Source organism: Microcaecilia unicolor, chromosome 5, assembly GCF_901765095.1.
Source record: "Microcaecilia unicolor chromosome 5, aMicUni1.1, whole genome shotgun sequence".
NCBI lineage: Eukaryota > Metazoa > Chordata > Amphibia > Gymnophiona > Siphonopidae > Microcaecilia > Microcaecilia unicolor.
In genome coordinates, this window is record NC_044035.1 from 103,879,303 (window position 1) to 104,167,660 (window position 288,358).

General features: G+C 42.9%; 4 protein-coding genes across 8 annotated transcripts; 3 read left to right on the forward strand and 1 right to left on the reverse strand.

The window, feature by feature from the left end:
* Positions 1–10,085: 10,085 nt before the first annotated feature.
* On the forward strand, positions 10,086–98,952 carry PKD2L1 (polycystin 2 like 1, transient receptor potential cation channel). The gene is made up of 15 exons (XM_030204969.1): positions 10,086–10,380; positions 27,963–28,076; positions 35,485–35,612; positions 36,631–36,884; positions 49,527–49,751; positions 54,367–54,595; positions 54,915–55,085; positions 60,581–60,762; positions 62,167–62,287; positions 67,223–67,321; positions 71,201–71,322; positions 77,916–78,033; positions 92,596–92,732; positions 93,908–94,055; positions 98,740–98,952. The coding sequence occupies exons 1-15, from the start codon at positions 10,086–10,088 to the stop codon at positions 98,950–98,952; spliced, it is 2,556 nt and encodes an 851-aa protein (XP_030060829.1).
* Positions 98,953–116,411: 17,459 nt separating this feature from the next.
* Positions 116,412–219,375, forward strand: LOC115471149 (ATP-binding cassette sub-family G member 2-like). 3 transcript variants are annotated; one of them, XM_030204845.1, is made up of 16 exons: positions 116,412–116,488; positions 139,678–139,977; positions 152,500–152,559; positions 159,539–159,653; positions 166,767–166,919; positions 168,302–168,459; positions 176,901–177,052; positions 184,166–184,291; positions 189,041–189,306; positions 196,971–197,053; positions 200,296–200,385; positions 203,841–203,965; positions 205,249–205,403; positions 213,451–213,540; positions 216,559–216,677; positions 219,063–219,375. In XM_030204845.1, the coding sequence occupies exons 2-16, from the start codon at positions 139,697–139,699 to the stop codon at positions 219,208–219,210; spliced, it is 2,121 nt and encodes a 706-aa protein (XP_030060705.1). In that variant the 5' UTR covers positions 116,412–116,488; positions 139,678–139,696; the 3' UTR covers positions 219,211–219,375. The 3 variants fall into 3 exon arrangements, with proteins under 3 accessions (XP_030060705.1, XP_030060704.1, XP_030060706.1); XM_030204844.1 differs by lacking the exon at positions 116,412–116,488 and adding an exon at positions 128,882–129,021; XM_030204846.1 differs by lacking the exons at positions 116,412–116,488; positions 166,767–166,919 and adding an exon at positions 128,882–129,021.
* Positions 219,376–226,188: 6,813 nt separating this feature from the next.
* On the reverse strand, positions 226,189–251,997 carry LOC115470181 (protein phosphatase 1K, mitochondrial-like). 3 transcript variants are annotated; one of them, XR_003942138.1, is made up of 8 exons: positions 251,897–251,974; positions 247,365–247,808; positions 241,769–241,866; positions 235,662–235,824; positions 231,964–232,108; positions 231,254–231,388; positions 229,426–229,505; positions 226,411–226,500 (listed from the first exon to the last, which is right to left on the reverse strand). XR_003942138.1 is itself a non-coding variant. In XM_030203140.1 (7 exons), the coding sequence occupies exons 2-7, from the start codon at positions 247,778–247,780 to the stop codon at positions 226,369–226,371; spliced, it is 1,089 nt and encodes a 362-aa protein (XP_030059000.1). In that variant the 5' UTR covers positions 247,781–247,808; positions 251,902–251,997; the 3' UTR covers positions 226,189–226,368. The 3 variants fall into 3 exon arrangements, 2 of the variants coding, with proteins under 2 accessions (XP_030059000.1, XP_030058999.1); XM_030203140.1 differs by lacking the exon at positions 229,426–229,505 and having other exon boundaries at positions 226,189–226,500; positions 251,902–251,997; XM_030203139.1 differs by lacking the exon at positions 229,426–229,505 and having other exon boundaries at positions 226,189–226,500; positions 251,897–251,973.
* A 150-nt stretch (positions 251,998–252,147) lies between these two features.
* On the forward strand, positions 252,148–279,043 carry BLOC1S2 (biogenesis of lysosomal organelles complex 1 subunit 2). The gene is given in 6 exon segments (XM_030203141.1): positions 252,148–252,899; positions 259,764–259,880; positions 270,762–270,881; positions 273,786–273,812; positions 273,815–273,889; positions 278,836–279,043. Coding segments are annotated over 6 exon segments (435 nt in total). The 5' UTR covers positions 252,148–252,835; the 3' UTR covers positions 278,868–279,043.
* Positions 279,044–288,358: the final 9,315 nt, after the last annotated feature.

Consider the following 288,358-nt stretch of genomic DNA (forward strand, 5'->3'; position numbering starts at 1 on the left):
GTTCTGTATCTTGCCTTGTTCTGCCTGGGTTCAGTTCTGTCTTGCTTATTCTGAACCCAGTTTTAACCTAGTTCTGAGTCTTGCTTTATTCTTCCTGGGTTCCAGTTCTGCCCCTTTGCCTTGCTTTCATTGCCTCATCTGGATCCGGTCCTTGTCTTGTTTGTTGAATCTTGTTACTCCTGCCGTGTGCCAACCCAGAGGACTTGTCTGCTGCAGCCCTGGCTGCAGTCCAAGAGGTCACCATCCATGAATCCCATGACTATGACAGATTGCAAAGGCCCCCATGGCCATAACAGATTCCAAAGGCCCCTGTGGCTGTGACAGACCACCACAATGATCCACATGCTCACACACATACGGATGCACTACCACTGGTTCTTGCTCCAGGAAAGCACACCAAGGGTAATGCTTCACTTCAACCACAGACTCTGGCACTACCCAGGGACTGGCTTAGATAAACGTTGAGCAGTTCCACCCAGCAAAATAATCTGTGATTAAGCAAGAGCCACCTGACCAGCTACACTCCATGCCTGACTTCAGACAAACCCCAGCACTCAGCCAGCCACAGGCATCTACTGCCAGCTTGCTAGAAACTTCAGAGAAAGAAGATCTAGCAACATCCATGGCTTACCCATTTCAATGATTGCCCCAAGAAGTATAGAGGGTGGAAGTCTAACTTTAAGATTGTCATTGCAATTATGAAGTTCACTCCAACACATGAGATGAACCTGATGATAAAATGGCTGGAAACTGAGTCAGCCAATTGTATAAAGAGATTACTGGATGCATATTTGCCTGAGCACTCAAGAGGTTTGAAAGAAATGTGGGAGAGACTTGTCCAGCACTATGACAGCCCAGAAGCTATCCAACAGGCACTGATGAAAAGAATAAGGAGTTACCCAAAGGTGATAAATAGAGTTACAAGAATTAGGAGATCTTCTCCAGGCACTGGAAGCACTCAAAGCTGATCCAAACCTTCCTGACCTGTACTACTTGGAAACAGCTTTGGACATACATGAGATTATATCAAAGCCATCATATGACATAAGAGAGAAATGGACATCAGTAGGCACCAAGTGTAAACAAAAGAACCAAGAGAAATTTTCTCCTTTCCCAGTCTTTGTGAAGTTCATTTGGGATTTTGCAAAGAGAAGAAATTATCCCAGCTTCATGTTTGATGTACCTGAAATGAGCAATAAGGGCTACTTCCTGAATGAAAGACTGATCAAGAAGTATGGCAACATCAAGAAATCTATAGCTGTACACATGACAGATGTGTAACCCCAGCAACTGATTGTCATCCTAATTCAAAGAAAGTAGAGGATCCATACAGATAGTGTCCTATACATAAGAAACCTCAACCTCTCAAGAAATGTGGAGAGTTTAGGGAGAAACCCTTTAGAGAATGTAAAGAACTGTTGAAAAAGTACAGAATCTGTTACAAATGTTGCTGTTCATCCAAGCACATGGCTAAACACTGTAAAGCAGCCATCAAATGCATGGAGTGCAATAGTGACCAGCATGTCAGCGCCTTATAACCTGACAAGAGTAAATCTACTTTAACAGGAACCCCAGCCTCAGAGTCAAGCCATGGTGGGGAGAAGGAGGCAGAACAAGTGACACCACCAAACATTCCTAATTTACATGTATAGGCACAGATTTTGGGCACCTATACATCCACCACATATATTTAGGTGATGCACTCCGGGTTTTACTTGTCTTTGGCACATCCAGGCCAACCATATACACTAGACATAGAGATACTCGATGTTGGTACCTATTTGTCTAGAGTAGATGCATAGTGGGCCGTACTGGAGTGCTTCTTCCATGTCCATTTTTCTATGCTTATAAAACGAGGCAGTCTTCAGAGGGTGTACCTAGTTTTATACATGCACCTCCACTGAAAATGAAACTCAACTAGCACTTAGATGTCCAGTATGGTGCCAAATATTTAATGATCATTTGAATATTGACCTCAAATATACTGTATGGGGATAATTCTCTATAGATAACCTGAAGTTAGATGCTAGGATGACTTGCCCTAAGCATAAATTCTATAATAGCAATTGAGTGCACAATTGCTTTTATAAAATACTATCATAAGTCCACGGTTGTGTTCTTACACTAGCTCAAAGATTAGATGCTTGCACCTAACTGTAGGCAGTTAGGTGCATAACTGCTATTATTCTATAACCCGTGCTCGTAAGTTCTAGGCACACCTCTGAGTCACCCTTGCTCTCCCAGATCCACACATGCAATTTGTAGAATACCATCTAATAACAGGCCCGTAACTGCTAATTAGTACTAATTAATATCAATTTTATCCAATAATTGGCAGTTAACACCAATTAGCAACTAATTATTAAATCATATGCCCAACTGACACTAACGTGCATGCACAACTTTGTAAACACACTGTAAAATTGGGTACATAAGTTAACAGAATTAGGGGGTATATGTGGGTATGTATATCTATATAGGTATTTAGATACACACACATTTTCCATTTTCTTCAAGATCTCTTTGATCAGTATAAATCACTTTTACACAAAAGAGGAGCATGTCTTCCATTAACCGGAAGCATATGAACTAGCCACTTTGTGAACTCTGTAAATAGCTACTCTTAATTTTGTGGATATTGATATAAATCAGACTAGCCAACTTTTATGTGAAAGTTCATCTATTGACTTTATAACCTGCTGAAAGGTTAACAGCTATTGCTGAAGGAAGCTATTAATGGGACGGAGGGAGCAAACAGCATTGTTTAGTAGTCTCTGGAAACTACAGCAGCAGATGTTACATCTGTTGATGAAGTGTTCCTTTTTCCTGAGTAGCTTTTGCAATATGATGCAGAAATGTACAGCTTAGAAATGTCGTAGCTAATATTGTTTTCTGCTCAGAATAATTCTCCATCTTCAGAACTAAGGATAAGCTTCCAACAGAATAAAGGAAGTACCATGGGAAAGGCAGCAGTTAAAATAATGCACCATGAAGAATGTTTCCAAGTGATCTTTCTACATTTGTGCATAAAATAATCAAAGTAATATTTGCACACCATGAAGAGTATCATACAACAGGTGATATTTCATTTTGGCAATTAAGCAGCTGAAAATTGTTGCAAGTTTTAAATGATGCATGCCTTCTGATGCTTTACTAATATAATTTATTGATTTTAACTGATTTTGAAAGGAGTTTTAGAATAGAAATGTCTTTGTACAGATTTTCCACTTAATACTTTCCTCGCAGTACCAGTTTTATTTTGATTCTCAGAACCTAGAGTATTCAAAAGTAATAGTTTCCGTCTTGTGGCTGATTGTGATGCAGATATCTCAAGCACAACATTCATTTACTCAATGTTTAGGTTTTTATTATTACGTATTTATTTATTACCATTTTCGTTAGAATTTTCTAGTTCTTTATTAGGAGTACTGATAATAACATCACTTTGCAAACAGCAGATCAAAATCAGAAGGTTCTATTTGAGTGTCTATAATGTCAACCTTTGGGCCGTTTTACTAAGCTGTGATAAGTACCAACACATACTTACCACAGGTTAAAACCACTACATTTCAAGTGACTCCTTTTCCTTCACCTTGTAATCCCAAATTGTCTAAACTAGCTGTTCAAACTAATTTCTTCCTCTACAGAAATGAATGGGGAAACAACTTTCTGTTGGTGTGTTTACTGAATACCAGGAATTCAAGGAGAAAAATAATACTAATCACACATATTTTATAGTTCCTGCAAATGAAGGGGCTTCTTCTGTAGTTACAGATACAAGCATAGTTTGAGGGTAAAAGTGGAGGGCGGAGGAGGTGGCACCTCACAAAATGCTGCATGTGCTAATGCAGAATATGTCCCCCTCCCCCCAACTGCCAATATGATTTCCTTGCCCTTTGCCCTTTTCTCAAACTAAGCAGAGAAACTATATGGATGGTTACAAATATTTACTAGATTGGGGTGGAGGTGATTTTAAGCCATATAAGAGGTAATTCTATAACTGTGCGCCTATAAATAGACACCCAGTTATAGATACAGCTGGTAGAAGCTAGTCTGTAAAGGAACATAGGTAAGTGCTATGAATACGAGCATAACAGTAAAAATACACACCTATGATTTAGTGTGAGCACTTATACAAACCACAGAGCTGGCGTACGAGCTCATACCTAAATGTTAGGGATACATGCATCAGTCGTGGAGGGGCATAATCGAACGAAAACGTCTATCTCCATGGGCGTTTATCTCCGAGAACGGGTCCGTGAAGGGGCGGACCGAACCGTATTTTCGCAAAAAATAGACGTCCATGTTTTATTCGACAATTTGTGAGCTGGGCATTTTTGTTTTTCAGCGATAATGGAAAATGAAAGCGCCTAGCTCAAAAACGAATAAATCCAAGGCATTTGTTCATGGGAGGGGCCAGGATTCGTAGTGCACTGGTCCCCCTCACATGCCAGGACACCAACCGGGCACCCTAAGGGGCACTTTTACAAAAAAAAAAGTTAAAGAGCTCCCAGGTGCATAGCACCCTTCCCTGTGTGTTGAGCCCCCCCTCAAAACCCACTGCCCACAAGTCTACACCATTACTATAGCCCTAAGGGGTGAAGGGGGGCACCTACATGTGGGTACAGTGGGTTTGGGGGGGTTGGACGACTAAGCATTAAGCAGCACAATTGTAACAGGTAGGGGGGGATGGGCCTGGGTCCACCTGCCTGAAGTCCACTGCACCCCCTAACAACTGCTCCAGGGACCTGCATACTGCTGCCAGGGAGGTGGGTATGACATTTGAGGGTAAAAATAAAAAGTTGTGAAACATCATTTTTTGTGGTGGGAGGGGGTTAGTGACCACTGGGGGAGTCAGGGGAGGTCATCCCCGATTCCCTCCGGTGGTAATCTGGTCAGTTAGGGCACTTTTTGGGGCCTTATTCGTGAAAAAACAGGGTCCAGGAAAAGTGCCCTAAATTCTAGCTACAAACGCATACTTTTTTTCTATTATCGGTGAAAGGCGCCCATCTCTGTTTGGGTGATAACCATGCCCCAGTCCCGCCTTCACCACGCCTCCGACACGCCCCCGTCAACTTTGTACGCTTCCGCGATGGAGTGCAGTTGAAAACGTCCAAGTTCTGCTTTCGATTATACCGCGTTAATCGTTTTTGTGTGATAAACGTCCATCTCCCGATTTAGGTCGGAACTTGGGCGTTTTTCTCATTCGATTATAAGCAGGATAGTATTCTATAAGTTGCACATGTAAATGAGAGTCCCGCTCAGACTTTGCTCATGGACATGCCTACCTGATGTACATATTTATATAATAGCACTTAAGTTGAATTTTGGCATTTATGCTCATATGTGCACACACAAACTTGTATATGCCATCATTCTGATGATTTACATGCATAATTGGCATGTAAATATTATCATGTGCATTACAGAATTACCCTCTATAGTGCCAAAACCTGAAGGAGATTTCTTTAATATACAATGTCTTGGTGGCAGTCAAGTGTAATATAGCAAAGCACTGGGATTCTCCTTATAAATCAAACAGAGATTTGTGGCATAAGGTTATTTGGAACATATTCTCAATGGAAAACCATTGCCATGCTAATAGAAGATTCTTCTCATGTGGTGCACAGGTGTCAGCCAGAGGCATAGCTAGGTGGGGTCCAAGGGTAGCAGTTGCTCCCCAAAACGGATTTTGAATGAAATGGTGCCTATGTAGATCGGCCCTTCAGCCTTGCACCGTCGCCTGTTTTACGAAAGGTCTGCTCTCCCTGACATCAAAATCTGGCTACACTTCTGGTGTCAGCTTTTGTACATGGGATAAGCAGGAGCTGTATTAAGTACAGTAGTTATGACTTTATTTCTGTATGTGAATAGCACATTGTTTTATTGAAACTTTAAAATAGGACCTGCTCTGAGTGATACTACCAGCTGTTGAATAATTATGAAGGGTAAGTGTCATTGACTTGATATACCACCTTTCTGTGGTCAACCAAAGCTGTTTACATATTATATACAGGTACTTATTGTAACCTGCTTCTCACCGGCCTCCCTCTTAGCCATCTCTCTCCTCTTCAATCAATCCAAAACTCTGCTGCACGGCTCATTTTCCGCCAAAGTCACTATGCTCACATTAGCCCTCTCCTTAAGTCACTTCACTGGCTCCCTATCCGTTTCCGTATTCAGTTCAAGCTTCTCTTATTGACCTATAAGTGCATTCACTCTGCCGCTCCCCAGTACCTCTCAACTCTCGTCTCTCCCTATGCCCCCCGTTGAGCACTCCGTTCTGTTGAAAAATCTCTCTTATCCATCCCCTTCTCCCCTACTGCTAATTCTAGACTCCGTTCCTTTTATCTTGCTGCACCTCACGCCTGGAATAGACTACCCAAGCCTGTACGTCTAGCCCCGTCTTTGGCCGTTTTCCAGACTTAAAGCCCACCTCTTTACAACTGCTTTTGACTCCTAACCATTACTCACTTGCCCTGTCCTTTATCATCACCTCTTTGCTCCCTTACCCTTAATTGTTCTGTCTGTTTTCCTGTCTTATCTAGATTGTAAGCTCTTTGAGCAGGGACTGTCTCTTTTTGTGTATGATGTACAGCGCTGCGTATGCCTTGTAGCACTATAGAAATGATAAATAGTAGTAGTAGTAGAATCAAACCTAGTTCGCAGCCCACTGCACTAACAGTTAGGCTACTCCTCCACTATTAACTAAGGGGCCCTTTTATTAAGGCAAGTAGGCACCTAGGCGCAGCCAATGCACGTCAGTTTGGAACTACCACATGGATACCACATGCCCCAGGCAGTAATTCCATTTTTTTACACACGTCTGATACGCATAGCAGAAAATATTTTTTATTTTTACCGTGTGGTGCTAACAGGGCGGTAATCAGCAGTGTAAGTGCGCTGACGATTACTGCCCAGTTAATGCACGAGACCTTACCACTAAGTCAAAGGCTGGAGGTAAGGTCTCAGGCCCAAAATGGATGCGTGCCAATTTTATTTTGCCGCACACCCATTTTCGGCCTAAAATAAAAGGCTTTTTTTTTGCAGGCGTGCTGAAAATGGACCTGTATGCAACCAATACACGTGCCAACCACACCACAGGCCTTTTTTCAGTGCACCTTAGTAAAAGGACTTCTATATACTTTATTGTATCTTCGTGTTTTGTGAACTTACCCCCTAATTCTTTAGTCAGTCATGCAAATATGCTAGCTCAATTGGTGGGCATGTATCTGTGATGCATAGAGTTACGCACTGCATGGCACCTATATTTGTAGTTACATGCATAGCCACTTAGGTGCTATTCTATAAGGTAACACGTAAGTGCTATAGCACATAACTACAAGGGGTTGTGCATGGGGGTGGGGCACAGGCAGATTACACACATACTCATAAAGCTGATAGAATACTGAAAATTATGCTCCCAACATTTAGGTGCACGAATTTATGCCTGCCACAGACCAGGGATAAGCGGTCATACCTAAATGTTGGTGTGTAAATGCAGATGTACACTAGTACTCTATAACAGAATCTGATCGTACAGATGCCATTAGAGAATAACGCTTAGCATCCACCATTTTGGTAACCTATACAGCAGGGGTGCTCAATGTCAGTCCTCGTGGTCTGCAACCCAGTCAGGTTTTCAGGATTTCCCCAATGACTATGCTTGACAGATCTTTTTCAGTGGTCTAAATTGGGGCCACTATGGATCCAAGTAAGTTGAAGGAGGACTGCCAAAGATCTTCTCATGTGGGGCTGCAAGACTGCTGACCAGCCTGTGCCTCTAGTCCCCCTTTCAAACTTTTCATTGGAGGTGTTTTCAAGGAGGTGGGTATTTCCAAATGCATTCTCTTTTTCTGTTGAGAAATACCTTGTCCTTCAAGCATACGGTTCTTCTGCCCATCCACTTCCCTCTTTCTATCACAAGCTTGGGTAGAGAGGCTGAGAGTAGCAAACAAATACAAAAAAGAACCAGAATGATGATGGGGGCTGTCCCAGAGGTCTTCCCCGGGCCTTGCATCGAAGATCAGTGATCTATTTGCATGCACTGGCCCCAATGTATGCAAATATATCTCATGCATATTCATTGTGGAAATCCTGAAAACCCAACTGGGTTCTGGACCTCAAGGACTGGCATTGAGCACTCCTGGTATACTGTGAAAAAGCTCAATAAAAAAAATTAAAAAAATTAAAAAAATGAATAGCAATATAGTGAGACAGTGCATCCAGGTACTTTCTCTACTATTCATACTGACCAAAATGAAAAAGGAAAACAAATTTTTCATAAGTTTACCTCCAAAGAGGTGTCATAATACCTAAACATTATTCGTAAAATTCAAATAGCTCTGCTCTTAAAGATGATGTTCTTTGACTCTTGTAAAAAAAGGAATAAAAGAAGTACATTCAAAGTAAAACTATGTCGAGTAAGGTATCAAGTCTCAGACATATCAAACCTGACCTAACTGTGTTAGTGCTAAGTGAAGTTTTTCCATTTAACTTCCTCTGAGAAATACAACAATATTGCAATCTAGAAACCCCACAAGGAGAACTGAAAAGGCACCAGGCAGAAGCAAACAGAGGTCTGTCTTTACTAGGGGTTCACCCAAAAACTGGAAGCAAACAACAAAAAATATTTTTAAAATTAGCATATTTAAATTCTAGCTCCCGGTTTTGAAAAGTACCTGTCCACAAAATTACACTATTTCCCTGTGATTCCAATATTAAACACAAAATCATTGTTTAGTAATAAAACCCAAGATACACATGCATATTAGGGAAGTTAATACTAAATAAACATCTCTATACAAATAATGAAAAAAATACTGACAAAACAATACACATAGACAAAGTTCTCAGAGTCCCTAATTCTTGTAAAATGTGTGTCTGAGCCTGAGGTTCTCCATGCTGAGTGTAAACAGATTTCTCTCAGTTATAGATTAATATTAAGCTATGTTTTATATCTTGTGCTTAATTGTGAAGCAGGTGCCTAGAATTTAAAATTTGTTTACTTTCAATTAGATTTCATACTGAGTGGCCATGGTCAACTAATGGGGGCACCGACCCCTAAGCTAGAGCTCAGGCTCTGATTTTTCTCTGTCAGCGCATCAAGTAGAAGGACACACCAAAACAAAAAATTTTAAAAACCTGAAAATTAAACTTCAAGAATAAAAGTTGTGTCTGACATACATGCTTTACAATCAGTCACAACACAGAAAAAGTTTCTATCCCAGTTTAATGTTGACCTTTGAGATATACCTCAGTTATATAAGGCAGCAAAATGCACAGAACCAGACAAAGACGATAAACTGCCCTCAGGGCTTTTTTGAGGGGGTACTTGGGTGTACTGAGTACTGGCACCTTTTCCATTGTCTGCTAAAATTGACCCATGGACCCCAAGTTTTAATGAAAGAGCTCAGGCTCTACACACCAATTCTGCCTTGCCACAGTTTCTGTGACTGGTTGCAGGGGGCCTGGCTATTGTGGGGTGGGTCCCTCAGTGATCACCTCACCCCTGAAGGGTGGCCTAGCATTTGAGTATGACATCTTTTTTGCTAGAAAAAACACACTGTCCTACACAGAACCTTTCAGAAAGAGCTGCTGTGTTTTGTACATCCACCAAATTCACTGTAGGTGCACAGCTTAGCTAGCACCTATCAGCTCTGGGGCAAGCTTATAATTAAAGCTCAAACTACTGTCTCCCTCCTCTTCAGTTACAAGTGCAACTTGCTAGTCCTTTGTAGTCACGGCTTATAAATGATACCTCCATCATTTGTCAGTCAGTATTTTAATACCTTTTCACTCCATATTCTAAAGAAGGTTATTTTCATTAGTTCCAATCAGAGTTGATGGCTGTTTTCACAATGGCCTGCAACGCCCTGCAGTGTGTCATCATCCCATGGCTGAGCAACCTTTATAAAACCGTGAGCAATGCATCTGCTTCCACAAATCCCTTCAAAGGCTCTGACCTTCCAGCAACAGCTACTACCTGCTTAGCAAGAACTTCTAACTATACTAAGCTCATTCTGTAGGAAAAGAGAGGACGCTGCCTACATTTGGAATTAGTTTCACAGTACTGCTAAATAAGCATGAGCTCCTCCAGGTTAAATAACAGGGCAGACAGCCACTTCAGAGCCCAGGAGGAGCACGAATTAGAAAACCTGGGGAAGAAAGCTTGGGATAATCCCGTTTATGATGGCTCTCCCTCCACCGCTCTGAAAATCAGAGCAATTTACAACCCCAAATCCATCCTGGAGAATCCCTATGAGAATATTGAGAGCTTCGGGGAGCCTCCTCCTTATCAAGATAAGACAAGACAGGAAGATGGGAAGAAGCATAAACCATTCTGTGGATGCTGTTACCATGTCTTCAAAGGGATCCGAGGTAATCACTATTATAGTTGTTGTTTCTCCAAATAATGCAGAAACAGGAGGAACAGTGATCCCCTATGAATTTTACTGCAAGCTGTCTGAGGTCCTAAAGTGTAATGGCTGCATGCATAGTAGATTTGAGGCCAGATTTAAGATTTGGGCAAAAGGAAAGCAAACATAATGAAAAATAATCTTAATTATAAATAATGATAAAGCTTTCCACAGGTCTTCTGCAGTTTTGAAATAACATCTTCTGCCCAAGACAATTTCACAGGGAAAATCATTAAAGCTTAAATTTCCATTAAAAGTATCTCATATTTGGTACAGTGAAGCAACAACCTCTTACAGTTTTTATGGAAGAATTTTTCTATAAATTATTTTCTCTATATAAAAAAAAGTATAGGAAATTAAATTTTTGAGCTAAAGATGACTTTTTAAAACTCTGTAAGCAAAGTAACTTGCAATCTTCTTGCATCACCTTTCCCTAAAACTCTTGCATTACCTTTCCCTAAACCTTAAAGCTGTCTTTTAATGTTTTACTTTTCTTTCTCTTTTTTAGGGGGGGGGGGGTGAGGGGTTAAGTAACTTTCTGATCCTTTATGCTTCCAGTTCAATCCAAATTTTCCCAAGCTGGGACTGCATTTTCATGACACTACTTCAGCAGTGACTCTTTGTCTGGCCCCCATTTCATTCTCTCACTTTCATCCATCTATAAGGCAGTTATCACTAGAGCTCTACTTGACAGGGCTCACAGATTGCAGCTCTCTAGTTTGTGTGCATCCTAAATGATGCCTTTAGGTGTCACTCTTGTGCAGTGGCTGGGATCCATCGCCCCAGGGCTCTGAGTCTGGATGCTACTTCTGCAGCTTCCCTAACCCTGACCAGCAAAATATTACTTTTCAATACAGGCAGTACATCCTACAGAAAATAATACAGGAACTAGCAAAAATATTACAACTTATGTTACTTAGATGCACAGTAATCTTAAAAATCAGCTACTGCTGCAAAATTTAAATTCCTAATTCAAATCAACTCATTTTACAACAACTAAAGAAAGGGAAAGGGAAATGGGACTTGATATACTGCCTTTCTGAGGATTTTACAACTACATTCAAAGTGGTCTACATATATTCAGGTACTTATTTTGTACCAGGGGCAATGGAAGGTTAAGTGACTTGCCCAGAGTCACAAGGAGCTGCAGTGGGAATTAAACTCAGTTCCCCAGAATCAAAGGCCACTGCACTAACCACTAGGCTACTCCTCCACTTAAGTCTTTCACCATATAGTTATACAGTGAAAGAAGGAAAGAAAATACCTTTTTATTGAAGAATAGCAATTCTAGTGTTCACATACAAATTGCTTTGATGTGATTACTTCAAAAACAATGGGGTTCATATTCAGTGTGGTTTAAGCAGGCAGAAAAGGTTTTTGCCCAATTAAACCTTGCTGAGCTGACCAGCCCCCGATATTCACTGGGATATAAGCAGTGCCTCTGATTATAAGCTCTGACCACTACAGCCCTGTCTGGGCAGAGTCAGGGCAGTCCTGAAAGTTATGCAAATACCGATAACATTCTGTGCCCGTGCCTGCATAGCTAACCAGGCAAGCAGGGTGGTGTAAATAGCAATCCTAACCTTGTTCCATTAGCTGGGAGTACAGCACTGAATATTTCCAGTGTTCGCATAACTTCTGAGTATTGCCACACACCCAGATACTCAGTGCCAGTGCCCAGACATGGCACACAGCATTAAATAGCTGGGTCTAATTTGGCCGGTGGAAATGAGTGCATTAGAAATAGTTCATTGTCACCAGCTGAAAATTGACTGGCACCCCATCATTCTTTTATCTTCACTTCCCCAACGCCTAATCTCTCACTTCTCCCCTTATCTCCGCTCCTCCTCCTTTGTGATCCATACCTTCATATGTTGTCTAGACATTTATCCCCAAATTCATAAATACATAAGTATTGCCATACTGGGAAAGACCAAAGGTCCCTCAAGCCCAGCATCCTGTTTCCAACAATGGCCTTTTACAAAGGCACGCACTAAACGCTATAGACACCCATAGGAATATATGGGCATCACTAATATTTAGCACACGTTTATTTTTAGCACGCGCTATTCTGGAGTTTGATATAGCTCTCTAGCTCTCCACTCATCTTTCTCTAAAGTCTAAAGAAACTAGCCTGCTAGCATTAGGGGCGTAGCTACGGGGGACCATGGGAGCCTGGGCCCCCACAAATTTCATCCAGGCCCCTGATTTGGCTGGCGGGGGTCCCCAACCCCCGCCAGCCAAAGCCTTCTTCAGCGCGGTCTCCGGCGCAGCCGCATTCGCTGCCTGCCCCCTGCCAATCCAGATCACAAATACCTGGCAAGATCCCAAAAAAGTACAAAACATTTTATACTGATTATCCCAGAAATAGTGGATTTTCCCTAAGTCCATTTAATAACGGTCTATGGACTTTTCCTTTAGGAAGCTATCCAAACCTTTTTTAAACTCCACTAAGCTAACCGCCTTTACCACATTCTCTGGCAACGAATTCCAGAGTTTAATTACACGTTGAGTGAAGAAACATTTTCTCCGATTCATTTTAAATTTACTACATTCTAGATATAGCACTCAAGATTGCACATAAAAATTTGGGCATGTGCCTAATTTTCATGCGCAATGTAATTACTTAGGACTTCTTTTGCAAAGCCACGCTACAGATTCTCAGTGCTACAAATGAGATGAGGCCCATTCAATTCCTATGGGCTTCCTCTCATTTGCCATGCAGGAATCACTAGCACGGCTTTGTAAATGAAGCCTTTAATGAGCCAATTAGCACCAATTATTGGGCACTAACAATCAATTATTGGCGCTAATTGGCAAAAATTGAGATTTTTGTGTGCATCTTTATAGTCATTATTCTATAAAGATAATTTTTTCTGTCCAAATCCGAAAAGAGGGCTTGGTCATAGGAAAGGCATGGGTAGATCACGTGTTTTTCTAGGATTTGCATCCAATGTTATAGAATTTGGGGAAATGGCACCTAATTTAGGTGGGAGGATTTACACCAGGGTTCAGTTGGTATAAATCCTCGCACCAAGAATTGGGCGCAGATGCTGGCACTAAGCACTATTCTGTAAATAGCACCCAACTTGGAATGCCATTTATAGCACTTAGTGTGAATTTCATTTGTGCCATTTACGGAGCTTAGACCATAATTTCATGCTCTCTGGTGGTCATAGTCCTATTTCCTTTCCTTTCCTATATTGTTTTGCTCTATATTCACAAATAGCCTAGAAAGGCTTTCCAAGGTCATGTAAATGTAATATATGACCATCATTAGCTTATCCATTAGAAAATGTTCCAGATCCTACAGGTATCTTTTTTATTTCCAAGTTATGGGTATTTCACACCTTGCTACCAGTAAGCACTGCATAATCAAGCCATCGTCCTGCCCACATTTTTTTTCCTTCCATTAGCACTTGTATAAATGTTTCTCGCTTTATTTCTTGTAGTTTCTCCTGTATCATTTCCCATATGGGGAAACACTTTTTAAGATGTCTATTGGTCTGTTTCTACTACATGATCATGACTGTTACATTTCTTGAATTTTGTTCTGTTATTTATGGAGCATAATCAAGAATCATCATAGTAATTAAAAAAAAATACACTGAAATAAATATTCCTAGTCTAATTCTTACAGTTTTTATGAAAATGTGATATTATGAAAGGAAACATTTCTTTTCAAACTGAAGTTTTAGCTAGAAGCAGCCATTTTTGCTTATAAAATTGTACATTAATTACTCTCACAAACACCTCAGAGAAAAATACACGTGGGCATACCTATTTGAAAAGGGCTATTTTTGTTTGATGTGGATGAGGTATGACCCCCTCCCACCATTTAATCTGGAAGGGTACCCTTTGCAAAAGACTCCCAGACTTTTAAAGGTTTTCAGGATCACCACAATGACTATGCATGAAATATATTTGCATACAGTGAGTCTCCAGTATATACACATTTATCTCATAAATAGTCATTGTGGTAAACCTGAGAACCTGGCTGGCTAGGTGGGCCTCCAGGAGAGCTTTGAGAAACACTGCTTTTAAGTACCACTACTTTCAATTCTAACAGAAGATCAATGGATGAATGGATCACGTCTCCTCCAATCACCTCTTCCATCTGCTTATACTTATGTTTCTCTCCAGAAAATGAGATAAAACATACAATACAGCTTTGGTAAAATTCTGAAAAGAAGCAAAACCAGCAAAATATGATGCTACAAACAAAAATGAAATCATTTGGCCATTTAACCCTCTTCACCTACCAACATAGCATGACTATGATCGAACAGGACATCACGCAATCTTCATCCATTCCGACCCTCCAATTATACCTCATACGATCACTATACAACTTTGTATTTGTTATCCACCGACTGGGCAAACACCTTTGACGGTACTATGTAAGCCACATTGAGCCTGCAAATAGGTGGGAAAATGTGGGGTACAAATGCAACAAATAAATACATTTTTAAGTTTTGAGATGTGCTTTCTCCTGCATTGAAATAGGGCTAGATGATATGATATCATGATTTTGTGTTAAGCTGAAATTGTATGACAAAATATGTTAAACAAACTGGTGGTAATTGTAGTGGGCATCTTCTTTTAGGTGTTCCTTTGACATGTGGTGAGATCCTGGTGCACAAATTCTGTTGTTGTTATTATTATTATTATTAACATTTGTATAGCGCTACCAGACGCATGCAGCGCTGAACACCTGACACAGAGAGACAGTCCCTGCTCGATAGAGCTTACAATCTAAAAATACAGACAGACAAGACAATTAAGGGTGAGGAAAGTACTGGGTGAGAAGGAACAAGGATAAGGGAATTGAGTAGTGGTTAGGAGCCAAAAGCAGTGGTGAAGTATGGGATGCCAAAATGACTGGGATGATGACAGAAGAATGAACAGAGAGTACAGGAATATTGTTGTCACTTAAAATAGCCCCAGATCAGAAAGTAAGCCATTTGTCTTTTTGCATTTTGTTCATGTGGGAACACACAATTTGTGATTTTTTTCTTAGCTACAAGGCTTACATAATCCTTCCCTCAGTGGTTCATATTAATCATGTGGGTTTCAGTTTGCATTCATAAAGTCACCATACCCATTTATAGACCCTGGCAACTAATTTGTCCATATATTTTCTGGCCCACTAAAGCTTGTGATATTTCAGCTCATTTCCCTTTATAATGTATTGTGTCATTTTGTAGGGAGCTATTACTCTTTCTTCCTATGAGGCTTTCTCCTCATTGCTCTTGATTTTGGAATTATATCCCAGTCAAAATGGGTCTACACTATTCAGATTCTATCAGGTTTCAAGATGGCCTCAAATGTAGATGAATTCTCAATTATTCAGTCCAACTAAAGAAACCAATAGAGCTGACCATAGTATTATTATGAGATGATACTATGAATGTATGTGTCCTCGGAGTGCCATTAACATGGTGTAGGACTTATGTTTACCTCCTGAAGCCTTTCTTCTTCCTAGCCTCCTTTGGGGTCCTGACAAGAATTAGTTCTACTGGGATTTGATGATCAAAGGGCAAGGAAGATTGAAAGGGGGAAGGTCAGGCAGGTAAAAATAAAGAAAGGCAATCAAACCACATTTTACCTGAAGAAGCCAAACCTACCACAGGAATGTTTGCTGCTTGCTAGGAATTTGAGGATGAAGGGATAGTGTAGGGGTATGCAGGGATTGGTGACGAAACAAATCAAAACACTGTTTAAATGGGGAAAGAATGTCAGGCTTGGCCTAAAGGGTGAAATTGCAAGAAACTGAACTCAACAGATGTGCCACAGGGTGTGCAACAGTGATTAGTTTTGAGAAGTGAGGGCTGCAAAGTAATCCTTGAGTGTTGCTGCATGGATACCAAGAAAGAGCACAGTGATTGTTGGTTCTGAGGAATGGCAGCTGCCAGAGGAAGGAAGGAGAGCAGAGGGATTCTGTATACACTAGACACTGCTCAGGATAGCAGGGAGTGCAGGATGATCCCAGAACTCAGCTAGACACATAGATTCATAGGTGTTAATTATATAAGAGAATATGCATGTGAAAAATCCATGAAGGTAGCTATTTCAGCCTATTTTATGATGGCAACAGAGGCATCTATTTGTTTTAATAACAAGGATACCCAGAACCAATCTTTATAGTGCACAAATTCACATGCACAAATTTACATCTGGTCCACATACAGTATAGATTTGTACAGGTATTTTATGTGTGTACTTACATACTTTCCAAAATATACATGTAAATCCCAACTCTGCCCAAGACCCGCTTTAGCATTAGGCAAAGTAGGCAACCACCTGGTGCGGCACAATTTTAGGGGTAGAGATACTGGCATATTAGACAACAAACCGCAAGTAATTCAATTAATGAGAAACAGTCACACGCTTGACTGAGTCATAAATCCATCTCATGGCCACATTTCTCAACTGCTAATGGAACCAGACAGTACATCAAAACAGTGCAGGAGCAGCCCTGCCTCCTCTCCAAACTAATGCCCAGATGATCGAAAGCCCCGTACTGTTCCAAACAGTGCTCTAAAAATAGTGCTTTGCCACCCCTATGATCAGAGATAATAGCATGCAAATTTATGTGCACTATTATCTCTGATCATAGGGTAAAGTGCAGGAGACAATCCTCCCGCACTTGTTTGACAGGTCCGGGCTGTCAAAAGACCCCGAACAGCAAGGCCCTGATGGCCTAGTGCCCCCACCCCAAGCCAGCGATATGGGGGCTGGAGGTCCGGCAGACCTCCAGTTCCCCCCAACCCTCCTCCATATCCCCCCAAATAGCCCTGGTGTAGCCCAGTGGGCCCAAACCAAGCCCCCCACCTGGTGGTATAGTGGCCCTCTTCCTCGTCCCCATACTTTTGTTGGAGGAGGAAGTAGTACACTCTGAGGCATATTTTCAAAGCACTTTGGGAGGCTAAGTTCCATAGGTTTCTATGGAACTTTGGGAGGCTAAGTGCTTTGAAAATAAGCCTCATTGGCTAGGGCTACAGATGATGCTGGGGGTTTGAAGTCAGAGCACAAGTGATAAAGGAAGCACGTACACTCTGATTTCAAAGGCTGTGATGGGACAGGCAGAGTGATGAGAGTAAAACATTTTTTGTTTGATAAATGTTAGTGTATTTATATATATTATATTTTTTTCTTATTGATTACTGATGTAACTCCTCGTTTTTGAGTGAGCTTCTTAAGATATAAACCATCTTGAACCTCTTGCTAGGATTTGTACAGTGTACAAGTCTTAGATTACATTAGAAAGGACAAACTCCCACTGCTCTGGATTTAGAGGTGCTGGGTAGGTGAGAGAAGGGGGCTGGAGTAGGCCTGGATGGGTCTGACTGTCATGCTTGGGCCAGGGATGGGAGAAGGGGAAGATGCTAAGGTGTGGGGATTGAAGAAGGGGTCTGATGCCATGGCTGTGAGGCAGGGGTTAGAATCTAATACAGGAGCTGGGTACTGATGCCGGGGCTGGAAGAAGATGGCTGGGGATGGCCAAAGAGATCAAACCGGCAGATAGTGGCAGTGGCAGAAAGAAGCTGATGCTGGCGGGGGGGGGGGGGGGGGGGGGCAAGTGATTATAGACCCTAGCAACTAATTTGTCCATATATTTTCTGGCCAGAATTTAGGCACAGTGTTATAGAACACCTACATTGGTGCGTCCAACTGCCATCAGTTGGGCACCAGCATTTACACTAGCCTTTGAACATTTGTCAAATATAACAGTAGTAACCATAAAAGTTAACTCTAACAATTCAGAGGCAATCAAAGAAAGAGAAAGAAAGGAATACTTAAGTATGAAAGTAATAAAAAGGGGAGTCAGTGCTGTGTTATTATAAATAGACCCAATTTCTCAGTTATAGCCATTTCAAACTTTGGTGATGAAGTACTGTATGCCACCAAAAATGTACATTTAGAAGGGTGTCATTTTTCTAATTGGAAGTTTTGAGCTATAGTTATAAGAGAGTCAAAGAGCTTTTTGCAATTATCATGTAGATTCATTTGAGGCAAGAAGGATTTTAAAATAATAATGGATGGAGATGTGGTAAATTAAAAATAGCAGTTATTATAGACCATACTTCCATCCAGAAAGTATTAACAATCTCGCATTCATACAACATATGCAATAATGTTCCTGTAGACTTCTGGCAATTCCAACATAATTTGTAGTGGCTAAGCCTGCAACAAGAAGTTTTCAAGAATTCCATAAAGCTTTATGGAATTTAGGATTTTATGGAAAACATAGATTGGAGAGAGCTTGCCAATCGGTTCAAAACTCTGCTGCCCGTCTCGTCTTCCGCCAGGGTCGCTTTACTCATACTACCCCTCTCCTGAAGTCGCTTCACTGGCTCCCTATCCGTTTTTGCATCCTGTTCAAACTTCTTCTACTAACCCATAAATGTACTCACTCTGCTGCTCCCCAGTATCTCTCCACACTCGTCCTTCCCTACACCCCTTCCCGTGCACTCCGCTCCATGGATAAATCCTTCTTATCTGTTCCCTTCTCCACTACTGCCAACTCCAGACTTCGCGCCTTCTGTCTCGCTGCACCCTATACCTGGAATAAACTTCCTGAGCCCCTACGTCTTGCCCCATCCTTGGCCACCTTTAAATCTAGACTGAAAGCCCACCTCTTTAACATTGCTTTTGACTCGTAACCACTTGTAACCACTCGCCTCCACCTACCCTCCTCTCCTCCTTCCTGTACACATTAATTGATTTGATTTGCTTACTTTATTTTTTGTCTATTAGATTGTAAGCTCTTTGAGCAGGGACTGTCTTTCTTCTATGTTTGTGCAGCGCTGCGTACACTTTGTAGCGCTATAGAAATGCTAAATAGTAGTAGTAGTAGTAGTAGTCATTGGATTAGTCCAGAAATAAATTCATTGTTCATCAGAAAGATGAGAGTACACTTCTTGTTGTTTTACTTTGTGAAGATAAGAGCAATTTATAATAAGAGGAGGCCACATGACCCATGAAAAGAAATAACTTAGCTGAAGAGAATACAGATGGTGTTCCAATGGTGACGGAGTCCAACAGTTTTCTGTTTGTTAGACAATGGGTAATTTGAAGCCATCTGAAGAAGTTAGTGAATTTCAATGAGTATCCAGATTGTAACATTAAAAAAGTTAATAAATCATTGTTATCACAAATGTCTTTCAATGTCCATATTCCTTTTTCAGCCAACTCTCTCCAGTATATTGAACTGTTAATCTTAATCATAGGGTTAAACCATAAAGATAAGTGTAAAGAGTTTTTTAATAAGATGATCCAATTTTTCATCTAATTCTAAAAGAGAATTGTAATTAGAGTAATATCAAATTCTAAGAATGTGATAACGCGATGTAGTAAGAACAAGGTGAGGTGGGATAGGGTTAAACAAAGATGTCTTTAAGGTCACCATTGAGGGAAATAAGACAGGTCAGGGAAAAGCCAAAAGAACCTTGCTGGAGAATAAGAGCTTTGTGATATAAGAAGAAATCAGGGAATAGCACCCCTGCTTTTTCTTTGGGCTGCTTAGGTTTTTGCAATGCAATGTTAGGTGGTTTAGAATTCCAGAGAAAAGAGTTTAGGACTTTATCTAATTGTTTGTAAAATGAGAGAGGGGTTGTAATTGGTATCATACTACAAATAAAATTAACTTTAGGGGCAACCATCATTTTAATAGCTTCTAATCTACCCCGCAACAATAGGTGGAGAGGATACCCAGAAAGCAAAAGATTTTTCAGAAATTTAATTATAGATTCACTGTTATATTTGGATAGTATCTAACATGTCAGTGTATAGATCAATTCCTAAGTATCTAATCTTTGAGGGTGCCCACATCAGGCCAAAGGGTTGAATTAGATTAGAGTGAGCATGCATATTTAGTGGGAGGGTTTCTGTTTTCTGTTGATTAAATTTATATCCAGAGAAACTAAGGAATGTTTTAATTAGCTGAAATAAAATGGGTAAAGAGAAGGATGGATTAGAAATGTACAGAACAACATCATCAGCATAAGCAATGACTTTGAATTGTAGGCTATTATAAGAGATGCCAGTGATTTGAGAATTGGAAACTGTCTTATATTCTATTGAAACTTCTTGAGATTAAAATCAAACTAATTTCCAGGAGCACTCTATTGTCATTAAACTAAAACATTACTGGGAAGGATACCCTGGAGGGCATACTATCATGTTAACTCTCCCTGAATTTTAAGAGTGATTTTCAAGACCCCAGAAAAGTTTACAGTGGACAGTGTGTGTACTTCTCCCTGCACTGGAAGAGGGTAAATTTTGTAAAAGACTTTCTTCATGGATAAACACCTGTTGACTTGCAGCAAATTCCTTTGAAAATACCCCGCCTATATGATTGGAGAATGTGTTGGTTCCAAATGAGCACTTGAAGAGGCATTCCGCATTGCCAACAGTTGACAGCACACATGTAAGACCTACTCAAGTGATTTATAAATAGTTTGACCCAAAGATTGAGAGATATACTTCTTATCTGGCAGCCATCACTTTCACTCTTTGATCAGTATAAAATCATTGTGCCAAAGAGGAGCCTGTCATCCATTAACCAGAGGTGTAAAACCTGGCTACCTACTGAATTCTGTAAATAGCTACTTTAAGAATCTAACTCTTTGGTGGATATTGATATAGATCAGGCTAGCCAACTTTCAAGTAAAAAAATCACATATTGGATTTTTAACCAGTCCAGGATAAAAGATTATGGGTTGAAAAGAAGTGCTATTAGCCTGAAAGGTAAAGAAAAATCATTACTATTTAGAAAGTTCCGGGAATGCCATCAGTTAAGTGCTAACTTATGTCTGAAAAATTTTCTTTCACTAATATGGTTTCATAATATGAAAAGATAGGTTAACTAGATTTCAGAGTCTGACAATGGGAGTTTGAATTAAAAGAATTTGCCACTCATAGTTATTATGGCCCTTGTATTTCATTTAAATTAAGGGGAAAAAACTTGGTTTCTTATTTTCTTCTTAAATTGGGTAGTGTTAAAAACAACCTTATGATCATGATACTAAAAGGAACTTCATAACTGTCCAGGAACATAAAAATTAAGTGAAGCACCAAGTATTTTTTGATAATTCACCTCTGTTGAGTGGTTATGTCCTTTGCAACTTGCCCTGGATGTTTTTTCTATGAAAGATAACGCAGCTCAAAATGCAATCTATACATGTTCCTGGGAACGCCTCACCAAAGTATGGCTAAGTGTTCATGCAGTGGGCTGTGGACCACACATACCTTTAGCCATATTGAGAACGGCCATTTTCAGGCAGCCATGAATGACTTTCAGTATAATCATATTTAGTCCTTAACGTCTCACCTTAAAGGGTACAATTTTGAGTAACATAGCTTCAAATATAGAAAAAGTACATATACCACAACAGTACATATCAATTTTCTTCATTCATCCCAGCAATCTTTTGTTATCCAAATTATTAACTGCCAAATACAATAATCTCTTTCCCCCAACAGTAGTTGCCCCTCTAACTGAGAATTCTGCTAATATCCTTTTGCTTATTCCTGCCTTAAACTCTACCCTCCCCCACCATATAAGTTATCTGTGGATATCAATGCTTATCTTTATGTTTAAGATAACAAACTTTATCAAACTCATATCTTCCAGAATTAAACATAATACTTCAGATGACTTGTACAAAGGCATTATCATTACTTTTTTTTCTACTGATGTAAGCCCAACATTCTCCTTCCCTCACCAGCAGATTATTGCTACCTGCTGATGAGTTTTCTCTCTTGCAAGGAGCATGTCACTCTCTCATCTCCCTCGATTCTCACCAAATGCATGATTGTACTCTTTTGCACTGTACTTAATCTTTTTGTTCTCTTAACATAGACATGTTAAGGTATGATCAGAAAAGGACCATTTAGTCAAGTATTCATATCTACCAACTATGCTACTACAGGTCTCTGTGTCCTTGTCCTTCCTTCTACCATTATGTTGGTTCATAAGTACATAAGTATTGCCATATTGGGACAGACCGAAGGTACATCAAGCCCAGCATCCTGTTTCCAACAGTGGCCAATCCAGGTTACACGTACCTAGCAAGATCCAAAAACAGTACAATATATTTTATGCTGCTTATCCTAGAAATAAGCAGTGGATTTTTTCCCCAAATTCATTTTAATAATGGCTTATGGACTTTTCTTTTAGGAAGCTATCCAAACCTTTTTTAAAACCCTGCTAAGCTAACTGCTTTTACTACATTCTCTGGCAACGAATTCCAGAGTTTAATTACACATTGAGTGAAGACACATTTTCTCTGATTTGTTTTAAATTTACTACTTTGTCGCCCTTCTCTGTACCTTTTCTACTTCCAATATATCTTTTTTGAGATGCGGTGGCCAGAATTGCACACAGTATTCAAGGAGCATGGAGCAATACAAAGGCATTATAACATCCTCATTTTGGTTTTCCATTTGTTTCCTAATAACTAACATTCTATTTGCTTTCTTAGCTTCTGCTGCACACTGAGCAGAGGATTTCAACATATCATCAATGATGATGCCTAGCTAGATTCCTTTCCTGGTCGGTGTATCCTAATGAGGAACCTTGCATTACATAGCTATAATTTGGGTTCCTCTTTCCCACATGCATCACTTTGCACTTGCTCACATTAAATTTCATCTGCCATTTGGATGCCCAGTCTCCCAATCTCGTAAAGCCCTCTTGCAATTTTTCACTATCCTCTTCTGATTTAACAACTTTAAATAACTTTGTAACATCAGCAAATGTAATTACCTCACTAGTTATTCCCATCTCTAGATAATTTATAAATATGTTTTAAAAAGCAGCGGTTCCAGCACAGACCCCTGGAGAACCACACATATTTAACCCTACTCCCTGTTTTCTATCTTTTAACCAGTTTTTAATCCACAATAAGACATTACCGTCTATTCCATAACATTCTAACTTCTTCAGGAGTCTTTATCTATTTATTTATGAACATTTATACCCCACTTTCATGAGGTACTTTGTCAAATGCCATTTGAAAATCCAGATACACAATATCAATTGGCTCACCTTTATCCACGTTCATTCACCCCTTCAAAGAAATGTAGTAGATTAGTGAGCTAAGATTTTCCTTGATTAAATCCATGTTGGCTTTGTCTCATTAATCCATGCGTGTATATATATATGCACTGTAATTTTGTTCTTTATAATAGTCTCTACCATTTTGCCTGGCACCAGCGTCAGGCTCACCGGTCTATAATTTCCTGGATCATCTCAAATTGGCGTTTTATTTGTCACCCCCTAATCTACTGGTACCATGCTGGATTTTAAAGATAAATTACATATTACTAACAATAGTTCTGCAAGTTCATTTTTCAATTCTGTCAATACTCTGGGATGTATACCATCCGGTCCAGGCAATTTGCTACTCTTCAATTTGTCAAATTGTACCATTACATCTTCCAGATTTACAGAGATTTGTTTCAGTTTCTCTGACTCATCAGCTTTGAATATCATTTCTAGCACTGGCCGGTTAAGTTTGAACTGACCAAAGATAGGCCTGCTATTTTGTGAACCCGATTTGGCTGCCAAACTTAGCCGGCAACGTGCTGAATATTAGTGGATAGCCGGATTTAACATGCGATATAACCAGTTAGCTGCCAAGCGTTGACTGGGAAAATTCAGCAGGACATAATCAGCTATCTGTTACAAACTGTTCAAGAAGTCCCTTAAGACTTATCTATATAGTAAAGCATACTCCCCAGTCACTTAGACGTTTCTATCTCCTGTTGTTTGCCCTCCACCAAGCTGTTCCTTATTCTCTGTTCCTACCTTGAATTAGAATGATGTACTTTTTTAAAAATGTTGTTAGCCACATAGAGCCTGCCATGGTGGGAATCTATGGGATATAAATGTTCTAAATAAATAAATAAATAAATCTTCCTTGGTGAAGACCGAAGCAAAGAATTAAGTTAATCTCTCTGCTATGGCCTTGTCTTCCCTGAATGCACCTTTTTCCCTTCGGTCATATAGTGGTCCAACTAATTCTTTTACCAGATTCTTGCTTCAAATATACCTTTAAAAGTTTATATTATATGTTTTTGCCTTCAACACAGTCTTTTTTTTCAAAGTCTCTCTTTGCCTTCCTTATCAGCACTTTGCATTTGACTTGCCATTCCTTATGCTGTTTCCTATTATTTTCAGTTGAACCCTTCTTCCATTTTCTGAAGGATTTTCTTTTAGCTTTAATAGCTTCCTTCCCCTCACATTTTAACCATGCCAGCTGCCATTTAGCCTTCCTTCTTCCTTTTTTAATACATGGAATATATCTGGTCTAGGATTCCAGGATGGCATTTTTGAATAGCTTCCATGCCTGATGTAACTTTTTGACCTTTGCAGCTGCTCCTCTAAGTTTTTTTTTAACCATTCTTCTCCTTTTTGAAAGTTAAATGTTAATATATTGGATTTCCTGTGTGTACTTACTCCACAGTTTATATCAAATTTGATCATGTTATGATAACTGTTATAACTGTTGGGGGGCAGTTGAGGATGTCCAAAATGTTTGAAAGAATGACATCCACACCTTTGTTATGCCTCCGCTGACACACACATACCCCCCCAGGGACCTGCATACTGCCCCCACACAGGGACAGCCAAATTTCAAGAGACTGTACTGGAGGGTAGAGTGGCCTAGTGGTTAGAGCACTGCTGCTTGTGCTCCAAAATCCAAATAAATAAGGGGGTGTCAGAGGCATAGCAAAAGGCATGGACGTCCTTCTCACAGAAATATCTACATTTTGGACATCTCAACTGCCATAGCAGGGAAGGAGGCATAACAAAGGACGTCCTTCACCCATACTCAAAAAAAAAAAAAAGACAAAAGTTTTTAAAGTTGTTTTTTCAGGGTGGGAGGTGGTTTGTGACCACTGGGGGAGTCAGGGGAGGTCATCCCCGATTCCCTCCGGTGGTCATCTGGTCATTTAGGGCATAATTTTGTGACTTGGTCGTAAAAAAAAAAGGACCAAGTAAAGTCGGCCAAGTGTTCATCAGGGACGCCCTTCTTTTTTCCATTATCGCTTGGGGACGCCCATCTGTTAGGCATGCCCCAGTCCCGCCTTCGCTAAACCTCTGACATGCCCCCATGGACTTTGGTCATCCCCGTGACGGGAAGCAGATGGGGACGCCCAAAATCGCTTTCGATTATGCTGATTTGGGCGACCCTGAGAGAAGGACACCCATCTCCTGATTTGTGTTGAAAGATGGGCACCCTTCTCTTTCGAAAATAAGCCTGTTTGTGATTTGGACGTTTTTGGTTTTGGTTCATTAAAAAAAAAAAACATCCAAAACAGAGGAGGAGTGGTTTAATGGTTAGTACAGCAGGCTTTGATCCTAGCAACATCGGTTCAATTCCCACTGCTGCTCTTTGTGACTTTGGGCAAGTCAAATGCACGAGGGGCATTTTTGGATATGACATCTAAGTCTGAATTTGGACGTTTTTTTGTAAAACGTCCAAAATCAGAACAGGAAAGATAATTTTCTATAAGAAAAAGTCTATCTTTTCCTTTTGAAAATGTTGTTTGGAAAAATGTTTTGTGATTTGGATGTTTTATTTTTTGGTCCATTTTCAAACAAAAAGACATCCAAATGCAAAACATACAAAATCTACAAGAAAATCCACAATAGAGTGAAACCATTCACATGTTCTAAGTGTGGTAAAAGCTTTGGTTGTAATGTAAATCTCAAAGTGCATCAGAAAGTCCACACGGGAGAGAAACCATTTGCATGTACAGAGTCTGGTAAAAGCTTTGGTCAGAAGTTAAACTTCACAATGCACCAGAGAATACACACAGGAGTGAAACCATTTACATGTCCTGAGTGTGGTAAAAGCTTTGGTTGGAAAGAAAGCCTCACATGGCATCAGAGAATCCACATAGGAATAAAACCATTTATATGCACTGAGGCGGTAAAAGCTTCAGTTGCATTGGGACAGGTAATTAGGGAATGTACACTCTTGCTATGAAGTATGGAAAAATAGCTCTCTGGTATTTAGATATATGTAATGAGACCTCCTTTTCATCTAGAGATCTGAATTCAAAGCTCAAATGTAATGATAAACATAGACACAAGGCTCAGATGTTATAAAAAAAATAGAAAGCTTGGCATCAGGTAGAATACTGGAAAAGTGACATCCCAGGAAAGCAATAGGGCATCCTTGGGGGCACTGCAGTGAACTTTATAAAATGCTCCCAAGTACACATCTCACCATTGCTCCCTTACCTTGTCAGCTGAGCCCCCCAAAACCCACTACCCCCAACTGTATACCACTACCATAGCCCTTACAGGTGAAGGGAGCACCAATATGTGGGTACAGTGGGTTTCTGGTGTGTTTTTGAGGGCTCACAGTTTCCTCCACAAGTGTAACAAGTAGGGGGAGGTAGAAGCCTGGGTCCACCTGTCTGCAGTGCACTGCACCACTACTCCAGGGACCTGCATGCTATTCTAATTGACCTGAGAATAACATCTGAGGCTGGCAAGTAATATTTTTAATCGCAATTTCTTGGGGTGGGAGGAGGATAGTGACCACTGGGGAGAAAAAGGGAGGTGATCCCTGATTCCCTCCAGTGGTCATCTGGTCTTTTGGGGCACCTTTTGTGTGGAGAAGAGGAGTAGCCTAGTGGTTAATGCAGCAGACTTTGATCCTGGGGAAGTGGGTTCAATTCCCACTGCAGCTATGTGTTATAAAAACAGGTTTAGCTCAAAACATCTAAGTTTTAGTCTTGGATGTTTTTGTTTTGTTCCATTATGGCTGAAAGATGTCTAAGTCTTAGAAACGCCCAAGTCCTGCCTTGAATACATCCCTGGCACACCCCTTTGAGATTTAGATGTCCTTCTGACAAACTTCAGAGAAAAACATCTAAAAAGAGGTTTTGAAAATACTGATTTGGACTTTTTTTAGATAAACGTCCAAATGCAGACGTATGTCACTTTTTGGATGTTTTTCTCTTTTGAAAATGAGCCTGATAGTAACCTATGTAACTTTGTAAGTCTATGTGCTTTGAAAATGAACTTCCTGATCTACTATGGTCTCTATTGCAACCTTGCTATTGGGATGTCCTATCTTCTTTATTTTGGTGATATCTTTTAAGATTCTTTGATCTGAACCATGTGCTTCTGAGCAACTGTCGGTCTTCCCCCAATTTCTAGTTTAAAATCTGCTCTATCTCCTCTGTCTCCTTTTTAAATGTTGATGCCAGCAGCCTTGTTCCACCCTGGTTAAGATGGAGCCCATCTTTCTGGAATAGGCTCCACCTTCCCCAGAATGTTGCCCAGTTCCAAACAAATTGAAAACCCTCCTCCCTGAACCATCACCTCATCCACACATTGGGTCTTATTCTATTAAGGTTATGCTCCTAAATTTATGCTCCTAAAATTTATGCTTCTAAATTTAAGCTCCTAAATTATGAGCATACTCTATTCTCCAAAACAGATTATGCTCCTAAATTTAGGAGCATAAATTTTCTAGGTGTAGCATTACACCCTTTTGTGTTCTTTTGTTCCAGGCCTGTGGGGTACCACCCTGACAGAAAACACAGCTGAGAATCGAGAGCTTTATGTCAAGACGACACTGAGAGAGTTGATGGTTTATATACTTTTCTTGGTGGATATCTGTCTTTGTAAGTAATCCTTTTAAGATTACAAACATTTGGGTTAATCAGATTCATTTTAAGGTTGGTCTGTTATACAACTCCTTTTGCTCATTCATTGTGGAGGGTCATGATATGGCTACTTGCTATTTTAAAGTCATAATAGCCACAAGAAAATGTTTAGGAAATAATTAGTGGATGGTTAAAACAAACCAAATCATTGGGTATAACTTTCTAAGTTCTTTTTTATATTTAATTTCTGAGAATGTTATATTTAAAGTTTGTAAAAAGTCTTTGCCCTGAGCAGCCCCTACCACTGGGATTCCAAGTAAACCACAAAACACAAATTAGAATAACCTGATGAGGACTAATAGAGGGAGATTGTTTTTAAAAAATTAGAATGGTCATAGTATAAAGAGAAAAGGCACAAATTATCACATCAATGTGGAAACATTGTCCACTCCATTTTCATTCTTAAGGCACCAATGCCAGCAAGAAGACAGAATATCACTAGCTTATGGACAAACTGATATCGGAAAGAACATGGAAAAGCACAAGATGCTGGGCTCAATGGACCCTTGGTCTTTTCCCAGTATGGCATTACTTATGTACTTATAAGTATATTTATTATCACCTGCATTGGCATATTTAGTACAGTTTTACAATTGGACATCTTAGCAATGCAAAGTAAAGATAGGGACAAAATGATTATTCAAGGAAGTGTAAAATGTGAAAACCTCAGTAATAGGACAGAAATGGGGTTTGAAAGTCAAGCACAATTATATGTATAGGACTAGATTCAGTAAATGGTGGCCAAATTTGGGTACCAAAAAAAGGAGCGCTGAGAGCGCTATTCTATAAACAGTACTCTGAGTTGGGTGCCATTTATAGAATAGCACATAGTGCAGAGATCCAAGCCTAACTTTGCACAACTGAAGACTGGTATAAATCTTCACATGTAAATTAGGTACAGATCCTCCAAATTCTATAATACTGGGCGCATTTTTACTGAATGCCCCTGACCCACCTATGCCCCTCCCATAGCCACATCCCCTTTTCAGCTGTGTGCTAAAAGATTTACACATGCATCCTTATAGAAGAGCGCCTTGCAAGATGCATGCATAAATCAAAATTGTTGCCAATTAACACCAATAATTTATTGTTAGCACCCAATTATTGGCACTAATTGGCTCATTGTTCAATTAAATTGTGTGTGCAAATTGGCGCATGCCCGAATTTACATGTACAATTTTAAGCTCCATTTATAGAACCTGGGGGTTAATATCAATATACACAAAGGGGCTTTTTTACTAACGTGGTAAAATCTGGGTTCAACGCGTTCTAATGCAGGATTTTCCCATGATCTAAGCCCAGATTTAACACAGCACTTTGTAGAGCATTTCTTTCTTTCTTTCTTTTTTTCTTTTTTTACAGGTTGTGCACTAATGTTCTCATTGGCATGAGGAATCTACAAATATTTAACAAGGGAGAACCTACCACCTCCTATTTATGAGGAACTAAGTGCTCCCACATTAACTCTTCATTATTCAGTTAGCGCTTGCTAATCCTAATGAGCTAGCTGGATAACGGAGGAACGTTCACTCTCTGCCCACGACAATCCCCCTCCTAAAATATTTTTTAAAATAATAAGTAACACTCAAGTTAGCATGGTAGCATGTGCTAACCAAAAACACCCTTTAGTAAAAGGGCCCAATAACTGTGTCCACATAGGGGAAAATTCTATAAGGAGCTGCCTAGTTTTAGATACAATGGCATTCTAGTCCTTTGAGGGCTCCTTTTACTAAACAGCGGTAAGCCCAATGTGGGCTTATCGCTTGCTATGCAGGCAGTACCGCCGGGCTACTGCAGCACCTCTAGCACACTCTCATTTCTAGCGCTACAAAAATGTATTTGTGTAGCGCCGGAGTGTACACAGCAGTAATCAGGCAGTGCCACTTGCTGCCTGGTTACTGCCGGGTTAACGCAGGAGAACTTACCGCCTCCTCAATGGGTGGCGGTAAGGGCTCCCCCCCAAAAAAATAAAATGACCACGCGGCAAGTGCTTTACTTGCCACACGGCCATTTCCTGCAGGAAGGTGAGAGTTCCCTTTTACCAGCTGTGGTGAAAGGGGGCCTCAGCGTGTGTGTAAAACACGTGCCAACACCAGCGCTAGCCCCTTTTTGCTGCAACTTGGTAAAAGGGGACCTAAGTGTGTAAGTGGCAACTGACACACATATATGACCGCTATTAGAATGCCAACCAGTGGAAATGATGTGCCATGATTTCAAAAAGGCAGTATATAAATCCTAATAAATAAATTGACAGTGAATACTTTGTCATTAACGCTCAAAAGTCAGCACCAGAAAAAAATCTGTGCTGAACGGTTTTCTATTAAAATAGTAAAAACAACGTACGACCACCTAAAGTTCCAGAAAGCCAGCTGAAGACTTCCAGCATCTCTCCCTCCAGGAGATTGGGGGTCATTTAACTCCACTCCCCCGACTCCCCCTCCCCCCATGGTACCGCTAAATCCTTCACCGGCAACAAGCAGCAACACATTCCCCTTGCTCATGCCGGTCCAAGCCTTTATTCTGACACAGCTTCCTGTTTACAGGACCAGGAACTTGCATCAGAGGGAAGGCACGGAGCTGGCACAAGCAAGGGGAATGAGTTGCTGCTCACTCTCAGCGAACACCTAAAAGATTTAAAGGTACTGGCGGGAGTCGGGGGAGTGGAATTAAATGACTCCCCGATTGCCTGGGAGGAAGGGAGAGATGTTGGGCATGGTGGGGCGGGACTGTTGTGCTCCCCCGCTCTGGGCTCAGGCCCGCCCAAAATTTGGTGTCTGGCTATGCCCCTATCAGAGAAACTAACTTTGGGAATGATGCTAAAAATAAAAAATATATAGGAAGAATCAAAAATTGCACAAATTCTGCCATGACCCCCATCATCTTTCTAAATTCATTTCTGGTTAGGGGAAAGGGAACTTGATATACTGCTTTTCTGAGTTTTTTTCAACTACATTCAAAGTGGTTTACATATATTCAGGTACTTATTTTGTACCAGGGGCAATGGAGAGTTAAGTGACTTGCCCAGAGTCACAAGGAGCTGCAGTGGGAACTGAACTCAGTTCCCCAGGATCAAAGTCCACTGCACTAACCACTAGGCTACTCCTGGTTAATTCAGGTTGGGCATTCAGGTGGTCCAATTTACTTAAAAGGTATGAGGTAAATATTCTGTGGTACATACACTGTATAAATTTAAGCAGATAAATTGTCTAAGATCCTATATATTTTTGGTGACACGTTCACTGAAGATTTACATATAACTTTAAAGAGAAGTTATCCATTTAAAAGACGTGCTAAACAAATTGTGAAGCACATTATGATGCTGAATAACGAAAAGTACTATTTAAATTCAAATTATTATTCTGCTACTGGTATCTGCTGTTTTTCAGTACAAATCCTGTCACAAATCTAGACTTTTATACAAAAACAGAAGTCAGGGATAATGTGAACATTTAGAGAAAACATTTTTCTCTTTCCTAGTTGCTAGTGTACAAAGGTCTGTGTGTATGTATAACTTAATTCTGGGAAAGAACCCGAAAGTTAGCAGCTTTCAGGTATTGTAACTGTGTGAATCTGAGGCTAGTCCATCTTGTAATTAGACATAGCATAAGGATAAACATAATAGTACATTGTATAATTAAGTTATGCTGAATTCACATTGTTGGGCAGAGCAGATGGACCGTACAGATCTTCATCCACCATCATTTACTAGGTTACTGGAAAAACTTCTTCATTCATCCAAACCTGTTTGCATCTACAGTGCAATATGGACGTAAAGATTTCTCAGGTTAGCATAGGATCCACTTCTTATTTTTGGAAAATAATACATACAAACTGCTAGGTTTCCAGTTTCAACTACCAAACTTGTTTAAATACAAAAAGCATTGAGAACGGCATGACAGACTGCTATCTCATGAGCTCCTGTAAAGCATGGAGCTAATGTGATAACATAGATGTCCCTGCACATTGTCTTCATATGCTAGATTTAGTGCTGCTCTCTGTCATGCAGAAGGAAAAAGGCAAAATGACTGTTTGTCTGTAGAACAAATGCTGTTTGCTTTATAAAGAGGTATTGTTATCTCCTGGGAGCACCTGTTGTGTTCTTCCATTTCCTATTATATCTCACCTATCTCGGGAGGGGGGGAGGTTTTCAAAGCAACAGATTCTAAAAATTAGTTCAAACCCAATTATCACTAGAAACACGTTGATGACATTTTCAATCTAAACCTTTCGAAGCATATAAAGGAGTGCTTTTTTGTCTGTAGTACTTGACAAATTAAAGTTTTGAAGCTCTTTGACTCTGCTTGAATTAGAATTATGCTGTTTTGAAAGCAACAATATCCTGCATTTTGGTCTCTCTTTTCATCCAGAATTCTTTACAACAGGTGAACAATTTGTGTTCTTCTCAACCAGCCACACCTTTTTTTTTTCCTTTTCTTTTTGTCTCACAGGTTTCTAGACCTGTCATGGGCTAATACAAATGTTTACAGATGTTCAAATATTTGAAAGGTATTAATCTGCAAATAAACCTTTTCTGGAGATGGGAAGGTGGTAGAACTAGAGGACATGAATTAAGGTTGAAGGGGGGCAGACTCAGGAATAATGTCAGAAAGTATTTTTTCACAGGGAGGGTGGTGGATACGTGGAATGCTTCCCCCCCCCCCCCCCCCCCCGGGAGATGAAAATGGTAATGGAATTCAAACATGCACGGGATAAACACAAAGGAATTCTGTTTAGAAGGAATGGATCCACGGAATCTTAGCGGAGATTGGGTGGTGACGCCGGTAATTGGGAAGCAAAACCGGTGCTAGGCAGACTTCTACAGTCTACGCCCTGATCATGACTGAATAGATAGGGATGGGCTTCAGTGTAAATTTTAATGGCTTCAACATTTTGAGGGGCTTCGACATTAGCTTCAGAACTTTTAGTACAAGAAGAGTGCTGGGCAGACTTATGTGGTCTGTGCCCTGAGAATGGCAAGGACAAATCAAACTCCAGTATACATATAAAGTATCACATACCACATAAAATGAGTTTATCTTGTTGGGCACACTAGATGGACCAAACAGGTATTTATCTGCCGTCATTTACTATGTTACAATGTTACTATGTACTTGCCTATGGATCATAGGTACCAATTAAAGGGGAAAAAAATCATCATTAAAATTCAAACGTTTCTGTGATAGGCACCAACTCAGTGGGTGCTATGGGTGCTCGAGCACCCCCAATATTCTCACCTGCCGTCACCCAACGGAAGTTACGCTTCCCTGCCCTCTTCTCCCACAACAGCCCTCTGTCCTCGCCTTCCTGCCGCCCAGAATAAAAAACTCATTTTACCTCAGGTCGAGGGCAGCAGCAGTGAAAGGCGAGCAGGATCATCTTCAGCCTTCCCTTCTCTCTCAACTCTGGTCCCGCCTTCATTTCCTGTTTCCGCGAGGGCGGGACCAGAGCTGAGAGAGAAGGGAAGGCTGAAGATGATCCTGCTCGCCTTTCACTGCAGCCGCGACCTGAGGTAAAATGAGTTTCAAATTCTGGGCGGCAGGAAGGCGAGGACGGAGGGCTGTTGTGGGAGAAGAGGTCGGGCAGGTCGGGCTGGGGTTGGAAGCGGAATTCGGTGGGGGGGGCAGGTGGTGTTTGGGGCGAGTTACTGGACATGGAGGGGTGGGCAAAGGAGAGAGGAGAAATTGCTGGACATGGATGGGGGAGGGGAAGAGGAGAAATCACTGGACATGGAGGACAGGGCAGGGGAGAGATGAGACTTGTTGGACATTGATGGATGGGGGAGGGGAGGGCAGGGGAGAGAGAAGAAATCACTGGATATGGATGAGAGGGGAGAGAGGAGAAATCGCTGGACATGGAGGGGAGGGCAGGGGAGAGAGGAGAATTGCTGGATATGAATGGAGGAGAGGGCAGGGGAGAGAGGAGACTTGCTGGACATGGATGGATGGAGGGGAGGGCAGGGAAGAGAGGAGAATTCGCTGGACATGGATGAGAGCGGAGGGTAGGGGAGAGAGGAGACTTGCTGGACATGGATCGATGGAGGGGAGAGCAGGGGAGAGAGAAGAAATTGCTGGACATGGAGGGGAGGGGAGAGAGGAGGATTGCTGGATATGGATAGAGAGAGAAGGGAGAGAGGAGAGATGCTGCACATGGATGGATGGAGGGGAGGGCAGGGGAAAGAAGAGAGTTGCTGTACATGGATGGAGGGGAGGGCAGGAGAGATGCTGGACATGTGTGGAGGAGAGGGAAGACAGGAAGGAGATACACATGGATGGAGGGAAGGAGATGCACATGGATGGAGGGCAAGTGAGAAAGGAGAAATGCTGGACTGGACACGGAGTGGAGGAAAGAGAGAGGAAGTAGATGCACATGGAGGGGAGAGGAGAAATGCTGGACATGGATGGAGGGGAGGGAAGACAGAGGAGGAGATGCACATGGATGGAGGGGAGAGAGGAGAAATGCTATACATGGATGGCGGGAAGGGAAGAGAGAGGAGGTGAGATGAACATGGATGGAGGGTTGGAGAGAGAGGAGAAATGCTGGACATGGATGGAGGAGAGGGAAGAGAGAGGAAGGAGATGCATATGGATGGAGGGGAGGGAAGAAAGAAGAAGGAGACGCATACTGACTGTGAAGAGGGAAAGGGAAAAGAGGAGAAAAACTACACATGGATGGAGAAAATAGACACTGGATGGAAAGGAGAGAGAGAGGGGGTAGATGTTGAATGGAAAGGGGGGAGAGTTAAGATTGAGGAAAGAAGAAACAAGAGACTGAGACCAACACAATTAGAAACAGTAAACGGCCAGACAACAAAGGTAGAAAAAAATGAATTTTATTTTTAGTTTAGTATAAAGTAGTGTGGTAGCTGTGTTAATAAATACAGAAAATGGAAATAAGGTAGTATCTTTATTGGACTAATTTTAATACATTTTTGTCTAATGTTTGGAGACCAAACCCTCCTTTCCCATGTCAGAACACAATACCGTAACAGCAGTATACTGTCCTGAGCTGAGGAAGGAGGTTTTGCCCTCTGAAAGCTAACTGAATAATGTATTTAGTCCAATAAAATGATATTATCATATTTTCCATTTTTTGTTTTATTTGTATTTGTTAATCTATAGTATAGTGATTGAAATGGGTGGGACTGTTCAGGGAAGAAATCCTGGTGCAGGTTGCAGGCAGCCTTTGAGTGGCTCTGCCACTGCCCAGATTGCAGCAAACAGGATGTTAAGGTACCGGGGGTGGGGGGGAGAAATTCACTACCTGTAAAAAAAAAAATGTCAGCACCCCCAATCATTTTGAAAAGTTGGCTCCTATGTTTCTGTGTACTGACCCGTTCAAAGGAAAACCCTTCTCTGTTCTCTCCTAGTGACATATGGAATGACCAGTTCTAATACCTATTACTACACAAAAGTGATGTCCAGCTTGTTCTTGGAAAGTGCTGCAGACAATGGAGTCAATTTCCAGTCCATTGGAAGCATGGCAGACTTTTGGGCGGTGAGTACACACCACCATGGGATAAATTGTGGGAATAGAATCCAAGTTAGTAAAAATGTTTGCCATTTGCTCTGCCTCTGTATGTATATCTGACTGTGAGAAATTTGATTCAATGAATTGAACGATGTCTACATGCTTTAATTTTGTCCTGTAGTTTTGTAAATTGGGGATTAATTTTTGAAAGTGCCCCACTACTGCTCTCTGTGGTCATTAAACATTCAGGTATGATATCTAGATCAGTCATACTGTAAATGCTTCAAAATAAACAAGTGTAAATGCTTCAAAATAAACAAGTCAGCCAAAATGATTCCAGTGTCTTGCTCCCAGTAGCAACATCTATGCCTAGTTCTTAAGGATATAAGACACATTTGCAGCCAAGTGGTTAGTGCAGCAGACTTTGATCCTGAGGGGGTTCAATTCCTGCTGCAGCTCCCTGTGACTCTGGGTAAGTCACATAGAAGTCCTACATGTCAGAATTCCCTTACCTCTTTACCAAAAGGTGGAATTCCTTCCTGAAATTCATCAGAGGGGAATTATAATTATTTGAAATTCTGGAAATACCTTGAAGCCTCTCTGTTTAAGCAATTTCACACGGATGATCATAATTAATTTAAACCCTGACTTGTACAATTATTCCAATATCTCAGTTCAATTCTAATTGTTATTATATATGGATGACTTTATATTATTACCTTTTTGCATCTAGCATTTGTTTCCATATTACAGATTGGAATACTCAATCCTCGTTTACTTTGTTTTTACTATTTAATGTATACTATCCCGCATCACTTTTTGTACTGTCAATTACAATGAGTTGTTAGCCATATTGAACATGATCTACTGGGATAATGTGGGATATTAATGAAATAAATGAAATAAAATATAGTCTAATACTTCTCTCATCTAAACAACATAAAATGAACCCTTCTTGTTATTATTCTATCAAATGGCATTATATTCTAGTGATATCAAGAGAGAAGTGCTACAATGGTGACATTCCACTTTTGTTCTTTTTCAGTATGCACAAGGTCCTTTGTTGGATGGCCTCTACTGGACAAAATGGTACAATAATGAATCACTTAATCACAGTCCTCATTCTTTTATCTACTATGAGAATTTACTGCTCGGTGTTGCTCGTATCCGTCAACTGAAGGTGCAAAACAATTCCTGCGTGGTGCACAAGGACTTTAAGGATGATATTTCAGGCTGCTATGATGTATATTCTCAAGAGAAAGAAGATACAAGGTCATTTGGACTTATCAATGGAACTGCGTAAGTACATGCTTAATAATGACAAAGGCTGCCTTAGAGAAGAACAATAGCAAATTAAAACATACTTATAAGAACATAACAATATACTTGATTGATTTACAGTTTAACTTCTGGCAGGTTCTCAATGTTCTTTCATCCTAGCTTTTAAATTAAAACATGATTATTGTATGTTATAGATGTAGAGCTTGAGAAATACAATAGTGCAGTCCACTATATAAATCATAGATAGGAATTCTAGTTTTAAATTTTACTTTTAACTAATAAACAAGGATAAATCAGCCCCAGTGAAAAAAATTAAGACATCAGTGTTGATTGAATAAACACTGGAAAATACTTCCTAGTTGCTTGCCTTACCTTTGGCTCTCTACACTGAGGGATACTTAGCTGCAAAAATTGTCTGAGGTCTCTGTTCTCTTCCTGCTACTGGTCCAGTGCACAGCTGCAGGTAAGGAATGATCCAGAAGTGGAAGAGCTTGAGATACTGATGGGGGCAAGCTGTTGGGAAAGAAAACTTCATAAATACTAATAGTATGTTTTTGTTACATTTGTACCCCACACTTTCCCCACTCATGGCAGGCTCAATGGAGGGTTAAGTGACTTGCCCAGAGTCATAAGGAGCTGCCTGTGCCTGAAGTGGGAATCAAACTCAGTTCCTCAGGACCAAAGTCCACCACCCTAACCACTAGGCCACTCCTCATCTACATAATCCCAAAATAGCTTTAAAAAATAAACATCTTCACCTTATAAACTAGAAACAGAAGCCAGTAACATAAATGTACCTCAGAATATAAAGGGGCATGTTAGATATTAAAGCCCAGGGTGCTTAATATAGAATCATTTTTTTTATTACCTAGGATTTTCCTCATTCTCTTTTGTGCATTTGGACCAAGGGCTGGAAGCTAGTGCCATGAACCATCAGTTGCACCAATCAGGGGTCCCCCCCCCCCCTTTGTGGGGGTAGTCGTTCCTCCAGCTTACTTCAGTCATTGTAGCCACACTCCTTGACCAGGGACATACATCAGTTCTCCTTTTGGAGCCCTGAAAACATGGACCCTAAAGCCATCCAAAAGGTGTTGTTATTCTGCAATAATGTTGACCCACTCTACCCCTTCCTCCCAGGGCTTGTAGCAGCCCCAGCCCTATTCAACCCAGAAAGTAGAATACTTGAGACAGGATTTTCCCTCCATGTGGTAGTGTGCCACATTGATATTGAACCACTGGTCCAACCTAGGGCCCTGTTTACTAAGCACCGTTTTAGGCGCGTTAACATTTTTAATGCGCATTAACCATGTACATGCCTACAATATCCCTATAGGTGTCTACATGGTTAGCGCACATGCTAAGTGTAGGTGCACTAAAAACACTAACCCACCTTAGTAAACAGGGCCCCTAATGTCTACTTTTTTTTGGGGGGGAGGGGGTTAATGAATATTTGAATATTTGAACTTTGATTTTTAAGAGAGAGAGCAATAATTTGATTATGGAACTTATTTTAGATGAAATTTTGCAGTGATTATCTTTATTTATATTTCTCATATTACTGCCTGGCCAGTACCCATTCAACCATTTCTTTTACTCTCATGTTCAAACTCAAACAATATATGGACAGGCATTTAAAGTACAGAAGAAAGGGACAAATAGAAGAAAATTACAGGATGTCACCCCCCCCCCCCCCACCCCCAGCAAAGCATTACAACAGTAGCAAAAATAGAAAAAGATATCTTAACTTATTCATCAACAATAACGGGGGAAAAGGAGACCAATATATTATACAAAACAGCTTAACCGGGCAGGAGAGGCTCTTGCCCGGTTAAATCAGCTGCCAATATGTGGCAGCATAATGAGGCAGTGCCACTGAATAGTGTCTCTGACCTGCATGAGTCCAGGTACAGTCAGGACAGTATAGGGGCAGTGCAGGAAGCTATGTGGGCACCAGAAATAATCAGTGTTGATGCCTATGTGAAGAAACAGTGCGACAAGGTGGTGGCCGTGGCCAGAAGGATACTAGGCTGCATAGAGAGGGGTATATCCAGCAGAAGAAAGGAGGTGTTGATGCCCCTCTACAAGTCGGTGAGACCCCACTTGGAGTATTGTGTTCAGTTTTGGAGGCCGTATCTTGCAAAAGATGTAAAAAGACTGGAAGCGGTGCAAAGACAAGCTATAAATATGGTATGGGATTTGCGTTGCAAACTGTATGGGAGAGACTTGTCGACCTAAACATGTATACCTTGGAGGAAAGGAGAAGCAAGGGTGACATGATACAGGCATTCAAATATTTGAAAGGTATTAATCCAGAGACAAGAAGGCGATAGAACTAGACGACATGAATTGAGGTTGAAGGGGGGCAAACTCAGGAGTAATGTCAAGAAGTATTTTTTCACAGAGAGAGGGTGGTGGATATATGGAATGCCCTCCCATGGGAGATGGAGGAGATGAAAACAGTAATGGAATTCAAACATCTGTGGGATAAACACAAAGGAATCCTATTTAGAAGAAATGGATCCACGGAATCTTAGCGGAGAATGGATGGCAACATTGGTAATTGGGAAGCAAAACCACTGCTAGGCAGACTTCTACAGTCTGTACCCTGATCATGACTGAATAGAAATGGATGGGCTGGAGTTTAAATTTTAAGGGGCTTCGACATTAATTTCAGAAATTTTAGTGCAAGAACAGTGCTGGGCAGATTTCTACAGTCTGTGCACTGAAAATGGCAAAGACAAATCAAACTCAGGTATACATATAAAGTATCACATATCATGGAGTTTATCTTGTTAGGCAAACTGGATGGACCATACAGGTCTTTATCTGCTGTTATTTACTATGTTACTGTGTTATATGTAGCTAACCAGGAGGAGTGGCCTAGTGGTTAGGGTGGTGGACTTTGAGGAACTGAGTTCGATTCCCACTTCAGGCACCGGCAGCTTCTTGTGACTCTGGGCAAGTCACTTAACCCTCCATTGCCCCATCTGAGCTGCATTGAGCCTGCCATGAGTGGGAAAGTGCAGGGTACAAATGTAACAAAAAAAAAATTAGACTGAACAAATATCAGTCCTAACTTTGCCCAGTTAGCTATGGCACTGAATATTGTCCATACCCACATAACTTTTGGCTATCGCTGCTCACCCAGATATTTTAGTGTCACTGCCTAGACATGACCTGGTTGAACATCTGCCTCTAATTTGGCCAACAGTGATATGCATGCTCACCACTGCTGGCTGAATATTAATCAGTAAGACAGCCCAAACGAATAGCAGGTATAACGATAGCCAGATCATTCATCCCATTATCGTTATTCAAATATATTCAGTGATGCAGACAGTTATCCCAGTAAAGTTAACTTGGATAACTTATCTGTATTATTTTAATTGGTTAAGGTGCCATGGAATATTGATCTCTATATATTTTGAGAGAAGTCAAGAAGCAAGTTAAGAACTGGAATTTGGTATTTACGCTTCTGGCCCTACCTAATCTCTCCTTCCCAGCCCACTTAGCACTTTATGTTACTAAATTCTTTTTACAATCCCTAAAACTTATTTGCCCGCGATTTTTACCACCAGAGAGTGAGAAAATCATTTAGGCTGGATCTGCTAACGTGTGCTACCGCATCTGTGCCCTTACCAGGGGCATAGCTAGACCTCGGTGGGAGGGAGGTCCAGAGCCCAAGGTGGGAGGGCACATTTTAGCCTGCCTCCCCCAGCCACCAACCCTCCCCCCCACTTTCGACCCCCCCCCCCCCACTTTCGACCCCCCTCCCGCCGCCGCTGCTGACCCTCCCCCACCACCTTCATGTAGGATGTCAGTCAGGACTCACAGCACAGATCAGCAAACGCGCCGGAGACCAACGCTGAAGAAAACTAAGGCTGGTGGGGGTTGGGGACCCCCTCCAGCAAAGGTACCTGCAGTGGCGGGGTAGGGGAGTCAAAAGTAGAGGGGGCCAGGGCTAAATCTCTGGGGGCCCATGCCCCCATGGCCCTACCTAGCTACGCCCCTGGCCCTTACAACATTAACTTGCATTGCTAATCGAGACCTATTACAAATAATGCACATAAATGAAATTATGTTAATGTTTATTTAACATTTGATATACCGGTGCACAGGTCACAGCTGCTTACATACTAAAACCAAAAAACAAACTTTTTTTGAAAAGAATTCCAGGAATCAGGAATCACTCATACTACATACTGAAGTAGAAATTTAGGGCTTCTTTTTACAAAGCCACACTAGTGATTCCCATGCGGCAAATGAGAGGAAGCCCATTCAGCTCCTATGGGCTTTCTCTCATTTGCTGCGGGAGAATTGCTAGCGTGGCTTTATAAAAGTAGCCCTTAGAGAAGAGGCTACAGTAAGATCAGTAACATCAGTCGATGTGGGCAGTGTCACTGTGAAACATACATTAGCTTGTGTTAATGCAGTAGCATACTTAGGGACCCTTTCACTAAGCCGCGTAGGCACCTATGCGTGCCCAACGTGCGTCAGTTTTGAGTTACCGCCCAGCTACCGCATGGCCCTTGCAGTAATTTCATTTTCGACACGCGTCTGCTATGCGCACCGGAAAATATTTTTATTTTCTGGTGCATGGGCAGTAATCAAGCAGTAATCGGCATTTTATACGTGAAGACCATTACCGCCTGGTTACCGCGTGAGACCTTACCGCTAGGTCAATGGCTGGCAGCAAGGTCTCAGACCCAAAATGGATGTGCGGCAATTTTTATTTTGCTGCATGTCCGTTTTTGGCAAAAATCTTAAGAGGCATTTTTTCTGTGTGCATCCAAAACACACGTCTACACTACCGCAGGCCATTTTTAGTGCGCTTTTGTAAAAGGGCCCCTTAGAAAATGTAGCTAATATTAGTTATATATCAAAAATTATTTTTCACTCTAGATGTTACCATTGCTAACAATAACACCAAGGGGGGCTTTTACAAAGGTGCAGATGCATTTTTAGCGCGTTCTAAATGCTAGAGACGTCCATAGGGATATATAGGCTTCTCTAGCATTTAGTGCATGTGTAACCCGAGGGGTTAATAAATAAAATTACTCAAGTTGTCCCAGAGTTCCGTGGTGACCAGCAGCACAGGTCCTTGGAATTTGCTGAGGGCTGAGCTTATGTTGGCTTGGTAACAGTAGCTGGCAGTTGGGAGAAAGCTGCAGTTTGGATGGAGAGAGGATGTGTTTGATTGAGCTCTGATTGAAAGGGGAAAATAGAAGTAAAATTTATTGGAGAAAATAGGATTTCTGGAGCTGCAGTAAATAATTGGGTTTAGCAAGTGTGGGATTTAGAGGGAGAAATGAGTGAAAGGTCTTTTTGAGTAATGAGTGAGTGAATTTGGTGAGTAGCACAGTAAAGTATGGAAGTGTGAGATTGGATGAGACTGAGGATAGGGTGAAAGGGGTTTAGATGTGGAAAGAGGAAAATTTGGTTAAAATTGAGTGGCTGTTTTAAAACAGAACACTTAAGGAGGAGTGTGGTAGCCGTGTTAGTCCACTCTTAAGGTTATCAATAGAAATCAAACAAAATAAAACATGGAAAAGAAAATAAGATGATACCTTTTTTATTGGACATAACTTAATACATTTCTTGATTAGCTTTCGAAGGTTGCCCTTCTTCGTCAGATTGGAAATAAGCAAATGTGCTAGCTGACAGTGTATATAAGTGAAAACATTCAAGCATTACTATGACAGTCTGACAGGGTGGGAGGATGGGGGTGGGTCGGAGGTATGCTTTAACAATGATATCTACAGTGGGGGAAATAAGTATTTGATCCCTTGCTGATTTTGTAAGTTTGCCCACTGACAAAGACATGAGCAGCCCATAATTGAAGGGTAGGTTATTGGTAACAGTGAGAGATAGCACATCACAAATTAAATCCGGAAAATCACATTGTGGAAAGTATATGAATTTATTTGCATTCTGCAGAGGGAAATAAGTATTTGATCCCCCACCAACCAGTAAGAGATCTGGCCCCTACAGACCAGGTAGATGCTCCAAATCAACTCGTTACCTGCATGACAGACAGCTGTCGGCAATGGTCACCTGTATGAAAGACACCTGTCCACAGACTCAGTGAATCAGTCAGACTCTAACCTCTACAAAATGGCCAAGAGCAAGGAGCTGTCTAAGGATGTCAGGGACAAGATCATACACCTGCACAAGGCTGGAATGGGCTACAAAACCATCAGTAAGACGCTGGGCGAGAAGGAGACAACTGTTGGTGCCATAGTAAGAAAATGAAAGAAGTACAAAATGACTGTCAATCAACAAAGATCTGGGGCTCCACGCAAAATCTCACCTCGTGGGGTATCCTTGATCATGAGGAAGGTTAGAAATCAGCCTACAACTACAAGGGGGGGAACTTGTCAATGATCTCAAGGCAGCTGGGACCACTGTCACCACAAAAACCATTGGTAACACATTACGACATAACGGATTGCAATCCTGCAGTGCCCGCAAGGTCCCCCTGCTCCAGAAGGCACATGTGACGGCCCGTCTGAAGTTTGCCAGTGAACACCTGGATGATGCCGAGAGTGATTGGGAGAAGGTGCTGTGGTCAGATGAGACAAAAATTGAGCTCTTTGGCATGAACTCAACTCGCCGTGTTTGGAGGAAGAGAAATGCTGCCTATGACCCAAAGAACACCGTCCCCACTGTCAAGCATGGAGGTGGAAATGTTATGTTTTGGGGGTGTTTCTCTGCTAAGGGCACAGGACTACTTCACCGCATCAATGGGAGAATGGATGGGGCCATGTACCGTACAATTCTGAGTGACAACCTCCTTCCCTCCGCCAGGGCCTTAAAAATGGGTCGTGGCTGGGTCTTCCAGCACGACAATGACCCAAAACATACAGCCAAGGCAACAAAGGAGTGGCTCAGGAAGAAGCACATTAGGGTCATGGAGTGGCCTAGCCAGTCACCAGACCTTAATCCCATTGAAAACTTATGGAGGGAGCTGAAGCTACGAGTTGCCAAGCGACAGCCCAGAACTCTTAATGATTTAGAGATGATCTGCAAAGAGGAGTGGACCAAAATTCCTCCTGACATGTGTGCAAACCTCATCATCAACTACAGAAGACGTCTGACCGCTGTGCTTGCCAACAAGGGTTTTGCCACCAAGTATTAGGTCTTGTTTGCCAGAGGGATTAAATACTTATTTCCCTCTGCAGAATGCAAATAAATTCATATACTTTCCACAATGTGATTTTCCGGATTTAATTTGTGATGTGCTATCTCTCACTGTTACCAATAACCTACCCTTCAATTATGGGCTGCTCATGTCTTTGTCAGTGGGCAAACTTACAAAATCAGCAAGGGATCAAATACTTATTTCCCCCACTGTATCTACAAATAATGGGCACTGCGATGGGCACCAGGACAGCACCCCAATATGCCAACCTTTTTATGGCTGAGCTGGAAGAGACATTTCTGAATACACACCAGACCAAACCTCTAAAATACTACCGGTACATCGATGACATTTTTATGATTTGGACGGAGGGTGAAGAACCTCTGAAACAATTTTATTCTGCCTTCAATACATACCATCCTACAATCAGATTCAAAATTGACTACTCCCCAGAAAAAATCAATTTTTTGGACACCACGGTCTCAATCAGTGATGGCTGTATACAAACATCTATATACAAGAAACCCACAGACAGATGCAGCTACCTCCACAACTCCAGCTTCCATCCTTCACATACAAAAAGATCCATCATTTACAGCCAAGCCACAAGATACCACCATATCTGCTCTGACCCAGGGGACTGTCTTGTCCACAAGGAGGATGAGCCCTAGGTCCCGTAAGGCACTGAAGGACCTCAAAGGACAGCCGTGCAACCCCAAGTCTTCACCCGTGGCGACCGCCGTTCACCAAGGGTTGAGCCCCCAGCTGCAGGCGGTCAACGGGACTTCAGGAACCGCGGGGTTGACGGACTGACCTGGACTGGAACCGGGAGAGAAGCGGGCAGGTGGAATAGAGATGTCCACAAACTGGCAGCAGATCAGGGCAGGCAGCTAACAGCGTAGTCGGAGTCAGGCAAGAGGTCAAGGTAGGCGGCTAGTAGAGAAGTCAAAGTCAGGCTAGAGGTCTAGGCAGGCAGCTAGCAGAGATAACCAGGAAACAGTCCAAAGTCCAAAATCAGCAACACCAGGAAAACGACGAAACACAGGAACCACGGAGATTGGCCTCGGGAACAGAACCTGAAGCAAAGTTCTAGCTCAGTTCCCTTCCTTAAATACAGTACAACATCAGCCGCCCCGCCCCCGTAGGTACAGCCGACCAATCCGGACCTGGGTATCGGCAGAGCCCCTCTGATTGGCTCTATCCGATTCCCCAGGCGGGACCACCAACTCGGCCTCCCAATCCGGCATCTCAGAGGCGGAGCTCCAGGCCCTCCCGCCCGGGAGGGAAGAAGACGCCGGCCATCGCGCCTCGGCGCCGCCTCCTTCAGCGGCGCAAACATAGCCCCCACAGCCGGCGACCGAGAGACCGGCGGCCGCAGTCGCCGGCCTCCGGCCTCGGTCCCGGACAGAACGGCCATCACTGTGGCAGCCCCCGGCTCCCCGCCGTGGCCTCCAGACCACTACCCCTCGCCGCGGAGGACGCTGGCTCCCGCCCCCCGCGGCGGAGGAGCCGGAAGGAGCGATGGACATGACAGGGACAGAGACAGACACCTTAAAAGCCTGACTGCATCCTTCAAACAGAAAGGCTACAACCCCAAAATAATCTCCAAGAATATTGTCTCCTCCATCAAAACACCCAGGGAGAATCTGCTACAGTACAAGGAGAAAACATCCACAGCCAGAATCCCCCTTGTGGTGACATACAATCCAGAGCTGGAAAAACTGAGGAAAATCATAAGAGATCTACAACCTATACTCCAGGAGGATGAATTACTGAGAGATATTCCCATCCCCACCAGTACTGGCCTTCCGACAGCCACCCAACTTAAAACACAAGCTAATCAGAAGTAAACTTCCATCACAGACTGAAAAGGAACAGAAGGGCACACGTCCCTGTAATTTATCCAGTTGCAAACTATGCCAAAATATTTCATAGGACCCCACAGTTATCCACAAAGGAAAGATATTCAACATAAAGGGATCTTTCACTTGCTCATCTTCCTATGTGGTATATATCATTCAGTGTAAAAAATGTAACGAAGGATGCTATATTGGAGAAACAGGCCAGATGCTTAAGACAAGATTCAATTTACATAGACATCACATGAACAATACAGCCAGTAGGGCCCCCACCCCGGTGGGACAGCACTTCACAGAACCAGGACACTGTACCAGTGATTTCAAATTGAGAATACTGAAAGGTAACTTTAAAACCATACAAGAACGTAAGACCTTTGAAGTCAGAATGATTGAATATTTTAACACCCAACAGAAAGGACTTAACAAGGATCTGGGGTTCCTGGCCCATTATAAACCATAAAGCTGTATGTCTCTGTTGATCACCCCACCCCTCACCTATCCACACCCATCCTGTTAGAATATCAATGACATGCTTTGATGTCCCCATGCATACCTCCAACCCACCCCCATCCTCCTACCCTGTCAGACTGTCATAGTAATGCTTGAATGTTTTCACTTATCTACACTGTCAGCTAGCACATTTGCTTATTTCCGATCTGACGAAGAAGGGCAACCTTCGAAAGCTAATCAAGAAATGTATTAAGTTATGTCCAATAAAAAAGGTATCATCTTATTTTCTTTTCCATGTTTTATTTTGTTTGATTTCTATTGAAAACAGAACACTGAATTAAAAGTCTGAGGGAGAGAGATTGCTAAACAGCATAGTATGAAGCAGGGCAAAGGTTATGCACAGAGAAGAGAGAGCAGGAATAAAATTAAGAATTTTTGAGTAGATTTAGTCAGGTTCTCTTGTTTTTAAACTGATAAAAGAAAAGTTTTATATAATATCATATATGGTCAGGGAATAGAATGTTGATCAACTGGTGCAGGGTGGAATGTTGAGTGAAGTGAGTGACAGCAAAGCAGTGCAGCGCTTTAGTCTAGGGAACTTCAGTGCAAGATAGGATGTTAGAAAGGAGCCTTTACTTAATTTTATTGTAATTAGAAAAGCTGACCACAGTATTAAAAACCTGATTAAAAATACCATTGAGGTTGCGGAGAATTTATAGGAAGAGAAGGTTTTGCTTCCAGTTATTTTTTTAAAAGTGAGAGGTTTAGGAGGAAGATTTCAGAGGAGAAGAGGAAAACCGCTGCGATCCAGGAGATAGAAGTTATGGGCCCCCACGCAAGAAAACTCAGAGCTGCATCAATTCCAGAAGGAGAAGGACAGCTAAGTAAAAGTGAGATGAACTTTGAAGCAATAATTACCTGAGAGAGAGTCCGGGTAACCTAAGGAAACAAAAAGGACACAAAGCATCAAATTCTTACTAATTTCAGGGAAGAAAATAAATAACTGTTGCAACAGGTTGATGATTAAAAAGGGTAAAGGTATAAAAAAGGAACTTATCTGATGGTGGTGTATAGAGTTCAGATTATTCTGTCTGGAAAAGGAAGAATACAAGAAGCATTGTTATGATGTTGAAGCAAAGCAGCTGAAATGTTATTTAAATGTTTATAGCTAAGTTAAATACAAAGTTTTGTTGTTTAAAAGGTAAAGTAATAATTATTAGACATCAATAAAATTAATAATTTTGCAATTATTCCAACTGGTCTCCTTCAAATTCGGAAGCTATCCTAAACTTAGTTTTTATTCCTCTCCCGCCCTTTTGAGGACGGGAGACAAGGTTAGTTGAGTTGTACCTCCTCCCAGTTTTGGCAGAGAGTTCCTGAGTAGGTGCCATGACTGCCGACAACCAACCCTCAGAGAATTCACCGCCAACATCACCTGCCTTACCAGGTAAGGCTGGTAACACATGCTTATTTTTAACATGCGCTAAAAGCGCTAGCGCGCTTTGCAAAAGGCCCACCAAAATGATTTTCTTCCTTTGCATTAGTTAATTCAATCATGATTTCTTTATGGCTTCCTGCAGGTGTCACTATAGACACATACATACATTTTGGTTAGCAATTTTGTAGTGAGGATGAACAGTTCATGTTTCCAAAGTGGCTACTCATTTGCAGCAAGTGTGAAGAAGTGAGGGCGAAACACCTTGTAGAACAGGTTAAAATATTAGGCAATTTATTGGAAACCATGTGAAATCACAACACGCAGGAGGAAATATTTAGAAGCAGTTGCCATGGCCCAAGTCAGAGAAAGACAACCAAATTAAAAAGCAGCCAGCAATAGGCTGAGACAAACACTGAGATACACAGGAAATTGACTTATTTTGCATGGATGAGATGAATGTGTAGTTTATTTCTTAGATTATCAAATAAAAAAGGTTTTTAGTTCTGCAGGCCCCAGCTGAATATTGGCAGGACCCACATAAGCAAGCATGACACAATCTTGGCCAGTTATGCCCTGACATATTGTCAGCATTGAATTTCAGGGTCTAATTCTGACTGCCGGTGGTCAGCACTAAAAAAAAAAAAAAAACATTGACTGTTGCCAGCTGAATATTCACCGGTATAAAAATATTATCATATAAACAAACAAAGTTTAAACACGTTCTTATGTTTCTTGTGGCAGCCCTGAAAACTGTAATCAGCAGGTGGCATTAAGGGATAAACTGGAGCATGCTTAATTGCCCTGTGTGGAAATATGGAAATGCAAAGATATTATAGAAGTCCTTGGATCAGGACTCTCCCACATTCTGGTTCTAGACTGGAATCAAAGAGGAGATAGAAAGGCTTATTGTGATTGTTAACCACTGTGAAGAGCTTTTGCTGCTGGAGTTCAAGAACTACTCTCTCCATGTATTTCTTCTTTTATTAAAATACCTTTACTTTGACAATTAGACGCATACCAATTGTATCTTTATTGTTCTGACAATACTATTTTTCAGAGCATGCATGGTTGGCCATTGAGTATTAATGACTTCCCTATTCAAAGTGGTAAAAGTATCGTATTGATTGTATTATGGCTATGTTTCATTATTTCACTATTATGTCAAGCTGTATCTGCTCTGCACAGCCTCTTCACAAAGGCAGTTAATAAATACCCAATAAATAAGTAAATAAAAGACATTTAATGCAACCCGTCTTTGAAGGCGGTCTGAGCTAATATTAAGGTAGGCCGAGCAGGGCAGTTATCTGGGGTACCATGTGATGAGGGGTACCACCAGCTGAGGGCCACCATTTATTGGTAAGGAAGAGATAGCAACAGCATGACCAAGCTAGATTAAAGAACTTCACCTGCCTATCCAGCCCTAATCTGGGGGAGAGGGGAATAAGACAAGGCCTACTCACACCCTGCTTCCAAATATCAGGGAGGGGACAGTCAATATGCTATCAATGGCTTGCACCCAGGGTGCCATCTGCTCTAGAACTGCCGTGAAGGCATTAACGAGTGTGAGACTATGGATATCTATGGGAATAATAAAACAGAAAAAGGGTGGAATGCCACCTATTAAGGGTGTTGCTTTTAAGATAAGGTTAAGTCAGGAAGTATTACTGGCAAGTGGAGGCATCACAAATATAGGCAGAAAGGTTATACATTATACTTTAAAGTTGCACCTTAACCGAATGTTTGAATTCTCTTGTTTTATCGTTTCCTTCTAGTTGGACATATCATTCAGAAGATGAACTTGGAGGATCTTTTCACTGGGGCAAAATAACAAGTTATAGTGGAGGAGGGTATTACACAGACCTCGATGTAACCAAGCAGCAGAGTGTCAGAGCCCTTCAGACTTTGAAAGATAACCTGTGGCTGGACAGAGGAACTCGGGCAGTCTTTATTGACTTCTCAGTATATAATGCAAACATTAACCTGTTCTGTGTTTTAAGGTACTGTTATCAAAGAGGCAGTGCTAATAGCTCACTGGATAGTAGTATAAATGAAATATTTAAATAATTTAACAATGCAAAACAATGTAATAACAGTTTTCTAGATTTGTACAGTACTGGCATATCGGAGAGGAAGCAATGAAAAGTCAATGCTTTCACGTGAACTCCAGGAGAATCTACAATTATGGAGCCATGCTAGAGGTTCCCAAAATATCCAAAGTTATAAAAAAAACTATAGACTTTAATTCTTATATAAATTATTCAAATGCTGCAGGTGGTTACACAAACAGTAGCATCATAAAACATGGGAAGCAAGCATTTCATAAAAATGAATACACAGATAGGGCTAGATTCAATAAATGGCACCTACATATCGGCACCGATAAAAGATAGAACATAGTGCTATTCTAAAATGGCGCTTAGAGTTAGGCACTGTTTATAGAATAGCGCTTACACCAGGATCCATGACTAACTTTAGGCAAAGCCTTTACACTAACTGAAACCTGGTGTAAATCCTTGCATCTAAATTAGACGCGGATCCCTGTTGTTCTATAACCACACACGTAAATTGGAGGAATGCCTCTGATCCACCCAAGACCCTCCCCTGGCCACACCCCCTTTTTGGACCCACACATAAAAGTTACGCCTAAATTTCAATTAAAGCCAATTAGCATCAATAATTGTTTGGGCCCAATTATTGGTGCTAATTGGCTCATTATTCAATTACATTGCAGGCACATATTGGGCATGCACCCAAATTTGCGCTCACAGTTTAAAGCGCTATATATGAAATTCAGGCGGAATCTAAAACAATGTACTAACACCCTTAAACCACCACAAAACTGATATCACCAAATGGTCTGATCTTGGCGTTTCCAAGGGATTCCTGAAAGTAAACTGGTATGCATATACTGTTCTGTAATGAGTACATCCATGCATTACTCAACAGGAAGCTAAACCAGTTCAACCTGCAAAGACAAGACTCATTTTCTCAATTTTAAAATGGTTTACAGTGGTGGAAATAAGTATTTGATCCCTTGCTGCTTTTGTAAGTTTGCCCACTGACAAAGACATGAGCAGCCCATAATTGAAGGGTAGGTTATTGGTAACAGTGAGAGATAGCACATCACAAATTAAATCCGGAAAATCACATTGTGGAAAGTATATGAATTTATTTGCATTCTGCAGAGGGAAATAAGTATTTGATCCCCCACCAACCAGTAAGAGATCTGGCCCCTACAGACCAGGTAGATGCTCCAAATCAACTCGTTACCTGCATGACAGACAGCTGTCGGCAATGGTCACCTGTATGAAAGACACCTGTCCACAGACTCAGTGAATCAGTCAGACTCTAACCTCTACAAAATGGCCAAGAGCAAGGAGCTGTCTAAGGATGTCAGGGACAAGATCATACACCTGCACAAGGCTGGAATGGGCTACAAAACCATCAGTAAGACGCTGGGCGAGAAGGAGACAACTGTTGGTGCCATAGTAAGAAAATGGAAGAAGTACAAAATGACTGTCAATCGACAAAGATCTGGGGCTCCACGCAAAATCTCACCTCGTGGGGTATCCTTGATCATGAGGAAGGTTAGAAATCAGCCTACAACTACAAGGGGGGAACTTGTCAATGATCTCAAGGCAGCTGGGACCACTGTCACCACGAAAACCATTGGTAACACATTACGACATAACGGATTGCAATCCTGCAGTGCCCGCAAGGTCCCCCTGCTCCGGAAGGCACATGTGACGGCCCGTCTGAAGTTTGCCAGTGAACACCTGGATGATGCCGAGAGTGATTGGGAGAAGGTGCTGTGGTCAGATGAGACAAAAATTGAGCTCTTTGGCATGAACTCAACTCGCCGTGTTTGGAGGAAGAGAAATGCTGCCTATGACCCAAAGAACACCGTCCCCACTGTCAAGCATGGAGGTGGAAATGTTATGTTTTGGGGGTGTTTCTCTGCTAAGGGCACAGGACTACTTCACCGCATCAATGGGAGAATGGATGGGGCCATGTACCGTACAATTCTGAGTGACAACCTCCTTCCCTCCGCCAGGGCCTTAAAAATGGGTCGTGGCTGGGTCTTCCAGCACGACAATGACCCAAAACATACAGCCAAGGCAACAAAGGAGTGGCTCAGGAAGAAGCACATTAGGGTCATGGAGTGGCCTAGCCAGTCACCAGACCTTAATCCCATTGAAAACTTATGGAGGGAGCTGAAGCTGCGAGTTGCCAAGTGACAGCCCAGAACTCTTAATGATTTAGAGATGATCTGCAAAGAGGAGTGGACCAAAATTCCTCCTGACATGTGTGCAAACCTCATCATCAACTACAGAAGACGTCTGACCGCTGTGCTTGCCAACAAGGGTTTTGCCACCAAGTATTAGGTCTTGTTTGCCAGAGGGATTAAATACTTATTTCCCTCTGCAGAATGCAAATAAATTCATATACTTTCCACAATGTGATTTTCCGGATTTAATTTGTGATGTGCTATCTCTCACTGTTACCAATAACCTACCCTTCAATTATGGGCTGCTCATGTCTTTGTCAGTGGGCAAACTTACAAAATCAGCAAGGGATCAAATACTTATTTCCCCCACTGTATTTCAATTAAGTAAACAGGTAATAACTATAGGTCCCTGATGCTCAAAGCTCTAGTGCCGTAGCAAACAACACCCACGCCATACAGCAGGATAGTGTAGAAAATGGCCGTCCAGTGCTCAAAGCTAATGGCATTCAAATTATATCCACACTGTTAGAGCAAAAGTAAGGGGGAGGAATGTGCCTGGCGCATTTGCACAAGAGTTTCACAGTAAGTGCAAGTGAGATGTCTAGTAAGTACTTTCAGGATTATTACATCAATGTTAGCATATTTCTACTACAAGTCATTGAAAATATGCATAAAGAGAGCCTCCCATGGATTTTTCAATGACAGTACAGTATCATCAAAGTTCCTTGCTTTGTAATTGAACTAATGAAGCCTACCCCTGGGGTAAAGGTAACAGAGTACTACGTTAACTCTAAACCCTAAGAAGGTCATGGCTGGGTCTAGATTTACTAATATAACTCTCAAAAACCTGTTTGGTCATTAAGGGGTTGCTATAATTACATTAACTCGTATATAGAATTTAATCTTCTTTGGAACTCGCAAATATGCAGGAAAACAAAGTTGCTCACTTTTAACAGGTGTTTTCCATAGACTGCAGAACTGATAAGGCATGCAAGTAGATGATGTCATCTGATGGCACCAGGACAGAACTGCTCTTCCTATGCACAGCAGTCTCCTCAGCTCCTTAGTTAGTTCCAAAGATCAAACAGTGAGACAACTCTCAGAAAGGTGAGAAGGGTTGTGTGCTTTATCAATCCTGCTGTCTATGGAAAACAGCTGTTTCAGGTGAGTAACATTGTTTTTTCCACTGGCAAGCAGATTTGAGTCAAACACACAAGTGGATGACTTCCAGGCTTGGAGTTAGTTGCTCACTATTGAACTGTCTTATTCTTTTTGGGCAGCTTGTACAGTCAAATGTGAGAGTTTTTAGTTCATAAAGACAAACTTGCTTGACTAAAGGCACTGTACTGTGTTGAAGCATGGTCCAAATAGTAGTGCACAGTGAACCTCTTGGTAGCTGTCTTGCAGATGTATTCAAAGAGGCAAAATCCAGGAGGGCTACTGATGTAGCAGTAGCTCTAATTTAATGAGATTTGACCTTGGAGCTCAGAAGAATATCCACGTGCCCATAGTAGAATTATAAGCAAGGTATTAGCCAGTTTGCCAGAGTTCTTTTCACAATTAACATATCAGTTCTAGTTGGGTTGACTTTCTCAAGAATACAGTTCTATACAAGTAGCATATCACAGCCCATTTAAAATCCAGAGTATGAAAGCTTTTTCTTGAGAACTCGAGTAAGACTTCAGATAGAAGGTAGAAACCTTATTTCCTCATTGAGGTAATCAATAGAAATCAAACAAAATAAAACATGGAAAAGAAAATAAGATGATACCTTTTTTATTGGACATAACGTAATACATTTCTTGATTAGCTTTCGAAGGTTTCTTCGTCAGAAGAAGGGCAACCTTCAAAAGCTAATCAAGGAATGTATTAAGTTATGTCCAATAAAAAAGGTATCATCTTATTTTCTTTACCATGTTTTATTTTGTTTGATTTCTATTGATAACCTTAAAGAGTGGACTAACACGGCTACCACACTCCTCTACTCATTGAGGTAGAAAGGTTACAACTTTAGATCTGTTTGAAAGATGACCCTGACATGATGGAATTGGGTATATGGCTCATACGTTATCAATGCCTGAAGGTCACTCATTTTTCTAGCTGAAGAGAGAGTTATAAGGAGAATCTTGCTTGTCAATGGAAAAGACAAAATCTACCTAGAAGTGTCTGATGATTACTGGCTGTTATAGTTCTCTAAAACTACCACTTAGTGGATCTCAAATTCCTGCAGACAATAGTTTGGAAGAGTTCCTATTCAGTAGTATGGGCTCTGGAGAGCCAGTGTAATTGTGTCCACCTGGCCATATTTATTGTAACACACTTGATCATTTATTTATGACACTAGAACTGAAGATCAAATCATATCTTTCTTTTGTTTTTCTAAGGTTGGTAGTAGAATTTCCAGCAACTGGTGGAGCAATTCCATCCTGGCAGATCCGTACAGTGAAACTCATTCGTTATGTCAGTGGTTGGGACTATTTTATCATTGCCTGTGAAGTCATCTTCTGTGTTTTCATCTTCTATTACATTGTGGAAGAAATTCTAGAACTGAGGATACACAAGTTTAAATATTTTACCAGCATTTGGAACATTCTAGATGTAGTAGTAATACTGGTAATTATTTGTGTATTATATTTTTTATCTTCTCAAATATAGCATCAGTTCTGAGATCCTTGATCTTGTTTGCATTTTACACTATAAGGAATTCCATTACAAAGTATCAACCACATAACCAACTCCTGAAACTCAAGCTTTGTTACAGATTTGATACAGGTGTCTCACTGTGCTGCAATAATGCTGTAGCATATAAGCCACAGCATATAGTACAGACCCTCACAATTTGCAGCCTTATATTGAGCATTAAATTGATTGCAACAACAAAAGTAATGATTCCCTTTCTTGTACTAATAAGCAAATTGGTTTCTTGTGTCAGCTTTCTCTTGTAGCCATTGCATTCCATATTTTCCGCACTATTGAAGTAAACAGACTTATGGGCAAGTTATTGAAGCAACCTAATACCTACGCTGACTTTGAGTTCCTGGCTTTTTGGCAGACCCAGTATAACAACATGAATGCAGTCAACTTATTCTTTGCATGGATCAAGGTAGGTAGGAAGATGTAAGGTAAAGCTGAGACTGTATAATCTTTGTGATACTACATCAAGATATGACCAAGTTATCAGCCATCATTTTCTGTTTCTAAGTTAAAGAAGGAGGTAACACTATGCATATGCATGGGTTATCCAGCACTTTTCTATGTTGTCTTGAGGTCATTTTCAAGATGACAACATAGGATCATTTGGACTCAATCATGGCAGGATTAACACTTTGATATGGACTAGGCAAACAAGCTCATTGTCCCCCCCCCCCCCCCCCCCCCCCCCATTATAATATACAGTTTTTAACTCCCACAGAGGACCCCCCTCATGGTTCTGAATGCAGAGGAGAAGGCAGAAGGCAAAACATGCTGCTCACCAACTCCTCCTGCCAATTGAAGGACAATGCACAACCTGTGGGGAGAACATACAGACTTCTGTGAGTGACAGTGGCTCTGGCTCCCATCTTTGTCCCCTACCCTTGTACCCCCTACCCTGCCAAGTGCTGATTTACTAGGACAAAAATCTGCCTTGGAAGCCATGAACTAGTACCCTTCCTAAACATTTGAGCCTAAGAACTTGCCAACTATATCTATGCCTTGATCCTGCCTTGGGCTGAGTAAATGAAGTTTATTGATTTTGTGGTAGAGGAGTGGCACACTATTTAGTGCAATGGGCTGAGAACCTGGGGAACAGGGTTCAATTCCCACTACAACTCCTTGTGACTGTGGGCAAGTTACTTAACACTCTATTGCCCCAGGTACAAAAAAACACTTTAGACTTTAAGCCCAATGGACAAAGGAAGTACCTGAATTATAATATGTGTAAAACAGAGAACAAAAAAAATAATATATGTAAAACAGAGAATAAAAAAAATAAGAATGAACAGATGGCCTCCCACAAAAATCCGTAACCTCTAGTGGCAGTCTCATAGTACTTCAGTTCTATCGTGAGGCTTTCGCTAGAGGTCATGGCTGCCATTTTGAAGAGACAGCTGAGATGGGCAGGAGCAAGTGGGAATCAGTGTTGACCTTCCCCATTAGACCACAAGGGATCAGGCAGCAAGCCTAAATAGAACTTTGGGGGATGTTGTGAATATTTGTGGGGAGGGACAAGGAGGATCAGAAGGGGATTTCAAGCTGTTAGAGGGATGGAGGGAGGTAAGCTACCAAGCTGTTCAGGGACTGGGAGGGAGAGAAAGAGGATCAGCATACTTCAGCCAGTACCGAGAAGCTATGTGGGTGTTGGTCGATATTCAGTGCCGGCATCCGCATAGCTACATGAGCTATCTTACCTAAAAAATGGCTGGTCAAAACTATTCAGTGGCACCGCCCAGTTAAATGCCACTGATGATCAGTGGCCAACCTACACAGCACAATTTAAGGAGGCTAGAGCTTCTCCAGTCCACTTAAATCATTTTCAATATCGATGTTAGTACATAATTTCTATGGTGCACAATAGCAAGGGGGCATGAACCTGGGAGGGCAGGGCAGGGGCATTTCAAACAATTATGTGCTAAGTTTACAGAATACTGTCAGTTACATGAGTAACCACCAGCATTTAGACACATATTTTCACTGCTCATGACTACAGTTAGGCACTATCCCCCAGATTCTACATATTGTGCTGAGATTTCCGCGCAGAAATAAAAGCGTATTCCATAACAATGTGCATAGCATAATTTGTTAACAAGTTAATCAGCACTGTTAATTGGATTTTAACAAGCAATTATGAGCACTAATTGGCATTTAGATTTACATGCACAACTCGCCATCCTGCTTATTTTCGAATGAGAAGGCCAGCCATCTTCCGACACAAATCGGGAGATGGCCGGCCATCTCCTAAACCCGGCCAAATCGGTATAATCAAAAGCCAATTTTCGCCAGCTTCAACTGCTTTTCGTCGCGGAGCCAGCAAAAGTTCAAGGGGGCATGTCGGCAGTGGCGGGACGGGGCATGGTTAAGAGATGGCCGGCTTCGCCCGATAATGGAAAAAAGAAAGCCGGCCCTGACGAGCATTTGGCCGACTTTACTTGGTCCCTTTTTGTTCACGACCAAGCCTCAAAAGGTGCCCCAACTGACCAGATGTGGTCACCAACCCCCTCCCACCCAAAAAAAAAAATTTAAAAACATTTTTTGCCAGCCTGTATGCCAGCCTCAAATGTCATACCCAGCTCCATCACAGCAGTATGCAGGTCCCTGGAGCAGTTTTTAGTGGGTGCAGTGCACTTCAGGCAGGCGGACCCAGGCCCATCCCCCCCTACCTGTTACACTTGTGGTGGTAAATGTGAGCCCACCAAAACCCACTGTACCCACATGTAGGTGCCCCCCTTCATCCCTAAGGGCTATGGTAGTGGTGTGCAGTTGTGGGCAGTGGGTTTAGGGGGGGGGTTGGTGGGCTCAGCACCCAACATAAAGGAGCTATGCACCTGGGAGCAATTTGTGAAGTCCACTGCAGTGCCCCCTAGGGTGCCCGGTTGGTGTCCTGGCATGTGAGGGGGACCAATGCACTACAAATGCTGGCTCCTCCCACGACCAAGTGCCTTGGATTTGGCCGGATTTGAGATGGCCGTCATGAGTTTCCATTATCGGGGAAAACCAATGGCGGCCATCTCTAACACCGGCGATCTCTAAGGCCGGCCCAAATGTTGAGATTTGGCCGGCCCCAACCGTATTATCGAAACGAAATATAGCCGGCTATCTTTTTCGATAATACGGTCGGAGACGCCACTTTATGGGGCCGTCCCTGGAGATGGCCAGCCTTAGAGATGGCCGGCCCCATTCGATTATAGCCCTCCACATGTATTCTATAACATGGTGCACCTAAATTCTAAATTACATAGTTGAAAAGGGGTGGCCATAGGCGAGACGTGGGCATTTCTACAATCTATGTACATTATTACAGAATACACCCGCTCTGCGCCTAATTTAGGCATCAGGATTTACGCCAAGTAAAATGTGTTCTAAATGGATGTGACTAAATTTGGTCACGTGGAGAGCTGCTCAGTATATTCTATACACAGTATGGAACTTTAAGCTGATTCTATAACATTTAGGTGTACTTTAGAGAATACGCCTAGGTGTATTTCTTTTCTGCATGGATTTTTCAGGCACCATGTATAGAATCTAGCTCTATGGGGTCAATATTTAGCAGTGTTTTGCTGACCACCACTGGCATTATGCCCTGAAATTCAATGCCAGGCCATTTCCGGGCTCCTGCATTGAATTTCTGGGTTTATGAAGCCAGGGCCGTGCCTAGGGTCTCCGGCGCCCCCCTGCAGTTGGCCCCGCGCCCGCCCCCCCCCCCCGAAAACGATCGCTACACTACCTGCCCTCTTCTCCCCAGATCCTTTTCCTTTTTTTTTGTTTAAATTTACCTCTGTCCGGCGGCAGCGTAGCGTTAGTGAGAAGGAGGTGGCGCTCCCCCGCCCCGACGTGTCAGTCTTCCCTTCGCTCAATTCCCACCTTCTTCTGACGTCATTTCTGATGTCAGAAGAAGGTGGAACTGAGCGAAGGGAAGACTGACACGTCGGGGCGGGGAAGCGCCGCCTTCTTCTCACTAACGCTACGCTGCCGCCGGACAGAGGTAAATTTAAACAAAAAAAAAGGAAAAGGATCTGGGGAGAAGAGGGCGAGGTAAGCATGGTGCGGCGGGGCGCCCCCCAGAGGATGGCGCCCTCCTGCCATGCTTACCTCGCTTACCGTGTTGGCACAGCCCTGTATGAAGCCAGCAAACCCATACCCAGGTAAGTGCAATATTCAACACTTAACTGGCTATAAAGATAGGACTGACTTTTATGTGCTCCTATTTATGCAGTGAGCTTGGCTGGTTAAGTGATGAATATCAAGATTTGACCAGCCAAGTGCTGACTCCGTCCCCCCCACCCCCAAATAGCTGATTTTGTGTTAGGAGCTAACCATTCATTTTCAGTGGCACTAACATGTTAAGTACCACTGAAAATGACCAGTTAGCTATGAACAAGTGATTTAACCAGCCAGAAGCCATTTTTGGCCCGTTAAATCGCTTTGAATATCAACTCCTAAAATGTTGACTTACACTTGTATGCTATAACAGAATCTGGGCACCAAGATGCTGTTATAGAATTTGCACTTAACACCCAGAATCAACTTTAGACCTTTATAGAATTACCTCCTCGGGCCCTAGGCACCTGCCTAATTTTCCTTCACCTGAATCCTGCCCTGATTGTTAGATGCAAAACAAAAAGTACCAGGAGCCTTCAAAAAAAGGGAATAAAAACTTCAATCGATTGCTTGGATGAAACAATCCTAGAATGGACCCGACACGGTTTTTATTCCCTTTTTTTGAAGGCTAAAGTTTTTATTCCCTTTTTTTGAAGGCTCCTGGTACTTTTTGTTTGCTGTTTGGACTTTTGTTTATACGTTGCTCCCTCTCTTTGCTATATTACTGCTCATTAGATGCAAAATACACCATGCTTTCATTCATTGGGCCTCCTCTGAATCAGATGCTCTGGAGCTGGTGTGCATGCAACAGCAGTTCTGTAGCAGAGTAGGTCTACAATTCAGTACTTCAGCACTCACCGGTGCGTATAATCTCAAATATGTCATAATGCAGGCAAATTGTACAATAGCCACAAATTTACCTTTTACTTACTATGGTGCACTGAAAAATGACCTGTGCTGTTGTAGGCGTCTGTACTGGACGTACACAGGTCCATGTATCAGCGCGCCTGCAAAAAAAGGCCTTTTTTGGGGCCAAAAATGGATGTGTGGCAAAATACAAATTGGCGCACATCCATTTGAGGCCTGACACCTTACTGCCACCCATTGGTCTCGCGTATTAACCTGGTAGTAATCAGCATAAGTACACTGCCAATTACCACCCAGTTAGCGCCATGTGGTAGAAAATAAAAAATATCAGACACACGTAAAAAAATGAAATTACCACCCAGGGCATGCAGCAGCTGGGTGGTAGTTCCAAATTGATGTGCGTTGGCACCTATGTGCCTTAATAAAAGGGCCCCTTAGTAAAGTATTTAGAGTAGAGCTGTAGCATTTTTTACTATTTGGCCGGATATGAATAATGAAAAATATTATTTGGCCAAATATGAATACGGAATACAAATAAGGGGCATTAAGTTTTAACATAACAAATAATAAAAGAAGCAAAGTGAAATCAGAGATCCAAGTGTTTATTTCAGTAGGATTTAGTAGAGCCCCGGATTATTTGTATTGGAATTTAAATCTCTATTCAGCCAAATACACAGAATGTATTTCAGGCACTATTCTGGGCCAAATTGAATATGAATATTTGGTACTGTTTAGTCCTAGTTTAGAGAAAAAGCACACTTTTCTCATACATTCAGTTTTGTCTTCTTTATCAGTATGTCGTTCTGAGTTTTATTAGAATATTATCTATAGGAAAAATGATGCGCACGCCTACTTTGCTTTCTGTCTGTTAGCTTCTGGTACAGAGGGTTCAAGTTTAATTCCTGACATTTTGCATTGCTCCCTTTCTTTCTTTAGATATTCAAGTACATTAGTTTTAATAAAACTATGACTCAGCTATCATCCACACTTGCCCGCTGTGCAAAGGACATCCTGGGGTTTGCTATCATGTTCTTCATTGTATTTTTTGCCTACGCCCAGCTGGGGTATCTTCTCTTTGGAACTCAAGTAGAGAACTTTAGCACCTTTGTTAAGTGCATGTGAGTAAATCCTGTCTTTAGTGTAATCATAAATTCAGTATTTTAACAAAGAATTGTGGTTGTTGTGTTAGTCCACTTGGATACATCATACTTGGAAATCAGGGTCAACAAACAAGTTGTAGGTGACACCAGGGGCGTAGCCAGACTCCAGCGGGAGGGGGTCCAGAGCCCGAGGTGAGGGGCACATTTTAGCACCCCCCCCCCCGTTCCGGCGACCCCCCGCCACTTTTGACCCCCCCCCCCCCGGCGCTGCTGCCGCCACCACTTTTGACCCTCCCCCCTGCGCCACCCCCCTTCCCACCGCCGCAAACCCTCCCATGCCACCACCACTGTCAGGTACCTGTGCCGGCAGGGGTCCCCAACTCCCACCAGCTGAAGTCCTCTTCAGCGCCGGTCTCCGGGCCGGCGCATTGCAGATCTGGAAGGATTCTGTTTCTGTGTCCTCCTGGTGTTCTGAACGTTCCTACATTCCTACATGCAGGATGCACGTAAGAACGTGCAGGACGTCAGGATGACTCACACAGAAACAGAATCTTTCCAGATGGCGGCGGTGGGGGAGGGATGGCAGCGGCAGGGGTGACACCTTTTTATTGGACTAACTTTTTTTATCTCTGACAATTATCAAGTGAGTAAGGAAGCAATGCAATTACACTGCATTTAAATAGCACAGGCTTATCTAGGTCTTAGACTGTCTAGAGGCTCAATAGAGCAGGCCATAACTGATTTGTGACCATCTCTGAGAAAACATGATTTTGGTATTTGCTGAACAATTGAGAAAATACTTATATTTAGAAAGTTGCAGTATATGATTAGGGGTCCCTTTGACAGAATGGTGGTAAGCCCAATGCAAGCTTACTGCTCGCTCTTCCGGGACTACCACTGGCCCAACCCGCAGAAATGGCTTGTGTGGCGGTAACCCGGCAGTAATCGAGCATCGCTGCGTGCTGCCCAGTTACCGCTGGGTTAGTGCTGGAGCCCTTATCGCCACCTCAGTGAATGGTGGTAAGGGCTCCCCGTCCCATGGCCACGCAGTAAGAGTTTTCTTACCACATGGACAAGTGTGTATGGGGGCTTTTTACCCGCTGTGGTAAAAATGGCCCTGGTGGGCGGGAAAAACAGCTTCTGCCGCTAGCACAACATGGTAAAAGGGCCCCTAGATCAGTGCTAGGTCTAGGATGTTATTTCAATGTGCTTTTTTAACACATCTTTTGGAGGTCTACAATGTTTTGATACATTCATGTGCCTTTTAACAAGGAACTTTAGCTAGAGATAAACAAGCTAATGAAGAATTCCCTGGGGATTTTGCATGGTAAAATTTCTAAGACCTTTATGTCCATCTGTCTCATGACCATTACTGCACATTACAGTGATGTTAATTTCTGTTTCTTGCTTTTTATTTTTCAGTTTTACCCAGTTTAGAATCATTCTTGGTGACTTTGATTACGATGCTATCGACAATGCCAACAGGATCTTAGGACCCATTTATTTTGTCACTTATGTATTCTTTGTTTTCTTTGTACTGCTGGTAAGTGAATTTCTAAACATTTATTTAAGTGATACTACTACAGGGCTCACTAATTCCGTAAATAGGGGGAAAACATTCAGAAGCTGAGCTCCCCATAAAGATAAGCGGAGATATATTTATCTTTATGCTTGATATTCAGTGGAGCTATACTTTTAGGTAGGTCTGCTGAATTTGCACTCCTAAAATTAAAAGGATAGCTTTCACTGTAATGTGTTTAGAGTACAGCTGTACCGAATAGCATATTTTATTATTTGGCTGAATATGAATAATGAAAAATATTATTCAGCCAAATATGATTACAAATAATGGGCATTAAGCTTTAACAAAACAAATAATAAAAGAAACACGTGAAATCAGAGATTTCAGTAGGATTTAGCACGGTAGAGCCCCAGATTATTCAAATTTAAATCACTATTCAGCTGAATACGAATAATGTATTCGGGCACTATTCAGGGCCAAATCAAATTGAATACGAATATTCAGTATAGCCCTAGTTTAGAGAAAAAGCACATTTTTGTCATATGTTCAGTTTTATCACCAGTATATCATTCAGTGAATTTTTTTAGAATACTATCTATATGCATAACATGTGAGGCTTTAATTAGACCTAAAGAATTGTTTAGTGTCTTTGACTCAGGAAGTACAATTGAATAACATAACATAGTAGCATAGTAGATGACGACAGAAAAAGACCTGCACGGTCCATCCAGTCTGCCCAACAAGACAAACCCACATGTGCTACTTTCCGTGTATACCTCACCTTGATTTGTACCTGTCCTTTTCAGGGCACAGACCGTATAAGTCTGCCCAGCACTATCCCCGCCTCCCACCACCGGCTCTGGCACAGACCGTATAAGTCTGCCCAGCACCATCCTCACCTCCCAACCACCAGTCCTGCCTCCCACCACCGGCTCTGGCACAGACCGTATAACGGGCGCTAGCAAGGTTTTCCTCGGAGTGTGTATGTTTGAGAGAGTGTGTGTGAGAGTGACTGTGTGTGAGAGAGAGAGAGAGTGAATGTGCAAGTGTGTGTGTGTGACAGTGAGACTGTCTGTGAGAGAGAGAAGAGTGTATGTGAGATTGAGAGTGTGTGTCAGGGCCCCCCTCCTTCCCTCCCAGTTCCAATGTCCCCCCTCCCTCCGTGTTCCAAGGTCGTCGTCCCCCCTTCCTCCGACTTCCAGGGCCGTCCCCCCTCCCTCCGACTTCCAGGGTCGTCCCCCTCCCAGTTTCAGGGTCCCCCCTTCTTCCCAGTTCTAGGGTCATCGTCCCTCCCTTCCAGTTCCAGGTCCCCTCCCTCCGATTTTTAAAAGTCATCTTCACCCACCAAGGGTTACGGCGGACAGCAGCAGCGGCAAAACGCGTGCAGGCTCGGCCCTTCTCTCTCTTTCTCAGCTGTGGTCTCACCCTTGTGTGATAATTTCAATTTTATAATACCTGATCCATTTGGAGATTTTTTTTTCTTTGGAAAGATTAGGCAAAGTTTTTAGTTCTCATTTACCAGAGGGGTCTCAATTGACCACTGATGAGAGTAGTTGGTCTTGTTTTGAATTATCAAAGGATTTTGAAGTTTGGTCTACTGTTAAAATTCTTAAATCTACTAATTCTACAGGTGATAGTTATTCTCCGGTAGTGCTTAAAGCAGCAGGTGAAAGTTTGGAGGATATAATTTTGGCAGTGTTAAATGCTTCATTAGCTAAGGGGGAGGTTCCAGATGCACTGAAAGTTGTCACAGTTCAACCATTATTAAAAGAGGCCTCTTTGGATCCATCTCTTTTGAACAATTTTAGACCAGTTTCTTCCTTGCCCATGATAGCAAGAATTTTGGAGAAAGTAGTTTTAGAACAACTAGAAAGTTATTTAGAGGAAGCAAAAATTCTGGACCCTTTTCAGTATGAGTTCTGTCCCAAAGTACTGAATCTTTGATTATATCAACATTGGATGTTTTAAGACAGGGTTTGGATCATTTGTCTTGCTACTTTCTTGTTATATTAGATCTGTCAGCAGCTTCCGATACTGTGAACTATGCTATTTTCATAAACAGACTTAAAGTTTGTGGTATTGCAGGATCTGTCCTTACATGGTCTGCCTCGTTTTTGAGTAATTGAAAGCTAAAAGTGTGAATTGGGGACACATTTTCTGAAAAGAGAGAGTTGACAACAGGAGTGCCACAGGGCTCATCACTATCCCCACATCTATTTCCACTTTGTCATTTTTTGAGTTCACTGAATATTCATTATAGAATATATGCATGCGATATCCAAGCAGTTGCACGACTGAAATCAATTTTTGCTGTAATAGCAAAATGGTTAACAGATAATAAGTTAGCCTTGAACATGGGTAAGATGAAATTACATTTATTAGAGAGGTTTATGGAGAACAGATACCAGATACAATGTGATAATAAAGTTTGTTTGGCCCAACAGGTCTGTAATTTAGATGTTTTTTTTAGATGCTCAGTTAAATTTTAATAATCACATATTAGGAAGGTAGTTCAGAGCTAATTTTTAAAATTAAGAATGTTGAATAAACTGAAGGGTAGTATCCTGGTAGAAGATTTTTAATTGATGGTTCATAGACAGACTGGAGAGGAGAGAGATGGCTGAGTGGAAGACCAGTGAGAAGCAAAATGCAATAATCCAAGCGAGAGGTGACAAGGGTTTGGATAAGGGTTCTGGTAGCATATTCAGAAAGGAAGGGGTGAATTTTGCTAATGTTGTAGATAAAGAAACGACATGTTTTGGCGATCTGTTGAATATGCGCAGAGAAGAAGAGAGAGGAATCAAAGATGACTTCAAGGTTACGAGCCGAGGAGACAGGAAGGATGTGAGAACCATTAACAGAGATAGAGAAAGGGGGAAGAGGGGAGGTGGGTTTAGGGGGGAAAATGAGAAGTTCAGTTTTAGTCATGTTTAGCTTCAGATGGCGTTGAGACATCCAAGCAGCAATGTCAGACAAGCAGGATGAAATTTTGTCCTGGATTATGGTTGAGATTTCAGGGGTGGAGATGTAGATCTGAGAGTCATCTGCATAATGATGGTATTGAAAGTCTTGGGTTTACCAAAAAAACAGAATTAGGGCATGGTTTTGTACTTTTGAAACCGAGTATAATGTATTATAAATTGTTTTCCTTATATGCTTGTTTTTACTGTGCTTTCTAAGCCACATTGAACCTGCGGTTGCTTGGGATAATGTGGGCTATAAATGTCATAAATAAATAAATAATTTGGAATATAAATTATTACACTAAACTAGAATGCCTCTAATCATGCTTCCTGTGAAATGGACATCTCACATTAACCATTGGCTGCTAAAGGTCTTCCGTGGTTAGCACCCAGTGCTAACTAACCACATAGGCCTTTCTGAATAGTAACTCTGAAAGCCCAACATTCCTTCCAAAGTGAAAGGATGACTTTCTTAACTTTCTTAGGTGCATTGAGAATAATCTCTCCAGAAATATGTTTGCTCTGCTTAGTAATATTTCCTTAGCATGCATGTTGGGGAGAGAAGAGAAGGGAAGGAGTCGCATTCATGAGGTCAATCAGCATCACTCATTTCCTATGGCTGTGCTGTATGTTGTTGTTGCCATAGGATAAAGTGGGAGGGAAATTGGAAGTTGAGAAGGTATGAATGACTTAGGGGAAAGACTGGGGAAGTGGGAGAGGTAAGAAGAGACAGAGAGGGGAGACAGAGGATGGAAGGATGCAATGCATGAAAAAAGATGAGGAATAGGAGAGTGAGATAGAGAGGTGAAAGATAAAAGATGTGAGGAAAGCTGGAGAGAATTAAGACATGATTAAACATCCAATGGCAGTTTGCCTAATGTGCCCTTTAGCCACCAAAATATTTGTCCCTTTTAAAGAAAGAGACTAACATTTCACAGAGCACTGGGAGCAGAATAAGGTCTCCTCTTTTTCTCATTCCCTTGTTGAAATGATAGAAATGAACACTCACTGAATCACTTTGTACAAATGGTGGGGGTGTGAGGGGAGAGGGACATACAGAAGTCCTTTGTCCAACAGCAGCCTCCCTATAACGGACACTCAGGTATGCTCCGCATGCTTCTGTTGGGAAGGTCCTCTAGACAACAAAGATTTTCTTTCCCCTAAAACCAGCCTCTTTGTAACCAGACCTTTAGGTGCAACTAATTCAGGGACCACTGTAATAAAATGCACTAACCTTTCCACACAGCTCTACTCAGCTTTTGTGACAATTTTGGCTGCTACCATGGGTGCCTTAAATAAAAATGACTTTTACACACAAGCTAATTGTACACAAAGCCTATAATTGAAGCTGATTTTTCAGGCGCAATACATAAAATTTGGCCCTTTCTGCATTAAGGAGCAGATTTTTTTTTTACTTTTGAATTAGAAAGTCGTGTCCTGAGCTGTAGCACATAGCTCTAACACAAGGTTATTGCATCAGTCCCTCAGTTGCTCTGCACTCAAAACTACTGCTGTGAAACCAGAACTAAACTGCAGTGCAGTAGGTAGGGACCCAGCTGGTAGGGCAGGACATCCAGGGTTGTAGCTAGGAGAAGCTAGGCCTGCTGCTGCTTCTACTAACGAGGCAAAAGGGAGCATCTGCCAATGAGCCACAGGTGGTGGGAGGCGGGGATAGTGCTGGGCAGACTTATGCGGTCTGTGCCCTGAAGAGCATACATACAAATCAATGTAGGGTATACACAAAAAGTAGCACACATGAGTTGTCTTGTTGGGCAGACTGGATGGACCGTGCAGGTCTTTTTTTCTGCCGTCATCTACTATGTTACTATGTTATTTAGGCTTTATTATTTAGAGACATGTCCTTTTTTAATGTTTCAGTGAATCACTAAAAGGAAGCACCCAACCATGGTATAAAAAAAAATACTAAACCATGCTCTAAATAAATACTAATGTTTCCAATGAATCGTGATTTGGATGTAATTTTGTTTTGTAGAATATGTTCCTGGCTATCATAAATGATACATACTCAGAAGTGAAAGAAGAACTTTCAAATCAGAAGAACGAATTGCAGTTTTCTGACATTTTAAAACAGGTACTCTCTTAATCTGCTCAAACAATTACAGTGTGATTAGTATGCTCAATGTATCCACTGATTTTTAACAACCAAAAATCAAGTTACAGGAACATACAAACATAATCAAAATATAGGATCACTAATAACCTGGTATAAATGCAAAAGCATAATACCAGTCAGATTGGTAAAATTTCACTTGAAAGCGGACTATTATACAAATGTGGAGGGAAAACAGTCCATGAAATCATCCTATTAAATATAATCATTAATCCTGATTTCTCAATTTTCATCCATTTCATTTTATATGCTGGTTTTCAATCATTTCAAAATAGTACTTAACTTCAACGACCGATTGTCTCTTCACAGACAACCCTTCATCCAACATGACATCATATTTTGATTTCTCTGCCACACAGATGAACAGATTAAAAACCAATTTTCTTCCGGTCTGTAAATGTCCACTGTATATACCTCAAAGAAAAATAGCATCAGCATGTTCTATATACTCTGGAGAACATCACCCCCCCCCCCCCCCCCCACAAAAAAAAAAAAAAAGGATCCAATGTAGACAACAGGATGTGCAACGGACTTTATTGTCTTATAGATGCCAAATGACCAGCATGGCTATGTTTCAAAAAAATTTTCCTCAGGGGCATAACAAATCTGAGTTCACATATAGAACCTCTGTCAATAAGAGTGCATGTTCTCAAAGAAGACTCGTCTGCACTATTTAAAATAGCTTACCTGCAACTTTGCTTTAGCCTTGATACTAGGTTAGCTATTTTATTTAGTGTGGAAGAGTCTATCCTATTGTCTATGTTGGATCCTCTTTTTTGGTGGTGTTCTTCTGGTATGGATCCCTACCTGTTTGTCTTACACATCCATATATTCTGGAAAACACTGATTAGACCTCCTCTTTTAGAGGTTCGTCATTTAATAAATCCTTTGAAGAAGGATCTTTTTCTGATTCCTTGATGTGAACTCCTGTTAGGCCTCTACTAAAAAAAAAAAAAAATTAGACACCAGAATTCCTAGCAATTTCTATCCTATTTCATCATTTCCTTCTTTAGCAAAGGTACTGGAAAAATTGGCAATGATTCAGCTACAAGATTTTGTGGATATAAGTAATGTCTTAGTTATCAGTTCAGTTTCCAGCCAAAATGTGGTACCTACAGCCGTACCTGGCAAGATTCCAAAACAGTACAGTACATTTTATGCTGCTTATGCTACTGAACCCCTGCAACCTATGAGACTTCCCTACTTAAAGTAATACTATGTTGTTTGTATACGTTTATGAGTTCTACTGAGTTTTGTGAGGTATCCTAGAAATAAGCAGTAGATTGTCCCCAAGTCCATTTTAATAATGGTTATGGACTTTTGTTTTAGGAAGCTATCCAAACCTTTTTTAAATCCTGCTAAGATAACTGTTTTTACCACATTGTCTGGCAACAAATTCCAGAGTTTACAGGTTGAGTGAAGATATATTTTCTCCAATTCATTTAAATTTACTACTTTGTAGCTTCATTGTGTGCCCCCTAGTCCTAGTATCTTTGGAAACAGTAAACAAGCAATTCACATCTACCCATTCCACTCCACTCATTATGTATATATCTCTATCATATCTCCCTTCAGCTGTCTTTTCTCCAAGCTGAAGAACACTAGCCGTTCCAGCCTTTCCTCATAGGGAAGTCATCCCATCCCCTTTATCATTTTTGCCGCCCTTCTCTGTACCTTTCCTAATTCCACTACATCTTTTTCAGATGCAGTGACCGGAATTGCACACAGTATTCAAGGTGCAGTCGCACCATTGAGCGATACAAAGGCATTTTAACATTCTCATTTTTTTATTTTCCATTCCTTTCCTAATAATACCTAACATTCTATTTGCTTTCTTTGCTGCCACAGCACACTGAGCAGAGAGTTTCAAAGTATTGTCAACGATGTCTTTTAGATCCTTTTCCTGGTCGGTGACTCCACATTCTTAGGTCTTATAGAGATTATATCTATTGAGCTATCATAGATCTATTTTTGAGCTATTATAATGGCATCATTAGATGCCAATGCTCAAAAGGTGTTGAAATGTGAAAGAAAACTTCCAGAATCCAGTTCCATCTTTAAACTTGGACAAGCATTCTGATAAGTAGAAGGAATGGATGAAAACCGTCGGTACCACGAGGGAAGGAAGCAACAGAATTTTCAAAGGAAGAAAAAAAACTCGTCAAGGAATTGGATCATCAGAGAAGAAACAAGTGGCAACTGCATAAGTACAGTGAGAAATTAAAGTGTTAGTCCAGGAACCATTGTTGATCAAAACCAGACACACGAAGGGTTAAGGAGAGGTGAATTGAAACCTAAGGGTAAGCAGCTCAGGACAGTGGATTACAGACCAGATGGTTTAGAGCAAGCATTGAAAAAAATGGTGCAACAAACTTCAGTAGATTTTGTAAGAAAGAGCTAGAAACAGTTACTCATATTGTGGCTGGCTGCAAAGTGCTGATGGACAATTTTTATACAGAAAGGTACAACAAAGTGGCATGTCTCATTCATTAGAAACTCTGTAAGCATTGCATCAGCATATCAGAAAAGAATTGGGATCAAGACCGTAAGAGAATTGTGAAAAATGAAGAAGTTATGATTACCTGGGACATCCCCATCCCAACTAATAAAAAGCTGGATACAATAAAACTGGATATAGTGATAAAAGAAAAGACACCAGAATAGCATTGATTAAGGAGGTGCCAATCTGAAGCAATTATTCGCATAGAGAGAGATCATTGAGTACTAAGAAATATAGTCAGAGACCAAGAAAATGTGTCAGAAAGATACATAAATATTTCCCACCTGTGGCGTACCTAGCTTGTTCGCCACAGGTGGGAAATATTTTTGTATCTTTCTGGCACATTTTCTTGGTCTCCAACTACATTTCTCACATGAAGCAACATCAGAGGGGGCTGGGGACCACCAGAGCTGACAGCCACGCACCTGCTCCACACACCTGTGTTGGCATTAGCACACGGCAGCCGCTAGCACGGCTTAGTAAACAGGGGGGTTTGTTATCATTGTCTAACTTTACTTCGGCTATAAAGTATAGTGCTGAGATGTCATGATATCATGCGCCAACTGCGGTATAGTAAATATCATATAAATAAAGTAACTAATTTCAGTCAATCAGCAATCTAACTCACAACTAGTAAAACCAATCAAATTAATTATCAAATTAAGATTATCCACTCCAGTTTAGCATCCATACCTTTAGGTACTCTAAGTCTGGAGAGAAAATTTTTAAAAAAATTCTTTATAATTAAAACATTTTTCTTTGTCTCCCCCTCCCAAATTGCATCATTATACCTGGTAATAACTTTCCATCATAATTCATTAAAGCTCTGTGCATGCTCATAAAAGCCCCACTACAATGTTCAGTCAAATGTAACTTTATAGATCTTTTAGTATGTGCAAGAGCAGAGATCAATATATAAATTACCATTTCCAAGTCACATGTTATAAATGCCTTAGCCATAAATTCTCGACCGTCAACAGGGTGCATCAGCCCCAGAATTTTAAGATTAAAAGTGCTCAAGCATCCCTGCTCGAGGGACTGGATTTGACCATCCCAGAGTTAGAGAATAGCTTTAGTTTTTAATAGATGCTGAATTTAAACTATAAAGATATGTTTGGGTTGAATATAGATTGACTAAATAAAATTATTTCAAAACAGGATGTCTCTGATGCTCCTGTTTTGTAAGCATGCAAAATTCTGATAACACCATGAAGGTAAAATGAGCAAATGTACAGATAAAAATATATCAGTTTCTTTGTTCTTGCACTAAATTTATAAAAGTGTCACTCTAATTATCATCCTTTCAATGTTTTAATGTATACTCTTATTTCGCTCTGTAGGGATACAACAGGACATTACTAAAACTGAAACTGAAAAAAGAGCGTATTTCAGATGTGCAGAAAGCATTACAAAGTGGGTCCAAAGAGCTGGAATTTGAGGACTTTAAGAACAGTCTGAAAGAGTAAGTGGTTCATTTCAGTAAAAGCCTACTAGTTATTTATAGCATTTATACCCCGCTCTTTCCCGCTTGATAGCAGGCTCAGTGCGGCTTACAAGCTATGGTACAAAGTATCACAGAGATAACACAAAGTATAGTACAAGGTATGGTACAAAGTATCACATAGATACACAAAGTATGATACAAAGTATCAAGAGATGTTCAAGTTAAAAGAGTAGAAACAATGGGGAGAGATTTGGGGAGAGGATTGGAGTATGGGTAGTGTTGGTGGTGTGGAATTAGGTTCGAGAATTAAGTTGGGTTGTTTGGGTAAGCTTGTTTGAAGAGGTAAGTCTTCAGCAGCTTTCGGAAGGGTAGGTGTTCATTGGTTGTGTGGATGTGTCGTGGTATTGCGTTCCAGAGTTGGCTGCCTATAACGGAGAAGTTGGATGCATAATAGGTTTTGTATTTGAGGCCTTTGCAGTTGGGAAGATGAAGATTGAGATATGTTTGGGAAGATTTGGACCTATTTCTGGCTGGAAGATCGATCAAGTTGGTCATGTAGCTTGGAGATTCACCATGGAGGATCTTGTGGATCATTGTGTGGGCTTTGAAATTTATGCGTTCTTTGATAGGGAGCCAGTATTAAAAACATTACACCTATGTGATCAGATGTGTTTTTACAAATCATTGGATTTTCTTTCTGTTCTCACTGCTATAGGCCCTTAGTTATGTCCAAGCTTGACTACTACAACTCCCTTTATGTGAGACTCAGTCTTTGGGTTCAAGCAAGACTATTGCAACCCCCTTTATGTGAGACTCAGTCTTTACTCCCTCAAATGTTTACAGATAGTACAGACTCCTCCTTGACAGGAAGTTACATCATTGTAAGCAGCTACCACACCAGAGGAAACACAGCTGATGTGTGGCAAAACTTTGTTACCTGTGAGGCAGGTGTTCATGCCAAAACACAGATCTGTGTTGAGTACCTGGATATAATTGAACATCCTCTGGTGTACTTTTATAGTCACTGTTGATTGTATATAGACAATTTATATTGATTTTTTTATTATAATGATTTTTTTTCATGATTGTGTTTACTAATGATTTTGGATTCTTCATCTCCAGTTTGGATTTCCTTGGCTCACTCCTACTTTGTGCTTTGGTGCATAACCTTTGATGTGGGGTGTCTACCCATTTGGGCTTTTGGACCTCTACAGGTAGTCAAATCTACCACCATCAAACTACTCCACAACTCCCACCGCTTCAACCACATCACACCTCTCCTCTGCTACTAGCATTGGCTTCCAATATCTGCACACATCAAATTCAAAATCCTCCTGTTAGTTTATAAGGGCCATCTTCCTTCCCCACCTTCTTACATTAATAATCTCCTTATTCCTTACTCTCCCTCCCGTTGCCTTCTTTCATCTAACAATAACTTCCTTTCCCTCCCTCCTCCAATAGCTCTGCACATGACCATCTCCTGTGATGCTGCTTTCAGTTACATAGGCCCCCAAGCTTTGAAGTTCATTCCCCCAGTACATCAAGAACCAACCCGCTGTTCACACATTCAAGAAACTGCTCAAAACTTTCCTCTTCTCTGAAACTTTCAGTGCCCCTGCTGACTGAGACCTCTTGGCCCATCCCAACCTGCACTCTTTTCCCACTTGTTCCTCTATCCCTTTCCCTTCTCCTCCCAGTGAATTTTGTTGTTGTTGTTAACTGCATAGAAGTCCTCTCAGACCCATTGAGGTATATCAAATACAATAAATAAATAAGGGGATTGTCCACACTTTTCCAGTCAGTGCCTATATGGAATAGTTCTGCACCAAGGGAAAAAGGTCAATGAAGAAATTAAATTCAACTTTATTCTCTGATAAAACATATCCATTTGGCTAGTCATACTGACAAAAGAGGTTTGAATGGCCGCCCTTTTAAACACATGCTAAAGTATAAGTGCAATATTTCAGAGCAGCACTAGATCTGTACATCTGTGTGGTAGTGTGGGTGGCAGCCTAACATGGAGCTTCAACAACCACAGCCACATAAAAGGCTGCAAGTAAAACAAAACACTTTATTCAAAACGGAAAGTTAAACTTGTTCTCTTCAAAAGCAAAATTAACTTGAGAATCAAAGTCTCTGGAAATTCAAACACAATTTTCCTGTAGCCTGACCCGACAAGCTCCACAGTCCCAGTGTACACTAGTCTCCACAAGTAACCAAAAAGGCCTGGTACTAACCAAGCCTCAAGGATTAGTGATTTTCAAGTTTCCAAGGTAAACTATCTGCATGAAGCTTCTGCTATGTAGACATACATGGTGAAGGTGTATGCTGGAGGGTTTCCCTTGTCCTCCATGGGCCTCTGTCTGGGTTCAGAGATTTTATCTCACTGCCCGCGTCTTGCCCTTCCTGCTCTGCTTTGCCTGGGCCACAATCTTTTGGGGTAACTCTGTGAGGGAGTGTTGCTAAGGGAAACCAGTAACTTCCTATACACTCTCTCACAATTTAACACAAATGACTGAAAGCAAGGAAAGATAAAAGATAAAGGGGCCCTTTTACAAAAATGTCATAAAGTTCCCAAATTACTGCACAATAAGTGCAACATCTTTGTGCTGTTTGGGGCATTCCCACCATGTTCCCATACAGTTATCACAAAACCTTAATACATCTTAGTAAATAGGCACCATGTTGATGGCCAAATCTGCAACTTTTGCACTATGGAATGTTAAGCATGGAGCATACAAGTAATCAGCAGGAGTGGATTTTTTTTTTTGCCTTACCAGTGGACTAATTTAAACTATATTGCAAAAAGGGAAATGTTTTAACATAGTACCTAAAACAAATATTTTAAAAGGATACCTATTTTATGCTTATTTTATAAAGGCATCAATGAAAAAAATCCAAAGCTCCATCAATATGTAAGCAAATAATCAACCCCTCATCCAAAAGCTCACATAAATGCACGCCAATATTTCAATATTAATTTAAAAAATTTTAGGTTAGAGAGGCCCTTAGTCATATTTTTAAATATTAAAATGGACAGATGACTAAAACTGAGAGATAATGAGGAACATGTGCATCTGATTCACGTGTAAATTTTGTTCCTTCTCTCTTCTGATGGTCCTGTGTTTTATAAAGGCAATATAGCAGCGTCCTCGGGTAATTTTTCCATGTGCACACACAAACCACACTCTAAAAATTAGGTTTTCTTTTTTTACCACTGGAGTAGTGCAGGAGGCGGAAAGAAGACGTATTCTGCACTAATAAGTTAGCGCAGTTATACTGCCACATGCTAACCAATTCAAGGCCCTGTTTACTAAGCCACGCTGTAGGTGCACTAACTCTTCAGCGTGCCTCCCAGGGGGAAGGGGTGTCTCTAGCATTAGCGTGTGCTCATTTTTAGCGTGCACTAAAATGTTTGAACACCTATAGTGTGGCTTAGTAAAGAGGGCCCTAAATGAAATTGGTGTAGTTAAGTGCTCATGCACTAATGATGCAGACCTGAAAACATTAAAATCACACTGCAGAAGGCTAGAACGAGCCTGGCTGAAAAACAAGAACGAAACCAACAAAACTGCATGGAAGGATGCATGAAACAGATACAAGACCAAAATAAGACAAGCCAAAATGAAGTTCTAAGAAAAAAACAAGTAGACACAGACTACAGAGACATGAAAAAACTATACCAACTGATAAACAACCTACTAAATACCAAACCACTAACAATAACGAACGACGAACCCCTTTAGTAAACGAACTGGCAGATACTTTGAGGAAAAGATCCTCAATCTGAGAAAGATCTTACCACAAGATGACACCAACCTAGACATCTTTATAGATGAAATGGATTACCCCCTTGAAGAAACTCCAGTGGACAGAACATGGACAACCTTCCCCCAGCTCCCCAATGAGGCAGTAGCACAAGCGGTAAGGAAATTCTCCGCTGACCACTGAATTCTAGACACATGTCCCAATTACATTCTGAAAGTACCCTCAGACCGATTCATCGATCACCTCATCCCACCTCAACTTCATGTTTATGGAAGGCTGATTCCCAACAGAAAAAGGCAACATACTGCTCACTCCTATCCCAAAGGATGCCAAGAAGGACATCAAAGATACCTCCAACTACAGGCTGGTAGCATCAATACCTCTAATGACCAAATTAATGGTTGGAATAATGACCAACCAGCTAGTTGACTACATAAACAATTTCTCCATATTACATGACTCACAATCAGGTTTCAGAACTCACTACAGAACAGAAACGGTGCTGATCAATAGTGAAATCCAAAAAAGAAATCTCAATTGGGAAACAAAATCCTCCTATTACAGTTCGACATGTCCAGGGCATTCAACATGGTTGACCACCACATCCTAAAAAGAATATTCACTAGTGCCAAGACCGTTTTTACCACAGCCATAAAAATCACCTTTTTGTATTTTTTGTATTATTGGCCATGCGCTAATGTTACCATTAACCCCCACAGCTACTAAAAAAAATTTGCACATGTGCTCTTACCACCACCCATTTTGTAGATATTAGGGGCTCATGTGCTGTTCCTATGATAACTAGTTAGCGCACAGAAATAAAGCTGCACTAACTGATTAGTGCAGGAATGCCCACTCTCCACCCCAGACATGCCCCTTCAATTTTAATAACTCAACACATAAGAAAACTTAGGGGGTCTTTTACTAAAATGCACTAGCATTTTTAGCTCATACTAAAAATCAATATGTGCTAAACACTGAGTCGCCCATAGGAATATAGGGGTAGATTCTATATATGGCGCCTAAAAACTGGGTGCTAAAATCAGTGCCGACTAAGCGTATTCTATAATCAGTGCCTAGATTTATTTATTTGTTTATTTGTTGCATTTGTTGGCAGAAGATTTAGGCATGGTATATAGCTATCTCAGTGCGCAAAACTACGCACATCCATTTACACCAACAAAAATGTGGTATAAATCCCAGCCTGTAGATTTATGCACACTGGGTCTTATTCAGAAAACCCTCAAAATGCCCATTTCCCTGCCCATAACAGTGTCCCTTTTTGCCTGCGCACATTAGACATTTGGCACACTTGATTACAGAATACGCTTAGCAAGTTGTGCACATAAGTTCTAACTAGTGCCAATTAGTGCTCATCAGGGGCATAGCCAGACTTCAACGGTAGGGGGGGTCCAGAGCCAAGGTGAGGAGGCACATTTTAGCCCCTCCTGGTGCCGCCGACCCCCCCCCCCCCCCCATTGCCGACACCTCCCCCCCGCCCGCCAGCCATTGCTGACACCTCCAACAATTTTGACCCCCCCCGCCGATGACCCTCTTGACCCCCCCGCCCTCCATCACCTACCTTTGCTGGCAGGGGACCCCAACCCCCACCCCCCCCCTCAAAAGAAGTCTTCTTCCTTCGTTCTGTTTTTGTGAGTCTGACGTCCTGCACGTTGTACGTGCAGGACGTCCGAATCAGTCAGAAGAAACCAAACGAAGGAAGAAGACTTTGGCTGGCGGGGGTTGGGGTCCCCCGCCAGCAAAGGTAGCAGGCGGCGGGTTGGCAGCGGGAGGGGGGTTGAGAGAGTTGTTGGCAGTGGGGTCCAGGCCCAAATCTACAGGGGCCCAGGCCCCCATGGCCCCATAGCAGCTACGCCCCTAGTGCTCATTATTGCTTGTTAAGTGCTGTTATCAGTGTTCATTAGCTTGTTATGTACATTATTATAGAATCCACTTGGATTTCAGCACAGATCTCTAGGTGTACTATATAGAATCTGGGGGATAATGGATGTCTCAGCATTTAGCACCAGCTGATTTTTAGCGCAAGCTAAAAACACTAACGCACCTTAGTAAATCCCCTCTTAGTTAATAATTTGTTGATTTACTCTTTTGGTCTAACCTTATGTTGTTTGCATTTGTGCTTCTTTGGGGTTGCCTTTTGGTTTCTGATTGTGGGTTAGTTATGCAAGTTACTGCAGGATGCCTGAGCGCGTCCCATGTTATGCCATTTTATGCTGTGTCAGGCGCACATTAACACCTAACACATCTTAATACTGGGGCCCCTAATTTTGTTAAAGGTAATACAGACTATTGTACAAGTGCTTTAACACTAGCACAGCATTAACATGCATTAATACGAGTTTGTGTTAACTTTGCTTTAGTCGTAATATACAATGACCTTCCAAAAGAAAGAAAAAGATTATTTTCTTAACTTCTCACAACTCACCAACCTCTAAAAACCTTCTTCTAAGTTAACAGTGATAAAGCTGAAAAATAATTCATTTTATAGACTGAATTATGCCAAATGTCTTCTGATTAGATTCTGAATAAAATGGCAGTACTGTATTTGAAGACGTTGTTAATTGTTCCATGTTATCTGCTACATTTTCAGCTGAATGTGTCCAAGTTAGTCCATGTTAACTGTCAAATGCACTTCCTGCCTCTTCCCTACCCCTTACCGCCTATAAGTGTGAAATCCCATTTTATGTGTTTAACACAGGATTTAACGCATGCTTACAGTTTTACCAAGGCACTGGCTGTTATTAATGTGCTCTGAAACCCATGTTAAAATATCTAATGAATAAAAAAAAACCCAGAAATAATAATTATTCTTCCTGCTTTAGGATGGGTCATGCAGAACATGAGATTACTGCAGCCTTTTCAAAATTTGATCAAGATGGAAACCAGATTCTTGATGAAGAAGAGCAGAATAGAATGAGGCATGAACTAGAAGAGAAAAGGGTAAGATCTACTGCCAAAGACATATGTGAGGAAATGGCTTTGAAAATTCTCTTCTAATTGGAAAGCAGTAGAGAATATAACTGAGAATATCATAGTCTCTCTATATCTAAAATCTATGGTGCAAACAGACATTAAAAGGGCAATTCTATAACAGGGTGTCTACAGTTATGAGGCATTTGCATGTAGAATACTAGTACTTTCACAGGTGTGCACTTATGAGCGTTGCTCTGGCAGGACACCTAAGTGCTATTCTATAAGGGCCCGTATACCCTGGGATTCTATATATGACACCTTAATTTCCATGTGGAAATTAAAGCGTATTCTATAACAATACATGTAACTTGATTGTTTAGCTAGCTAATCAGCACTGTTAATTGGATGTTAACAAGCAATTATCAGCACTAATTGGCATTAAGATTTACACGCACAACTCACTAAGCATATTCTCTAATGTGGTGCGCCCAAATTCTAAGTTTTATAGTTGAAAAGTGGGCATGACCACGGGTGGGACATGGGCATTTCTAAAATCTATGCGTGTTGATATACAATACACCCGCTCTATGCCTAATTTAGGCTTCAGGATTTACGCCAAGTGAAACATGGCGTAAAATGGCCGTGATTACATTTGGTCATGTGGAGAGGCGCTCAGTGTTACTCTATATACTGTAAGAAAATGTAAGCCTATTCTATAAAATTTAGGCGGATTTTACAGAATATGCCTAGGCATATTTTTTTCTGGTGGAATTTTCAGGCACCATATGTTTACTATGTTTACTACAACTTGTAAGCCGCATTGAACCTGCTATCTGTGGGAAAGCGCGGGATACAAATGTAATAAATAAATATATAGAATCTAGCCCATAAGGAGCATAGTTTGTAAACACAAGGAAGAATACATGGGCAGGACTCGCACTTACACACATAACTTAGTGCAATTTGCACTTGCCTTTGCCACATTTAGGCATCCACACTTACACCAGTCTATATACACAGATGCCAGGTTTATGCTAGTATTCTGGACATTCAGATGTCATTATAGAATAGGCTTTCAACGCACATCAGTGGGGTGCATAAAAGGAGACACCCACTTATACAATTACCCACTAAGGAATGAATTCTATATATGGTGCCAAAAAAGCACTATTCTATAAGCTATTCTTACACGAGCTGAGCATGCTCGGGGCTATTCTTCCCAATCTGCATCATTCTGCACTTCTCCACATTAAATTTCATCTCCCACTTGGATGCCTAGTCTTCCAGTCTCCCAAGTGGCATTGCTCTGGAGCAGAGACTCAGAATGTTCCTCAGATTACTGCAAGGAAGGAACATTTTGGTGTTCTGTTGTATAAATTATTGGAGAGTGGTTATTTACATTTATGTAAAGTACTATAATACTGCCTAAAACTAATTGGTAGCAGCTTCAGGACAACTTTTCTTTTTTTTCAATCAGTACATAATTTAGCTGTGAAATTTGTTGGCAGAAGATGAGGTCAAAGTTAATAGAGTAGCTGTGTTTTAAGAACAGTTTGACCAAATTTCTGAGGAACGGATCCATTTATAATTAGTCGGGAGACTTGAGAATTGCCATCACCTACATCTGAGAGTGAATGATAAGAAACAGATTTCTTCTGCTTCTAAATGTTCATGTAGCACAATAAAATGTGCACTGCAGTGTAAAGAGACACTTTATTTATTTATTTACTTATTTATTTAATGCATTTTCACACCACATTTTTCCGCATAAGCAGGCACAATGTGGCTTACATTAAGTCAAGAGGATACAATTCAATACAGAGATGGCATAGAAACAGAATGTGACAGGAGGGGAAGGTACATGGGAGGACAAGGGTAAATGACAGATGGTCCCCAATTTGTGGCACTTCTAATTTAATCAAGACAAACCAACACAAAAACAAGTATTTGGCAGAAGCATAGCCATGGGGGAGGGGGCCTCAGAAGCCTGAGCCCCTCCCCCCACTTCAGCCTCAGGCCACCTACAAAATTGTGGCACTGGATGCCTGGCTGGCAGGGATACTCAAGCCCTGCCAGCCAAAAAGATTCACCACCCAAGCCACCTGAGCAGCAGGAAGTTGGCAGGGTGCTCCAGCTGCCGATGCCAGAACCTCCACACGTGCTCAGTTTACACATTGAATTGAGCATACACCAAGTGCCGGCATTGGAGACTGGAGCACCCTGCTGGCTTCCTTGTGCCTAGGGAGGAGCTCTGGCAGAGAATCTCTTTGGCATCCTGCCAGCAAAAGTATGATTCAGCAGCGGTAGCAGAAAAGGAGAACTGAGAGGAAATACTTGGCTATGCTCCTGGTATTTGGGGAGAACCAAGGATATGATTTAAAATCTTAAATGAGGGATAATAAGTGGAGTTTAATGATGCAACTGAAAACAGGGGCCATTTTGGATAAAACTGCAAAAATTGAATGGTGGACTCTTACAAAACAGTTTACACAAGAAATGTACAAAACAAATGGATGTGATTCTGGGTGGGGCATTGTTATTTTCAATTCCTTTTCTGGACAAGTAAGGAGTATTCTGATTGTGAAGTATTCACTTAAGAGGAATGGTTTACTCTTTCCAAAAATACTAGGACTAGGGGGGCAGTCAAAGAAGCTACTATGTAGTAAATTTAAAACAAATTTAGAGAAAATATTTTTTCACTCAATGAAAAATTAAACTCTGCAATTCATTGCCAGAGAATGTGGTAAAAGCAGTTAGCTTAACAGGGTTTTCCCCTCCGAAGGGACACCACCTTGTAAGTGGTGGAGGGGCTTCTGTGTTTCAATGACTCAGAGGGCTATGCTGTAGGGTTACCCATATCAGACAGGCCTCTGAGGAGAAACCAGACAAAGAGTGTCCCAACCTGGAGGATCCAAGATGGCGTTGAGGGAGGACGTATGCTAGTTGAGTTCCCGTTTTACACCAGAATGCCTGAAGAAGAGGGCGCGCTCCCCAGAGAATGGGGAAGAGAAAAGGCAAAGCCATGGTGCTGTCCTCCTCGAACATGACTGAGGTTCACACCACTTCTCAGTCTATTTTGGAGAGATTCGGGATCATAACATCGGGGATATCGGTTCTTGCTTCGGGGAACAGCAATGCTTTATTGCCGAATCTCAGTGGAGGGAGTGACTTTGAGTCCCCCTGTTGGCACGACCCCTCCAAGACCCGGAAATAGTAATACTTCGCTATGGAGGCCAATAATGGAAACGCCCGAAGTGGGTTAGGATTTTCACGTGACCCGAGGAGGTCCTGGCGCAGCATCGACTCGGATAATAAACCAACTGGGGGATTGGAGAGTGAGCTCTTCCCCCCGAAGATATCTGGAGCGGTTTCTGTGGAGAAATTGGACTTGGTGAAGCCAATAATGTCATAATGGAAGTACTATAGGAACTGCAGCAGAATGTGAATAACTCTCTTCTTCAGATGTTTAAAATTTTTCACTATGTGAGTTAAAGAATTTATATTAATACTTATCTAACAAAGTGGAAGTCAAAGATATAAAAATAGAGACTTTGATTACAGAAATGGCTTCTCTATGAAAATCAGACAATTTGGTAATGAAGAATAGTTATTTTTCTTGTAAAAATTGGAATTTCTGGAGAACCAATTAAGGGAAAAAAACTTGAGAATGATAAATTTACCTATAATATCCTATATATCAGCTACTGAATTCTTGAAGAAATATTTCTCTGATAATACCTTTTGATAGCCACCTTTTGGTGACTAAAATTATATTTCCTTTAAAATTATATTTCCTTTAAAATCTTCTTTATCAGAGAAAAGAGATGTAAGTTTAACCGACATTTTGGAAAATTCAGAAGTTATAGAGTTATATTATTAGTGAGACTTTTCATCTTTGATCTAGATAGGAACAATGTTTTGAAATTGTATTTCTTATACATGGTTGATAGTTTTTTGGGTTCAAAGATGCATATATTTCCTGACACATCAAGGGAATCGCAGACTGGGAGGTGTGAAGTCTTGGCTTTTAAGCAAGGAATCATTGCCCTAGGTGGGACCTTCCTAGCGCGATTCCCTTGTAAGTGTTTTATTTCCTTATTACTTATTTGTTTGAACCTAAGAAATTATACAAGTTTGTAGAAACAGATGAAGAATGCTCTGCAGCAACTTCCTTCAGTTACCACTGTACTGGCTGCAATAACCGATTAACCTTCCTCCCTCAGAAAATGTGAAGTGTAAGATTAACCATTTTGAGTTTTTCTTATTTTCTTTAAGATTGTTTTCCTGGGATCTTCCAGTTGTGGACAATTATATAAATATATATTGTTGAGAGAAAATGTTTTCTTTTTTATATTAATTTCTGTATTTCCTTACATTTATGTGATATATGTGACTGTAATTAAGTAAAATGATAAATAAATAAAATAAAATAAAAAAAACAGGGTTTTAAAAATGTTGGATAATTTCCTAATAGAAAAGTCCATAAGCCATTATTAACATCTACTTGGGAAAATCCACTGCATATTCTAGGATAAGCAGCATAAAATCAGTTTTACTGTTCTAGGGTCTTGTTCAGGGTACTTGTGACCTGGATTGGCCACTATTGAAAACAGGATACTGAGCTTGATGGACCTTCGGTCTGTCCCAGTATGGCAATGCTTATGTTCTTAACTGGAAGGTGGTGTGGAACATTGGCATGCAAGTATGTTGTATTTCTGCCTGTTTCCTGATTTAACAGCTTTTACCTGACTCATGGGCTGTAAATGTAAGGGCAAATTGCAATATTTCACTCTGTAGTTCCCTGCTGTTGTTACCATACTGATGGACACTTTTGGAAGCGAATGGAATTCCAACTAGCTTGCTTAGGTGTTCAGGGCAGGAGGAGGCTCCCAGACCCTCTCTTGGCTCAAGGTTACCTTGTCCAGAGTGGTAGATTCCCTAGTTGTGGCCACATGGAATTGAGCCTGAAACTGAAGCATTGATGGTTCCACTCGATGTCTGGCACTGACCTGGAATTACCCCCTCCTGCTCAGCAAGTTGATCCTGTGTGGGATCTGATTACGATTATCACACATTAGAGAAACATCCCACGCACTTACCCCAGCTGACTACAGCTGGAGCGCTCACATCCCTGGATTTCTTACACTAATAAAACAAATAATACTTACTACCCAGAAGTGAAATAAAAAAAAGGTTTATTCTGAAGACAAGTAAAATAGTGGCTCAAGCAAAGGCTTATTGCAAGTCTGAAATACAGAAAAGAAATGATTAGAGAGGCCCTTTTTCCCAAGCCAGTTCACAGCCTCAGGATCAAAGAAGCCCCCTGAACCCTAGTCTGTCACTCATATTTATACTTGTTTTCAAAAAAGCTCCAGTATTAATTCACAAAAATTTTTTTATTTATTCTACTTATATTAAATTAAAACATAACTCTCTGATCTTAATCACTAACTTCTTTCCCTGCACTACTATCTACAATAACAATAGAAGCAGCATTCATATAAAATTTAAATGCTTGTTACAATCACACGGCAATCTTAGATCTCAGATCTCAAACGATATCATGATACTTAGTCTCTGTGAAACAGTGTAACGCCACGTTTTCCGCGTGACCACTGTATTATAGTCAATCAATTGAGTGTGCCCCAAATGTGCCGTTATTCAGTTCAAGCAAAAGCACTTCATAAATTGTTCATATTCACATATCCTGTTGTGCAGCAGTGTACAGGGATTTAAGAAGCCAGTGAAACAGCCCTTAATCAACTTCTGATGTGTTCAACGGTTCAACGGACGTGGGCGGCGAGGTAAAATAGGGGGCCGGCGAGTGCAATTTCATTTATCATCGAGTGAGTCATCGGGGGATGACGACCGACGTAATAATCGATCTAGATCGACTAATACCTCAAAACCAGTCGAGCCAGCCCATGGAATGTCTGATTCTTTTTTAAGGCTCCCAGATCAGGCAATAGATACGGTAACAGAGAAGGAAGGGAGCAAGATTGTCAAAACAAAGAGGGCTCCAAGGAAATAAATAATATTATTAACATCTCTAGGGTGGCGCTGACAGGGGAACAGGAAGGAATTTTGGCCAAGGGCCTATCATTTGTTCCATCAAATAGATATGATGCCTTTGAGACCAGGCGCGGTCTCTATAGATTTTTTAGAGATCTTAGATTGCGGTTACATTTTGGCACCACCAATAATAGAGATCAAGCCAATGTTGCATTGGTCCCTAAGGGCCCTAGATCCCGATGGGTCCCTCCAGGCATAATTGATCCATGTATAGTAGCCTACCAGAGGTTGGTATTGGCTGATATAGCCAAGATTGAGGGTTTAAACACTGTCGATGGCAGTAATATATCCAATATACAGCGTCAGGGTATACAGCGGCTAGCCAATGATCAGCGTATTATTGTCCAAAGAGCGGATAAGGGCGGATCTACTGTGATTATGGATCGTGAAAAATATATGCGGGAGGCTTACAGTCATTTGGGACAAACACAATATTATAGTTTGATAGAGCATGATCCTACTAAATGGTTGCGGGATGTGATTTTGGACTGTGTTAATACGGCCACTATGGATGGAATTCTTACTAGAACGGAACAAAAATTTTTATGTCATCCTTGTCCAAAAATTCCCCGCATCTATTTTGTTCCAAAGATCCACAAGTCACTGGAGAATCCGCCGGGGCGGCCCATAGTATCTACCCGGGACTCTGTGTTGGAGCCAATAGCCAAATTCATTGATATGCTACTTAATCCTCTGGTAAAACAGGCAGAGTCATATGTCAGGGACTCTGTGCATTTTATTAAGCTACTGGAGGAAATGAAACCCCAGTTGGGTGATGATTTTTATATGGTGGGCCTGGATGTTACCGTGCTCTATACAAATATACCTCAGGGTGAGGCCATACAATTGGCCAAAGACCACTTTGTTAAAATCCACATACCGGAGTCTAAGATTAAGGTATTAGTACAGCTTATATCCTTGGTTGTAAGCCAAAATTATTTTGAATTCGATGGCAAATTTTATAGACAGATCAAAGGGGTAGCGATGGGGGCGTTGTAGCGCCCTCACTGGCCTGCCTCTATATGACCCGGTTTGAGGAGAGGTATGTGTATACATCCCCATGGATTAACAAAGTGGTAATGTGGAAGAGATTCATTGACGATGTTATATTATTTTGGCGGGGCTCTTTGCGTGAATTGCGGATCTTCATTGAGTACCTAAATTCGGTGGATATTAACATTAAGTTTACCTTTAGAATCAATGATGCTGAGCTAGAATTTTTGGATATTAAAATCATGAGAACCCAAGAGGGGGAGTTCTCTACTACTATTTTTCGAAAGCCTACCGACCGTAACACCTTGTTACATTATCAAAGTTTTCATCATAGAGCCCTTAGAAATGGTGTTCCGATTGGGCAATTGTTACGGTTACGGCGATTGTGTTCATCTACAATCAAATTTAAGAGACAGGCCAGCATCATGATTGAGAGGTTCTTGAACCGAGGGTACCCCATGGGGATCCTCAAAAGAGCGTATAAAAGGGCCCTATATGCCCATCGTCCATGGTTGTTATCCACGGGGTCTAAATCCCCCTGTAGTCCCCTGGCATGCGTCATTCCTTATTCTTCAAAGGCATCTAGGATTAACGCCATAATTCATAAATATTGGCAGGTACTTGCGGTACATCCCGAGTTTAGCGAGGCCCCTAGAGTAGCGTACAGACGTCAGGCTAACTTGGGTGAATTACTTAAGAGACCTAATAGGAATTTAGTGATTGGTAGACATTCCTCATGTGGTAGGTGTGTATATTGTCCTTATCAATTGGACACCTCGACTATTCCTATTCCCCATTCCAACAGGGTACATACTTTAAGATACAAGACCATGTGCAATACTGATTGTGTGGTTTACTGTATTATTTGCCCATGCAACCTATATTATATAGGACATACCAAGAGACAGTTGAAGATTAGATTGGCAGAGCATATCAGTAACATTAAGCACGATAAGCAAGAAAATCCTTTGGTAGCACATTGGTCGCTATTGGGTCATTCAATAGATCAACTTCGCTGCGTGGCAATAGCGCATCTTCCCTGCTCTGATAGAAGCGGAGACGTTAGTGCTAGGTTGTTAGTTATGGAGCAGCGGTTTATTTTTTCATGGGGTACGGTTACCCCTGATGGCCTTAATTTGGAAGTAGAGTGGGTATGAGGACTGTCTCTTTAATTAATAGGGAGGAGCCCTACATTAAGCCCTTTAAATTATGCAATGTCGTCAGACGCAGTAACTCCTGATGCGGCGTCATGAGGTCCTGGCCTGAGGGAGTTTCTAACCGGCGTGTAGCCGAACAAAGGTATGAGAAAGAGTGTTTATTTAAAGCATATGGAGATATTAGGCTTATAATATAGAGGAAAGTGATGGTTGTAATGAGGTTATTGTTAACTTATTGTAGATATAACGGTGGTTCCTCCTGAGGAAGATCTAATGAAATGCGGATCAGCAAGGGGAACCGTTGAACACATCAGAAGTTGATTAAGGGCTGTTTCACTGGCTTCTTAAATCCCTGTACACTGCTGCACAACAGGATATGTGAATATGAACAATTTATGAAGTGCTTTTGCTTGAACTGAATAACGGCACATTTGGGGCACACTCAATTGATTGACTATAATACAGTGGTCACGCGGAAAACGTGGCGTTACACTGTTTCACAGAGACTAAGTATCATGATATCGTTTGAGATCTGAGATCTAAGATTGCCGTGTGATTGTAACAAGCATTTAAATTTTATATGAATGCTGCTTCTATTGTTATTGTAGATAGTAGTGCAGGGAAAGAAGTTAGTGATTAAGATCAGAGAGTTATGTTTTAATTTAATATAAGTAGAATAAATAAAAAAATTTTTGTGAATTAATACTGGAGCTTTTTTGAAAACAACTGTGAAGTTTGGCTCTGGGAATTTAATTATATCCCCTATTTTGACATATTACTCATATTTATACAACACATATTATACAATAATCTGGAAATTAATTACCATCTTAGCACATCCCACTAACCAATCATCTGATCACACCTGCTTATCCCGCCCAACTACTAGAAACTTCTGTCCCCACCATACCTTAGGCACAAATTCCATGCCCCCCTCCTCATGCTACTTCAGCAGTTTTTTGTATCACATATCCAAACTGTAACTAAGTTATTTTTGCTGTACGAGCTGACCTTGTGGTTGGCTAACAGACTTTTCCAACTTCCCCTTTTCACTATCTAAAATATAATGTAGTTTTAAACTGTATAAAACACAGGAAATCTGACACAAAGATTAATATAAAATCGAAATATCCATTAAAGGTTACCTTAGTTACATTGGACCATTCTATGTGCATGTACTTATCTACTAAAAGCTTATAACAAAAGTTCACAATCAATAAATTCTTAAGCTGTCTTCTACAGTATCTTGCCCTAGACATGACCTTAACATTCGTCAGCAAAAATACAAAAAAAAACCCAGTTTTTTTGTTCCATTCTCATGATCTTAACCAAGCTTCTATAACCGTCTCCACCCCCACAAACATCTGTGTTTCAGTGAAGGGTCTTCTTCCCCTTCTCCCATCGTTTGCCCAACAAATCACATTGAATGCGTAAACATGTTTTTGGGTCCAGTCTAGTCAGGGGGAGTATGGGTCACATGGCTGTCCTTGCACAATTTCACAAGGTCACCCTGCAACCTGATCTAGTTAGCAAGGATTAAATATAGCACACAGATTAATTAGGGAGGGGGTGAAATAAATCTTACAGGTAACCCTTGTTTCATTATTTAGAGAGGTGCTCTGAAAATACATACATTAGGGGTCCAAGCCCCCCTCCCCTTCCAAGTTCCCTACAATCCAGTAGCTCACTGCAAAGTGGAGTGGTCAGGTGAGCACAGACCAGTGCAGCATGGAGACTGTGCAATAACAGTCTTTGAAAGTATATGTGATGTCTGTGGCAGCTCTCCCTAGATCCTTGAGTATTCATCTTCACCTTCCTTGGTGAAACCTAAAACAATGGGAAGGTTTGGAGAAATCCTGTTGGATTCAATGCAAACTGTTGCCCAAAAGCTGGAAGACTTTGCAACAAGAGGTTGTTATACTGGGGTAGATAGTGGAGGTTAAGCAGAGAGTAACCTTATTGGAGGAGAAGATAAAAATATCTCAAGACAAGGAGGATGCTTTCATGAAGGACTCTTGTGATCATAAGAAGATAGAAGCTTTGGAAAATTTTGTAAAACAGCATAATCTTCAACTTATTGATTTTCCTCATATACCTACAGTCTCTGCATCTAAGAATTGTGATTACTGTTTTGAAAGTTCCTCAGGAATAAGTTCCACCCTTTTGTAGGGCATATTATTTACCTCAAGCTAAAAACAGAGAGAATGAAGAACAGGGTCTCTTAGAATTGACAGATTTCCTGGAGAAATTGGGATTCAGAACCTATAAGAATTTCTGCACTGATAACATGAGTACTTGATCCTGACAGGGACTGGTTACTTATGTTTAAAAGTTTGTTAATTATTACTATGCACATTTACCAAAGCTAATATATTCCATTTAAAATATTCAAATTAAAATGCTTTTTTCTATCTTTGAGGCAGTGGTGTTCCTAGGGGGGCTGACACCCAGGGCGGATCGCTGATGCGCCCCGCCCCCTGGGTGCAGCGCCTCCCCCCCCCCCCCCCCCCACCGGATGCAGCGCGACCCCCCCCCCGGTGAAAGGACACCTCCCCGCGAAAGAACCCCCCCCCGTGTGCACGCCGCTGGGGGGGGGGGGGGGTGCCGCGCGTGCCTGTCCTTCGTTCGTTTCATGCTCCCTCTGCCCCGGAACAGGAACTGTTCTGGGGCAGAGGGAGCATGGAACAAACGAAGGACAGGTGTGCACGGCACCCCCCCCAAAGGCGTGCACCCGGGGCGGACCGCACCCACCACCCCCCCCCCTAGGAACGCCACTGCTTTGTGGTCCAGACATTTTATTTTTCCATCATGTTGGTTTTAGTTTCTCTTCTCTGCTTTCTTGTCTGTCGTCTGCTAATTCTTTTTCATGTGGCTGCTGTCTATTTGTCTTTTCTCCTCTCTCCTATCTATTCCCTCACTACACCTGCTTCTGAAATATTGATCAATCATTTCTAGCTCATTCCTCCCTTTTTTTCTTTTCTGCCTCTGTCAGCTCAAATTTCACCCTGTCTCACCCTTCTCCTTGTTTACTTTTCAGCCACCTATCAAATTTCTTTCTTCTCTCACCCATTAGCTCTCCCATTCCCATCTCACGCCTTCCCCAGCCCTCCATTTCCTTTCATATTTAATCTACTCCCCATTGCCATATTTCTACACTCTGTAATCACTATCCTCTTATTCATTTCCTTGACACCCACCTCCTGGCCTATTCCACATGGCTCCACAATTCCCAGCATCTTCCTCCCTCTGCCTTTCTAATCTAGCATCTGCTCCCTCTTCTTCCCCTCCTCGATCTTGTAACCTGACATTTTCCTGTCCCTTCTCTCTTCCCTCCTGCTCTCTCCACCATGGTACAACATTTCTCCCTCTCTCTTCCCTCACTCCCATTGTCTGGCATCTCTCCATCACTCCCTTCTGCTCCTGGATCAAACATCTCCCTCTGTCTCCCCTCTCCACCTCCTCCTCCTCCTACTACTACTACTTAACATTTCTAGAGCACTACTAGGGTTACGCAGCGCTGTACAAATTAACAAGGAAGGACGGTCCCTGCTCAAAGGAGCTTACAATCTAAAGGACGAATTGTCAAGTTGGGGTAGTCTAGATTTCCTGAGTAGAGGTGTAGTGGTTAGGTGCCGAAGGCGACATTGAAGAGGTGGGTTTTGAGCAATGATTTGAAGATGGGCAGGGAGGGGGCCTGGCTTATGGGCTCAGGGAGTTTGTTCCACGCATGGGGTGAGGCGAGGCAGAAAGGGCGGAGCCTGGAGTTGGCGGTGGTGGAGAAGGGTACTGAAAGGAAGGATTTGTCTTGAGAGCGGAGGTTACGTCTCCTCCTGTGTATGTCTCCCTCCCTCTCATCCACCCCCATGTCCAACATCTCTCTCTCCCCAGCCTTGTGCCCCTAGTCCAATGTTATAAATAAAATAAATCTCTCCCTCCCCCCATGCATCATTCTCTCCCTTCCACTGCCATGTTCAACATTTCTGCTTCTCTCCCCATTCAGCATCTCTCCCTTCCAACACCCCCATATGTGAGATTTCTCCCTTTATCGACCCTCTCCACCTCTTTGCTGCATCTCTCCCTTCCTCCCCTCCACCCTTTGTCCAACAATTCTCCCTCTCTCACCCTCCCTCCATGTAGCATCTCTCTTTCCCTCCCCCACCCCACCCACAACTCTCCCTCTCACTTCAATGGATCCCCAGCAGGGTCAGCGATTCCCACACATTGTGTGCCACTAACTCGGCAGCCTCCCCTCTGGAAGTTGAGACAGAGGGGTGTGGGATGCAGCAGAGGGGAGGCTTTTGGGTTAGCAGCAGGCAGCATGTAGGAATCACTGCCCCTGCCAGGGACTCATTGAAGCAAGAGTGACACTTCTTAAGGAAGGGAGATGCAGGACTGCGGGAGCCAAGACTGCTCCCCCACACCAGTGCTGTCAATGGTTCACAACTGCTGGGTGGGCCACCCTTGGCTATGCCCCTGGTATGAAGTCAGATATATTAGAGAGAAAATTCCATAGAAAGGGAACAAGTATATGAAAGGCTAATTCACAGGTGATGCTAACAGAGCACAGGAAGGTGGGGAAACTGTAAGTAGTTTATCATTGCAGGAAAATGCTCTTCAGGATTAAGTATCTTGAAAACATAAGAACAACCCTACTGGGTCAGACCAATGATCCATCTAGCCCAGCATCTTGCTTCCAAAAGAGGCCAATCCAGGTCACAAGTACCTGGCAGAAACCCAATCAGTAGCAACATTCCATTCTACCAACCCCAGGGCAAGCAGTGTTTTTCCCATGTCTATTTCAATAGCAGACTATGGACTTTTCCTCCAGGAACTTATCCAAACCTTTCCTAAACCCACATATGCTAACTGCTGTTACCACATTCTCCAGCAGTGAGTTCCAAAGCTTAACTATTCTTTGATGAAAAAATATTTCCTCCTATTTGTTTTAAAAGTATTTCCATGTAATTTCATTAAGTGTCCCCTGGTCTTTGAACTTTTTGAAGGAGTGAAAAATCGATTCACTTTCATATTTATGAATTGCTGTGTCAGTATATTCCAGATGTTACAAAGGCCACAGAAAAGAAAAAGAGTTTTAGCTATCAAGACCTCATGTGTTAGAGATTGGAGCATTATTCTTTGTATGTTTTCTATGTAAACGCTTAGGGGCCCTTTTACTAAGGCGCACCCAAAAATGGCCTGCACTGGTGTAGGCGTGTGTTTTGGACACACCCTGGTCCATTTCCTGATCATGCCCAAAAAAAGGGGGATTTTTAATGTGCTGGAAAATGGACGTGTGGCAAAGCGAAAACCAGCACACGTCCATTTTCAGCCTGAGACCTTAACGCCACCCATCGACTTAGCGGTAAGGTCTCACGCGCTAACCAGGCAGTAAGTGTGCAATGCGCGCCAACTGCCAATTACATAGTAACATAGTAGATGACGGCAGAAAAAGACCTGCACGGTCCATCCAGTCTGCCCAACAAGACAAACTCATATGTGCTAGTTTTTGTGTATACCTTACCTTGATATGTAACTGTCATTTTCAGGGCACAGACCGTACAAGTCTGCCCAGCACTATCCCCGCCTCCCAACCACCAGCTCCACCTCCCACCACCGGCTCTGGCCGGGTAAGAGCACCACAGTAGAAAATAGAAAATATTTTCTATCGCGTGTTTTGGGCATGCGCCAAAAATTGAATTACCACCCAGGGCACGCGGTAGCTGGGCAGTAGTGCCAATTTGACATGCGTTAGATGCACATAGGTGCCTACGCACTTTTGTAAAAGGGCTCCTTAGTTAGATATCAAGGAGCCAGATATTTTGTTTTTGAGACTATCTGTTTTTAAATGTTAAATGCATAAACATGCAGACCTCCACTCCTACAGCTTTCCCAGTGACTGTGGCTAGTTCTCCTTCTTTAGAGAAGGAGTCTAGCTGATTCATTGTATTAATATACTAGCTTAACTCTTCCTGTTGCCTTGTTTCCTTTTCTTATGACATGAAACTCTCTATTTGTCGAGGACCAGTATGAATAGCTATAATCTCGCCTTAGGTTTTTGTTTTCTTTTTATTTATCTTCCGCTTTTCTGTAACCTTGGAGAAGTAAAAAAATCACTTGAGAAATAAAAATGAAAAAAAAAACCTGGAAGGTGGTTAAATTGATTATTCATCTAATTGGGTAAAGCTCTTTAAAAAAAAAAAATCAAGCCTTGCTGTAGACCCAGCTTCGTCAGTGTCAGAGATGGGATTGTGGGCTCAGTGGACCAGGATTTGCTCTTTCTCAGCATGACGCCTTTATGAGATTATGTTCTTAATTCCAATCTGAACAGCAGCAGTGATCATTTTTCATTGCTATTCAACTACTTCAGGTTGCTTTGAATGCAGAAATTGAAAGCTTGGGAAGATCCTATGGCAGCAACAAATTGGAAGAAGGGGTGAATCTTGCAGATATGAAAAACAACCAGACCAGTAGGGTCAACTCCGTTTCACAGGAGGAATTCCAAACGTGAGTCCTTTTATATTTTGAGTTGTTAATCATAAAGATATGACTCCTCTGCCATGTCTGTAGCCTATCCTTTTTCATCTTTAACATTCTACTGAAAAACGCAGGAGGATTTTTATTAAGGACTGTGCCCATAATAAGGGAACAAAACTTAGTATCAGAGAGACACATGTGATTCTTTAACTGCCACAAATGCACGTTTATAAAAGAGAATAAGTCCAATAAGAAACTAGATTCAGACTCACAGAAAATGGTGTGTTATAAGCAGCTAAAATATCCATTAACTAAAATCTGCAAAGAAGAAGCCCTTACCAATATTTCAGACCATGTATTCAAATGGACCTTGAAGGTAGACACCAGGAATTCCCAATTAATACAGAGCTGTTGAAATCATGCTAGACCTGGAGAAAATTTGATTCTGTGTACATTGTAGTACCATTTATTGGATCAATATGAAAATTATTCAAATATTTTGGCATACAGATTTTTTCAATATTTTAGAAGCACTATTCGCATTTTAGACATGTATAAACTGGCATTTAGAGAGGTATATTGCAAAACACTCTAAAACCAATTTTAAAAAGCTGGGATATACACTATAAAACTCAAAAATGTACATATGGCAAGGGAGCATAGTTTGGCATATTTTGTGTGGGACTAGGGTGGACCAAAAATATACATGTGCATTCCATTTTTGAAATGTTGGCATATCCTGTACTTAAACACTCGCAAAACTTGACACATTCCAACTTGGACATCTGAAATCCAATTTCTGTCCCCCCCCCCCCCCCCCCAAAAAAAAATTTTATTGTTAACCGTCTGCAGAGAATCCGGTAATGCTGGTAGGCTTTAGATTGCCATATCAAAATGTTTTTCTTTGCTCAGATGTATATCATGCAAGATACACACACTTCATCTGTTTCAGCTTTTTCAGGGAAGCTTACATGAGAACTTTTACTCTCGAACCAATGGCAATGCAAGTTTTATAGCCAAACTGCATACCAAAAAACAGAGGGCTCTTTACAAATTTCAGATCTCAGATATTGAATAATAATACTGATTTCAGGTTGTGGCGTGTGGTATGCAGTTAAAAAGATTCATATTTTTCTAACTGTACTTACTGAGTATATGGAAGAAGGAACTTGAAGATGCTTCTAAATGATATCTCTCTTCCACAGGCTTGTAAAACGAGTACAACAGCTAGAACATTCCATTGACAGCACTATGTCAAAAATTGATGCCATGGTGATAAAACTGGAAATGTTGGAAAGAAACAAATTAAAACGGAAAGATCTGATGGGCAAGCTGCTGGACAACATTAACAAAGTATGTATAACCACACTTCAGGGTAAAAGTCCAGACTGATCTTAGGATAATTATGATAAAGTGTAGATGATCAGCTGATGCAGTGGTCCATTAGTGAATGCATTCAGTGAGACCACTCTCTCTGTGGCAGTAGTGTTCTTTAGTGAGGATCTGACATAGTGGCAAACTACCCCCATCTGTGGTTCTGAATTAAGATTTCATTTACAAGAAAAAATTATAAGCAGGTCTCACAAAGCAGGGGTGTAGCTATGGGTGGGCATGGGCCCACTCAGCAGTGGTGTACATTCTTCCACACTGTCTGTGGCTGACCCGGAAGCCTTCTTTCTGCCATGTCCTTCCTCCCTCTGACACAACTTTTTATTTCCATCATGCAGAACGCAGCAGAAGAAAGGCTTTGGGGTCAGCCACAGGCAGCATGTAGGAATCACTGCCACTGCTGCTGCTGCTCTTTTGTGGAGAGACGCTCGTTAAGGTCAACAGTGCGAGGGGGAAAATCTAGACCGGGGATGCTAGGGAAGGAAGAAAGGGAAGAGGGAGAATTGGCCAGAGGGAGGGAGGAAGAGATGGGGGAGAGAGGAGCAAGAGAGAGAAAGATGCTGCATGGGGGAGAGAGGGGCAAGAGAGAGAAAGATGCTGCATGGGGGAGAGAGGCAAGAGAGGGAGAAATGTTGGGGACAGAGGGAGAGAGGTTACATGAGGGGGAAGAGTGATGTTGGACATAGGGTGCAAAGGAGAGGGCTAGAGACACTGAGAGAGAGCAGACAATGGGAGAGGGGGAGGAGGGAAGAAAGAGGAAGAGGTTTGGACATGGCAGTCGAGGGGACAGAGAGAGAGAGAGCTGCATGGGGGGGGAGATGTTGGATCCAGGGTGCAAGAGAGAGAGAGAGAGTGAGAGACAGTGGACAATGTGACAGATGCACAGGAGGGAGAGTGGAGAAAGAGGGAAATGTTGGATCCAGGGGTAGAAGGGATTGAAAGAGAGATGCTGGACAATGGGAGGGCGGGAAGAGAGGAAGAAATGCTGGACCATGGGAGAAAGGGGCAGAAGGGAAGAGAAAAGGTCCAGGAAGATGCTGGGGGGGGGGGGTGGAAGATATCAGGTTACAAGGGTGAGGAGGGGAGAAAGAGGGAGCAGATGCTGAGCTAAAAGGTTGGAGGGAGAAAGATGCTGGGAATGGTGTGAACCATGTGGAAGTAGTGGGGGGGTGGGGAATGAATGAGAGGAGGATAGTGATTATATAGGGTAGAAATATATTAATGAGGAGTAAAGATGAAAGGAAATGGAAGGCTGGGGAAGGAGTGAGATGGGAAATGGGAGAGCTAATGGGCGACAGTAGGAGATAGAATTTGATAGGTAGCTTAAAAGTATAAAGAAGAAGGGTGAAAGAGGGTGAAATCTGAGTGAACAGAGAGGCATTAAAGAAAAAAAAGAGAAAAGAGTTAAAAAGGAAAGGCCAATGTATCAGAGGCAGGTGCAGTTAGGGAATGGAACAAGACAAGAGAGAAAAAACAAATGGCCAGCAACTGCTTGAAGAAGAATTAGCAGAGGACAGACAGGAAAGCAGAAAAGAGGAACTGGAACCAACATGATGGAGTGGAGGAGTGGCCTAGTGGTTAGAGTACCAGTCTTGAAATCCAGAGGTGGCCAGTTCAAATCCCACTGCTGCTCCTTGTGATCATGGGCAAGTCACTTAACCTTCCATTACCTCAGGTACAAACTTAGATTGTGAGCCCTCCTGGGACAGAGAAATATCCAGTGTACCTGAATGTCACTCACCTTGAGCTACTACTGAAAAAGGTATGAGTAAAAAAAAAAATCTAAATAAAATGACCAGACAACAAAGCATTTTATTTTAAATTTATTAACTGAAATATGTTAGCTTTGGGAAATGTGCGTAGCAAATGACTTTGTGCTGTGTTCACTAGAAAAGGACATGCATTTCCCTTTTTATTTCTCCAGTGTTACAGTACATGCTGTTACTTCTTGGGGTTCCCAGTTCAATTTTTTTATCTCTAATTTGTAATCCCTTGTACTGTATTTGCTGAGGGTATGTCGATGGGATAGTACTGGCCGATCAGGAGATCATAGGGAAGGCAGGGAGACTTATCCAGGGGGAGGACCTCTCCTTTATTTTCTGACCTGGGCCCTAGCATATCTAACCATTGCTTTAGTTAGTGAGGATCCCCAAGCATCGCTAGCTGAGGACCTCCTCCAAAGATGGCCAGAACTCTTTTCTACATCCTTGAGCCACTATCAACTAAGCATATGTGAGGAGCTGGCATCAGTGGCTCATGTATATTTTTGCTGTCTGCCAAACTTAGTAAAAGGACATTCTGGCCACCTTCTGAGGAAGTCTTCAGCTGGCATACCTTGGGGATCCTCATTTGCTGAAGTATTTACATTTTGAGTTAGAAAGTGCAGAGGAAGGGGTGGAGGCTGGAAGCTGACAGAAAATTTTGTATCCACCAAGTTTGAGCTCAAACCCACCCAAAATTTGCTGTCTGGCTACGCCACTCTCACTGCTGAACACTTGAACTGAGTATTTCACAGTTTATTTGGGGGCAGTGCCTCCAAATGGGTTCCTTTGCACATCCTATCTCTAATGTTACCTCACCAGATGCCTATGGAGTAAGGTGCTGTAACCATTACCACCGTGAAGTAGATACCACCCTATGTATTAAGCTTGGAAATCTCAGTAAAGGCCCTATTTGCTAAGCTGCAAAAAAAAAAAAAAAAAAAAACCAGCTTGTTACAGTACAAATGTGGTGCCCAAGTAATGACATTTAGTAAATCTCATGAGAATTTTCCACATGGTGCTTCACATTCCTAACCACGGCAGCATGTGATGACATTCCCCATCTTCTAAAGGGACTGAAGGCCCTGTAAAAGCCCCCATCCCTCCTGTCAAAATACTCATTGGTGGATTGTGATCCTGCCCCCCCCCCCCCCCCCCCCCGCCAACCTGGACCATAAATTACAAATAAAAGTACACCTCAGTTAAACACCAGTTTCACCCCATTTTGAAAACATCTGTCACCTTCCAAAAACCCATCACCTACACTCTCACTCTGGGTTCTTTCCAAGCTTCCTGACAAAGTTCTGATGAGATAATGGAGGCAGGAATGATCCTCAACTAATCTTTTCCCTTGCAAGTGAGAGGTTAGAGTAGGAAAAGAAATGATACTCACCCTTCCAAAATGAACCTGCTTATGTGGAGTTGCCTAGTGGTTAGAGCAAGCCCGGGTTTAAATCCTGCTGCTGCTCCTCCTTGTGATCTCAGGCAAGTCACTTAAATCTCCATTGTCTTGGGTACAAATTTAGCAGCCCTTTTACTAAGTTGCATTAGGTTCTAACACACACCTAATGCAGCTTAAAATGGTGTACCGTGGTACACTTTCAGGCATCCTGCTGTATGTGCCAAATGTGCATGCGCTAACTACACCTGAACAATGTATTTACATGTTTTGTTTGAGGAGGTATTTCTGAGGGCAAAGAGTGGGGCTTCCTGTACTAATCAGTTAACGCATCTACATTGCCATGCACTAACTGATTAGTGCAGGAATACCATATCATATAATATCACATACTACTGTTGGTCAATTTTCAGATTAAATCCAATACACATATTTCTGCAGCTATGGAATCCTCAGTGTGAAAAAGGCACAAAACTAGGGTGGAAGATGTAAGTTGAAACAGTGCTTGGGGGAAGTGATGTTATCCATTGGGGATTTTTTTTATTGGCCTTTATCAGTTAAAAACAAAAATCAGACAGTTTAAGAATAATTACAGATATTCAGCCCAAGGTGGTAGGTGGCATCTAAGTTGCTCACAGCCATGGGTTGAACTGAGCCCAGATATTCAATGCCAGGGCATGCATGGTTCAAGGAATTGAATATCTCGGTCACCCGGAAGTTAAACAGCTGCTGGCTGATATTCAGTCTGGCACCTGGTTAACTGCACCGCATAAGTTAGGCCAGCCTTTTTGCTGTCCTAACATTATATGGTTATTTAGCCGGTTAGAGGGCAAAAAATTGATACTAACTGGCTAAGTTCACGCTCTGCCCATGCTCCACCCCTGGCCCACCCTAACCTAGCCAGTTAAGTGCCACTGAATATTCCCAGATAGCCCAGGGCAAGCCAGGGCCGCCGAGAGGGGGGACAGGGGGGAAAGATTCACCAGACCCGGCCTCTAAGGGGGACCTGGCACCAGAAGGTTCTGCTCCCTTGGTCTGTCTCTCTCCTGTTCCTATGTGTCGGGTCCCGGGTGAATGCATTAACGCGATAACCTGGGTTCCGGAACACAGGAGCAGGAGAATGACAGACTGAGAGAGGAGCAGACACAGGAAGGTAAATGGGCAGTGGCCCGAATGGGGGGGGGGGCATGGCAATGGCAGCTCTACCCCAGGCCTGGTTCTGTCTCTCGGCGGCCCCTTGGTAATTCATTTAAACAGCCAGGAGTCTCTCCAAGGGAATGGTATAGTATAGGGTATGATTATATTGGATCCACTGTGATCAATCTGTTGCCTTCTACCTGCAATGGTCAGCTGTGTCTTATCTTGTGCTGGTACACACAGATACTGTCTGATACTGTCTATTGTGACATTTCACAATACCAGAAAAGACAAATCTTTCCCTATAAAAAACTCTAGAATATGCTAATACAATGTTATTATTTGTTGAAAGGAAGAACAGCTCAATCAGGAAGAACTCTTCCATCGAAATCTTGACCAATTGGTAAAAGAAGAGCAAGATGACTACAAGACACCCCAGAAGCTAAAAAATGATCTGACTGGGATATCCTCAGGAAACAGAAATAGCCTGCACCCCATGCAAGGGTTACCAGGCTCTCAGAATGCAGTTATTAACACCAGGCTCCATTCTAACTCCCACTTCTAAACCCAAGAGTAATACAACATGATTTCATTGTGAGATAGTGTGCTGAATCCAAAGGAGGAGGGAAGGCGGATGCCAACAGCGTGATATCCATGAGTGGCACTAACGATGCATCTCATAGGAAGCACCCTACTGGTCTTCAAGGCCTGTGAGGGCTCCGTGTGCCACTTAGGCATATCACCTGATGGGAAATGGGAGTGAGGGGGCAGCCAAGTCTGCCAAACATGAAACAGAGGAAAAAGCAGATAAAACAATTTCAATGTTTGGTCCTTAAATCCAGGAATATTAAGTCTTAATTTACGTAGCATTGGCCCTCTTACGAAAGCCAAATTATACATGAGTACTTTACATCTCCCCAAATGAATGAATAAAATTGCAAGTCAATCCAACAACATACTTATGGGCTGTACCTCCAACAAAAAGGGGACGCACAAACCAGTAGCGATGAATGGCTTTGACATTTCTGGTGTATGAAACTTTTCTATATTGGACCCTGTGAGGTTACATAAGGTTAGGGTCAACCCTTGAAAATTTTTTTATCATTTCAAAGTTATCAATACCAAGGAGAGGCTTTGGAGCTGTTTTGCACTTATTGCACATTAACCCCCCGATTCTGTTTATGGCACCCAAATTTGTGCGTGGATCGCAGATACACATGTAAACTAATTAATTAGTCAATTAGACAGTAACAATCAATTATTGGAGTTAATTGGCAGTAATTAAAGTTACTTATGCATCTGCCCTACACCCTATTCTATAACATGAGCGTCTAAATTTCATAGCGTGCAACACTAAAGGGGGCATGGCCAAGGGAGGGGCATTCCCGGAAATTAGGCATGATGTTATAGAACATGTGGATTTGTGTGCCCAACTGCCATCTGTTAGGAGTGAGCTTCTGCCAGACATTAAGTGTTTGCACCCAACGTTAGACACAAGAAGCATGCCAAGCTACTATTCTGTAAAAACGGCTCTACACAGAGTGCCCTTTACAGAACTTTGGTTGCCATTTGCTGAACCTGACCCAGCATTTTTACATTGAGGACTAGATTCTATATATCATGCCTAAACAATTGGTGCTGAAAAAAAAAATACACCTAGGTGTATTCTATCAAATACACCTAAAATTAGGCATACTTTATAGAATTCACCTAAATTTCTGCACGGTTTATAGAATACGCTGAGTGCCCGTCCACACTACTAAATTTAGTTGCAGGCAGTTACACCAAGTAAAACTTGGTGTAAATGCCAACGCCTAAATTAGGGGTGGACCGGGTGTATTCTATAACATAGATAGAATTTAGAAATGTCCACAACCTGCCCATGGCCACGCCCCCTTTGCAACTAAGTGACTTAGAATTTATGTGCATCACGTTACAGAATACACTTAGACAACTGTTTGTGTAAATTCTAATTAATGCCAATTAGCTGATTGGCTTGTTAACTAATTAAGCTTTTCGCACAAATCCAGAATTCGATCCGGATTTGTGCACACAACCTAAGTCACACTATATAGAATCCAGGGGATAGTGATGCACAGAAAAGTACTTTACCACACTGGAGTCGGTCCAGAGGGTGACTACTAAGGCGCAGTTGACCTAACGCAGGCCTACCATGCGCTAAAAGAGCACTACCGCAGGATGCGCTGAGGCATCCTGCAGTAGTGTTTTCCTTATTGCATGCTATCCTGCACTAAAAAATATTTAGACTCTACTAGTGCGTAACTCAAAAGGAAGCATGTAAGGTGCATTCCAAAAGGTTGCATGCGTAGTTACAGAATACGGCCTCAGCACACCTAACTTTGGTACCAGCATTTACATCAGGTTTCAGCAGGCATAAATCTGGCACCAAGCAAGATTCTATAAAAGGTGTGTGCTTAGCACTGAATTTTAAACACCATTTATAGTGTTCACCTAACTGGGGATTATTTTAGTTATTAATGCGTATATGTGGTACGCATCTAACATAGTAACATAGTAGATGACGGCAGAAAAAGACCTGCATGGTCCATCCAGTCTGCCCAAGAAGATAAATTCATATGTGCTACTTTTTTATTTGTACTGTCCTCTTCAGTGCACAGACCATATAAGTCTGGCCAGCCTAAATGACATCTTCTAAAATTGTGACCACTGTAAAAGTCCACGAATTGCTCAATGGCACATATTTCTTGGGGCCAGAAAAAGGTACCATTTTTCCTGGTCACCTTTTGCCGTTTTTTTTTTTTTAAAGAATTATAGACTTCGTAATCAGAGAGTTCTGAGGCACAAAGAAAAAATTCAAAGAATGTAAACAAAGATTTGAACCTGACAGAGAATAGCAAATTTATACTCACGAACCGTGAAGATCAACTTAACTGGGTTTTTGGTGATCAGCCAAAAGTAAACAACAAAAGTCTCAAGGCATCCCCTGAGTTTACCTCTAACTACCAGCCCTCAATGATAGTTAGAATAACCAGAACATTAAACATACCTGGGAGGGACTTTCAACGTGGGAAATAAAAACAATTAAAAAAACAAATACAAACGTCGGGATTACCAATTATGTAATGCTGTGTGGCTTATGCTATTCTCAGGAAGAAAAAAGTCTGACAGAGACCAAAAGACAGGAAAAAGGGAAGTTTTATTACTCACTACAACAGGAGCAGGTATCTGTAGCAAACATTAGGAATCTCACAAAACCTAACATCAGTAACCTTAGTAGTTATAAAAGAATTAGTCTGAACTCAGAGAAGAGGGAAAAGAGGAAGGAAAGTTTGTTCCTCATCAGGACATATCATATGAAGGACAGAAAGCTGAGAGGAGAGAGAACTAAACAAAAGAAAGAAAGAATGAATGAATGAAAGATTCTTAGCTGCAAAGACCAAGTCCCCACCCATAGTCACGGGTGGAAGGGGACAGCACACACACATCCCCCCACCCCCTGGGGAATATGCCCTACCTACCAGAAGGATATATTCCAGCGTTCCCTAGATGTGAAGTCACTTATATACACCTTCCATGACAGAGCACCACCTCATAAATTACCCAGTGAGGAATCCTGCACATACACAGGGCTCTGTCCATGTGCTTGGTCATTACCTCATGTTTTACCAACAGTTATTCTTATATGTCCAGCTAAAGCTGGTTTGTACTAGTTTGCAGATAAAACCATTATTAGGCCTCTGGCTACAGTGAACAGGATGTGCTGAAGTCTGCAGTGATAGGCCCCAGAACAAACACTCACAAAGCACAAAGAAGTATAGTAGCATGACAAATTCCATAACAATACTTAGATAGTGGGCATGCACATGGGAAGAGTTTGGACAGAGTAGGAGCACAGTGCACAAGTAAGCATGTACAATATAATGTACACATATCCCAGTCAATATTCAGCATGCAGTGCTCAGCATATTTTTTAATGTTGATTGTTGCAGGCAGAATTAGCCACATATATTGAATACTGACCATGCCTGGGCACCAGCATTGAATATCCAGGGCTAATTCATTCTGTGCTAGCCACCGGGTCCCAGCCAATATTCAGCCAGAACCCACATAATGATATAGGGCCATATTCCAACCTCCCTCCCCCCAAGATTCCAATCTCCCCTGCAAACATCACAAAAGCCCTCCTTCTGATACCCCCTCCCTCTCACACCCTCTCAAACATCACAAAAGCCCCCCCCCCCCCACCACCACCACCACTACTACTACCAATATCCCCAGGGCCTACCTGCCCAATCTCTGGTGGTCTAGTGGGGAAACAGGCAGGAGCAATGACCATTCATTGCAGCCCGTCACAGCTGCCCCTTCAAAATGGCTGCCACAACCTCTAGCAGCAGGCTTACAGTAATTGAGTAGTACCGTGAGACTGCCACCATTTTGAAGCTGAGCTGTGATGGGCAGAAGCGAGTGGGCATCACTCCTGCCCGTTTCCCTGCTAGACCACCAGGGATTGGGCAGGTAGGTCAAGAGGGATCCTGGAGGGGGAGGTCAGAAGGTGGGATCAGAAGGAGGGCTTTCATGATGTTCTGAGGGGTTAGGAGAGAAGGAAATGGGATTGGCACACTTCAGGCCAGTGCCCAGAAGCTCTGCAGGTGCCAGGCAATTTTCAATGCCAGTATCTGCATTGCTAAGTTAGGACTGCTATTTATGCAGTCTTATTTGGTTGCTAATCTATGTGGGCACTGGCACTGAATATTGCCAGCATCTGCACTGCTGCCAGCTCCTCCTCAACTCTGCCCTCAAAACGCCTCTCTCCAGCCCACTTCAAATATGGCCGGTCAATCCCGATATTCAGCGGCACTGCAAGTTAAGTGCTACTTATCTCTGCAACCAGCCCACTAAGCGCAATTTCAGCGGGCAGAAGTCTCTCCTGCCCGCTTAAACTGTTTTGAATTTCGACCTCATCCTTCCTAACATCTAGGTGAAGGCATATACACCAGCTATAGGGCTAGTGAAAGTGATTATGCCTTAAATTAAAGCTAATTTTAAGCTACTTGCACCACTATTTTCTAAAGAAAAGTAGACACCTACTTTTCTTTGTAAAATAGGCTTTAAATAGTGTTTTTAGTAGGCTCCCTTTTATAAAATTACCCATTTTGAGTGCATTTTATAGAAAACCAAATAAGAGAATATGGTATTAGACCTTAATACAAAGAGTGAAAAAATGTGTCATGCTCTATTAACTATTATTTAAAACAAAATCACTTCAAAACAAAGTATTTCACTGTATATAATGATCTAAAATCAAAACACTATATACAAATTTGTAGTTATATATTCTTTATCCAACTATATATGTATATAGTATACATGTTTGTTTTATATCTGCTTGATTTCAATAGTACTGTGTTATACTGCAATGTTACCATTTCACAGGTAGAATCATTACATTGTGTTTATTTATATGTAATCTGCAGTATATGAACATGAATACACTTACCTCTTTGAAACAAATAATGAGTAGTTTATCTCAAGTGTTTCAGGAATATACTGTGTGTTTGAAAATAAAAAGATTAAGATTAGAACTGTGAAAACTGGTGAACTGATTTGGATTTAGATGTATTGATTTGGTTTCCTCCTTTATCCTGGCATCAGGCTGGCTTGAGATGCCTTACATTCAGGAAAACTCCTATGACTAATGAAAGTCTGAAGATCAGCAGCCAGTTCTACAACTGCTATTTATAACACTACAAGATGTGCATAGCACTATACTGACTGATCCTGCTCTGAAGAACTTACCAGTCTACTCAACCGACATACACTGAGGACAAACACACACACGGAAGCATGCATGACTCCTGAAGTGTAGTCAGGATGTTAGGCCAACATTTCCTTTCTCTTCTTCCCATACACCCAGTAAGAGATCGGTGCTTCTCAACCCAGTTCTCGTGGCACACCTAGCTAGTCAGGTTTACAGAATATCCACAATGAATATGCATGAGACAGATTTGCATACCAGGGAAGCACTGCATGCAAATCTCTCTCATGCTTATTCACTGTGGATATGCTGAAACCCTGACTGGCCAGGTGTGCCCTGAGGAATGGGTTGCGAAGAACTGGGTTAGATCATAACAGAATGTGGAATAGGAACTTTTATTCAAGATAGAATTGAGAAAAATAGATGCAGACTGAAAATGAATCATAGAAAAATTTTTTCTTCATTCAGTGTATAATTAAGCCATAGAATCGGTTGCCAGAAGATGTGGTCAAAGCAACTAACAACAGGATTCAAAAGAGGTTTGGACAAGTTCTTGGAGGAAAAGTCCATAAAGTAGTATTAGTTTAGTTTATTTATATTTGGTATACCGCCTTTCAAATCCTGAATCAAAGCAGTTTTCAATTCTAAAATCCAAACCCATATGAAAGGAATTACAACAAATCAGACAGAAAAGAAGCAGGCAGGAATGGAGAGGAAGAAAGGGAGAGAGGAGAGCTCAGAGACACTGTAATTCTGCAGACACCACCACCCCCTCCCACGGCTCGGCCTATAGGACATCACTGAAAACTTTAGTTAAAAGGTAAGTCTTAAGTAAAACCTTAAACTGAGAGTGTGACGATTCAGAATGAAGGTCTAGTGGGAGTTTGTTCCAAAGGGAGGGACCAGTAAAGAAAAAAGCTAAGTGACACATAAACAAGTGGAGGAATAATAAATTGATTAGCCAGGTAGACTTGGGAAAACCACTGCTCAACTGTGGAAATGAGCTATGAAAAATAGATCTGCCTTTTGGGATCTGCCGGGTATTCGTGACCTGGACTGGCTGGCCACAGTCGGAGACAGGATGCTGCACTCAATGGATCTGGGTCAGATTCAGCCTGGTTTTTCTTATGTTCTTATTGCAAAACCGTAGATAGCTTTTCACTGCTGACCATCTGATTTGAAGATGGCATTTACCTTGTCAGCTGCAGTTAAGCTTTTATATACCAGTGCCAAGGCCAAAGTTCTGGTCAATGGCTCTGCGACAAGGAATCTCTCTCCAATATGGAATGTTTTTTGGCTATATGACTAAACTGTGGTTTTAGAAGCACTGAAGCTTTATACTTGTTGGGCAGACTGGATGAACCGTACAGATCTTTATCTGCCGTCATTTACTATGTTACTACAGTGGTGGAAATAAGTATTTGATCCCTTGCTGATTTTGTAAGTTTGCCCACTGACAAAGACATGAGCAGCCCATAATTGAAGGGTAGGTTATTGGTAACAGTGAGAGATAGCACATCACAAATTAAATCCGGAAAATCACATTGTGGAAAGTATATGAATTTATTTGCATTCTGCAGAGGGAAATAAGTATTTGATCCCTCACCAACCAGTAAGAGATCTGGCCCCTACAGACCAGGTAGATGCTCCAAATCAACTCGTTACCTGCATGACAGACAGCTGTCGGCAATGGTCACCTGTATGAAAGACACCTGTCCACAGACTCAGTGAATCAGTCAGACTCTAACCTCTACAAAATGGCCAAGAGCAAGGAGCTGTCTAAGGATGTCAGGGACAAGATCATACACCTGCACAAGGCTGGAATGGGCTACAAAACCATCAGTAAGACGCTGGGCGAGAAGGAGACAACTGTTGGTGCCATAGTAAGAAAATGGAAGAAGTACAAAATGACTGTCAATCGACAAAGATCTGGGGCTCCACGCAAAATCTCACCTCGTGGGGTATCCTTGATCATGAGGAAGGTTAGAAATCAGCCTACAACTACAAGGGGGGAACTTGTCAATGATCTCAAGGCAGCTGGGACCACTGTCACCACGAAAACCATTGGTAACACATTACGACATAACGGATTGCAATCCTGCAGTGCCCGCAAGGTCCCCCTGCTCCGGAAGGCACATGTGACGGCCCGTCTGAAGTTTGCCAGTGAACACCTGGATGATGCCGAGAGTGATTGGGAGAAGGTGCTGTGGTCAGATGAGACAAAAATTGAGCTCTTTGGCATGAACTCAACTCGCCGTGTTTGGAGGAAGAGAAATGCTGCCTATGACCCAAAGAACACCGTCCCCACTGTCAAGCATGGAGGTGGAAATGTTATGTTTTGGGGGTGTTTCTCTGCTAAGGGCACAGGACTACTTCACCGCATCAATGGGAGAATGGATGGGGCCATGTACCGTACAATTCTGAGTGACAACCTCCTTCCCTCCGCCAGGGCCTTAAAAATGGGTCGTGGCTGGGTCTTCCAGCACGACAATGACCCAAAACATACAGCCAAGGCAACAAAGGAGTGGCTCAGGAAGAAGCACATTAGAGTCATGGAGTGGCCTAGCCAGTCACCAGACCTTAATCCCATTGAAAACTTATGGAGGGAGCTGAAGCTGCGAGTTGCCAAGCGACAGCCCAGAACTCTTAATGATTTAGAGATGATCTGCAAAGAGGAGTGGACCAAAATTCCTCCTGACATGTGTGCAAACCTCATCATCAACTACAGAAGACGTCTGACCGCTGTGCTTGCCAACAAGGGTTTTGCCACCAAGTATTAGGTCTTGTTTGCCAGAGGGATTAAATACTTATTTCCCTCTGCAGAATGCAAATAAATTCATATACTTTCCACAATGTGATTTTCCGGATTTAATTTGTGATGTGCTATCTCTCACTGTTACCAATAACCTACCCTTCAATTATGGGCTGCTCATGTCTTTGTCAGTGGGCAAACTTACAAAATCAGCAAGGGATCAAATACTTATTTCCACCACTGTATCTAGCTTATTTTCAAAAGGGAAGGACGCCCATCTTCCGACACAAATCGGGAGATGGGCGTCCTTCTCTCAGGGTCGTCCAAATCGGCATAATTGAAAGCCGATTTTGGGCATCTCCAACTGCTTCCCATCACGGGGATGACCAAAGTTCCTGGGAGCATGTCGTAGGTGTAGTGAAGGCGGGACTGGGGTGTACCTAACAGAGGGGCGTCCTCAAGCAATAATGGAAAAAAGAAGGGCGTCCCTGACGAACACTTGGCTGACTATACTTGGTCCTTTTTTTTTTTTTTACAACCAAGCCACAAAAAGGTGCCCTAAATGACCAGATGACCACTGGAGGGAATCGGGGATAACCTCCCATGACTCCCCCAGTGGTCACTAACCACCTCCCACCCTGAAAAAAAAAACTTTAAAAGCTTTTGTCTTTTTTTTTTTTTAGAGTATGGGTGAAGGACCTCATTCGCTATGCCTCTGTCCGTGCGACGGCAGTTGAAGATGTCCAAAATGTAACATAGTAGATGACGGCAGAAAAAGACCTGCACGGTCCATCTAGTCTGCCCACGATAAACTCATATGTGTATACCTTACCTTGATTTGTACCTGTCTTTTTCAGGGCACAGATCGTATAAGTCTGTCCAGCAGTATTTCCCGCCTCCCAACCACCAGTCCCGCCTCCCATCACCGGCTCTGGCACAGACCCCGTATAGGTCTGCCCTCCCCTATCCTAGCCTCTCAACCACCAACCCCTCTTCCCCCCGCCACCCAATTTCAGCTAAGCTTCTGTGGATCCATTCCTTCTGCACAGGATTCCTTTATGCCTATCCCACGCATGTTTGAATTCCGTTACCGTTTTCATGTCCACCACCTCCCGCGGGAGGGCATTCCAAGCGTTCACCACCCTCTCCGTGAAGAAATACTTCCTGACATCTTTCCTGAGTCTGCCCCCCTTCAATCTCATTTCATGTCCTCTCGTTCTACCGCCTTCCCATCTCCGGAAAAGATTCGTTTGCGGATTAATGTGGATGTTTGCGAGAAGGATGTCCATGCCTGGGTGTTTCTGTGGAGTGGAGGAGTGGCCTACTGGTCTTGCAATGCAGCGGTGGCTGGTTCAAATCCCACTGTTGCTACTTGTGATCCAAAATCCAAATAAATAAAAGGGGTGTTAGAGGCATAGCAGGCATGGACATCCTTCTCACAGAAACATCCAGGCATGGACATCCTTCTCACGAACATCCACATTTTGCACATCTTCAACTGCCGTTGCAGGGACGGAGGCATAGAAATATCCACTGTACCTGAATGTAACTCACCTTGAACTACTACTGAAAAAGGTGTGAGGAAAATCTAAATAAATAAATAGTGAAGGCATAGCAAAGGACATCCTTCACCCATACTCTGAAAAAAAAGACAAAAGTTTTAAAGTTGTTTTTTTCGAGGTGGGAGGTGGTTAGTGACCACTGCATGCCTTTTTCCATTCAGCTAGTGCATCAGTTAGTCCACTGCAGTGCCCCCTAGGGTGCCCGGTTGGTGTCCTGGCATGTCAAGGGGACCAGTGCACTACAAATGCTGGCTCCTCCCATGACCAAATGACTTGGATTTGGTCGTTTTTGAGATGGGCGTCCTCGGTTTCCATTATTGCCGAAAACCGGGGATGATCATCTCTGAGGTCGACCTAAATGTTGAGATTTGGGCGTCCCCGACCGTATTATCAAAATGAAAGATGGACGCCCATCTTGTTTCGATAATACGGGTTTCCCCGCCCCTTCACCGGGACGTCCTTAGAGATGGGCGCCCTTAGAGATAGTCATCCCCGTTCGATTATGCCCCTCCATGCTACTATACTTCATTCTTTCAGTGATTCGATTATGCCCCTCCACGCTACTATACTTCATTCTTTCAGTGATCAAGCTTAAGATTAAAGTACACATCTATTGCCCTATACAAACTGGTATTGTATGTGTGCATCTAGGATATGAGAGCAGGCCCCTGATGCAGGCATATGCTCAAACATGGCTGCATCAGGCAGTACATCAATAAAATGTTCTTTATGGTGCTATGTGTTTCTGGTGTCCAGCTCCTGGTGTGGGTACTCTTCTATTTCTCCTATGTCTGGAATCCGAGGAGCCCTTTTACCAAGCAGTGCTAAAACGTGGCCTACATTTTTAGCGTGTGGGTTTGCCATGCTCTGAAGCCACTTTTAGCATGGAAGTAAAATGGCCACCATTTCTATTTCCCCTTAATGGCCACTTGATAATTTCCCAATTAGCATGTGGCCATTAGCATGTAAGCCCTTACTACCACCTATTTACTAGGCGGTAAGGGCTCCCTGATAACCCTGTGCTAATCGGGCAGCGTGCGGTGTTTTACCTACACTACCTGATTAGCGCAGGGCACGCCTACTCTCTGGCTCCAATCACAGCCCCCATGCTACAAAATATTTTTTTATTTTTTAATGCAGGATTGACACAGAACTACTGCGGGATACCTGAGCGTGTCCCATGGTAGTGCCTTTTTAGCTTGTGGTGAGCACGCGTTACTGCTTCCTCCCCCCCCCACACTTTGTAAAAGGGCCCCAAAGTTGGTTGAACTAGAACAAAATGATTCACTCATAGGAGTGTGCATGAATGCACATGAATTTAAACTTGAGGCATTTTCTGATCATATCATCGTTCATCTCATTGACTCTTATAATTCATTAGCACAGTTATGATCGATCTTGTATTTTTTTTACTTTAGATTTATTAGGTTTTGAAAATAATTATAAATAAAAGAAAATTGCATTTATAATAAGTGAGGATGATCAATCAGTATCAATTTTAAAAAGAAGGCAAAATACAGCTTTTCAATTTACCACATCAAGGAAGCCTGACCTGAAAAAGCAGGATGAGACCAAATTACCCATTTACCCATCTAAAGAGATAAATAAAGGAAAAAGGTAACAATTATTTATTCATCAGAAAGGCCTCTAACTGAGAAGGGTCATTGCAAACATATATAGGTATTTATTTTCAAAACACATAAACTTACAAAAGGGCCCTTTTATCAAGCCACACTAAAAAGTGTTATCAGCACACGGCTTTGCCGCACGCTGTGGCCACTTTTAGCAGAGAAGTAAAATGGCCACATTGCCATATTTTTCTTAAATGACCATGCGTTAATTTCCCAATTAGCACATGGCCATTACTTCGGAAGCCCTTACCAACACCTATTTTCTTGGCACTAAGGATTCCCGTGCTAACCCCGTGGTAAATCAGGAAGCACGCAGCAATGTGTCCATGCTACTCGTTTAGCACAGAGCACACCTACTCTCCACCCAGTCATGCCTCCTATGCTGAAAAATAACAAATATTTTTCAGCACGGGATTAGCGTGTGCTGATGGGCACACTATCGTGAGATGCCTCAGCACATCCCATAGCAGTGCTTTTTACAGCACAATAACACACACTAGTGCCTAATGAAGCTTAGTAAAAGGGCCTCAAAGTTACATAGGGGGCATTTTCAACATGACATCTAGGTCGGACTTTGGACATTTTGCGCTAAACATCCAAAATCCGAACAGGAAATATGGCCATTTTTTAAACTGCAAAACATCCATCTTTTTGCAGGGCACCAGAAACAGGAATCTGAAGACTCTGCAGACTCAAGCCACCCCAAGGCTCAACTGGAGACTAGTTGGCCAACTGTACCAGGAGCAAAGCACTCAGAACCAGAGACTGAAACGTGTGTCCATCCACCTGCTGGAAATAGAAAATACCGAGCAGTTGGACAGATGCAAAGAGAGATATGTCTCAGTTCTGTTTTCAGTTCTCCATCTCTACCTGCTGGTTGATGGACACAGCTATCCCCATAGCTTCTGGAATAGTGGTAAGTTACCTAATAGAAGAATGAATTAAACTTGAATAGGATGCAGGGGTCATTAGTAGTCAACCTTAAGTAAACGTTATAGATTTATTTATAAAATTGCCCCAACGAGGTACAATTTTATACCACTTTGAACCCAAATCATCAGGAAATTATAGATTAGTTGAACTGCTACTTAGGGATGATTAAGGAATTGATGACTAGAAAAAAATTAAGAATTAACTGAGACAAAACTGAAGCATACACTTAGAAAAACATCCAATTCTTCCTTGAGGATAGTTCCAGGGACTCAGGGTATGCTGTTTTCGCCAAATAGGTTCGCAGTTTAGAGGTCTCAAAGTTTATATTTTTTGGTGAAGGCACATATTTCCTCTGTAATAAAGACTTTCTGTTCAAGATCTACTGTTCTAGACTAGAATGGCCTTTACTGTCAAATAGTGACCTTGTGACAGAAATTCAAAGCCTTATTACTTCAAGATTTTACTACTGTAATTCCCTAATGGTGGGCCTTCCTCAGAGGAAAGCATTAATGTCAAATAATTCAATATTCAGCTGCCCATCTTATCCCTTGGAATAATCACATCAGGCCTTAGAGATCTTCATTGCCTCTTGTACAATTTAGGGCCCATTATTCCTATTGCTATGTAATCACTGAATGATTCAAACCATTGATACTTGAGAAACATTCAAAGTATGTTTCTACAAGGGTCTTACAGTCTTCTCAGAGGCCTTACATAAGTACATAAGTATTACCATACTGGGAAGACCAAAGGTCCATCAAGCCCAACATCCTGTTTCCAACAGTGGCCAATCCAGGTCACAAATACCTGGCAAGATCCCAAAAAAGTGCAAAACATTTTGTACTGCTTATCCCAGAAATAGCGCATTTTCCCCAAGTCCATTTTAATAATGGTCTATGGACTTCTTTCTACTAAATCCGGTAAGGAAGTTAAATTTGAAAATACCTGAAAGTTGGCCTCTTTAGCATTTGTCCCTTCTATTTGGATTTTATAAACAGCATTCATTTGACTTCTTTTGTTATTATTTTTTTATTTATAGAATTTTAAATTAACAAGCATATAATCTTTTACAGAAAAGCAACATATGCATAAACAACCAAAAGGAAAAATTTCCATTAATAAAATGTAGATAAGGCATATTAATTACTCAAGTCCACAATAATGAGGATCCAAGAACAAAACAGGAAAAAAAAAAGGAAAAAAGACCAGACTAATCTAAGACTTAGGGCTTCTTTTACAAAGCCATGCTAGTGATTCCCATGCTGCAAATGAGAGGAAGCCTACAGGAATTCAATGGGCTTCCTCTCATTTATCGCACAGGAATCGCTAGCACAGCTTTGTAAAAGAGGCCCTTAATATACTACACTAGATAGGTAACAACACTAATACATCCCTCGATAACTAGGAAGGCACTGCAACCTGTCTAGTAGACAAAAAGGCAGCAAGTTGAGTAGATTCAACAAAACACATACTTACAATTTTGAAAACAGACTATACACTTACAAGGATATTTAAGACTGAAAGTAGCTCTAAACTGAATCACACCTGGCTTTAACAAAGAAACTGTTTCTTGCGTCTCTGAGTGTCTCAAGACACATCTGGAAATACTCTAATCTTCATACCATGAAACAGTTCTTCCATATTTGACTTCCGAGTATACAAAAATTAGTACAAAAATATTAGTTATTTACCCTAGCCTTCAATGGCTCCTTATCCATTTTTGCATACAATTCAAACTCCTCTTATTGACTTACAAGTGCATTCACTCTGCAGCTCCTCAGTACCTCCCCACTCTTATCTCTTCCTACAGTCCTCCCTAGGAACTCCATTTATCGGTAAATCTCTCTTATCTGTACACTTCTCCTCCACTGCCAACTCTAGACTTTGTTTCTTTTATCTTGCTGCACCATATGCCTGGTATTGACTTCCTGAATCAGTACGCCAAGATCCAACTCTGGCCATCTTCAAATCTTGCCTAAAAGCCCACCTTTTCGAGGCTGCTTTTAACTCCTAATTTCTATTCACTTGTCAATACCCATGTCTGTTTTATAATTCCCACCTTAAGTAATTCCTTTATCCCTTATTTGTCCTGTTTGTCTGTCTTGATTAGATTGTAAGCTCTGAGGGGTCATGTGACACTATGCCCAGGGGAGAACGCTAACCAGCTCTTTTCTCTAATCAAATATTCCCTGATTATACTTAGTATTTGATCTCCTGTTGCTGATCTTAGCTTTCTAAGAGCCAGATGCAGTAAACTTAACAAGCCATTAACGAGCAAGTAGTAAACCCTGGCATGCACTAAAAGCTTCTCCGATTTTTCGATGACGGTAGCAGCTAACGAAAACGGAATGCAGATGATCCAAAGGCTATTATAATGAGCTGCACAACCGCTGCAGGCTATTATGATGAGATGCACTACCGTTTTCTGATTCCCCTTACCGTGGACAACCTAACGGGAGGTCTGCACCTCTCGTTAGGCTGGGGCTGCTGTGAACGGGACCCTAGAGACCAGTGGGAAAGCGCCTAACAACCATCTAAAAAAAAAAGAACAAGCTGCATGTCCCAAGTGCTCATGAGGGACTTAAAAATTTTTTTTTTAAGTTATGACACCTTCTCTGAGGACGTACTTGCTCATACCGTACTTGCCAACAGGCTATTTGCGCTCCTGCTACAATCCTCCAGAGACAATAAGAGAGAATCAGGTTAAGCTTCAGAACTTCACACGTACACGAGCAGACATAAGCCAGGAATATATGCAGCATCAACAAGGCTCTGCTCAGGAAGAGCGTGGACGATGGACGTCCTCAACTGCAAGAAAAGTGCAGGAGAGTGTAGTTGAGGTCCATCTTCCGCCCCTAGGTCTCTCACAGCCAATCACAGTGCGCTGTGATTGGCTGAGAGAGACCTAGGGGCGGAAGATGGACGGGTATTGAAGAAGTGGATGATGGACGTCCTCAACTGCAAGAAAAATGCAGGAGAGCACAGTTGAGGACGTCTATCATCCACGTCTTCGATACCCATCCATCTTCCGCCCCTAGGTCTCTCTCAGCCAATCACAGCACTTTTAGCTCAGCTGAGAGAGACCTGGAGGTCTCTCAGTCAATCACAGCGCGTTTAGCTCAGCTAAACACACTGTGATTGGCTGAGAGAGACCTAGGGGCAGAAGATGGACCTCAACTGCGCTCTCCTGCACTTTTCTTGCAGTTGAGGATGACCATCGTCCACGCTCTTCCTGAGCAGAGCCTTGTTGATGCTGCATATATTCCTGGCTTTTGTCTGCTTGTGTACGTGTGAAGTTCTGAAGCTTAACCTGATTCTCTCATATTGTCTCTGGAGGATTGTAGCTGGAGCGCAAATAGCCTGTTGGCAAGTACGGTATGAGCAAGTACGTCCTCAGCGAAGGTGCCATAACTTAAAAAAAAAATTTTTAAGTCCCTCACGAGCAGTTGACGTCCTTTTTGGACTTATTTGGCATGCGCAGAGCAGCCAGCATAATGCTTGGCTGCTCTGCGCATGCTCTACCTGCCGACTGTTTACCGATGGAATAGAGAATGCAAGTGAGCTATAACGAGCAGCTCATTTGCATTCCCTTTCCTTAATGCATGCCTGTTCCTTACCGATTCGCTAAGGGAATCGGTAAGGGAAGAGCTCTAACGATTTTTTAGTGCTTCTAGCCCTAAGTGTTTCTTTTCAGTGAGGAATAGAATCCTACCTTTCTTTGTCTTGGCCATGACATTGAAAACTTACGAAAATGAAGGATACAGCACAACTCTTAGAGGACAAGTTGGCGGCGCCCTCAAGTCCTGCTGGTCTGACAATGAGTTCTGCATGGGTCTCTGAAGTGGTGGCGGTGGTGACTACTCATATGGAATTAATGCTGGATAATTGCCTTACGCCCTTAACGGACAAACTTGGAAAAGTCCAGGACACCCTGGAGGAGTTGACCAGGGAAGCTGGTCACTATTAACGTCTTGGCGACCTTGAGGACAGAATGCAAATGGTGGAAGATACTCACTCCCATACACAGACAGAGCTTAAGGATTGCCAGTACAACGTGCAAGACTTAGAAAACCACTCCAGTTGGACTCCCACAATGGCGTAGCTATGGGGGTCTTTGGGGACCCAGGCCTCCCCATTCCAGCCTTAGGCCTCACAACCCTGATGGCCGGTCAAGTGCCTGTGTTTTAGGCACTACTGGCTACCCTCCCACTCTCTGCACCACTGTCCTTCACCGCTCCTTGCACCGCTGTCCTTCAATTTTCTGGGCCACTGGCAGGCCTTCTTTTACCGAATGGCTATGTGTATCGGGGAGCTTTTTTATCCACTGTGCTAAAAAGGGCCCTGGTGCATGGGAAAAACGGCCCCCGCTGCTAGTGCAGGGCCCTTTTTCCCACAGCTTGGTAAAAGGACGCCTATGTAACTTTGTTAGTCTAAGTGCTTTGAAAATACAGCTCACTGTTGTCCCACAAATTTTTAACTTTTCTTGGGTATCCAGATAATTTTTTTGTGGGTTTTTATTTTGGGGTAGAAAATGATCTTGTATTTTGCTCCCTACAGTAGATAATCCCTTTTTATTTTTCCTGTGCTGAACTGCTTACAGAGCAGGGGCGTATCTGCGTGGGGCCAAGGGGGCCTGGGCCCCTGCAAATTTCGCCCTGGACCCCCCTGCCGTGGTCACCTACCTTTGCTGGCGGGGGACCCCAACCCCACCAGCCGAGGTCCTCTTCCTCCTGCCGCTACCTTTAAAAATATTCCTTCGGCTGGCGGGGGATCCCAACCCCCCCAACCCCCGCCAGCAGAGCCGAGGTCTTTTAAAGTTCTTTTTCGTCTTCCAGAGTCCGTGCTGTTCAAAGCTGCTCCGTTCGGCAGGAGGAAGCGGGCCTCGGCTGGCGGGGGTTGGGGTCCCTTGCCAGCAAAGGTAGGTGACAGTAACGGCGGGGCGGGGGGGCTATAATGTGCCCCCTCACTCTGGCCTTGGCCCCTCCTACCGCCGCATTTCAGATACGCCTCTGTTACAGAGAATGTGATTTCTCAGTGTTTCCTATTCTAATTTTGGTCCTTTATTCTGTAATTGGTGAGGATTGCTCCGTGTTCTGTGAGTGACCAAAGTGAGAGATTCAGCTGGCATGTAATTTGTGTGAGGATCCATAGGAGTCTGATTTGTCTGGCTTTTCCAATAGGAAGCATAGTGTCTTTCTGTAGATTCACTGCTACCTTTTTAAAGGTACAGTTACTGATATTTGTGTGTTCAGAACTGGTGCTGTCAAGCTTGCTACATAGGTTGTAAGAAGCATCTTTACAGGATTTAGTCTTACTTCAAAAAGTAATTTCACAGACAATCCTATATTTGTCTGCTCTTTCGTAAGAAGAGGGTGGAAGGAACACTGACAGGAACTTCAGGAACTTGAACTGGTTCATGTCAGCTTCAGAAAAGAGAGAAAGCAGAGGAAGGAACAAGAAGACTTATTTTAATACAGCTTAATAAGGTACTTCATATTTCTTATAAAGTTGAAGGATATGTGCTACTGCAGTAATTATTTTCCAGAATACTGTGATGTATGTTGAGAGGTTGACCAGACTCAAGTCTACTATAATGGTAAAGTTTTAAGTTATGGGATAATGCAACGTCATTTAAAAATGTTAATGCTTCCAAGGTGCATAAATGTATGTGTTGTTTTTGTTGATGCAGCAGGACAGACTTTTTACTTAGAAATCCATTATCACGTGCACTCTACTCACACTTATATGCCTAGTGCACCCTGTGCTAAATCTGGGCCCCCCACAATTTCAGGTCTGGTTATGTCCCTGGGCTCTCAGAATCTATTTCGGAAGGTAAAATCTTGGGCTCACAATCTCTACTGACTTGGGCTTAACTAATCATCTGAGTCCCTTCCGCGTGGAGTGGGCGCTTCGCCTGGGAGCCCAGCAGCTGGTGAACGGGAGACCTAGAGTGGTTATTTTGAAAGTTTTGAACTATTTATTTATTTATTTACAGCATTTATATCCCACAATTTCCCACCCATGTGCAGGCCCAATGTGGCTTACAACAATCTACATAAAAACACAGCATGTCAGGGGTCAAATAATTAATGTCCTAGAAGTATAATGGGGAAAAGGCAAAGCGAGGTAAAGTAAAAGAGAAAGAGCAGCGGTGAGTAATGTGACACTGGGGTAAGACAGATCAGAAGGTAGAGATGCCTGGCGGGAGTGAGGCATACGCTTTGCCAAATAGAAAGGTCTTGAGGCGCTATGAACATAAAGCAGCAGTATTGCAAGTACTTTGCAGTGGGAAATATCTCAGTTATCAAAACCGGAAAATTTTATGCTTCCAGGATTACTCTTCTGAGGTGTGTCTGAAATGTCGAGCTTTCATACCTTTGTGTCCTACCTTGTTTGCTGCCAAAATTCACTTTGCACTGCTTATTCCAGCCAGTCTTAAAGTTCATCACAATGATGAAGTGCATGTGCTTGAATCTGTAGAAGCAACAAAAGGGGGTCAGTCCAAAGTTTGATTTTTGTTTCAGACTTATGCCTTCCACATGTAGCAGTTGTAATTTTGGACCTCTCAGCGGGCCCTCTGGAGCCGGAGAAGTTCTTCGTTTGACATTTGATCTTTTTGGCATTCCCTCAGTCTTTTCACATGGTTTCACTGATGTTTCTATATCCCATAGCTGGTGGATTGTTTTCATTTTATCAAAATACCCAGTGAGCCTGAATATACATCACCTTGAGCTACTACTGAAAAGGTGTGAGCAAAAAAAAATCTAAATAAAAATTTATTGCTATTGACATTTTCTTAGGACCGGGAGTCTGGCTATCTAGCCTTTAGGGCTACTCTTCCATATGTTATAGCAACAGTTCCAACTTTTGACTGTTCAGCTGTCCCAGAATATATAGCAGGGTGTTTTTCCTTCTTTTTGTTATTTTTACTGTTAACCACTATTGGATCTTTTTAAGTTGTACTGTTGTATCCTTATATAGTGTTATGATTATTGTGATAGTCTTGCAAAGTTGCTGAGTGTTCACTCAATATTGCTCCTCAATATTGCTCCTTTGTTATGGTTCTTCAGGAGATGTATTGACTTGGTAGGACTCTCTTGCTCCTTCTGACTCCTTGGTATAGGGAATCTCTTAGGAGGGGGTAAAGCATGATATTTCAATTTACAGGGTGTTTTGGGTGGTGGGGCATTTGGAATGTGACGACTCAGATGGTTGGGCCAATAGTTGGAAGGAGGTTTAAGACTGTGGAAAGGAAACTGGGTGGGTTTGGGTTTGGGTTTGGGTTTTTTTTTTCTTCTTCCCCTCTTTTTGTTGGTTGCTGCACTGGGGTCCTGGATGTCTGTTCTATTGTCTGTTATTGTCTCAGGGTGGGGACCGCCGGCTGAGATAGTTTCCCTCTCTTTCTTTTTGCTTTTTTCCATTTTTCTACGACATGCTCCCATATGTGATTTTATGCTATGTCACCTATTAATAATCTCTTGGAATGTAGATGGGGTCACCAATCAAACAGCAAAAAAATACTCCAAACACTTCACAGTCAGAAGGTTAATGTTGCCCTATTGCAGGAAACTCATCTTTCATCTGTGGAACATAGGAAATTTCAGAAATGGTGGGTAGGCAAAATAGTGAAGTCCCCAGCAGTGAACCGGAAGGCTGGGATCCTCATTCTTTTTAATAAAAAGCTTGATATCCAAGTGCAGTGTCTTATCACTGATTCTGAGGGACACTATCAGGCTTATTTTCGAAAGAGAGGGGCACCCATCTTTCAACACAAATTGGGAGATGGGCGTCCTTCTTCCAGGGTCACCCAAATCGGCATAATCAGAAGCCGATTTTGGGCGTCCTCAACTGCTTTCCGTCACGGGGATGACCAAAGTTCCTGGGGGCATATCGGAAGCATAGCGAAGGTGGGACTGGGGCGTGCTTAACACATGGGCATCCTCGGCCGATAAGGGAAAATTAGGTTCTTGCCTTGGTAATTTTCTTTCCTTTAGTCACAGCAGATGAATCCATTAACTGATGGGTTATGTCCGCCTACCAGCAGGTGGAGATAAAGAACACTGAAAATCATAGTGCTCTAAGGACGGCTAGCTCCATCTGCCTTCAGTATTCAAAACTTCCAAAGCAGAGTGTATCCTCAAAGTAGAATAACATGAACTTTCCTCACAGCGAACGAATGCCCCAGAACAGGAGCAATAATCACACAAAGGAGGGACGATCTCAACCTCCTGTAACCGAACAGAAATCCTGAAGACTGTTTTCCAACTTCTCCCAATGAGGGAACATGTCTGCAGGAAACAACTGAACAAATAAACAGACAGACAGGGAGGGATCATGGATTCATCTGCTGTGACTGAAGGAAAGAAAATTACCAACGTAAGAACCTAATTTTCCCTTCCTTGTCATCAGCAGCAGATGAATCCATTAATTGATGGGATGTACAAAAGCACTCCCTAGTTAGGGCGGGAATCTGTCACTCCCCAAGCAAGTACTTGTGCTCCAAACTGCGCGTCCCGCTTCACTGCAACATCCAGCCTGTAATGCCGGACGAAGGAAAGCTTAGAAGCCCAAGTAGCCGCACTACAGATCTCCTGAAGAGAGAGTGCTCCTGTTTCAACCCACGAAGAGGAAATCGCTCTCATGGAATGCGCTTTAAATGCATCAGGTGGAGACCACCCTGACAGCAGATATGCAGGAAAAAATGACTTCCTTGAGCCAATGGGCCATAGTGGCCTTAGACGCCGGAGACCCTCTTCGAGGACCTGACAACAAGACAAAAAGGTGATCAGAGGTCCTGAAGTCATTAGACATTTTTAGATACTGCAAGAGAGCCCTGCGAACATTCAGAAGATGTAACTGCCCAAAAGATTCCGGAAACTCCTCCCTAGTAAAGGAGGGTAGATAAATAGGCTGGTTTAGGTGAAACGTTGAAACCACCTTAGACAGGAAGGAAGGCACAATACGCACCATAACTCCGGACTCTAAGAATTGCAGAAATGGGTCTCGACAGGACAGAGCCTGGAACTCAGACACGCGTCTCGCCAAGGTTATGGCCACCAAAAAGACTGACTTTAGAGTCACATCCTTCTCTGAAGCTCGCCTCAGCGGCTCGAAGGGCGAACACTGGAGCGCCTTCAACACCAGCCCCAGGTTCCAAACCGGACACGGCAGCCACACTGGAGGGCAAAGCCGGAGCGCCCCTCTTAGAAATCTGGCAACGTCCGAATTTCGGCCAGGGAAAGGCCAGAGACCTTCCCTCAAAAGCATGTCAATGCTGCCACTTGAACTCGCCGGGAATTGTAGGCCAAGCCTTTTTGTAAACCATCCTGCAAAAACTCCAGTATTGGCGAGACTGAAGCCCTCATGGGTGTGATCGCCTTTGAAACACACCACACTTCAAACTGGCGCCAGATCAGAGCATAAGCAACGGAAGTGGACCACTTGCAGGCCTGCAAGAGAGTGGAGATGACTTTGTTAGAATAGCCTTTGTCTCTCAATTGCGCCCTCTCAAGAGCCATGCCGTAAGACCAAAGCGGCAGGGATCCTCCATGGTCACCGGTCCCTGCATCAATAGGTTTGGTACCAGAGGCAAAGGAAGAGGGGCCTCCACCAGCATCCGCGTACCACGGCCACCTGGGCCAATCCGGGACAATGAGGATCACCACTCCTTGATGTAGCCGAATTCACAGGAGGACTCGCCCTATCAAGGGCCAAGGAGGGAACACATACATGAGGCCCGGAGGCCAGGGTTGAGCCAAGGCATCCAACCCCGCCGAGCGAGGATCTCTCCATCTGCTGAAAAAGCACGGGACTTTGGCATTTGCACTTGACGCCATTAGATCCGCTACGGGCGTTCCCCATTTGGCACAGATCTGAAGAAACACATAGTCTGCCAGTTCCCACTCCACTGGGTCGATTTGATGCCTGCTTAGAAAATCAGCTTGCACGTTTCTCTGACCTGCTATATGAGCTGCTGACAGAAGCTGCAGATGTAGCTCGGCCCAGTGGCAAATCTGAGTGGCCTCCGTGGCCAGTGCCCTGCACTGAGTGCCGCCCTGTCAATTTATGTAGGCCACAGCTGTCATATTGTCCGACAGAACTCTGACAGCCAGCCCCTCCAGAGTCTTGTGAAAGGCCAGAAAAGCCTAGAATATCACTCTCAGTTCCAAGTGATTGATGGACCACCCCGATTCCGAGGGTGTCCACAGACCCTGGGCATAGCTTCCCTTGCAATGTGCTCCCCAGCCAACCAGGCAGGCATCGGTTATCACCAGCCACCAAGAGGAAAGTGCCAGCGGCATTCCTCGCCGCAGCATGCTGTCAGAGAGCCACCACTCCATAATGAGCTGGGCCGCAGGGAGCCACGTGAGTCTGCATTGATAATCCTGGGACACTGGAGATCATCATTGAAGCAGGGCAATCTGCAGAGGTCTCAAGTGCGCTCTCGCCCAAGGCACTACCTCCAAAGTGGCCATCATCGACCCCAGCAGCTGGACAAAGTCCCAAGCTCGCGGGCGAGGCATCCACAGGAGCAGACGGACCTGATTCTGAAGATTGCACCGCCTTTGTCGGGTAGAAAGACAAACCCCGAGGCCGTGTCGAACCAGACCCCCAAATATTCGAGAGATTGAGAGGGGATCAGGTGACTTTTGGGTATATTGACGACCCAGCCCAGAGATTGCAGTACTGAGACCACTCAGTGGCCAGATGACTTTCGTCTGCCGAATCTGCTCTGATGAGTCAGTCGTCGAGGTACGGGTGAACCCGGATACCCTGTCACCTGAGAAAAGCAGCTACTACCACCATAACCTTGGAAAAGGTGTGGGGAGCTGTGATGAGGCCAAAAGGCAAGGACCGAAACTGGAAATGTTTTCCCAACATTGATGTGGGGGCCAAATAGGAATGTGCAAGTAAGCTTCTTTTAGGTCCAGAAACGTGAGAAATTCTCCTGGCTGTACCGCCGCAATGACGGAGCGCAGCATTTCCATGTGAAAATGTCGCACTCTTAAAGCCTCGTTGACTGACCTTAAGTCGAGGATCAGTCGGAAAGACCCGCCTTTTTGGAGGCACCACAAAGTAAATGGAGTAGCGACCGCAGCCGCGTTCGGCGGGAGGCACAGGGATCACCGCTCCAAGGTGCAACAAGACTTGTAAGGTCTCCTCTACCGCCACCCGTTTGACGGTAGTACTGCATCGGGACTCCACAAACACGTCTCTCACCGGGGCGCTGAATTCCAATCGGTAACCTTCTCTAATCAGGTCCAGGACCCACTGATCAGAGGTAATCTTGGTCCATTCCTCGAGAAAGACGGAAAGACGTCCTCCTACTGCAGGAATCGAGGAATGGATCGGCGCCCCGTCATTGAGGGGGCCAGCCTTGAACTGGCCGCTGCGGAACGCTTGTCCGAGCGAAAGGAGTTCCTCTGCTGAAAACGGGCACGTTGAGAAACCCCAGCAGAGCGCCCTGGGTGATACCTGTGAGCTTCACGGAAGCGAGGTCTGGAAGAGGAGGGCCACACTGAACCCTTGGAAGAAGGCCTTGGCCTATCCTCGGGTAAGCGCTGGGGTTTAGGGTCCCCCAGGTCTTTCACAATCTTCTCCGGCTCCTCTCCAAATAACAGGTGGCCCCGAAAGGGAAGCTTCACCAGCCTGTGCTTAGAGGCCATGTCAGCCGCCCAATGCCGAAGCCATAGAAGGTGGCGGGCCGCAACCGCCACAGACATCTGTTTAGCCGAAGCTCTGATCAGATCATAGAGGGCGTCAGCCAAAAATGACAGGGCCGACTCCATCCGCGGTGCAACCTCAGCGAGGGACTCTGCACCATCCACGGGCTGTTCCACTGCCTGTTGTAACTAAGAAAGGCAGGCCCGGGCAGCATAGGAACTGCATATGGATGCCCTTAAGGCGAGGCCCGAGACTTCAAATGACCGTTTCAACGCGGATTCAAGCCACCGGTCCTGTACGTCTTTCAGGGCAACCCCTCCCTCCACGGGGAGGGTGGTCCTCTTAGTCACCGCCGTGACCAAGGCGTCCACTTTAGGCATCCCCAAAGGGGCCAAGTGCTCTTTACTTAGAGGGTAAAGCTGACCCATAGCCCTGGCCAATTTCAAGGGCCCTTCGGGTTCAGACCATTGAGCTGAAATAAGCTCTTGGATGGAGTCATGCACAGGAAAGGCTCGAGCAGGCTTCTTAGTACTTGCCATCCTCGGATTACCAGAGGAGGCCTCGCCCTTGGCAGGATCATCAATCGAGAGGGCCTGCAAGGCGTCCGAAATGAGCGCTGGCAGCTCATCGCGGTGGAAAATCCTCACTGCATTGGGATCATCCAGATCCAGTGGCAAACCGGCACTTTCTTCTAGCTCTTCAGACCAAGAGGCCCTGCCAGAACCCTCAGAATCTGCACCGCCCGACCACGGGGGGGGGGGGGGGAATGGAAGTGCGCCACTCTCTGACGGGGAATCTACCCGTCTGTGTTTTGCGTCCTTCCAACGCTCGGGGGAATCAACCGGCCCCGGGCCATCAACACCCGGGGGGAAACCAGGTAGCAGCGCAGTGTCAGACACATGTGGCAGAGCTCTTTTCAGCATGAAAGCTTTATGCATTAAAAACACAAACTCTGGGGAGAAACACTAACCCTGACCTTCCGTCTCCAAATCAGGAGAAACGGGAACAGGAGCTCCTCTGGTAGCCTCTAACCGAGGCGTCCCCCTGCACTCAGACTCCTCTGCAACAGCGAGGGTCGAGGCATGCGGCGCTTCCAAAATGGCGCCCACTGCCAGCTCCATTGAGCGGGAAGAATCATCGCTCGCCATGCTCGTACCATGCTCGTACCAGCTCTAGCATCTAAAGAGCACGTCTTACAGAGCCCCGCTGCTGATCTATGTTTACTACAACGGGAGCAGCGTTTAACTGCTTCAGCAGCCATTGTCCAACCGGACGGAATTATATAAGTAAAATGGCGGCTTCGCACCAAAACTTGCCCCGATCGGAATGGCATCCGTGGGACCTCCCCGGAGGAGCTGGGCACCACTCTCACCTCAACAGACCGAGTCAAATGAGCTCCGGTCAAGCTTCACGTGGAAAATAGCCTCAGAATAGCCACGCAGAACCAATGCGTATTCCTTTTTTTTTTTAATGCTGTAAAGAAAGTTGGCGGAGGCAGCAACAGAGGTACTCCGGTAGGCAGGGAGACGGGTAAGGCAGGGAAAGGGCGAACCTATATGCCTTCAAAGTGGGCACCACCAGCCACAACACCCCTGCTACAACTGGCAAAAGCACAGGAGCCACCCCAGGCAGAATTCTTCCAGGAGCTAATCAAGCTACGTCCACACCTGCTGGGAGATAGAGCAATACTGAAGGCAGATGGAGCTAGCCGTCCTTAGAGCATTATGGTTTTTCAGTGTTCTCTACCTCCACTTGCTGGTAGGCGGACATAACCCATCAGTTAATGGATTCATCTGCTGCTGACAAGGAATGGAAAAAAGAAGGGTGTCCCTGATGAGCACATGGCCGACTTTACTTGGTCCATACTTTTTCTTGTGACCAAGCCTCAAAAAGGTGCCCGAACTGACCAGATGACCACCGGAGGGAATCAGGGATGGCCTCCCCTTACTTCCCCAGTGGTCACTAACCCTCTTCCACCCTCAAAAAAAACCTTTAAAAATCTTTTTTGCCAGCCTCAGATGTCATACTCAGGTCCATGACAGCGCATGGAGGTCCCTGGAGCAGTTTTAGTGGGTACTGCAGTGCACTTCAGACAGGCGGACCCAGGCCCATACCCCCCCCCCTACCTGTTACATTTGTGGAGGAAACAGCAAGCCCTCCCAAACCCACCACAAACCCACTGTACCCAAATGTAGGTGCCCCCCTTCACCCATAAGGGTTATGATAGTGGTGTACAGTTGTAGGTAGTGGGTTTTGGGGGGGCTCAGCACACAAGGTAAGGGAGCTATGTTCCTGGAAGCATTTTATGAAGTCTACTCTAGTGCCCCCTAGGGTGCCCGGTTGGTGACCTGGCATGAGGGGGGGGACCAGTGCACTACGAATGCTGGCTCCTCCCACGACCAAATGGCTTGCATTTGGTTGTTTCTTAGATGGGTGTCCTCGGTTTCCATTATCGCTGAAGGGACGACCATCTCTAAGGTTGTCCTAAATGTTGAGATTTGGGCGTCCCAACCGCATTATCGAAATGAAAGATGGACGCCCATCTTGTTTTGATAATATGAGTTTCCCCGCCTCTTCCCGAGGATGTCCTGCGAGGACGCCCTCAGGAAAACTTGGGCGCCCTGTTCGATTATGCCCCTCCACATTTTTGTTACAATTTTGATAGATCAGCAAAGCATCCTTCTTTGCAATTTTTATGCTCCCAATGTATTTAATAATGAAGTGTTTTGCCATTTAATTACTACACTGTCTCCTCTGTATGCCCATACAGAGGATTGAAGCTGCTGCTCCACTTCTGTGAAGCAACCACTGGTGAAGTCATCTTGGATGATCATTTGTGCTATCCAGGCTAAGCCTTTTTATGTCCCTTTATATTGCTACCCCTGATGCAGCCTTAATTGGCGAAACGAGCCACGTCGGGTCTGTACGAATAAAAGAACTGTTTGGACCTCCAGTGTCTGCTTTCTGTTTTTTCTTTTGCAATTAAAATTATTACACTGGGACCTTTGTTGTTTATCTAAATTATTATCCAAATTTTGTTGGGGTGGGACCAAGCCTAAGATGCCTTTAGATTGCTTCTGGGTTCTTGGAGGGAGGGTGACTTAAGCTTCCCAGATCTCAAAAAATATAATACAGCATGTTTGTAAGGCACCTAGGAGATTGGCTTCTTGATTCACAAGATTTATTAATGGAACAACATTATTTTCATCCTTGGCATCTCTGATACCTCGTTCATGCACCCCTATGAACTCTATCCCTGTTCATATAGTCTAGTGTTCTGCTTCATCCCTTACAAGATATCTGGAGGGAGCTTACCTCTCTTTGGCATATATCAGCAGAAATTTCTGACATGTTGTCTATCCAGGGAAACACTTCCTTTACACTGGGCATGGATAATATTTATTTATTTATTTACTGCATTTGTATCCCACATTTTCCCACCTGTTTGCAGGCTCAATGTGGCTTACACTTTTGACCATTGGGTTACTGACTCTTGGAACTTAAAAACAAAAAGAAAACCCAAATGTTGGAAGCTCCGCTTTGCCACTAATGCTACTAGTATGTGAATAACCTGTTCCATGCCTTTTGAGATTGTCCTCAGATTCAGTCTTTTTGGAATTCAGTCACCTGTTATCTGGAGCCTTTATTGCATTCTATTCCTCTTTCACCGATGGGTATCCTCCTTGACCGTCATGAGATTTTTGTGCTGCAGGTTAAAAATGGAAGTCAGTTAATTCGGAAAGCCAACCTTGTGGGCAAGAAAATTATCTTGGGAGTCTGGATGTCTTCTGACTTCCCCTCTTTTTGGGCCTGGTATAATAGATTTCCTGTTCTGATGCTCTTAAAGCACACTAGGGCTAGGGGTTCACTTAAACGAAAAAAGATTTTTTTTTTTATCTATTTGGGATGTGTACATACAGTCTTTAGTCAGAAAACAACAAGGCAGTTGGTCTGCCAAATCCAATATGGAAAATGAAACAATGGTAGACCTTGTAAAAAAGCAATGTCTTTATTTGTAGATTAAAAGCTCCCAGGTATTCAACATAAAATGCCCGACATGGCCATGCTTTGCCAGAATAAAAATGGCTTTGTCAGGGGAAATAGGTCACTGTAAATTAAAATAAAATCATTCAGTATCTAAAAACAACATATAAAAGACATGATAATTAATAAATAAATAAATAAATAGACTAAAAACACCACAGGAACATTCAGAGGAAGCTCAAGCTGCGAAGGCTCTGGGTACTTATGTAATAAAACAATGCACAACTGTGAATAATACATATCTTTAAAAGCATAATTTAAATAAATAAGCTTTAAGAACTCTTAAATAACACCATGTTATTTAACATGGATGTCTAGGTGCTAAAAATGATGTGCAATGGTGAAACAGTAAAACAGAGAGGCTTACCCAGCTGATATACAACTTCAAAATAAACCAGGCTGGTGTGGCTGTAAAAACATAGAATGCTCTAAAACACAACCCCAAACACCACAGATGATAAAAGTTGCCTAACAGGGCTAAGGAATAAAATAAATCCATAAAAGGTTCTCAATGTACTTACACATATTAGGAACAATCTCTCCAAAAAAAATGCTGTGGATGTAGTGAAAGCAAACTTGCTGCATCAACCAAGCATATATGCATGCTGAGGTCATGCATAAAAAAATCTGTGTAAAAGACAAACCTAAAAATCAGTTAAAAAAAAAAAGTAATCAGTTTAAAAACTGGTCAAAATCATGTGCCTGTGATACAGATTCACTAAAAACAGCTAGAGAGTTTTTTTTGTTTGTTTTTTTTTTTTGGGGGGGGGGGGGTTCTGGTTATATCCAGGAGGTCATAAGAATACAGGCCTATTCATTTTGCTTTGTTTTCCTAGGCTTCATTGTGGGAGTTTATTGTTTAGGTAGTGGGGTGAAGGTGAGGGTGAGTAACTGTTGTAAAAATGTACTGACCATTTGTATTCTATTTGTGTGTTATCCTTCTGTGCCATTTTGATCTTAATACAAATAATTTAAACAGATTGTAAGCTCTGTCGAACAGGGACTGTTTCTTAAGTTTACAGCACTGCATACGTCTAGTAGGACTATAGAAATGATAAGTAGTAGTAGTGGTTTTATTTGGTTCCTCTCTGTCTTATAGCAGAGCATGATATTTTCTGTTTGATTGCAGAATAGAATTTTGTTGTTTTAATTTTTAAGAAATAAGGGGCCCTTTTACAAAGGCACATTAGGTGCTACGTGAGTGCAGCACATGCCAAAATGAGACTACTGCCAGGCTACCACGCCCCCTCCTGGCAGTAATTTCAGATTTGGCACGCACCCATACCGCCTGGATGATTTATTTATTTATTTCCATGTGCATCATTTCCGGCGGTAATCGGCACTTGGCGTGTGCTGACCAATCACCACGTGTGTAGCAATTGAGCCCTTACTACAAGATCAATAGGTGGCGTTAAGGACTCAGGCCTGTTTTGGATGCGTGCTGGTCTCAGTTTTACCACAGGCCCTTTTCCCATCCCATTTTTAAAAAGATCTTTTTTTACAGACGTGGTAAAAACTGGTCTGGCGTGTGCCCAATACACGCGCCTACACTACTGCAGGCCACTTTTTACTGCGGCTTAGTAAAAGGACCCCTCAATCTTTTTAGTTTATTGTTTTTTGAATTTTGTTATTGTTTTTATGATTAATGTTTATTGTCTTACATTATTATGTATGCTATTTGTAATTTCATTGTAATGTATTTTATTTCTGTTGTACTTCACCTTGAACTTCTGTTGAAAAGGTATAATAAAACATAAGCTAAAAAATAATAAAACTTTCACCTAGTACTTTTTGTTTGCTTTAAAAATGTTTCTTATCAATTTTATTTCTTAACAATTTTAAAGCACGCTACAGTAATTTCAACGGCAATAACAGCAGTAAAGTGTTCTTTATAGAACTTGTCACTTTAAACCTGTCCTGTATTCCTGTGCATAAACACCCTCAGCAAACAGGTTCCTCTGGTGCATTCTTCAATCTTATATGGAGCTACCTTTGCTACGAGTGCCCTGACTGACTTGCCATGGCATGAATTATTGTATAAATGGGACCCTCCTTCCAGGTTTCATGAGAAGTAGTTCCTCACAAGTTATGTAACAGTTTATACAACACATGACCTCAAAACTCCGGAAACCAAGGATCTGAGAGTCACTGTTAGAAAACATTGGGCAGAGAAGGAATCATAAGCAGCTTTACTTTATTGAAGTAGCTTGAACAATCCTAAAAAAAAAGATTTGAAGACATCCATTCTGCAAAATATCATCAGAAACATCCCATGCCAGCACCAGATGTCAATAAAATCCATTGTCTAAAGGTAAAACTGCTTAAAATTCTTGTACATCTTGTTACTGAATTTAGGGTGTTCAAGAAGATTTAATGGCTTCTCTTGGGGGGTGTAAAGTCTCTAAATAGGCTATTTTTGCGAATAGAATCCTTCTCTGTATTTTTGCCAGTTGCAGATGCATGCATGCATCAATCATCATCCATCAAGATGGATTAATTTTGTCACTTGTTTGTAATTTAAGCTATTAAACTGAAAGACTGAAAACTGTGTAGAATCCTTGCTATGCATAGATAATACTGTGGTCAGGGTGAAATTATATTGGTGGTATAGTAGCAGCTTAAAAGCATTTACTACTCACTATTTTCACTTGTTGTTCGTTAAGGGGCCCTTTTACCAAGCTGCGGGAAAAAGGGCCATGCGCTAGAAGTGGGGCAATTTTTCCCACGTATCAGGGACCTTTTTACCGCAACAAATAAAAAGCCCCCAGACAAACATAGCCATGCTGTAAGAGAACTCTTACTTAGTGGTCATGCGGCAGGCAGCCCTTACAGCTACCCATTGAGGTGGCGATAAGGGCTCCCACAGTAACCTAGCAGCACGCTGTGATGCCCGATTACCGCTGCACAAGTCATTTCCAGGGGTTTTCTTTTTCCCACGGAAATGGCACGGACTTGGAGAGGAACTACCACCGGTGGCCGCACTGGGCCAGCAGTAGTGCCAATTTAGCATTCAGCAAGCCCACGTTGGACTTACCGATGCTTTGTAAAAGACCCCCTAAATCATTCTCAAGAAACTTACTAGGGAATTTCCTTAAAATAAGTCATCTTCTTTTAAATTTACATTATACATTTGTAACTTCCTTTTTTATTCTAATTTGGTTACTAGATCACTCCAAAATTAGCAGCAGAACTTTTTTCCTATAGCAAGAGGAGGCGTGAAGGGCTAGTCCAACTATTACAATGGCAAAAATAGAACATGAAGGCCCACAAGTCTATGGGATATGGGTTACAAATGTAGGATAGAGCAAATCATGCTCCTGGCTCACGTATGATCACTTCATTCAGTTCTGTCAGCTGTTGCTCTAACCTACTTTCTTTTCAAAATTGTAGTATTACCCCTAATTCTATAATGTTACTGCTTGAATGTAAGCGCCATTTGCATGCTAAAATTATAGCACCTAGGCAGAGCACAGGCAGGTCCCACACTTACGCATGTAATTTGTAGAATACTAGAAGCTATGCACTTGAGTGCAACATTTACATGCTAACTTTCACACCTGCCTTTTACATAGCATAAGGGAAAGCCTAAATGTTGCCATGCAAATGCCATACGCTCTATTCAATAATGGAATAAAGAATTTGTGCTAAGTGCCCTGCATTTTAGCAGCGAAATTTGAGTAACCTATATACAATTGTCCCCTTATAGTATATTTTGTTTAAGAAGGACAGTAGTCTCACCCAAAATGATTTACATCAAACACAATAATAGTGTCATGAAAGGTGTTGGCGAAACATCCTTTGTGAAAAAATTACAGAAGGACCTTACGAGACTGGGAGATTGGGCGGCTAAATGGCAGATGACGTTTAATGTGAACAAGTGCAAGGTGATGCATGTGGGAAAAAAGAACCTGAATTATAGCTACGCCATGCAAGGTTCCATGTTAGGAGTTATGGACCAAGAAAGGGATCTGGGGGTCATCGTTGATAATACACTTAAACCATCTGCTCAGTGTGCTGCTGCGGCTAGAAAAGTGAATAGAATGTTGGGTATTATTAGGAAAGGTATGGAGAACAGGTGTGAGGATGCTATAATGCTGTTATATTGCTCCATGGTGCGACCGCACCTTGAGTATTGTGTTCAATTCTGGTCGCCGCATCTCAAGAAAGATATAGTAGAATTGGAAAAGGTGCAGCGAAGGGCGACAAAAATGATAGCGGGGATGGGACGACTTCCCTATGAAGAAAGACTAAGGAGGCTAGGGCTTTTCAGCTTGGAGAAGAGATGGCTGAGGGGAGACATGATAGAGGTATATGAAATAATGAGTGGAGTGGAGTGGAACAGGTGGAAGTGAAGCATCTGTTCACACTTTTCAAAAATACTAGGACTAGGGGGCATGCGATGAAACTACAGTGTAGTAAATTTGGAACAAATGGGAGAAAATGTTTCTTCACCCAACACGTAATTAAACTCTGGAATTCTTTGCCGGAGAACGTAGTGAAAGCGGTTAGCTTGGCAGAGTTTAAAAAGGGGTTGGACGGTTTCCTAAAGGACAAGTCCATAGACCGCTACTAAATGGACTTGGGTAAAATCCACAATTTCGGGAATAACATGTATAAAATGTTTGTACGTTTGGGTAGCTTGCCAGGTGGCCTTGACCTGGATTGGCCGCTGTTGGGGACAGGATGCTGGGCTCGATGGACCTTTGGTCTTTTCCCAGTATGGCATTACTTATGTACTTATAACCTTACAATGAAATGTAACTTTTAGCTTCTCTGCAATGTGTTATCAACAAGCCTGTTCAGGAGAGAAAGCCTTTAGTTGTCCATGGACATTTCTGGATGTCTCAGGGGTCCTTTTACTAAGGGGGGTAGGCGCCTACACACGTCCAATGCGCGTCAATTTGGAACTAATGCCAGGCTAATGCATGCCCCAGGCGGTAATTCCATTTTTTACTTGCGTCCAATACGCGCAGCAGAAAATATTTTTTATTTTCTACCACATGGCGCTAACCGGGCGGTAATTGGCAGGGTACACACACTGATGATTACCACCCAGTTAACATGTGAGACCTTACCACTAATTCAATGGGTGGCGGTAAGATCTCAGGCCCAAAATTGGCGCACGCCAATTTTTATTTTGCTGCATGTCCATTTTCGGACAAAAAAAAAGATCTTTTTTGCAGGCACGCTAGAAAATGGACCTGTGTGCCCAAAACACGTGCCTACACCAGCGCAGGCCATTTTTCGGTGCGCCTCAGTAAAAGGACCCCACAACTAGGGTGTTAATTTCTAGCACTTGTAACAGTGTGTTACTGATATGTATTGATGCCTACTAAATAATTTCATATAATGGAACAACTCTGGCACACAAACACATCTCGCCTGTCCTTGTCATCTCACTTCAGCTCTCCTCAAATAGCTATGTCACTTCAAGATGGAATAAAACATACCTACAGTTTTATTTACAATAGGTTACATAGCCCAACCAATTAATTTGTAGCCCACTGCCTTCAGGCTCAGCGTGGAATCAAGAAGGCCAGGCCTGAGAATTCATCTTTTGACATATCCATATTTCCCAGCTAATGCCCTTCACCAGATGGCATCCTATCTGCCTACTGAGTTTAATCAGCAAAGTATGACCCTATTGCCAGTCTTCTTCCTACTTACCACTTTCCCTGGGGCACCCATTTTAGGTAGAAGCTCAGCAAGTGAGGCCCAGCTGCTCTTCTAGAAACCTTTTTGCTACACAAATGGCTTTTCCCCAAGCTGTCATAAAAGGACAGGCTGACCCATGACCAATCAAATGGTAACAAATCAAATCCAAGTATATTCTTTTCCACTACTTTTGGGAAGGCCTGACACCCAATTTGTAAATTATATTTCACAGTAGATTTATAATGCTGTAGCCAGAGTCCTTTATAGCATGTCACTCCTATTACATTGGCTCCCTATTAAACAGAGGATTGCTTTTAAAACTATTATTTTGCACTAATAATCTGCTCCCCCAATAATCAGCCAGTGGCGGTCAGCATTTTATTATCGCTGGCTAAATTATCCCCTGATATTCAGTGCCGAGCCATGTCCGGCCACTGGCACTGAACATCGGGGGATAATTTTGTGCGAGCAGGCTGCTGGAGCTTATGTGGGCCCGGACGATATTCAGCCAAGCCTGCATAAGAAAGTTATGTAGGCCCCTGTTGAATATCGGGCCAGGACCTGCATTAAAAAAAAAGTTTCTTTTCCCTTCCGCAGACCTTCACAACAGCTCCCTGGGGCACCCCCCCCCCCCAACACCACCACCCCCAGCAGGAGCCCTATCCCACCTCCATCTCCTAGTCAGGATAGGACCCTCCCCCGAGGCCTACCTGACCTTCCTGGTGGTCCAGTGGGGCATCAGGGACAGGAGTGAATCCCCCTCTCTCCTTCTTGAAAATGACTGCGGCAAACTCCTGTGGCAGCCTTGTGGTACTACAAGTACAGCAAAAGGTCATAGCAGCAATTTTCAAGAAGCTGCCGCTAGGGGCAGGAGTGAGGGGGATTCGCACCTGCCGATGCCCCACTGGACCACCAGGGAGGTCAGGTAGGCACCAGGGGAGGGTCCTATCCTGACCGGGAGGTGGGGCTGGGCTGGGGCTGCTGCTGGGGAAGGATGTTGCTGGGGGGGCTTCTGGGGGACAGAGCGGAGATGTTGTTGGGAAGGAGCGCCCCGGGGGTCTATTGTCGGGAGCCACGGGAGGGGCTGTCGACTCTCCTCCAGAACTGGAAAGTAACGACAAAGGAGTGGGATTGGCAGCCATGGATAGTGTAGACCACGCAATCTTTCTGCTTTTATTTGTTTACCGCCACTGCTGCTAGTCTGCAGGAGGAGGAGAAGCAGCAGTGGTGACAGCTCAGAAGGGGTGGAGGCTGATGGAAGGAAGGCGCAGGACCGGCCAGAGGAGAGGCAGCAGCAGCGGCCAGAATAGAGGGACTGGAGCAACGGGAGCAGAGCCCCTTTTGATTTGCACCTGGGGCAGACCGCCCCCACTGCCCTGACCTTGGTGCACCACTGATGCCTTTTAATTGGATAACAAGCTAATTAGCACCGTTTGACTTTTTAACAAGCAATTATTGGCATTAATTAGATTTAACTGAAATGTACATGGTAAAAATTGGGGGTGTGGAAATGGGAGAGTCATGGGTGGATCACAATCGTTCCTTTAAATGCCGTGAGTAGTTAGAGAATAAGGGCATCCACGCCTAAATGTACACATGGGTATTTGCACCATGTTTTAGTTGGTGCAAAGTTAGGAGCGATTCCCAGGCGTAAGCGCTATTTTACAAACAGCGCCTAACTTTAAGCACATTTTGGAAAATAGAACTTTTTTCAACGCTGATTTTTTTGTCATTATATATAGGATTTACCCCTATGCACATAAATTATATTATTCAATAAGTTATACATGTGTGTGCTCACCCATGCTCCACCCAGACTTTGTCCATGTGAACGTCTCCCAGCAAAGTATGCACTATTGAACATAAGCGTGTACCTACAGAATTGTGCATAGCCAGATTCTTGTTATTTACATGCATATGATTTCACATACATGTGCAAATAACTAGATTCCCCTAGAATACCAGCATTTACACATGTACTTGCCCATCTAACTTGAGGCAGTTTCTTAAGGAATTACCTCAACTCTGTAGCTGGATTTAGAGCCCCTGGCCAAAAATGATCACTGCAAGGCCTGAACTAAAATTGAAAGGGGAGATAAAATAGGTGAAAACAAAAAAAATCTCCACTAAATTGCAAATGAAAGCTCATTGCATCAAATCCCTGTCCCTCCCCCAAAAGCTACAAGACTAAAGGAGCAGGAGGACACTGCCTGCTCAAAAGAAAAATTATAAACACTTGGACAAAGAAACAGAAAATATAATAAAAGTTAGGGAATGCCCAACCTACGTAGGTAACTTACGTCAGAGGAGGGCGGGCCCAGGAAGAACGGAGGGACGTCGGAGGAGGCATCACTGATCGCCGATCAGCTGTTCTTGCCCGTGCAGCGCCTTAACACAGAGGTGAGGCACTGTGCGGGCCCGGTAAGGCAGAGGGGGGGTCTGATGGAGGGGGGGGAGCGGCGGCGATGACCTCAGGGGGCGGAGGATGGCGGGAGGCGGAGCTGTGTGGGAGAAAGAGAAATAGAGAGGAAGGGGGGGGCCGTGGCTGCTACAGTTTGAAGTTTTGTTTTGATTTTTTATTTAATACAGGGGGAAGCGGGGAGCAGCGTCGACCTCGGGCGGGGGGAGGGGGCAAGGGCGTCCATACAGGACGCTCCTGACAAGCGCCTTTGCCCCCTCCTGATCCTTTTTTGCTTTTTGGGTTTTTTTTTTCAATTTTATGCAGAGGGAAGCGGGGAGCCACCTGTTTGTGTGGGGTTTTTTTATTTTCAAACATACCAGCTTGGATTTTTATGCTGCAGGGAGAAGCGGGGAGCAGTGTCTGTATGACAGCTCAGGCCTTAATGACATGATTTGTTGCAATCGTCGGTATGGTTAGTGCATTGCGAATTGTTCACATTTCAATTGGAAGTGACTCGTTTGCATTCCGTTTTCGTTAGCTGCTAGCGTCGTCGGAAAATGGCCTTTAATGCATGCTACGGTTGAAAATTTCTTCATTAAAGGGTCGTTAAAGTTTTGTGCATCTGGGCCTCAGTCCCTAAGGAAAACATAAAGGGACATAAACCACACATTAGAATTTGCAACAATCAAAAACCAGTAGGAGAACATTTCAGATTGGAACTTATGAAAGAGTTTAACACCTTCACACCAGGCCTGAATTGGGGCACTGGATTCATGAGTCACTACATGTGCAAATGGACTTAACTATTCTGAGATCATCCTATCTTTGTTTTCCCTTACTTACCACAGTTGTCAGTTAACTGAAGTGCAGATGATCAAAAGCTCCAAAGCCCCACACTGTTCCAAACAGAGCTCTAAAAATAGCACTGGAGCAGTGGGAAGCTTCACCACCCCTACAATCAGAGATAATAGGAAGCAAATTTAAACCCTGCTATTATCTCTAATCATAGGGTAAAAGTACCGGAGGATACAATTCCTCCCGCACTTGTTTGACAAGCCCAGACCTGTCAAACACAGGGGCTTTACCACCATATAAGAGAGTTTTCCCTTATATGGTAGTGAAGCCCCACCCAGTGCATCCCAGGATGCACTGGGCGGGGCTAGACCACAAGGTTGGGGAGCTTCCAGGGCTTTTTTTTATTGGGGTCAGAGAGACTGGAGGTCCACCAGACCTCCAGCCCCCATGTCACTGGCATGGGGCGGGGATTCTGGGTTCCTGGGGGGGGGGCTTAGGTGCTCCTGCAAGGGAGTTTCCATTGGGAGGGATGGGGGGCCTGCTAGCATGCAAATGCATGCTGGACAGGGCTCACCATTCCTCCCCAATGTTCTGAAAACCAGTGGCATAGCTAGATGGGGCCACTGGGGCCTGGGCCCCCCAAATTTTGTCCGGGCCCCTGGTTTTGCTGGCGGGGGGCTACAACCCCTACCAGCTGAAGCCTTGTCCAGCGCCGGTCTCCGGCACTGCTGCGTTCCCTGCCCTGCTCTCTCTTTTTCCTCACGTCCTGCACGCTCCTTTTAGTGAAATTGAGCATGCTCAGTTTCACTTAAAGGCGCTTGCAGCATGTGAGGAAAAGAGAGCTGGGCAGGGAGCGTGGTGGTGCCAAAGAAGGCTTCAGCTGGCAGGGGTTGGGGTCCCAAACCAGCCAATGTATTTGCTGTTGTGCGGTGCGGTGAGGCGTTGGGGGGAGCAGTGAGGCGGTGGGGGGACAGCAGACTAAAATGTGCCCCCCCTCAGGCTCTGGCCCCTCCCACCGCGAGGGCTGGCTACACCTCTGCTGCAAACCCTAAAGCCAGCTCTGTTTACCATGCATTTGCATGCTACTTGTGATCTGAGCCCACAAGCATGTTGTTTCACGCGCTCGGAGGCTCTGATCATGGGGCGGTAGCAAACACGGGCACAAGTATGGCACTAATGCCCACATTTGCTTCTGATGTTCGGGCCGTCAACTACTGAATTATGCTGCAATTATCACTCCCAGTCCCTTTCCGCAGTATTTTCCCTCCACCATGCATCAAGGCCCAGATGCTCAAAACTCTGGCTTTGCACTGAACAGCGCCGGAGAAATAGTGCTGGAACAGCACGGCAGAACAACTCCCTAATGCTCAATGCTAATGAGATGCAAATATTGGCACACTTAGACCCCAATGCTCAGAAGCGAATGCAGGTGCTAGAGACCATTAGCACCGAACTAGCGCCCTGCATTCACTAGCGCAGGATGATTAGAGGCCCTCACCGCCGAAAACAAGGAGTGTGGGAAGGAACACCGCGAACAGCGTGCAAATATAGGCAGAAACAGGTAAATGATGTAATTTCCTATTCCTGTCCACTGATCAGAGAACAGCGCACTTCACAAGGGCGCTCTTACACCTGTAACCCCAGCACCAGCTCAGAACTGGCATTAGGGTGCCTGGGACAAAGAAATCCTGCTGGAATTTGCACACAGGCCTGTCAATATTTTAAACTTGTGCTGTTTTGGATTGATTGATTCCTCGCAGGGAAATATATTTTTGGCTCCAGGATTGCTAGACTGCACAGTGCCTCGGGGACCTATCTCATCTTGGAAATGTGTCATTTGACCAGTTTTCAGGCCTTTGAAAACCTCTTTGCCCAGATGCAGCTCATATAGTCATATATAGTCTCCTTTTGGCCATGGCTGACACCGACCAGGCTCAAACTAGTTCTGCGTATGAAATTAACAGGGAAAGGGAGGGCGGGAAGGAGGCCAATCGCATCTGCTGGGCACGTCCTCCCCCCCTTACTTCCCAATGCTCAGCGCTAACATCACAAAAATTCTTTTATCGCGCTGTAACTGAGGTATTTTCTGGCACTGTTTTGAGCATTAAGCCCTTATAGCGTTAAGCATTAGGGAGTTCGGAAGGATAGTGTCTGGCACATGTGCTCAAGAGTTGTGCGTTAAGCTCTTAAATGAATGCCCTGAACTTGATTGACACTGCCGAGCTTTTAGCCAGCGGGTCTAAAAGATTTGTGCACAGGCTCTGGCTCGGCTGAAGCACCCTAACGCCTGCTCTGAGCTGGTGTTATTTCTGCGGCGGTAAGGCAGCTTGGGTCTGTACGCTGTTCTTCTGAACATTGGGCGAAAATAGGGACCTTCATGCATCATGGTTCTTGAAAGCTCATAACTCGATAAATCGTTAGTCAAAGGTGCCACCTGCCTCTGCCAATTTTGTTATAGCAGACTAATACAGTTACCCTTTTTAAAGGACTTTAAGGGAGTAATTTTATAAAGTCTTGCGTGTGTGTAAAAGGCCTTTTATAAAATACTGACTGGCTTAAATGTACATACCTTGTAAAGAAGAAGCAGACTTGGACAGAAATCAGATGACTACTAGTTCTACAATCTTAGATCTTGATTCACTAATCTTTCTTTCCCTAGACAAAAAATGGGGAAAAGCCTTCATTTAATCATTCCCTTAACTTCACTGAGATAATATCCCTGAGTTGTTACTTCTTTTAAACCACAGTTTGGAAACACTAGTTCTACCCAGAATAATGACAGAAAAGCATATTTAAGTTTAATTTGAAAGGCGTTGAATAAAATAACGAATTTGGCTTTGTAGTTAAAACTCAAGAAGCTCACGAACATATAGACACCTCCCCCCACCTCAGCCTCCCCTCCCCCAACTTTTCCCTTCTTCCTCTGCAAGTCTGCAGTGAGACTAGAGCTTTTCAGCAGGCATTTTGGGGGATTTGAAACTTGATGCAGTTTGTACAATTAGGCTAAACTACGAGCTAGTTATAAACCAACTAGTAAAAAAGGCCCGTTTCTGACACAAATGAAACGTGCGCTAGCAAGGTTTTCCTCGGAGTGTGTATGTTTGGGAGAGTGTATGTGAGAGTGACTGTTTGAGAGTCAGAGTGAAAGTGTGAGTCCAATCCATGCTCCTCTGTCACCTGGCCCCTCCATTCATCCCTATCCAGCAATTCCCCTCTCTGCCTGAGGCCTGCCCTGCAATCCATATCCATCCATGCCCATCTGTCCCCTCCATTCATCCCTATCCAGCAATTCCCCTCTCCCTGAGTCCTGCCCTTCCAATCCATGCCCATCCCATGCTCCTCTGTCACCTGGCCCCTCCATTTTTCCCTATCCAGCATTTCCCCTCTCTGCCTGAGGCCTGCCCTGCAATCCATATCCATCCATGCCCATCTGTCCCCTCCATTCATCCCTATCCAGCAATTCCCCTCTCCCTGAGTCCTGCCCTTCCAATCCATGCCCATCCATGCTCATCTGTCACCTGGCTCCTCCATTTTTCCCTATCCAGCAATTGCCCTCTCTCCCTGAGGCCTGCCCTCCCAATCCATGGCCATCCATGCTCCTCTGTCCCCTGCCGCCTCCATTCATCCTTTTCCAGCAAGTCCCCTCTCTCCCTTCCATGACCCCCCCCCCTCGCATCCATGCTCCTCTCTCTCCCATGTGCCAGCCTGGGCCGGCCTCTTCCCCCCCCCCCCCCCCCCCCGCTCGCATCCATGCTGTGGTTGGCCACCCTCTTCTCTCCCCCCAACATGCGTTTTTTTTTTCTTCCACCCCCTCCCGCGAACCTGTCGATCCCCCCCCCCCCCCGCCGGAACGCCGAAAACTGCCGCCGCCGTTGTTGTACTACTTCCCCTTGCCTTGCAATCAGCTGTTTTGACGTCAGTGACGTCAGTGCGTGTCTGCCTCACAGACCACCTCCAGCCAAGGAGCCACGGTCCCAAGCACAGAACGTTGGAGGTGAGAATTATTATATAGGATATACAGCAACATTTCGGGCACCTAGGAAATTTATGCCACAGTAGCAGAAGAGAAGGGATCATTTTGTAGATACGAAAAAACATTGTTGTCTATTATTTCAGACTGAAGCCGTTTTAGACAATGGGACCTGAAATGAAAAAGGACCTGTCTGGCAACATCATAGCAGTGGACCTCAAACCTTTCAACAAAAACCCGGGAAACCAGTTCAACAACTCTGTCCTACATATGGAAGAGGAGGAGACAGCAGGCATCTTCCAGCGTGCCATCCCAACTCGCGAGTCCATAAGATGTCCCCGAGGGTCTGTGGTGAGCTTTCACAATATTGAGTACATCATCCAAAGCTCTAGTGGTCTCCCCTGCAAACGACTACACGTGCGAAAGCAGATTCTGCAGGGAGTCAAGTAAGTGCATGCAAACACGTTTTCTTCATTAATGCTGCTGTAACTGTTTGAGCATACACTGCCTTTACTTCAGAAATGTTTTCTGTAGAGCCCGGCAGGGGCGTAGCCAGACAGCAGATTTTGGGTGGGCCTAGACAAGAAGTGGGTGGGCACAAGTGTTCTCCCCCCCTCCCCCACCAACTTAAAAAAATATCTCAGCTGACAGGCATGCTGAAAACTGAGCATGCAGTTGCCAATATTGGCAGCTTAGGAAGCTCAGACTTCTGAAGTGGAGAGCAATGTTTTCAGCACCATCAGGAGGAGGTCTTCAGCTGGGGGAGCTTGGGATCCCCACCAGCTACCACTAAATGTGTACTGCTGATGGGTGGGCCTGAGCCCTAAGTGGGTGGGCCCCAGCCCACCTGTGGCTATGTCACTGGTAAAGCCTACTACTACTACTATTTAGCATTTCTATAGCGCTACAAGGCGTACGCAGCGCTGCACAAACATAGAAGAAAGACAGTCCCTGCTCAAAGAGCTTACAATCTAATAGACAAAAAATAAATAAAGTAAGCAAATCAAATCAATTAATGTGAACGGGAAGGAAGAGAGGAGGGTAGGTGGAGGCGAGTGGTTACAAGTGGTTACTAGTCAAAAGCAATGTTAAAGAGGTGGGCTTTCAGTCTAGATTTAAAGGTGGCCAAGGATGGGGCAAGACGTAGGGGCTCAGGAAGTTTATTCCAGGCGTAGGGTGCAGCGAGACAGAAGGCGCGAAGTCTGGAGTTGGCAGTAGTGGAGAAGGGAACAGATAAGAAGGATTTATCCATGGAGCGGAGTGCACGGGAAGGGGTGTAGGGAAGGACAAGTGTGGAGAGATACTGGGGAGCAGCAGAGTGAATACATTTATAGGTTAGTAGAAGAAGTTTGAACAGGATGCGAAAACGGATAGGGAGCCAGTGAAGGGTCTTGAGGAGAGGGGTAGTATGAGTAAAGCGACCCTGGCGGAAGACGAGACGAGCAGCAGAGTTTTGAACTGACTGGAGAGGGGAGAGGTGACTAAGTGGGAGGCCAGCAAGAAGCAGATTGCAGTAGTCTAAACGAGAGGTGACAAGGGTGTGGATGAGGGTTTTGGTAGAGTGCTCGGAAAGAAAGGGGCGGATTTTACGGATGTTGTAAAGAAAGAAACGACAGGTCTTGGCAATCTGCTGGATATGAGCAGAGAAGGAGAGAGAAGAAAGATGACCCCAAGGTTTCGAGCTGAGGAGACAGGGAGAATGAGAGAGCCATCAACAGAAATAGAAAACGGGGGGAGCGGGGAGGTGGGTTTGGGGGGGGAAATGAGAAGCTCGGTTTTGGTCATATTTAATTTCAGGTAGCGTTGAGACATCCAGACAGCAATGTTAGACAAGCATGCTGAAACTTTGGTTTGGATGCAAGGTGAGATATCAGGGGTAGAAAGGTAGATTTGGGAGTCATCAGCATAGAGATGGTAGGAAAAGCCATGGGATGAGATTAATGAACCAAGGGAAGAAGTGTAGATAGAAAAGAGGAGGGGACCAAGAACAGAACCCTGAGGTACGCCGACAGGCAGAGGGATAGAAGTAGAAGAGAATCCACCAGAGTGAACACTAAAGGTGCGGAGGGAGAGGTAGGAAGAGAACCAGGAAAGGACAGAGCCCTGGAATCCAAGTGAGGACAGGGTATCAAGAAGTATGCTGTGATCGACAGGAAGCGCCTCAATTTTGTTATAAGGTGCAGTTTCTGAACAGAATACAATTTTGCGTGCCATCCCAAATCTGTGGAATAAGTTACGTGTTTGATGGAGAGTACGATGGCTTAAGTGTTTGAATTTTAGGCCACAGGTGTTTTATTTTGATTGCTTTGTATTCTGTCTTATTGCTTGGCCTATAGCAGAGCTTCCCAAAGTGAGGGGGGGGGGTCACAAAACCTGCCTTTGAGGTCACAACCTAGGTGAGCAGTCCATAGGTGATTCGTTATTCTGTACCTCCAGAGGGCGATCACACAATTTTATTTGGCAGCAGTCGTCAGGTTACAGCCACGAAAAGATTGGGAAGCACTGGCAAAGAGTGTTGTGTTACGTAGTTGTGCTAAATTTTAGAAGTTAGAGTCTTAATTTATATTGGTTGTAAGGCTGTTACTGCTTAACCTCTGTAAGTCACTTTGGGGTCCTTTTTACCAAGCGGCAGGAAAAGGGCCCCGCACTAGCAGCGGGGCTATTTTTCCCATGCGGCAGGGCCCTGTTTACCACAGCGGGTAAAAAATGCCCCCAGATACACATGGCCATGCGATAAGAGAACTCGCCCCTCCCTGCTAATACAGTCATTTTCCCTGTCCTCCTCTTCCCTGGGATCTTAATTCATGTGCCCCCCCCCCCCCCAAGCTGCCTCACTCCACTTCTTTAGAACATAGTAACATAGTGAATATCAGTAGGTACAGTCAATCTGGTCTACCCAACAAGGTGTTCAGAGTTGTATCTGGCACCCTGTGCAGGTTGCACTTCTTCTTGATGAAAGTAATTTCTCTCTTTGGTCCAGCAGTTCCCAAAATGTGTGTCGCAACGAATTCACAGGGAAGCCACGGCAATTTTTTTTTTTGTGTGTGTATCTGGCCTAGCATGTTTGACTTCTTGATTGAATGTTTTCTGTCCTTTTAATTATGACATTCCTTTCTTCGATTATTTTTAGTATTTTGTAAACCATGCTGTCTGAGGAAGTCGGAGGCACGCTTAGCTGAAGCATACCGCCAGCTTCCTCAGGCAGCATGGCGCTTGGGGCTCAAGCAGCGACCATCTCAGCTGGCGGAGATTGGGCATCGCCACCAGCAAGGGTAGGGCTCCATGCTGCCGTTGTTGCCGCCACTGGGGAGGAGGGCAGGAAATGTACGGCCTAGGGACACCATGAAAAAAATTACTTAACCATTAAGGAGGGCACCATGAACCAAGAAAGTTTGGGAACTGCTGCCTTGGCCACTAGGATTCAAACACTTAACCCTTGTGAGTGAATGCTAAAGACAGCTGAAGCTATAGGAGCTGCCCAAAGTAGCATACAATGCAGCAGTAGGTTGTGAGGGAGCAAGGAGAATATTTCAAGCAATGGCCAGGTAAGCTGGCCAGGTCATTTGTATCCTCCATTATTTTTGGGACAAACCAAAGATGCTGAGGGTGGGCTGCCCCAAAGAGTGGGATTTACTGATAATATGTCTGAGATATAAATTTAGCAAGTGAAATGTCATGTCAAAAAGGCTGTCAAATGAAAGAAGCGAAATATTTAGTTTTTGCTGGTGCCTTTGAGAGAACATACACAGAGTGAAGGCAGTATTGGAGCAGTTTTCAAATTAATTTTATTAGGCTACAAAGAACCTCGCACACAGGTATATTTTGTCAGGATGTAACCAGCCTAGGTGCTTGGAGTTTCCCTTGTTTCCTGAGATTGGCACCCTTAACAGGCTTCCGACTTCCTTTTAGGGTTTAATACATCATTCCCCTGCAGAACACAGACTGTGCTTTCCCAGATGCAGTCACTCAACAGTATTCCCAGGCTTCATTTTCTCCCGCAACCCCAAATTAGACTGTACTCCTCCAGAGTTCAAAAATTGCCCACATGTTTTTATAGTCCAACAGTCAGTTCTCAGTCTCTTTATAGACGGTTATCTCCACAAACAAACAAACAAAGGAAAAAAACCTTCTAGCACTGGGCTAAATAGTGTGTTGCCCAGGCTAGGACAGTCTCTTCCCATTCAGTGTCTCCTACACACTATCCCTCCCACAGCTGTCAGGGTTTATACCAAAATAAGCCAATGAGTCCACCCCAGTATGCTGGTTAGCTTGCAGGCAGTATCAGGGACTTATTTCTACCTCCATGCTGTCTTCAGCCAGGTCCTGGTATTGTTTTTGGTTCAATAGGGCCCTGGCCTCCATCAGTTCAGCCACCTCCTCAGCCTGGCTCACAACCCCTCCAGTCTCTATGGGCCAGGGTTGCCAGATGGGAAAAAAAGTTCCTAGCCAACCCGCACTCAAAGGGAGCCCCAAAAACAGCTGAGTAGTGGGGGGAGGGGATGAACCAGCAGCTGCCACCCCACAAAAACCAAATGGGTCAAAATGTCACAACCCTTAATTGCTGGAAAGTGCCCGCGGCCCGCAAAAACAAACCTCACCCTATTCGCGAAGTTGGCGACCCTGCCATGGGCTCAGGGTCTTCCTTTCTCCCCCTGGTGGCTCCCGCCCTCCTACTTCCTCCTCACATGCTGCTCTAACCCCTCCCTTGGGGCTTTGCTCTCCTCCCATCAGCTGACACAGGCCTGATTGACCTCAGCGGCTCCCCCTTCTGCTGTGTTTCTGCATTTGTACGGGGTCCAAACCCCACCTTCCCACAATTTAAGAACATAAGCGTTGCCATACTTGGACAGACTGAAGGTCCATCAAGCCCAGTATCCTCAATTGCGGCAGAACTCACAAACATCAAATCCATACTTCAAGATAATGCATAAAATATTGTTTCAATGCAGAATGAGATGCTTAACATGTCAATGCAGCTGAAAACAAGTAGTGAAAGAATGATGCAGTCGGAGATGAGAATTTCGAAATTAGGAGGTGAGGCCTTCCTTTGGAGACATAGCAGAAAACAACTTACTTCAATGCAGCAAGAACTGGAGGACAATGGAAACAGAGCCAGAAAAAACACTTTAGAATTTTGGGCCATCCAGAAACTATTGAAGATCAAAATCCTGTCACATATTTTTAAAGAATTTATACCAAAGCTGATGAATATAACTTTTCCCCGAGCCTTTGAAATCAAATGCACCCATCGCGTTCCAGTGAACAGGAATGAAACAATGTGAGGCCTACGTCCAGCAATCATAAAAGCGTTAAGATATCCACAAGTGCTGGAAATACTTAACTGTGCCAGAAGTATTCAAGATCTACGCTGGAATGGCTCTAAAATACTTGTTCCTGATTTTATAAAGCAAATGATGCCGACATGGGAGCAAGTTCTTGATGCCCCAACTGAAATAACTTGGTGCCAGATACGGAGATTGTTTCATCCTGTGACTTTCAAGGTAACATCTACTATAATAAAACTCACCCTCAACGTTCTGAGGACACTGACGTCAGTGAAGCCAAGCCCTGACTTCCTTCAAAAAGGTTCGAAGGTTCGTGGTGGTGAAGCCACCAAAATCACTCCGGGCCCCGCCCTCGAGGGCGGAGCAATGGCAGAATAACGAAGGGGTTGGCAGGGAGGCGTGGGGGGGTGGGAAATCACTCCGGGCCCCGCCCTCGTGTCAAACATCATGACGTTGGGGGCGGAGCAATGGAAGAATAACGAAGGGGTTGGCCAGGGAGGGAGGGGGGGTGTTGGCGACGAACACCTTGCTAGCGCCCATTTCATTTGATCTGAAACAGGCCTCTTTTACTAGTATCTAAATAATATGCAGTCTTTCAAATCCAGAGGAGCTCAAATAATTTCTACACTCATTTTGCACCCCAAACACCTGACTTTCATCGTTATATGTAGCAGTTCTTTCTTAAGTTCTTTCTTCCCTTCCCTGCCATCCATGTCCAGTGATTCTTCTCTGCCCCGTCCTTCCATGCTATACATGTCCAGCGATTCTCCTCTCTCCCCTGCCCTCCCCTGCCACCCATGTCCAGCGATTCTCCTCTCTCCCCTGCCCTCCCCTGCCACCCATGTCCAGCGATTCTCCTCTCTCCCCTGCCCTCCCCTCCCATCCATGTCCAGCGATTCTCCTCTCTCCCCTCCATGTTCAGCAATTCTCTCTTCCCTGCCCTCCCCTCCCATAATGTCCAGCGATTCTCCTCTCTCCCCTGCCCTCCCATCTCCCATGTCTAGCGATTCTTCTTCCCCCAGCCCATCCTCCTTCTCCACTGCCTGCCAGCGAAGCGATAGAAAAGCTGCCAGCGTCGGACTCAGCAGCGCGAACAGTGCAGCAATTGAGGTTGGCAGCGTCGGAGCTTCCCTCTGAGAGTCCCGCCTATGCAGAAACAGGAAGTTGAAACAACGTAGGCGGGACTCGCAGAGGGAAGCTCCGATGCAGCCAGCCTCTCTGAATCGCTGCCTGCACCGTTCACGCTGCTGAGTCCGACATAGTAGTAAGTAGGGGAGTAAGAGGAAGGGTGCAGGACTCGCCGGGGGGGGGGGGGGGAACGTGCAGGTACGCCGTATCGGTGTGTACCGGCACAAAATAAGCACTGGAATTTACGCACATCACTTTATAGAATATGCTTAGACTGCACATAAATTCAAATGAATGCCAATTAGAGTCAATAATTGCTTGTTAAATTCAATTATCAGTGCTGATTGGATTATTAAGCTAATTAAGTTGTGCGCACAAATCCAGAATACTCCCAGATTTGCACACACAAATCAAGTTGCACTATATAGAATCCAGGGGAATATGTCAAGTCAATCACACTAATATTCCCTTGTTAGCTAGCATATTGGTTGTAGCAATAGGGCCTTATTGTTTTCTTAATCCTTTGTTTTCCTTTGTTACTTTATTTGGATTGGGTAATTATTTCTTTACATATATCATTCTGCAATGTATTATTTAATTATTTAAGATATTACAGTATAAATTGTATCTTTATACTTTTATAAAATTCAATAAAATATTTGAACTTAAAAAAAAAAAAAAGGAACTGCCCCCGGCTCACCACCTCCCTTCTGTGACTAGCGCTTCTTTCCAATTGACTGGATCCTTCATACTGTTCCTCCCTGCTACTATTTAAGACTGGAAACGGACAAGGCAAGATCACTCAAGCTGATAGGGAAGAGGAGGCAGTGAGCTAGAGGTCTTCAGACACTTCACCTGTTCTTCTGGCTTCCAGACAGTAAAGCACAAATCTGTACAGTCCTGAAAAAATCCCAACAGTTGGCAATCCTAGCTCCTGAATACTGAGCGCATCTGACAAGGGGCCCTTTCCCCCTTAGAAATTTTATCTTTAGGCACATGGCTAGTCTATTCCTTAGTCTGGCCTGCAGAGAGCGTGTTGGCTTTCAGATATAGTTTGGTGTCCTAATTATTTTAACTTTTGGCTACAGATATTTTATTCTGGATGCTGGTTTGGATTCTGTTTTATTGACAACAGGTGGGAATTCAGAATCTTAGGTTTGCATTGTTGTTTTTTGAGTTGACTTATGAGGTCACGATTGTTGTGTATTTTTGCTATATGTTTGTAGCTGATGTTTTAATTTATGTTGATCATAATGTTGTTACTGTGTAACTTTTGTAAGTCACCTTGATTTTTTTTTTCAGATGGATGGGGTATAAATATTTATAGTAAATAGATAACCAGGTTCTGCCTGATATCTCAGTGGTAGGGCTCTATAAAACAGTTTTATAGAAGTTAAAGCAATGTTAGAAATGTGGGTTTTGAATGAGGCCAGGGAGGGAGCCAGACACATTGATTCATGAAGGTTGTTTCAAGCATCTGGTGCCGCATAGTGAAAAAGGTATAGAAAAGATAGCATGTTCCAGGAGTTCACTGTTTTATTAGCTCTCATCTTCAACAAATAAAATCACACAGTAAAAAAGAACTTGTAAAACAATAAAAGTTCAAAGATTTTAATGTGTGTACCAAGCAAAGTGTAGGGTAGAACCTCTCAGGTAGAGGTGCAGAGAGTGGAGGATTAACTTAATGGTTAGTGCAGTGACCTGAGAACCAGAGGAACTGGGTTCAATTCCCACTAGAGCTCCTTGTGATTCTGGGCAAGTGACTTAATCCTTCATTGCCCCCAAGTACAAAATAAGTACCTGTATATAATATGTAAACCACTTTGATTATAACCACAGAAAAGCTATATATCAGATCCCACCCCCTTTCCTTTTACAAGTCTTAGTGATCTAAGGAGCACTGTTCTAAAGGTGACTGAACTTCCAGCACTTTACTGCTGCCTGAGCAATATGAAATATAATTTTTAAAGCAAATCTTTCTAAACTCTAGCAGTGCTATACCATCCTTTAGCAAGGTGAGCTAAAAATTAAAAAAATTATTCTTTACTGTGGGATGAGGACATGTAATAAGAAAGTCATTTTATAATGAGTCAAGCAGATACTTACTTGTAGCTTATATGGAGTGGAGGAATAGCTTTGTGCAGCATTTCCCAAACTGTGTGCTATGATGCCCTGGTGCACCGCGGCAAACTCACAGGGGTGCTGTGCAAGGAGATGGGAGATTCTGAATGAAGGCATGTGTGATGCGCACACCACCACCATCCAGCTGACCTGTAGCTTGGGAGAAGGCACAAGGCTGTAAGAGCAGCAAATCCTGCCCCTGCTGCAACTTCCACCACCACCGGTGGCTTCTTGCACTTCTTGCTGCACGACGCACAGTTGACCCAAAGCTGCAGCTGAGAAACAATGCAGCAGTGATTCATAATCACTGCCTGCGCCAGCGGCAGAGGGAAGCCTGCGGAGTTTACGCAGGCAGCGAATCTGAATTGCTGCTGCAGCTGGTGACACCTTGGAATGGGACGGGGTTCAGAGAGAGAGGCAGATGCTATGGAAACGACTCTCCAGCAAGCCCAGGTATTTTTCTCACATTGCAAAGTTGCCAAAGCCACTCACAGACCTCCTGTCACAACTTCCCATGCCCATCTTCTCCCTCAATTCCCCCCAAATCTCCTCCTCTCTTTTTTCCATGCTCACTACTCTTCTCCCTCCTCCTCCTCCTCCTTCCCCACTCACTTGAAAGCCCCTATCCCTCAAATGAGCAGGCTTAGGGCTCAGCCTTGTTACTGGCCCTTTGCCTACTACTCATTTGACCACATAGGGACCCTAATACGTATGATTTTAAGAACAAATGATATTTATGAATATTATCACATTGCACTCATTTTTAATATTAAGATCAATAATATCAAAATTTTGAAGGTAGTACGCATATTGTTTGCCTCTGATGTAGTAGCAAAATGCCAGCGGTGGCGGTGGGAGGGAGGGCTGGGAGGCAACTGTTAGATATTTCTTTTGACTTAGGGGTGTTGTGAAAAAATGACTGACACACTAAGGGTGCCTTGAACTGAGAAAGTTTGGGACAGCAGCCTGAGAACAAGAACTGGGTCAATTCCCACTGCAGCTCCTTGTGAATCTGGGCAAGTCACTGAGGGGCCCTTGTACAGAGCAGCGGTAAACCCAACTCGGGCTTATGGCTCACTCTACCGGGACTACAACCAACCCAACACAGCCGCCGGTGGTAGTACCACCCCGAGCATGCACCAGAAATGGCTTGCATGGCGCTAACCTGGCGGTAATCGAGCATCACGCTGCCTGGGTAGCGCGGGAGCCCTTATCGCCACCTCAGTGGGTGGCGGTAAGGGTTCCCCACCGCGTGGCAACAAAGTAAGAGTTGTCTCAGCACGTGGCCATTTTTTTGGAAGGAGGACTTTTACCGGCTGTGGAAAAAACAGCCCTAGCACACGTGAAAAACGTCCCCCACCGCTAGTGCAGGGCCCTTTTTCCCACAGCTTGGTAAAAGGACCCCTGAACCCTCCATTGCTCCAGGTACAAAATAAGAACCTGTATATAATATGTAAATCACTTTGTAGTTACAGAGAGGTAGTATATCAAACCCATCCCCTTTCCCTTTAAAGGCTCATAGATGGATAACTTGTGGACAAACGGGCTGTAAAGATATATACTTATTATTTTTGTTTCCTAATGTTAAATAATGCCAATTGCATATTCACTTTAAGTGGTGATGTATTGGAAAATTTAAATAAATAATTTTTTTTAAAAAGGGAAAAATCTATAAAATAGGCGCTACTATTTGTGTACGTTACATGTGTAAATGTTTGAAATGCTAGCATATACGTGCATGTGTGCATATACTCGGTTATGTACCTAATTTGCACCTATGCACTTTCTGTAAATACACAGCAATCTTGCACAGTACATATTTGCAAGAGCCTAGGTGGGACACATATACCTTTGGCATTTGGGTGCCTCCAGTTACACCAGGTCTATGGCTGATGTCTGTACTCTGTTAGGCTAGTTTTCTATAATAGGTGCCTATGGTCCTTTATAGAATAGGCTCCTCCCAGGTCATAGAATTGCCCTTAGGGACCTGTTTACTAAATGTTAGAACACACTAGCAGGCATTAGTATGCATTAACTGCCACTGTTCCCATGTTATCCTTATGGGTGTGGCGGTGCACAAAGCATGTGACACAAGATTCAACACAGGGAAGGTCTATCACAGAGTTCTTTATTGCACCAAAGAAAGACCCAACACAGGGTCGTGTTTTGGCAGTGTAAACCACCTACCTCAGGGGTCAAGAATACAATATCTGTAATACAATAAACATAAAAATATTAAAAATTTGGAATTAAAAACAAATAGAAATGTAAACTAATATATGGACTGCATACATATAAAATTAAAGATTTAAGTGTACCATTTAAGACTAAAAATAGAAAGAAAAAGAGAAAGAAAGCATTAACATGTAAAAAGAACTGTGGCAGTAAGAATTGCACTAAAACCATGTTTGATTCAAATGTAAAACATAAATATGCAAAAAAACATTTTTGTATAGTTAAAAACGAGATATGTGAATGAACATGGAGATTAAATGAAAGTCACTAACCTGCTATTAAATGAATTACAGATTGATGGTGACAGACATTAATGATTAAATGAGAGTCACTAACCTGCTGTTGAATGAATTATAAATCAAATGATGCCAGGTATTAATGTAGATATGTAAACTGTAATCACTGTAATGTAATATGTGTTCTGTCCTCCGACAGCCTCACACTAGTTTATAACGTGATCCTAAAATGTGTGTAATGCTTTTACTGTTATTCTCAGTTCTAAGGACTATCATTGCTGCAGTTTCTCACTGCAAAGATACATGAGCAATGCACTGTGGGTAATGTAGTTCACAGGCAGTACAACCACACTTGCTTGACTGTGTAAGAACTGTTACCACTGGTTGTGAGGCTGCCCAGACCTCCTCTCTCTCTCTGCCAAGCTTGGCTCTTTTGTCTTCCTGCTATCATTTCCTGGTCATTCTCAGTATCTCTGTCCTGGGAGGTCAGCCAGGTATGACCTTTCCCTCCAATCGAGAGCCGTCCTGTAGACCACCCTTTGCTACCCGATGGCAGGCTCTGTCCCCATTGGTCTCTATCTGCTCCTCCCTGAGCCTGTGTGAAGCCTCAACACCTCTTTGTCCCTTCAGCCATGAGGCATTCCACCACCATCTAGCCAGAGACATTGAGCATGCATCATCTTATTCCAGACAGCTCTGTCCTGCCTGAAACTCCCTGTAACGAACCTGTTTTTTTTACCTTGAAAATATCTCCTCCCTAATGAGATATCGCACATTCTGGTCACCTAGCTTTGAACCATTTCTACCTGTTCAACTATCCTTCCCCCCCCCCCCCCCTGCAATATAGCTACCTCTCCTCAGATCTCCACCCCCAACAGCTCTCAGATTAAGGAGTCTCTGTGTCCTGGAGCAGCACCTCTGAACATCTGTCTGTGAGTAAATTATCTGTGATTTATTCAATAAAAGAAACTTCATAAAATAATAGAGACTTCGGGTGATTGGTGTGCCAAGGTTATACTCCAAGATATTAAGGCCTCAAGTTAACAAGCCTCAAGAGTCTTGACAATATGAAAAGATGCAAACTTACTGTTGGATAAAATGCTTAAAAATATGTTTGTAAAAAGAAGCAAAAAGTATCGTATTGAAAATGTATCCAATCTGTAAACAGATATCTTAAACATTTTGAAAAAAACAGATATGTGAACTGGATGAACAAATCAACAGCAGCGCTGCCAAATGTAGTGTTCTTTTGAAATAAAATTATGCTGGAGAAACGTATGTGTCGGTTATATAGTTTTGAAAAAAATGTTTGTGTAAATTGTATTTTAAGCATAGAGGTGCTGGAGGCAGTTGGAATTAAAAATTACCAGTTTTTAAATGTAACCGGTTATCTAACCGGTGATAGATCACTAGAGGACTAACAGACTGTACTATGATAAAAGCGATGCAGGTGCAGGCGCAATGCACAACACTATTATCCCCAATGGGTCTAAACTGAGAAACAAAATACGAAGGGTTTAGGAGAACTTCAGTAAAAACTCACCATGTATCTGTCTCTGCCGGTCCCCTGCCCCCTGTGTTGTCAACTTCCTTTTCTGGGGCAGGGGGCTGATGGCCACGTGACTGCTCAGCATGCCCCCTTGCTGCCTGCACCCAAGGCGGACTGCCCCCACTTCCCGGCCCTTAGTATGCTAGAGGTTTTGATGGCTATGACTGACCAAGAGTGAAAAAAATCACAGAGTCAACAGCCACACAATTGCTCAGCACACCTCCTTGCTTGAAGGAGGGAGGGCGGGGGAACACACCTGAAGGAGGGGGTGTTCCGCCCCTGGTGGTACCAACGTACATACGCCACTGATCAAAACACCCAGTTTAAGAAGATATCACATTACTCAGTGGTAACATACCTGCCTAACCTTTTAGCTAGGAGGAATCATGGTGTTTTTTTCCATTTGTTTTACAGTGGCGTTATGAAACCTGGCTTGAATGCTATTCTTGGACCAACAGGAAGTGGTAAATCTTCGTAAGTGATTTTTTTTTCTTACTGAAAACTTAGAGGTAAATTTTTAAACATGTCTTTTCTGATAAGAATGAAAAAAATAAAAATAAATATGAGGCACTAGAAAACATCTAATTATCTTGTAATCATTTTTAGCCTTTTATTACATTTCACCTGTACTTGTGGAGCCACTGAAAACTTCCACAAGGGAGAGCAAGCAGCCCCTCTCCCAAGTGGGCCCAACAGCTGAAACAACTCCTCTTCAATTTCATGCCAGTCTTTGCCACAACTCTACTCCCACCTGGACCATACTGCAGCAGAGGCTCCTTTAGCACTCAGGCTAAGCCACAGTAGTAGTTCCTTTCTTGTCTGAGCCTAGCAACAACAGCGTCTTCTTTCCCTCACACTGGAACCTTGTGGTCGCTGATAGTATTGCAGTCTCTGATTAAACTATTATATTCCTGTCTAGTGGCCACTGCTGGTACAGAAGCCACTAATCTGACAGCTACAGACATGGGCGCCAATTCTGTAAATTGGCACCAAGATTTTGGTGCCCCAATGCTGTGTGCTCAGTGCCAGTTCTATAATGGCATCTGGGTGCCAAGACTCTGTTATAGAATACTAGTAAAAAAGGTCCGTTTCTTAACGCAATGAAACAGGCGCTAGCAATGTAATGAGTTCCTGCCATTAATGTTTCCACGGTTGTATTCTGAATATAATTGTTGTTTACATGTGTAAGATTTCTTTATATACAATAGTTTTTGTGTAAACTGTGTTACAATGTGGTAAAAGTTTTCTTTGTTTAGGCCCTTCAATCAGTTTAACAATCACAGCAGAAGAGCTTACTCGTGAGAATGTAACATACAGTTGCCCGTGTGAGAGACTGAGAGTGACAGTGTGTTTTACAAACAGGGTAAGAGAGAGATACACAGAGTGATTGAGTGTGTGTGTGTGTGTGAGTGACAAAGTGATTAAATGTTTGTCTTCCCTTCCGTTCTGTGCACTTGCCTCCACTGATGTTCATACCTCCCTGTATATGATTGTTTGTTAGAGATTCAATCCACTCCACTTCCCTCCTCCCAAGTTCCATTCTGTCTGATTGGTTCTTCGTTCCTCTGATGTCGCGTTTGTTTGCATGGCAACTATGCAGCGTTCCGTTTCCTCGACGTGAGGGCGGGGACAGTGAGAGGCAATGAAATGCTGAACTACAGACTTACGAACCCTACACTGCCACAATGCCATGGAGTCAGCTTCAGAATGTTGGAGGTGCTTTTTATTATATAGGATAAGTGTAAGTCGGCATTGGTGCGCCTAAATTTTGGCATCAACAGTTGAACCAAGTCAATGGCAGTCATAACTGTTGGCACCTAACTGTGCGCAGAAGTGCATGTAACTTACAATGTATAACTCAGAAACATGCCCATGACTGCTCACTTTCCATCCACATGTTGTCTCCCCCCCCCCCCCCCCCCCGAGCTTATGCACTAAGTAATTTTGGTGCATGTGTTATAGAATAGTGCCTTAAATGCGCATAAATGCAAGTTTGTTGCCCCAGTCAACAACATACGTAAGTGCCATTATTGACGCCTACTTATTGACGCCTACCTTTAGGTAACAATTTATAGAATTACCCTTATGGGGAGTAATTTGATAACTGAGGGGCCAGTGCAGAAAGCTACTGCAGGCTGCAGCATGCAGATAATAAGTTTACCTTCTCCTTAATGCCTGCTGTATGCAAATAAGGTTTCTGCATTGAAGTGTAATCCCATGGAAGACATCGGCACACAGCATATTAAAATGTATGTTAAAGAACTTATTACTTACCCCACAGCAACGCAGGGCTCTGTACTGATGTCTACCATGGGGATACAACCTCAGAAACCTAATGCCATGTCTGAGGTGGTGGCATAGAGTTCGCCCACAAGATCTGAATTGGCTCCATCTCCCTCCTGGATGACCCTCTCCAGACAAGCAGACAGGTCCCTGGTGTCTAATGGCACCCCTCCCCCTTCCTTCCTTCCTTCCTTCCACCCACCCAATTTAACGTGGCAGCAATTTGCAGGCTCATTGCTTACAGCATGCTGTTATTTTTGGGTCAGTAATTTCGCAGTAGAACCAGCTTGCTGAGCTGGCTCTACCATAGGTCTTTCTGCATCAGTCCCGAAGTGCCTATAAAAGTTTCCGAAAAATATGACAATTTTATAAAGGCAGAAAAACATTCTAAAAAATTATAAATCCCAGAACATAAGACTTAAATTCCTTAAAAACAAACCAAAAAATTCCTAGTTTATAAAAATGAGAACTCCTCAGAACAGGAGCTATGGCCAGTTTGTTTGTTTGTTTGTTTGTTTGTTTATTTTGCAGATTTCAACCCCACTCCATCCCGAGTGCTGGACAGGTTTCAGGAAAACATTCACAAAACGTAAAAATAACAAAATATAAAAGCATTTCACAATACAATCAAATGAACACATCTTACATAAATTAATGGTGAACACATGGCTACAAAATGTAGCATATGAAAAAACACTGGCTACACTTCAACAAGCTCCAAAACTGTCAATGGGCAATCCCAGGAGGAGTCATTTACATGCATAATCACACATAAGATGTAACTCTGTCTGCTCCACCCACGTTTCACCCACTGGAATGCCTATACATAGTCTGCATAGAAGCACATGTGCTCTATGCTCTAGTCAGCATTCCTACTCTTTTGTGAATATTCACTAATGTGTAGAATGTTTTACGAGTAGAAAATGCTTTATAGAATTAAACCATACAGATTACAAATGTATAAACAACTATTTGATCCTGCAGCTCTCTCTTACTAATGGGAAATATCTTTTGAGATTTAAGTTTATTACTAATTCATGAGATTTGGGGGTACTATAAAGACTTGTTCAGGATATAAGGGTCTTTGGACATGTTGATTCAAGACAAATAACCAAAATCCATAACATCACTTCTAGGTACAACTAAAGAGTATCTAGTCAGAACTAAATAGGAATAGTACAGCAGGAATTTCTGAAATCAAGTATTTGGAAGTTCTTTTTCCTATGGCGGTGTGTTGTATAGATCAGTGGTTCTCAACCAGTGTATCAGGACAGAAAACACTAGTGTGTCCCCAAGAGGTGGGAGGTGTGTCACAAAAAAATTTGGTGTAGACAGCAATCCTGTTTCCTTTAAACCATCAGTGTCTGCAAGCTGGGAAGATCAGCAATCTTGAGAGTCAGGTTCTTGAAATCCCTGTAACTGGTCCCTATTTCTGCTTCCCCACTACCCCCAATAATAACTGCTGTTTCCAGCTCTAACTGAAAATGTTGCAGGCCTGCTGTCCATAGATTCTGTTTGCTACATAGCTTGAGTAGCATATTTGCAAGTTTTTCTTTGCTTCACAGTATGTAGTAGTGGATGGATTTTGTGTTGCTGTTACCGAGGTGCAGGGCCGTGCTAACCCGGTAAGCGGGGTAAGCACGGCAGGGGGGCGCCTCATGTTCAAGGGCGCCGCCGCCACCACCGCCTGTCGAGTCAGTGTTGTGTTTAATAAAATTAAAAAACAAATTACAAACCTCTCTCGTGTTGGCGCCTATATGCGCATGCGCTGCTGGCTTGCTCTGGCTTCTGCCTTCCCGTGCGCTGCGTCGTTCGTCTGTTTAGGCTGTTAGCACCGCCCCAGCGTGACGCACGGCGTGACATCATTGCGCCTGGAGCCTCGCAGGCAATCCGACTCCGAAGGACGACGACGACGCATTGAGTGCACTGACTGCTGAGAGAGGAGAGCCGGCGCCACTGCTGGATCACTGGATGATTAGCTGCTGCTGCTGCCCGCTCCTGCAGCGCTCCGCAAGTCCGCCGCATCGGCATTAATTTTGCTTTGTTTTTTTTAGAGAGAGTGGTGGACAAGGTCAGGACATCATTGGCATTGGTAAGGACGGTTTCACCTTAACGTTTCATTATGGCTGGCTGGCCTACACTTGTTGTTAATTGTAATATTGATAAAGAAAAAGTTACATTGAGGCTGCAGTTGGGGGAACTGGAACGTGGAACCAACCAGGCCAGCTGGGGAAAAGAAATACAAGGCAAGGAGGAAATTTCTGGGGGGGGGGGGGGGGGGGGATGGGAAGAAAACAAGCTAGACTCGGAGGAACGAAGGAGGGGAGAGTAAGGAAAGGAAAATAAGAGCTGATGAAACAGAAAGGCAAAGAGGAAGATAGGAAAAACATGGCAAGGAAATTTCTGTGTGTTGGGGGGGGGGGGGAATAAAGAAAGTTACATTTGAGGCTGCAGGCTGGGGGAACTGGAACGTGGAACCAACCAGGCCAGCTGGGGAAAAGAAAGACAAGGCAAGGAGGAAATTTCTGTGGGGGGTGGGGGGGGGGGGATGGGAAGAGAACAAGCTAGACTCAGAGGAACGAAGGAGGGGAGAGTAAGGAAAGGAAAATAAGAGCTGATGAAACAGAAAGGCAAAGAGGAATTTGACCCAGCCTCACTCCTACGTTACTCAGGGAGAGAGGGGAATTGCTGGAAAGGGATGAATGGAGGGGGCAGGGGACAGAGGAGCATGGATGGGCATGGATTGGGAGGGCAGGGCTCAGGGAGAGAGGGGAATTGCTGGATAGGGATGAATGGAGGGGGCAGGGGACAGAGGAGCATGGACGGGCATGGATTGGGAGGGCAGGGCTCAGGGAGAGAGGGGAATTGCTGGATAGGGATGAATGGAGGGGATGGATGGATATGGATTGCAGGGCAGGGCTCAGGGAGAGAGGGGAATTGCTGGATAGGGATGAATGGAGGGGGCAGGGGACAGAGGAGCATGGATGGGAGGGCAGGGCTCAGGGAGAGAGGAGAAATTGCTGGACATAGAGGGGAGGGAAGAGAGATGAAGGAGATGAAATGAGGGCAAAGGAAGAGAGGAGAAAAAACTGCACATGGATGAAGAAAATAGGCAGAAGCTGAGGACCAGAAATGAAGAAGAAAGGAGGAAAGGAAAGAAATAAATGGAAAGGAAGCCCTGGAAACGGAGTTAAGAGGACAGATAGCAGCAGAATCAGATACTGGGCTAGCGTGATCAGAAAAAGAAAGTCACCAGACAACAAAGGTAGAAAAAAAATCATTTTATTTTCATTTTAGTGTTTGGAATATGTCCACTTTGAGAATTTACATCTGCTATCTTATTTTGCAATGTATAGCAATTTGTTTCTAAGAATATTGCTGACAATTCCTGTCAGTGTGGCAAGTGGTGAGCGATCATTTTCACGGGGGGGGGGGGGGGCCGCCGCCGCTGCCAACTGATAGTCTGCAGGGGGGGGCGCCAACTGATAGGCTGCAGGGGGGCGCCAGAGACCCTAGGCACGGCCCTGCCGAGATGACACTAGAACTTGAATATATGTTTGATTTGTTGTATGGCAAGTGAACAATCTGGGTTGATTTGTTGTATGGCGTGAGAAATCATGGACTGAAGTGTTGCATACAGCTTTTTGATATAGGATAGGCAAATTCAACAAAACTTACAGTTAAACAATGAAATATTTAGACTTGCTTTGTTCAGCTGTGAATTTTAGTGTTTGGTGTGTCATAGCAGAAGAAAGGTTGAGAACCACTGATTATTTATAAATATAACTAGCCATTGAGCCCGTAAAAACGGGCTAGTAAAGGAAGGGGGTGTTTGAAAGCCCCCCCCCCAGATGGGTCGCCGCCGCCCCCCCCCCCTCCGGAGTCCCCTCCGCCACCCCTCCACCCGGGCCGGGTACCTAGCTTCACTATTCAAACCGCCGGAACGTAGCACACAGCTCATCTGAGCTGCCATCGGCCTTCCTTCTTCTCTGCGTGTGTTCCGCCCTCGTTTGACGTAACGTCGGCGAGGGCGGGACACAGGCAGGTAAGGAAGGCTAACGGCAGCTCAGATGAGCTGTGTGCTGCATTCCAGCAGTTTGAATAGTGAAGCCAGGTACCCGGGCCGGGTGGAGGGTGGGTGGCGGCGGCGGCGACTCCGGGTGAGTGGGGGGGGAGCGGTGGTGACAGCGATTCCCTCACTCACAGGTGCGCAGGTTCCCTCTCTGTCACGCCCCCATCATCACGTATTGATGCGGGGGCGGGACAGAGAGGGTCTCTACTGCGCATTTGCGAGTGAGTACACCTCTTGCCATTTATATGTTTGATTGGAAGGAAGAAAAGAATTCTTTAAAAATATAGAATGAAAAAAAGCATTTAAGAAAAAAGACCTTTGAACTGGAAGAAGTGAAGTCTTTCTGGAGTCAGAAGATGGACTGCCAGTACTGGAATGCTGCAACTGAAGAGTCAGCTGAGCTCCATTAATTTCAACAAGCAAGCAAGTATTTGTAATGACACAGGTGACTCTGGCAGAGAATCTGCATCTGAAGCTTGATATGGAGAAGGGGAGTGTTCAGGGAGGGATGTTCTCCAAGAGGGCCTCAGCTAATGGTTAGAGATAAATAGGTCGCAGTGTGCAAGTGACTTTGTGAGGATTTATGGTTTTCTAAATAGACAGTACCAGGATTAAATGCACAGTTTCAGATTATTCAATTGCATCTAGCTCACCAGCATAGCCAGTTCTGTGGGTGCTGAGCACCCCTCAATATTGAGCAAGCTCCTTAGTAGTAGTAGTTATTGTGTCCAGAAAGGGGTAGTTTGTATTGTGATGGGCAACCCCAGTCATTTTGAAATGTTGGTGCCTAAGCCCCCCCCCCCCCCCCCACCCCCAGTAAAATGATTTATTTTGGAACAGTGTGTTCATTTTGCTGGGAGATGTAAGTCCTAGTGCTTGGAAACATTTTTATGCTATCCCCTGTCAAAAAAAGAACCCTGGGAGTATGGGGTGCACTTTTGCCCCTAACCTACCTGACCAACTATTGTAACTGATCAGAAAATGAGACGGGGGTTTCCCTTGCCAGAAGTATTATTAAAGCATTCTACAGCTCTCACAGCAATAGGAATACCATACGCTCTAGTGCTTATTGACAAGAGGCCATCTCTTTTTTTGCAGGCTTTTGGATGTTCTGGCTGCAAGAAAAGACCCCTCTGGCCTGTCTGGTGAGGTGCTCATTGATGGAATTCCACAGCCTCCAAACTTCAAATGTATTTCAGGCTATGTAGTACAGGTCAGTATGCCATTATTTTACATTTCATTGTGGTCACCATCATTAAACCCATCTCCATATCTTCTAGAGCAGTGATTTTCAACCTTTTTCGTCTTGTGTCACATTTGCAAGGTGCAAAAATTGTCAAGGCACACCACTGGAATCTAACCCATACCCACCTGGCCCTGCTTGGATCCATTCCATCCCCACCCGTACCTGCAACCTTCAGAAGTAGTTTTTCATTTAATTGTGCTACTGAAATGCATTAGAGCACCAATCAGTGGCGTACCAAGGGCAGGGCGATAGGGGCGGTCCTCCCCAGGTGTTTGCATGAGGGGGGGTGCTCCGCTCCTACTGCTCCCGACCCAAAAACCGCTGGCGCCGCAGTCCCCAGTCCCCACCTGCCTACCCTAAGCTCCCTCCTCTCTGCCACTTGGCCCCCTGCATTTTAAAAACCTCGGAATCGGCGGTGCAGTGCCTCACGTCTGCCTGCCTGTGATTGTGAAAGAAGCAGATAGATCACCTTGTTGTCATTGGGGCTTCTCTCACTGTGCCCCGCCCTCCTCTGATGTAACTTCATATTTCCGCGAGGGTGGGACACTGAGGGAAGGCCCGACGACAAGGCAGCCTCTCTGCTTCTTTCCAATCACAGGCAGGCAGACGCGAGGCGCAGCACCGCCGATTCAGAGTTTTTTAAAATGCTGGGGGCGGGGTGGCAGAGAGGAGGGAGCTTAGGATAGTTGGGGAGCTCAGATGGGAGAAGGGGGCTGGAACTAGGGTCTGAGAAGGGGGCAGGAGGGAGAATGGGGGCCATGTCTGGGGCAGGGGCAGGTGGGTCTGGGGCTGAAAAGGGGGGAAGATGAGAGAATGGGCTGGGGCTGAAAAGAGGGGCCATAATGCAAGGCAGGTGGATGAAGGGGACTGGAATAGGGACTGAAAAGAGGGTAGGTGGGATAAGGAGGCTAGTACTGGAACTGGGGGCTGAAAAGGGGCAGGGGCTGAAACTGTGGGGACTAGGGGCTGAAAAGGGGACAGGGATAAAGTGGCTCTGGACTAGTGGGAGAAAAGGGCTGGGGCTGAAACTAGGAGCTGAAACTGGGGACTGGTGGGATAGTGGGGCTGGAACTAGGGGGGCTGAAAAGGGGGGCAGGTGGGAGAAGTGGGCTGGGGCTGGAACTGGAGGCTGAAAAGAGGGGGCAGAGAGGGGGGGACAGATCCTGGATGGAAGGGAGAGGGGGAGGGCAGACTCTGAATGCTGGATGGATGGGAGAGGGGAGGGCAAATGGTGGATGGAAGGGGCAGAGAGAAACGACAGACAGTGGATAGAAGGGAGAGAGAGAGAGCAGGCAGTGGTTGGAAGGGGGAAGTGAGAGAGGGCAGACAGGGGCAGAGATAGAGGCACACGCTAGATGGAAGGGAGAGAGAGGTCAAATAGTGGTTGGGAGGGGCAGAGAGAGAGAGGGCAGACGGTGAATGGAAGGGACAGGAGAGAGAGAGGACAGACACTGGATGGCAGGGACAGAGCGAAGGCAGACACTGGATGGCAAGGAGAGAGTGAAGAGAAGATGAGGAAAGCAGAAACCAGAGACAACAAACTGTAAATAAAATATATATTTTTTTCTTTTTTTGCTTTAGGATAAAGTAGTATTGTAGCTGTATTAAATGTTTATAATAGAACATGGAAATAAGGTAATCTTTTTATTAGACTAATTTTAATACATTTTGACTAACTTTCGGAGAACAAAACCCCCTTCCTCAGGTCAGGATAGGATACTGTAAAAGCAGTATACTATATTGACCTGAGGAAGAAGGTTTTGGCCTCTGAAAGCTAAATGTATTAGTCCAATAAAATGGTATTATTTTATTTTCTATATTTGTTTTATTTCTATTTGTTAATTTGTAAAGTGGTGATTGGTATTTGTTAGTTTTTTTCAAATTTACATCTGCTGTCTTTATATTTTGCACAGTACTAGGTAGGGCACATTTTCTGTTTCTGTGGTGTTGCATTGTATGCAGAATCTGGCACCTTGGGGTTCAGTTTACTTTTTGTCTAAATAGAAAGTTTATGGTTTCTTATTCTGTAGTGGATTAGGGTGTTTCTGTGTTTGTGAAAAGGACAAGGCTTTCAGTTGGCATTGACTGTTCAGGATCAACGATCTGTACTATTCTGTCTGGTTTCGTTTTACAATAGGTGAATTGATGTTCTAGTGCTCACTGCAGTGTTTAAGATGCTTTCCTTTTCCTTGTGTGACTCGTAGAAATTACTGCTTATGGTATGGTAGAATTGCTCTATAGGTCCCGAGTGCTTTGTATTCTAGGTATGTCTAGTACTGGATTTTGGTGGGGGGTGTTAAAAAATGACCGGCCCCGGGTGTCAAATACCCTAGGTACACCACTAACACCAATATACCTGCTACTAGGAAACTGGAACCAGATGAACTGTTGCAGATTCCTACACAGACACCACATGCCACCAGAATCCTTTACCTCAGTTGCAGATGCAGAACATAATTCTCACCTGATACAAAATAGTGAATCACAAAAAAACATGCAGACAAAAACTGAAAGCGGAGATCCAGGACTGCATGTCATGCAACATCAGAGAAACAGAAAGAAGTGCATGTCCTCCTGTAGAGTGCAAAATAAAGTTGGCAGATGTAAATTCTCAACACCGACTTAATTCAGTCACTAAACTGAAAATAAAATCATTTTTCCTACCTTTGTAGTCTGGTGACTTAATCATCTTGCTCTCAATCTTTGGTTCTGCTTTCCTCTGTCTGTGCTGTTAACTGTTTCCAGGGCCTCCTTTCCATTTGCTATTACTTTTCTCACCTCCTGCCCCATGTCTGTTTCGGTACTGATCTTTCATGTTCAGCTTTCGTTAATTTCTCTGCCTCCTTCTCAAATCTATCTTGCTTTTCCTCTCCCTCTTCGCTTTATGTGCAGCCTATCTCCCCTGTCCACATTGGATTCTCCTCCAGACTTTCTCCCTACCCTAAAGGCGGGGTTGTCCTATTTGTCAGATGCTCTTTATGATATTCTCTGAGCGTCAGCTAAGGGTATGGTCTTGACAATTTTGACACAATGCTGGCTATGGTTGAGGCATTGGTCTGCTGATGTGGCATCCAAATCTCGTCTGGCGAAGCTGCCCTTTTGGGGGAAACTACTCTGGTGTTGATTTGGAGAAGATTATTAAAGAACTGGAAGATTCCAAGGTCCAGCAGCTACCTGAGGACAAGTCTAAGCCTCATTTCAAGGCAACTAAATTTTGTTTTCGAGAAGTGTGGAGGTATAGACCAGGGAAGGCTAGTGCTTCCACTCAAAAACCTTGCTTTCCTCAGATTCATTCTTCCTTTCGAGGAGGCAAGAAGCCCTTTTCCGCTTCCTCAAGAACCTCTCCCTCTTCGCAGCCCTCGCAATGATGGGGTCAAGGTTTATTCCTTATACGTAGACATAGGTGGGCGTCTTTCCCGCTTTCATAAGGAGTGGACCACCATTACTGCAAACCGATGAATCCTCGATATAGTTCTCTGTGGCTACAAGCTAGAATATTCAAAGCCACTTGCAGATCTCTTCATGCTGTCCCCTTGCAGCAGCTCTGCAAAGAGTCGGGCAATGCTAACTACCTTAGCCTTTTTAAGGTGACTGGGAGCCATCAACCCATTCCTCCAGCAGAGAGGGGCACGGGTCAATATTCCATCTATTTTGTCATCCCAAAGAAAGAAGACTCTCTTCACCCGGTTCTGGATCACAGAGGGGTGAACAAGTTTATCGGAGTGCTGCACTTCTGCATGGAAGCCAATACATACACATATCATTATGATGCCAAAATTGGTTATTAGTGTTGGTTCTATGGGGCTAAAACCCCTCTACATAGCAGTATTCAGCATTATCCCTATGTTTATATCCATGCTGTGGGTTTGTACAATTAAAAGAACATCAGGTGTACTAACCTTATCTGAATTTAAATGTGTTTTCTGCTATGCTCTGATAAGCCTGCTTAGAATTCATTTTTTGTAGAGTGTTTATTATCTTGTTTAAACCATTGTTTTTGTAACCCCCTAGGGACTTTTGTTTTATCTGCTAAGGATTGGTCACCCTTCTCTGCTATGTATAAAAATAATTAACTTAGTCCCAGGTTCAAACAGAAGGTTTATGGTTATGACCTGGATAAAAATTTAGGTTATACTCCATCATTAATCTGCAAATGAACCTTTTCCGGAGACGGGAAGGCAGTAGAACTAGAGGACATGAATTGAGGTTGAAGGGGGGTAGACTCAGGACTAATGTCAGGAAGTATTTTTTCACGGACAGGGTGGTGGATATGTGGAATGCCCTCCCACAGGAGGTGGTGGAGATGAAAACGGTAATGGAATTCAAACATACGTGGGATAAACACAAAGGAATCCTGTTTAGTAGGAATGGTTCCGTGGAATCTTAGCAGAGATTGGGTGGCAACACCGGTAATTGGGAAACAAAATGGGAGCTAGGCAGACTTCTATGGTCTATGCCCTTATCGTGACTGAATAGATAGGGATGGGCTAGAGTGTATATTTTAAGGGGCTTCGATGTTAGCTTCAGAACTTAGTACAAGAACAGTACTGGGCAGACTTCTACGGTCTGTGTCCTGAGAAAGGCAAGGACAAATCAAACTCGGGTATACATATAAAGGTATCACATACCATGTAAAATCAGTTTATCTTGTTGGGCAGACTGGATGGACCGTACAGGTCTTTATCTGTCGTCATTTACTATGTTACTATGTATCAACATATCAAGCCATCCTTATGCTGCTTTAGATTTTGTTGTTCATATAAATCTGAAATTAAAGCATTCAAAAAACCATTCTATAGATCTCATGTAGGTTAACCATCTTACTGAAGTACTGTCTTTAAACATTTAGGGCCCTGTTTACTAAGCCGTGTTATAGGCATGTTAACATCTTTAATGCATGTTAAACATGTATGCGTGTTAACCGTGTAGGCACCTACAATATCTCTATAGGCACCTACATGGTTAACGCGCGCACTAATTGTAGGCACGTTAAAAATAACGCACCTAAGTAAACAGGGCCCTTACTATGCCCCACAGATTGTTCTCTGAAGCGTGTATGTTGGTACATTTAAAAAAAAAAAAAAAAAGTATGATCTGTATTGCAGGACCACTTCTTAGGCATGCTTTACTTCTAAAGGTAAAGTTTATAAATGATCTGCTTGGTGGAATCTGTATTGCAACTTCATCAATGTGAAGTCTTAGTAATAGATAAGAAAGGTCTTTCTCCATTGGCACTTAGTATGGTCTAGTTTGGACTCCTATATGTCCAGTATTAAAAATACTTAACAGCTTTGACATATGTTTCCGATATTTTCTAGACACTGTACTTGAAAGGTGATGACTTTCTTTATTTTCACATCCAGCAATTCACCTGACAAATTGTTTTTCTTTGTTCTGCTTGGTCTCATTGAATTCTTTATTTCAGTATTTTGTTGTACACATTTGTTTTGTACTTTTCAAAGTTAATAAAGATACTTGGACACAAAAAAAAAAATAAATGATCTGCTTGATTTTAGGAGGTAATTTAGGTCTTCTATTTTAGACAAGCTTTTTAGTTGATTTTATTCAGTTGTATTTATATGTACGTTGCTGTGTTTAATGTATTATGGGTAAAAGCATAGATTAGAAACCACTTCAAAATGCACAAAACCCCTGTGTGGGGAGAGTAAAATATATAACAGTAACAAAAAGAAACTATTCCCAACTTAGAAGTGGAAGTGATCTTTGAATATTTATGGAACCCAAAAAAAGTTGTTAATTTCATGGTTTAATATTTATGAATTTTAGCATTTTATTACTATGGTCAGTGGACATCAAATCTCCCGGTACTTTGCGTATCACTAATAAGGAATTTGAATATAAACTTATTTTACATTTATCACAGTTATAAGGGAGTTGTGGAAGGACCTTTTGATGGTTATTAAAGCCTGAATGATTAGCCAAAATATGGCGTATTCATTCGTTTTGGCTCTTTGAATTGCAACAATGGTTCTTTTCCATTACTGATATTCCTCCCCTTCTTCACTATTAATTTATTTATCTTATTTTTGGCATTGTTGGATACGCTGGGGTCTCTAAGTTGGGAGTAGTTTCTTTTTGTTATTGTATTATGGAGACAATTCTACAACTGGGGATTTGCATTTAGAAGTCCTAAGGACGTGCTCCGGGAGCCTGCTGAGTACCCAGATTTCATTGTAGAACACTAGCGTAACTCGGTAACATCGCCTAACATCGACACATCTGTATTTACTTCAGCCATAGACCTGACATAACTGCGGGCGCATAAATGTGTCGGGAACATGAATAACTTCAGTATTCTGTAAGCTATACATGTTAACTGGGTCCCGCCCGTGAGCATTTATGGATTATGGTGCCCTTTTACTAAGCAGTCATTGCACGCCAATCTGGAACAACCGCCGGATGCATGTGCCATTTCCGGTGCTACAAAAATATGATCTATTTTGTAGCGCCGGAATTAACTGGCGGTAATCGGGCAGCACCCTGTGCTATCCAGTTACCACTGGGTTAGCTCAGGAGCCCTTACCGCAATCTCAATGAGTGGCAGTAAGGGCTTCCCCCTTCAAAATGGCTGCACGGTAAGTGTTTCACTTACCACATGGCCATTTCTTTTCCTCAAACAAAGACAGCCTTTTACCTGCTACGGTAAAAGGGGGCCTCAGCATGCGTCAAAAACACATGCTGATGCTAGTGCAGGCCCCCTTTTACCACAGCTTAGTAAAAGGGCCCCTATATCATTTATGCATGCCATTACAGAACAGTGCCTAGGCGTCCTACTGGCACTTACACAAGTGTATACCTTTATCTGTTTTATTGGAAACCACCTGGAACTATTAGAGACAGGTGGGTTACAAATATTTTTTTTAATAAATATATTCTGTGCACACCACAAAGTCCCTAATTCAATAGTGTTGTACCACTTCATTTCCTCCTAGAAGACATGTATATTGCAGCTTGCATTTCAATAGCTGATTGTCTCAAATGTCTCCAGAAATAACACTAAGTTGCCAATTACATATATGTTTAATAACTATGCAGTGAACTTGTATTTGTTCTTCACAGGATGATGTAGTCATGGGAACACTAACGGTGAAAGAAAATTTGCTCTTTTCAGCTGCCTTGAGACTTCCCACGTCAATAAACTTTAAAGAAAAAGAAGATAGGGTAAACCAAGTTATCACTGAGCTTGGACTGACAAAAGTAGCCAACTCAAGGGTAAGATCTGCGAACAAAACCATAGTAGCATAGTAAATGATGGCTGATAAAGACCTGAATGGTCCATCCAGTCTGCCCAGCAGTCACACTCATTATCAATTCATGATTAAACCAACAATGAATGTGATATAAAATACTTGGGACAAAAGAAAAGAACAGAACTCCACACAGCACGATGCAGCACAAGAAATAGTGGAGATGCTCAAAAACAACAAAAATATCAATGGTGCAGGAATAACTTTAATAATGGTCTGCTATCAGACTCAATACGAACCATGTTTCGACTGAATGGCCACGAGTCTAAAACAGTGCAAAACAATAAATACAAATCAAATACAAGAGTAAACATGAAAACATAAATAGTTTCTAATATAGAATTAATTATCTACTGCATACAATAAAAACAACCATAAATATGCACTAAAATCATATTGAATAACAAAAATGATAATAAAAGTAATAAAATATAAATACATAAATATTCAGCGAAAACATATGTGATAATGTGTTAAGATGCTAATGTATATAAAGTGCAAAAATGAAATACACTAAACCAAACCATTAAAAATATAGGTTAATGATAAACATTAAAAACGTACTTAGAGCATTACAGAGCAACAAACAGTCTTGGTACTTTAAATCATTGAAGAAACAAGACAGGCCTACAAATATAAAATATATTGTTTCTCATTAGTTACAAAACTTATACAGTTCATGTTATAATTTTCTATGCCAGAACTCCTGAAGCAAAGGGGGAGATGAGGGGAAAAAGCAGGGATAGGAGAAAGAGAGAAACAAGGGGAGGAAGAGGGGGAAAGGGAGGGGAAGGAAGGGTTATGGAGGCTAAAGAGGGAAGGGAGAAGGAGTGGGAAGGAATGAAGAAAATAAAATGGAGAAAAAAGACAACAAAAGTGAAAGCAAAACATTTAACTAAAGTTAAATTTAATAAAATTTAAATACTGAACAGTGCCATTTGACTGAGAAATAACAGTCTTGAGTTAGATTGGCAAAAAGGTAACAACCACATTATCGCAAACAATATAGTGAGAAAATGAGCAGAAATGTGAAGCACCCATGAAAAACACTAAACAATAACAAAATAGGGGTGCAAACATATTTTGTGACATTAAAATTGTAAAAACCAGGTAGCAAAGTGTGTGAATGGTAAAGCAAGTGACTAACCATGTACAAGTTGCAACACCAGAACCTCAAATTGAGAACGTACAGAAAAGTCAATGCCTGGAAATCACGAATAAATTTTGTCCATACTTGTCTGCTCTCACTATGTCCTATTCTGCCTTAGGATTTGGTACATAGTACACAATATGACTTGTTGAATTCCTGAACTTTCTGCTAATAACAAAGCAAATTCTTTGCCATAGGTGGGAACTGAGCTAGTAAGAGGGGTGTCAGGTGGAGAGCGAAAGAGAACCAACATTGGAATGGAACTCATTACTGAGCCCCCAGTTCTTTTCCTGGATGAACCCACCACAGGCCTCGATGCCAGCACTGCCAGTGCTGTGTTATTACTCCTGAAAAGGTAAGAACCCACAGCACACTATGAACTGGTTTTTGGTATTATAAGCTACAGTAGTTTGAATAAAGTAGTTCTACTTCGCCTAGAGTCCATGCCAGAGGCTGAATTAGCGGGGGCTAAAGAAAATATTTGTTCTGACACTTTTCCCAAAGCATAGTAGAGTTTCTACAACTCCAAATCATCCTTTCACAAACCATGCACTGATAGGCTTGAATTTTTTTCTTTCTACAATACTAGCCTCAATTTAAAAAAAAAATTATTTTACATGTAGCCATATTTATCTCCGAGACACGTTATCCTATATTTGATCTTCCCAGAGACTATAACAACTCCCCCCTCTCTCCCACCCCCCAATCTCAGTGAGATATAGTGCACCATTAACAGAGTAAGCATCTTGATTTTCATATGATGGCTTTCTGTTTTTCAGAGTGCTTGTTTCTTTGGAGGTAGATTGAGGCACTAAGCTCAATCTTTGCAACATGATCATTACAGTGGGCAGATAAAGCAAAAGTATTTATTAAAGATCCATGTTTATCGGGGTGGTTCGATGACAATGGCACTTTTGACTGAAAATCATCAATGGCACCCCGCTCCTGCCACTCCTTGCTTTGGACTATTGCGGTGGAGGTTCATGTACTTTTTTCACATTGCTAGGTTCAAGAGAGAAGCGACTTTCTCTTTCCCTCAGCTGCAATTATCTTTCATATCATTTCTGTCTTCCTCCACTCTCCCTAAGAAACACACATTCCAAAATCTGAATGTGGGTCCTCTTGTTATCTTAGTTTTATTTAAACAGAAGAATAGCACAATAATCTATGACACAGTTCTCCCATTGCCTGTAAAGTAGCAGTAAGTTACTGCAAGAAAATCCCTACTACTGATCATTTCTGTAGTGCTACTAGATATATGCAGTGCTGTACACTTTATATGCAGGTACCTTTTCTGTCCCTAGAGGGCTCACAATCTAAGTTTTGTACCTGGGGCAATGGAGGGTTAAGTGACTTGTCCAAGGTCACAAGGAGCTGTAGTAGTAATTGAATCCAGGTTGCAGGATCAAAGCCTGCTGCACTAACCATTAGGCTACTCCCCACTCCCAAAGGCCTTCTAGGCATAAGGGAACTGCTGACCAGTTTGAACCACCTAGTAAAATTACCATTAAAATGATTGATTGCATCATTCAACCATTTCTTCTATAAGGGAGTGAAGTCTGGAGTCTGTAGGGAGGAGGAGTCCCTAATTCTGCATGTAGTGTCTAGGGAGTTATTTACCTCTACCTCACTCTCGGATTCACCCTGTTCATTGGCAGTAAGAATGCTGACAGGAGACCTTTTTTTGCAAGTAATTGTTGAACAGCAAGTAAAGCAGAGCTAGGTAATGTTTCTCTTAGCAGAAATGTTGTTACAAGCTTTTACCTTATCACAACTTAATAAATTCTCCCTAAGCAACTAAGACAAAAGTTTCAGATAGCCTCTAACTGACCCCCAAAGCAGATGAAGAATAAAATGGAACAGCCATATAACATTTTATCACAGATAGACACCATCCCAGTCCATTCCAGGAAGGCCACTGCTGCAAGGTGACTGAATCTATTCTTCCAGTGCTGGCTCTAGCCAATTCAATTTTGCAGATGCTGAGCTACATATTTTAATTTAGGCATTTATAATCTGCTTACCCATCAAGTTCAAAGCAGAGGACAATCTCACATTATAAGCAGGTACGATCTCTGTCCTTAGTGAGCTTACAATCTTGGTTATTGTACCTAAGGCAATGAAGGGTTAAGTGACTTGCCCAGGGTCACAAAGAGCTGCAGTGGGAATTGAACCCAGGATGCTGAGATCAAAACCTGCTGCACTAACTTATTAGTCCACTCCTCCATATGTGACTTACAGAGGAATAAGTAAGAAAGTCCATTGTCCAGTAAAGTCTGGACAATGGCAGTACAGATTATGTATGTCCTATGGTGACTTGGGCAAACCCATGGAAACAAATGGGATACACCAATAAAAGGTAATCAATAGAAATAAAACATGGAAATGAAAATAAGATGATACCTTTTTTATTGGAAATAACTTAATACATTTCTTGATTAGCTTTCGAAGGTTGCCCTTCTCCGTCAGATCGGAAATAAGCAAAAATGTTGGTAGATGATAGTATATATCAGTGAAACATCAAAGCATTTCAGTGACAGTCTAACAGGATGGGGGTGGATAGGTGACAGACAAGAAGAGTCGAGTGGATGAGGGACAGGGAGATATGCATGGAAACAGGAGGGTGACAAAGCAGTACAATTTTATGGTTTATAATGGGCTAGAAAACCCAGATCTTTGTTAAGTCCTGTCTGGTGGGTATCAAAATATTTAATCATTCTGACTTCAAAGGTCTTACGTTCCTGTATTGTTCCCTTTCAGGATTCTTACCATGAAATCACTGGTACAGTGTTCTGGGTTTGTAAAGTGCTGCCCCACAGGCGTGACATCCTTATTGGTACTAGCGTTTTTCATATGGTGCCTATTTAAATTAAATCTCTTCTTTAGCATCTGACTCCGATCTGACGAAGAAGGGCAACCTTCGAAAGCTAATCAAGAAATGCATTAAGTTATGTCCAATAAAAAGGTATCATCTTATTTTCATTTCCATGTTTTATTTTGTTTTATTTCTATTGATTACCTTTAAAAGTGGACTAACATGGCTACCACACCTCTCTACCAATAAAAGGAAAAGTGAAAAAGTCAAGTAAGAAAAATGGCAAAAGCAAAGTGTTTCTGATGGCAATAAGTAGTTTTTCATTATTAGTGCTATATGCAGGCATCTACCTGAACTCTGGGAGTGAATTTCCTGGAATCCAATGAGTTACAAGATCCGAAGCAACATGGTTTTACCAAAGGTAAATCGTGCCAGACGACTTTGAATTCTTTGACTGGGTGACCAGAGAATTGGATAGAGGACATGCACTAGATGTAATCTACGGATTTCAGCAAAGCCTTTGACACGGTTCCTTATAGGAGGCTTCTCAATAAACTTAACAGACTGAAGTTAGAACCCAAACTGATGTGTCGGATTAGAAACTGGTTCACAGAGGGTGGTAGTCAGTGGAATTCCCCCTGAGGAAGGAAAGGTGAGTAGCAGAGTGCTTCAAGGATTGGTGCTAGGGCCGATTTATGCTCAATATATTTATTGCTGAAGGGTTAAAAGGTAAGGTTTTGCCTTTCTGCGGATGATACCAAGATTCATGATAGAGTTGACACCCTGGAGGGTTTGGAAAACATGAAAAAGGATCTGAAAAAGTTAGAAGAGTGGTCCTGTGTTTGGCAGCTAAAATTTAATGCAAAGAAGTGCAGAGTGATGCATTTGGAGAGTAGAAATCCAAGGGAACAGTATATTGTAGGAGGTGAGAGGCTAATATGCACAGACAGGGAGAGGAACCTTGGAGTGATGGTGTCCAAGGATCTTAAAGTAACAAAACAGTGTGACAAGGTGGTGGCTGGAACCAGAAGGATGCTAGGCTGCGTCGAGAGAGTAACCAGCAGAAGGAAGGAGGTGTTGATGCCCCTGTGCAAATCATTGGTGAGGCCTCACCTGGAGTATTGTGTTCAGTTTTGGAGGCCGTGTCTTGCTAAGGACATAAAAAGACTGAAGCGGTCCAGAGGAAGGCAACAAAAATGGTATGGGGTTTGCACCAAAAGACTATGAGAAGAAACTGGAAGACCTGAATATGTATACCCTAGAGGAAAGAAGGGGCAGGAGAGATATGATACAGATGTTTAAGTACTTGAATGGTAATAATATAGAAACAAATCTTTTCCAGAGAAGAGGGAACATTAAAACTAAAGGACATGAATTGAGGTTGCGGGATGGTAGACTGAGGAGTAATGTCAGGAAATTCTTTTTCACAGAGAGTGTGCTCGAAGCCTGGAATGTCCTCCGAGGGAGGTTGTAGAGACAAAAACGGTGACAGAATTCAAAATGGTATGGGATAAACACAGAGGATTGCTAATGAGAAAATGAATAGTATAAAAACAACTAAACTTAAATGGTGCATGGGTGTGAATATGTCAAGTGACGCTTAGATGGTGACTCCAACTGTGATGAACTAGGGCTGGTGCCAGGCAGAATTGTACGGTCTGTCCCATATATGGCAATCCAGTTTAGGATGGGCTGGAAAGAGCTTAGACAGCACCTTCAGTGGCCGGAACGTGAGGACATTGCTGGGCAGACTTTTACAGTCTGTGTCCCACAAATGACAAGACAAGCTGGAGTGGGCTTTGACAGCAACTCCACTAGTTGGAATGTAAGGGCAGGGCAGATGTCTATGATCTATGTCCCAGAAAAGCCAAAGAGAGACCGTGGTCAAGTATTTTACATCACATTCATTGTTGATTTAATCATAAATTGATAATGAGTGTGACAGTTGGGCAGACTGGATGGACTGTTCATGTCTTTATCAATTTATGATTAAATCAACAATGAATGTGATGTAAAATACTTGACCACGGTCTCTCTTTGGCTTTTTTGGGACATAGATCATAGACATCTGCCCTGCCCTTACATTCCAACTAGTGGAGTTGCTGTCAAAGCCCACTCCAGCTTGTCTTGTCATTTGTGGGACACAGACTGTAAAAGTCTGCCCAGCAATGTCCTCACGTTCCGGCCACTGAAGGTGCTGTCTAAGCTCTTTCCAGCCCATCCTAAACTGGATTGCCATATACGGGACAGACCGTACAATTCTGCCTGGTACCAGCCCTAGTTCATCACAGTTGGAGTCACCATCTAAGTGTCACTTGACATATTCACACCCATGCACCATTTATTATATAAGAAAGGACAGTATAGCTGGGATGTGTAGGCTGGTACCTAAGACAGTAGGGGTATATAGGGTTGTCTACTGTGGGTGATATGGCTAGGGTGTGGGAATAAAGGCTTCTGTATGTTGGAAGTATGGTGGCAATGTGCTTTGTGTGTGTGTGTATGTGATGTATGTCTTGGGGTACCTGTGAAGAAACAGTGTGTTTAAGCCTGTAAAATGTATTGGATATTTTCCTGCCTTAATTATGTCCTTCAGTGTATTTCTCCTATTTGACTAGCAGGTGGTGTTTCTTTGCTGTAAAGCTGTTACAGAGAAATGAATGTTCTTTCTTTAGTTTTAGCACATAGATAGGAAATAAGGAGCAGTATATTTTTGAATTTTGTTATTCTGTGCTCTGATTGGCCCAGAAGCTCATTTCCTTTAGAGTGTACTGGTTTTATATCCAGCCTTTGCCAGGGATAAAAGAGAGACAGATCTCTTTGCCTAGGCTTGGTGAACAGTTATATGTTCTGATCTTCCTGGGTACTTTTTAGAAAGTAAACAAATTAGTTTTATAATTGATCCATATTTCAATTACCTGTTATTGTTTGCTGATTGCACTTTTTTTTTGTCCACTGTTCAAGTTCTGACAGTAAACATTTTCAGTTTTTTGATGCTGCCTGTTTGGACTGATAAAGAATCCTGGTGGTTTGTGTTTTGGTTTGTGAGTGCTTTCTGGGAACTGTGGGACCACTGGCAGTGTGGCCCCAGTAATCTAGAAATCACGGGGGATAATTTGAGAGCAGGAGACTCACCCAGAGGCAGTTGAGATCCATTCGGGAGGAGGGTGCTAGTGTAGAGCACAAGCTGCAGGTGCAGACAGACTTGAGCTGTGCAGGGGATAGACCCTCTAAGTGGCCGTGGGGTAACCCCCGACGGGTGGCTAGGCATTTTGTGACAGTATCTGAGGCTGTGGTACAGTGGAGGGAGAGGTATATGTGTATAAGAGACCATAAATGGGGTTTTGGATGCACAATGAGGCATGGAGGGACCTGGTTCTGCCTGGGGTGGTGTCTAAGATGGGTCTATAGGAATGTTGTAAGGAATACAGTAGAGGGGGAAGTATCTGAGGTAGGTCTGCAGTGAGGGTGTGTGAGAGGGGATGCAATAGAGGGGAGGTGTCTGGGTCTGCAGGAATGGTGTGGGGTGGTGCAGTGGAGTAAGGTGCTCAAGATGGGCCTGCACTAGAGAGAAAGTGTCCCAAGTCTGCAGGGAAGAGTCGAAGGTTGCTATTGAGGCATGAGGGAAACTTCTTTGCTACTTCTTCCTTCCTGTGAGGCACACAAAATATTTTTTAAGTCTGAGAGGAGGTGAACACACTACAAACTACAATTACCTCTAGTTGTGCTGTTGTACTGCCTCCCGACCAGTCTTGAAATTCTCATGCGACCAATGAAGTACTTCACCTTAGCCTCACAGTATGAGTGCAAGATTGCATGGCTCTTATCATGAGACTTTAGCCCATGGCAGCCTGAGATAATGCTTAAGTACTTTATCAGCTAAATGGGGGAGAATTTGAAGACTGATCATGCAGTTTGTGCCACACCCACCTCCTTCCAGCACTACCACGGCTTCCTCATCTTTTTTTTTTCCAAGTTTGGTTGAACAGCAACTGGCACCTATCCTCGTTTTTTTGTCAGGATGGCTCATTGGTAGCTACAGCCCTGCATCCAACATATAACAATCTCTAAGCAGTTATTTTATTGAATTTACCTATATTCAATCTCACTGCTTGATCTAATGCCATATACAGTTTACACATTATCTGCGAAAACATATAAGTTCATTCCACAATATCTACTGAAAACCTTTAAGAAGTTTCAAGTATACATTAAAGTAATAAAGACAATATGGATCCTTAGGGATTTCCCCAGGAAACCAAACATTGTGTGGATGCACACTGGCCTAAAACCATTTGATGCATACAGCCTTTCAAAAAAGCACAAAACTAAGAAAATATCACCTACTGTAGACCCTGTGTTGTCAGCCAATCCCTTGTGATCCTATGGTCAATCATGTCAAATGCACACTTTTAATAAAGCATTCATTTGCTGCAGTGATTTTAGCAATATTAATAATGGGTCCTAATTTAGAGTGGTTTCTCCCATTTTGGGCTCTTCTGTAATAGATTGCAAAGAACCACTGTTTTCACAAAATGAAATGTTTAAATCTGGAGACTGGGTGGACCAATTCATCTTCATCTGCTTATTTGCTCTGTTACTACATGTTTATATGTTGTATATTAGTTTTTCACATCACATAGATAAATAACACATTTACTGATGCCCATTACCAACCTTTGGAATCACAACTCTATAAACACAGGCATGTTTTTTTTGCTCTGGTAATATATGAAATAGCTATTTGTACATCTCTCTTCCTGTTTGTTGTTTCTGTGGTTCCTACTTAAAGAACCTGTTTGGTTGAAATTAGTACCGTACCATACCATACAAGCTTATATCCCGCTAATACCTTACAGTTCAAAGCAGGTAACAAAGCAAGGCAAACCAGAACAAATAAAAGATTATGTTAAAACAAATTTAAACAGTGAAGTCTTAACCTTTCTTCTAAACATCATATATGAATCAGAAGAAGAAAATATCTGAGCAAGCTCTTTCCAATACTGAGCAGCTTGGAATTCTGAGGTGAATTCTAGCATCCTTAGTCTCTTCTTACCCTTGGGTGAAGAAAAAGAAAACAAATGGCTACAAGTAGTCCTCCTAGATCTAATAGAGGCTGTAAACTGAAAGTGCAGATATACTGTAGGTAATTGGGGCCTCACTAGGCCATGTAAAATTTTGTACAGAAAACAAGCCAATTTAAAAAGATTCTAGCCTCAAAAGACAACCAATAAAGTTTAATATAATAAGGTGAAATATCATATTTTTCTCCCGTTGACAGACTATGTTTACATATGTTTATATGTATGTATGTGTGTGTATGTATATGTATGTGAAGCTGTACAAGTGTATAAAGATACCAGGAAATTTGTAGTGGTCCAGTGCTGTAGTCAATCCCTGCCACAGCCCCACTCCTCTTCTACTTCTCGTCCTCCTCTTAACCCATCACCTACATTTCCAGTCCATCCTTTCCCCTTGCTCCCTTGTCCTAATTTCCCCCCTCTCTACTGGTGGGTGGAAAGTTTACTTAATTGTATCTACTCTCCAACCACATGGTTCAATTTCTGCAATAGGGACCTTGTGCTGCTGGTACGTTCTGCAAGAACAGTGCAAGATCTGAAGGTAACCAATCTGCCCTCTAAAGGAAGAAGGGAAAACGGGGGAATATGGGGACCTGCTTAGAGATCAGAGAACAGGATGGGGAAAAAGAAGATCAAGTGGGATGGAAGGGGTAGATTAAAGATTTGGAGGAAAGGGGAGTGGAGAGAGAGAAGAGATGAGGGTGGGAAGCATATTTTTATTTATGCCTCCATTCTCAATATGGCTACAAAGCAGTTTACAGAAATATATAGATATATAATAGAATGGTAAAATCAGAAAGCATGTTAAAACAACCAGGCTTCAACTTCAGTTAATAGTATGTGAATAATTTAAGAAGTTTCATACAACAAAAATAAAAAAAAAGTTTTGTTTTTTGGAAGGCTTTCCAAAAAAGGAAGAACCATGATTCTCTCCATTCACCAGCCCCGCTATTCTATATTCAAGCTCTTTGATAGTCTGACACTGCTGGCTGCTGGAAAGATGCTATACCATGGTCCTGCTACTGAGGCTATTGAATACTTTAAAACTATTGGTAAGTCTAATTGGTATGTTCAAGCAACTCTAAGATTCACAAACGTACTATGCAGGTAAATGACATCTTTTACAATACCATCCAAAAGAGCGTACAAGTATGCACATTCATTATAAAATGCCGTGATTGACACATGTTCTCTTTAACATCTAGGCACAGCCATTTATACCAGTACACTAGTACTTGTTAAATAAAACTAAATGACTAGTTTTCTTATGAAATAGATTTCCATAATGTAGCTTCCCACTATTCCGGAACCTGTGGGAATAGTTGTGTCCATCAACCAGCAGGTGGAGATAGAGATCTAAAAACTGAGCTGAGACATATCTCTTTCAGCATCCAGTCCAGCTCCTCAGTATTTTCTATCTCCAGCAAGTGGATGGACACACTTTTCAGCCTCTGGTTCTGAGTGATTTGCTCCTGGTATAGTTGGTCAGCTGGTCTCCAGTTGAGCTTTGCGGGTGGCTTGAGTCTGCCGAGTCATATGTGCAAATCCCTGTCTCTGGTGCCCCGTGAATTTACTTCTTCCCTCCCTTCACCTGTTTCCTGTGGAGCTCTCATTTTCCAGCACAACAACCTGAAAAAAAATTTTAACATAAAAATTTTTTTTAAAAGAAAAGAAAGGAGAAGGAAAGAGGTTTACTGGAGAGCACGGGACAGCATATCAGTCCAGATTCTTTCTCATCTTGGGTACGACTAGTGGAGACTATGAGCTTGAGGGGAGCAGCCAGCAGTGGTAAGACTAAAGTTTGACTCAAAACTGCTTGGAGGGCTACAAGTTCTACTTGGTGCAGGAAAGGGATCCTGACTCACCACTTGGGACTGCGTTGTGCTGCATTTGTGCCTGTTAGGGTGAATGGCGACTTCTGTGGGGGCAGTTAGCAGTTCTCCCGCTGTGGGACCCACCGGCAGCAAGGGGACATTGTAGTGTATGCAACCCAGAAATCCAGCAGGATGTGGGAGAAACGGTCAGTGGCAGCACATCTGCAGATTTGGCACAGCATCCAAATATGCTGGGGACTTCGGGCTCTCCAGCAGGGCCAGTGTGCAGTTTGATGTAGGAGAGCACGAGAATGGGCACCATTTTGGGGAGGCTGACTGGCAGTGAGGAACGGCCTCTGATCACACACAGAGCACAGCCACCATTTTACAGACTCAGGGCCCAACGGAGCATTCAGTTGCATTGGGATCTTTGTTGTCCCCGGAGTTCATATTTCTCTTACACCGGATCTATTTGCTGAAGCATGGACAGTCAAGAGTTCAGTTTCTTGCCCCGTTACCCCTCCAGCTCCTAAAAGATCTCATTTAGCCTTATCTGCCCACTCCTGGAGATCTGTCTCTGCTTCTTCCTCCTTATCTGATGTGGCCTCTGTCTATTCAGAGGTGCCATCATTGAAGGAGCCATTAGAAAAGAGAGAGCTCTCCTCTGAGATGGGGGATGACCCAAAAGTACTGAGGTTGTTTCATAAAGAGGAGCTCAGTTTTCTTATTTTTGAAGCATTGGCAGTGCTCTCCATTGAGGAGCCTTGTGCTTTAGCATCAGGAGTGCCATCTTCATCAATCAAGAGTGGACTTAGAGGTCCTTCTAAGGCCTTCTCGATGCATCCAGACATTCAAGACCTGATTACAGCAGAATGGGTCTCACTGGATGCAGGGCTGAGAGTGGGAAGAGTCATGGCTCGCATCTAGGTGTTGGTTCTGGAGGAGAAAGAGAAATTGCAGCTTCCCATGGTGGACTTCCTTGTTACAGTGGTGACTAAGAAGACCACCTTGCTGTTGGAAGGGGGCATTGCACTAAATAACCTACAGGATAGGAAGTAGAGAGTTGCATGGGGACAGAAGTTTCACCCATCCCAAATGCGATTTAACCTATACCCACCCGTACCCACTAAGCTTCATTCCATCCCAACCCATTCCCACAATCTTCTCCATCCTCACCCCTACCCACAGAAGTCAATGCTATTCTTTACTTGCTCACAGCCCTCTGTTTCCTCCCAGCCTCAACAGCATCTCATGATTTTTGGGATGGTATTTTCTATTAAACCAATGAGTATGCCAAGCCTCAGTCTGATGTTCCAGCTGCTTCGCTGGACATTCCAAGTCTTATTCTGGTGCTCCAATTGCCTCTCTCATTGCATTCCAGGCCTCATTCTGGAGTCACCAGAGATTTTGACTACACTCCCACAGGAATCCCATGATAATTTCTCTCATCCCCACAGGAATCCCATGAAACTTCTTCCATATCCATGGGAATCCTGCAATCCCCATTCCTGTGCAATTGTCTACTCAGATGCTAGAAGGCTCACTGAAAAAAGTCTTTGAAGTGGCATCTTCGAGCCTTCAAGCAACAGTGCGCAGCTCGTTCACGGCTAGAGCATGCCTGAAGTGCCACCAGTAGTCTGCAACACAATATGGGCACCATAACACCCAAATGGATGTTGGGTTGGCCTACTTGGTGGATGCTATTTATGACATGTTATGGCTTATGGCCTGCAGTATGTCTTTGGCTATCACAGCACGTCGGCAACTCTGGTTGCAGCATTGGGTAGTGAATGCAGTGAAAAAGTCACATCTACTTGAACTGCCCTTTTGGGGCAAGTGGCTATTTGCAGATCTCAGTAAATTGGTGAAAGAACTGGGGAAACAAAGCCACAGCAGTTACTGGAGGATATGCCGAAAGCCTCTGGTCATCCGTATTCAGGGGGCTCTCAGTCTCGATTTCAGATAGCAGACAGTACCGGTCTGGTTGTTAGCAATATGATCAGAAGTCCCACTTTCAAGCATGCCAGTCTTCCTTTTGTGTGGGCAGGATGTTCGCTTCTTAGTCTGCTAGTGCCCAGTGCTTCCCAAGCTTCACAATGATGCGAGTCTGGTCCACTGTTCTCTTCCTCCGGTGGGAGTATTTCTTCAGGAGTTTCGGGAGGTGTGAGCCTAAATCACATCAGACCGGTGGGCTTGGTATATTGTTACAGAAGGTACAAGTTGGAGTTCTCCTGCCCAGTTGCTCCTCTCTTCTTGAAGTCTCTTTTTCAAAAGTGAGACAAGGTGGTCGAGTTTCAGGCCACCGTAGATTCCTTGCTGGCGCTCTGGGCCATTGTTCAAGTTCCCCGAGCCAAACATGGACAAGGCATAGCTGCCGAGAGGGGGGGCGGGGGGGACGGCGCAGTCCCACCCGCCCTCCGTCGTCGACCGTCTGCCACTGGTTTGGTGTTATGGTACATACCGGCACAAAAAAAGCCATGGACCTTTGAAGTCTAAGACTGGACAAAAGGTACCTTTCTTCTTTGGGACAATGAAGTGGATGGAGCATCTGCCTTGTCCCAGGGCCGCCGAGAGACTGAGCCGGGCCCGGGGCAAGGCTGCCTCCAGGGCCCCGCCCCCACACTGAGGTCACCGCCGCCACTCCCCCCTCCACCTCCCCCGAGGTCGCCGCCACTCCCCCCTCCACCTGTCCCACCGTCCACCACCGGGCCGGGCCCCCTGCATTGAAATCACAGCACCTCTCACCTCCATGTGAAGGCGCTGCAGGCAGCAGGGCAGCAGCTCGCCTCCCTTCGGGCCTCCTTCCCTCCCTGTGTCCCGCCCTCGTCTGACGTAACTTCCACAAGGGCGGGACACAAGGAGGGAAGGAGGACCGAAGGGAGGCAATCTGCTGCCCTGCTGCCTGCAGCGCTTTCACACGGAGGTGAGAGGCACTGTGATTTCAATGCAGGGGGCCCGGCTCGGTGGTGGACGGTGGGACAGGTGGAGGGGGGAGTGGCGGCGACCTCGGGGGAGGTGGAGGGGGGAGTGGCGGCGGTGACCTCAGTGTGGGGGCGGGGCCCTGGAGGCAGCCTTGCCCCGGGCCCGGCTCAGTCTCTCGGCGGCCCTGGGACAAGGCAGATGCTCCATCCACTTCATTGTCCCAAAGAAGAAAGGTACCTTTTGTCCAGTCTTAGACTTCAAAGGTCCATGGCTTTTTTTGTGCCGGTATGTACCATAACACCAAACCACCACCTTTTTTCCCCTTCCGCACCCATCTCCCACTTCTCTCCCCCGGCCACAGCTGCTTGTCTCAATGAGCAGCAGCAGTGCCACAGGCACAGCAAGGAGTAGTAGGCGCGGGGCTAGCAGGCGCGGGGCTGCATGCTCTGTGTTGGCTCTGCCGATCCCCTGCCCCGGAACAGGAAGTTGATGTCAGAAGGACAGGGGATCAAGAGAGCCGACAGCGCGCATCTGAGCACTGTGGTTTCATGCATTTTACTCTCTCTTGATTTGCCTGGCAATGCTGCTGCTTGTTGGGAGAAGCAGCAGTGGCCCTAGGAGAGTTGCTGGAAGAGGACAGAGGAGTTCCCCGAGCCGAAATTCTGGATGGGGAGAGAGGAGGAAGGGGAGAAATACTGGATGCGGAGAGGGGGCAAGGGGAGAAGAGTGAGGGGGAAATGCTGGTTTGGAGTGGGAAGGAGAGAGGAGGCAAATTTTGGATGGATGCGTGGAAGAGAAAGGACAAATGCTGGATGGAAGTGTGGAGGAGAGAGGGGAGAAATGCTGGATGGATACGAGGAGGAGAGAGAGAGGGGCAAGCTGTAGGTAGGCACAGTCAAAAGAGGGAAATTGAAGATTGGATAGTAAGAAAGAACTAAATGTGGATAAAGGCAGAAAATAAAATTGAAGAAAGCTGAAAGGAAAAGGAGAGAAAAATGACAAACAGGAAATCCTGTCAATAAAGTAAAGACAAGGAAAGTAGAAACCAGAGATTGGGACCAACACAAATGAAAAGAAGTATGTGGCCAGACAACAAAGGTAGAAAAAAATAATTTTATTTTTATTTTATGATAAAGTAGTGTGGTAGCTGTGCTAATTTTTTGTTTTATTTGTAGTTGTTAATTTGTAATGTAGTGAATGGAATATTTGAAATTTACGTCTGCTATTTTTATAGCAAGGGGAAAATATTTTTGTTTTTCTGGTGTTTGGGGGGTTTCAGGACTTGTGTACTATTTTCAATTATGCCTTTTTATATGCTCCATGCTGGTAAAATAGGTGTGGCTACTGTAGGAGGCAGCCATAGCTTGTGACCCCGCCCTTAAGGTTGGCACTCTATGAGTACCGGTACGTTTTTTCCTACAAAAAAAGCACTGCAAAGGTCTAAACTGCTGCCTCTGCGTATCCTGCTTTTGTATGAAACACTTAAGAGCAGTGATAGCCTTGGTTCAATTGGGAGATTTTCTCACCGTTCTTGCATATGGCTGCTGCATAAGAGGTTTCTACGTTTTACGGTGCTGAGCTGTCACTTTCAATTCAGGGCTTTGCCCTTTAGTCTCACCATGGCACTAAAAATATTTACCAAGGTTATATTGGTGGTGGCAGCCTTCCTTTGGCACCAAGGAATCAGAGTTCACCTGTATGTCGACAACTAGCTCATTCGTTCATTATCCTATTCAGACAGCATGGCAGTAACAGACAAAGTTGTCCATCTTCTGCAGGTATTGAATGGGTGATCAGTTTTGAGAAGAGCAGATTAACTCCCGTCACAGATGCTGGAGTATCTGGGCATTCTATTTGATGCAGCAAGGGAGAGGATCTTCCTCATAGAACACAGGAGGTCAAAACTGGTTCAATAAATTTGTCTTCTCCTCAGTCAAGGCAGGCCCAGGGTCTAGGACTATGTCCATGTTCTCGAGTCAATGATAGCGGCAATCTGCTTTCTGGTAAGCAGAGGCTTGGCTGGATGCCAAGAGAGATATGTCTCGGCTCAGTTTGTAGTTCTCTATCTCTACCTGCTGGTTGATGGACACAACTATTCCCACAGGTCCTGGAATAGTGGGAAGGACTAATGGAATGAAAATTATCAGGTAAGACCTAATTAGCCCTTAGTAGTCATCTTGTTATAGAATTACCCTCTTAGAAGGTAAATCTGTAAAGAGGGTGTCAACATTTAGGTACAAAGTACACGCATAAATGAACAGAATGCCAGCATATGGACGCACATATGCACATACATGCCAATATTCCTATGCACCTAAATGTGATGGTGTGTGGTTTGAAGGTGAGCATACACAAGGGTGGACTGTAGGTTGGATGCATAGTTATGTATGTAAATAATAGAATACTATAACTTACATGCTTTTTAAAATCAATCTAGGTGCCAGCATGTACACCAGCTCTACGGCTGGTCTAAGTGGTCACATCTATACTACATGCACATATTTGCACTGCTATGGTACAATTCTATAAAGGACAGTAGGCATCTATTTTCTATTATAGAATAGGCTCTAAATTAGTGCCTTTTTATAGAACTGCATTCTTAGGGCTGGATTCAGTAAATGGTGCAGAAAAATAGGTGCTGGGAAAAATCAGCACTGTATAAATGCTGCTCCAGGCTGAGTACCCTTTATAGAACAGCACCTCGTGGGGATTCCCATGCCCAACTTTGGGTACAAGGACTTGTTCCAGCTGAAACCTGGTGTAAATCCTGTCATGCAGGTTGGGCGGGGATTCCCAGAATTCTGTTACACTGTGCACATCATTTGAGAGCGCCCCTGATCCACTCATGTTCCTTCCTCGGAAGTATGAATAGAAGATTAAAGAGTATTACAGTAGAGTGCTCTGGATTCCTAGTGGGATGGATAGAGGAAGAGTAAAACTAAAAATAGCTTGTTTTCTTATGAGTGCGTCACTGTATTCAATGATATTGAGGTGCTGAGAATTTTGCATTGTAATTGATGTCAGTTATGCCTTTCTGCAAGAGTGGACTTTGACTTTTGTCAAGGACAATGATGTTTGTGTATGTTCTATTGTCAGCAAAAAATGAATATAAACAAATAAGTTGCCACGCTGCTTCCCACCAATTTTATTTGCTTAAATTACTTGAGTCCCGCCTCTCAGAAGAGAAATGCTTAAGTGCCTCGTTTTCTGAAGTCTTGCAATAATAGGAGTGAAATCACATGTCTGTTATCACAAGACTTTGGCCTGACAGTGGGAGGTGAGTTACTTAAGCCTTTTCCACTTGCAAAATGTACTGAATGCTGGCTGTGCACGTAATCCTTCAAAATACAAACGGATAAAAAAAAAACCAACACCATAACTGTGTTACAGAATTGCCCCCATAATGTTTCTACCTTTCTTTCTTTGAAGGCTATGAATGTGAACCCTATAATAATCCAGCTGATTTCTTTCTGGATGTCATTAATGGAGAGTCCACGGCTGTGACTGCAAACAAAGATGATGGAGAAATCCTGGACACTGCAAATTCTAACAAAGGTAAAGTTTTGGATAACCTCTGTAACAATGAGGCGCCAGCAAAAAGTGCAGGTTCTGTCTCTAATGTACAATAGCAGTAGCTAGAGATTCAGATATGTTTTGAAAGTAGACAAACCCTATCCATCCAAATTTGAACCTTCTGCTTTTAAAAGTCTCAATGAAGCCTAAGTACGGGCCAGATTTTAGATATAACTTGTAAGGACGGGCAGCCAGAAAATTTTCATTTTGCGGTGTTTACGGGAATTTTTGTTTTATTGGGGGTTTTCTGGCCAGTTTGTCAGTTTACAATAATAGTGCACACTATCCCCTAGATTCTATATATCATGACTGAAATTGCATGCACAAATCCGGTCGTATTCTGGATTTGCATGCATAATTTAGGGCCCTGTTTCCTATGCTATGCTATAGGCGTGCTAGCGTTTATATTGTGCACTAAAAATTAGCACTAGAGACACCCCTAGGAATTTATGGGTGTCTCTAGCATTTGGCGCCCACTAAAGACGCTAGCACACCTTAGAAAACAGGGCCCTTAGTTACTTAACAAGCCAATCAGGGCTGATAATTTCCACTTAGCAAGCAATTATTGATACTGATTGGCATTAATTAGAATTTACGTGCACAACTTGCAAGGTGTATTCTGTAAAGTGGTGCACGTAAATTATGTTTCAATCTTTTTTGTTGCTGAAAGTCATGTCAGATTGTACATGTTGCTCTATTATACACGTTTCAGCCAAGAAATTTTCTTTATTTAACATTGGTTAACTACCCATCTACTCTCTATTCCCCTCCTCCCTCCCATACCCCTTCCCCCTCCCGTCCCCCATCCCAGGAGAGTCTTTCTTGGGTGCACGTAAATTATAATGTATGTTATCAAAAAGGGAGCCGGGCCATGGGCTTTCTGAAAATCTACTTACACAGTTATAGAATACACCTGTTCCACGCCTAACTTATGCGCCAGTATTTACAGCAAGTTTTACTTGGTGTAAACGGATGCACCTAGAATTAGGCGCAGGTGTGACCATTAGGCATATTCTATTAACCGGCAATGGTCTACCTACTGCTCCATCTACTATTTCTTTGAACAATAATGAAGTTCTGACTATTACAAACTCTTCTAAAGCTTGGGTTTCATACTGGATTCAGCCTTGACTTGTAAGGCCCAGATTAATAACTTTATATAAGAAAAGTTTCTTTAAACTAAAAACTGAAGATAGCTCATCCTTATTTTCACGACAGACGGTTTACAGTTTGTGTTCATGCTTTAGTTATTTCCCAATTAGATTATTCTAATTCTTTATACTCAGGGATTTGAGAGACTCTTATGAAAAAATTACAACTTCTTCTGAATTCTGTGATTAGACTGATTTTTAGAAGGAAAAGTTTGATCATGTCTTCCCGTCCATTGGCATCCTGTTAAAGCACGAGGTATGAACCAATTCCAGAAGTGGGAATGACCAATGTGATGAGCTGAATAAAATAAAATAAGTCTTTATTGTGTGACACGGTAATGTTTGCTTGAAGACAGTACATCAGACAAAGGAAATAACAGGCTCCACTGGAGCGAGGACTCAGTACCATCCGTGTTTTGGCCTATGTCTTCATCGGGAGTCCTTACAAAAATAAAGCAATAAATAATAAAAATACATATACAAAATATATAATTATAGATTCATGGGTGTGTATAAAAACAGCATATTGTGGGTTATGAGGGAACAGTGTGAAAAAGTATATAAAAGCCAAAAACAAATATATGAACCAATGAATGTGCAATAATTAAGCACAATGCCAAGTGGGAATATGTGAGCAGAGAAAAAGTGAAATAATTGAATCATGGCTATATACGTGAATAGGAAAAGAGAAATGCCAAAGATGATGGTAAATTATCCAAGTGCAGAGAAATATTTTAAAAAGAGAGATTGTTTCATATTTGATTATGTTAATTCTTCAATCTGTGCACTGCCCTTTACAGTCCGCTCTTTCCATAATTTACTTATAGTACATTTATCTCCTAAAGAACTCATGGTGTTTTATTTTATTTTTAAGTACAGGCAATTTTGTGTCCATGGTTCCAGCTGATCTGATTTTATGCTTTCCTTAACTTGTTATTCAAGTCATAGTTTTAACTGCCTCCTTTTTTTCTCTAAACTTCTCTTGTGTGGCCACTGGTCTTTTACAGCCCTGTGTGTGTAATTTGCTTTATGCTTTGGTACGTAACCCTCATTTTGGGGTTTTTTTTTCATCTTTGGGGTTATTTAACCTTTTCCAGTTCACATATACATATATTCCCATTGTTAGGTACCTGTTCCCATCACATATATCTCTCTTTTTTTTAAACTCTTTTTCTGCACTCAGATAATTTGCCATCATCTTTGGTATTTCTCTTTTCCTAGTCACGGTATATGCTGTTTTGATGCACACCCATGAATCTATTGTTATATATTTTAGCTTGCGCTTAAAAATCAGCTGGTGCTAAATGCTGTGACACCCATAGGAATATAATGGGCGTCTCAGTGTGGAATGCCAGCTGTGTGAGCTAAAAACGCTAGTGCACCTTAGTAAAAGACCCCCTTATTGCTTTATTTCTATAAGGACTCCTGATGATCGTATACTCGTTCCAAAGTACAAAGACTAGGGGACACTCAAGGAAGTTACATGGAAACACTTTTTTTCACTCAACGAATAGTTAAGCTCTGGAACTCTTTGCTGGAGGATGTGGTAACAGCGGTTAGTGCATCTGGGTTTAAAAAAGGTTTGGACAAATTCCTGGAGGAAAAGTCCATAATCTGCTATTGAGACAGACATGGGAAGCAACTGCTTGCCCTGGGATTTGTAGTATGGACTGTTGCCATGATTTGGGTTTCTGCCAGGTACTTGTGACCTGGCTTGGCCACTGTTTGGAAAACAGGATACTGGGCTAGATGGACCATTGGTCTGACCCAGTATGGCTTCTCTTATGTACACAAAATGTTCAAAGGGCTGGAGCACAGGTGTTAATGTGTGCGCTAAACATTACCTCGAATTGTATTTAAATGATGCAAATGAGGTCAGTTAGTATTCCTTTCCACCAATTTAGCACTGACAGGAGTGCTAAATTGGCCAAAGCAAATAATGGCTATAATGCCAACCACTTACTGCCAGCTCAGAGGTAACATAGAGGAGTTTGGGGAGAGGATTTCTTGTCAATTTCTCACTGTAGACTGCTGATTTTGTCAACTTTTGGAAGCAAATGGAAGCTTGTGCAGCTTCTAATCGCAGATACTGAGAAACAAACGTGTGTGAATCTGAGCAAAACCAAAAGAGAGAGCACATATCGGCGCCTGTTTTTCTGCACTTAAATATTCAAAATTTTAGTGCAAAGAATTTTTTAAAAACTCATATTTAAACACGAAGTACAACAATGCCAGTGTGTGCTTGCACTTCCATTTTTGTCTGGACATGCGCACAGGAGCCGCTCTTACCACAAAGTGTTTGTGCGCATGCACCAGGCACATCCCCCCCCCCCCCCCCCCCCCCCCCCCGCTTTCAGTTTAATAGCGCATTTTAACTGTGCATAAAATTTGAATGTCATTTGCTTCAAACATTGGTTATCTATTTTTTTGCACTGTTTCTGGGCTTTAGCACCAGGGCTTTGAGCGTCGGCCTCCGTAACTGCAAAGGCTCTGTGGTAACTGAGGTCCTGTCCAGCATTCCTCCTGCAGTTTCAAACACACCTACCACCACTTACTGAGGTGGCATTAGGTGAACCTTCATTAACTGTACGTTTGACAGCCTGTGCTGCCTACTGCACGGTGACTCCAATATGCAGTCCTAGCCTAATCTCCACCCATACCCCACCCAGTGCCGGCTCCATCCTGTCAGGGCCGCCGAGAGACTGGGCCAGGCCCGGGGCAAGGTCGCCGCCATCGCTCCCCCCCCTCCGTCCGCCACCGGGCCGGGCCCCCTGCATTGAAATCACATCGCCTCTCACCTCCGTGTGAAAGTGCTGCAGGCAGCAGGGCAGCAGATTGCCTCCATTCGGCCCTCCTTCTCTCCTTGTGTCCCACCCTTGTGGAAGTTACGTCAGACGAGGGCAGGACACAAGAAGGGAAGGAGGCCCAGAGGAAGGCGATCTGCTGCAGCGCTTTCACACGGAGGTGAGAGGCGCTGTGATTTCAATGCAGGGGGCCCAGCCCGGTGGCAGACGGTCGAGGACGGAGGGCGGGTCGGACTGCAGCGCCGTGCCCCTCTTGGAGGCCCTGGCCTGGGGAATTTTGTCCCCCCTGCACCCCCTCCCAGTGGCTATGCATTCTGTACCAATAAATGCCAGATGTGGGCTAGTGCTTATTGTTATCGCAGGTTTTAGCATGTGCTAACGGCTTACTGTACCTTACTAAACATGCCTCTATAATCTTTTGATTTCAGGTTTCATTTTGAAGACTCTTACAATTTAGGATTTTCGATGATGATGGAATGCACTCATATATTATGCATTCTGGTTTAAGAATCATAGGTACTCATTTTCAAAGCACAGTTCTTAGAGTAACCTATGTAACTTTGGAAGTCTATGTGCTTTGAAAATGAGCCTCTTTTATGTAGTTCAATTATTTGAATTTTACTTTTTTTGGATAAAGTTTGTAATACTGTTTTTATTGTATTGTGACTGAGACTAGGCCACCTTGTACTGAGTACCTGGCTAAGGCAGTGTAAAATGGCAAATTAAATTCAAATTCAAAACAAAGTGCATTTTGACAGCATCATCCTGTTCTTTAGAGACCAACCCTGTGTCTGAATATGGCCTTGAAAAGCAGGACAGCTCTCTGGTTGACAAGCTGCATGAACAGTACTTGAAATCCAAGCAGTACATGGACATAATGAAGGAACTACAAAAAATCGAGACTGGCAGGAAAAATAAGCAGAAACGGTCGAGATTCATGAATCAAGTTACTTATGCAACTGGCTTCATTAACCAGTTCCACTGGGTGGCCAAAAGATCGTTAACAAATATTATCAGAAGTCCTCAGAGTTCAATCGCACAGGTAACTCTTTATTATAAAATGCAAATCTTTGTGTAGTTCAAAAGTATAGATTGTACGATTGACTCTCAAGTAATGGCAAAATGGAGTTCGTTTCTGTTATTATGGTTTTTTTTTAATCATTTATATGTACTCCGCCCTGATGGATTTGTTTCCTTGGGCAGTTAATCAAATGTGATAAACCTGTCTGTCTGTTTCAAAATGATGCTGTTATTCTTTTCTTGAATGCTAGAAAATGCATCTATTTTGGGATTTTTGTCTTTTTAGCTAACTCTGCCCATTGGAAATGTGTTGGGAAAATTTCCGGAGGAGGAGGGTTTAACTGGGATTTGTTGAGCTCCTCTGCTGTTAACACATGCCCTCAGCAGTCTCTTTAAGCCTGGTAGCAGGCTGTTTGTGTTAATACCTCTCTGGCACCTTCTTTTACATCCATAAACAGAAATCTGTTAAGTGAAGGGAAGATCTCTCTATACAGCCATCCAACTCCACTCAGATGAAGTAGAAATCTAGTCCTGGTTTTGCTGAATTAAAAGAAATGGCCCAGTATTCAAAAGCATTTATGAGGTAGTCGAACATACTGCCCAGATCAGAGCCACTGACTGGGGCCAGCCCTTGGTTTTCAGCAGCATTATCCAGGTAGTGTTGCTGCCAATCATTACATACTGCCCAGGCACTATCCAGATAGTGCCAAAGTAGGTTGCGGGTGGGATTGAGGATGGGTACCAGGAGTTAATTACAGGCTGATTCTCAGAATTCCTACGGTAAAGACAATAGCGCAGTTCCCATACAGCCGGAGCAGCGCAGAAAAATAGCTCTCCAATGCTGAAAGGAAATGATATTCAAATTATATGCTCACTGTAAAAGCGAAAGCGAGGAGGTGGAGGAATGTGCTTTGTGCATGTGCAGAAGAGTTTTGCAGTAAGCACAGCTGTTGTGCACACCACTCTTCTGCACCTTTAAATATAAGCTTTTCAGGTTTGGTTTGGGTTTTTTTTTTTTTAGTTGGAAAGCTTATATTTAAGCACAGAAAACAGGCACCAATGTTTGCTTTCACTTTCGGGTTTGCTTGGACTCGCACACATTTATTGCTCAGTACTGACGTTTACAGGCTTCCACTGGTTTTCTTCAGCTTCCAAAAGAAATCTAAAACTGGCAGATTTCAAACTGAAAATCAAAAGAATTCCTCTCTTCAAACTTTCCACTGCCAGCTCCGAGCTGGCGTTACTTTTCTAGCGGTAAGATCAGGGTTTGTGCGCTTTTCTCTGAGCATTGGGAAAGCATAGCAAACAATGTCATTAACGTACATTTGACTACATTTAAATACAATTTGCAGTCACCTCTGCCATGCACGTTCTCACGCTAATGCCATCTTAGCATTCTGTGCAGATTTATATACGCTCTATTCTCATGCTAATTGGCCTTACCTCCAGTAGTAGGTTTTGAGAATCGGCTTCTTGGTTAGGAGCAATATTCGACTCACTAAGGAGGTAATTCTGTAACATTGTGAGTTAGGTGCTCATTCTATAAAGGAAAGGTGAAATGCTTGAATACACAGTTAGGCGTGAACGCTTCACACCAACCGTAGAGCAGGTGTATTTGCATTTAAATGCTGGAAACACATACAATATTCTATAAAGTTACATGCATTAATATAAGTCTCACCCACTCTTCACCTATGTATACCCAAGGCACATAGCCAGACCTTGAAATTTGAGGGTGCCAGAGCACAAGGTGGTGGCAGGAGCAAGTGGGATTCGCTTGTGCCTCCAGTGCCCCCACTGGATTACCAGGGTTCTTAGGTAGGCCAGGAGAGTCCTCTCTTAACTGGGGGGGGGGGGGGGGTTAGGGGGGGGGGGGGGGGTTAGGGTGCTATCCTTGCTGGGTGGGAGGGGTATCAGAGGGGTTGGGATAATATTAAGTTATGTGGGTCCCAGCTGATATCTCCACCCCCATTACTTCCACTGTTGATAATCCTTAAACTTTTTCAAACTCAGGATTTTGGTTAAGTACTAAGCTGCAGAAAGTTGCTGAGATCTTTATTTCAGTGAAAATTCAGTGCATAAATTTCCTCCAATCAACCCCTGCAGTGTGAGAGGGAGGAGGGACCCAATTTCAGCTATTCATGATCTTCTGAGGTGGATCTCTTTTCCTCCTCTTTCCCTTCCTTCACCCTCTTTCAGGGGTCTTTCTCAAATTTTTCACTTGAGGACCCTTAATTTGAACTTATTCCACTGAATAAAAAGCATAAGAACATATTACAAAAAAAATTGTTGAGCTCTTAAATTGAAGCCACATTTTCAGCCAAATTTATGAGCCTAAATTTTTTTCTTTGAAAATTCATTTTAATTTTGCCTAATAATTTTGCTTAAAAATTTAGGCTTGCCATTCATTTGTCTAAATTTATGAGCCTAATGCTGAAAATCAGTTCTAACCACCTAACTTTTATCCCTGCACAAATTCTGCCTCTGTTGTCGCTCAGTTTTTATGCTCCTAAATTTAGGAGTTTAGTGAAATTTTGAGTACAAATAGCCAATTTTAGAGCATTATTCTTTACTATGCTGCAGTAAAAAGTGGCCTTAGTGCACCCTTTTGCGGATTTTCCCCATGCACTAAGGCCATTTTTACCTCAGCCATTAAATGGCTGATTTTCTATTTTTTTTCCATTAATGGCCATGCGCTAATATTGACATTAGTGCAAATCCACTAAAAAGAATTACCATGGGAGCACTTAACCAACACCTATTTTGTAGGCAGTAAGGGCTCATGCGGTAATCTGTGCTAACCAGTTAGAATGTGGTAATGTAAGCCTCACCCCCTCCTGAGCGTCAAACCTCTGGGAAAGTAAATCGGAGTGCCTTTTGTCTGTAGTCGGGCCAGGTGCTCTGAAGTTTTCTCAGGAGCAGGGTGAGGGATACAAAAAAAAAAACACTACTAAATTCCTTGCTCACCTTAGGAGGATGAATAAGGAAGTTAGACTCAATTTTTTTTCCCAATTGAACTCAGTTCTCTCAAAACTTAAAAGAATCAAACCTACGACTTTGAAAGCTAACACTGTTTTTTTTATTCTTATATTTTCAAATTGAGCTAAATATTCAACTATGTAATGTATAGACAAACTGTTTCTTTACAAATGTAATTCCACATTCAATTTTGGTTTACAGAACCATCTTCAGTTCAAGTAAGTATTTTATTAACTCTCACTCTGGCTTTAAGCAAATTCAGACTGACAAAGTTTTCGTTTAGGATTGGCATTTATCTCCAATAGATCAATCTGTAGCCAATTAGAGCAGATTCTTTCTTGCATGGGGGCCCTTGTAGAAATCTTTGGTGTAGGATGCTCCACGGGTTTCTTCTCCCTAAACCTCACTTTAAAAAAATAACACAAACTGGGAGGCAAAACCCTAAACTCCCTATATTTATTCCAGAATAAACTCCTTCCTGGGTGACATGCAATTAGTGCATAATACTGTGGCCACATACACTAATTAAAATAAAATAAGTCAAAGGGATTTCTCTCTGCAAAACCTATTTCTCACTGTGTGTCCCTATTCTAAAGTGCTGCAGCAGGCTCTGACACTGCACTCAAGCACCTCACACAGTCACTCATTCCATAATCAGTTAGCACTCCAACATTCCAGCCCACAGACCTTACATAAAGTCAGCACATTTCCTCTTATAACAGAGCTGGATTTTCTTTAACTTCATAAACCCCTATTTCAGATTGCTGTCACACCACACTCCTTTCACACAGACCTAGCTTTAAAATTTCCTTTCTCACAGATTAAACTCACCTACAAACTCCCCTCAGACACCCCTTTAACTTCCACACTCTCCCTCAGACCTCCTTATCATTTTTCTCAATTAGTACCTGTGCCAATCAAAAATCACAGTCCCTCTCACTCTCACCAGTCACCCACAGCCAGTGTCTCCACTGTCTTCCCCGCATAGGCGGTCGGTGGCCCAACTGTTTGGGGAGGCTAAAGGGGGCGGGTTAGGGGTGGAGCCAGGGGCGGAGCTTATATCCACAATTGACAACACACAGAAAAAAAAATAAGTCACAATACCTTTTATTAAATTTAGATATTAGATATGTATCATATGTCAAAGAATAAAGTGGATGCTCAAAGCATATACTAACCACAATCGCTCAACTGTAAAACACTGTGCACAAATTTGTGCAAAAACACACTCAGAACCTTACTGTACCATAACACTAGGCAGACCCTAATACACCAATATACCACCCATATGGAAAATGCAGACCGTCAACAATATGAAACAAGGGATCATAATATCACAATTCTCATGTAGAGCCACAAAACACCCTTTTAGGGTGGATAGTGTTCACAATGAGCTCCTTTTATTAACGACCATATGTAGATCCTTCAAGAGGTAGTGTGTCAATGATTTAGGCTCTACACCCTTTCTGATGTTTTGGTGCCACCTCAGTAAGGCCAACACACAATCTCTCCACTGCAAAACACGATACACAAACTTGTGCAAAAACACACTCATAACCTTACCAAACCATAACAGCACTAATTTCAAGGACAGGACGAGCTACAACCTTATGTGTGTGTGGAAAGGCAGCACTATAATTACACCGGGCTCTAAAACACCAGTACACAACCTAGTGAAACAAAAAAACAAAACAAAATGCCGGCAAATACTACACGCTAGCAGAATACTGCATCTTGATCACACATGAAAAACACATGACACAACAGATATGAAGGCAAAACTGGAAAGTTACCTCAAGAAGTCAGACTCAGTATGCAGCAATACTAGAAAAATTGAAACTCACTTGCAAAATATCACAGATGCACATTTCCAAAAGCTGATATTTTCAATTAATAAATTCAGAATAAAATTCTTCTTTCTACCTTGTTGTCTGTGCATTTTATTTTTGTAGTCACGCTGGTCCAGTGTCTATTTTCTGTTTTTCCTGTTTTTGCAGTATCCCCTGTCTGTTTGACATTTCTTCTGTCTTGTCCACCATTGATCTTCTATTTGTGTCCCTACTGGTCCCGTCCAGCATCTCCATTCTGTGTGTCCCTGTCCCTATGTTCCATCTGCCCTCTCAGTGTCTCTGTCCTCCCATTACATTCAGCATCTTCCTCCTGTGTCTCTCTGTGTTGCTCTTTCCTGCATTTCATCCTGTTTGTCCCTCCCCACCCTACCCTACCTCATTGTGTCCAGCATTGCCCCTGTGTGTCCCTTTCCCTATGCTTTCTCCATGCCCTGCATCTCTTCTCGGTCTCCCTGACCTTCCTCTGTCTTTCCTTCCTCCTGCACTCCTACTCTGGGGCCTGAATGCCTTCCTCTTTCCTCCACCCATGGTCCAGTATTGCTCTCTCTTGGGTCTCCAATATATCTCCCACTTTCTTCCACTCTGTCAATCCTCACTCTCTCTCTCTCTCTCTCTCCCTCCCCCCCCCCCCCCCCGGTATCTACCTTCTTATTCTCAGATCTAGCACCTCTCCCTCCCTCCACAAATCCAGCGCTTCTCCCCTTTCCTTTCACCCCAACCTCACGGCCCCAACTCCTGGCGGCTCTGATTCTCACTGTCCTCTCTGTGGTCCGATGGTGCAACTAATTTGTCTTTACTAAGCTGTACCCTCCCCACCCCTTCCAGCTCAACTTCACTCATCGTCAGAACTGGGGGTTCCGTGCCTAGCTGGGGGTGGGGGAAGAAAAAGTTGGGCTCACAGCTTCCTCCTCATCTGCATTCTCAAAATCTCCAGCAGGGGATGACCTGGAGAAGGGATTGTTCACTCTCGCTTTCTTTCTCACACGTTCCCTCCCCCTCCGACTGAGTCGCGCACACACCGTCTCTTTTCACCCTCTGTGCATTGCCAGGCTGCCTGAGCTCAGGCAAGGAGGAGCGGAGGGCTGCTTCCTGCCCTTGGCTGTTTCACACCAGCATCCTGCGCCTTTCATTTCCCAAATCTTCAGAAGCTCTTAACCGGTTGGTCCTGCGGTGGAGAGAGAGAATAAAGAAAAGTTTGATCGCTAAGGGTAGCGACACCGAAGCGATTAAGGCAGGCTGCCTCGGTCTTCCCAGTGATGCCTCCCGCCCACGCGGAACAGGAAGTTGCATCAGAAGAGGGTGGGAGGCATCACTGAGAAGACCGAGGCAGCCTGCCTTAATTGCTTCGGTGTCGCTACCCTCAGCGATCAAGGCAAATTAGCAGCACTATCAATTTGATCGGATGACTGTCAAGACAGATGCCCACACCTGAAGCCTAGTACAGAGTCTGGAGATCGTGAGGGGGGACACACCGATCGCTGCAGTAAGAGCTGGTAGGCTGGGTTTTAGTTGCTGCTGGACATTTGGAGCAAGAGGCAGGCTTGGAAGCTCACAGCTGGGCTGGGGAGGCTTAGTCTCCCCAAGCCTCTTATACGGGGCGCCTATGCTTCCCCGACATTTATATCTTCCCTAAAGAAAACTTCAAATTATTCCTCTCCCTATCACAGATCACCACCATACGTCCTCTCACTTCCAGTGCTCTTCATCTGTTTCTGCCCAACTTCCAACTGACCAGCAAGCTGTCACCAAGGCAACCAGGTCTCAGCTGCTGTCCCAGAGTGATGTCACTTTAGAACCCGTATTTTTTTCTCTGGAGCCCAGTCAAGATTATTTTAACCCCTTGGGTTACAGTAATGCAAACGTTCTGACTGATTACGCCTACCGCCTGCCCCCAGACACCCCTCCTCCAACAAAAATGTATCTAAAATTATTAGCACACAGGTAGCGCTTGCAGATTTGGAACTTACCGTGGGATGCACTCAGACATTCTGTGGTAAGTCCTCTTAAGCACTCTTCCCTCTAAGCTGAGTGGGAGTCCTCCAACTACATTGCTGTCAGTGGGGGGGGGGGGCAGTGCTTCAATATTTTGTCTTCCATCATTAGAGACAAGCAGGATCCCTGGAGTTCTGCAGAGCTTCCTTGTCTCTCATTATTGAAAATGTGATAGTGAAACAGCACACTCTACTGGCAGGACTATAGGTGGAGGACTCTAGCTTAGCTTAGAGGTAACAGTGCTCTTAAGCTGTGGTAAGTGCGCACTAGCACTTACCACAGCTTAATAAAAGGACCCCAAAGTTAGGAACATAAATACTTTGAATATTGGCTTTAAATGTTTCAACGTTCTCTATGTTTGGACTTAAGGCTTCTTTTTCATAGTCGTGCTAGTGATTTCCATGGGCTTCCTCTCATTTGCTGCATAGGAATCGCTAGCGCAGCTTTGTTAAAAGAAGCCCTTAAGGTTTTTTTGCCTCCAAAATCCTGCCACTAACACTACATATCCACTGCTTAAGTTATTTTTTGGGTTTAAACTGGTATTCTCTCTAAAGACTTATTTCTTCAACAAGGCCTACAAAGATAACCCTTAGATGTGCTATCTAAGATCATCATCCCACTCAGCTATGAAAGTCTAACATTTATATCTACCCCTTATCACTTCCCTCTTCCCCTTCTCAAGTTCCACACATCACTAATTGTATCTGTTATCCTGTAATGTTACTGTCATAATAAAACTAGGTAAGCTACATTGAGCCTGCAAATAGGTGGGATAATGTGGGATACAAATGCAATAAATAAATAAATATTCTATGCTGCAAAATATTCATTAGGTAAATGCTCAGAGATTTATTTCCTCTTGCAGGTGGTAGTCTCCATTATACTGGCTTTGATAGTTGGAGCTATCTTTTTTGGTGTACAATTGAATCGCAGTGGTATTCAAAACAGGTAACTATTTGAAACAATGCACGTCATGGGGAGGGGGTAGAGGGGGCAAAGAGCAGCTGCAGTCAAAATAGCAGTGTTGCCAACCTCACTTTTTTTTCTTGCAAGTTTGGGCTTTTTTTTTTTTTTTTTTAGGACTCGCGGGTTTTTTTCTGAACTCACAGGTAGTTTGTTTTTGTGCTTGTTGCCGCTGGCAGCATATGCTGCAGACAAAGTAAAAACTTGACCAAAATACTATGGCATTTTACCATATATTACTTGATGAATAATACTCAAAACTTTATGCTGCACTCAGTATTTCACGGGTAACATATAGTAACGTAGTAAGTGACGGCAGATAAAGACCTGTACGGTCCATCCAGTCTGCCCAAAAAGATAAACTCATTTTACTTGATATGTGATACTTTATATGTATACCCGAGTTTGATTTGTCCTTGTCATTCTCAGGGCACAGACTGTGTAAGTCTGCCCAGCACTCTTCTTGTACTAAACGTTTTGAAGCTAACGTCGAAGCCCCTTAAAATTTACACTCAAGCCCATCCCTATCTATTCAGTCATGATCGGGGCATAAACCGTAGAAGTCAGCCCAGCACCGGTTTTGCTTCCCAATTACCAGCGTCGCCACCCAATGAAGTTGTTTCAAAAATTGGAGTTACATATTTACCAGAGACTAATCTACCTGCATTTTGTACTATTTGTAAAGCTTTGATCCTGTACTCTGGAACACCCAAATAAAGAGAGTTACAGTAGTCAATTTTCGACAAAACCATAGCCTGAATAACGCACCTATAATCTACTGAACATAACATATGTTTTAAATGAAACAACATCCATAGTTGATGAAAAGCTGATTAAACTACATGCATAATTTGTTCTTTCATTGAAAGATGACAATCCAGAATAACACCCAACAAATTTATCTCCTTCTGTACTGGTACATCAGTCATACCCACACGAAGAATCAGAAGCCAAAATTAGTATTATAATGAGCATTCTCTGCAATGCACTGAAAGGAGCACCTACCTTTAACGAGCTAGAGTTTATAGCAGCTCTTGATCTGGCAGAGAGGAACCCAGTTAAAGGGAAACACAGGCAGCTACAAAGGCTGCCAGCTTTTGCTCCCTAAAACTCCACTGGGCACTCCCTCCCCCCCCCCCCCCCCCCCCCCCCCCCCAAATCTCTGGTGGTCTAGTGGAGCCCCTACCCACCACCCCTCCAGAACCAAAAATCCCTGGTGGTGCAGTGGTGGACCCCCTCCTGAATTTATTTTTTAATTTTTTATTTTATTGCATTTGTATCTCACATTCCCCCACCTATTTGCAGGCTCAAAAAAACCCTGGTGGTCCAGTGGAACTCCTCTCGAGCTCCCCTCCCCATTTTAAACAACTCCACATACCTTATTAAAGTGTTGGAGGCAGGAGGGCAGGAGCAATGCCTACTCCCTCCTGCCTCTGGACATGCCCTTCTCAAAATGGCGGCAACCAACCCCTGCCCGGTGCTTCCTGGGATGCATTGGGAGGTGCTTAGCCCCTCCCAGTGCATCTCAGGAAGCACCGGGCAGGAACTGGGCATCACCATTTTGAGAAGGGCAGCCCAGAAACAGGAGGGAGTGGGCATTGCTCCTATCTCCAACGTTTAAAGGTATGTGGAAGGGAGGGGTCACTAGACCACAATGGACTTGTTTTGAGTGAGGGAGGGGCTTGAGAAGGGGTCCACTGGACCACCAAGGATTTTGTGGAAAGGGAGGGGGACTCAAGCTGCCCCCCCCCACCACCACGCAACTCAAAAATCTTTGTGGTGATCTGTGTCACTTGACAGCTTTGAGTCGCAAACAGCAACCGATGCACAAAGGAGGATCCATGCATCTCATTTGCATGCCATCCCCTTTGTGCATCTGTCACTGTTTGCGACTCAGTATTTTCTCCTGCGACTTTGTGCATCGGCCCCTTAATCCAGAGACTGAGCTAGCTAAAGATGAAATCTGTCTTTAGGCAGCACTCCTTACACACTTCAGACTTCCCACCTATTTGACAGGGCCTCCTCTTACTTACACCTTACCACTGGTGAACCTTCCCTAGCCTGGAAGGTTTTTTGTGTTAAACGATAACAGTTGATGTACTTGGTAGAGCCACTAGAGGGCTCTACATAATTATATAAATGTCTTACAGTATATTCCCAGAAGCATTCATGTTTTTGAGCTGCCAGAATTGACTCTCTTTTACTCTCATTGATCCTACAAGCAAGGCCATCCTGAGGGTTGTGTGGGCAGTGTGACTGCACAGGGTGCAAGGAAGACAGGGTGCAAAAAACATTCCCCATTCATTGCTTCTTGGTTGTATTGCAATGGGCAGGGCAGGAGTGTTAGGAGCATGTCACACAGGGCATGATTCTGGCTCGAAACACTCCTGCCTAAAAGCCCCTATGCCTTATGGTTCTTAAAGAGCAGAATCAGGTAGCTGTGTGGAGCCTTTTTTTCCTGAATATTATTTCTCTAATTTTATACCTATGGTCAGGAGCATCGCAAGCCACAAATGTACCATTTGCAACACACCCCCAAGTGCTCCCATGATAAGAACATAAGCATTGTCACACTGGGACAGACTGAAAGTCCATCAAGCCTTCCTGTTTCCAAGTACCTGGCAGAATCCCAAAAGAGTAACAGAGTTGAAGTGGGATTTGAACCTTTGTCTCTTGTTTTACAGTCTACTACACTAACCACTTGGCTACTCCTCAGACCTCATCCTTCTTCCCCCTCACCCATCTTCATGGCATCAACAAGAGAAGCCAATAGAGGAAGCTCAATTTTGGTGCTCTGGCTTCCTTTGTGACCTATGTGGCCTCACATAGGGGTCCTTTTACAAAGCCGCACTAGCATTTTTAGCGTACTATAAAAATTGGCTGTCAGTAAACATTGAGATGCCTGTTATATTCCTATATCACCAGCTGATTTTTACTATGAGCTAAAAGGGCTAGCACAGCTTTGTAAAAGGCCCCCATAGCTAGCTATGGCCGTGCCTATGGTAATAAACTGAGCAATGTCCTTAAGGTACTCTGGTAGACATCATTTTCAAAGCACTTAGCCTTCCAAAGTTCCATAGAAACCTATGGAACTTTGGAAGGCTAAGTGCTTTGAAAATATGACAACAATTAAAAACAAGCTAATAAAACATGAAAAATGGGAAAACAAATGCTTTAGATTTTGAGATGTTTTGTGCTCTAATATGTTGCAATCTCCATCTTTTTAGGACTGGCTCGTTGTTTTTCATATCTACGAACCAATGTTTTTCAAGTGTGTCAGTAATTGAACTGTTCATCAGAAATAAAAAATTATTCATGTAAGTATAGCTTCATCTGAAATATAATTAATGCTTACTAAATGCACTGTAGCATGTTGGAGTTGGTCAGACCTGAACGTGCAGGGCAACTACTGATGTGGCCCCTGCCAATTCATGAACTGTACTGAGACTGTACTTACAGGATGCTTACTTATAGAATACTCCCTTTAAATGGTCAAACTCTAAATGTTTAACGAGTGGGAGCTACAGTACTAATCATACTCAGACGCTCAACACTCATGCAGTAGTTCGAGAATTACATTTAGGTACACTAGGAGGGGCATAATCAAAGGCGAACGCCCATCTCCATGGGCGCCTATATCCGTGGGCACCTATTTCCGTGAACGGGACAACCCGTATTTTTGAAAAAAGATGGGCGCCCATCTTTTTTCCAATAATACGGGTTGTGTGGGGCAAATGCCTTGGAGTTGGCCGTTTTTCAGCTGGGTGCTATCTGTTTAAAGTGATAATGGAAATCGAAGGCGCCCATCTCAAAAATGAACAAATCCAAGGCATTGGATCGTGGGAGGGGCCAGGATTCGTAGTGCACTGGTCCCCGTCACATGCCAGGACACCAACTGGGCACCCTAGGGGGCACTTTTACAAATTAACAAAAAACAGTAAAAGAGCTCCCAGGTGCGTAGCACCCTTCCCTTGTGTGCTGAGCCCCCCAAATCCCCCCAAAACCCACTGCCCACAAGTCTACACCATTACCATAGCCCTAAGGGGTGAAGGGGGGCACCTACATGTGGGTACAGTGGGTTTTGGGGGGTTTTGGAGGGCTCAGCATTAACAAGCACAAGTGTAACAGGTAGGGGGGGATGGGCCTGGGTCCGCCTGGCTGAAGTCCACTGCACCCACTAACAACTGCTCCGGGGACCTGCATACTGCTGTGATGGAACTGGGTATGACATTTGAGGCTGGCATATAGGCTGGGAAAAAAAAGTTGTTTAAGTTCTTTTTTTTGTGGTGGGAGGGGGTTAGTGACCACTGGGAGAGTCAGGGGAGGTCATCCCCGATTCCCTCCGGTGGTCATCTGGTCATTTAGGGCACTTTTTTGGGACTTATTCATGAAAAAAAAAAGGGTCCAAAAAAAGTGACCTAAATTCTCGCTAAAAACAGCTATTTTTTTTCCATTATCGGTGAAAGCCGCCCATTTCTGTTCGGCCGATAACCACACCCCAGTCCTGCCTTCACCACACCTCTGACATGCTCCCATCAACTTGGCCATTTCCGCGACAGAGTGCAGTTGAAGACGCCCAAAATCGGCTTTCGATTATACCGATTTGGCCGCCCACGGGAGAAAGACGCCCATCTCCCGATTTGGGTCGAAATATGGGCGTCTTTCTCTTTCGAAAATAAGCTGGTAGGTATTCCCTGTTCCCAAAAGGCTTACAATCTAAGCTTTTACCTAAGGCAATGAAGAGTTAAGTGACTTGCCCAAGATCACAAGGAGCAGCAGGGGGATTTTAAACCAGGCTTTTCTGCTTATAAGCACGCTGCTGAAACCACTAGGCTGCTTTTCCAATCCATTCTCTTCCCTACTTGTTTGAATATGTCTCGTCTGTACTTGTTTAATCATTAGGCTGCTTCTCTGTGGGTCTCTTCTCTGAAGTTTGCCTTACTTCCTGGTTATTTCTCCCCTGTATTTTTTTTTTTATTTTTATTACATTTGTACCACGCACTTTCCCACTCATAACAGGTTCAATGCGGCTTACATATTATATACAGGTACTTATTTGTACCTAGGGCAATGGAAGTGACTTGCCCAGAGTCACAAGGAGCTGCCTGTGCCTGCAGTGGGAATCAAACCCAGTTCCCCAGGACCAAAGTCCACCACGCTAACCACTAGGCCACTCCTCCACTCAGTGGCCATGTATCTTCTTATGTTTAATTCATTGTTAGGGCATACAACATGTATATAGATAATATATGCTTCATCTACTCATTTTTATGTATTCTGCCCTATGCCTCATCTTTTTTTCCTTATATCTATATGTATTCATCATTCTTATAGCAATATATATCTCCATTTATGTAATCTGCCTTGTGGGTTCCCTTAGGAAAATGAACAAGGAACAAATTGGCTATACAATACATATTGTCCCCCTAATTCTAAAAACGTGTGCGCTAAAATTTCCAACTACTTCGCAAGTTATAGAATAAGGTCGGTTGTGTGTGTCATTTAATAATTGTCTGTTAATTGGCACCAGTTAGCAGTTATGCCCATAACTGCTCTTAGTCACTATGGTATAGCACACAACTTGAAGAGGGGCATGGACCTTGAGGGAGCATGGGCAAGTCAAGGGGGGGGGGGAGTGTCAGTCATTTACCTGCCTTCAGCTGGTATAAGTGATGCTTAAAGTTTGGCACATCCAAATATAAAAGATTCCTACTATAAATGATGCCAAAAATCAAGATTGATATGCTCTGAACAAATGTCCTCATCAGTTCCTTTTAAAAATGCTATTCTCAAACTAATTCCACTTCATGGAACCCGAGCAGAAAAATGTATCGCTTGAAGAATGCAACTGTCTTCCTCAAAGAAAAGGTCATTTTGATGGCTCTCAAACAGAAAGTATATCACCTTATTAGTTCCTTTCAAGTATAATATCTCAGAGGAATTTCACTCCATCTTTGACCCCTTTGAGGATCCAGTGAAAGCTATAGAAGTAACCTAATGGTTAGAGCATGAGCTGAGAACCAGGGAAGCCAAAGAGATAGCAAATCAATTCAAGTGCCCCAGCATACTCCAGGGGATCTCATTCAATCAAGCCCCCCCCCCCCAAAAAAAAAAAAAAAAAAATAAGCATTACATTTGATTCATCTCATACATTTTTAAGGGGATTTCATTAATGAAGTAGCAGGGTTCCCCTTTTGACAAAGTGAGATTCTCTTACGTACACTGGACTTTTGAAGGGATGAGGACATTTGCTGATGGCATATGAGTCCTTTAATCTTTGTCATCATTTTTTTTTTTTGTTACATTTGTGCCCTTTGCTTTCCCACTCATGGCAGGCTCAATGCAGCTTACATGGGGCAATGGAGGGTTAAGTGACTTGCCCAGAGTCACAAGGAGTTACCTGTGCCTGAAGTGGGAATTGAACTCAGTTCCTCAGGACCAAAGTCCACCACCCTAACCACTAGGCCACTCCTCCACTTTATATTTGGGGATCTTTATTGCTTTTATATTTGGATATTTATGTATTGTTTATTTTGTGTTTTTTAAGTGTTATGTATTACTGAATAAAGAATATTTGAAATGTGTAGGGTGAATGCTGTTTTGATTGATTGGGTATTTTGCCATCCAGTATTTATTGTGATTTTCCTTATGAAAAGGCACAGTATGAAATGCAGAGAGAGAGAGAGAGTGTGTGTTTTACTAAGTCATGCCTGCTATGCATTTCACATGATTGTGCTAAACATCAGTATGCCTGTTCTCTTGCTCTGTTTAGCCATGAATATACAAGTGGATATTACAGATTATCTGCCTACTTCTTTGCTCTAATACTGGGTGACTTGGTGATTTTGAGAACAATTCCACCTATTGTGTTTTCATGTATATCTTACTGGATGATAGGTAAGTGGGAAAAATTGTCATTATAAATTCATAAAAACAGATCTGATGCAATCAAATACAAAAATATCTTTTATTAAGAGTGCTTCACCAAATTCATCAATCTTATAAGAGGATAGCTTAGTTATACTGATAAGACTGCATGCATATCCTCGACTATCCATGGAGTTAATTAAGGACACCTGTGCTCTGCCATTGCACTGTAAGTAGCAAATCACCTGGACTGGATGATATACACATCACAGTACTGATAGAACTAAAAAATGAAATTGCAGCAGATCTATTATTAGTCATTTCTAACATCTTTAAAATCAAGTGTAGTATGTAAAGAGTGGAGTGAGGTGAATGTAATGCCAGTTTTTAAAAAGTGCTCCAGAAATGACCCAGGAAATTATAGACCAGTGAGCCTGACATTAGTGCCAGGCAAAATGGGAGATTGCTGTAAAGAACAAAATTAATGAATGTATACATAGGCACAGGTTAATGGAATATAGCCAAGGGAAATCTTGTCTCACCAGTCTGCTACATTTTTTAAGGTGTTGAATAAGCATGTGGATAAATGTGAGTTAGTTAATATTATGCATCTGAATTTTCAGGAAGCATTTGACAAAGCACCTCATGAAAGGCTTCTGAGGAAATTAAAAAGTCATAGAATAGGAAGCAATGTCCTACTATGGATTAAACACTAGTTAAAAGATAGAAAACAGAGTAGGGTTAAACAATCAGTATTCTCAGTAGAGAAGGGTAAATAGTGGGGTTCCCAAGGACTTTTGCTTTTAACATACGCCATCTGGGAGCAGAGAGTGGGCATGACGGTGCAAATCAGCATAGTCACATTACCATGCGCTAACTGATTAGCACAGGATTAGTTTCTGAGCCCTTACTGCCTACAAAATGGTTGGCAGTAAGGACTCCCATGCTCATTTTCATTCTTGGCCATGTGCTAATGGCTTTAGAGCACGGGAAAGACCTGCATGAGGGAGCGCTAAGGCCACTTTTTACCACAGCTTAATAAAAGGACCCTATGATGTCTAAGATCTATGAAAAAAAAACAACTTCAACTGCACAGCATTTTTTTGTAAGCAGAATGCTTTTGATGCAAGCTCTGCTAAAACCCACTGCAAAGAAAAATGGGCTCTAGGAAATGGCCACTGTACTGTACGGCTCACTGTAATGCACCTAGAAAGCCATGATTGTTTTTGAAATCCGCTCTATATAATCTTCTAAAATGTCGTCGTGTGGTGCATGGAAATTCCAAAGCTGAGTTCTTCCTTTTTTTTAAACAGGTTTTCAGAGTCTGGCAGGACATTTCTTCTTCTTCATGCTGACACTAATACTGTTGTCACATACATCTACTGCAATGTCCCTGGCAATCAGTTCTGGGATGGATGTAGTGGCCATTGCCAACTTACTCATTACCATTAGTTTTGTCCTCATGCTTGTAAGTATTTGTGGGAGGTGGGTTTATCTTTCACATTCTTCTACTCGGTCATCTGTGTGCTGGCTTTCATCGGAGAGCCATCACAGTGGAAATAGTGCTTTGCATTCAGTATTGGCACAGAGCACTGAGAGCTGGGTCATCATGGTTTTCCCAGATTCACTTCTCTTAGTTGAACTTCAAATGCTATTTTAGTGGCATTCACACATATATTGTCTATACAAAATAAATCCCTTCAGTGTACAATTCAACTTAACTTCATATAAATCACTATAACGTTTCAAAAAGTGTATATAGCAGTGGTTCCCAAACCTGGTCCTGGAGGCACCCCAGCCAGTCAGGTTTTCAGGATACTCACAATGAATATTCATGAGAGAGATTTACATGCACTGCCTCCACTACATGCAAATCTATCTAATGAATATTCATTATGGATATACTGAAAATCTGATTGGCTGTGGTACCTCCAGGACCGGGTTTGGGAACCACTGGTATATAGGGCTAGATTCTATATAGAAAAATCTTTATGGAAGAAAATTACGCCTAGGCGTATTCTCTAAAGTACACCTAAATTTTATAGAATAGACTTAAATTTCCACACTTTATATAGAATACACCAGGCGGCTCGCCACACAACTAAATTTGGTTGCGTCCATTTAAGCCATGTTTTACTTGGTGTAAATCCCGAAGCCTAAATTAGGCACAGATCGGATGTATTCTATAATAATGCACACAGGGCCCCTTTTACAAAGGGGAGGTAAGCCCAACATGGGTTACCACTCACTAAAAAGGAAGTACCACCGGGCTACCGCAGCAGCCCAACGGTAGTTCCCACCCCCAGCGCACCATCATATCCGGTGTTACAAAAATATATTTATTTTTGTAGCACAGGTGTGTATCCGACGGTAATCGGGTAGTGCCACGTGCTGCTGGGTTAGCGCGAGAGCCCTTACCGCCACCTGAAGGGTGTAAGGGCTCTCCCCCCCCCCCCCCCCCCCCCCGAAATAGCTGGTGCCATTTCCTCAAAAAAGAAGACTTACCTTTTACCCACTGTGGTAAAAGGGGGCCTCGGCGCTTGTCAAAAACAGCCCCCTTTTGCCACAGCTTGGGAAAAGGGGCCCATAAGTTTTAGAAGCATCCATGCACTGCCCTGGCCACACCCCCTTTTCAACTATGCAACTTAGTATTAGGTGCACCACGTTATAGAATACACTTACCAAGTTATGCGCGTAATCTCAATGCCAATTAATTCTGTAATTGCAATTAACAGTGCTGATTAGCTAGTTAACCAATTAAGTTATGCACATTTTTATAGAATGCACTTCGGTTTCCGCGCAGTTTTAGGCACCATATATAGAATCCAGGGGATAGTGTGCTTATAAGTTCTCACAAGACTGTCACAGATCATCTGGTCTTACTATGTCCATTCATTTCAATCATTGCACACAATTCAACCAAAAAAAATTTTTTAATAACTTTTTAGTGCTATTCTCTGTGCTCCAACTTTATAATAAATGTACTTTTTGTAGCGCTATATAAATGCTAAATAGTAGTAGTAGTAGTAGTTAATAGGACTTAGCTTAAAAAAAAATTGTGGGTCCCGACATGGATCATGTTTCAGAATAGTGTGCTGTCTCATGAGACCTAATTGAAAATTGTTTCAATATAGCTGTTCAAGTCTCTGGAAACAAATGAGATTTCAAATGACTTAAAGACCTGCTTAAATATCACTTTCATTAAAATACTATTAAAAAAAAAATTAAATCAAATGCTAACTGGCTAGACATAAAATACATAGGACAATACCTTTGCATTTTCTCTTCAATCTCACAGAGGATGCTGGAGCAACCCTGGAGTGAAGACCTCCCAATTTAAAAGGCTCAAAGGTCACGTGACCACATATACCACCAGAATAGACAGTGAAAGCCGCCATAAATGCTGTCATTGCAACATCTGCCAATATGCTATAGAGACAAATGTAGTGATCCACCCATCTGGGACTAAGAGATTTCACTTAAAAATAAGAACTGTTTGTTCTACAGAACAGGTAAATTATATGATCAGGTGTTTCTGACCAAAACGGCTATATTGGCAATACCAGAAGATCAATCAGAGTATGTCTAACAGAGCATTTGAGCTGAATAAGAACGGGAGTTACCAAGCTCTTCATGTACAGCCCTGGCTCACTCTTAAGCATGATTTTACTCATTTTCAATTGGTAATACTGGCAACTCATGGTAGCGGCAGGATGGAAATATTGCAAAATATCTTTGGAGACGAGAGCAATAATGCATCTACAATTGGAACACATTGGAACCAAGTGGGCTAAACTGGGAAGTGGAGTGGTGGGCGTTTCTTTGAGTCAGAAAAGGTTTTTTTTCTTTTATTTTTAAGTTTCAACGTTTTTATTGAAGACAGTACAAAAGTAGCGAATTCACCATTGAATACATAACAGTCAAACATAAACTGTATCCAGTAAAGCTCAAATATTATAAACCGTCGTCAAACTTTTATCATTTTATCACCCCCCCCCCCTTTCTAATTTATGGTAACATATAAACCCATTCCTACCATAACAGGCGAGTTGCAATTATCATACTGATGAAACTGTAATCTCTCTATATAAAACGCACCTCCAACGTTCTAATGAAGCCTCTCTTAGCAAAGTGAAGGGGGTGAGATCGCATTGTGTCTGCCCCGCCCACGCGTCAAACGTGATGACGTCGAGGGCGGAGCAATGACACAACCAATCGCATCGCTCGCCAGCGAAGCGTCAGGGAAGGAGGCGGCGCTCTCGACGTCTAGCCTTCCCTTCGCTGTGTTCCGCCTTCTTCTGACGTCAACGATGACGTCAAAAGAAGGCGGAACACAGCGAAGGGAAACCTAGACGTCGGGAGCACCGCCTCCTTCCCTGACGCTTCGCTGCCGGAACCGCCACGGAGGTAAATTTAAAAACAAGAAAAAAAAAAACACGCATGTTGGGGGGAGAGAAGAGGGTGGCCAGTAAAGTACAACAATGGGAGCGGGAGGGCAGGGGAGAAACGACAGCATGGATGCGAAGGGGGGGGGGGGGAGAAGAGGGCGGCCCAGGCTGGCACATGGGAGAGAGAGGAGCATAGATGCGAGGGGGGGTCATGGAAGGGAGAGAGGGGACTTGCTGGAAAAGGATGAATGGAGGCAGCAGGGGACAGAGGAGCATAGATGGCCATGGATTGGGAGGGCAGGGCTCAGGGAGAGAGGGCAATTGCTGGAAAGGGATGAATGGAGGGGGCAGGGGACAGAGGAGCATGGATGGGCATGGATTGGGAGGGCAGGACTCAGGAGAGAGGGGAATGGCTGGATAGGGATGAATGGAGGGGACAGATGGGCATGGATGGATATGGATTGCAGGGCAGGCCTCAGGGAGAGAGGGGTATTGCTGGATAGGGATGAATGGAGGGGCCAGGTGACAAAGGAGCATGGATGGGCATGGATTGGAAGGGCAGGACTCAGGGAGAGGGGAATTGCTGGATAGGGATGAATGGAGGGGACAGATGGCCATGGATGCATATGGATTGCAGGGCAGGCCTCAGGGACAGAGCGGAATTGCTGGATAGGGATGAATGGAGGGGCCAGGTGACAGAGGAGCATGGATTGGACTCACACTTTCACTCTGACTCTCAAACAGTCACTCTCACATACACTCTCCCAAACATACACACTCCGAGGAAAACCTTGCTAGCGTCCGTTTCATTTGTGTCAGAAACGGGCCTTTTTTACTAGTATTACATAATTCCCTGTTGCTTGTGTGCTTATTTGTTAGTTCCCAGCATTAATGCCAGCAAGCCTTTTGTAAAATACTCTACAAACTGTGAACACTCAGACTTGGAATGCCCCATGCCAACCAGATCCAGTTTATTTCCGATTATAATCATAGAGTACAAACTTACCCTTAATTCTTTGGTTCCAGACAAGTGAATCACCTGTCACTGACTTTCATGGGACTTGGTGGCAATTTCAAAAGTAGCTAGGTTCCAGAGGGTTAAAATTTAAATAAGCATAGATGTGACAACATGGTTATCTGCACATGAAGAACAATCACCCTCATCTCTAAACTCATGTGTTGGGGTAATTCTATAAGGACCTGTCTAGTTTTATTTATTTATTTATCTATCTTGATATACTGCCCATCAAAGCGGTTCACAATAAATTTTTATTTTTTTATTTTTATTTGTTGCATTTGTATCCCACATTTTCCCACCTTTTTGCAGGCTCAATGTGGCTTACATATTGCAGTTATGGCGTTAGCCGATTCCGGTCTGAACAAATACATGGTACGAATTAATACAAGGTGAAGTTGTGGTAGATAAGGTGCATGTAAGGTAGGTGTAGTTGGGGGAACATAGAGGGGGGGGAGGAAGAGTCAGGTAATGTCCTTTGCATTCTTTGGTTGCATTGTGTCGCAGGTGTCCCATGTATTTTTATGTTGGGTCGATGGGGTATGCTCTTTTGAACAGGACCGTTTCTAGTGATTTCTGGAAATTAAGGTGGTCTGGCATAGTTTTTACTATTTTTGGCACTGTGTTCCATAGTTGTGCGCTTAAATAGGAAAAGCTGAATGCATAGGTGGATTTATATTTGAGTTCTTTGTTGCTTGGGTAGTGGAGGTTTAGGTATGATCGTGTAGATTTAGTGGTATTTCTGGTTGGCAGGTCAATAAGGTCTGTCATGTATCCAGGTGCCTCGCCGTAAATGATTTTATGAACAGTCATGCAGATTTTGAACGTGATTCGTTCTTTGATTGGTAGCCAATGCAGTTTTTCTCTGAGTGGTTTGGCGCTGTTAAAACGCATTTTTCCAAATATAAGCCTGGCTGCTGTGTTTTGGGCGGTTTGAAGTTTTTTTTATGATTTGATCTTTGCATCCCACATAGATTCTATTATAGCAGTCTGCATGGCTTAGTACCATTGTTTGTATCAGGTTTTGAAATATTTCTTTCGGGAAGAATGGTTTCACGCGTTTGAGTTTCCACATTGAGAAAAACATTTTCTTTATGGTGGATTTCGCTTGGGTCTCAAGTGAGAGGTTACGGTCAATTGTTACTCTGAGAATTTTCAGGCTGCCTGAGATAGGGAGGGTGTATCCTGGGGTGTTGATGCTTGTGGGTTTGTATGTATTGTATTGTGATGAAATGATGAGACAGTGTGTTTTTTCTGTATTGAGTTTTAGTTGGAATATGTGAGCCCATGAGTTCATGGCGTTTAAGCTGAGCTTGATTTCGTTGGTGATTTCTGCCAAGTCATGTTTGAAGGGGATATATAATGTAACGTCATCAGCGTAGATAAATGGGTTAAGGCCTTGGGTGGATAAGGTCTTAGCTAGTGGCGTCATCATGAGATTGAAAAGGATCGGTGATAGTGGTGATCCTTGCGGTACTCCGCAGTCTGGTTTCCACGGTGATGATATGTTTGATTTTGATTTCACTTGATATGTTCTTGAGGTTAGAAAGTCCTTGATCCAATTAAGAGTACTGCCACCAATTCCGAAGTGTTCTAGAAGTCTTAGTAGTATGTTGTGGTTGACCATGTCGAATGCATTTGACATGTCAAATTGGAGGAGGAGAATGCTTTTGCCTATTGCTATTTTCTGCTTGAATTTGGTTAGGAGAGTAAGTAGTACTGTTTCGATACTGGGTAGGGGTTGAAATCCTGATTGTGACTCATGTAGTATAGTGAATTTGTTTATGTAGTTGAATTGCTTGGTCACCAGACCTTCCATTAGTTTGACTACTAATGGGATAGATGCTACTGGGCGGTAGTTGGTAATGTTGTCTGTTTCTTTCTTGGTGTCTTTTGGTATTGGGGTGAGCAGGATGTTGCCTTTTTCTTTAGGGTAGGTACCCAGCTGTTGCATGAAGTTTAAGTGGGATGTGAGATCTGTTATGAAGCGATGGGGGGGCAGATTGTATTAGGTACCTGGGACAGGTGTCCAGTTGACAGTGGCTACTGGAGTATTTTTTAATCACCTGGGTAACTGTATCGGCACTGAGGGGGGGGGGCAAAATTTGACCATATTCGGTCAGCAGGGTATTCACCAGGGGTTGGGTCTAGACCATTAATGAAGTTTTCTGTGTCCATGTTGTTCCTAGGTAGGTCTTTGCTTAGATTTACTATTTTTTTCATTGAAATAGTTAGCAAGGTTGTCTGCAGATGGGATGTCAGTGTTGGTTGTGGTGACCGGCGTTGTGTCCAATAGTTTGTTCACAAAATGGTATAGTTTCTTCGTGTTTTTGTAGCCCGGCCCAATTTTAGTTTTGTAGTACGACCTTTTGGTCTGCCTTATTGCGTATTTGTATTTCCTTTGTAGTTGTTTCCAAGCGTTTAGTGTATGTTCGTTTTTTTTTTCCACGCGCGTTCCAGTTTCCTAGATTGTGTTTTTAGTTTTTTCAATTCTTCATTGAACCACGGTATCGAGGTATGTCTCTGTGAGGTTCTAGTTTGTAAGGGTGCTATTTCGTCTAGTATGTGTCTGCATCTTTTGTCCCAATCTGAGAGGTAATATACGGATTCCGTTTTTGCTGTCCAGTTGTTGTTGTATAGTTGGTGCCAGAAAGTCTAAAAATACTGAATCTAATTACAATCACACACCAAATTTACAAACATAAATAGAGATCAGTCTCTAAACTAATCAATCTTTAACTTTCATTTCCCCCTGTTTACAAAGCCATGCTAATGGCTGCCAGTGAAGTAAATCCGACACATCCCATTCACTTTGAATGGGCTGTGTCAGCATTGCTGCGCGGCTTTGTAAGTAGAGGGGTTTGTTAGACCCAAGCTTTAAACCTCAGAAAATGTCAGAGTAAAGAAATAGGTTTTTAATTCTTTCTTGAAAGAGTCCAGCCTGGGTTCTAATCGAATATATGTAGGTAGAGAAGCCCATAAAGTAGGGGCCAGATTTTTAAAAAAAATGCAGATTCACAAGTGGAATTCGATCTTGCTCTAGGAGAAGATGGAATGACTAATCTGTTCTGAGTTTGAGATGTTAGTGTATGGGATGGACAGTAAGGAATCAAGAGGTTAGCTAAATATTGTGGCTACCCAGAGTAAAATACTTGGAGTTAAAACCAAGTGACAAGAATGTGCATAAGTGGGCACTTTGCAGATAAATGACCTCATAAAATACCATATATTTATCTTGTTTGCATGGTATTTGTTTGTTTATTTAGATTTTGCTCACACCTTTTTCAGTAGTAGCTCAAGATGAGTTACATGCAGGTACTCTGGATATTTCTCAGTCCTAGGAGGGTTCACAATCTAAGTTTGTACCTGAGGCAATGGAGGGTTAAGTGACTTGCCCAAGATCACAAGGAGCAGCAATGGGATTTGAACCAGCCACCTCTGGATTGCAGGACCGGTGCTCTAACCACTAGGCCACTCCTCCTGTGCTAACCTGGCAGGAAAAAATAGGGACTTATTTTACCTAGTGCCGGAAATGGTGCATGTTGGGAGTGGAACTACTGCCAGCACCCACGTTGGGCCAGCAGTAGTTCCGGATTGCCACGCAGTAAGCCAACGGTGGGCTTACCACTGCTTAGTAGAAAGGCCTCTAAGTGCATAAATGAAAAGGCATTCACAGGGGAGGCGCATGTGTACGTCCAACATTTGCGCTTATACTATAATTTATGTGCTAAAGTGCCGTGTTTAGGCATTCTCCTTTAAACCTGCTATTGATATGGCGTAAGTCAGCGTGCCTAAATGTTGATGCATAAATGCCAACTTACACTAGTATTCTATAATGGAATCTGGATGCCCAGTTGCCATGATAGAATTTGCGCACAACACGCTGCATCTTGGTACCCATTTGCCCCCTATCTGTTTTGGAATATTGACCTCTTGTCTTGTCTTGTAGATATTGGCAGGTGTGTTCACATCTCTGGTTTAGTTGCACAAAAACCCAGTCTGTCATTGTAGATTGGGCATAGTTTCTGAGTGCTAACTGCAATTCCCTTCCACGTGTACATAGGACAAAACAGGAGTCAGCACCAAATAATGCAGTGTTCTTTCTACTCTAGATTTTCTCTGGTCTTCTGGTAAATCTCCCAAGCGTGATGCCTTGGTTGAACTGGCTGAAATACTTCAGTATTCCCAGATATGGCTTGACGGTTAGTATTATTATTATTATTATTTGCTACATTTGTATCCCACATTTTCCCACCTCTTTGCAGGCTCAATATGGCTTACAATATGTCGTAATGGTGATCACCATTTCCGGAATGAGAATTACAGGATGTTGTTGTATTTCAAGAACAGAAAATATAATACAACTTAGAGAAAATAGATACACAATTCATTTCAGTTATTTAAGAACAAGGGTAGTGTGTAACGTTCAATAATGACAGTGTGATAAAGAAACCAATAAAAAGAGTTCAATGTTAACTTGTTCTAGTAAGAGTTTTGATGTCAGTTCATTTGAGAAGGGTCCTTATGATAAGTATCCTTGAACAGGTTAGTCTTTAGTAGTTTCCGGAAGGCTACCAAATCATGCGTTGTTTTTATGGCCCTTGGTAATGTATTCCATAGTTACGTGCAAATGTAAGAGAAACTTGACTTTGAAGTATGACTTCAAAAACTAACAAACCAGAAAGCACTTGCTTTAACTGTCACATCACTAAATGGATTTATGTTAGATAATTCTAATTTGGATTTGTTTAGTGCTTCTTATCCAAACCAGATCTTAATGCACTTTAAAGCTAAATTAATGCTTTAGAAACACACATACAACTAGCTCTGGGGTGAAACGTCTAGATAAGATTTTTTTTTGTCTGATTTGTAGAAAAGATTTTATTATTTATTAGGATTTATTTACCACCTCTTGAAGAAATTTATTATAATAGTAAAATTATTCAAATAATAGCGCATGTAATGGCATATATTGTAAGATGATAGAATCTCAAAAATGTAGAGCTGGAAGGGACCTCAAGAGGTAATTTAAGTCCTTACTTCTTGTTTACCTAACAAAAAATGGAGAAACACCAATCATCCTTACAGAGTGCCCCAATTATGCATAAAATGTAATGACTGTGGTCAACTTAACTCCCCAGCCTCTTGTTTTCCCACCTAAATAAACACAATTCATCAACCCAACAGAAATCAAATTTCCTAGACCCTATAATCATTTGTTTTTCTCTGGGTTTTCTCCACTTTTTCCACATCTTAATATTTATTTATTATTTTATTTCTTTATTTGTGACATTTATATCCCACATTATCCCGAAAACAAGCTTGTTTAGGATCCATAGCTGGATGCAGTACACCTGCAAAGGCTTTGTCAGCATTGAGTAGATTCGGATAACTACTTCGCTTGTCTTGTATGACATACTTTGTGTTAATACATCCCACTTCCCTTTTCTTCCCTTCTACTGATTTTAATTGATTTGGAAACCACTTAAATAATTTTTGTGGTATATTAATAAAATGTGAAATATAATAGTATTATGTTGCTGACACATGTTCAGCTTGTGTTTAATGCAGTCTAGTCATTCTCTGTTTTGTGGGTAATTTTTGTACTTCTCACATAGCTGAAAAGTCCATGGCACCAAGTTTCAAAGAGGAAGTATGCGTGTACAGTACTTCCACTTTGAGAATTGCCTAAGGAGAAAGTACCCAAACAGACTTACAGTGGTGTGCTGGAGCCGGCTCCCTCCGGCTCGCAGGAACCAGTTGTTAAATTTTACTGATTTTTGCGAGCTGGTTGTTGATTGAGTCAGGCAGCGAGAGCGAGCACACAAGCATCTAGGATTTTTTCTCCTCCTCTCTCTCCTTCCTCCCAGCATACCTCACATCATGTCATTCCATCATCCCCCACTCACCACTGCCTGACCAACCCGGAGCCTTTTCTCTGCCAGATCCCACCCACAGGAAGTTGCATCAGCAGGGCAGAGCAGTACACTCTCGGCACTGAGACAAGGCTCCGGGTCAACCACGCAGCATGTTACCAGCTGCTGGAAGGTTTGAAGAATGAATGGCCAGAGGGAATGGAAGCTGAGTGAGGTAGGACTCGCAGAGGAGTGGGAGGGAGATGAGATGCTGGGTTTGCATGAGGACGGAGACAGCATGAAGGAAAAAAAAAGTTGAAACAATTTAGGTTAGTCACTCGGTTAAACAAAATCAAGCAAACTTATGAGCTGCTGCATCTACGTTGTCATTCTTTATCGTTGATAGCATTTTCATTCAATCTTGCTTATATTTTCAAACATGCCAGCTTTTGTAGCATACAGATGTACACAGAGGTCAGAGGAAGTATAGTAATGGAATAACTTTTCATAGATACAGTAGTAATTTGTTATAAATCATAATGTGTGTCATTTAGAGGGGCTGGTTATTATAGGGACACCCTAGCATGTATTATATTTGTGCAGAGATCTTTTTTCTCCTGGTAAAGGGCCATTAAAACAGATGTCATATTACAAGGATCAGGTGCTCAACATTCAGAGTTTCTATCTATCTATTTATTTATTTAGTTAGTTACTTAGTTACTTATTTATGACATTTAACCCTGTTATTGGTGCAGAGAGTTTTTTTCTCCTGGTAATGGGCTTCTAAAACAGACATCATGTTATGGGTATCAGGTTCTCAACATTCAGAGTTTAAATCTATTTATTTACTTATTTATGGCATTTTATCCCACATTAAACATGAATTAGATTGGAACCTGGGAGCATTAACAAAAAAAAAAATTCCCTGGAGAGAGTAATGCATTACCCCCCTCCCCGGCTCTCTCCCTGAGTATAGCCAGCTCTGCAATTTAGGGGGGCGCAGAAGTGGATGGGGGAGGGGCGCAGAGGTGGATCGGGGAGAGAGCCTGTTGTTAAAAATTTACCAGCACACCACTGGACTTGCACCTCCTTTTCTGTGGGCACTTTTATCCACATTTAGCATGTTTTGGGTTTGAAAAGGTACATACATGTTAGAACAGAACATATGTTTTTACCCACATGTAGAGTATGCAATTTTCAGAAATTGCTTTGAAAACTGCATATTCCACTTTTCCTTCCCATGTGTAATGTTCTGCATATATGGTTATGCTATAAATTATGATCAAAAAGTCTAACTTTGTCACTATATTAAATTTGCTGTATGTTTCATTGTTTCAATTTGACTGTTTTGGATTTTATCTGTAGGCCCTGGAAGTGAATGAGTTCAGAGGGCTCTACTTCTGTGGTGATAAGCCACTTAATAGCACCAACAGTGAAATAATTAATGGGAAATGTGCCAAAGATCCTTCACAGTACATTGAATTGTAAGTACCATTGTATTACTCAAGCTATCTACTCACGCAGGTGTACATGTTACCCTTATAAATTATCACTTACATAATCAACTCTTCTCTCTCTCTATCGTGGACCTCAGCGGTGCCACTCAAAGGCTTAATATTTCATTGCCCTTAAGCCTTACACACCCACCTCATCTCAGGTCCCCTGATTATTCATTATTTGTTATCTCCACTAGAATTTTTCATAGCAAATATAACTTTACTTGATTGTTCTCCTTTATATAAAACAACAAAGAGTACTTATCTTATCATGAAGATTTCTAACATCTTTCTCAGTCGGTCAGGGGAATATATCCGACATGTTTCACCCACCAGGCTGTATCAAGAAAATCCCCTTAAGTGGCCAATTGTACCCTCCCGACTGGATCCCTCGATCACTCTTTGTTGTTTTATATAAAGGAGAAATATGACATAAAAGTTAAATTTGCTATGAAAAATTCTAGTGGAGATAAGAAATAATGAACAATTAAGGAATTTAGGGAGCATGTGATGAGGTGGGTGTGTAAATCTTAAGGACAATGAAGTATTAAACCTTTGAGTGACACCCCTGAGATCCATGATAAAGAAAGAGAGAGAAAAGTTGATTATATAGAGAGAGTGGATATGTTTAGCTCTTCTGGAACTATTATTGCCTTGGTGCCCTTATAAATTAGAATAAGGACAAGGGGAAAGAAAGTTTTCTCCCACAGAGATAATGAACAAAAAAAAGGAAGGTAAATATGAAAAAAAAAATAAAAAAGCAGATCCAGGCAAATGAATAAATGTAGAAAACCAGTACTAACCTAAATGTATACAACAAAAGGTATATAACAAAAGGGACATAACGGCATCAGATAGGTATAAAGCAAGCTATAAGATCTCTTATGGCGCACAGCTATTCCAGATCAAAGCAAATACAGCCTTTGTTTGAATAATTCTAAAACCTTGAATGGGGTAGAATGTTTCAGCAACTACCATCATTTACCCCAGACTCAGGTCACAGACCGAAACGCCAGCAACTGTTTGATGTGGGCTTTGGGTGTTTACTCTGCTCATTTTGCTAGCACGGTAGTGCGAACAGCACTTTCAAGCTAAGAAGTCGCTGGTTTTTAATTCTTTTTCATTTTATGAAGAGATTTGATGAAGATGTATTTTTTGTGATGTTAAATAAAATATTTTCATAACAAGCTTGGACACTGTGGCAACTGATTAAGCTTTGATCTGGAATAGCTGTACATTATAAGAGATCTTATAGCTTGCTTTGTACTTATCCAATGCTGTTGTGTCCCTTTTGTTATATACCTTGTTGTTCTATACATGTAGGTTAGTACTGGTTTTCTACATGTATTCATTTGCCAGGGTCTGCCTTGTTATATTTTTATCTTTTCATTTTTGCCCTTATAAATTAAGCACATATGTTCTGTCTAGGGGGGTGTCTTGTATCCCCCATGTAGGTCAGCTATCTGAAAATTACATTTCCTAATGCAGTTATATTCTGCACATCACTCCCAGCTTTTCATGGTGGATATCTAGTAGCACTATAGAAATGATTAGTAGTAGGATCAGTAACAGGAATTCCTAAATATAAATAAATAAATTTAAAGTGCAATGCACCTTTATAAAATAATAATTTATAAAATAGGAAAAGATAGGCATCTTCCTGTTAATCTAGGTGCCCTGTTATGGAAATGGGGGAGGTGGAATTTTATATCAGTAAGATTTAGCTGGCTAGATTTAGGATGATTTTCAAATGAAAATCTAGCAAGCTTGGTTCATCTGAAAATTAACCTAAACTTTACTAGACAAAATTTGGCTAGGCAAATCAGGCTTTGCAGTTGTTTTTTAAAACATTTTCCAGCTTAACAAAAGTTGGAAAGAATTATATAAAAGAATGTCTGTCTCTTTCTGGGGGCAAAGTAACTCTCCAAAAATTTAATGGAATTGGATGAGACTTGGCATGAGGGGAAAAAAAACAGTAAAAAGACACAAGTTCAAAAATGGGCCAAATTGGACTGGGGGGTCCAGATATAAACCCCTCTTGAAAAAAATGACCTAATGTACTCCTATGGGAGAAGGAGTTGAGCTAGAGGAGATTAGAGGATAGTGTTAAGCTGTTTTACATGTAGGGTCAGAGTTAGACATGCGGGGGCTCAATGCAGAAACTTGAGTGGGACCTCAATGCCTGCCTTCAGGGACCCAAAGCATTTACCTTGATGCCACCCCCTAATGCTGGCCCTGCTTCCATGCTGCATTAGCACAGTCCCATTCAGAAGATAATGCTAAGAACCTGTGAAAGGAATTTCAAATAAATTCTAATAAACACAGTTCTTTGGTGCTATGAAATTTCTCATGCTACTATATTTTTCCATGCAGGTGTAACGGAGAGGAATATCTATGCAGTCAGGGAAATGGAATTGACAACTGGGCCATGTGGGAAAATATTGTAGCTCTAATCTGCATGACTGTCATCTTCCTAGTGATAACATATGTGAAGCTCAGATTAATGAAGAAATTCACTTAAAACCTAGTGTCTACTCAGGTGGATATTGCCATATGAAAATATCATTTCTCCAGTTGAAGTGTATTTTCATATAAGGAAAATTTACTTTCCCATTGACTGGTGTCTGTATATATTATACTATGTAATTGTATCGAACTCTGTATTAGAATGATAATGTTAAACAGCCTTATTAAACAAATCTCTATATAACAATTGTACTAATCATCATTGCAGCCTCATACTTAGCTACCAAGATTCCCTAGTTCAACAGGAGACTTCATAGTAGACAATCCTTCCTCCCTGTTGAGGTTTCTTCCTGCCATGTTTTTCTTTTCTGTGCCATTATTTCCTCTCTTTGGTTCTTTACTTTACTTTTCTGCTTCCCTTTTCTCTCTCGCTGTCTTACATGTCTGGAACTCCTTCATCTCACTCTTCCATCTCATCATTCACTTTTCTCCATTCAATTTCTCACTCCAATTACTTCTTTCAAATTTTCATCCCCTTGTCTCTCCTCTTCCTCAAAGCACTTCCTCTCTGCCTTCTGCTCCCAGCATTTCTTCTCCTCTAACCCCATTCCCAGAGCTCACTTTTCCCGTATTTCTGGTGCTCCTCCTCTCCCTTCTTTCTCCCAGCACGCTCTCATCTTCCACCTCTCAGAACTTCCTTTGCCCTCTCCTTCCAAAGTAACTTTTTTTATATCTCACTCCTCCCAGCATCCCCTCCCCCTTCTCAGTGCCCTCCTCTATTTCCCAACACTTCTTCTGTCCCATTACCCCTTCTCCTTCCTCATTATACCATCTCTCCCATCTAGCCTGCATTAACCCCTCGCAATGCTCCATTTCTCCCTTCAGCACCCCATCATCCCTCAGTGTTCCATCACTTCCTCTAAACAGTGCTTAATCTCTTCCCCCATCCCCAAGCCTCAGATCTTTTCCCTTAATACAGCAGGAAGGACAAAGGGTGAGGAAGGGTCTCTTAAAACAGCAGAACCTTAGGTTTTGCCTCAGACTGGCTAAAGCAGCACCTGTGCACTTTGGGGATTTTGATAGCATGCAGACATGACATCCCCACAGTGGCCCATTCCTCCTGTTCTTTCTCTCTGTTAACTTCTGTAGTGCTACTTCTAGTTGAAGCAGCAGCCAACAAGAAGAGGAGGGCACCTGCACTCTATCAAAGTCCTTACCATATGCATACCACGCCACAGCCATTTTGTGAGATGGAACCATAAGGTCTCCCTGCCTTGAGAGGCCTAGCAGGGGATACAGGAAGGAATGTGGTCAGTCTTCAGGATCTTCCAGGTAGTCAGGAACTACAAGTCCATACATGTAATGGTGTATAAACAGGATTAGTTGGCAACAGTGTCATCTACACTGCAGCAGTGACCTGCTACTGCCTTTCCCAGGTGGTGCCAGTTCCTGTCTTGGTGTTTGTGCTTTCTGCTGTTAGAGGAAGAAGGAGCCGAGTAGCCTAGTGAACTGAGAACCAGGGAAGCCGGGGTTCAAATCCCCCTTCTCCCACTGACACTCCTTTTCATTTTGGGCAAGTCACTTTAGCTGCCATTGTCTTAGATACTAACAAACTGTAAATCCTCTGGGAATACCTACTTGAACCTAATTACAATTTGCGTTGAGCTTGAGTTTGAAAGAACAAATAAATCTGAAATCTAGCACAAGAATGAACTCCACTACGATGTCAGTAAGTGAAATCCTCACCTGGTATATGTTTGCTGTATATGACTCTAGCATACTGCCACTGTAGGGGGGCACATGATGCCAACAGGTATGTTGTTATTTTTTTGTTTTTTAACAAGGGCCCTGCCTCATGCCAGTTCCACTCATTCTGCCCGCTCTGAGACTACACAACAAATGCTTACCAGGAGCAGAATCAAGGAATGACTCTGGAGAAGTTTGAGCTTGAAGCCCAATTGCTTGAATGCCTCCTTGCCTGAGTGACAGGATCCAAATGCAACAGATAAAGGTGTCCCAGGCCAAGGATAACAATGAATCAAAGAAGAGCTAAACAAGGAGACCTCAGTTCTGGAATGGGTTCACATACACAAGTGAATAAAAAAAAAACAATCTTTGTTGCAGTCCCTCATCACATGCTATAAAGTTACCACTAAACAGAAAAATTAATTGGTGGAAGAAATGGCACTCATAAGCCTATGGAAAGTAGGCTAAAAAGAATGAATAAAAACAGTAGCAAAATGTGCAACAGAATAAAGAGAAGAAAACTTTGGAGTGGAGGAATGGCCTAATGGTTAGTGCAGCAGGCTTTGATCCTAGCAAGCTGGGTTCAATTCCCACTACAGCTCCTTGTGACCTTGGGCAAGTCACTTAAACCTCCATTGCCCCAGGTACAAAAGCTTAGATTGTGAGCCCTCTAGGGTCAGAGAAAGTACCTGTATATAATGTGTACAGTGCTGACTACATCTAGTAGTGCTATAGAAATGATTAGTAGTAGTAGAGAGAGAACATAAACTACAGCCAGTCTCAGCATTTGTTTCTGTCTGTTTATAATTAGGCCCCTTTTGTGGTTTCTTCAAATGTATGTGTGTGTATATAATAATAATAAAACTTTATTTAAAACCCGCGATATCTGTAAAAGTCTAAGCGGGGAACAAATCACATACAAAATAAATTCTATAAATGGCAATATTCATCTTTCCCCCAGTTTTTGACAATTCTCTTTTAGTATACCCTCTTGATTTAAATATAGGGTTTATAGCATAAAGGTAGCAATACATTACCTCCTCTCTTTCTGCAGAAATCCACTTAATGAAAAAGTTTAAAGGATTAACTACAGTTAACTTTTGTCATTCATCTCCTGCTGTAGTGTGTTCATGAACAAGTTCATTATGGCCTTTATCTGCAGCTGAGGTGTTATCTTCATCTGCAGCATTTTCACTGTCACCATCTGTAGTCCTAGTGCATAAGCTATGTGTAAGCACCTTTTTTATCCTGTGCAACTTACATCCGGTATGCATTCTTCCTTTTCTTTCCTGCGATACTTCAATCATAGTGTTGTCTTACTGAGATTTGGTATAGATGTTATACAGCGAGATCACCACACAAAGGTACTGAACAAACCTTGAGAAGAAAATTCTCTCCCCCAGAAATACACAGCAATTCATCAGCTGCTGTTGTTGTATTTCATGCTGTGCATCTTTTTGATATCCTGAAAACCAGACCAGCTAGTGGGTACTTCAGGACCTCCTGATCTATACTAGAAGGATTGAAGAGTGCATCCCTTTTTATCATATCCATTTTCCCCCCAGACCTTTCTTCTCACTGATTTATAATTTATGTGGTACTTGTCCCTCCAGTTACATTCTTAATTCAGTTCAATAATAAACTTATCCTACCTTTTCAAATCAATGGAATGTGCAGAACAGATTACATCAATATAAATATACATACATTTCAATCTGATTATCAATATTAGCTCTGAATGATTGAAGACATACAATAAAAACAAATACTTTTATCCTCCTTGTGTTTTGGGTCAGATTTCCGAATTCAGGTGGGAGGGATTGTGGAGTCGGGAGAGCGCACAGAGCAGGAACCCTGGAAAGATATTGTCTATCCCCACAAAGGGTAAAAGAACTTTGCACAATATGCTTTATCTGTGTTCAGCATAATTTATTTATTTATTTATTGCATTTGTATCCCACATTTTCCCACCTCTTTGCAGGCTCAATCTGTTTATTTTCTATTGTGACCCCTATCCTTTGGCAGGAAAAACATCCAGAGTTACACTGGGGCGGTGGTAGAAGGTAGACTTGTAAATAAGGCCTCTGGTGGTATTTAATGGTTAACAGGACCTGCTGCATTCTCTGAGCTCCTTAGTGCCTCTGTTCTTCTCCCCTCCAATATAAAGCAGGTCACATTTCTACATTTCTAAAAATAAGTGACCGATAACAAACAGAAAATAGGTAGATTTTGTTCATACCTAAAAGAGGTTTTAAGAATATCATTGAAATCTTTGCACATGATGAAACTAAGTTTTAATGCAGTTTTTCTACAATACTGTGCATTATACAAAGTTACATTATGCACTGTAGTAAAACACTACATTGGTCAATATTCAGCCGTCAGTGTTTTTTTAAACCTGCTAAATTAGCCCCGGATATTCAATGCCAGGCCATATGCAGGAAGCAGGATTGAATATCAGGATCTGACTGAACTTCTACTTGCTGCCGAAACTTATGTGGATCACTGCATTACCCATACCCATAAGTGGAGTCCACATATCCTGCCTCCCCCCCCCCCCCCCCCCCAAGCACCATGTTCTGATCCTCCCACCCAAACCCCAGAATGCCCCATCAGGCCTACTTACTGGTCCTGGTGGTACTTGGGTCAGGGTAGAAAATGGCTGCCGCCCAACATCTAGCAATAGTCTTGCAGTAGCACCAGAGATCACGGTAGCCATTTTAAATTAGGAACTGCAAGGGGCAGGAACGGGTGGGGTTTGTAGGGAGAGACAGAAGGAGAAGAGGAGCTGATGTGTGAGGTCTTACAGGTCAGGCATAAAGATAGTTTTAGGAAAGAAACCCTTAGGGAAATGTTGTTCTTGGTTGATGTTTATGGAATTCAGAAACTGCCAGTGTATGGGGCAGGATTAGAGGAGCAATATGTTGATGTATGGAGTGGAGGAGTAGCCTAATGGTTAGTGCAGCTGACTTTGATCCTGAGGAACTGGGTTTGATTCCCACTGCAGCTCCTTGTGACTGTGGGCAAGTCACTTAACCCTCCATTGCCTCTGGTACAAAATAAGTACCTGAATATATGTAAACCGCTTTGAATGTAGTTGCAAAAACCTCAGAAAGGCAGTATATCAAGTCCCATTTCCCTTTCCCTTCTGACTAGAATCCAAAAGTATCCTGATTCAGAATGTTGACATAGAACTGAGGGCCCCTTTTACAAAGCAACGGTAAGCCCAACGCAGACTTACCGCCTGCCCAGGCTACCGCAGCAGCCCAGTGGTACTTCCCACCCCCAGCAAGCTGTCATTTCCAGCGCTGGGTCAGCACTGGAGCTCTTACCACAACCTCAAAGGGTGGCAGTAAGGGCTCCCCCCTGAAATGGCTGTGCGGCAATTGCTTGCCACATAGCCATTTCTTTAAAAAAAGGAAGACCTACCTTTTACCCCTTGTAGTAAAAGGGGGCCTCAGAGTGCGTCAAAAACACATGCTGACATCAGCGCAGGCCTCCTTTTGCTGCAGCTTGGTAAAAGGGGCCCTGAGAGAGGGTTGAACATGGTTGAACAGGGAGCCCAGAAGAAGTAATTTCCTAAGCAGAATAAATGTTGTACAACTAGCTTGTGAATGTATTGTGCATTAAGTAAGGCTGGCTCAGAGCTATATAAACAAAATTGTATGTAAACGACGATAAGCCAAAGTAAAAAAAAATCTTACAACGGAAATGTTATACCCTGAGGGGCATAATCGAATGAAAACGTCTATCTCCATGGGCATTTATCTCCGAGAACGGGTCCGTGAAGGGGCGGACCGAACCGTATTTTCGAAAAAAATAGACGTCCATGTTTTATTCAACAATGTGTGAGCTGGGCGTTTTTGTTTTTCAGCGATAATGGAAAATGAAAGCGCCTAGCTCAAAAACGAATAAATCCAAGGCATTTGTTCGTGGGAGGGGCCAGGATTCGTAGTGCACTGGTCCCCCTCACATGCCAGGACACCAACCGGGCACCCTAGGGAGCACTTTTACAAAAACAAAAAAAAAGGTAAAAGAGCTCCCAGGTGCATAGCACCCTTCACTTGGGTGTTGAGCCCCCCAAATCCCCCTCAAAACCCACCGCCCACAAGTCTACACCATTACTATAGCCCTAAGGGGTGAAGGGGGGCACCTACATGTGGGTACAGTGGGTTTGGGGGGCGGTGTGGAGGGCTCCCATTTACCAGCACAAGTGTAACAGGTGGGGGGGGGATGGGCCTGGGTCTACCTGCCTGACGTCCACTGCACCCCCTAATAACTGCTCCAGTGACCTGCATACTGCTGCCAGGGAGGTGGGTATGACATTTGAGGGTGAATATAAAAAGTTGTGAAACTGCATATTTTTGTGGTGGAAGGGGGTTTGTGACCACTGGGGGAGTCAGGGGAGGTCATCCCCGACTCCCTCCAGTGGTCATCTGGTCATTTAGGGCACTTTTTGGGGCCCTATTCGTGGAAAAACAGGGTCCAGGAAAAGTGCCCTAAATTTTCGCTAAAAACGCATATTTTTTTTCCATTATTGGCGAAAGGCGCCTATCTCTGATCGGCCGATAACCACGCCCCAGTTCCGCCTTCACCACGCCTTTGACACGCCCCCATCAACTTTGTCCGCATCCGCGATGGAGTGCCGTTGAAAACGTCCAAATTCGGCTTTCGATTATACCGCTTTATTCGTTTTTGTGAGATAAACGTCTATCTCCCGATTTGGGTCGCAATATAGGCGTTTTTCTTTTTCAATTATAAGCTGGCCTGTCTGTTAAATATACTTAGAAAAGGCAGCAGTTAGTTAACTGGGCCGTTTAGAGCTACAAGCTGTGAGCTTATTTCATTCCACCACAACCTGTAAGTCTGTAAAGCCACAAGAGGAGAGTTTGCTATTAAAGCTACAGGGCTGCAGTTTGGGCTAGAGAGAATCTGGCAAATGTTGTGGTTTGAGGGAAGCATTTTGAATATAGTTATGCAGATGGTTACATAAGTGGCTGTATGTTAAATGTGGAAAGTTGCTAGTAAGAAGCCTATGGCGAAACTATTCATTTAAACTTGAAAATAAAGCTTGTAATAGTGGCACCAGTGTCCATTCATGATAAAGGAGTTTAGGTCCGACCTAGAGGACCCTGCTGTGATACATGCAAGGCAAGAGGACTGTTCTTACCGTGCATCGGGAACTTCCTAGGTTGTGAGAAGTACAATCATGCTTATGATTTACCAGTTGCATTTCTTGCAATTGTCTAGATTCAGATCTTGTCCAGATTATATTAATCCAATGCCCTTTTGGTTTGAAAGAGATTGATTTATTAAAAGAAGTCAGTTGTTTCTCTTAATTTTTACAGTACTACTGTCACAGCATGAGAATCTTCCTCATTGCAGTAAAATGTATGACTATGCATAGTATATGTTTACGCAGGAAGAGCAGAGTATGTGTGTTAAACACTTTTTCCACAGGTGGCGGCTAACTCCATCTACCAGCAGCAATCACAATTCTTCCAAAACTTGAAGCAATGAGTGAATTCTTGTATTTCCCCCAAGCGCCAAAGGGTATGACCATTGTGGTAACATTATCTTGTGATCCATACTGCAGTGCCTGAAAATGGGATAAATGACATTTAGCCGCAAATGTGGTTCATAATCAAATCAATATACAATCAATTCAGATTATGTATTTATAGTACAATATTAAAATTAATTGTAAAACAATTCCTGCCCAAAATACTGTACTATAGCTGATAGAGTGAAATACAAACAAGACTACTTTATAATTAAACACAGATTTCCTTAAAGATAGGGAAAGGGGGGGGAGGGCTTGCCAAGCCTTTAAGAAAGGGAAGGTGGATGGGATTTGATATATCACCTTTCCGTGGTTACAAATTGGTTTACGTATTATATACCTTATTTTGTACCTGGGGCAATGGAGAGTTAAGTGACTTGCTCAGAGTCACAAGGAGCTACAGTAAGAAATAGGCCTGAAGAGGTGCTGAGCAAGGATCTGCTGAGAGGAGGAAAACTTCACTGGTGTATCTTAGCTAACAATAAGCTAAGACGCCCATATATTCCTATGGGTGTCTCTAGCATTTAGCGCGTACTAAAAATACTATTGCGTCTTTGTAAAAGTTTCAAATTTGGGGGGGGGGGGGGATTTCTTATCCCGCTCATCAAAAAATGTCTGAGTGGCTTACATGCTAAAAGTACATAGAGATACATGTATACATATAAGGACAGTAACATGACAAGAGCAAAAGGGGAGAACTACAATATTGATAGAAAAGAGGGAAGGTAAAGAGGGGAAGGAGGTAAGTCCATACTGTGCAGTCAGTTCAGCACTGCCCCAACTTGACATTTCGTTATTTAGATTGTAAGCTCCTTTGAGCAGGGACCGTCCTTCTTTGTTAATTTGTACAGCGCTGCGTAACCCTAGTAGCGCTCTAGAAATGTTAAGTAGTAGTAGTAGTAGTAGTGTTAAAGCGAAAAGAGGTTAGAGGAATGCATCTGTGAAAAAAAGTCTTAAGATCCTCTTTAAATGTTGAGAGCTGGGTGTGGTTGTGAAGAGATTGTGGCAGTTTGTTCCACAGTTCTGGGCCCTGGACTGAGAATATTGCCTTTCTAATGTATTTGTGTCTGATGTGTCAGCAAGATGGGGTAACCAAAAGATTTTGGAAAGAGGATCGGAGAGTACAATGACTGGAGTAAGGGATCAAAAGTCATGAAAGATAGGGTGGTTCGCCAGATGAATGAGTTTTAAACACCAACAATAGTATCTTGTAGGTGATGCGGTGAGCCATGGGGAGCCACTGGGCTGCTTTCAAAAGCGGGGTAACGTGGTCAAATTTTCCTTTTATTGGTGATTAGTAATGGCAGTATTTTGAATGGTTTGCAATCATCTAAGATCAATGGATTTGAGGCCTAAGTAGAGAGAGTTACAGTAGTCCAATTTACTTATGATGAATGGATGTATGAGTGTTTAGTGCAGTTGGGTCAATTATTGAGTGAATCTGTCTAAGCTTGTAAAAGCAATTCTTTAATACAGTCAAGATCTGAGAGTGAAAAGAAAGTGTTTTATCAAGGATAATTCTGAGTATTTTGGTGCTCTGTAGTTGTGTGATAATGGTATCGTTAAGGCGGATTGGTTTTGCGAGGGTTATATGTGGCGAATTGGAAAAAAGAACACATCGTGATTTGTCAGGGTTGAAGATAAGCTTGTTTTGTTTTAACCAACGAGCGATCAGTGGCAAGTGATGATTACGCATGTGAATCATTTGGATGTCTGCTGGATCGATATAGTAGAGCAGTTGGATGCCATCCGCATATACATATGCACTAAATCCTAGGGATTGTGGGAGACCCCCTATAACTCTTGCATCCATTTTTGATGAAGAAGAGATATATAATTCTTACCTGTGAATGACGTAGCCATGCCAGGAGTTGAATAAAAGCTACTTCCCTTGGTTTGCAACATTTTGGGCTTTTTTATTGAGAGAGTTAGGGATTGGTAGAACAACAAAGATACCAAGTTTTCTGGTAATGATGCATCATCAGTGCAACAGGTAGAGCCCAATGCAACACTAACAGAATTTAGTTACAGAATGCAGTGGGGGGGGGGGGGGTGTTCTCCTACTGCTATTGCTCCTAGAGAAAAGCTAGTTTCAGGCAGCAGTTTTTGATTTGTCTAAAGTTTATAACTTGATTGTTTTGATGAAATTGAATTGATATATACATATCATGTTATAATACACTTCTTGTATGTTTACATTTCCTCATTGTAAACTGCTTTAAAACTTATGTATTAAGCAGTGGAGGAGTGGCCATTGGTTAGGGTGGTGGACTTTGGTCCTGGGGAACTGGGTTCAATTCCCACTTCAGGCACAGGCAGCTCCTTGTGACTCTGGGCAAGTCACTTAACCCTCCATTGCCCCAGGTACAAATAACTGCCTGTAAATAATATGTAAGCCGCATTGAGCCTGCCATGAGTGGGAAGGCGCGGGGTACAAATGTAATAAAAAAATTATATCAAATCGATAAATCAAATCTAGAAATACAGCATAGAAACAAACTGTCCCTGATCTCTCTCACATACAGGCATAATGGCAGCTGCCCTGTTAGGTTCATAGAAATCAATCAACCAATCAGATTTGTTTGACATGATTTGCCTTTGGTAAAGCCTTGTTATCTCAGAGTGGGAAAGCGCGGGGTACAAATGTAACAAAAATAAAAATCCTATAACTCATTGGATTGTAGAAAGTTGATTATCCTTTCCTTCAGCAGCGTCTCCGTTACCTTTCCTATTATCTCACAGGTCTGTAGTTTCTCACCCCTTGTCTGTTACCACCTTTGTAAAGAGGGACCAAACCAGCCTTTCTCCAATCCTGTGGTACTTCTCCAAGAATCTATTAAACACATCCATTAGAGGTCCAGCCAAAACCTCTTTAATCTCCCTTAATATCCAGGGATGTATCTCATTCAGTTCCATGGTTTTGTCCGTTTTCAGTTGTGCAAGTTGTTCATAAACACTTACTTTGTTGAACAGTATGGTAACCATGCCATCTGCAAATGTATATTTGTCAATCATCCATGGACCTTTGCCAGGTTTTTATTCTGTGAATACCGAACAGAAGTAATCGTTGAGCAAGTCCATTTTCCCTCATTTCTATCTTCACATTGGTCCCCCCATATCTTTGAATTTTGTAATTCTACTTCTGGCCTTCTTCCTTTCACTAATGTCTCTGAAAAAGTTTTGTCACCTCACTTACATCTTTTGACATTTTTTCTTCTTCCTGTGCTTTTGCTATCTTGATTTCTTTCCTTAATCTCTCTCAGCTTTATGCAGTATTCTTTTTTGTGTATCACATAAAGTTGAGAAGGATGAAGAAGGAAATCAGGCTAGCAAATATACGGGGAGAAAAAGAAATGGCAAAAGATGTAAAGCAAGGTGCCAAGATTTTTTCCAGATATGAGGAAGGGCCAAATGTGGAATCTTTGTTAGAGATTCTAAGAGAAATCCAAAGCAGAGGAAGAACACAGAAACCAAAAGGAAGATGGAGACCAGAGTGAAGAGGAAGGAGAGAACATAATCCTACAGTGTTTTGATAAAAGGTGTTGTTTTACAATTACCCTTATCTGTTTGGCTTTTTTTCAGTTTGAAGAAAACACAGAAATAAATGGTCTAATCAATATTCAGAATGATTTAACTGGGCAGGAAAGGTACCTGCCTGGTTACAAATCACTCTGCCCAGCCCAAACACTAATATTCAGTGGTACTTAACCAGACAGGGCCACTGCATATCAGCTCTGACCACTGCAACACTATCCAGTTACTGCGAGGATGGTGTGAGGGCAGAGCTAGGGCAGATCTTGGCATCAGTACTGCAGAAACCTATATATTCAGTGCCAGTAGTTGGATTAAGCCTGGCACTGATACTCAGAGGTACAGTTCAGCCTGTGGTGGTCAGCATTTTTTTTAAATGCTGACTGCTGTGGGCTGAATATTGACCCCCAGTGTTTTTATGCTGTCCTGGACAATAGACTTTATATTGTGCCTAAGGGGGTGAATGATTAGTGCAGCCAGAGGAGGCTCCCTCCACCCAACACAGTCCCAGGGATTGGCAGCCTGAAATTCTGCTCCATTATACCTCTAAACAACCTGCCCCTATGATATGTTATTATCCTTCAAATGGCCTCTGTGAGGAGCAGCAAAAAGAGAGAGGGAGCAATACAGGACAGAGAATTTTGCACATCGTGCTGTAGTTAGCCTGATAACTATGGAGTAACTAATTAGGATGAACCAGTTAGTTTAGCATAAATAGTTGGACAAAGGTAGCCAAGTACCACTAATGAGGAGCAGGGGCGTAGCCAGACCAGCAGGAGGGGGGGTCCAGAGCCCGAGATGAGGGGGCACATTTTAGCCCCCTCCTGGCACTGCCGACACCACCCATGCCATTACCGCCCCCCCCCTGCGCCTCCACCAGCCAAGGAGGTCCTCTTCTTCCTCTGAAGGCTTTGTTCTGTTTCTGACGTCCTGCACGTACAATGTGCAGGACGTCAGAAACAGAACGAAGCCTTTGGAGGAAGAAGAGGACCTCCTCGGCTGGTGGGGATTGGGGTCCCCTGCCAGCAAAGGTAGCCCACAGCGGCGGCGGGAGGGGGGGTCGAGAGGGTCGTCAACAGGGGGGTCCAGGGCCAAATCTACGGGGGCCCAGGTCCCCCAGGCCCCACGTAGCTACGCCACTGATGAGGAGCAAGAAAGTTTATTGATAGTAGAAACTTAGCTACTGTTCTTCACACATTTTTAAATGAATAAATACACATTTCCATTGGATATGATCACTCAAAAACCAGTGGCGTACCTGATCAATTAAGAGAGTAGCCGCCTCTGTAGGATCTTGAGATCTTTTTACATTGTCACAAATTTCTTGATTTTCCATTGTCCCACTCACTCCATCAGTTGTTAAAACAAGGAAAGAGTCTTTTGAATGGTGCAGCTATTGAAATCAAGAATGAGGCACGGTCAGCTGGCTAAAGTTGTTCAAGCGGCATCTACACTTGGGAATGATTCTACAACCATCCGCATTGGAACACTAGAGAGGGCAATTCTACAACTGGGTGCTGCTTCCTTTTAGGGAAATGGAAGGGGAGGAACTTGATATGTTGCCTTTCTGTGGTTACAAACAAAGTGGTTTACCTATTACATACAGGTACTAGCTTTGTACCTGGGGCAATAGAGGGTTCAGTGACTTACACAGAGTCACAAGGAGCTGCAGTGGGATTCAAACCCAGTTCCCCAGGTTCTCAGGCCACTGAACTATCCATTAGGCTACTCCTCCACTCCACCCTAAGGCCACATGATACTATAATAGCATCTGGGCACCCAGGTTCCATTATAGAATACTAGTGCAGACCTAGTGTAACTCAGCCCCGCCCATGTGTATATCTCCCTTGCATTTATGTACTATGCCACTTACAGAATAGTTCTTAGGCGGCCTGCTGACACTTTTGCAGGCAGGCGTACACTTAGGCTACTAGTCTAGACATTTATACCCTTCATGTGTACATATACCTTAACTCTCCTCACTTCTGGCTGGGCTATCACGCCGAAGGTTTTCATCTGTACATCACCAATGCTTCGTGTCATTGCTAGCTTGCCATTGACATAAGGTTCGTGCGCACTGTTCCAATCTATGAAACCACCAGACTGCTCAATTCTGAAAAAAAAACATACACACACACAACCCACAATTTTCCTTAATTATCAGGTAGGTATCAGCAAGTTCTAAGCAAAATTCAGTCACATAAGTTTGATAGAAAAGTCATTTTCCAAGCAAGCAGACTCATTCATTCATTTCTCCCTCAAGATCTACTGAAAGGCTGCTCTGTGTGAAACTCCTCCTCGCTAGAACAAATTGTTTTCCACAAAAGAAAAGCCTAATAAAAAGTATTCTGTGAACCTGAAAATTCACTTTAAAAACTCCCATTACAATGCAAAAGGTCAAATCCATCTGTGCCTCAGCACATTATCCCATAGCTACATGTTAGGAATCACCAGGTTATATCTAGTGGCCATGTTTAACTTATTCTTGCTGTGCATCGCCGTGAGTGAATTTCTTCAAAAAAGTGGTAAATAAATAAATGGGCAACAGCAAAGCATGTTTGTTGCGACTACAGCTCATTGCTTCTGGGTATTCTGAAGTGACTCTTGGCCACATGTTTTGGACCTGTCCAGTTATTGTATCTTTTTGGAAAGGAATCTTGATATTCATTATGACTATCTGGAAAGTTCCAATCCTTTATCTTCCCGTTTGCTCTTCCGGGCCCTTCCCAAACCTCAACCCCTGAAGAAGGGAGTTATGTACTTTCTTAGATGGTCTGTTTTACTCAGTTTGAAAACAATCCTGAATCTCTCCTGTTGTACCTTCAGAAAATTTGTGGCACTTTTAAATGCTTGGGATCTTGTCATTGGAACAGCAAAATATTCAGGATTTGTCCTCTTTGGCAGGAATAAAGTTCCAGGCCACTTGAGAACCCTTTTGGTCTACTCTCACCTCTACAGCATGGAGTCGTATTGTAAATGGCTAACTTTTATTAGAATTCCCAATCTGTTCCTTTATGTTTATACGGGGGGGGGGGTTGTGGGTGGTATGGGAGAGGGTGGTAATAGTGGATGGGAGCGTGGATAGCGTAAGGACCACTGTATAAAAGTGTGATATTTCTGATCCAGTTACATTGCCTTTTTTCATATAATGTCTCTACATAAGTACAAAAGCACCGCCATACTGGGAAAAGACCAAGTGTCCATCAAGCCCAGCATCCTGTCTCCGACAGTGGCCAATCCAGGCCTCAAGAACCAGGCAAAAACCCAAAAACAAAACAAAAATTTAAATTAATAATGTTCAATGGACTTTTCCTTCAGGAATCTGTCCAAACCCCCTTTAAACTCAGCAAGGCCAACTGCTGTCACTACATTTTCCTGCAATGAGTTCCAGAGTCTAACTACGCGCTGAGTAAAGAAAAACTTTCTCCTATTTATTTTAAATCTACCACATTCTATGTATACTTATGTTCTGTATATGTTTTTTCCAAGTTGCTCAATAAAAATTGCTTGAAACATAAACAGGCAACAGCAAAGTTACTTATTTGGTAAACACAGGGGCAAGGGAGCAAAGCAAAAACCTCAACCCAAACAACCTAAATGTATGACTACCAGTAAAAAGAATTTAGATTAATGCAGTGTTTTGAACCCTCTGCTGGAAGAACACATCACAAGTTGGGTTTTCAGTTTGGAAGATTCAGTTGCATACACTGGGTCTACAAAGTATCTGATTAGTCATATGAATTCAATGTATATTATATAACTGCTTTTATTTTGTTTCCAGTTTTTATTGTAATTTAATAAGTTATCACCTTTCCCCACCATCATTATTTTATTTCTTTATTTTTATGATTGTATATTGTATTTCATGTTGTAACTCACCTTAGGCTAAAACGGGGAAGATATAAATTTTATATGTTATGATATAATAAACAGATTTAAACAGAACGTTTTAAAGCCATAACATCATACATTGAACAGTACAATTGATTAACAACTAATATGTCAACAGGAAAAAATAAATGTTCTCATAACACATATATTTTGTTGCTAAATCCCCCCTCCCCTATAGCTTATGTAAGCTAAGGGCCCCTTTTACTAAATCGCACTAGTGATTCCCGCATGGCAAATGCAATGAAGCCCATTCAAATTGCATGGGCTGTGTCGCATTTCCATGCCAGGAATCACTAGCGTGGTTTAGTAAAATATGCCCTATTGCCTTTATGAAATCAAAGTTTAACTCTTAAATAAGCAAGTGAACCTCTCTTTTTCATTACCCAATTTATACTTGGAGGAAAAAGACTTCAGAGGCTCAACATTCTCTGTTGAAATCAGATAAACAGTGAATGATTGAATGCTTTGTATCCACTAGTACAGAAATTTCTTCCTGATGTGGATATTGCATGAGCTCCTCATGAGTCAAAAAACCCTCCAAGGTCTAATAGTCTTTAACAAGGAGCTCATGCAATATCCACATCAGGAAGAAATTTCTGTCCTAGTGGATACAAAGCATTTAATCATTCACTGTTTATCTGATTTCAACAGAGAATGTTGAGCGTCTGAAGTTTTTTTCCTCCAAGTATAAATTGGGTAATGAAAAAGAGAGGTTCACTTGCTTATTTAAGAGCTAAACTTTAGTTTGTTAGCAAGTACCATAGATATTTTGACTTTATTAAATCAACAATATACAAATGTTCAGCCATTAGCCATGTCGCACTCAGCTTCTACCAAATATAATTTTGTTTAAAGGTGACCCACGAAAAGGGAGATATTTAAGCAGCAAGCAACAAAGTTCATGTTCACACTTCCCTTTTTTACATAGTGACTTCTGAACTTTTTCTTTTAATAATCTGGCTCATCCTCCTCCACATCTGAGCTTCCAGGACTTTTGGAGCCTTCCTCAATCCTGCTCATTGTTTTGTGTGACATAGGATCCGAATGTGATGTGCCTACGCCTTCATTCATGGCTATCAGCTTTTGCCCATAATTTTTATTCAAAACTTTTTTGTTGTTTAAAAATTTAAAAACACAAATGTTAAAAAAAAACAAACAAACAAACATAAATGTGTGCATTACACAAATCAATAACAGCTAACAGTATCAAAGGTCCCAATAAAACCTCCCCTAAGAGCACCCCTCCTCCCCCTCCCCAAACAGTAGTAGCTACAACATCAGAAGAGTGCTCAACATTGGGCTTGCTCTATTCTCAGTAAAACCCCATCATTATAGTGATGTCTTCAACAGGATGCCTTAGACACTGCTTTACCCATGTATTCTAAAGAGGTCCTTTTATTAAAGCTTAGTATGCACTAATAGAATTAATGCATGCTAAATGCTGAGAAGCCCAAAAGGTATAAAATGGGCTTCTTTGCATTTAGAGCATACTAATTCCATTAGAATGTGCTAAGCTTTAGTAAAAGAGTCCCTAAGTCCTATCCAGTGGTCACTAGCACGCAGTAACTGGGATTCCTATCCTCAAGGTCTATAAGCAATACCTCCACAGTATTCCCAGCCCTTTTGCCCCAGGAAGCAAAGGTGGAGGTTGAAAATTAACCCAATTCACTCAAATGGTAGCATGGAGCAATATTACTGAGCTATTAGGCCAGCCCATGGATTTTGCACCTTACAAGCATATCACAATCATACTAATTAAAACAAAAACTGATCACCTTTCCTTCTCATCCCAACGTCTAGGTGTGTGATCGTCAGTTAGCGGCTCTGCCCTTCCTTCTGTACATAGGATGGCTCGACTGTCCCCAACACTGGCTACCACGAGCTCAGTCTCATTCTGCAGCAAAGCAACAGTCGCTGTTGTCCCAGCAGAGGGTATTTCTAGATCAGGAGAAAATATTTTCAGACTTGACTGATTAACATTGTGCTACAGTGACTGTAGCACACATACATCCTGCAAATAAAATGTGGCTTCAATCTAGAGAGCTGCACGGCTTCCGTCCCCGCGGGAACCCCGCGGAACCCGCGGGATTCCCGCAGGGACGGAGGCAGTTCCTGCGGGGTTCCCGCGGGGATGGAAGCAGTTCTGCGGGGTTCCCGCGGGGACGGAGGCAGTTCCTGCGGGGTTCCCGCGGGGATGGAACCAGTTCTGTGGGCTTCCCGTGGAAGTGTAAGCTGCACCAGCCTCTCATCTACCGAATACCAATTTATTTGAGTGCTGTCTCCTCCTCCTCCTCTTCTTCCTTGCTTTAACAGCATAAATGTGGAAAGTCTTCCATTAAGGAGGTGGTAGAGTCACAAATGATGACAGAATTCAAAAAGGCATGCTAACCTTAAATGGCTGCATGTGTGTGGATATGTCAAGTGACACTTAGATGGCGACTCTGGCTGTGATGAACTAGAGCTGATACCTGGCAGACTTGTATGGTCTGTGTCTCATACATGGCAATCTGGTGTAGGATGGGCTAGAAAGGGCTTAGACAGCAACTTCAGTGGCTGGAACATGAGGACAGTGCTGGACAGACTTTTATGGTCTGTGTCCCACAAATGAGAACATGAATAGGCTGGAGTGGGCTTCGATGGCAACTCCACAGTTGGAACATAAGGATGGGGCCAGATAGACTTCTGTGGTCTTTGTTCCAGAAACATGAAAGAAAGACCATAATCAAGTATATAATATCACACTCGTTGATTTAATGATGAATTGGTCATGAGTGTGACTATTGGGCAGAGTGGATGGACCGTTCAGGTATATTTGCTGTCACTTACTATGTTACTATTAATCCTCTTTGCTCCCAGGCTGGTGCACAGACCTCAGCTCTGACACAGGCACAAGAATCAGATGTCACCTGACCTACTGGCGCGTGCATGTGGCGACCTCTCAGCACACACTGCCAGTGAATCAGAGACAAATCTTACATGTGCGCACCAGAGTGTTCCAAGTTCCAATTTCCGTTCCTTCCTTGCTTACAGTGCTGTGGCTCAAATCCAGAGAGAGACTGAGGGAGCTGACTGGAACTTTCTTTTATGTACTATTAAATTCTTACGGGGATGGGTGGGGATGGGTTAAATTCTTGCGGGGATGGGTGGGGACGGGTTGGGATGGTTTAATTTTTTGCGGGGATGGGTGGGGATGGGTAAGATTCCAGTGGGGATGGGTGGGGACGGGTAAGATTCCAGCAGGGACGGGCGGGGACGGGTAAGATTCCAGCAGGGACGGGCGGGGATGGGTAAGATTTCTGTCCCCGTGCAACTCTCTACTTCAATCATGCATTTCTAACCTGAGTTTAATAAAGAACTGATCATTCAATGAAAGATGGAAAAGGATTCAATGCCGCAAAGCTAAATTGCCACTAAAATAGTTTTGAACTTCCCCTTGGAGTAGGCAACTCAGGAGCTGAACAAAGTGGACTCTATCACCCTCCTATTTCTTGTCTTATAATTCCTTCTCCAGTATTCAGTGGCGTACCAAGGGGGGGCGGTGGGGGCGGTCCACCCCAGATGCATGCCGCTGGGGGGGGGGTGCCACGCGCATGTTGGCCGAGTCCGCTCATTCCCTCCCTGCTGCTCCCTCTTTGCGGAACAGGTTACTTCCTGTTCCGGGGCAGAGGGAGCAGCAGGGAACGAGCGGACTCGGAGCCGACAGGCGCGCGGCACCCCCCCCCCCCCAGCAGGTAAAAATACACCTGGGGGGGTTGCGCTGCACCCGGGGGGGTGTAATTTTGCCGGGGGGGGGGCGGGGGCGCATCGGCGATCCGCCCCAGGTGTCAGCCAGCCTAGGAACGCCACTGCCAGTACTGCATCTCTGTCAGTCAGGATTTAGATCAGGTTATATACCACATAGATTTTAATTACTTCTTTTCTAAGTGAGATTCTGGATTCAGGGGATGTCATTTTCATGGTATCATTAGACTTAGCAGCAGGTCTCAACTTGGTTGATCATGATCTACTTATCCAGAGATTACAATTTATTGGAGTTAGAGGGAAGGCTTTGGAGTGATTAATTTCATTTCTCAGTGATAGAATTTTAATGCTAGTGGCCAAGTCTTCTACTTCAAGAATATTTCACTTGAAATTGTAGACCGGTGAGCCTGATGTCGGAGCCGGGCAAAATGGTAGAGACTATTATAAAGAACAAAATTACAGAGCATTTACATAAGCATGGATTAATGAGACAAAGCTGACATGGGTTTAGTGAAGGGAAATCTTGCCTCACCAATCTACTACATTTGTTTGAAGGGGTAAACAACGTGGATAAAGGTGAGCCAGTTGATATTGTGTATCTGGATTTTCCAAAAGGCATTTGACAAAGTACCTCATGAAAGACTCCTGAGGAAATTAGAGAGTCATGGGATAGGAAATAATGTCCTATTGTGGATTAAACTGGTTAAAAGATAGAAATCAGAAATTAGGGTTAAATGGTCAGTATACTCAATGGAGAAGGGTAGACAGTGGGGTTCCACAGGGGTCTGTGCTGGGACCGCTGATTTTTAACATATTTATAAATTATCTAAAGATGGGAATAACTAGTGAGGTAATTAAATTTGCTGATGACACAAAGTTATTCAAAGTTGTTAAATCACAAGAGGATTGTGAAAAATTGCAAGAGGACCTTACAAGTCTGGGACACTGGCCATCCAAATGGCAGATGACATTTAATGTGAGCGAGTGCAAAGTGATGCATGTGGGAAAGAGGAATCCAAACTATAGCTACATGATGCAAGGCTCCACATTAGGAGTTGCCGACCAGGAAAAGGATCTAGGTGTCATTGTTGATGATACTTTGAAACCCTCTGCTCAGTGTACAGTGGCGACTAAGAAAGCAAATATGACTGGCATTTTTCTCCTCCACTGCTCCTCCCCGAGGTATCCGGTATTGTTCTCCTCTACCCTCCGCCTCCCATGATGACCAGAGTTCTCTTATCTCTTCTCCCAGGTGATGCTGACATCAAGGTTATGAGAGAGGATCACTGCAAAGACAACAAAACCAAAAAGAAATGTTTGAATATACTACTGGCTGGGTATAGAAAGAGGGGGGAGCATGTCCATTTTGCAGCACCCATCAGCCCCGTAAAAGTGAATAAAATGGCTAAGTTTTTAATTCCTCTTTAAAGGTGGAATGGTTCATTTTTGTGCTAAGTGCCAGGGACAAAAGTTCCAATAGGCTGGAGCCAGATAGCAAAACACAGAGCGATGCGTAATTCTAGGGGCATAGCCACATACGGGCCCCGGTGTCCATCCACTTTGGGCTCGGGCCTACCAGCTGCAGCACACCCTTGCTGTACCTAGCAGGAATCCTCAAGCCTTGCCAGCTAAAGACATCTTCTGAAGATGCCCAGAACACCCATCAGTCAAGCTCTGCAGTCAGCAGCATTTCTCAACCACCAATGCTAGAATCCCTGTGCATGCTCAGTTTTTATGCTTTCTCAGCTCATGTGCATGAAGTAGCGTCAGTGGCTCAGGAACGCTGCCACTGACTGCTGAGCTTGACTGAGAGGCATTCTGGGTGCCTTCAGAAGTCTACACCTGGCAGGACTTAGAGATGTCCATCAGTTAAGGTATTTAATTTTCAATCTGAGCTGGGGGGGCGGGGGGAGTATAGGGGTACAGGCAGAAAGAAAACTTTGTGCCCACCCATTTTGATGATTGGCCTGCCCAAAATTTAATGTCTGGCTATGCCACTGATATATTCCAGTCTGATATTATCTGTAGTAGATAAGCTTATGCGATTGCCCTGCCAGGATCTTAAAGAACGTAGAAAATAGTAGGGGATAAGAAATGATCCTAGCTATAATGGGATACCAGTGACCAGGGCACAGTGGGTAAGCAACAGAATTTTAAATTTCATCCTTAGTGATGAGGAGTAGCATGACTAGACCTCGTAGCAGAATATAAGAGCTCAGCATGTGTATTCGGTATTCAACTTTACAGCTGTTACATCAGCAAAGAGAGCACTATAACAGCCCAGATGTGAAGTGACAAAAACATGAATAAGGGATTGCAAAGCTTTTCTAGAATGTATTAGAGTACAGATCCTCCTAAGCGCAATGAAAGATTTCCTATTTAAGTTGGAAAAAGAGCTCCAAAATTCAATTGTTCTCTAAGTAAGGTGAAAGAGTCCCTGACATGAAGAATGATGCCCAACATGAGTGGAGACAGAATAATGGAATAGGCTGCTTTAAGAGAACCAAATGGCCTTGAAATTCTAAGAGTTCATCTGTAATTTATGTGGTCTAAGGCAACAGGATACAATATTAAGACAATTGTTACGTTCACCAGTGATAACAGATGGGTATTTTCCAATGATGCCACTAACTGGATATCATCAGTGTGCATATATACCTTGATCCTATAACGCTGTGTTAAGGTGGTTGACCATGAAAAAATTAAATAGTAAAGGAAAATACCTTCTGCACCTGATCCTACACAGGACTAAGGATGGAGCCCTGTGGAAGCCTGTAGGTCAAGGAAATTGAATCTGAGAAGCTTTTATCACATTTCACAAAAAAGGTTCATTATGAAAGATAATAATAACAACCCTTGTTCTTCCTCCTCCTCCCCGCAGCCACACACCCACTCAAACTATGTCAATGGTTTGACTATCTGGCTGAAGTATTGTAGAATTATGCAGATTTGCGTAAGGCTACGATACCTCAGCCAGATAGTTCAACTACAATATATCTGTATGCTGGAACTACATTTTTTTTACTAACTCTCATTTCTTATATTATAACCAAAGCTCAAATTAATAGAGATACCCTTGAAAGACTTTACATGAAAAGTGAATAAAAGGTTCAAATAAGAACTGATGGGAGACACTAAAGCCATTGGTTCAAAGTTTAACGAGGTACTGTGTATTCACATGGCACATGACAAATACATGCGCACAGACAAATGGTCAGATGAACAATCTGTTTCTCATAAAAAACAAAGAGAGGTTTTTTTTGGGGGGGGAGACTTGGCTCTCCCAAAATACTAACCCAATGTTTCTAGTTTTCAAAATGGTCCGAGATATTCTCATTTTCTTCTTGCAAACCAAATTTGCTGACTTTTCATCCCATTTTTGAAGAGTTACATGCCTACAAATAGACAAGACAGACAAACAAGACCAACAAACATGGATTCCTTTTACAAACCTGTTTCCAACATGGCGTATTTCGGAAAGCAATAAAAAGTAACCATGTTGACCTGTTCTCTTTGCCCCTAAAACATGTTTCTATGTGGATGGTTCCCAAATCTGTCCTACTGACCCCAACTCTGCCCATATGTTACAATCCAGTCTGGTTTTCAGGATAGCCAAACCATACAAATTAATTGTAATATTTATTGTAGAAATCCTGAAAGCCAGCATTCACCATCCCTACACTTGTATTGGTCATTGTTAATAACACAGTAATATATGATAAATATCAAATACATTTTAAATATACAGAAAGTTGGATCTATTCTATTATGGCGAGTGCTGCTGTTTTCCAAATACATCGATGTCAGATAAGCAATTTTTGGGGCCCTTTTACTAAGCGGTGGTAAGCCCAACAAGGGCTTACCGCTCAACAATCTGGAACTACAGCTTCTTCTGTAGTCAGAATGTTCCATAGGGTTTATTGAACTATATATGGTGTTTATAAAATAAAGTGGCATTTTTACCTGCTGCGGTAAAAAGGGCCTCAGTGCGTGGCAAAAACGACCCCCGTTTAACTCGTTACCTTATCAGTTTAGATGTGTAAATCACTCACAACCTTTATTATTTTTGTGGTGGGCAACTGATGTTTGCAGGCAAATGGTACATCTAGAACAGGCATACCAAGCACTACATTAGTCTCACCTCCCAGACTGTAAACACTTTTGGAAAAGACCTCATCAATTTGGAGAAAGGACTTCATCAACACAAATTCAAGATCAGATTCACATGTCAATCTTTGCCTGTAAATCAATAGATTAGAACATAGTTTTAAAAAATTAACTGTTATAAGTCACATGCTTGATCACTTAATAAACTGAAGTCACCTCTTCCATTGCTGGTCAAGTGGGCACCGTTCCATTCTATGTTAAGCCAGGAGACACCAGTAGAACATGATGGCAACCGAAGAACAGCTTACTCCGCTTGGTGCTACAGATCCTGTCCATATAATGGATGCTACCCAGTTAAGGGTCTGATATTCAAAAAAAGCCGAACTCCTAGGGACCTGATAGGAGCATAAATTTAGGAGCTCAGCATTTTCTAAGTTAACCTCCTAAATTTGTGTTCTATTTTCAACTAAACTTTGGTCAAAGTAGGATATAAATGTGAAAAAATAAAAATAAATAAAATAACTTTTCAAATGTCCTCTCTAACATTGAATTAACTGAAGTGACAATGTAGCATAATGCATTACAAGTCCTACATATATCGAAGGACTTCACTTCACTTCCGAGGCTTGCCTCAGATCGTATGCAGAGACAAGCCTCGGAAGTGAAGCGAGTTCCACAGACCCTGATGAAGTGGATGAAACTTTGGCCATTGTCGGCCGTGGAGAGAGTGAAGATGCTATGCACTTACAAAAGATAAGTTTTTTGTTTGGTGAACTTTAAAAATTAAAAAACTTTTAACAACTGGTGGAGGTTTTTTGAGCCAATGATGACAGCAAATACTCCATGAATTTATGGACTTGTGAGCCTACTATAGAGGGGTCTATTGAGGCTTTTTCCTCCACGAGTACGATATATGTAGAACTTGTAATGCATTAAGCTACATTTTCACTTCAGTTAATTCAATATTAGAGAGGATTGGTGGGTGTAGTAGGAATTGCTTTATTATCCTCTATAGCTCCTAATTTTGATTATAACTTTAGGCCTACCATTCGTTTGCCTACATTTATGAGCCTAATGTATAAGCCTAGTTCTGAAAATCAGTGCTAAACCTATACTGCCCGATAGTCAGCCCGTGGCAGAAAGCAGCATCCCAGCCAAGGGCTCATCTGACCCCCAGATATTCAACAACAGGACATGCTCATTTCCCAGCATTGAATATCCAGATATTAGCAGTCACTCAGAAGTTAACCGGGCACTAGCCAATATTCAGACCGGTGCCAAGTTAACTTTAGTGCACAAAGTTAGGGCAGTCTTTTTGCTGTCCTACCTTTAGGCAGTTACTTAGCCGGTTAACAGACTGAAAATCACTGCTAACCAGCTAAGTAAGTGCTCTGCCTACCCTCTGTGACCGGCCTGCCCCTAACCTAACCAGTTAGGCCAGTTAGCGGTGATATTCAGCAGCATTACCCACTTAAGTACTGCTGAATATCGTGTGCCAGGTCACTCAACGGGTTTAACTGGGCAGAAAATCCTTTTGAACATTGCACGGATAAAGTTTTCCCTGTCCCTTTTATGCTCCTAATTTTAGGAGTTTAATGATATTTTGAGTACAAAGTTATACACTTACTCCCAGTAAATTGTCAAAGGGGCCAATTTATGGCTGCAATTCTCAAACTTGGAAGCATAAATTCTTTGAATATCAGGCCCTAGTTTTTACTGCAGTTGTCCCTCATATCAGTTGGTAACTTTACACACGTTCATTAGGAGTGGAGCATAACAGGCTTTGCTTTTGGCATTGACGTTTATATTGTTTTATTTTCTTGGAAGAGAGGAGACCAAAGGAGCTTTTGTTGCAGCACATTTACAACAGTGTATGTTTTACACTACATGTTTTGAGGTTGTTCAAGACCCCTGAGGCAGGCCTTTGGGCCGAAAAACGGCCATGTCGGGTCGTTTTTATACAATAAAGCAATTTTTGGTATCCTCATCTGTTCTCCTCACTTTTTTGTTTCATATTTCACCTCTCAGAAGGGCTGCAGAAGACAGTGGATATATAGTGGGGAAAAATAACACACAAAGGTGAGCCCTCTGGTTTAAAAGGTAGTGACATGTACTTCAGTACAGGGCTCCAAGTTCATATCTTCCATAGTATCAAGGTTGGTCAAACAGGGCACACCATGGAGGTGATGTACTCAAGCTGGAACCCCAGAGTAGGCCCAAAAGCCTTGAATATGTACCATTTCCTTTCCCAGATGAGAAAATCTAGTTAAAGAAGGAACATTCTAATTTTTTAAAGGCTTACACAGCTGAAAGATCATATACCCGGATGCTGATAGGGCTTCATTCTCATTTTCTAGTTAGGGTCCTCAGGATTTGAGTTTGCAACTCTAGGACTCAAAACCTGGAACTCTATCTCTTGTTAATAATATGGGATAAAGGAGCAGCAGCCCATGCTGTATTTATAGAAGAACCCCAGATACTTCAGCCTGGTCATTCACATTTATCCTCCCCTTGTTATTCATTCCAGTCACAAAGGAAAAGTAAGGGGCCCTTTTACCGAAGTATAGTAAGTTTCTTCACTTACCAAGATATAACAGCAAATAGTAATGTGCAGTAAATGCAAAGGCTATGCAGTAACTGTTGGGGGCGTGCCCAGCATGTCCTCTATTGCAAAGTTCTTTATCGTATGTTAAGACTATCCAGCATTAGCTTGGATGCCTTAATGCTTACGCTTGAGGAAAAAAGTAAGTGCAGCCATGCTAACTGCACAAGTGACAGTGCACAGTAAGTGCCCTGTACTAATGTAATGTGCAGTCCACACTCATTCTGTGTCCATAACCTGCCCAGTTCCTCCTCAGCCAACACAGCATGCACCAACACAAAAATTTGTATATGCTGTCAAAGCCACCACAGTAACATCACATGCTAATTTGTGCAATCACTGCTTAACACACTTAGTGCTGCTTAGTAAACAGGGCCCAAAGGGCACATTAGTGTTTTTAGCGTGTGCTAATGGTTAGCACGTGCTAAATGCTAAGTCGCCCACAGGAACATATGGGCGACTCTAGCATTTAGAACACGCTAAAAACGCTAGTGCGGCTTAGTAAACAGCGCCCTTTATTAACCCCCCCCCCCCCCCCCCCAAGTAGGAGAAGCCACTGTGTATACTTGAGTGCTCTTTCCCTCCTAACTATTCTATGTGTACATTCTTTATGGTCAAAATAAATATCCCCTTAATTTGATTCTCATAGCATGTCCTCTGGGAAACAAGAGATGTGGAAAAAGACTGTTGCAAACCAGGCAAAATAAAGCATGCAGTAATCTACCCATGGAAAGTCCTGCTCTTTTTCTCTCTCCTTCCACCCAAGCAGAGTTTGTTTATATATATATATATATATACTAGTAAAAAAAAAAACGTTTCTGATGCAAATGAAACGGGGGCTAGCAAGGTTTTCTTCAGAGTGTGCATGTGGGAGTGCGTGTGTCCCTGCCCTCTGCCCTCTCTCCCTCCGAGTCCAGTCCTTCAGTGTTGTTTCCTGCTGTTCTGTGTTTTTGTTACAGAGAGAGTGAGGGCATCTCTCTCCACCCCTCCCCCCTCTGAGTCCTTCACTGTTACAAAGAGAGGGATTTCGTGCTGTGCTGTTTTCCTTCACTCATGGGGAAACCGGTTATCTCTGGCGCTTCACACTTCCGGCTGGAGGCTTCAGTGGTGCCTTTTATATATATATATATATATATATATATATATATATATATATATACAGTGGGGGAAATAAGTATTTGATCCCTTGCTGATTTTGTAAGTTTGCCCACTGACAAAGACATGAGCAGCCCATAATTGAAGGGTAGGTTATTGGTAACAGTGAGAGATAGCACATCACAAATTAAATCCGGAAAATCACATTGTGGAAAGTATATGAATTTATTTGCATTCTGCAGAGGGAAATAAGTATTTGATCCCCCACCAACCAGTAAGAGATCTGGCCCCTACAGACCAGGTAGATGCTCCAAATCAACTCGTTACCTGCATGACAGACAGCTGTCGGCAATGGTCACCTGTATGAAAGACACCTGTCCACAGACTCAGTGAATCAGTCAGACTCTAACCTCTACAAAATGGCCAAGAGCAAGGAGCTGTCTAAGGATGTCAGGGACAAGATCATACACCTGCACAAGGCTGGAATGGGCTACAAAACCATCAGTAAGACGCTGGGCGAGAAGGAGACAACTGTTGGTGCCATAGTAAGAAAATGGAAGAAGTACAAAATGACTGTCAATCGACAAAGATCTGGGGCTCCACGCAAAATCTCACCTCGTGGGGTATCCTTGATCATGAGGAAGGTTAGAAATCAGCCTACAACTACAAGGGGGGAACTTGTCAATGATCTCAAGGCAGCTGGGACCACTGTCACCACGAAAACCATTGGTAACACATTACGACATAACGGATTGCAATCCTGCAGTGCCCGCAAGGTCCCCCTGCTCCGGAAGGCACATGTGACGGCCCATCTGAAGTTTGCCAGTGAACACCTGGATGATGCCGAGAGTGATTGGGAGAAGGTGCTGTGGTCAGATGAGACAAAAATTGAGCTCTTTGGCATGAACTCAACTCGCCGTGTTTGGAGGAAGAGAAATGCTGCCTATGACCCAAAGAACACCGTCCCCACTGTCAAGCATGGAGGTGGAAATGTTATGTTTTGGGGGTGTTTCTCTGCTAAGGGCACAGGACTACTTCACCGCATCAATGGGAGAATGGATGGGGCCATGTACCGTACAATTCTGAGTGACAACCTCCTTCCCTCCGCCAGGGCCTTAAAAATGGGTCGTGGCTGGGTCTTCCAGCAAGACAATGACCCAAAACATACAGCCAAGGCAACAAAGGAGTGGCTCAGGAAGAAGCACATTAGGGTCATGGAGTGGCCTAGCCAGTCACCAGACCTTAATCCCATTGAAAACTTATGGAGGGAGCTGAAGCTGCGAGTTGCCAAGCGACAGCCCAGAACTCTTAATGATTTAGAGATGATCTGCAAAGAGGAGTGGACCAAAATTCCTCCTGACATGTGTGCAAACCTCATCATCAACTACAGAAGACGTCTGACCGCTGTGCTTGCCAACAAGGGTTTTGCCACCAAGTATTAGGTCTTGTTTGCCAGAGGGATTAAATACTTATTTCCCTCTGCAGAATGCAAATAAATTCATATACTTTCCACAATGTGATTTTCCGGATTTAATTTGTGATGTGCTATCTCTCACTGTTACCAATAACCTACCCTTCAATTATGGGCTGCTCATGTCTTTGTCAGTGGGCAAACTTACAAAATCAGCAAGGGATCAAATACTTATTTCCCCCACTGTATATATATATATATATATATATTTTTTTTTTAGTTCCCACCTTTTTCACCAGCAACTTAAGGTGAGTTACAATCAGGTACACTAGATATTTCCCTGTTCCCAGAGGGTTTACAATCTAATATTTGTAACTGCAGCAATAGAAAGTTAAGTGCCTTACCCAAAATCATGAGGAGCAGCAATAGCACCTGGACAAGACTTCCGTGGGGTTGTCATCCTAGTGCTCTAACCACTAGGCTACTCCTCTCTAGCTCTAGGCATCTCCCAGCCCCACTTACTTAATAATATGACCAAAATGTCTTGCACAAAATTCAGCTGCAGCTGCACCACCATGACCATCAAAAACAGCAAAGTAGAAAGTGTCATCTGACAGTCTGGCAAAACTATAGCGATCCTCATTTTGTTTTCGTCTACCAGTCTCAGTGACACAACCAACGTCCTTAAAAGAGAAGACAGAGCTTGTTGTGCTTCGAGGGGGTAGCACAATGGGTTCATCTAACCAAGTGCCAAAACTGTCCCAGCTCATTGGATGGAAACCACGCTCGAGAGCCAATGCCTGCTTGCAGGAGGTAGAGGTGCTGAACCCCTGAGAACTACAAGGCATATTTTGAAAGGCTCGTCCTCTGGAACGTTTGATGATCAAGGGGGCACTTCTGGAGAGAACGGCGGTGATGGAACTGGGGAGGCGACACATTTTCCACTGCTTGGCAAACACCAAACACCTGCCCAAGAAAAAAAAAGAGAGAGAGCACATGTATTACTAGGTTTTAGATTTTGGAAACCACCTAATCACTATCAAATTGCTTTTTTTTTTTTTTTTGCACAAACATTAGATTCTTCAAAATGCATTAGCTTTTGAGACTATGGAAAGCCCTTCACGTGTCTGGTCTCTCTCAAATAACACATTAGTTAAGTCCCTTAAAAGACATCACAACCTAAAAGCCAGTTTTCAACAAAATCAACATGGCTAAAAAAAAAGTGCCATGCAACACCACTTTCACATTCTTACACATCTTTCACATTCTGCTGTCTAAAATATTCAAAATGCCTTACAGCAGAAGCTTCTTCACAGATCTACAAAACATACTCTACATTTTCAATGTGAAAGAATTACACATTTATTCAAATATGAAAAAGAGACTAAATAGTCTTGATTAACCTTGATTATCAATCCTTTACACCCTTTGTCATAGCAAACCCAAACTTAGGGTTACCATATTTTGCAGAGACCAAAAAAAAAAAAAAAGGACACAAAAAAAAATGGTTGCTACCTTTGCTAAATAAATATTTAATCGTAGCAAGTGTGTAAATGGCTTTTAGTTAATGAACACACATCTAACAGTGACTGACTTACAGTACAGCAGTAGACAATAATCTACTGTTAGAAATATGCAATCTGTCCCTAAAATCGAGTGTAGTACCGGAAGACTGGAGGGTAGCCAATGTTACTCCGATTTTTAAGAAGGGTTCCAGAGGAGATCCGGGAAATTATAGACCGGTGAGTCTGACGTCGGTGCCGGGCAAGATGGTAGAGGCTATTATTAAGAATAAAATTGCAGAGCATATACAAAAACATGGACTGATGAGACAAAGTCAGCACGGATTTAGTGAAGGGAAGTCTTGCCTCACCAATCTAATGCATTTTTTGAGGGGGTAAGCAAACATGTGGACAATGGGGAGCCGGTTGATATTGTATATCTGGATTTTCAGAAGGCGTTTGACAAAGTGCCGCACGAAAGACTCCTGAAGAAATTGCAGAGTCATGGAATCGGATTTAGGGTATTATTATGGATTAAGAACTGGTTGAAAGATAGGAAGCAGAGAGTAGGATTGCGTGGCCAGTATTCTCAGTGGAGGAGGGTAGTTAGTGGGGTCCCGCAGGGGTCTGTGCTGGGTCCGTTGCTTTTTAATGTATTTATAAATGACCTAGAGATGGGAATAACTAGTGAGGTAATTAAATTCGCCGATGACACAAAATTATTCAGGGTCGTCAAGTCGCAGGAGGAATGTGAACGATTACAGGAGGACCTTGCGAGACTGGGAGAATGGGCGTGCAAGTGGCAGATGAAGTTCAATGTTGACAAGTGCAAAGTGATGCATGTGGGTAAGAGGAACCCGAATTATAGCTACGTCTTGCAAGGTTCCGCGTTAGGAGTTACGGATCAAGAAAGGGATCTGGGTGTCGTCGTTGATGATACGCTGAAACCTTCTGCTCAGTGTGCTGCTGCGGCTAGGAAAGCGAATAGAATGTTGGGTGTTATTAGGAAGGGTATGGAGTCCAGGTGTGCGGATATTATAATGCCGTTGTATCGCTCCATGGTGCGACCGCACCTGGAGTATTGTGTTCAGTACTGGTCTCCGTATCTCAAAAAAGATATAGTAGAATTGGAAAAGGTACAGCGAAGGGCGACGAAAATGATAGTGGGGATGGGACGACTTTCCTATGAAGAAAGGCTGAGAAGGCTAGGGCTTTTCAGCTTGGAGAAGAGACGGCTGAGGGGAGATATGATAGAAGTGTATAAAATAATGAGTGGAATGGATCGGGTGGATGTGAAGCGACTGTTCACGCTATCCAAAAATACTAGGACTAGAGGGCATGAGTTGAAGCTACAGTGTGGTAAATTTAAAACGAATCGGAGAAAATTTTTCTTCACCCAACGTGTAATTAGACTCTGGAATTCGTTGCCGGAGAACGTGGTACGGGCGGTTAGCTTGACGGAGTTTAAAAAGGGGTTAGATAGATTCCTAAAGGACAAGTCCATAGACCGCTATTAAATGGACTTGGAAAAATTCCGCATTTTTAGGTATAACTTGTCTGGAATGTTTTTACGTTTGGGGAGCGTGCCAGGTGCCCTTGACCTGGATTGGCCACTGTCGGTGACAGGATGCTGGGCTAGATGGACCTTTGGTCTTTCCCAGTATGGCACTACTTATGTACTTATGTACTTATGTAAAATCTTCTAGATTTGAGTTTGAGTCTGAGCCTAAGCGTACTTATCAGAAGAGCAGATAACCCTCAACAACTTTGGCTGGCTTCTGATGTACGTGTGAAAGTCTTTACATGACACGAACCAAGGAGGTTTGATTGAGAACAGGAGACAGTATGACGTCAAAAAGTTGAGGTTAATCTGCGTTTTCCCTTCCCTGTGCAGCCATCATTCTGCGTACACTCAAAACAAAGCAAACAAACCTATGAGCTGCTGCATCCACGTTATTGTTCTTTATTGTTGGTAGCATTTTTATTTAATCTCACTTATATTTTCAAACATGCCAGCTTGTGCAGCATACAGATGTACACAGAGGAAATAAAATAATGGAATAACTTTTCATAGGTAGAGTAGTAATTTGTTATAAATCGTAATCAGTGTGTCATTTGGAGCAGCTGGTTATAGGAACACTCTCGCATCCGTTATATTTGTGCAGAAATTTTTTTCTCCTGGTAAAGGGTCACTAAAACAGACATGTTACAGAATCAGGTGCTCAACGTTCAGAGTTCAGTTTTCACACATGCACAAAAACCAAGCATGCAGCTCAAGCATCAGACCAGTGCACTGGTTTATTTAGATTTACATTAGTGGGACTAGCATGTTTGCATTAGCATGTACTAACTGGCTAATGCTAAATTAACATGGGAGAATTTAGCACCACATAACTAGGAGGCGGTGAGTGCTCTCGCATTAGTTTTTTTGCAAGTCACTACAATAATGAAAAAATTAGTGCAAGGCTTACCAAATTTTTAAAAAGCCCTAAATACAGATTCTAACACCCTTTAATAAAGGGGCCCCTTAATGATTTCCTTCAGTTTAAAACAAAAAAAAAAAAAAAAACACTGGGAGGACACACCTGCAGGAGCACAGTCATTTGAACCTGCCAGTCATGTAGGTTTAACCACTTCACATTTTGGATTTATTGAATCAGTTTTCTATCACTAGCCATAATATTTCAGTATCTTAACAAGTCATTCGTGTATTTTTCCATTTTGGGGGTTTGCTTCTTGCAGTATTAATTCAAACTGCTCTGACACTGTCCTCTAAGAGCAGCAGGGTATTTCTGTTTATTTGTTTTAAAAAGAATTATGAAATACAACATTGTGATGCTTAGCAGCATGTCTTAAATAATGACTGCTACAAAGAAATATCACTTTAGTAATAATTCAATAGTTAATTAGTTCTTCCTTTTATTTACTTATTGCAATTAAGCAAACGTATTAAGCTAAGTAGTAAAGACTAGTGTTTAGAATAATGAGCATAGAATGAGGGGGGGGGGGGAACAGCATTTAAATCTCACTTCCCTCTGTGACACTCCTGTGACCTTGGGAAATCTCTTCGTCTCCTGTAGCCTGGGGCACCTTATTGTAAACCCTTGATGAAGGAGCCTATTTTCCTTGAATTACTATTAACACTGTAATCCACCTCGCGCATTATTTGGGTTGGCAGAGTAAAAAGTCAAAATTATTATTATTATTATTACTAGTGTTTTCAAGGGACAGCGAACTTCCAAATATCAGGTGATATCTGTCACACTATAGTCATCGCCTATCTTTAGAACAGCAGCTCAAGCCATCCACAGGACCACAGCCAATTGAGGCTTGCTGAGGAAGGAAGCAGCCAGTGAGCAGACCCCATAAGATCACACCCCTCCAATGACAAAACAGTCCTTCCCTGCAAAAATTTCAAAATACCATTCGCAATTCCTTTAATTAGCAAGCCACCAAACAACAGAAAAAAATTCAATACGTATATATATTTTGTTACTGGTTTCTTTTACCTCAGATATACATATAGAAAAAAATTGTATTACTGTTAACTACCTTACCATAGACGATCTAAGAAGCTCCTGCTTCCCTACCGACCGCTCTCTGAGCTTTCTCGCGTCGGCAGCATAATAAACCAAACGGCGGAGGGATACAGAATCAGGTACCGTTTTTGGCACTGGGCAATTTTCCGTCTCCCCACAGCAAAGTGCTATGCAAGCAACTCACGGGACGGTGTAAAAGCCAGATCTGCGGGACACCGTCCCAGCATCCTGAGGATCCCGCTGTATCCGGTTTTTACACCGTCCCAGCAACTCACTACTGAGAAATTAGAAATTGCGTTTCTAGGCTTCATCTTCAACTCACTTCGCTTACAGTAATCATTTCATCACAAAGTGGTAATTTCCCTGTTAGTAGAACCAGTGCAGGTTTACAAAAGCATCTCTTAAATCCCTAACATTTTTGAAAATTTATTAATCACGGCAAAGACCAGCTATTGCGGGGTCCGTAGGATCTGTGTTTTACCTGGACCCGCTACAGGTAAAAACCATCAGTACAGTCGCCGAGTACAGCTGATTTAAAGCCAATGAATGTTTGGAAAGTTTCAGAATATAAATTTTTTTAGATTGGTCTCTTAGTTTGTAGCCTTGGGCGTGCTTTAATTATTTTTATGAAGAAAGTCTTTCTTTTGTTTGAGAGGGATACTTTTTTATATTCTAGACCTCTCTATAGCTGTTGTTTAATGTGCACGAAATTGTATTTGATAAAGTTATACAAAAAAAAACAGGAGAAATTGAACGCCCAATGAGACGGAAGTAACCCGTGCCCAATCAGGTGCTGTGGAACGTCGGACGGAAGTAGCCCCTTCCCAATCAGATGCTGTGGAACAGTAAGGTACGCGGACTTTGCGGAAGTAAGTAATCCAAACAACCTGGGAGCAGCGGTGTATCCGCAGGCTGCAGAGCAAGTTGTTGGAAGCGCTCCTCGTTCCTTACAATGGCAGAAGTGGAGGCACCAACGGGTCCGTGTCCAGAGTTGGACAAGGAGTTGCGAGTGAAAGGTAAGAGCAGAACGCTTAATAAAACATATAACTAACAGGTAACCAACTAACAAAATGTCGTGTTATACTTTTTTTAATGAAAATTCAATATTATTATTAAAAAAAAAAAAAAAAGCCTAGCGCTGCTCCTTAAGCAAATGCGCTTGCACCCTTATTTTTGCTGCATGCAGACAGACCCACATTCAGAATTTACGGTGTTAGCTGCAACGAGGTGTTGGTGTTATGAGGACAAAGTGACCGTTCCTCTATTATTCCTGTTTTTCTAACGTAATCTCTCGCACCCCTCTTCCCCTAATTGTGCCTTAATCTCCTATCTGCTGTCTCTCCTCTCTTTATTTCATATTTTCTCTTATCCCTTTATCTTTTCGCTTTTTTTTTTCTTTTTGTCTTCCCTTTTATTCGCCTGTTGTCTTCGATCTGTTGTTTCTATCATTCCTTCCATATCCCCCTTCTTCCCTCTTAGATTTTTTTGTAAATGCATGCTTTATAGGCTTGTTTAGGATATGGTGAAATATCAAATATAAATAAATAGGAAGTTCTGACGCCCGGTAGGCATGCAACTGTTTGGCAGCCTTTTCGCTGCTGCAGAAGTAGTGGCAGACTATCCAGACCAAGACTACCCAATTCTCTCCTTCTGCATTATTTTTCTTTGTCCAAATAGGAGGCTTATGAGATGTTAGCAATAAATGGTCTACTCATACTCACTCCACCACAGTCCATGCTATTTGGGAGGGAGGACAGACATCCCTTGGAGATTCCTAGAAACATATTGGACACAAGGACTTGTTACTAAGTTGCATGCATTAGGTGCTAATGCACACCTAATGTAGCTAAAAATGGAATGCCTGAACAAATGCTGCAGTATTCCAAGATAACCCCAAAATGTGTGTGTGCTAATTGGTTAGTGCAGGAAAACTGCATGAGCCCTTATTGCCTACAAAATGGATGGTGGTCAGTACTCACCAGCATGGAGGGTTGTGAATCCTGCCCACTCCACCCATGTCCTCTGCATCAAAAAATAGCATGATTTCAATTAGCTTTTCAGCTTTATTTTCCCCCTCCCACCCCCATTTTTGAGGGCCTCCAGAGGCTACCAAAGGCCTTTCTGCTGCTTAGGGCCCTCGCCCAGAAAGTGTTGTCCTAACAGAAGGCCCCAGAAAGTATTCTCCAGGGCACGAGGCTCTACCCTTTGCCTTGCAAGGATCTGGACAAGTTATTCTGGATTTCCAAGGTGGATGCTCTGGCCACGGCTGTGATCAAGGAAACAGCAATCCCAGTCAAGTGGGTTCTGCACTGAAAGATGCATACGACAGACAGGTGGAGCAGTTCCTTAAGTGAGCCTTTGCCTCTTATGTGCATCTCCTATCTGTTGATAGTAGTGGCCCATAAATGGATGTGTTGCAGTCCTGGATGGCCAGTGTGGCCTCAAAGGTGCGGTTAAGCTAGCTGCCCTTTAGAAGTCTGTTACTCCTTGAAAACTTGGAGAAATTGGTGAAGGACCTAGTGAATCCAGGCCTCAGTGGCTCCTGAGGACTGCAAACATGCAGCATCTCTCCCCTCAGGGAGTGGGTCACACTCAAAGGATGGGAGGTGCTCTGTAGGTAGTCCTCAGGCCTCCCCATGATGTTGAAGGCTCAGAACAGCTTGCCCTTTCAGAGGATGAGGAATTCTGGATGCTTCCTCCATGGCACCTGGCACTGGCAAGGGATCCCAATGAGGGTTAGCCATGCCCATCAGTGGTACAAGTGTGTGGCAGACTCTGCGTGTTCTGCCACAAGTGAGGCTTCACCTCTGCCCAGTGGATCCTGGAGATAGTGCAGTAGGAGTACAACTTGGAGTTCATCAAACCCATTTCTGATGACTTTATGGCATTTTCCTGCGGTTCTTCAAAAGAGGCAGGAAAGGTCATCCTACAGCAATTGCTGCAGATGGGGCTATGGAGCCAGTTCCCTACCAGGAAGAGGGGCGAGGCTACTGTATCATCTATTTCATGGTTCCCAAGAAAGGCAGCTCCTTCAGACCCATTCCGAATCTGAAGGAAGTCATTGTCTCCCTCTGAGTTCCACGTTTCCATATAAAGTTCCTGTGGTCGGTAGTAGCCTCAGTCAGGCTGGGTGAGTGTCTTGTTCCCTGGATCTGGCAGAGGGCTGTCTCTACACTGGCATTGAGTAGTCTCAAATATTATAAACATTTGCCATTTCTGTTTTTCTCCTCCACATTTGTCTCAGAAGTTGCCCTTTCCCTCCTTTCCTTTTCTTTTCTGCCTCTGTGTCCACTTAAAATTCAGCTGCCTCCTCACACTCTAGTCCTCAGTTTCTGTCCTTTTCACCTGCCTATCAGCTTTTCATCTCCTGTCACCTTCCTTGCAGATCTAACATCTGGAGTGGAGGAGTGGCCTAGTGGTTAGGGTGGTGGACTTTGGTCCTGGGGAACTGAGGAACTGAGTTTGATTCCCACTTCAGGCACAGGCAGCTCCTTGTGACTCTGGGCAAGTCACTTAACCCTCCATTGCCCCATGTAAGCCGCATTGAGCCTGCCATGAGTGGGAAAGCGCAGGGTACAAATGTAACAAAAAAAAAAAACATAGTAACATAGTAGATGGCAGAAAAAGACCTGCACGGTCCATCTAGTCTACCCAACCATTTAAACTCATATGTGCTACTTTATGTGTATACCTGACCTTGATTTGTTTCTGCCATTTTCAGGGCACAGACTGTAGAAGTCTGCCCAGAACAAGGCCCACCTCCCAACCACCAGCCCCGCCTCCCCCCACCGGCTCTGCCACCCAATCTCGGCTAAGCTTCTGAGGATCCCTTCCCTCCGAACAGGATTCCTTTATGTTTATCCCACACATTTTTGAATTCCGTTACCGTTTTCATCTCCACCACCTCCCGCGGGAGGGCATTCCAAGCATCCACCACTCGCTCTGTGAAAAAATACTTCCTGACATTTTTCTTGAGTCTGCCCCCCCTTCAATCTCATTTCATGTCCTCATCGTTTTAACTGCCTTCCCATCTCTGGAAAAGGTTCGTTTGCAGATTTATACCCTTCAAATATTTGAACGTCTGTATCATATCACCCCTGTTTCTCCTCTCCTCCAGGGTATACATTTTCAGGTGTACAAGTCTCTCCTCATACGTCTTGTAACGCAAATCCCATACCATTTTCGTAGCTTTTCTTTGCACCGCTTCAATTCTTTTTACATCCTTAACAAGATACAGCCTCCAAAACTGAACACAATACTCCAGGTGTGGCCTCACCAACGACTTGTACAGGGGCATGAACACCTCTTTTCTTCTGCTGGTCACACCTCTCTCTATACATCCTAGCAACCTTCTAGCTACGGCCACCGCCTTGTCACACTGTGTCGCCTTCAGATCCTCAGCTACTATCACCCCAAGATCCCTCTCCCCGTCTGTACATATCAGACTCTCCCCGCTTAACACATACGTCTCCCGTGGATATCTACACCCTAAGTGCATCACTTTGCATTTCTTCGCATTGAATTTTAATTGCCAAACCTTAGACCATTCTTCTAGCTTCCGTAGGTCCTTTTTCATGTTTTCCACTCCCTCCCGGGTGTCCACTCTGTTACAAATTTTAGTATCATCCGCAAAAAGGCAAACTTTACCTTCTAACCCTTCAGCGATGTCACTCAAATATATTGAACAGAATCGGCCCCAGCACCGATCCCTGAGGCACTCCACTACTCACCTTTCCATCCTCCGAGCGAATTCCATTTACCACCACCCTCTGGGGTCTGTCCGTCAACCAGTTCCTAATCCAGTTTACCACATCGGGCCCTATTTTCAGCCCATCAAGTTTTATTTTAAGAGCCTCCTGTGGTGATCCGTGTCAAAAGCTTTGCTGAAATCTAAGTAGATTACATCCATAGCACGTCCACGATTCAGTTCTCCGGTCACCCAGTCAAAGAATTCAATGAGATTTGTTTGGCACGTTTTCCCTTTGGTAAAACCATGTTGTCCGGGATCTTGCAACTTATTGTCTTCCAGGAAATTTACTATCCTTTTCCTTCAGCATCGCTTCCATTACTTTTCCAATAACCGAAGTAAGGCTTAGCAGCCTGTAGTTTCCAGCTTCTTCCTTATCACCACTTTTGTGAAGAGGAACCACATCCGCCGTTTTCCACTCCCACGGAACCTCTCCCGTCTCTAAGGATGTATTAAACAAATCTTTAAGAGGACCCGCCAGAACCTCTCTGAGCTCCCTCAATATCCTGGGGTGGATCCCGTCCGGTCCTAAGGCTTTGTCAACCTTTAGATTTTTAAGTTGTTCATGCACACTCTGTTCTGTGAACGGTGCTCTATCCACTCCATTCTCATATGTACTTTTGTCAGTCAATTGTGGTCCTTCTCCAGGATTTTCTTCTGTGAAAACAGAGCAAAAGTATCTGTTTAGCACATTTGCCTTTTCTTCATCATTTTCTACATAGCGGTTTGCAGCATCTTTCAGTCTCATAATTCCCTTTTTAGTCTTCCTCCTTTCACTAATATACCTGAAGAAATTTTTGTCACCCCTCACCTTTCTAGCCATTTGTTCTTCTGCTTGCGCTTTCGCCAGACGTATCTCTCTTTTGGCGTCTCTTAGTTTCATCCGGTATTCCTCTTCTTGAGTTTTTCTGTACTTCAGGAATGCCAGCTCTTTAGCCTTTATTTTCTCAGCCACTTGCTTGGAGAACCATATCGGTTTCCTTTTTCTCTTGCTTTTATTTACTCTCTTTACATAAAGGTTTGTGGCCCTGTTTATAGCTTCTTTCAGCCTGGACCACTGTCCTTCCACTTCTCATTTGCCCTCCCATCCCATCAGCTCCTTCCTCAGGTATTCCCCCATTTTACTAAAGTCAGAATGCTTGAAATCCAGGACTTTGAGTTTTGAGTGGCCGCCCTCCACTTCAGCTGTCATATCAAACCAAACCGTTTGATGGTCACTGCTGCCCAGGTGAGCACCCACTCGGACATTTGACACATTATTCCCATTTGTGAGCACCAGATCCAGCATCGCTCCCTCCCTCATGGGTTCCATCACCATTTGTCTGAGCAGAGCACTTTGAAAAGCATCCACGATCGCTCTACTGCTTTCTGATTTTGCAGACGGAACCTTCCAATCTAATCCGGCAGATTGAAATCTCCCAGCAACAGCACCTCTCTCTCTTCTTTCCTAACTTTTGAATATCCACGATCAGATCCTTATCTAGTTCCTCCAGTTGTGTCGGGGGTCTGTAGACAACACCCACATGGACAGAGGTTCTATCATCTCTTTTTCAGGTGATCCATATTGTTTCTTCTTTTCCCCAGGTCCCTGTCATTTCAGTCGCCGTGATATCATTTCTCACATACAGAGCTACTCCTCCACCTTTACAACCATCTCTATCCTTCCTAAATAGATTATAGCCTGGTATGTTTGCATCCCATTCATGGTAACCATTTAGCCATGTCTCTGTGATTGCAACAATGTCTGAGTCTGCCTCCAACATCAGGGCTTGAAGGTCATGAACTTTATTGCTTAGACTGTGAGCATTTGTGGTCATCGCTTTCCATCTACATTTCCTGGTATGTGTTTCAACATTTGCGATTTGGGGGTGTCTTATCCCTTTGGGTACCTTCCTATCTTTTTGTTTCACCTTCATTGCTTTTCCTTCCGCCTCCGTTCTATTTTCAGGATCATCACAGTGCTGTAATGGAGCAAAAGAATTCTGTAGGGGCAACACTTGTGAGGGCGGATGCTTCTGTGTTACATAACGAAGTCTGCCTGAGCCTACCGTGAACTATCTATTCTTAGGTGGTTTTATCCTTTGAGGCAGTGGTGTGAATTTGGCTTGATTCTGTGCAGTATGATTTTGTGGAGTATTTGAAGCTGCTTTAAGTGTATCTAATTCCTGCTTTACTTTATTGAGCCCTGTTTTAAACTAGCGAGTTGATGACATATAGGACAAGCCTTTAGTCTCCAGATGATTGGCCTTGAAACTAAAGCACCACAATTATTACAGAGAATAAAAATCATCCAGATTTATTGGAATGGCTATGAATAGGTATGCTTCAGCCCTCCAGTTTTTTCTTTTCAGCCTTTCACCCAGTCCCTATTACTACATTTCAACTCTGTACTCTCCCTCATCCTAGCTCTCATCTACTTCCTTCTGTTTCTCATCACCTCATCAGCCCCACTGAAGGGCCCCTGTTGGTCATAACCTCCAGTCCCTTATCCCCATCCACTCATATCTATCCCCTTTTAACCACCTTCGCAGCTCTTTTTTTTCCATCTTCCTCTCATTTATTTCCTTGCTACCCCCATCCCTTTCTCTCTTCCTCTCCCTCATGGTTCCACTATGCCCTGCATCTCCCTTCTAGTCTAACTAGTCTAGTATCTCCTCACTTCCCCTCCACCCCCATTGGCAAGTCTTTTTCTCTCTCTTTCTCTTTCTTTCTCTTTCTCTCTGCTCCCTTTCTTCCCCATATCATAGTCTGGCATCCCCAGCCCCCACCTTCCTCCTGTTTTTTTCCCCTTCCCTGTACTGTGGCAGCCAACAGTATCCTTTCTTGCTCTGTTTGCCACCAGAGCTGCAGGACAGGTGCAGCATGAGGCCTTTCACTCTGCTGCATATCTATCTATGTCAGAGTAGATGTGGATATGGCAGGCTTTTCCATTCTAATGTGTATCTATACAGTGTTGTGGTAGCAGCTGCTAAAAAAAAAAAAAACCTATGAGAGTAAGACAAGAGCAGTGTCGGAGAAGAGAGTGAAAAACAGCAAATGCTCTTAACTACTATATATGTACAGTGATGTGTTAAAGTATCTCATTCTGGGTTTCTTTTTTTGTTTGTTTTTGTTCATTTTGGTATTGAATTAGATGAGACTGTAGTAGAAACTGCTGAAGAAGCAACTGAGCCTGCAGAAGCTGATGTTGGGGAACTTTGTAAGGATATGTTCAACAAAATGGCAATTTACTTAACGGGCGAACTGACTGGTAAGTAAGTCCTGCAAGAAATGAAATATCTACTATGTTGATAGAGCTGAGTAAAGATTTCTTAGACTTTTAAAAGTCAGTGCAAACCCAAATTTTATAATCTGTTTTTTTTATTAGAATATTTTTAATGAAATGTGATTCAGTTTGGAAATAGTGACATAACAGTTAAGGATCTGAGATAGTCTTACTATCCACAGGGAACAATTTTCCCATTCCACATTTAAAAAGATGAGACGGGTGGGGGGGGGGGGGGGTTGGCAATACATTAGTAGTGATGCAAAATCCTTTTTGCTGGCAGAGCATGGAAGAAAAGATTTTTACATAGGTGGGAAGAATCGCTCCTGAATTCAGCAGGTGTGTGCTAATAGCAAGGGTAAGGACCACCAGAGATTCTGCAGGAAAAGGGGAGGAAGGAGGTGAGAAAGCTGCGGAAAGAGGAGAGAGAGGCTCAGAAAATTCAGAGGAAGGAGAGGAAAATAGGTCTGAAAAGGCAATCTTAAGAGAATGGAAGACCCAAAAAATCAGCCAGGGCAAACACAGTATTCAAAGCAACTATCTGTGTAAAAGTTTAATTTGTTTAGATGGCCGTGTCTGAAAACTACCCTTTCCCAGCCAGGCGAAAAGTACACATAGGCTTCCACAGCCTTTCTCCTTTAGCATTTATGCAGGTGTATGCTTTGATCAGGGATTAAAACAGTGCTGCACAATTTTTCCAAGGCTGCTTGCACTAAATAACCAGGGGTAAGGTGCCCAGGCATTTTTACTGCTCATCCTTTAAGCTGATTTAGAAAAAGACGCTGCCTGGGTAGGCTCTTTTTCTAAATTATCATAAAATATGCATACGAAAGTATCTGTGTTCTTAATTATGAAATGTGCCTCACAGAAAGATTAGAAAAAAATATTTTAAGCATTTTCTTGAATTTACAGTTTACTGCATAATTGTTTTGCTGATACACACAAATCTTGTTTAGCAGTGAGAGCTGTTCAAATGCTTTGCTGTGAAATATTCCCTGCTATCAAAAAGGATGTAATTTAGCATACAGTTGCTTCCAGCAATCACAGCTACCTTAACCTTGTGTTTTATGCCCTCCCTCACCCTGCAAACAATTCACTGACACTTAATTTATTTTGTGAACAATTGAATACTGAAAGAAAAAAAAAAACAAAAAAACTAATGCAGTTTCTTGGCTCATTGATGTCCAAGCTCGGACTATTAATAACTGAAAGCTATTACTGATGGTTTTTCTGCGGTGTCTGTATGAGTTGTCTGTCTCCTCTTTTTGGCCCTGTGTAATTTGAGCATGTAAAATTTCAAGAACTATTTGAGTAACTAGGCCCTTCCTCCCATGCCTATTTACCCATTGCTCCTTACCATACCCTTTATAGGTGTCCCAAGCTTGCTTATGCTGTCATAATGGGTTCCTTTTGACTCTACTGACATACTATTTCAGCATCTTACTATTTGCTGAGTAAAAAAAAAGTTCCTCATATTACCCCTCAGCCTTCCTCCCTCCAAGTTCATGTTGTTACCCCATATTCTTGGCTTTTATTTTGTGGAAAATATGGATCATTTTGTGAAGCCTGGTAAAAGTATTTGGTGCTTTATTTTTCAAATCCAACTTTATAACCATTTTTTTTACAGTAACCAAAGTTGTAACAGCATTTGAGATGGGTAAAGTAGTAAGCATAGAAAAATGTAGGTAGATAAAGACCCTATGGCCTATCCAGTCTGTCCATCCATGCCATTGAACACTGCTTTAGAGATCCTATGAACGTGTCCCAAGCTCTCTTGAATTCAGATACTCTTTTTATCTCCACCACTTCCACTGGAAGGCCGTTCCACGAATTAATTACCCTTTCTATGAAGATGTATTTCCTTCTGAGTCTATCCCCTTTTACCTTCCTGTGCCTCTTTGTTCCAGAACTTCCTTTCAATTGAAAGAGACTCTCCTCCTGTGCATTTATGCCATGTAGGTATTTAAATGTCTATCGTATCTCCCATCTCCTGCCTTTATTTCAAAGAATACGTCTTGAGATCTTTAAGTCTGTCCTGATACACTTTATGACAAAGACCACTCACCATTTTAGTAGCTGCCCTCTGGACCAACTCCATCCTGTTTATCTTTTTTGAAGATGCGGTCTCCAGAATGGTACATAATATTCTAAATAAGGTCTCACCAGAGTCTTATACAGGGGCATCATCACTTCCTTCTCCTTTTTCCTATTGTCCATTCTTCTCCCTGTGTACCCAAGAATCCTTTTAGCTTTTGCTGTCACCTTTTCTACCTGTTTGGCCACCTTAAGATACATCACATACGATCACACCCATGTCCCACTTCTCTTTCGTGCACAAACATTCTTCACCCGGGTCCTCTTAAAGATTTGTTTAATAAATCCTTGGAGACGGGAGAGGTTCCGAGGGATTGGAGAATGGCAGAGGTGGTCCCTCTTCACAAAAGTGATGATAGGGAAGAAACTGGAAACTACAGGCCGGTAAGCCTCACTTCGGTTATTGGAAAAGTAATGGAAGCCATGCTGAAGGAAAGGATAGGGAATTTCCTGAAGCCAATAAGTTACAAGATCTGAGACAACATGGTTTCACCAAAGGGAAATCGTGCCAAAACGAATCTCATTGAATTCTTTGACTGGGTGACAGGAGAATTAAATCAAGGACGTGCTATGGACGTCATCTACTTAGATTCAGCAAGGCTTTTGACACGGTTCCCCACAGGAGGCTCTTGAATAAACTAGAAGGGCTGAAGATAGGACCCGAAGTGGTGAACTGGATTAGGAACTGGTTGCCGGGCAGACGCCAGAGGGTGGAGTTCGCTCGGAGGAGGGAAAGGTGAGTAGTGGTGTGCCTCAGGGATCGGTGCTGGGGCCCATTCTGTTCAATATATTTGTGAGTGACATTGCCGAAGGGTTACAAGGTAAAGTTTGCCTTTTTGCGGATGACACCAAGATTTGCAACAGAGTGGACACCCCGGAGGGAGTGGAAAACATGAAAAAAGATCTGAAGAAGCTGAAAAAATGGTCTAACATTTGGCAATGAAAATTCAATGCGAAGAAATGCAAAGTGATGCACTTAGGGAGTAGAAATCCAAGGGAGGCGTATGTGTTAGGTGGGGAGAGCCTGATAGACACGGACGGCGAGAGGGATCTTGGGGTGATAGTATCTGAGGACCTGAAGGCGATGAAACAGTGCGACAAGGCGGTGGCCATAGCGAGAAGGTTGCTAGGCTGTATAGAGAGAGGTGTGACCAGCAGAAGAAAGGAGGTTTTAATGCCCCTGTATAAGACGTTGGTGAGGCCCCACCTGGAGTATTGTGTTCAGTTTTGGATGCCGTACCTTGCGAATGATGTTAAAAAAAAAATGGAAGCGGTGCAAAGAAAAGCTACGAGGATGGTATGGGAGTTGCGTTCCAAGACGTATGAAGAGAGACTTGCTGTCCTGAACATGTATACTCTGGAGGAAAGGAGGAACAGGGGTGATATGATACAGACGTTCAAATATTTGAAAGGTATTAATCCGCAAACGAATCTTTTCCAGAGATGGGAAGGCGGTAGAACGAGAGGACATGAAATGAGATTGAAGGGGGGCAGACTCAGGAAAGATGTCAGGAAGTATTTCTTCACGGAGAGGGTGGTGAACGCTTGGAATGCCCTCCCGCGGGCATTCCGTGGAGATGAAAACGGTAACGGAATTCAAACATGCATGGGACAGGCATAAAGGAATCCTGTGCAGAAGGAATGGATCCACAGAAGCTTAGCTGAAATTGGGTGGCGGGGGGAAGAGGGGTTGGTGGTTGAGAGGCTAGGATGGGGGAGGGCAGACTTATACGGGGTCTGTGCCGGAGCCGGTGATGGGAGGCGGGACTGGTGGTTGGGAGGCGGGAAATACTGCTGGACAGACTTATACGGTCTGTGCCCTGAAAAAGACAGGTACAAATCAAGGTAAGGTATACACAGTGCTTTTTTTGTGCCGGTACACAACGGTACGGCATACCGGCACCTTTTTTTTGCCTGCCCCGCCCCCTCCCGCAACACTCCGGGCGAGTCCTGCACTTAGGTTTTTTTTTTAAGACTCAGAACGCGCGAACGATGCAGCCGGCAGCGATTGAAAGAGGCTGGCGTCTGCGTCGGAGCTTCCCTCACCCTCTGCGAGTCCCGCGAAACAGGAAGTTGTAACAACGAAGGCGGGACTCGCAGAGGGTAAGGGAAGCTCCGACGCAGATGCCAGCCCAGACAGCCTCTTTCAATCGCTGCCAGCTGCATCGTTCGCACGTTCTGAGTCTTAAAAAAAAAAAAACTAAGTGCAGGACTCGCCCGGAGTGTCGCGGGGGGTGGGGGGGAAGGATTGGAGAGAGAAAGGGGGAAACCAACAGAGGGAAGGATTGGGGAGAGAGGGAAACCAACAGAGGGAAGGATTGGGGAGAGAGGGAAAGAGGGAAACCAACAGAGGGAAGGATTGGGGAGAGAGAGAAAGAGGGAAACCAACAGAGGGAAGGATTGGGGAGAGAGGGAAAGAGGGAAACCAACAGAGGGAAGGATTGGGGAGAGAGAGAAAGAGGGAAACCAACAGAGGGAAGGATTGGGGAGAGAGGGAAAGAGGGAAACCAACAGAGGGAAGGATTGGGGAGAGAGGGAAAGAGGGAAACCAACAGAGGGAAGGATTGGGGAGAGAGAGAAAGAGGGAAACCAACAGAGGGAAGGATTGGGGAGAGAGAGAAAGAGGGAAACCAACAGAGGGAAGGATTGGGGAGAGAAGGAAAGAGGGAAACCAACAGAGGGAAGGATTGGGGAGAGAGGGAAAGAGGGAAACCAACAGAGGGAAGGATTGGGGAGAGAGGGAAAGAGGGAAACCAACAGAGGGAAGGATTGGGGAGAGAGGGAAACCAACAGAGGGAAGGATTGGGGAGAGAGGGAAAGAGGGAAGGATTGGGGAGAGAGGGAAACCAACAGAGGGAAGGATTGGGGAGAGAGGGAAAGAGGGAAACCAACAGAGGGAAGGATTGGGGAGAGAGGGAAAGAGGGAAACCAACAGAGGGAAGGATTGGGGAGAGAGAGAAAGAGGGAAACCAACTGAGGGAAGGATTGGGGAGAGAGGGAAACCAACAGAGGGAAGGATTGGGGAGAGAGGGAAAGAGGGAAACCAACAGAGGGAAGGATTGGGGAGAGAGGGAAAGAGGGAAACCAACAGAGGGAAGGATTGGGGAGAGAGGGAAACCAACAGAGGGAAGGATTGGGGAGAGAGGGAAAGAGGGAAACCAACAGAGGGAAGGATTGGGGAGAGAGGGTAAGAGGGAAACCAACAGAGGGAAGGATTGGGGAGAGAGAGAAAGAGGGAAACCAACAGAGGGAAGGATTGGGGAGAGAGGGAAACCAACAGAGGGAAGGATTGGGGAGAGAGGGAAAGAGGGAAACCAACAGAGGGAAGGATTGGGGAGAGAGAGCAAGAGGGAAACCAACAGAGGGAAGGATTGGGAAGAGAGGGAAACCAACAGAGGGAAGGATTGGGGAGAGAGGGAAAGAGGGAAACCAACAGAGGGAAGGATTGGGGAAAGAGGGAAACCAACAGAGGGAAGGATTGGGGAGAGAGGGAAAGAGGGGGAAACCACAGAGGGAAGGATTGGGGAGAGAGAGAAAGAGGGAAATCAACAGAGGGAAGGATTGGGGAGAGAGGGAAAGAGGGGAAACCAACAGAGGGAAGGATTGGGGAGAGAGAGAAACCAACAGAGGGAAGGATTGGGGAGAGAGGGAAACCAACAGAGGGAAGGATTGGGGAGAGAGAGGGAAACCAACAGAGGGAAGGATGGGGAGAGAGAGGGAAAAACAGATGGAAGGATTGGGGAGAGGGGAAAAACAGATGGAAGGATGGGGAGAGAGAGGGAAAACACAGATGGAAGGATGGGGAGAGAGAGGGAAAACAGATGGAAGGATGGGGAGAGAGAGGGGGAAGACGCTGGATGGAAGAATGCAGAAAGAAATAGGGGAGACACTGGAAGGATGGGGAGAGAAAGCAGAGCTGCTGGATGGAAAAGGGGAATAGAGAAAGACTGGAGAATAAGAGGAAGGGGCATGGGGAGAACAAGGGTGAGGAAAAGATGAAAAGCCACAGGTAGATGAAGGAAATTAAAGAATGGATAGTAAGAATGAATTAAATCTGGACAGAGAGAGAGCCTGAAAAATATTGAAGAAAGCAAAGAAAAAGGAGACAAAAATGACAAATGGCACAGAAGAGTTAAGCGAAAACAAGGAAAGCAGAATCACAGACTGGGACCAATATGGAAAGAAAAACAGTCACCAGACAACAAAGGTAGAAAGAAATCATTTTATTTTCATTTTAGTGTTTGTAATATGTCCAATTTGAGAATTTACATTGGCTGTCTTATTTTGCACTGGGTATACTGGAGCTGTAAGAGCTTACAGAGATTATTTATCATGAAAAAAAATCACGTTATTTTTTTCTCCTATAGTACTATAATATTTTCAATGTCTGTTTATATGCGCCATGGCTGGTATAGGGGGTGTGGTTAATGTGGGTGTGGCTATCATTGGGGTGGAGCCATATGTGGTGACCCCGCCCATAATGAGTACCGGCACCTTTTTTTCTACAAAAAAAGCACTGGGTATACACATATGAGTTTATCATGGGCAGACTAGATGGACCGTGCAGGTCTTTTTCTGCCGTCATCTACTATGTTACTATGTACTGTTTCCTCGGGTTTTTGCAGCCCAAATTCATGACTCTGCATTTTCAGAGACTACCACCCCTCCATTCCTATTTGTGTTTGTCTTCTGCAGTCCTCCTCCCAGCCCTTCAGCTGTGAACACAAAACGGAAATATTTGTGAAGCAATTCTGCCTTATCTTTTATCAGCATCTACATATTCCTACCCTTCACATGTGAGTCTCACAATGCCACTTTTGCTCTTCCTCCTATCCACTAACATATCTAAAAAATGTTATGTCCCTACCCCCCATTTTCCAAATTGGTTATTTTTTCTTCCACTTGCATCTTTGCTTTCCTGACTACTCTACCAGCTTCTTAGCTTTTCCAGATATTGTCACCCGTTTTCCTCTTTCTGCGATCTCTTGTAACTTCCTTTTTCCTTACCTTTTCAGCTACTACTTTTGAGAACCAAAGCAGGCTCTTTTTTTCTCTTACTTTTATTTACTTTCCTTACAAAAGGTTTGTTGCCCTGACAATAGCTCCTTTCAGTTTACCCCACTGCTTTCCAACTTCTTCCAGATGTTCCCATTCAGACAGCAATGCCTTGAGGTAACCCCACCCCCCCCCCCCCCCCCCCATCTGAATAAAGTTGGGTGTTTGTTTTGTAAACTTTTGAATGAACTTACTGATTGGATTGGCTTCTTCATTTCATTTATCTTAACACCATGTTTAGAAAACACTGCAGCCCCTGTTGCCTAAATACTGGAGATACTGTTCCATTTGTGACCATGATTGATAGCATGACTGATATGTTGCCATCTTGTACTTTTTGATTTTGAAGAACAGTGTTCAGCGAGAACATTCAACAAACCATTCCTAAGATCATTGGAAGTGCCATAGACATGTGCACTTTCTTCTCCTCTGCAAATGAATCTGGTACATATGATTGCAATTTTATAAGTGATTTCAACCTGAAGTTCAAAAATGGAACAGATTACTATATTTTCACACACATAGGAGGAGATTCTGTATATGATGCTTAAAAAAAAATCGATGCTTGAAATCAGTGCCAACTAAGCATATTCTATAAACGATGCCTAGATTTAGGCGCTGATTATAGAATACACGTAGTTGATATTTCAGTACCTAAATCTATGCGCACCCATTTATACCAGCGAAAACATGGTGTAAATCCCTGCGCGCTAGTGCACCTAAATTTCAGAATGCCCACGAAATGCCCATTTCTACGCCTATAACCATGCCCCTTTTTGCGCACACATCATTATAGAATACGCTTAACAAGTTGTTTACCTAAATTCTAATCAATGCCAATTAGTGCTCATTATTGCTTTTAAGTGCTGATATCACTGCTCATTAGCTTGTTAAACCAATTAAGTTACATGTGGTGTTATAGAATCTGTACCGATTTTGGCTCAAAATCTAAGCGCACTATATGATCCGAGGGATAATGTGCATCTTATATGCATTTTGACATAATTTTTTTTTTTTAATTTGTAGAGACTATGTGCATACGTTATACCAGTTTATTTTTACCACTTGCGTTCCGCACTCAAAGAACAAGGGAAGTAGTTGTGTTAATAATGATAATTTTATTTTTGTCCTGGACATGAAATAAAAGAAACAGATGAACAAATTTGGACAATATGGAAACTTCAGCTGCTACATTCCTGCCAAGGCCTAGCTATAAATGATGTAACAAAATATTATTGAGAAACTTTTTACAGTATAACAAACTTTTAGCCTACTTTATGGCTAACAAGAATTTAGTGGAGTGAAGGAGTAGTGGTTAGAGCGCCGGTCTTGCAATCCAGAGGTGGCCGGGTGAAATCCCACTTCTGCTCCTTGTGATCTTGGGCAAGTCACTTAGCCCTCCATTGCCTCAGGTACAAACTTAGATTGTGAGCCCTCCTGGGACAGAGAAATATCCAGAGTACCTGAATGTAACTCACCTTGAGCCAGTGCCGTAGCAAGGGTGCCTGACACCCGGGGCGGGTCGCCGCTGCGCACACCCCCCCCCCCCCCCCCCCCCCGGATGCAGCACGGGCACGGTGCACCCCCCCCCCCCCCCCCCCCGAAACGCACTCTTACCTTGCAGCGGGAGGGCTGATCCGCCCCCAGTGCACGTCACTGGGAGCTGCATCGGCTCTGCTGCTTCCCTGCTTTCTCTGCCCCGGAACAGGAAGTAACCTGTTCCGGGGCAGAAAGAGCAGGGAACCAGCGAGCCAACACCCCCCCAGTGGCGTGCACCCGTGGCGGACCGCTCCACCGCCCCCCCCCTTCCTTCGTCACTGCCTTGAGCTACTACTGAAAAAGGTGTGAGCAAAATCTAAATAAATAAATACCTGTAGGTGTATTTCTCTAACACAGACTATCCTCAAAGGCATAAATAATGTCCTTAATCATCATCAAAACCTTCAAAGTCAATTTAATTTTCACTATCATCATTGAAATACTGAAGTGCTGCCTGCAGACATTCTTCTGTCATGACCCTGCCAGCATCATCAGTGCTGTTGTCTTCTTTGTCACTGTCTCTTACTTTTTCAAACTGCTGTTGACCTGATATTCTAGCTCTCTTAAATCTGTTTCAGATTGTTTCCAGCTTTATTTTGTTGAAAGATTATCTAAGTCCAGGTAGTTTTAGGAATGTGGTGCAAAGTCTTTACTCCTCTTTTACTATTGCAATGGGTTTCTTTTGGGTCTACCTACAAGAGTTTGAGATTGTCACGAATTGCTCAGAACACCACTGCTCGAATGATAGGTGGCATCTCAAAAAATATGATCACATTACCCTACATTAATTAAGCTTCATTGACTGAGAATAGAGTCAGGAATCGGATATAATTCTTTTTTAATTTTTAAAATTAATAATAATGGCCCAGTTTACTTACATACATACCAGCCATCTAGACTAGGTGGTACACTAGATGTTTCTTCATTTTGTTAGGTTCGAACTCTATTTTTTTATATTAATGGCACAATTTACCTTGTAATTTGAGAGCTAGAGATTTTTAAGAACATTTCTGTTCTAACAAGCCTATGATGGTATTCAGTAAATGATGGTAAAGGAGTTTTGCAGTAAGCTGAAATGTTATATATTGATGACCTAGTTTTTTGTGCTGTTTAATTGTATTGTGTGTATTTTTTGTACGCTTCCTAAATTTTAGATAGTGTGAGTTTATGAATTTTAAAAATTAAAATTTGCATACTTCGGCATACGTGGCTCATCTCAAACACCTAGCTGGCAGTAAAAAGTATGTGTTCCTATCTGTAGCCATTCTTCCCATTCAGATAGTACAAACATCTTAATTGGGTGATTCATGATTGTGCATTACATGCATGTACTTATTACTTGCATATGTAATTTCCACATGTTATTGCATGGAAATATGGTAATTTTCTTTCTAGAAGAGAAACGCATTTGGATAGTTGACAGGCAGGTGGCACCTTTTTATAGATTGATCAATTATTGAGGTATGGATGGGGAATACAAAGAATAAAGTGCAGGGCAGGATATGGAAAGGGAGCGAGAATGGCTGCATAAATTCAATTAATTGACTGCTGTGGGGGGTGAGAGAAAACAAAGACAGGATAACTTCAGAAGAGAAGTTTGGTGACACCTGTGGTGAGCCATTCTTCAGGCTTTGGGGGTGGAGGGGGTGGAATGAGTTCCTGTTTAGCAATTCACACTTTGATGTTCCTTTTGAAGGAGTATGGCTACCTTAATTCACACACAGATCTCCTGGATAGTAAAATGTGTGTGAGAAAGTATTTTCATCTTTCTTTTTATACAACCAGCAAATATAGGGGGATGGCAATCACCTACCTGAAGCCAAAGGGTACATCTGACTTAAGAATTACAGGAAGTTTCTTCTGACTAGCAGGATAAATACACTTTCTGTTGAATTTCAGTGAACTGCAAGAGCTCTGCTGCTGGACTGTTGATTCATGATAGAGATCCAGTTCCCAAGGATTGTATTAGAACTGTTGGTGCTCAGCTAGGTTTATGTACCCTTATACCATTACATTGGCCAAATCTTATGTGCCTCTATTTGCATTTTGGTTATGGCCTTTACGCCTACATGTAGCCACTGGAATAAAATCAGTGGACCTTTTTATAGCACATCTGAGGAAGTGTGATATCACTGTTTCTAAAAAAAAAGTAAGCTTTTTATTTATTTTTCTTTTCAGCCACCAGTGAAGACTATAAGCTTCTGGAAAACATGAACAAACTAACTAGTTTGAAATATATGGAAATGAAGGATATTGCTATGAATATTAGTCGAAACCTAAAGGACTTGAACCAAAAATGTAAGTGACAAAATCCAGAGGCCTCTATTTTCTTAGCTCTGTTAGTGTGGCCCCCGTGTTAATGTTGCACTTGGCATGTGGAAACTTCAGTGGTATCTGCCTTATATGGAAAGGATAGGAATGAGTGGGGATTTGCCTTATAGTTAATGCAGAGCAGGTTACTGGATATTGACTGTTAATGTAGCAGATAATGAAACATAGGCCAAATGGACTTTCCAGTCGGCCCATCTATAATGCCACCTCAACAGGTTTGGCTAACTGTCATTCAGTTAATGCACATTAAATTTTTCTCTACTAGAATGGAAAGGTACTGAGAATTCCACAGTTAACATAGACCTTTTGAAGTTCCCACACAGCTTAATAAATAGGGCCCCTTTTGTGGTAAATCTGGGAATTTTAATCTTTAAGGGCCTCTGTACACTTCTGTAAGTGAATCTTTCGTTTGTGCTTGTGGTTGGTAACCATTTAATGCTGATTTGATTATTATAATTTCCTTATACCCTCCTGCCCCTTCCCTGTTTTATTATAATTTTGCTATCGTAATCGGTGTACATAGTCCTTCACAAGATATTTTAACAGGTTTACAATGTTCTTGCCCCAGAGAGTTTGAAAAAAGGGAAGTATTGACCAGCTAAAGCTCCCAAACAGTGATCCAGGATCTATAATATCACAGCTGTACCTTCTGATCACTATGCTGTGTGGTGAATGTTGATTATAGCCTGCTTGAAAATTAACCCCTAAAATTATTGCCAAGCCTGACCTATGTCCCCGTACTTTTCACTTCAAATTGCTGTGGCTGTCTTAGCCATTGCTTCTCTTTCTCCTGCGGAAAGGTAGAAGCATTACAGAAACATACAAAAATGAATGCAGATGGGAACATCAGCATTGCCTTAATGGGACAGAGGTCCATCAAGCCCAGTATCCTGTTACTAACAGTGGCTGATCCAGGTCAGAAGTACCTGGCAAGATCCCAAGAGTAAAACAGACTTTTTTGCTACTTATCCCTGGAATAAGCAGTGGATTTTCCCAAATCCATCTTAATAATGGCTTGTGGACCTTTCTTGTAGGATCGTGTCCAAACCTTTTTTTTACACCCTGCTAAGCTAACTGCTTTTAACACATTCTCTGGCAACAAATTCCCAGAGTTTAATTACATGTTGATTTTAAGAAATATTCTTAGATTTGTTTTAAATGTATTAAGTAGCTTCATTGCATGCCCCCTAGTCCTTGTATTTTTGGAAAGAATAACAATTGATGCATGTTACCCATTCTGTTCCACTCAGTATTTTATAGACCTTTATCCATATCTCTTCTCCGCTGTCTTTTCTGCAGGCTGAAGAGCCCTAGCCTCTTTAGGTTTATATCCTAGGGATGTCATCCCATCCCCTTTGTCATTTTCATTGCCATTCTCTGTTCCTTTCTAATTTTGCTGTTTCCTTTTTTAGATGCAGTGACCAAAATTACACAAAGTATTTGAGCTGTGGTTGCATCACAGAGTGATACACAGGCATTATATTAATCTCAATTTTGTTCTCCATTCCTTTCCTAATAATTCCTAACCTATTTGCTTTCTTAGCCAGTACTGCACACAGAGCAGAGGGTTTCAACACATGATCAGCGATGATACCTAAATCCTATTCCTGGGCGGTGGAGCCTTGCATCACATAGCTATAGTTTGGGTTCCTCTTCTCCACATGCGTTATTTTGCACTTGCTCCCATTACTCATAATGTCTTCCTGGAATTTTTCACAATCCTCTTGTGATTTAACAAGAGTATTTTGATAAAGACCATATGGCCTATCCACGCAATCTACTATCCCTTCCTCTCCCTTAGAGATCCCAGCTTGCTTAAATTGAGATAAGGCTACACAGTGTCTCCCCCCCCCCCCCCCCCCATCATACTCCACAGCACCTGTATACTTTGCAATCTCAAGAACACTTCTTGCAGTGTGCATGCTCGCATCATTTTTGAGTGTTGACGACTATATAAAACTTAATATATCAAGATCTGTGCAGCGTCTAGGAGGTAAAGTCAAATGGATGAAAATACATTTTTGTGAGTAAAATCTTTGACATCTGGCTGCCTATGAAAAGTCTTGTGCCATTAATTACAAATAATTTTGCTGGATTGCACTTTTTCTTTTGTTCTGTCTTTGCACTACACTAATGGTAGAACTTTGGAGTAGTGTTTCTTGCCTATGCTGAATTTTGTGGATCGAGCCATTTAACAGCAACAGTCATGGCTGAAGCATTGTGCGGTTTACTAACTGGATCCTCAAAAGAGTCCCATACTGTTGTGCAGCTTGTAATCATGGGGCCTCATTCACTCTCATGAATTTCAGGTGCAGTTGCCAACTACAACTTTTTAAGGGTCTTCCGTTTTTCTTGCTGAATTCTTGAAGGCATTTGCCAGGAAGAAAATGAAAAAATAAGACTAGGTCCTTTGTCCAGACTTACAGCATGCATTACCTCACAGTTGGGTTTGTATATTCCTTGGGTTCTTCTGAATGATTCTCCTATTCAGATACTTGAAGGACTGCTAAGAATTTAACATAAGCTGAAGGTCTGCCTATGTCTCCTTTTGCTTTTCAGAAGAAGAAAGTTACTTTATATATCTTACAAGCTCCTTTAGCCTCCTAACTTCCAGCTTTCAAAAGCTTGAACCTTACGGTTTATAACCAAGGATTGATGCGAGAAAACACATGCTGGTTACAGGATGATAGAACCAAGGGGGGCAGGAGTACCCTCCATGGAAAGTAAAGCAAATCAACAAAAGTAGAGGCTTGACTGATGGACAGACCAACTCAGGAGATGATGTTGAAGACGTTTAATAAAACAACTTGCACAAAGGATGATGAAATGAAATAGACTGATTTTAACCAGCTGTTTTTATTTTCCTTAAAGATGCCAGTCTCCAGCCATATTTAGAACAATCAATCAGATTGAAGAACAAGTAGCTGCGCTTGAACATGCTGCGTACAAGTTGGATGCGTATTCAAAAAAGCTTGGTACTTTTTTTCTTTGTACGTCTTCCTAGTGAAAAAGTAAATTGCTGCTGAATGCTTACAGTGATGACTAATGTAGTGTGGTTCATCCTATAGAAAATATTTTGTATGGGAAAAGAACCTTCAATATCTATCTACATTACAAAACAAATAGTGATCCTTTATAGGTAGGTAAGCAATGAAAGTCCTAAAAATGATGAAAGGGAGGAAAAAGCCTCAAGAAGCTTCCAGTATTTTGCCAGTGATGAAGTTCTATTTTACCAACTGATAGCTGTAAGCTTCTTGAGGCTTTTTCCTCCCTTTCATCATTTTTAGGACTTTCATTGCTTACCTACCTATAAAAGGATCACTATTTGTTTTGTAATGTAGTGTGGTTGCCAAGTTGGTCCATGTGAAAGGTGATAATTAGGAATTATATATTTTTAGTTGGAGGGTTTAACTGGACTAACAATATGGTTTTTTTTTTACTAGGTTTCAAAGGCCAGAACCTTCTAATGCAGAGATCTAGCATAAAACTGCAATTATTTTTTACCTAGCAATTTCCTCACCAGCTCCTGTTAATATTGCAAACCAAAATATTGAACAGGATTTGGATTTATCACCTTTTTTTCCAATTGTAGCTCAAGGTGGGTCACATTCAGATATAGTAGGTATTTTTTCTGGCCTTGAAGGGCTCGCAGTCTGTTTTTACCTGAGGTAATCAAGAGTTAAATGAATTGCCTAAGATCACAAGGAGTCGTAGTGAGATTTAAACTGGGCTTCCCTGGTTCTCAGCCTCCTGCTCTAGCCAGACTTTGGGGGGGAGGGGGGAGATTAATTGGTTTTAAAATATTTTCTAAAATGAAAATTCTTACATAATTGAGAAGATTCATGGCCTCTTCATCTGTGTAAGAGGTTTGGATGTAACCAAAAATTATTGGGAAGTATTCCACATTTTGGTTTTCCTCAGTCATGGGAGGGGGATATATTTCTATTGAAATAGATGTGGAGAGCACTTTTGAAACCCCACAGGGATAGTAAACTCATTTTCAAAGGGGGAACTTGTAGCAGAGCTGGTATTCACTATATAGGTGCATGAAGGCAGGTGTGAAGTAAGATGATGAAAGTGCACACAGGTTTCAAAATGAGGTTTTGCTCTCCTGACCAAAATCTACCATTTTTTTGTGCATCTAGAAGTCGTGTACTTTCCCTGTATACTGACCATGGATAGGGCAACTGTTAAACATGGTTTTATGTGAGAAACACATTTTTACAAAAAAATAAAAGCTTTTGCGTGTTGCTGCCAGAGTATTTAAACTATCAGTTGGCCATCAGAGCTGATTCCTATTTTAGAACAGGATCTGCCCACTCAGCCTGTTCTAAAATACATGAGACATGGATATCCAAATGCTGGGGCTAAGTCCAGCATGAACAGCCATTTTAAAACACTGAAATGTCCAAACTATGAGCAAGGCAAAATAAAGGGGCATGGATGTGTTTGTGGCAGCATAGGAGCATACAATATAGAATGGCCACACAGATGAATAGCCTAATGCAGTGGTACCCAAACCTGGTCCTGGAGGCACCCCAGCCATTCAGGTTTTCAGGATACCCACAATGAATATTGCATGCAGGGGCGGTAGTGCATGCAAATCTCTCTCATGAATATTCATTGTGGAAATGCTGAAAACCTGACTAGCTGGGGTACCTCCAGGACCAGTTTTGGGAACCACTAGCTAATAATTAAAGCAAGTGGCTGAGAACCAGGGCAGGTTCAACTCCCATTTTAGCTGTTGTAATCTTTTTTATTTATTTATTTATTTATTTTAATTGTGAGCTCTCCAGGGACAGAAAAAATATTAGGGCTGCAAGTTAATTGCAGTTGCAGCATCTCCCGTCTTCTCTAACCCCTGTGCTCAGTGTAATATCGCACCCCCCTCCCCCCCCCCTCCCCCCCCGGGCATGCTGATCTACTTTCAAAGGTGGTCTTCTGTTGGTCCTCAGCAGTGGCAGCAGTGCATATACGCTGCCTGCAGTCCGGTCTGAAGCTTTACCTCTGACCCATCCTGCCAATTCAGAAACAGGAAAAGTCCTATTGTGGATTAAAAACTGGTTGAAGGATAGGAAACAGAGAGTGGGGTTAAATGGGCAGTAGTCACAATGGAGAAGGGTAGTTAGTGGGGTTCCTCAGGGGTCTGTGCTAGGACCTCTGCTTTTTATTATATTTATAAACTAGGAAAAAATGCCCGTTTCTGAGCAGAATGAAACGGGCGCTAGCAAGGGGCCCCCTCCCTCCGTCCCTCGAAGCTACTTGCCTTGTTCGCTGTGAGCCGTTTCGGCCCTCGAATGTCAATAGCTCCGCCCTCGACGTCATGACGTTTTGACGCGAGGGCGGTGCAGATACTCCAGGGCACACCGGATATCTCGGGCGCCTCAACTTCCGTGGAGGCTTCAGAACGTTGGGGTTGCCTTTTATATATATATAGATGATTTAGAGATGGGAGTAACTAGCGAGGTAATTCAATTTGCTGATGACACAAAGTTATTCACAGTCGTTAACTCGCGGCAGAATTGTGAAAAATTCCAGAAGGACCTTACGAGACTGGGAGACTGGGCGGCTAGATGGCAGATGACGTTTAATGTGAGCAAGTGCAAGTTGATGCATGTGGGGAAAAAAAGAACCTGAATTATAGCTACGTCATGCAAGGTTCCACGTTAGGAGTTACGGACCAAGAAAAGGATCTGGGTGTCGTCGATAATACACTGAAAACCTTCTGCTCAGTGTGCTGCTGCGGCTCGGAAAGCGAATAGAATGTTGGGTATTATTAGGAAAGGTATGGAAAACAGGTGTGAGGATGTTATAATGCCGTTATATTGCTCCATGGTGCGACCGCACCTTGAGTATTATGTTCAATTCTGGTCGCCGCATCTCAAGAAAGATATAGTGGAATTGGAAAAGGTGCAGCGAAAGGTGACTAAAATGATAGCGGGGATGGGACGACTTCCCTATGAAGAAAGACTAAGGAGGCTAGGGCTTTTCAGCTTGGAGAAGAGAGGGCTGAGGGGAGACATGATAGAGGTATATAAAATAATGAGTGGAGTGGAGCAGGTGGATGTGAAGCGTCTGTTCACGCTTTCCAAAAATACTAGGACTAGGGGGCATGCGATGAAACTAAAACAAATGGGAGAAAATGTTTCTTCACCCAACGCGTAATTAAACTCTGGAATTCGTTGCCGGAGAACGTGGTGAAGGCGGTTAGCTTGGCAGAGTTTAAAAAGGGGTTAGACGGTTCCTAAAGGACAAGTCCATAAACCTCTACTAAATGGACTTGGGAAAAATCCACAATTCCAGGAATAACATGTATAGAATGTTTGTACGTTTGGGAAGCTTGCCAGGTGCCCTTGGCCTGGATTGGCCGCTGTCGTGGACAGGATGCTGGGCTCGATGGACCCTTGGTCTTTTTCCAGTGTGGCATTACTTATGTCAGATGAGGCAGGATAGGCCAGAGGGAAAGCTTTGAAGCAGGCTGCAGGCAGTGTGTGTGTACTACCTCTTCCAAGTACTAACAGAAGACCACTTTTAAGGTAGGCCAGTGGGGGGGGGGGGGTGTTGAAGGTGGCTGACATGGCAGCAGAACTGGAAGGCCACTGGTGGAAGCTGTGGCCAAGGTGGTGAGCTCCACCAGCCACAAGAAAAGCTTGGTACTGCTCACTGCCAAGTTTGCATCACTGCTCATGGTGGTGCTGGACAGTGGGAGGGAGGAAGGGAAGAGTGCGAGAGATAATGGAGAGGGAGGAAGGAGGGAAGAGATGCTGGATCTGGGGAGGGAGGGAAGGAGAGTCGGTCCTTTAGAGAAGGAAAGGGAGATGGGATCTTATATACCACTTTTCTGTGGTTACAATCGAAACAGTTTATGTATTTTATACCTGGGGCAATGGAGGGTTACGTGTCCTACCCAAAGTCACAGGGAGCTGCAGTAATCAAATAATTACCTTTGTGTGATTAAAATTTTTAAACAAAATGCAACTCTTAAAAAAAATACCTGCTGTGACTTCCCCCCCCCCCCCCCCCCCCCCCCCACTGCTTTCAGTGGAAAATTGCTCACAAAATGCAACCCTAAAAAATATCTGCTGTGACTCCCCCACCCCACTGCATTCAGTGGAAAATTGCTCAATCAGAGCACTACTACTACTATTTAACATTTCTATAGCGCTACAAGGCATACGCAGCGCTGTACACCATACACAAAAAAGACAATCCCTGCTCAAAGAGCTTACAGTCTAGATAACCTTTCTGTAACCTAGACATGCCAAGTACCAAGTCTAAATATGGCCAGTCATCTTTTTGGACATGGACGTCCATATTCTGGCTTTGTAAAATCAGGATTTAGATGTCTATGCTGTATGGATATCTAAGTGATGTTTTTTAGATGTCCAAAACATGACTAGAGCTCTAAAATAACCACCATTATGACCATGATTGTTTGACTTGGTGGGTCAAAATAGACAGAGCACATGAACCTATTATGTGTTTTAGGAGGCACTTAATTATGTATTTTAGGTTGTATCTGATTGTGGGATGGTCCTTTAATGGATCAGGAATATGGTATATAAGGGAAGAATGAACAAAAGTGATTTAATATTTCTCAAGCTTTTAGATAGAATGTATTGGTGAATATTTGCTGTATAAAAAGGTAAGGGTTTTTTTTTCTGTTTTTGGTCCCTATAGCATTCCATACTCCTGAAAAGGTTTTGGGAATTTTATTTATTTATTATAAAAATGTATGTTAAGTGTGCCTGGGATTGTCATGTCTTTAGAAGATTGTCATGGATTTTTCTTCCACTTAAAATCACAACAGAAGCCTTGTAACTAAGTCTGCTTCCAGCTTTACTGGAACTGTACAAACGTATTCTGTGTATTTGCCAATGACCATGTTTTTATTGATTTTAGTATTTTCTTCTTCCCATAGAAGCCAAATTCAAAAAGCTAGAGAAGAGATGAAAGGTGAACTCTTAACACTGTTGTGGCAATGCATTCTTTCTTTTTTTTTTTTTTTAAGAAGACAGACTGGAAATGTTTTGATTCCAAAATTCAACTTCTTAATTTTTCTGTTGCTGCAAAAAAAAAAAAAAAAGCACTTGCTCCTTCAGACAAGGTATTCAATCGTTTAAGGTCCAGTACACAGAACAGAGTACAACAGCAGCCACCATCAAGATCATTGGAGGCTCCCCTTTCTTTGAGTTGGAGGCTGTCCTGAACAGTTTCTCTACTGAGAATCCTAGCAAAAGCTGGATGCTGTATATGAACTTCTCTTCAATCAGCAGCTGCACTCATTAATGCATTTACATTCTATTTAGTTAGATGAGAAGCATCTTTTTCTGTTTGTATGATAAAAGTATTTTGAAATGAGCAAAGCTTTGTGTGGGTGTGGAAGTGATTGGGAAAATCTTGCCAGTTTATGGTAATCCTTTTTACAAAAGGACCCTGTAGGTTAGTTAATGCAAAACACATTTTGTATTAAATCTTCTGAGAATGTGTGGGCAGACTTTTTTTTTTTTTTTTTGCTATCACAGGGTCCAGTCAAGAGTGGGGCAAAATGGGTGTCAGACATGGCTTTTCAAGACTGTTTGTCTGTGAAAATACCTGTGATAAATTTGTATGCACAGCTCCATCATTTGCATTTTCATTTTGAATAGCCTGAAAACTCAGTTTACTGAAGGGTCCCCTGACCAGGTTTGGGAAGCCCTGGTTTGAGATTTGTACATGAGCTGCTGGCAGAATTAAAATAAAATCAATGGTTGTCATGGAATCCCACCTTTTCCCCCAATATGATTATTTAAGTGCAAAAGAAAAGCAACTCAAGCAAAGGTGATGTAGCCTATTGGCTTTAGTAAAAGTTTTATCCTAAGAAGGGACTCACCTGATCCATCTTCTAGCCAGGAAAACTGTTTTATTCCTTTGTTAATATACATTTAGAAAAGGTGAGGGAGAGGCTTTCTTCTGCTTGCTCTCAATATAGGCATGAAAACTGGATCGTAAAAAGTGTGTGTAAGACTTTGTTTGGTTTTTATTCCTCGTTAAATAGACTTCATTATATTTCCTCTTACTCTCCCTCCCTACAATTTTGCAGCATGACCTCATGTCCTAGAATTTCCTTCTTTTTCTATGGGGGGAGAGTAGTTTTTCCTTCCTCTGAAGCCTGTTTAATATTTTACTGTTTCTATTATAGTCCTATTTTTTTCTTCCTTCCTTCTTTCCTCTTTGTAAACACCATTTGTGTCTTAAGCTTTTCCTTATAGTGTTTGTGTCACAAGCCCTTTATCATTTTATAAGGCTTTTTCTAGTCCACTTCCATTCTTTGAATGTCCTGAGAAAGGTACAGTCCCCAGAACTGAACACATTACTCAAGGTGGGGTGTCACTAGTAGATCTGTACTGAATAGCATATTTTACTATTCTGCCGAATACAAATAATGGGCATTGAGTTTTAACATAATAAAAGAAACAATGCAAAATCAGAGATCAAGTGTTTCTCTGAAGACAGGCAAGCTTTCATATTCTCACATCTGGGTGATGTCATCTGACAGAGCCCTGTGCAGACACTGACTAACAAGTAAGTAGAAAATTCTAGCAGTGTCCCACAGCACATACGCTGGTGCCTTCCTGCCTTACATGTGAGCGTGGGCCCTTCAGTCTGTTTTTGCTGAGGGGACATGTGTTGTGTCATATCCCTTATGTTGTATTTCTTGTCTAAGGCTTCTTTGTGCCTTCCCATGCGGGTTTTTGGTTTATTTTTCAAGTATATTTTTTGTACTAATATTTTTCCCTTATCCCCTCTCATTGTGTTAGATTTTTTTATCTCTTCAAATTGTGTTTATTTTTCAGTGTGGCTGTGCACTTAAGCCACAGCCCCATCCTCAATTTGAACACTGCCCCTTTTTTACCTGTTAAGATTGAGGAGTTTAATTTAGCTGAGGGACTTTTTCAATGTCACAGAACCCCCCCCCCCCCCCCCCCCCCCCCCCCCCCACCAGTGACGTCAAGAGGTGTGCCAAGTATAGATGCACCAATTGTGCGGGTACATGGCACAAATCATGCATTGGGTGCCTTGGGCCAGGATATGACCCCTCCGATTGTGATCTCTGTTAAAAATGCAGGTTAGAACTCAGTGGGTGCAACTGGCTCAAATGGAGCATCTTTTTGACTCCTCAAAGGCCAGGCCATCAATTTTGGCACCAGCGCCATCGACTTCCATGGCTGCTCAGACTTTGGCGTCCACTGGGAGTACATTGGCATTGAGTGAGTCTCCACCTGCCTCGACACCAGGCACTGGTAGCAGGCCCCAGGACCTGTCAGTATGGTACCCAACACAGAGGACCTGTATGGATTCGGCATTCTCATTGGCATTGGGGGAAACCCAAGAAGCATAAGTATCAACCTTCCTCAATGCACGGTGCCAGGAGCTTCGGGACATCAGAACTAGAGAGTGACATGGTAATGGGGAATTTTAAAAAAAATTATGCATTACTACTGTGGTAAAGATAAGACGTTATGTGGTAGTGCCATGGGAGCAGGGACTGCCATTACTTTTCCCCACAGTAATGGGGATAAAGTTCAGGTTAGGCCACCCCACCCCGAGCCTACCTTATTGTATCCTGGATGGCTGGTTGGCTTGCTGGCCTGGCCTCTTCAGGGCAAGAAAGAGTAGGCTTCTTTCCTGCCCTGCTGCCTCCTCAAAATGGCCACCGAGTCTTAAAGCTGTGACCTCACGAGACCTCCGCTTGAAATCTCGGCAGCTATTTTAAAGAGGTGGCCGTATCGGGCAGAGCAGCAGCAGTAGGCAGGAAAGTGAGCTTCTTTCCTGCCCTGAAAAGGCAAGGCTACCAAAGCAGCACAACCAGCCAGTCAGCAAGTAAGTCGGCTAAGCCAAGCCAGCCATTTTTTTTTTTTATCTGTGAAACTGGTCGTACAATTGGGGATTTGTGGACTCGGTTAAACACGGAGTCAGTTGATGATTTGCTGTTGCTTCATTATCAGTATTTAAATGTTATTTGTCTCTCAAACTATGGGCCTAAATTGTTTATTTACAGTGCCTGTTAGGCCCATAAATTTGCATAAAATCTTGCTTTGAGCAGGGAGATGAGGGGATAGAGAATGCAGGGATAGTGAGGGGATGGAGTTACAAAGTTCACTTAACAGCGGCTATGGGATGGAGACAGGAAAATAAATTGGTTGTGGGGAGAGAATGGGGATGAATTTTTGTCCCTGCGTCACTCTCTAATCAGAACCCGATACCCAAGAAGCACCAGGAGGAGGGCTCCCTCCCTTTGTAAGAGGTGCTGGTGCGCAAGTCACAAAGTGGCTGGGTCCGTGCCACCAGTTCACCGACATTTTCTCAGACTGCCTCTGCCCCAGCTCCCATGCCTTTGCAGATGCCCTCCTTTGATAAGCGGTTCCACAACATGCTCCGAGAGAAGCTGGCGCAGTTGCATGGAGCTCACGCTTTGGTGTCGAGGGCGCTTGCACCACCAGCTGAACTGCCTCGGGCCCTCTCCGAGACTCTTATCAGTTCCAGTGCCCAGCTCTTTGATGCTGGTGTCTCATAGGGTGTCGATGTTGGTGCAGGCAGTACCACCTTCTGCATCGGGAGGACATTTCCCCAGAGTCTGAGGATAGGACTGCACCTCGAAGTTCCTCAGAAGCATGGACATCGTTTCACCAGGCAGAGGTTGGTACAGACTTTTTCACCTACACCTGAGTATGGTGAAGAGTCAGAGTGGGACCGCTCGTAGGAGTCGGATGAGGATCATCATTACTTCTTGGAGGAGGAATTATATGGAATTCCATCTGTTCCTTCTCCTCAAGAGAGACAAATCTCCATCTGCGACACTTTTGCCAGTTTTGTGATGGAAATGGCTGCGTGTGACCCATTTAAGTTGGCGATGAAGGAGGAGCCCAGAGCAGAGATGTTGTCTGTCCTGGGCTATAAGTCTAAGAAAGGGATTACTGTACCATTGCACCCTACCTTTAAGGACACACTGTTGAACTGAGAATCTCCCATCACAGTGCAGGTCTCAGCTAAGAAGGTGAATAAGCAGTATCAAGAAGACACAGTTGCTACACAATTCCATGGTGGTCAATTTTGCTCTCAAACGGGCCAAAAGTTCTCCGTGTCATGCCTCTGTGCCCCCGGGGTGTGAGGTCAGAACCTTGGACTCATTTGGGAGGAAGACTTTTTTTCAGGCCTCTATGCTTGTTGCCTAGATCCAGTCCTACCAGCTTTACGTGAGCCTTTACTTGGAGTCTCTGGTGAATGGTACACTGACTCTGGTGGACTCTTTTCAGAGCAGGCCACAGAGCTTTGCCAACTGGACAACAAGCAGATGGCATATAGATATTATTTGGACAGGGGCATCTATGATACTTCTGATGTGATGTCCTGGCTCTCTGGAATGGATGTGGGAATGCGCAGACTCATGGCTTGGTGTCTCTAACCTCAAACCAGCGGTTCAAGAGAAATTGTCGGACGTTTCTTGCCAAGGGGACAATTTGTTTGTAAAGAAAGTGGAGGAGGTTGTAGACGTCAAAGAAACATAAGGATACTATCCACGGCATACTCCATCTGCATCATCTTCAGCAAGAAGATTTGACCAGGTCTAGGCAGCGTTTCTACTACTCTAAAAGGCGTAGGTTCCCACCTCCAGCTTGTTCTGCTCAGTCCCAGTGTCTCAGGCCTCGCCAACCCCATTCTCAGTCCTAGCCGGCTCCCTATTCAAAGCAGGGCACAGTCTTTTGACTGGCTCCAACAGAACGTAGCCGCACAAAAATTATCCGTCCCGGACATCCTGGTGTGGAGGAAGGCTTATATGGCCCCTTGTAACCTCTGCCCAGTGGGTTCTTCAAATAGTTTATCTCGGGCATGCACTGAATTGGTGTTGGAGACCTCCAGATTGCTTCCTGAGAGTGTTTTTCATCAGCACAAGCAGGTACTTGCAGAAGAAATCTCTGCCCTTCTACAGACCCAATCGGTCGAACCTGTACCACCAGGGGAAGAAGGGAAGGGATTCTATTCCAGGTGCATCTTGTGACCAGAGAAACAGGGGATACCGGCCCATCCTAGACCTAAGGGCCCTGAACAAATTCCTAGTCAAAGAAAAGTTCAGGATGCTTTTTCTGGGCACCCTTCTTCCTCTAATTCAGGAAAACCACTGGCTATGCTCTCTGGACTTGAAGGATACCTATACCCAGATTTCGATACTTCCAAGTCACAGGAAGTGATTCAGATTTTGAGTGGGGAAATGGCATTACCAGTATCACATTCTGCCTTTCGACTTGGTGTCTGTACCCAGAGTTTTCACCAAGTGTCTAGCGATAGTCACAGCCTATCTACACAGACTGGGAGTATATGTGTTTGCCTACCTAGATGATTGGCTGGTCAAGAGCACATCTCAGGAAGGAGCCAACGAGTCAATGAGGATGACTATTAAGGTATTGGGAGCTACTGGGGTTTGTCATTAATTACCCCAAATCCCACCTACAACCAGTTCATCAGTTAGAGTACATAGAAGCCCTGCTAGATACATCCTTCCTCAAGCAAGATCGGATACCTTAGTAATGCTTGCCTTGCAGGTCTGCAGCAGCCAGCAGATTTCAGCTCGTCAAATGTTGAGATTGATGGGCCACATAGCCTCTCCACCATGCATGTCACTCCCATTGCACAGCTCCACTTGAGAGCAGCCCAGTGGACCTTAGATTCCCAGTGGTCTCGGGTGATAGGAAATCAAAGGATGTCTATGCATACCATCAGAACTGGACATTCCCTTCTCTGGTGGACAGTTCAGTCCAATTTAACTCAGACTTCTATTCCAGATTCCACCGCTTCAGAAGATGTTGACAACGGAAGTATCCAAACTGGGTTGGGGAGCTTATGTAGATGGGCTACACACTTCGGAGTCGGTGGTCTGCTCAGGAGGTTCAGTTCTGCATCAATTTTCTTGAGCTCAGGGCTATTTGGAACATTCTAAAGGCTTTCAGAAATTGACTCCAGAACCAAATTGTTGTCATTCAGACAGACAACCAGGTTCCGATGCTGTATATCAACAAGTGGGGGGGGGGGGGGGGGGTTCTAGATCCTACCCCTTGTGTCAGGAAGCGGTGGGCTTGTGGCAGTGGGCTGTACTTCACGGGATGGATCTCCATGTCATTTGCCTACTGCCTGGCAGACAGATTGAGTAGGATATTGTAATTACACGAATCATTTCTAAACATGGGTGTAGCCCGGAAGATCTTCCGAGACTGGATCACCCCCTCGGTGGATCTTTTCGCCACTTATCTGAACAACAAAGTCCCTTAGTTCTGCTCCAGGCTTGGATCACACAGCAGACTAGTATCAAGTGCTAGTGCCTTCTGTATGCATATCCTCCCATACCTCTCATAGAGAAGGCTTAGTTGAAACTCAGGCACGATCAGGACACCATGATTCTGATCACACCTTACTGGCCACGATAGATCAGGTTCCCTCTTCTGTCCTTTGAAGATCCATGGAGATTAGACTGTTTTCCAAACTTCATCACGCAGAATGAAGGTTCCCTTCCTCCATCCCAGCTTCCAATTCCTGGCCCTCACAGCTTGGATGTTGAAAGTGTAGAACTTAAACACCTGGGATTGTCTGAGGGAGTCTGAGTTTTGAAAACCAACTCTGTAAGCGTTCATCTCAGTGCAATTGGCGCTTATCACCGTGTTGGAGGCGAGTCATCTCTGTACAGCCTTTAGTTGTTCGCTTCATAAGAGGTTTGTTGCTGACAAAGCCCCCCCCCCCCCCTCCCCACCATACCTCCCACTGTGTCGTGGGACCTTAACGTAGTCCTCACCCAGCTGATGAAAGCGCCTTTTGAGCTGTCATGAATTCTCGTCATCTGAAGTATTTGACCTCGAAAGTTGTGTTTCTTTTGGTGATCATTTCAGCTGTAAGCTCTAGGACCTGGTAGCTTATCTGCCCTATACAAAATTTCATCACAACAGAGTAGTCCTCCGCATGTGCTCCAAGTTCCTTCTTCCTAATGTAGTGTTGGAGTTCCATCTTAACCAGTCAATTGTTCTGCCAACATTTTCCCCAAAATCTCATACTTTTAGACTGCAAGTGAACTTTAGCCTTCTATCTGGATCAGACTCAAATCCATAGAGTCCTACCAGCTTTTTGTCTTTTGACCCCAACAGGTTGGGGGTGGCTATAGGCAACTATACACTTTCAAATTGGATAACAGACTGCATCCCCTTTGCTTATGCCCAGGCTGGGGTGACTCTCTTGAGGGTCATGTCACGGCTGACAATGTCAGAGCCATGGCTGTGTCAGTAGCCCACTTGACATCAGCTTCCATATAGGAGATTTGTGTGCTGCTTTAGATTTAATTTATAATGTTTTCAATATGTATTTTTGTATTTCTTAACTTTTCTTTTTTTTAATTTATAGAAGTCTTTATTGAACATTGGTAATCAAACACAACCAAAAACCATCTTTACATAATACAAATAGGTTATACAATCTCACCACCTGACCAGGTCATTTTAGTCAATGTAACAGACAAACCAGCAAACAAAGTAACAATGTCATATAAGAAGCTCTGTATACTTCAAACTTTTATTAACATTTTCTTTTCAGTACTAAAACCCATAAACCCCCACCCCCTTCCTTCCAGATACCCCCCCCCCCCCCAATAACCATACTATTTATTCTTTCAGTGCCTAGTCCTGACACTAGATACAAACTCTTTAGAAAAGTTGTCCCAAATGGATTGCCATCTATTCATCTGTTGTTTCCGTTCAGCCAGCAACCTCTCCATCTCACAGATATATCTCAGCTTAGCAATCCACTTAGTTAGTGAAGGAACCCCTGCCTGCTTCCAGTGGGCTGCTATAACCACCCTCGCAGCCCCCACTGCCTGCTGTACCATTATTTGTTGAGGCGGTTTTAATCCTGGCGGCTTAGCAGTGAACAAAAATAACCCAACAGACCAAGGGATCTCACAACCCACCCACTTCTGCAGCCTTCCATGAACTGATTTCCAAAATGCACGAATTTTTACACAGCTCCACCACACGTGTCCCATAGTTCCCCTCTGACCGCATCCTCTCCAACACAACCCCGAGGTGCTAGGGAATATTCGTTGGATACGGTCCGGTGTGAGGTACCACCTAAACAGTACCTTCACTGCGTTTTCTTTGAGTGGCACGTGCGTAGACACTCCTGCCGCCGCTCGCTCTATTCTCTCCCACTCGGTCCCCCCCAGGGTCACTCCCAGCTCCTTTTCCCATTTCATCCTATGCAGGGTATAACCAGGAGCCTGTGCTATAATATTTCGATACAGGTATCCAATCAGACCCCGTGAAACTACACCTTTACTACATATCTCCTCCAAATTCAACCGCTCTCTCTGTAGTACTTGCCTAACAGCCTTTGTGTTGAGGAAATGGTGGACCTGACGATATGCAAAGCTATCCCCCTCCACAACAGAGTATCTCTGCTGCAAGGTCGTGAACGATAGCATGGAATCATTTTCAATTAATTGACCCCAAGTTCTCAATCCCTCACTGTACCACCTAGTAAAAGGCCCCATGATACTCCCAGGCAGAAACAGAGGATTAAATGCTATGGGTGCCATCTGGGTCAAGACACAATGTCCCCCAGGAAATAGACTGTCCCAATAATGGAAAGTGACACATATGGACGGACACACTTCCTGTCCCAGAGCCCGAAAGGCCCCAGGCAACCATATGAGCGCCCCCAGCGGCCTGGACCCCAGTGAGTGCTGCTCCAAAGATATCCATTGTCTGTCAGGATATTCATGAAACCATTCGATAGCGGCCTTCCCCTGAGCAGCCCTGTAGTACCAATTGAGATTTGGAACCCCCAGCCCTCCCTTTTTCCTACTTTGGTAAAGAAGCTGACGCGCCAAGCGTGGTCGCTTGCCTGCCCAGACGAATCGCACTATAGAGTCTTGTAAAGAGGCAAGAAATCGTCTGGGCATTAACACAGGCAGCGCTTGAAATAAATATAACAGCCTGGGCAGCACATTCATTTTAACTACGGCTATCCTACCAAACCAGGAAAACTCTTGTGCCCCCCATCTTTCCAGGTCTGCCTTTATGGTATTACCCAACCCCTTGTAGTTAGCCACAAATAACTCAGAGAGGTCCGAGGTTATATTTACCCCTAAATATTTAATCCTCTTAGTAGCCCATCTAAAGGAAAACGTTGCTTTCAGGGAATCCACTTCCTCCGCCAAGAGTGTAACATTAAGGGCCTCAGACTTTGTCATGTTGACTTTAAACCCCGACACAGCAGCATATTCTTCTATAATACGCATAAGAATAGGGAAAGTAGTCAACGGACGAGAAACGTAAAGCAGGATGTCGTCTGCAAAAAGGGCCAACTTGTGCAAGGTATCAGCTATTCGAACCCCTGAGATGCCCGGTTCCAGCCTCATCTTTGAAGCA

Bases quoted from the DNA above. Each gene is read 5' to 3' on its own strand.
- LOC115471149 (XM_030204845.1), top strand. From the start codon at position 139,697: ATGGGACCTGAAATGAAAAAGGACCTGTCTGGCAACATCATAGCAGTG. The intron at 166,920-168,301 runs GTAAGATCTGCG...TCTTTGCCATAG, and splicing joins CAAAAGTAGCCAACTCAAGG to GTGGGAACTGAGCTAGTAAG. The intron at 184,292-189,040 runs GTAAAGTTTTGG...CCTGTTCTTTAG, and splicing joins CACTGCAAATTCTAACAAAG to AGACCAACCCTGTGTCTGAA.
- LOC115470181 (XM_030203139.1), bottom strand. The intron at 241,867-247,364 runs GTAAGTGGGGCT...ATTGATTTACAG, and splicing joins CATTTTGGTCATATTATTAA to GCAAAGATTGACATGTGAAT. The intron at 226,501-231,253 runs GTACGCCACTGG...TCCCATTTTCAG, and splicing joins CTACTCTCTTAATTGATCAG to GCACTGCAGTATGGATCACA.
- PKD2L1 (XM_030204969.1), top strand. From the start codon at position 10,086: ATGAGCTCCTCCAGGTTAAATAACAGGGCAGACAGCCACTTCAGAGCC. The intron at 36,885-49,526 runs GTAAGTACATGC...GTTTCCTTCTAG, and splicing joins GGACTTATCAATGGAACTGC to TTGGACATATCATTCAGAAG. The intron at 62,288-67,222 runs GTAAGTGAATTT...TTTGTTTTGTAG, and splicing joins TTGTTTTCTTTGTACTGCTG to AATATGTTCCTGGCTATCAT.